Source organism: Dromiciops gliroides, chromosome 1, assembly GCF_019393635.1.
Source record: "Dromiciops gliroides isolate mDroGli1 chromosome 1, mDroGli1.pri, whole genome shotgun sequence".
In the NCBI taxonomy this organism is placed as follows: Eukaryota; Metazoa; Chordata; class Mammalia; order Microbiotheria; family Microbiotheriidae; genus Dromiciops; species Dromiciops gliroides.
The window spans coordinates 667697766-667986123 of record NC_057861.1 but is presented as its reverse complement, the minus strand read 5'-3'; the positions used below and the strand labels follow the sequence as shown (position 1 = coordinate 667986123).

At 38.4% G+C, this 288358-nt stretch overlaps 2 protein-coding genes and 1 pseudogene across 8 annotated transcripts; all 3 read right to left on the bottom strand.

The window, feature by feature from the left end:
- Nucleotides 1-51852: 51852 nt before the first annotated feature.
- Nucleotides 51853-53060, bottom strand: LOC122734625 (annotated as a pseudogene).
- Nucleotides 53061-54723: 1663 nt separating this feature from the next.
- CSPG5 (chondroitin sulfate proteoglycan 5) lies at nucleotides 54724-71191 on the bottom strand. 4 transcript variants are annotated; one of them, XM_043977773.1, is made up of 5 exons: nucleotides 70840-71191; nucleotides 68960-70175; nucleotides 64578-64766; nucleotides 62348-62504; nucleotides 54724-55249 (listed from the first exon to the last, which is right to left on the bottom strand). In XM_043977773.1, the coding sequence occupies exons 1-5, from the start codon at nucleotides 70949-70951 to the stop codon at nucleotides 55088-55090; spliced, it is 1836 nt and encodes a 611-aa protein (XP_043833708.1). In that variant the 5' UTR covers nucleotides 70952-71191; the 3' UTR covers nucleotides 54724-55087. The 4 variants fall into 4 exon arrangements, with proteins under 4 accessions (XP_043833708.1, XP_043833709.1, XP_043833710.1 ...); XM_043977774.1 differs by having other exon boundaries at nucleotides 62348-62501; nucleotides 70840-71189; XM_043977775.1 differs by having other exon boundaries at nucleotides 62429-62504; nucleotides 70840-71188.
- Nucleotides 71192-83626: 12435 nt separating this feature from the next.
- Nucleotides 83627-257129, bottom strand: SMARCC1 (SWI/SNF related, matrix associated, actin dependent regulator of chromatin subfamily c member 1). 4 transcript variants are annotated; one of them, XM_043963478.1, is made up of 28 exons: nucleotides 256828-257129; nucleotides 250991-251110; nucleotides 231822-231907; nucleotides 214947-215028; nucleotides 213812-213904; nucleotides 207427-207496; nucleotides 203416-203485; nucleotides 198981-199056; nucleotides 187398-187523; nucleotides 186335-186456; nucleotides 184573-184697; nucleotides 183610-183669; nucleotides 182132-182169; nucleotides 178634-178755; nucleotides 170664-170735; nucleotides 168750-168863; nucleotides 168113-168266; nucleotides 167388-167501; nucleotides 163784-163843; nucleotides 142097-142355; nucleotides 140821-140982; nucleotides 119191-119246; nucleotides 116208-116322; nucleotides 115232-115383; nucleotides 110948-111082; nucleotides 107119-107380; nucleotides 88764-88940; nucleotides 83627-85817 (listed from the first exon to the last, which is right to left on the bottom strand). In XM_043963478.1, coding segments are annotated over exons 1-28 (3231 nt in total). In that variant the 5' UTR covers nucleotides 257035-257129; the 3' UTR covers nucleotides 83627-85815. The 4 variants fall into 4 exon arrangements, with proteins under 4 accessions (XP_043819413.1, XP_043819406.1, XP_043819397.1 ...); XM_043963471.1 differs by having other exon boundaries at nucleotides 83627-86010; nucleotides 115232-115380; XM_043963462.1 differs by having other exon boundaries at nucleotides 83627-86010; nucleotides 256828-257128.
- Nucleotides 257130-288358: the final 31229 nt, after the last annotated feature.

The window sequence follows — 288358 nt, the reverse complement described above, 5'->3', positions numbered from 1 at the left end:
CCCTGGGCAAGTCACTTAACCCCAATTGCCTCACTAAAAAAAATTATACTAGTTTTTCTAACCTTAGGTGAAATAATGGAGATATCGTTGACAAATACAGGAAAGTAAGTAGGAGGAAGGGCAGATTTAGGGGAAAAGATGAAGAATCTTGTTTAGGATGTGTTGCCTTTGCAGTTTTGGTGATTTATCCAGGTCTTAAATGTTCAGTTTTTACTGACTGCTGAAAACGTTAGTCTGACTGTCTTGGCTGATGATTGGCTGCATAGAGGTAGAGACTGCCCAGTTCCTACGTAGGTACTGCAGCAAAAACCTGAAATTCACACCAGACCTAATAATAATAATCAAGAAATCAAATTCGAAGCTATGATAAGTGACTTCTTATGCTCCAGAATTACACACCAAAAATCATCTAGAAGCTCATGGCAACAGAAAAATGAGTCAACAGTAAAAGTAGTAGTAATGCGGATAGAGAAGTTAGCCTTCCGGTACACCTAGAGATGTGTTGGATGCAAGATTCTGTGTCCAGAGGCAGCAGGAATGGAGGGACTTGCCCACAAAAGCTGCAGGGAGATCAGGAAGCTCTAGGATGGTTAGATAATTTTGATGCTTCCAAGGGTGTCAGCAGACAGTGAGATGCATCTGTGCTCGTATCAAAAGGATCCAGCTCCTCAGATCCCTAGTATATGCTCCTGAAATGCCAGAGAGAGCTCAGAAGATTCAGTTTTCTGAATCTCAAAGATTTAAGGGAGCTTAACCTCAGGAGGTGGAAATCAGTATAACAATTCAGGGTACCTAGGACAATACCAAGAAGGGCCAGCCACCCCACCAAAAAGCTGAGCCAGGGGTAAAACCTGGCCTTGGCACACAATCCCAATTTAAGAACTAAAGCTGGAGATATGAGTCCACCAAAGAAGACACCAAAGAATATAAAAATGTCTTTGTGGTTCTAGAGAGCTGTCAAAAGAAAGAGTGGCTCCATCACTACTACAAACAGGAATTCAAAGGAAAAAAATGGATTTCCACAAAAACTACATGAATACCTAGAAGAAATGAAGCAAGAAGCAAAAAAGAAAATAAAATAAACTTTTTTTTTAAGTGAGGCAACTGGGGCTAAGTGACTTGCCCAGGGTCACATAGCTAGTAAGTGTTAAGTGTCTAAGGCTAGATTTGAACTCAGGTACTCCTGACTCCAGGGCCGGTGCTCTATCCACTGTGCCACCTAGCTGCCCCTAAAATAAACTTTTGAGGAAAGAATTGGAAGTAGTTTAAATAGTTTAGAAGAGAAAGTGCTAAACCTTACCTAAGTAATGGACTCTCTGGCAACTAGAAGTAGTCAAACAAAAATCCATGAAACAAAAAGAAAGACTAGAATAATACTAAATGTTTAAAAAATAGAAAATAATGTAGGATATTTGATTTTTTTTTTAGATTGACCTGGAAAATGGTTGGCTAAGGAAAGATAATTTAAGAATCATTGTACTCTCCCATATACACACAAAAAAAGAATCATTGTACTCTCTGGAAATAATAATAATTTTAAAAGGCTCAACACTATGTTTCTTTTTTTTTAATCTTTTTTTAATTAGTAAAGTATTTTATTTTTTTCCCATTACATGTAAAGATAGTTCTCAACTTTTGTTTATACAAGCTTTACAATTTCAGATTTTTCTCCCTCCCCCCTCCCCTAGACAGCAGGTAATCTGATATAGGTTTTATATATATATATATATATATATATATATATATATATACACATATATATATACACATAATAACATTAATCCTATTTCTGCATTAGTCATGTTATAAGAGAAAAATCAGAGCAATGATGAAAAACCTCAAAATAGAAAAAACAACAGCACCAAAAACAAAAGAAATAGTATGGTTCATTTAGCATCTATACTCCACAGTTCTTTTTTTTTTTTCTTGGATTTGGATTTCTTCTATCACGAGTTCCCTGGAACTCTTCTGTACCATTGCATTGGTGAGAAGAATATAGTCCATCACAGTAGATCAACACTCAATGTTGATGATACCGTGTACAATGTTCTTCTGGTTCTGCTCATCTCACTCATCATCAGCCCACACAAGACCCTCCAGGTAAAAAAAATCTTAATAGTATTTTTTCAAGTTACATGTAAATATAGTTTTCATAAGATTTTGAGTTCCAAATTTTTCTCCTTCCTTCCCTTCCCTCCACTCTCCATAAGACAGCAACCAATCTGATATAGGTTATATATGTACAATCATGTTAAACATGTTTCCACATTAGTCATGTTGTCAACACTATATTTCAACAAATCATAAATGAAAACTGTATATATTTCTTAGAACCAGCGAGCAAAGTGAAAATAGAAAAATTCACCAATCACTTCCTGAAAGGAACCCCACAAAGAGAAATTCCAAAAATGGTCTTGCCAAAATCCAGAGGTCATACATCAAAGGAAAAAAACAAAAAACAACACTACAAGTATCTAGAAAGAAGCAAACCAAGCACCAAAGAGACTCACGGTTAAGATTATACAAGATCTAGAAGTTTCTGCTATAAATGAGAGCTCTTGGAATACAGTATTCCAAAAGGCAAAAGAGAAAGGTTTAAAACCAAGAATAGTTTTCCTTGCAAAGTAGAGCAGGGATCTTCAAGGGGGCGGGTGGACGTGGAATGGACCGTTAATAAAATAAGGGATTTTCAAGTATTTCTGATGAAGACCAGAGCTGAGCAATAACTTTGTTTATTTATCTATTTATTTACCTGCTCCTCTATCTATCTAGATATCTAGATATCTATCTATCTATCCATCCATCCATTCATTTATATATCTATCTATCTATTGGTTTGTTTGTTTGTTTGTTCTGCAGGGCAATGAGTATTAAGTGACTTGCCCAGGGTCATACAGTTAGTAAGTGTCAAGTGTCTGAGGTCATATTTGAACTCAGGTCCTCCTGAATCCAGAACTGGTGCTTTATCCACTGTGCCACCTAGCTTCCCCCCCCCCAAGTAAGAACTTTGAAATATATATATATATATATAAAAGAGAAAGAGAAATTATATTGAAAATAATTACAGAATGCTTTAAAAGGTTAATAAGGTAGTAAAAAAAGAAAAGAAAAGACAAAAGAAAAACAGAAGTCTTGGGGGATGGATTGTTTCTATTCTAAGGACTGGAAGAGAGGAAAAAGACGGAAGGATAAAGGGAATACATTCATGTAGAAAGAAGGAAAAAGGAAGTAGAACTTGCCGTTTTTCATAATTGGGATGTATGAGAAAAAGAATGTATAAATATAGAGGAAGGGGTGGGAGTGGGGGGAAGCAGGAGTCAGATGAAGCTCATTCTTATCTGAAGAGTTAAACACAGTCATCTCAAGGGTTCAGTATAGAAATACACCAAAGTCAGAAGGACAGAATACTGGATAATACTGGAGGCAGGGGAAAAGATGAAAGCTAAACAAACTGCCTCATTCTGAAGGGGGGATTCAAAGGAAAAAAAAGAAGAAAAGTATGAACTCTGATCAATACAATGGCCAGGGGCAGTTAGGTGGCACAGTGGATAGAGCACCGGCCTTGGATTCAGGAGGACCTGAGTTCAAATCCGGCCTCAGACATTTGACACATACTAGCTGTGTGACCCTGGGCAAGTCACTTAACCCCCATTGCCTCACCAAAAAATAAAAATAAAAAAATATACAATGGCTAACGCTGACTCCAGAGGGCTTATGATGATGTGTGTTACCCATTTAGCAAAAGATGTGGTGTTGGGGGCAGCTAGGTGGTAATGGATAAAGCAGCAGCCCTGGATTCAGGAGTACCTGAGTTCAAATCCGGCCTCAGACATTTGACACATACTAGCTGTGTGACCCTGGGCAAGTCACTTAACCCCCATTGCCCCACAAAACAAAAACAAGACATGGTGTTTGTTTTTTTTCACATGGCCACTATATATGGATTTGTCTTCCTTGACTTGCAATTCATTTGATTTCAATAAGGATTTATTAAGTACCTACTGTGTGCCATACATGGTGTTAGGCACTGGATATAACAAAGACAAAAATAAGAGAGTCCCTGACCCCACAGAGGTACCTTCTTTCTCTCTCTGCTCAAAGCCTGCAATGACTCCAGAACAACTCTAGCTTGACATTTACAGCCCTCGATAATTGTCTCTCTCTATGTTTTTCTGGACATTTTAATAGTTGTCCCTGTTACACAGTCTACATTGAAACTGGACAAATAGCTTTCACCTGAACTTGATGCTTCATTTCCCATCTCTGAGCTTTTGCACAGGCCATGTCCTATGCCTAGAAGCCCTCCTTTCTTCCTCACTTTTGCCACTCAGAATCCATGGATTCCAATGAAATGTTTCCTCTTCTGAAACAGCTTCCCTAATCCCCCCTAGTTAATGTTCTCTCCCTTCTTGAAAATTATCTCTGTATTTACCTATCTGAATCCTTACCAATAAAATGTAAGCTCTTTGAAGGCAGGGATTGTCCTGTGTTTGTTTTTGTTCTTGCATTCCTAGTACCTGGTACAGTTTCTTGTCCACAGCAGGTACTCGGTATATATTTGTGGGATCATAATGTCCTGAAGGCTGGTAGGTTCTGGGCCAACACAAAACCCTTTAAAAACTGGTACCAATTGTAACGATTGGAATGACGCCACCTGCTGGATACTTACTGTAGAAGAGTTCTGCCCATGAAGGGAAGGTCTTTGAGGGCAAGACCAGGCATCAGGAAGTGACGCGGATGAGTGGGAGGAGGAAGGAAGAGACTGGCGCTCGGTCTCAGGCTCTTTCCTGAGGACGCTGGCGGAGAAGGGAGCTAGAAATGTGCTCTCCCTTTAATAGATAGAAATCTAGGCCTTTTTCTCTCTCTTTACCAAATTCTTATTCTCCTTAATAAATGCTTAAAAGTCTAACTCTTGCTAAAGCTTATAATTTATTGGCGACCACTCATTAGATATTTTAGACAGTTTAGCTAGAATTTTAGCCCTTAACAGATGGCTGACCACGAAGAGGAAAGCTAAACCTCAGTCTTCTGATCTTCTGGTTGGGTAAGGCATTTTCTCTACCCTCTCCCTTTAACTGCCAAGTACTGGCGTACTGGCTGTGTTTTCCCTTTAAATTTTTTCGAATGGACCTTTTAAACTCCCTAATTACCCTATTTTTGATTTTAGTCTGTTTAACCAGACAAATGGGAGATAAGATCATGTTAATGCTTTGTTTTTGTGGATTTTCTATTTTTCTTTTTATTTTTGTTAAAAGAGCCAGCAACTTACTCACACAAGGAAATATCTCTCCCTCTCCCAACCATGCTTTTTCAGAGAAACCTGAAGAGATTCCCGCAGCTTTTCCCAGTTCTAACAGTAATTGTTGCTTTAATTTTGCATGCCTGGAGGCAATGACCCACCCTCTAGAAGCTTTTAATCCCCTAGCACCTGGAGGCAAAGTGGGGGAAGAGGAATCCAGGCCTGAGTTCAAAATCAAGTCTGATTCAAATTGCTCTGGTCCCTCCCCTCCTCTCCAGACCCCACCCTCTACTCCTCCTATGGCCAAGCCCATAGCTTCCCCTGACTGGGAAGTCCAGAGATCTGATGCGCATGCTCAACTTTTTCTACCTGCATTTGCAGCTTCAGGCTCAGCCCTTCCCCGGCCTGGCTGTGCTTTTGAGACAATCTTAGAAAACTCTTTAAATTCCAGATATGCTCGTTTTGTTCATAATTTTGCTAACCTGCTTTTGTCTTTAATTAGTAATCTTATAAAGCATTTGTATGGTGAAAAGACTGACAGACAATATAGAGGGGTTAAAGAAGAAAAACTTAAGCTGAATAAGAATGACAATCAACATAGTTCAAGACTCTGCTTCTTTTGCCATGGAAGGGTATATATTTTACAGAAATGTAGAAGTAAGCAGCAAGGTATTGATATGAGTATTGGGGATTTTAGATATCGGAATCAAAAGTGTTCTAAATTCACTCAGATTATTAATAGTATCAGTTCAGAGGTTACATAGGATTTCTATGCTATTACATATACATTTTGAAATTAATGGTATGGGTTTATTTTCATAGAGATTTTAATGCTTTTGAGATTGTGTCTTATACTTAGTTTCTAAAACAAGGAGAATATTTGTAAAAGCTTTTTATAGACATGTGATCAAGTTTATATTTTATAATACTCTTATTGATATTAAGTTCATATTCATTTAGATTTCCTTAGTTTGAATTTCACTGTATTTTATTGTTCAATGTGTATTTTCTTCTATTCATTTGTCTATCTAATTTTGAAACATTGCAAGATGGTTTTGATTTTATTATACAATGTTAATTCTAGGAGTATTGTGCTCCCATATTCTGAGTTGTTTGTTTTTGTTATTTTTTCTCAACTGATTATTTGATCAAACTCTTTAAAGCATTTCCCTGGCAAATTGGTTGCCATGGCAAGTGTAAATTGATTCTAGAAGTATTATTTTTGATAAGCATATTCCCAAAAAAAAAAAAAAAAGAGGGGAACATTTGTAAAAGTTTTCTTTTTTCAAAAAAAAAAGTTCTTTGAGATTCTGTTGTGCTTTAACTTGTATTTAAGTATGTTCTGATTTTTCACAAAAGTAATTGTATACTAAGTAAAAAAAAAAGGGGTATTATTTGAAATTGTTGCATAATTATATATTGTGTTCTGAGTCAAGATGTATTCACATTTTTTGCAATCATTTATTATCCTCAATTTTTAAATCCATATGAGACTTGGATTATGGGAACTTATCATTTAAGACATTAATTGCCTTTATTCTGAGTTATCAGATGCCAGTTGGCCAAGATGCCATCCAATCACAAGAGGAATACATGCAAGAGCAGACACTGAACTGTCACATGAGGGGAGACATGCATGAAGTCAAGGTATGGCCAAGGGAACGGCTTTTGACAAATGTTGAGGTTGGATTCTCTTGGTTTAATATTTTATTCTCTTTTTCCCCACAATATTGTACAGATGGCTGGAAGTATTCATCCCACCCATCTCACTTCTACACCTGGCTTCTATGCTCCCTCCTATATGCCTGATGCCATGGACATCTTAATCCCATGGATCTGATTAAGTCTGACTCAGTTTCCTCCAATATGTTCGGTGGCGTGGACATATATTCCATCCACCTATTTTAAGCCTGGCATACTGCATGGACAGTATATATTGCTCAAGTGTGGGAATGCTCATATCCCATCATTTCTCTGTTCTTTTATGGTAACCCCCATAATTATCTCAGATGTCATGATAAATAACAGTGTTGAATTTGGCCTTGACATCTGTTACCAATTATATTAGATTTGTAATTTCTCATAATGGCATGAGGATAATTAGACAGATGATGCAAAAGGTGATGAAACAAAGATAAAAATTATTTTTAAAAAATTAATATTGCAGCAATTGTCTTCTCAATTACCCTCCAAAAGGGGGGACTATAGTAATATATAATTTTAAAGGATGTTTCAATTTTTGTTTTATTATATGTTTCATGTGTAACAACCAAGATTCTGAATTCCCTTAGACATGTTTTTGAGAACTTTCATTGTTTGATTTGATTATTGACAAAGCTATTTTAAAGTTGTGTTAAGCTCAATTTTGTAGGAAATTTTCCTGGCTGATTACCAGCATCCACACCTCAACCCCTGAAAAGACTTCCATTCCACGACTACACCTAGAGGACATCTGAGAAAAGACTTTCAGAGACTTTAAATGAACAGTTTTGATTTGTTGTTTTTGTTGTTTTTTTTCTCTTTCTGTTATAATATATACCATCTGTAACATGTACTCTCTGCAGAGGCCCTCCCTTTGCAAGACTAATGTCAAAGCGTCGGTTCATGAGGACAAAAAAAAAAATCGCTCCTCTGGACAAAACTTTCCTCTCTTCCTTTTCTATATTGTTGTTCACATATTATTAGTTAGCAATAGTTATTATATTGTTTTTACTGTTCCGTCAAGGAAACATTTTGTTTCTTGAGGAACAACAGGGGGGACTGTAACGATTGGAATGACGCCACCTGCTGGATACTTACTGTAGAAGAGTTCTGCCCATGAAGGGAAGGTCTTTGAGGGCAAGACCAGGCATCAGGAAGTGACGCGGATGAGTGGGAGGAGGAAGGAAGAGACTGGCGCTCGGTCTCAGGCTCTTTCCTGAGGACGCTGGCGGAGAAGGGAGCTAGAAATGTGCTCTCCCTTTAATAGATAGAAATCTAGGCCTTTTTCTCTCTCTTTACCAAATTCTTATTCTCCTTAATAAATGCTTAAAAGTCTAACTCTTGCTAAAGCTTATAATTTATTGGCGACCACTCATTAGATATTTTAGACAGTTTAGCTAGAATTTTAGCCCTTAACACAATAGAGGAGGAGGAGGAGGAAGAAGAAGAGGAAGAAAAGAGGAGTGATGAGGTAATGAAGCTCTCATTAAAATCATCCACACATGCCTATTCAAGATGCCAGAGCTGGCCCTTACACTCAGAAAGGCTCCTTGTCCCAGGGACTTGGCTGTTTCCCACTGTGACTCTTTCATGGGAGCTGAGCGGGCCCCAGTACTCTGCTGTGGCCGATAGAAAAGTGCTTTGCATTTCTATAGCCTTTCAGATGAACACAAATGTGAACCCAGAAGGTCTTCCTGCATGCTGGGTGAGGCAGGTGAAGGCGCTCCTATCTTAGTCATGGAAGCAGAGTAACCTCTCAACGTAGGTTCTTGAAGAAGGGGGTCTTCCCACAGCTCTAGGTAACTAGAATGGATCTCTAGCCCACACTTAGATAGAACATCTTTTGGTTATTGCAGTAAGGAAAGGGGAAAAAAAAACCCAGTGGAATCAAATGCCACAGAAGGCACCCTGGATTTAGCGTTAGAGGACCTGATTTAAATCCTGCATTTGCTGCTTGATACCTTTGTGGCCTTGGGAAGGTCATTTAACCTCTCTGAGCCTCAGTTTCCTCATCTGTTAAATGAGGGGAGTGGACTTGATATTTTACTTCCTTTCTAGCTCTAAATTCTGTAATCCTTAAATAACTAGCACCCGGATTTGAAGCTATTTCGAGGGTCAGCTTGGTGGTGCAGTAGACAAAGCACCACCATCCCCAGAGTCTGAGGTCAAATCTGACTGCAGACATTTCCTAGTTGTGTGACCTTGGGCAAGTCACTTAACCCCGTTTGCTTCAGATGATGATGATGACGATGATATTACAAGAGTGTGATGAATGGTAGTGATGGGTGTTGGGGTTCGGAGTTAGGGAAAGGGCACAGGTTTGAGGCTGAACAGTCATATTGGGGAGGAGGTGGCTCCTCTGTCTACTGAAAAAAAAAGGCAAGGCTCATGTGTGGCTTACACCCCATAAACTTCCCTTTTCACAGGGGCAGAAGGATGGAGCTTTGCCCTGGTCCCTTCCTCCTCTTTGCCTCATCTTTTGAGGTTCTGGTCTGTTTGGGTCTTTTTGGAGCTACATGACCTTGATTTTGACTAAGGGGTAACCTTAATGAAATCACCATCTTTTTCCTTCTAGTACCTTGGTATCCAAGATGGGGAGTTCTGGGAGATGAGAATCCACCTTCTCAAAGTTTCTAGTAGAAGATATTTGACTGAACTCTGGGGTAACGGACTTAGGAGAAAAAAGGCTGACAAGAAAACGGGAAATGTCCCTTGTCCCTAGAGGGCTCCATTTTCCTTGCAGTTTTGGCCTTTGTGACATCGGCGATGGCCACATCAAGAGCGGTGGAGTAGGGTCCAGAACTTGGGTGCCAAGAGGCGCTCTGTAACTGGAGCCGAGGAGCCCAGAGGGAGGCACAATGTGGCCCCCAAAGTGCAGCGAGGGGAGGGGGAAGCTGGCAGCCTCGTCCTCGCCTTTTGTGTCCCCCCCCCTTCTCTCTGGGGCTTTGCTAGTGAATGAGAAGGCAGCCAGAGAAGAAAGGCCTCTTGTCCTGAGCCTCGAGGCCCTAATCCTCTTACGTGTCCGCAGCGGAAAAGCAGAAGCAGGACCGAGAAGGGCAACCCTGATTTGTATTCCAGCTCCCATTTTTCATCCCCACACGCCAGTGCCAACCCTAGCTCATTACAAAGGAAGGCTCCCCTCCCCCATCCCACCCCCAGAAGTCTAACCGAGCATCCAAATTGAATAGCCATCCGTATCATCTAGATTTTAAAGTGATGGAACACTGGAGTGAGTAGGTGGAGAGCACAAATGGCCTAGGAATGTGTCGGCATCAGTCGTCCGTCTGACGGGGAGTAAGGTTCATGCCTACTCAGGTCTTTAACTCGGCACAGCATAATACAAACTGGCCCAGCACATCCTTCAAACAGCCCCTGATGACTGCTGGTGTTATTTACTTCTGAACTCAGCTTAGCCTCCTTCCATCCCTCAGGAGATGATGGTGACCTCTTTTGCTGCCATAGACGATCAGAAGGGGTGTTGCAGAATCTCCAACATGTACTTAAAAAAGCGCTTTGCACACAAATCCCATATTGTTTCGGTCCTTACTCTCCTAGAACCCTAAACTGGGATCTGAATATACACCTGCAGGCAGAGAAACACGGCCCCAGGCGACTGATTACTAGACTGGGAGTCGTGCCTGCTGTCAGGGAAGAAAGAAGCCTGCTTGAGAAGCCTCACCAAGAATTTTCCTGAGTTCTTTGGTTTGTTTTTGGGTTTTTTTGGACAAGGCAATGGGGGTTAAGTGACTTGCTCAGGATCACACAGCTAGTAAGTGTCAAGTGTCTGAGGCTGGATTTGAGCTCAGGTCCTCCTGAATAACCAAGGCCAGTGCTCTATCCACTGCACCACCTAGCTGCCCCGCTTCCTGGGTTCTTAAAGACAAATACCGTGGTCCTCATTTCTGTCTCTGCTGTCAAGTTTGGAAGGGAACTTAGAGAGTGCCTAGGCCACTCTCCACCATTTGTAGATGAAGAAATGGAGGCCTAGAGAAATTTAATGATTTTTCCCAAAGTCACAAAGCTAGTTGGCAGAGATAGGGTGGGAACACAGGCCTCCTGGCCCCTGGTTTATTAGTCTTCCCATGAAACCTATATACTGTCATTCTTTTTTTTTTTAGTGAGACAATCAGGGTTAAGTGACTTGCCCAGGGTCACACAGCTAGTAAGTGTTAAGTGTCTGAGGCTGGATTTGAACTCAGGTCCTCCTGACTCCAGGGCCAGTGCTCTATCCTATACTGTCATTCTTATAAAGCAATAAGCTTTATATCTATACCTATATATCTTGCTGTATAGAAAGACATAGTTGTAAATAAAGCAATGAGCCATATATCTATATGTATGTGTTCTTCTATAGATAGGATTACATATATAATACATATTGCATAGTTTCATGCTTTCTATATGCTGTATTTGCAATCTGTTAAGCAATATGATTATTTATACATTTTATGTACGTATGTATATATTATATAAGTATAGTTTTGTTTCCTTCCTCCACCCCCACCCCACACCAATTGTTTGGAAAGTAAGTACTGCCCCTACAGGGCAGGGTATCTCAGCAACTGGGATGACATGATTGCAGACTGCCTTAAGAATGGCTATATGTCCTAAATATTAAAATATATGTGTGTGCACATATATATGTACATATGTATACATGCACATATATACATCTCCTTGTTATATATATACAACATAATCTAAGGTATCATAAAACATTATAATAGATATAATATTATATACCATATGTGATATAATATTGTATATGATGTTGCATGATGTATATATGTGTGTATATAATATATGTATAAACATGTGTATATGTATATATACTATACGTAAATACATATATTATGTATATATAGTAATAGGCCAAGCCAATAAAAGAAAGGGTTATCATCATCAATTATACAATACTTCAAGATTTGAAAAGTGCTTTACATATGTCGGCTCATTTACTCCTCACAACCCTGTGATGTAAGTGCTATTGTTATCCCCAGCTGGTAAATATCTGAGACTAGATTCGAATCTGGGCCTCCCTGATTCAGAGTCCAGCTGCTCTCTCCACTGAGCTCTTAGTGACATTTCCCAGGATGCTCACACCTAGAGCCAGGACACTCATTTGAAAAGCAAAGATTCCGCTTCCTGTAAGGCCATGAGTGTTCATGTAGCAGGTTGAGGATATCAGGGGAATTAATGATGGACAGCTAGTAGATGAAATAATAATGAAGTTTTTGCTATGGTTCCCGACCACAAGCGTGAACATCAGCAGGACAACGATTGATGACTAAATACCCGAGGAAGTGAAAACCAGAAACTTGCACAGAGGCTAGGCGAGAGCAAACAGAAACAGCAGCTATTTCAAAGCTGTCTGATTGAAGCCTCCAAAGTGCTCATCTCATTTTTCGAGAGACAGACCCTGCCCTATAGGAGCCATGCATCTGTTGGAGAATCTCACTTTGCAGGCTCCCCTTCGCAAGGAGCAGTGGGCAGAGGTGGGGGGAAGGAAATTAAACTATGCATTTGGTAAAATGGATGTGGTTGTTTTCTTCCGCTTCATTAATCACTTCTGTCCTCTGTAAATGTTTTACTGTTTCAGTATTGTTTCTTGCCTGGGTCTGTTGTTAGCAAGGTAAGCAAGTGAATATTTAGATCTGAGTTAATTTCAGAAATTTGCAGCTTTTTAGTTGCATGGGATGAATGAGCCAAAGATAAAATAACATTAAAAATGGTCACTATTTGGGGCAGCTATGTGGTGCAGTGGATAAAGCACCAGCCCTGGATTCAGGAGGAGCTGAGTTCAAATCTGGCCTCAGACACTTGACACTTACTAGCTGTGTGACCCTGGGCAAGTCACTTAACCCTCATTGGCCCGCAAAAAAACAAACGAAAAATTGTCACTATTTGACCTTGAGTTGTAGGGTCATAGATTGAAATCTGGAGAAGACCTTAGAGGCTATTTAGTTCTACCTCAACATTTTACAGATGAGGAATAGAGACCTTGAGTAGTGATGGGTCTTGCTGAAAGTCACAACGGAGGGAGGATTGCAAAAGAGGTTCTCTGACTCCAAATGCGGTGTTCTTTCCACTGAGCTATTCCTCCCTTTATACATCCCCCATATTTTACCCCACTCACCCCTCTACACACAGACCCCCACCTTGACATTCTAACAATACATTCCGTCTCCTGACTCCACACATTTTCTCTGGCTGTCGTCTCTCTCATCTGGAATGTTCTTCTTCCTCGTCTCTTCCTTCTGGCTTCCTTCAGGTCCCAGCTAACATTTCACCTTCAATAGGAAGCCTTTCCCAATCTCTTAATTCTAGTGCCTTCCTTCTGCTGATTATTTCCTAATTATCCCGTATATCAGTTGTTTATACAGTGCTGTTTAAATATTGTTTCTCATTAGATTGAGCACAAAGACTGTTTTTTGCCTTTTTTTGTAACCCCAGCTCTTAGCACAGTGCCTGACACATAGTAGGTGCTTAAGAAATGTTTTTTTTGACTAACTGATTGACCTGTCCATAGGGTCCTGACTGTGTCACTTAAAGCCCCTAGGTGGTGCAGTTGATAGAGTGCCTGGAGTCAAGAAGACCTGAGTTCAAATGTGAACTCACACACTAGCTGTGTGACCTTGGGCAAGTCACTTAACCTTTTTGCCTCAGTTTTCTCATCTGTAAAATGAGCTGGAGAAGGACAGAGCATACCACTCCAGTATTTCTGCCAAGAAAATCCCAAAATGGGGTTATGAAGAGTCAGACATGACTGAAACAACTCAACAACTACAGGCAAGTTGAAATTCAACTCTCTAAGATACCATTGCAATACAAATCTGCACCTGTTGAGATAATTCCTACATTGAGGGCTCTCACACTGACATAGTCAAAGGTCCTTGATGTATGCACGAATGCATCCATGCAAACACATGTGTGCTCATGAATATGATATGGAAGTAGTTTGTTTCATAGAAGAAGTACTAGGTTTCATTCTGCTTTTGTATTTCAGTTCCTAGCTGTATGATCTTGGACAAATTATTTCAGCTCCCCAGGTCTCCATTTCATCATGTAAAATAGGGGTTCTTAACCAAGGGGCCTGCAAAGTCCTAAGGGTGTCTATGGATAGATTTCAGGGGGTTCATGAATTTAGATGGAAATTCATATCTATATATCTATAATATGTTTATTTTTACTCATTTCTAACTTAAATTTAGTATTTCCTTCAATTATTAAAAAGCAGTATTCTGCAAAGGAAGTCTTTTAGATGGAAGGATTAAATAACATCATTTTTTACAGTCTTGGTGACTAACAACCATACCAGGACTACTTACTGTATATAAACTAGGGGGAGCAATTAGCAAAATCATTAATTGAAATTATGTTTTGTTCAAATTGATGTTTCCTTAGTTAATTAGAGTTGTTTCTGCCTCCAATTCAAAAAGAACACTCAGAAATTGATATGTATGTGTGAATTACATAATAGGTAACGTGAAGGAGCTTTCTACATTATTATATTGTGGAATGCCAGTCCTCAGGGAGGTTACAGGGGTCTAACTTCACTAATAATTTATTGTTCTACACAGTAGAACTAAAGACAGGATATTAATTAAGAAAGGAAAAAAAATAAGGTCATAGGATTTGGGATTAGAAAGGACCTTAGTGATCCTGTAGTCCAAATTCTTCATTTTACACATTAAGAAACTGAAGCCCAAAGTACTTTGCCATGGTTACATAATTGGTAAGTAATAAATCCAGAATTCCAACCCAGGTCCCCTCATTCTAAATCCGTTGTTTATTCCAATTGGAGACATCATATGGGGTATTAGTGGAAATTTTTCTGAGTCTCAGTTTCCTCATATGAAATATGGGGATAATAAATTAATTAAGAAGTATTTATTAAAGAACTACAATGTGTCAAACACTATGCTAAGTACTTGGGATACAAGCACAAAGAATGGAATAATCTCTACTTGCAAAGAGTTTAATGGGAGATATAACAAGTACATTAAAAAATATATGACTGGGGGTAGCTGGGTGGCACAGTGGATAGAGCACCGGCCCTGGAGTCAGGAGGACCTGAGTTCAAATCTGGCCTCAGACACTTAACACTTACTAGCTGTGTGACCCTGGGCAAATCACTTAACCCCAATTGCCTCACCGAATATATATATATATATATATATATATATAACCAGCTATATTACTTCCCTACTCAATCAATGAAGTTGGTTACATTGGCGAGGGGGTGGTTCACATGATTAGATCTGAGCTTAAGGAAAACTGCTTTGGTAGCGGTGTGTAGGACAGACTGGAGTAGACTTGAAGCAGGGAGACCAGGTAATTAGGTGATTGTTGCAATAATCTAGGCAAAAGGTCATGGGGACCTGGACTAAGGTGGTAGCTGTGTGAGTGGGGAGAAGGGGTTTCAGTCAAGAGATATTGTGAATATAGAAATAGCAAGATTTGACATCTGATTGGATATGTGGGGAGGAGAGTGGGGAGTCAAAAATAATGCTAAGGTTATGAACCTGCAAGATTGGAAGGAAGGTGGTGTCTTTGACAGAAACTGAAAGTTTTGGAAGAAAGGAGGTTCGTGGGGATCAGTAGGGAAGAATGAGTCCAACTTGGGATATGTTGAGTTTGAGGTGTCTCAGGGACATCCAGTTTAACCAGGCCAATAAGGAACAGCTCATGTGGCACTGAAGCTTAGGGCAGAAGTTGGGGCTGGGTATCTATATTGATATCTATCTACATCCGTATCATCTGTATCTGTATTATATCATCTATACCACATTTCTGTTTCTCTGTCTCTGTCTGTCTGTCTCTCAGTCATCTGCATAAAGATTATAGTTAAACACAAGGGAACTGATGAAGTTACCAAGAGAGAGAATGTGGAAAGAGAAAAGAAAAGGGTCCAGGGCAGGGTCTTGGGGAATGACCTAAGGTTATTGAGTATGCCATGAATGATGAGCCAGCAAAGGTCGGGAAGAAGCAATCCAACAGGTAGAAGGAGAACCAGGAGGGAGTAGAATCACAAAAATGCAGAGAGGACAGGGAGCCCAAAATACAGGGTAGTCAACAGTGTCACATGCACAGAGAGCTTAAGAAGACTGAGAAAAGACCATTAGATTTGGCTATTAAGAGATCTTATACCTTTGGGGAAAGCAGTTTTCAGTAGAGCAGTGAGTCTGGAAGCCAGATCACAAAGGGTCGAGAAGTGAGTAAGAGGAGAGGACGTAAGTATGAATAGCTTCTTACAAGGAGTTTCACTGAGAAAGGGAGGAGAGATATAGGATGATAGCTTGAGGGATGGTAGAGTCTAGTAAAAAAAAAAATTAATGATGAGGGAGACTTGGGCACATTTGAAAGCAATAGGGAATGGGGGCAGCTAGGTGGTGCAGTGGATAAAGCACCAACCCTGGATTCAGGAGGACCTGAGTTCAAATCTGGCCTCAGACACTTGACACTAGCTGTGTGACCCTGGAAAAGTCACTTAACCCTCATTGCCTCGCAAAAAAAAAAAAAAGAAAGAAAAGAAAAGAAAAAAGAAAGCAATAGGGAAGGAAACAGCTGATAGGAAAAGGTTGAAGAATACAGCTTACAAAGAGTTAGACTTTCCAGTGAAGGTCAACCCATCTATGTATGGACTTGATCCCATCTCTTTTCAACTTTCCAATAGATTGTATCCTGAACCATGCCCAATGTGTCTTCAGTCTTCCACCTCTCCTTATATACTAGTTCCTTCCCTCCTGCTTTCCAACATAAAGACTGTTACCTTACAGGGTTGGATGATCAAATGATTTAATATATGTGGGGCCACTGAAAACCTTAAAGCCCTGCATAAATGTCAGCTATAATTATTATTCCCATTATGACACACTGCCTAAAACTAGGCCAAGTTTAAAAATGTGACATGTTCAGGAATCATGTTAAATAGTCAGTATAAATGCTTCTTTTTACCACAGTGTATTTATGGAAAGCTTGCAATAAGGTAGGGGAAAGAGTATTTTCTTTCACTTAGCAACAATACTATGAATGAGGCTATATTACTAAAAACTTGGCATCAAATAAACCATAGTGACCTACAATAAGTCTTGAGAGCAAATACAAAATTATAGCATTTTATTTAAAGCAGCAAAAATTGTTTCTAAACTCTATTAAATGTCCATAAATGTACTGCTCATATTCATGGCACAAGGAACTCAGAAGTACCCTGTACAGTACACAGGCTCCAAGAAGTTGTAGAGTGCCACACCTCAGTAAAACCATCTCTGCAGATGGGCTAAACCAGATGGAGAGGCCTCAGACCTGTCAGTGAGTTAGGGGGTGTCCACCCGAAGTAGGTGAAGACTTCCTCCAGGGTAATGGGTGAATAAAAACAATTTGTTCCAACAGTGGTGAGAGCCGCTGAAGCAGGCTCTGTGGAGCCCAGAGAGCTTGGTCAGACGCTGAAGATGCCAAAGTCATCCATTGCCTCCCAGGCCATCACCAGCTGTTCTGACCTCTGTCCTGCCACTGGACTTCCATGACTCTGGAAGGGAGAGTGAGGCTGATGACTTTGTGCATCTCTGCCTCACTTCCAGGCGTGATGTCATTGATCCTATTTGAAAGGAGAAACAAATAACATTGTACATGAAGCATAGTAAAAATGCAACCTGATTGTATCATAGATCTGAACTAAAAGTAATAAACTATTAGCTTTTTTCTTAATGCACATTCCTGTTTGATGCCTCATTTGAAATAACAAAGTTACTTCTGTTGTTACATCTTTCTTGGAATCTATCATGACGCTGATATGGGAGACATCTCGTTGGAGGAGAACTTTTTTTTTTTTAATTTTAGTTTTTTTTAGTGGGGCAATGAGGGTTAAGTGACTTGCCCAGGGTCACACACAGCTAGTAAGTGTCAAGTGTCTGAGGCCAGATTTGAACTGAGGTCCTCCTGAATCCAGGGCCAGTGCTTTATCCACTGCGCCACCTAGCCGCGCCCCCCCCCCCAGGAGAACTTTTAAAGTAACATTTTTCTTTGCAGAATCAAAGGCTGTGTAACCCTGGATAAGTCACTTAACGTCTCTCAGCCTCAGTTATCTCATCTATAAAATGGGGATAATAATGGCACCACCTGCCAGGACCACTGTGAGGATCAAATGGGATAACAAATATAAAGTATTTCGCACAGCTTAAAGGGCTATGTAAATGCCAGCTATTAGCCAATCAACAGCAAACACAATGGGATCTTTTATTCTCTTCACCTTTATGTCAACCCTGGGTCTGCAAAGTATGATCTTCTTTAGAATATTGCTTACTTAGAAAGCCTGACCAGTCTTGCCTTTTCTTCTTTTCTTTTCTTTCCTTTCCTTTCCTTTTTTTTGAAGAAATGCGGCCTTTATCAGAGAAACTTGCTTCAAAAATTTTTTCTCAGCATTATTCTCATAAAGTCATTAGCTTCCATTTGCTCAATTCTAATTTTCAAGGAATTATTTTCTTCAGTGAGCTTTTGTGCCCCCTTTTCCATTTGGCCAATTCTACTCTTTAAGTGTTGTTTTCTTCAGTTACTTTTTGCATCTCTTTTTCCATTTGGCCAATTGTGCTTTTCAAGGCATGCTTCTCTTCATTGGCTTTTTATACCTCTTTTATAATTTGACTTAGTCTGTTTTTCAAGGTGTAATTTTCTTCAGTATTTTTTTGTGTCTCCTTTTCTTACATCATTCTTATTTTTCTTCACAATTTTTCCTCTGCCTCTCTTCTTCTTTTTTTTTTTTTGTGAGGCAGTTGGGGTTAAGTGACTTGCCCAGGATCACATAGCTAGTAAGTGTCAAGTGTCTAAGGCCAGCTTTGAACTCGGGTCCTCCTGAATCCAGGGCCAGTGCTTTATCCACTGCACCACCTAGCTGCCCCTTGTTATCTTCTTCTGAGGGTGTTTTGATCTTCGTCACCATAGTAACTTTCTTGCTGACTTTCTAGGTTGTCTTTGGCTCAAAAATTATTTTAACCTCTCCTTTTATAGGTTCTGCTGCTCCAGGAATTGTCTTATGGTATTATTTAAAGGTATTTGGAAAGGTTCAGGGGAGAGCTCAGGTGAGTCTCTGCCTTTCTTCCACCATCTTCCTGACCATTCTTTTTTCATAACTTCCTTAAGAGTTGCTTGGGAAGATGGCGGGGAAAGGCAGTGAGCTCCCGAACTCATGACATGATCACTCCCAAAAAACATCCAAATAAGGTCATAGGAAAATGCCCGGAGCAGCAAAACTCATAGAAGAATGTGCTGAAATCATCTTCTAACCAAGAACGGCTTGGAAGGTCAGAAGGAGAGAGCTGCTGTGCTGATACAGAAGTTGGGCCCAACCCCATAGTCACCCTGACACAGATCCAGTCTCAGGAAGTCCTCACCAGAGAGGGAGACCCCCAGAGCCTCTGAATCAGGTGAAGCACCAGTGTCGTCTGGAACTAAGCTCACAGTCTGGTGAGTGGGCTGAGCCCGGGGCAGGGGAGGGACTATAGGGGTCTATGCTGGTGCTAAGGCAGAACTTGGATTCTACACCCCTACTGAGAACCAGGTGGTAGGCCCAGGTGGGGTAGGGGGCACAGGCTCCTCGGAGCTAACAACCAGGACACACAAAGCTGGCTGATTGGCAAGTTGGTCTGGGGTCATCTAGGACCAGGAAACAGACCGGGGGAGGGAAGAACATGATTCTCCTTAAATCATACCACCTGGGACTTCTTAAGCTTGGGATACTGCAGCCTGGAAACAGTGCCCCACTTTAAGGAGCAAGTAAAAGAAAGGCAAGATGAGCAGACAGAGAAAGGTGAGGCCCATAGAAAGTTTCTTCAGTAACAAGGAAGACCAAGGGGCACCCTCAGAGGAAGATGCCAACATCAGGGCCCCTATATCTAAAGCTTCCAAGAAAAATACGAATTGGTCTCAGGCCATAGAGGTGCTCAAAAAGGACTTTGAAGATAAAATTAGAGAGGTCGAGGAAAAAATGGAAAGAGAAATGAGGGTGATGCAGGAAAGACATGAGAAAAAAGTCAACAGCTTGAAAAGTCAAATGGAAAAGGAGGTACAAAAGCTCTCTGATGAAAATAATTGCCTATGAATTAGGATTGAACAAATGGAAGCCAGTGACTTTATGAGAAACCAAGACACAATAAAGCAAATCCAAATGAATAAAAAAATAGAGGGCAATGTGAAATATCTTCTGCGAAAAACTGCCGACCTGGAAAATAGGTCCAGGAGAGATAATTTGAAAATTATTGGTCTACCTGAAAACCATGGTCAAGGAAAGAGCTTAGACACCATCTTCCAAGATATTCTGAGGGAAAATTGCCCTAAAATTCTAGAAGAAGAAGCTAAAATAGAAATTGAAAGAATCCACCAATCACCTCCAGAAAGAGATCCCCAAAAGAAAACTCCTAAGAATATTATAACCAAATTCCAGAGCTCTCAGGTCAAGGAGAAAATATTACAAGCTGCCAAAAAGAAAGAATTCAAGTACTGTGGAGCCCCGGTCAGGATAGCACAAGATCTAGTAGCTTCTACATTAAAGGACCGGAGGGCATGGAATATGATATTCCAAAGGGCAAAGGAAATGGGATTACAACCAAGAATCACCTACCCAGCAAAACTCAGCATTATCTTTCAGCGGAAAAGATGGGACTTTAATGAAAAAGAAGACTTTCAGATATTTGTGATGAAAAGACCTGAATTGAATGGCAAATTTGACTTTCAAATACAAGACCCTAGAGAACCATTAAAAAAAAAAATTGGAGCTGTGGGACATACCTGGGGTCATACAGTGGGCGACTGTCTTGTGTCTGAGGCCAGGTTTTGGCTGGGATTCCCCTGGGTCCAGGGGTGATGATTTGTCCACTGTGTCACTTAGCTAGATGATAACATCTTTAGGGTTAAATTGAGGGGTGAAAAGAATTCACTGGGGTAGGGGGAAGGGCAGAAGTGAAATCCTACATGAAAGTAACAGGAAAAGGTTTACGGAATTGGGGAAGATCGGGAGAGGAGCAGGGCAGTAAATGAATTTTACACTCATCAGAAAAGGCTCAAAGATCTTAAACTCATCAGAGCTGCCTCAAGGAGGGACTAACACCCATACCCAACTGGGTGGAGTAATCTATTTAATCTGGACAGTAAATGAGCCTAACACTCCTCAAAATTGGCTCAAAGACCTCAATCTCATTAGAATTGGCTCAAGGAGGGAATAATGTACACACTCAATTGGGTGGAGTAATCTCTATAACTCTGCAGGAAAATTGGAGGGGAAGGGGATAAAGAGAGAGGGGCAAAAAAAGGAAGGGCAGAGTGGGGGAGGGGACAGACAGAGGCAAATCCCTTTTGAAGAGTGATAGGATAAAAGAAGATGGATAATAGAATAAATATCATGGAAAAGGGAATAGGATGGAAGGGAAACAGTTAACAATAGTAATCATGAAAAAGAGAAAAGGGGGAAAAATTGTACAAAAGAAATATTTATAGCAACTCTTTGGTGGAGGCTAAGAATTGAGAATTGAAGGAATGTCCATCAATTGAGGAATGATGGAAAAAGCTGTGTTATATTATTGTAGTGGAATAGACTTGTGCTACAGGAAATGACAAACAGGATGATCCCTGAAAAACCTTGAAAGACTAATGAACATCCATGTATGGTGAAGTGAGCAGAGCTGAGAGGACACTGTGTGTAGTGACAGCAGTATTGTTCAAGGAGCAATTGTGAATGACTTAACTACTCTCAGCAGTGCAATGATCCAAGACAATCCCAAGGAACTAATGAGGAAGCTTACTATGCACTGCTATAGAAAGAACTGATAAAAAGAACACTTGTGGATCGTACATATATAACCTGATTGCGATCTTGTGGAGGGGGGAGGAAAGGGAGGGAGGGAGGGAGAAAAATTTGGAACTCTAAATCTTATGAAAATGAATGTTGAAAACTACCCTTACATGTCAATGGACAAAAAAAAGAGTTGCTTGGGGGCAGCTATGTGGCGCAGTGGATAGAGCACTGACCCTGGAGTCAGGAGTACCTGAGTTCAAATCTGGCCTCAGACATTAAACATTTAACTAGCTGTGTGACCCTGGGCAAGTCACTTAACCCCAATTGCCTCACTAAAAAAAAAAAAAAAGAGTTGCTTGGTCTGTAGAGATGGAAAAGTTGGGATTGGAGTCAATAACTTTTTGGTGGTTTCCCAGTTACCTTTTTTTTAGAACAGTAAAAATGCCTGTGGTTTTCTTCCAAGTGTCTTTTTTTCAGATAACTTGAGAATCAGCCTCTCAATGACCTCAAAACTGTGTCACCTTCTCTAGGTAAATTTATTCTAATTCAGGTGTTTTCTCCATCTTCATTTTCCTTAGTGACACGTACTTTCTAAAGCAACACATTGGGGGGACTGTGATGTTAGAATACAGATGTGTTAGCTCTTATTGATGGAAAGAATAGTTTTTTTATAATAATCTTAGCAGGGGAAGGTAGGTGGCGCAGTGAATAGAGCACCAGCCCTGGATTCAGGAGGACCTGAGTTCAAATGTGGCCTCAGACACTTAACACTTACTAGCTGTATGACCCTGGGCAAGTCACTTAACCCCAATTGCCCCGCCCCCCCCCCAAATCTTGGCAGATCTTTTCCATTCTTTCATTTCTTTTTTTGTCCTTTTTCCAGTATCATCCTTTCCAGTGGCAAATGCTCTCAGAATAATCAAGCCTAATTCAGTATCTCACCAAACTTTCTGTAAACTCCCTTTTCTCTGTTTCTTGATACTTTATGAGATTCTACTGCTCAGAATGTCCCCTCTGTAAACTTTTATACATGAGTTTATATTATAAACTTCTATTTGAACACAAAGAGAATTTATTACAAGGCATATGAGAAGTAGGAAAAGGAGTACAATAGGCAAAAGTATCACTCATGTAGAGCTCCCATCCCTGCAAAGACTTATGACAACCAGTCGGTGAAGTTTCAAGCACCTGGGTGTACTCATTTCTTGTCTTGCCTTGATCCTAGCTCTTCACCTTTGCCACTGTTTTTGAAAAGCTGTTGCTATCTTTTCTGTAGCCAGTAAGTTGTCTTCTGGCCTCTGCCTCCTGTTTCCATTGGTTCATAACTTCTCCCATCACTGCCATCACCTGGAAACTATTCCCTTCCTTGCAGTCTTCCTTTTAGCCAGTCAACACTTTGTGCTTTCTGGGTGTTATGGGTCTGGGGTACCTCAATGTTTATCTGAGGTACCTTTAATATTTTCTGGGAGAACTCAGGGAACCTTCTCCTTGAGAAGCTAAATCGAAGGACAGACACAGACACCCTTTGGGGAGATAATACTATTAGGCGTGGCTGCTGCCTGAGTGGTGCCAAGGGGACAAGAGATAACTCCAGAAGTTCTCTCATTCAAGCCTTCACTCAAGCTTTCCCCACCCCCAAAGGGAACTTTCCACAGTCAGATGATCACCCCATTGGCCCTTCCACCATCCATCCTCTGTAAAAGTTTTTGCCTTTCTCTTGTTCAGGCAGACAGGTATCTCTCAGAACCAAGTCTCTGACCATCTCCATGAGAAAAATCTGAGAACTTCTTTCTTGGTTTTCTTTCTCTAGCACCTAAATAAAATATTATTTTATTCTAATTGGATTTGTGTGTGAGAGGGCATAAGTCTTTAAGAGGAATTCCTAAGGACCCCCACACTGACCATTTCCTCCATGACACTGGGGTCTCATAGAATTATGAATAAGCAAGTCCTTTCCTGTTAGCACTTGTGGAAGAATAAGCCCAATCACCTAATACTAGGTCTTGATTTATTTGGCGTGCCTATTATTTCCTAAGATGCAGATCACAGCTGCACCACACCTTAGTAGACATTGCTGCGACCAAAAAGCATTCATCATTTGATAAGCAGCACACACCTGAACTTTGTTCAAAGTCTTTCTAGCTTGGTAAGATCTGCCCAAGCTTAGAGTCCACTGAAAGAGGCTTTAGGAGCCTAGGATCACCTCAACCACACAATGAAGACTTGGACTTTGAAGAAGAGGAAGTAAGTAGCTGTGATAAACATTAAAACATTTAGATATAGACTCAGAAATTTATTTTAAGAACTTAGAGAGCATCTGGTCTAATTTAACAATAATTTTGTTTGCCTTCCGAGGATTTAGAAGCATTTGGTGGGGGCAAGGCAGAGAAGGAAAGATTTAAGTTCTCAATAAATGTTTATGATTGTTGCTTTTGTTTAAAATGGTGATGGTAATGACTCAACTTTCCTCCCCTTGAGCCTCTCCTAAGTCCTCAGTTTATTTAAAGCTACAAGTATAATTGCTCAGTATTAGGTCAAAGCAGGAAATAATAAATGCTACTAAATCACTCCTTTATATCTTTTTTTTTTTAACATAGCCAGCTAGGACAACATAGTATTTTGGGTCAGTCTGTCCTGGTTAATAAGGTTTGGGTCGATCGTTTTGTACTTCTAAGCATCCCATTTGGTTGATAAGATGAAGTAGGAGAAAAGCATGAAGTTCCTTAGGAAAGTCATTGGGATCATTAAGGAGAATGACATTGGCTTATTAAAGGATCATAGTCATTGAAGGAGCTTTGGAGACTATCTAATTTCTTTTTACAAATGAGAAAGTTAAGGTCCAGAGTGGTTATGACAGTCCAGGGTCATACAGGTAGAAAGTCACTTTAGATTGTAAGCTCCTCATTAGATTATTTTTTAAATTTTTATTTAACTTTTTTTGGGGGGGGGCAATGAGGGTTAAGTGACTTGCCCAGGGTCACACAGCTAGTAAGGTCAGATTTGAACTCAGATCCTCCTGAATCCAGGGCTGGTGCTTCATCCACTGCACCACCTAGCTGCCTCCCTCATTAGATTATTTTTAAGAAGAATTGAGATAATTATTTGATTTTTGTTGGTTTTGTTATTGATATGGTCAATTATGCTGATAGTTTTCCTAATATTTGAACCAGCCTTGCATTGCTGGTATAAATCCCACCTGATCATAGTGTATGATCTTTGTGATATATTGCTGTAATCTTCTTGTTAGTATTTCATTTAATTTTTTTGCAACAATATTCATTAGGGAAGTTGATCTATAGGTTTTTTTTCTCTGTTTTTGCTCTTCCTGGTTTAGGTATCAATACTATATATATGTCATAAAAGGGATTTGATAGGACACTTTCTTTGCCTATTTTTCTAAATAGTTAAAGTAGTATTGGAATTAATTGTTCTTTAAATGTCTGGCAGAATTTACTTGTGAATTCTAGTCCTAGAGAATTATTCTTAGGGAGCTCATTGATGGCTTGTTCAATTTCTTTTTCTAAGAGAGGATTTAAGTATTCTATTTCCTCTTCCATTGATATAGGTAATTTATATTTTTATAAATATTCATCTATTTCACTTAGATTGTCAGATTTATTGGCATATAATTGGGCAAAATAGCTCCTAATAATTGCTTAATTTCCTCTTCTTTGGTGGTGAATTTGCCCTTTTCATTTTTGATAATGGTACTTTGGTTTTCTTTTTAATCAAATGAACCAATCGTTTGTCTATTTTATTGGTTTTTTTCCCCCCATAAAACCAGCTCCTGGTTTTGTTTATTCATTGGTTTTCTTATTTCAATTTTACTGATATCTTCTTTGATTTTCCAGATTTCCAAATTGGTGTTTATTTGGGGATTTTTAATTTGTTCTTTTTCTAGTTTTTTTTAGTTGCATGTCCAATTCATCAATCTGTTCTTTCTCTATTTTACTGATATAAGTATTTAGAGATATAAATTTTTCCCCAAGTACCAATTTGGCTGCATGCCATAAATTTTGGTATGTTCCCTCATTGTTTAATGAAATGATCAATTGTTTCTATGATTTGCTCTTTAACCCATTCTTTAGGATTAGATTATTTCGTTTCCAATTAATTTTTAATATGTTTTGTGGCCTTTTTTAATATAATTTTTATTGTATGATGGTCTGAAAAGAGTATATTTAATATTTCTACTTTTCTGCATTTGGTTGGGAGGTGTTGCCTGTCACTTCCTCCCCACTCCCATCTTCCCCTTCACTGTAAAAGCTCTTCCTTTTGTGCTTCTTTTATGTGAGATAATTTTTCCTATTCTTCATCTTTCCTCCCCTTTCTCCCAATACATCCTTCTTTCTCGCCTCTTAATTTTATTTTTTAAAATTATGCCCATATATCATACCTATGCCCTCTGTCTATGTATGTTTTCTAACTGCCTTAATAATGATAAAGTTCTTAGGAATTATAATCATTATCTTCTTATATAAGAATGTAAACATTTTCACCTGTTAAGGGTTAAAATTCTAGCTAGTCTGTCTAAAATATCTAATGAGTGGTCGCCAATAAATTATAAGCTTTAGCAAGAGTTAAACTTTTAAGCATTTATTAAGGAGAATAAGAATTTGGTAAAGAGAGAGAAAGGCCTAGAGTCCTATCTATTAAAGGGAGAGCACATTTCTAGCTCCGCTCTCCACCAGAGTCCAAAGGCAAGAGCCCTAGAGTCAGCGCCAGTCTCTTCCTTCCTCCTCCCACTAGTCCGCGTCACTTCCTCCCGCCAAGAACTCTTCTACAGTAAGTATCCAGCAGGTGGCGTCATTCCAATCGTTACAGTCCCCCCTGTTGTTCCTCAAGAAACAAAATGTTTCCTTGACGGAACAGTAAAAACAATATAATAACTATTACTAACTAATAATATGTGAACAACAATATAGAAAAGGAAGAGAGGAAAGTTTTGTCCAGAGGGGCGATTTTTTTTTTTGTCCTCATGAACCGACACTTTGACATTAGTCTTGCAAAGGGAGGGCCTCTGCAGAGAATACATGTTACAGATGGTGTATATTATAACAGAAAGAGAAAAAAAAAAACAACAAATCAAAACTGTTCATTTAAAGTCTCTGAAAGTCTTTTCTCAGATGTCCTCTAGGTGTAGTCGTGGAATGGAAGTCTTTTCAGGGGTTGATGTGTGGATGCTGGTAATCAGCCAGGAAAATTTCCTACAAAATTGAGCTTAACACAACTTTAAAATAGCTTTGTCAATAATCAAATCAAACAATGAAAGTTCTCAAAAACATGTCTAAGGGAATTCAGAATCTTGGTTTTTACACATGAAACATATAATAAAACAAAAATTGAAACATTCTTTAAAATTATAATATTACTATAGTCCCCCCTTATGGAGGGTAATTGAGAAGACAATTGCTGTGATATTAATTTTTCAAAATAATTTTTATCTTTGTTTCATCACTTTTTGCATCATCTGCCTAATCATCCTCATGCCATTATGAGAAATTTAAAAAATCTAATATAATTGGTAACAGGTATCAAGGCCAAATTCAACAGTGTATTTATCATGACACCTGAGATAATTATGGGTGTTACCATAAAAGAACAGAGAAATGATGGGATATGAGCATTCCCACACTTGAGCAATATGTACTGCCCATACAGTATGCCAGGCTTAAAATAGGTGGATGGAATATATGTCCATGCCACCGAACATATTGGAAGAAACTGAGTCAGACTTAATCAGATGCATGGGATTGAGATGTCCATGGCATCAGGCATATAGGAGGGAGCATAGAAGCCAGGTGTAGAAGTGAGATGGGTGGGATCAATACTTCCAGCCATCTGTACAATATTGTGGGGAAAAATAAAATAAAATATTAAACCAAGAGAATCCAACCTCAACTTTTGTCAAAAGCCGTTCCCTTGGCCATACCTTGACTTTATGCATGTCTCCCCTCATGTGACAGTTCAGTGTCTGCTCTTGCATGTATTCCTCTTGTGATTGGATGGCATCTTGGCCAACTGACATCTGATAACTCAGAATAAAGGCAATTAATGTCTTAAATGATAAGTTCCCATAATCCAAGTCTCATATGGACTTAAAAATTGAGGATAATAAATGATTGCAAAAAATGTGAATACATCTTGACTCAGAACACAATATATAATTATGCAACAATTTCAAATGATACCCCTTTTTTTAACTTAGTATACAATTACTTTTTTGAAAAATCTGAACATATTTAAATACAAGTTAAAGCACAACACAATCTCAAAGACAACTTTTACAAATGTTCCCCTCTTTTTTTTTTTTTTTTGGAATATGCTTATCAAAAATAATACTTCTAGAATCAATTTACACTTGCCATGGCAAACAATTTGCCAGGGAAATGCTTTAAAGAGTTTGATCAAATAATCAGTTAAAAAAAAATAACAAAAACAAACAACTCAGACTATGGGAGCACAATACTCCTAGAATTAACATTGTATAATAAAAACAAAACCATCTTGCAATGTTTCAAAATTAGATAGACAAATGAATAGAAGAAAATACACATGGAACAATAAAAGACAATGAAATTCAAACTAAGGAAATATAAATGAATATGAACTTAATAAGAGTATTATAAAATATAAACTTGATCACATGACTATAAAAAAACTTTTACAAATATTCTCCTTGTTTTAAAAACTAAGTATAAAACACAACCTCAAAAGCATGAAAATCTCTATGAAAATAAACCCATACCATTAATTTCAAAATGTATATGTAATAGCATAGAAATCCTATGTAACCTCTGAACTGATACTGTTAATAATCTGAGTGAATTCAGAACACTCTTGATTCCGATATCCAAAATCCCCAATACTCATATCAATACCTTGCTGCTTACTTCTACATTTCTGTAAAATATATACCCTTCCATGGCAAAAGCAGAGTCTTGAACTATGTTGATGATTGTCATTCTTATTCAGCTTAAGTTTTTCTTCTTTAACCCCTCTATATTGTCTGTCAGTCTTTTCACCATACAAATGCTTTATAAGATTACTAATGAAAGACAAAAAGCAGGTTAGCAAAATTATGAACAAAACGAGCATATCTGGAATTTAAAGAGTTTTCTAAGATTGTCTCAAAAGCACAGCCAGGCTGGGGAAGGGTTGAGCCTGAAGCTGCAAATGTAGTTAGAGAAAGTTGCGCATGTGCATTAGATCTTTGGACTTCCCGGGCCAGGGAAGCAATGGGCTTGGCCATGGGAGGAGTAGAGGGTGGGGTTTGGAGAGGAGGGGAGGGACCAGAGCAATTAGAATCAGACTTGATTTTGAACTCAGGCCTGGATTCCTCTTCCCCCACTTGGCCTCCAGGTGCTAGGGGATTAAAAGCTTCTAGAGGGTGGGTCATTGCCTCCAGGCATGCAAAATTAAAGCAACAATTAGTGTTAGAACTGGGAAAAGCTGCAGGAATCTCTTCAGGTTTCTCTGAAAAAGCATGGTTGGGAGAGGGAGAGATATTTCCTTGTGTGAGTAAGTTGCTGGCTCTTCTAACAAAAATAAAAAGAAAAATAGAAAATCCACAAAAACAAAGCATTAACATGATCTTATCTCCCATTTGTCTGGTTAAACAGACTAAAATCAAAAATAGGGTAATTAGGGAGTTTAAAAGGTCCATTCGAAAAAATTTAAAGGAAAACACAGCCAGTACACCAGTACTTAGCAGTTAAAGGGAGAGGGAGGGGAAATTTCTTACCCAACCAGCAGATCAGAAGACTGAGGTTTAGCTTTCCTCTTCGTGGTCAGCCATCTGTTAAGGGTTAAAATTCTAGCTAGTCTGTCTAAAATATCTAATGAGTGGTCGCCAATAAATTATAAGCTTTAGCAAGAGTTAAACTTTTAAGCATTTATTAAGGAGAATAAGAATTTGGTAAAGAGAGAGAAAGGCCTAGAGTCCTATCTATTAAAGGGAGAGCACATTTCTAGCTCCGCTCTCCACCAGAGTCCAAAGGCAAGAGCCCTAGAGTCAGCGCCAGTCTCTTCCTTCCTCCTCCCACTAGTCCGCGTCACTTCCTCCCGCCAAGAACTCTTCTACAGTAAGTATCCAGCAGGTGGCGTCATTCCAATCGTTACACACCTTATTGATTCCCTTATGATTTTTTTTTCATATTTACCCTTTTATGCTTCTCTTGAGTCTTGTATTTGAAAGTCAAATTTTCTATTCAGCTCCGATCTTTTCATCAGAAATGTTTGAAAGTCCTCTATTTTATTAAATATCCATTTTTCCCCTGAAGGATTTTATTCAGTTTTTCTGGGTAGGTGATTCTTGGTTGTAATCCTAGTTCCTTTGCCTTCCATAATATCATATTCCAAGCCTTCTGATTCTTTAGTGTAGAAGCTCCTAAATCTTGTGTTATTTTGACTGTGGCTTCATGATATTTGAATTCTTTCTTTCTGTCTGCTTTCAATATTTTCTCCTTGACCTGGGAGCTCCGAAATTTGGCTATAATATGCCTGGGAGTTTTCATCTTGGGATCTCTTTCTGGAGTTGACTGGTGGATTCTTTCTGTTTAGCCCTCTTCTTCTAGGATATCAGGACAGTTTTCCTTGGTAACTTCTTGAAAGATGATGTCTAGTATCTCTTTTTTTGATCATGGTTTTCAGGTAGTCCAAACATTCTTTCTTTCTTTCTTTCTTTCTTTCTTTCTTTCTTTCTTTCTTTCTTTCTTTCTTTCTTTCTTTCTTTCTTTCTTTCTTTCTTTCTTTCTTTCTTTCTTTCTTTCTTTTTGCAGGCAATGGGGGTTAAGTGACTTCCCCAGGGTCACACAGCTAGTAAGTGTCAAGCGTCTGAAGCCAGATTTGAACTCAGGTACTCCTGAATCCAGGGCCGGTGCTTTAATCACTCCAAACATTCTTAAATGATTTCTCCTTGATCTATTTCCCTGTCAGTTGTTTTTCCAAAGAGAAATTTCACATTCTCTTCTCTGTTTTCATTCTTTTGATTTTGTTTGATAGTTTCTTGATGTCTTGTGTGTCATTTGAAATATTGGGGGAATGCCTGTCTCTATTCTAAATTACTGGGGAGCCAGGCTGGGGTTACTGAGATATTGCTACTTATAAATCAGAGGCTATTGCATCAGTTTTGGCAGCAAGCATTTATTATTAATTTGACCGAGTGTCTGAAAAACTTCCCCACTAGAAATACACCCAGCATGGAGTCCCAGGAAGCGGGCTGGGGAGAGCTAGCCCCAGGGTAAGATAAGTACATATGAGTTAAGTGAGTAGGAGAGGCAAAGCGGCAAGAGAGACAAGAGTGGCAAGAGAGATCATAAAAAAGGGAAAAGGACCCATATGTACAAAAATATTAATAGCTTCTCTTTTTTTGATGGTAAGGAATTGGAAATTGAGGGGATGCCCATCAACTGGGGAATGGTTGAACAAGTTGTAGTATATGAATGTAATGGAATACTATTGTGCTATAAGAGAAACCTGGAAGGATTTACATGAACTGATGCTGAATGAGATGAGCAGAACCAGGAGAATATTGTACACAGTATCAACAACATTGGGTGTTTATCAACTGTGATAGACTTGACTCTTCTCAGCAATACAATGGTCCAAGATAGTTCCAAAGGACTCATGATGGAAAATGCTCTCCACATCCAGAAAAAAAGAACTGTGGAATCTAGATGCAGATTGAAACATACTATTTCTACTTTTTTGTGGTTTTTCCCTTTTGCTCTGATTCTTCTTTCACAGCATGGCTAATACAGAAATATGTTTAATGTGATTGTACATTTATAACCTATATCAGATTGCTTGTTGTCCTGGGGAGGGGAGAGGAAGGAGGGAGAAAAATCTGAAACTAGAAATCTTATAAAAACGAATGTTGAAAACTTTCTCTACATGTAACTAGAAAATAATAAAATACTTTTATGATTTAAAAAAAAGAGTGGCAAGAGAGTCTTACATTACATAAAGGGGGAAGAAAGAGTTCCAGGAAGGGGGTCAGAGAGAGAGGGGCACATGGTGAGTTCCCAAGCAACCCTGAGGCCAGAGAGAGAAATAAGAGAACCCTTGGCTTGTATGGGTCCCAGGTGTAAGAGAGTGAGAGAGTGAGAGCAAGAGAGACAGAGAGAGACACACACACACATAGACATACAGACACAGAGAGGGAGGGAGGGAGGGAGGGAGGGAGGGAGAGAGAGAGAGAGAGAGAGAGAGAGAGAGAGAGAGAGAGAGAGAGAGAGAGAGAGAGAGAGAGAGAACACATGACTCCAAGCAGATTTCAGAGGTCCTACATTACCAAGAGAACTACTGGACTGCACAACCTTCCTCCCCTAGCCTGTGTCCCAGAATGGCATTCACCTTGGGACCTCAGTCTCTTTTCCTCTTACAAACTGCTCAAAGATAATTGGCTAGAATTATTCAATTCCATTGTTTGATGTTACCTTAGCCCATATTAAAATGAACTGTACCATATACGATGTCATGTCAGGGTCTAATGCAAAGACAAACCCTCTGAGGGGAAAGGCACTTTGATGAAAATGTGTTTTTAATCTCTACTGAGTTTGTCTGATTTCCATTTCTATTGACTCTACGCTGGCTTTGAAAGAGATCAGGTAAGATTCCTGATCTAAGCCCTGGGGTGGGGGTGGGGTTCCCCCAACCCCCTTTTTTTTCTTTCTTTCTTTTTGTGGGGCAATGAGGGTTAAATGACTTGCCCAGGGTCACATAGCTAGTGTCAAGTGTCTGAGGCCAGATTTGAACTCAAGTCCTACTGAATCCAGGGCTGGCGCTTTATCTACTGCACTACCTAGTTGCCCCCAAACCCCATTATTAATAATTATTTTCTCACAAATGGAGTCATTAGCTTCTGCTTACCCAATTTCAATTTTTAAGGAATTCTTTCTTTCAGTGAGCTTTTGTATCTTTCTTTCCATTTGCCCAATTCAGCTTTTAGGGCATTCCTCTCTTCAGTGGATTTTTGTGCTTCTTTTATCATTTGGCCTATTCTAGTTTTTAAGGCATTGTTTTCTTCAATATTTTTGTGCCTCCTTTACCAAGCTGTTGACTCTTGCTTCACCCTCATTTCTTTCCCCAATTTTTCCTCTATCTTTCTTGGTTTTTTTGTTTGTTTGTTTGTTTGTTTTTGTGGGGCAATGGGGGTTAAGTGACTTGCTCAGGGTCACACAGCTAGTAAGTATCAAGTGTTTGAGGCTGGATTTGAACTCAGGTACTCCTGAATCCAGGGCAGGTGCTTTATCCACTGCACCACCTAGCTGCCCCTCCTCTATCTTTCTTATTCGGTTTCTAAAAGCCTTTTTTGAGTTTTTCCAGGAATTCTTGTTGAGCTTGTATCCAATTTACATTTTGCTTTGAGGTTTTGGATGAAGCTTTATTGATTTTATTGTCTTCTGAGTTTGTGTTTTGATCTTCCCTGTCACCATAGTCATATTCTTTTTTTATTTGGTGAGGCAATGAGGGTTAAGTGACTTGCCCAGGGTCACACAGCTAGTAAGTGTCATCATATTCTTTTTTTTTTTAAGTTTGCATATCATGGGAATCAATTTTTAAAAATACAAAAGAAGGTGGTCTAGCAGTACCAGATCTCAAACTGTATTATAAAGTGGTAATTATCAAAACAATCTGGTACTGGCTAAGAAATAGGTGGATGAGTGGAATAGAATAGGTACAAATTACACTATAGTAAATGACTATAATAATCTAGTATATAATAAACCCAAAGGTCCAAGTTTTTGGAACAAAAACTCATTATTTGACAAAAACTGCTGGGAAAACAGTATGGCAGAAATTAGGTATAGACCAACATCTCACACCATATACTAAAATACGGTCAAAATGGGTACATGATTTACACATAAAGGATGATACTCTAAGCAAATTATGAGAGTATGGAATCATTTATCTGTCAGATTTACGGGCAGAGGAAGAATTTAGGACCAAAGAATATATATGTATATGTGTATGTGTATGTATATGTATATGTGTATGTACACACACATATACATACATACATATACATACATGCATATATATATATTGTGGGCATTTATTTTGATTTGGGAACCCTGACTTTGGGCTGATATTAAAAAGCCTTAGGCCCTCAAGGTTTTTTTCTGTGTAAGAGGGGCTGGTGCCCCTCCCCCTCCACTTCAGCTGAGCCAAAAAGCCCCATGGGCTTTACAGGATGCCAGGTCAGACAGCTGGGGGAAAAAGCCCCAGCTGCCTCCTCCCTGAGGGGATCTATCCCAGAGATCCTGGACCCGTCCAGGCCAGGCTCTGGCATAGTCCTTGCAGAGGTCCCAGGCATGCAGCAAGGGGCATGGACCCCTGGAGCCCTGGGTGTGGTATGCATGGGTCACTCAAGCCTTCACCCGGCTGTAGTGCTATCACAACTGGCAGATTAACTTGGCATGTGCAGGGACGCAGGGAGCCCGAGGTTTGAGGGGAGAGAAGGAAGATACAGACAGGGGGCAGTCAGCACAGAGTGGGGGAAAAAGTGAAGTTGGAGAAAGCAAAGGTGGTTGGAGAAGACAGTGATGGAGAAAGTGAGAGACGGCTGACAGACAGGGGTTCGAAACAGTAAGAGATGCTGGGGGCTTGCAGGAGTATGGAGTTAGGGGCTTTTGAGGTGTTCGTTGTGATGGTAAAGAGAGAGGCTGACGGAGACAGAGAAAAAGCTAAGAGCAAGGAGGTCAGTGAGAGAAGGCTAGAGATGCTGAGAGGTCAGTGAGAAAGGGATGCTAGAGATGCTTTGGAGAAGACCCTGGAAGATGCAGGGGGGTCAACAAAGTGAAAGGGGCTTGGAGTTAGAAGAAAGGAGCTGAGCAGCGAAAGCGAATCAGGGGAGCTAGAGTGAAGGAGAAAAAGAGTGAAAGTTGGAGAAAGCTGGAGCATACCCTAAGGCAAGAGGAGGCAATGGCCCTTATTATATTTGGTTTTTTGTTGTTGTTTGTTTTTTGGCAGGGCAATGGGGGTTAAGTGACTTGCCCAGGGTCACACAGCTAGTAAGTGTCAAGTGTCTGAGGTCGGATTTGAACTCAGGTACTCCTGAATCCAGGGCCGGTGCTTTATCCACTGCGCCATCTAGCCACCCCCCTGGCCCTTATTATATTAAAAGCAGACAGGTGGTATAATTTGCATTTCTTAACCCTTACCTCTTACATTGATTTTTATAAATAAACTCTGCTTTGATTATTTAATTAAGAGGCTTCTTAATCATTTGCTTATCAATTTGGGAGCATAGCAGTGTGGAGAAAATCTTTAAAAGGTCCTAACAGATTGGCTTAGGAAATTAATAGTAGTTAGATAGCCAGCCAGTCAAAAATCCCCAAATTAGTCCTCCAGCCAGATTAGGCCCCCTCAGTCAGATTAGTCCACTGTAAATTAGTTAAATATTTCTTACATTTGAATGGTGACCCAGATGGGACCCATGACCCAATTATCATTTTTTCCAAACTTATAATTTTTCATATAGCCCACATTTATAACATTTTTCAGATTAAGTTAATTAATTTTTTACTATATATATATATATACACACATATATGTATATATAGATAGCAAAACAAAATGCAAAATATATAAGATTATATATTTATATAAGATTTAAAAGTTTTTGCACAAACAGAACTAATGTAACCAAGATTATAAGGGAAGCAGAAAAGTGGGAAAGAATTTCTGAAACAAATATCTCTGATAAAGGCCTCATTTCTCAAATAATAGAGAACTGAGTCAAATTTATAAAAATACAAGTCATTCCCCAACTGATAAATGGTCAAAGGATACAAACAGGCAGTTTTCAGAGAAAGAAATCAAAGCTATCTATAATCATATGAAAAATGCTCTAGATTACTATTGATCAGAGAAATGCAAATTAAAACAACTCTGAGGTATCACTTCACACCTATCAGAGTGGTAAATATAACAAAAAGGAATATATTGGATGTTGGAGGGGATGTGGGAAAGCTGAAATGCTAATCTACTGTTGGTGGAGTTGTGAAAAGATCCAACCATTTTGGAGAGCGATTTGTAACTATGCCCAAAAGGCTATAATGCTGTGCATACCCTTTGACCCAGCTATGCCACTGCTAGGTTTATATCCCAAAGACATCCCCAAAAAGAGAAAAAGACCTAGCTGTACAAAAATATTTATAGCAGCTCTTTTTGTGGTGGCTAAGAATTGAAAATCAAAGGAATGCTTAACAATTGGGGAATGGCTGAACAAACTGTGGTATATGATGGTGATGGATTATTATTGTGCTATAAGAACTGTCAAGCAGGATGATTTCAGAAAGGCCTGGAAAGACTTGTATGAAGTGATGTAGAATGAAGTGAGCAGAACCAAGAGAATATTGTGCACAGAGACAGCAATATTGTTTGATGAAGAACTGTGGGGGCAGCTAGGTGGCACAGTGGATAGAGCACCAGCCCTGGATTCAGGAGGACCTGAGTTCAAATCTGGCCTCAGACACTTAACAATTACTAGCTGTGTGACTAGCTAGGCATGTCACTTAACCCCAATTGCCTCACCAAAAAAAAAAAAAAGAAAAGAAAAGAAAAGAAAAGAAAAAAAAAGATGCTAAGAACTGTGAATGACTTAACTCTTCTCAGCAATACAAGACAATCCCAAAGGACTATTGATGAAACATACTATCCACCTCCAAAGAAAGAACTGATATTTATGGAACACATTGTGAAGCATGCTATTTTTCACTTTCTTTCATTTTTTTCTGTTATTCAAGTTTTCATATACATATTTATCTTAAACCAAGAACTATTAAATCTGTAATGTAGAAACTATAAAACTTTTTCTAGTAAGATCAGGGGGTAAAGCAAGGTTATCTGTTGTCACCATTATTTGATTTAGTTCTAGGAATACTAGCTATTGCAATAAGATAATAAAAAGAAATTATGGGAACAAGCATGGATAAAGAAAAAATGACCTATCACTTTTTGCAAATGATACAATGCTTTTCTTATAAAACCCTAGATATTCAACTAACATTTAATTGAAACAACAAATAAATTTAGTAAAGTAGAAGCATATAAGATAAATCCATAAAAATCATTACCTTTCTCTATGTGACCAACAAAATTCAGCAAGAAGAAATAGAAAAGGAAATCCTATTCAACATAACTGAATATATAAACTGTATGGTAGGTATTCTACCTACCAAGACATACAGGAAGTATATGAATACTACTACAAAAAAATTCTTTATAAAAGTAAAAGAAGACAAACAATTAGACATCAATGGAGCGGTCTAATAGAATAAAAATAATAATATTACCTAAATTAATGTACAGATTCGGTGCCATACAAATCAAACTGCCAAAAGTTATTTTATAGAGCTAGACAAAATAAAAATGAAATTCATCTGGAAGATCAAAAGGTCAAGAATTTCAAGGGAATTAATGTAGAAAAACGAGTAAGAAGAAAGGGGATCCAGTAGTTCCAATTTGGTTAAAAAAATAGAAAACTTGATCAAAAGTTGATCAATCTGTTGATCACAAAGAGATACTGTAAAAATACATAGTGTTCAGCAAACCCAAGGACATAAACTACTAGGGTAAAGATTCATTATTCAACAAAACCTGCTTGGGAAAACTGGAAAGCAGTCTGAGAGAACTTAGGTTTAGATCAATATCTCACACAATATACCACAAAAAAATTCAATTGAACATATGACATAAATATAAAAGGTCATATAATAAACATATTAGAGGAGAACAGAAGAAGACACATCTCAAAGCATAGATAGAAGATAGTATGGACAAATAAGTGATAGAAATTATCATAAAAGTTAATTTTGATAACATAAAATTTTTAAATTTACATAAACAAAACCAAAGCAATTAGAATTAGAAGGAGAAAAGCTAACTGGGAAAAGTCTTTGCAGCAAATTTCTCTAATAAAGGTCTGATAGTTAAGATATATAGGCAATTTATAGAAACATATAAGAATAAGAGCCATTTCACAATAATAAAAAAGTTAAGGGATACAAAAATGCAGTTTTCAAAAGAAGCAGTGCAAACTATTAGCAACCACATAAAAATGCTTAAAAATTAGTAGCATGAAAATGTAACTTTAAAACGACTTTGAGGTTCTACCTCATATCTATCAGATTGGCAAAGATGACAAAAGAGAAAATCCCATTGGGGGTGATGGAGGAGGCTGTGCATAGGCAGATGCACTAGCATACTGTTGGTGATCTGAGAAATGGTCCAGCCATTCTAGCAAGCAACTTGTAACTATACTCCCCAAAGTAACCAAAATGTGTATGCCTTTGACCCTGTGATATTACTACTAGACATACAATCCAAACAGGTAAAAAAAACAACCAGAAGGTAAGGATCCATATGTAGAAATACTTAGAAGAAGTTTTTGTTGTAAGAAAGAACTGGAAACAAAATGGGTGCCCATCAATTCGGATGGCTAAGAAAATGATGTATTATAAATGCAATGTAATATTGTGCTTTAAATGACAAAAGTAACAGAGTCAGAGAAACCTAGGAAGTCTTATTTGAACTGAAACAGAGTTAATTGAGCAGAATCAGGAGAACAATTTTTCTGACTACAATAATGTAAAAGAAGATGACTTTAAAAGACTATGATCAAAGTGATGACTAATTATAACTTTAGAAGACTGAAGATGAATGTCTCTCACCTCTTAGTAAAGAAGTGATGCATTACAGGTGCAGAATATGATAAACATTTTCATACATGGCCAATGTGTGAATTTGCTTTGCCTAACTAGATCTGCATGTTATAGTGGAGAGGTTTCATTTTGGGAAAGGGGAAAGTTGTAGAAAGTTAGGAGGAATGCAATGGTGATGATGATGTGAAGAAGAAGAAGAAAGCAATACCAAAAAAAAAATAAGAAGAAAGGAATGTTGATGAAACATTAAAATAGAGAGAAGAGACCAGAAGAAAATTCATAGACAGGCAAGCAGAACAGTATTGGTATTATCCTTTTAAATTTAAAATAAACTTTAAAAACAAGCTTTACATAATAGAAACTCATGGTTTCATATATCATATCCTCTTTTTATATTTTTATATCATGATCTGTTCTCATTTGGTTTTGTTTATTTATAATAAAAAAGAAAATTTAATTTAAAAAAGAAAAACAAAGGATAATGAGAAGTTTGACTTTGGTGATTTTCTAGCACACATAAGAAAGAAACTCAGGGTGAGGATTGATGTGTTTCTCACTGCATAAGTGAGATAGTAGCCTTCCTTAAGGAAGAATGTACACAATCTACTTAAATGACTCCCAGCTTTTTCAAGAGTAATCTCAGAAAATTGCCCTCTTAGGCATGGGAAATCTCTGGAACCCATAGTCACGGTACAGAAGACTGGGAAAATATATATGCATATGTATACCAGAGAGTATAAAGGGAGATTAGCACCTCATACCACAAATCCAGTATATCTTTGGTTATATACTAGGCAACAAATGAGTTTCAGGATTGGACTTGTGCAAATGGTACAATCAGATCTCAAAGGTGAAGAAAGATAAGGAAAAAGGGGCGGTAGGAGTCTACTAGTTTGGGCATATGGTCCAAGGAATTTTGAGGAATATGAACTACTTTTCAATGACACATGGAAAAAAGGCAGTTGGTGATATAAATTATCTTGACATATTGATGTATCTAAATAGCCTCACTGTATTTATTGATTTTTTTTGCAGGGCAATGAGGGTTAAGTGACTTGCCCAGGGTCACTCAGCTAGTAAGTGTCAAGTGTCTGAGGCCAGATTTGAACTCGGATCCTCCTGAATCCAGGGCCAGTGCTTTATCCACTGTGCCATCTAGCTAGAAAGATGTTGGAAGAGCATGAAGAAAGGCTCACAAAAAAACTAAATTATCTAGAAGATGTGGAATTGAGCCTCTAAATTGACAAATGTCACTTCTGTAGAATCAGTCACATACAGTGTTCTCTATAAGGAGTGAGTACTGATCTCAAAAATGTAGACTCCACACATCACCTAACCATAAATCAATCACTCCTATTCACCTGCTGCTGAAAGAAACTGGAGGAAATGACACAACTATGTTGATTGGCTATACTATAGAATCACATTATCCAACTTTACCCAGGCCTTCAATACAATAAGGCTTTCCTCTTACTCCTTCTTGACTGATTCTTTATTTTATTCCCCGCTCTGGGGGGAGATATTCCAAAACTTCTTTGGTCTCCTCAAGCCTCCCATACTTGCCCCTCCTTTCTCTTTCTCAGCTGAGGACCTTATCACTTGCCTTATGGAAAAAACTGCAGCCATTTCCCATGAGCTCCCTCTTCTCCTTGTAATGTCTTGCTATAGTAATTAGCCCATTTTAGGCCTACAGGATAGTCCCTAAAGTCCATGTGTTGCCCTCCTCTGCATCCTGAAAGAGTTTATTTTAGGTGAAAAGTTAGGAGTTCAATCACAATTGCTCTAATCTCCCAGTTAAAACATTCCTAACAATTATTAAGAGACTGGGCTCTCTGTATTAATTTATATTTCTATCTACCTCTAGTTAATTCCCTGGCCTTTTGGATGCTGAGGCAAAATTCAGGTTACTGGATACATGTGGTTTAAGAAATTGCAGATTATATTATAGTATCTGTGGATAGACAGGCACTGAGAGGGGGGAAGTTGGGGAAAGAGCAAGACTTTTCTTAGACTTCTAGTACCTGAGTAAGTGTATGTATACTTACTCATTGAGTGTTTTGTTCTGAAAGGGCTGATGGTCCTCTTCCACGTCTTCTTTGCCCAATCTTAGCTCTACTTTCTCTTCCTCCTTTCACTGGGTGCCTATGGGCTGCTGGTTCTTTCTGGTTTAGCTGTGTATGACCCCTCTCCTTCCTCTCCACTTCCAGTCTCCCCCCTTCCCCAACCCCCTACTTTCTCCACCCCGATCTGGTCATTTTGTCACTTTGAATCCATGACACTTTTTTCTTCTTTTGTTTGTTGTGCTTATTCTTCCTTGATATTAGGGAAATAAGCATAAAAGGGTTTGAGTTTTAAAATATGTCAGAAGAGTCCTTAGAGACCAGTTGAAAGAAGTTCACAGTAGAGCCTGATGAGCCAGTGCTGTGCTGAAGAGCAGCCTTCCTGATCCAGCTCAGCGTTGGATTGACCTTCCAGCCAAGGCACCATGTCTTATAAGCAAGGAAATGACTCATTCTTTGGCTACACTGTATCCATTCATTGGTGATACTGCAACTTGGTGGGAGAAATGCTTTGTAGTTTGTGCCCACTCTCCCCCAGGAACCTGAATGGTAAAGGACAATGTGTCCTGGTTCTGGGGGAATGTTTTGTAGCAACCACATTAAGTTTGAATCCAGTCTTCCTACAGACCAAGGTATACAAAAGAGAATGTGCCCCAGTTGGGGAGCAGGCATGTTTATTAGTTCTCACTGTATCTTCTCAGTAAATATCCCTTTGTAAGATATTGTTGATGTTAATTGGTTAAATTGTTATTGGGGACACTAATCAGGGGCAACTGCTGGTGCAGTGGATTGAGTGTTGGAGTGGATTGGAGTCATTAGGACCTGAGTTCAAATATGACCTCAGACACTAGCTATTGGATGCTGGTCAAATCATTTAATGTTTGCCTCAGTTTCCCCAACTGTAAAACAATAGCACCTACCTTCCCAGGGTTGTTGTAATGATCAAATGAAATGATATTGTAAAAATTGTTTAGCACTGTGCCTGGCACATAGTAGGCATGCTATAAATACTTATTTCTTAATCACTAGTCAGATGAGACTGTAGAGACATGGTAACTGGTTAATTGATATTGAGGGTGATATACTGAATGAGGAATCATGAATGATAGAATGATAAAAATACCTCAACCATCAGGGTCTTGAACCCTGAAGGGAAATCAACCAGCCTTCCTCTGGCAACCCAAGCTGCTAGTTGAAGTGTGGATTGGCAGAATAAGTACTTCAGATTACCGATAGTAGCTCAACAATCATATCATCCAGGTCTTTTAGCGACCAAGGAAGTAGTTTATTGGGGTCAGTTGACTAGGTTATCAACTTCCTATCAGCCATTTTTATTTTTACCACTCTCATTGCAAAGGTTATTCTCCTTTGCAAAGAAAACAGAAGTGAAATAAGAATTGGGCAGCTCTATCTTCTCTCTATTGTCAATTATCACATATCATCTACCCCAAGGAAAGACCAGATACCTTCTTTGATCTTTCTTTTTCTCCCAATAAAGCTAAAACATTCTGTCCATCTCAGAAACCCAAGCCCAGATGGCCTGCCTCTATGTTCCCCACCTGCCCTTTACCTTTACTGACAAAATAAGACTAAGTAAGATGGCTTTTAGATCATGTGTCTTCATTCCTCTTTAGGCTCTTCTCCTGATTCTGTCTTTTTCTCCACCTTCTCTATTCTGTCCTCATAGGTACTTCCTTCCCATCCTTTCAATTACCTTCTAGGTTATTATTTTCCCCCATTAGAATGTAAATTCTTTCAGGGCAAGGTCTGGCTTCCTGCTTGTGTTTGTATTCCCAGTGCTTAGTAAAATTCCTGGAACAGGGTAAGTGTTTAATAAATGCATTTTGTCTTGTTAGCTTATACGATAACTGTGTTTTTTATATAGTATTCTAAAATAGAGCTAAAATTTTATGCAGCTAAATATATGATATAGCTTTCAGAATACTTATCATTTTATCAATTGGAGCACTTTGCACTTATAATTATACAATGTTTAGTTTTCTTCCTTCTTTCTTTTTCTCTTCCTTCCTCCTTTCTTTCTCCCTTCCCTCTTTAGCTTCCTTCTTTCTTTCTTCCTTCCCTCCTTTCCTCTTTAGCTTCCTTCCTTCTTTCTCTCTTTCTTTCCTTTCTTCCTTCTTTTCTTTTTTCCTCATCTTTCTTTCTTTCTTTACTTCCTCATTGCTATAATCACAATGTATATTGTTTTCCTGATACTGCTTGCTTCACTCTGCATTAGTTCATATGTCTTCATGTATTAGCATAAATTTTAAAAGAGGAATTTCAAATATAAACTACCAAGACAACCATAAGATTATAATCTCTTTGTACAGTTATCTTGGCTGTGACAAACAAAATTAAGTGTAGTGGGTCTTTTTCTTTTAGTTATTATGCATTAATTTTTTTCTCCTTTCTATTTTGTCCCTCCCCCTGACACATTGAAAAGGAAGGAGGGAAGGAAGAAAGGAAGGAAGGAGGGAGGGAGGGAAGGAACTCATATCATGTAGGAATAGTTTAAAAAACCAAACTCCCAAGTTAGCCTTGTCCAAAAATATGTTTCTTTTTCCATATAATCTCTGTCATTCAGGTGGGCAGTGTTCTTTTTCATAAGTCTTCTGGTATCATGGTTGATTATTTAGTTGACTGAAGTTCTTACAGCATTCAGAATTGGGAGCCAAGGTGGAAGAGTAAAGGCAGGGACCCACCTGGGTTTTCCCAAAATTCCTCTCCAAACAAATTTGAATTAATGTCTCAAAATGAATTCTAGAGCAGCAGAACAAACAAAAAGACAGAGTGAAACAATTTTCCAGTCCAAGACAACTTAGAAGGTCCACAGAAAATACCTATCTCACTGGAGTAAGAGTAGAGCACAGTCCAGCAGAGGCCATGCCCTAGCAAGTCAGCAGCAGGCCTTGGGGCTGGCCAAATTGGCAGCAGTGGAGCTCTCAGCACACAGACTTTAAGGGGGTTGGATAAAACTGGTCATAGGAAGATTATAAGGGACCTTTGGCTGGCACTGGATGCAGAACTCTGTTGCGTTGCCCATATGCAGATCCCAGTTGCAGTCCCAGGGTGAGAAGGATCACTAGCACACTTGAGTGTATGGGTCACAGGAAAGCATGGTCCCTGGCCTCAATTCCAGAGCAGAAAAGTGTGCTTATGTTTGCTCCCAGACCACAGCACAGGGCAGGAGAGCAGTGACCATACTTATCCCTAGATCATACTACCTTGGGATTACTGAAAACCTATATGCTATGAAAAATTTGAAGCTTGAGACAGTCAAGAAATAGGCTGAGAAAAATAGCAAACAACAACAGAAAAGAATCTGACCATAGAAAGTTACTATGGTGACAGGAAAGATCAAAACACAAACTCAGAAGAAGGCAATAAATCCTGAAAGCAAAATGTGAATTGGTCTCAGGCCCAAAAAGAATTCCTGGAAGAGCTCAAAAAGGACTTTTAATTCAAATAAGAAAGGTAGAGAAAAATTTGGGAAAGAAATGAGAATGATGCAAGAAAATCATGAAAAAAAGAGTCAACAAAGGAGGCACCAGAAAATACTGAAGAAAATACTGCCTTAAAAACCAAAATTGACCAAATGGTAAAAGAGGCACAAAAATCCATTGAAGAGAAGAACACCTTACAAAACAGAATTGGCCAAATGAAAAAAAAGGTACAAAAGGTCACTGAAGAAAATAATTCCTTAAAAATTAGAATTGGGCAAGTGGAAGCTAATGACTTCATCAGACATCATAAAACAATAAAACAAAATCCAGAGAATGAAAAAAAAAGAATAAAATGTGAAATATCTCATTGGAAAAATAACTGACCTAAAAAATAGATTAAGGAGAGATCATTTAAGAAGTATTGGGGCGGGGCAGCTAGGTGGCACAGTGGATAAAGCACTGGCCCTGGATTCAGGAGTACCTAGGTTCAAATCCAGCCTCAGACACTTGACACTTACTAGCTGCGTGACCCTGGGCAAGTCACTTAATGCTCATTGCTCTGCAAAAAAAAAGTATTGGACTACCTGAGAGCCACAATCAAAAAAGAGAGACTAAACATCAGCTTTCAAGAAATTATCAAGGAAAACTGTCCTGATAACCTAGAACCAGAGGTAAAATAGAAATAGAAAGAATCCACCAGTCACCTCCAGAAAGAGATCCCTAAGTGAAAATTCCCAAAACATATTATAGCCAAATTCCTGAGCTCCTAGGTCAAGGAGAAAGTATTGAAAGCAGCCAGAAAGAAAGAATTCAAATATCATGGAGCCACATTCAGGATAACACAAGATTTAGCAGCTTCTACCTTAAAGGATCAGAGGGCTTGGAATAAATATTCAAGAAAGCTAGGATTACAACCAAGACTCACCTACGCAGCAAAACTGAGTATAGTCCTTTGGAGGGGGAGGGATGAATATTTCATGAAATAGAGGACTTTCAAGCATTCCTGATGAAAAGGCCAGAGCTGAAAGAAAATCTGACTTTCAAATATGTGACTCAAGAGAAGCATAAAAAGGTAAAAAGGAAGGAAAAATCATAAGGTATTCAATAAGGTTAAAACTGTTTACCTTCCTATACGGAAAGATGATACTTGTAACTCCTAAGAACTTTATCATTAGGGCAGTTAGAAGGATTATACATAGAGAGAGGGCATGGGTGTGAGTTGACTATGATGGGGTGATTTTTTAAAAATATAATTAAGAGGTGAGTAAGAGGGATTACTCTTTTTTTAAAGAGGGATTACTCTTATGGGATGATATCTAAAAAAACAAAATTGAGGTGTGAGAAAGAGGGATGCACTTGGAGAAGGGGGAAGGGAGAGGGAGAATAGGGTAAATCATCTCACATAAAAGGGGAGATAGAGGGGAAGGTGGGAGGTGGGGGGAGTGTTTGAATCCTTCTCACATCAGAATTAGCTCAAAGAAGGAGTACCATACTCACTCAGCTGGGTATTGAAATTTCTTACCCTGCTGAAAAGTAGGAGGGAAAGGGGCTAAGAGATGATAGGGAGGCTAATAGAATGGAGGGCAGATTGGGGGAGGTGGTGGTCAGAAGCAATAATGAAAAGAGAAAAAGAGAAGGATAAACAGGGGAAAATAGGATGGAAAGAAATACACAGCTAGAAATTGTAAGTGAAATTTTTTTATAAGTTTCTCTAATAAAAATCCCTTTCTCAAATACATAGAGAACTGAGATAAATTTATTAGACTATAAATCATTCCCCAACTGATAAATGGTCAAAGGTTATGAACAGGCAGTTTTCAGATTAAGAAATCAAAGCTATCTGTAGTCATATGAAAAAATGTTCTAAATCACTATTGATTAGAGAAATGCAAATTAAAACAATGCAGGTGCCACCTCATACCTATCAGACTGGCTAATATGACAGAAAAGGAAAATGATAAATGTTGGAGGAGAAGTGGAAAAATTGGGACACTAAAGCACTCTTGGTGGAGTTGTGCACTGATCCAATTATTGTGGAGAACAATTTGGAACTACACAAAGGGATATAAAACTGCACATACCCTTTGATCTAGCAATACCACTATTGAGTCTATGTCCCAACGAGATTTTTTTTTTAAAGAAAAAAAAAAGACCTATATCACAAAAATATTTATGGAAACTTTTTTTTGTGGTGACAAAGAATTGGAAACTGCATGTATACCCATCAATTGAAGACTGGCTGAACAAATTGTGACATATGATTGTGATGGAATACTATGGTGCTGTAAGAAACCTGGAAAGACGTAGAAGAACTAATGCAAAGTCAAGTGAACAGGACCAGGAGAACAATGTACACAGGAACAGCAATATTCCAAGATGATCAACTGTTTATGGCTTAGCTCTTCTCATCAATACAATGATCCAAGACAATTTCAAAGGACTTATGAAGACAAATGCCCTCCACCTCCAGAGAAAGAACTGATGGAGTCTGAATGTAGATTGAAGCAGACTTTTTTAAAACTTTATTTTTCTTGGGGTTTTTTGGAGGGTGCTCTGTGTTTTCTTTCAAAACATGACTAATATGGAAATATGTTTTTAATGACTGCACATATATAACCTATATCAAACTGCTTGCCTTCTCAATGAAGGGGGTGGCGAGCAAGAGGAAGTGGGATAGAATTTGGAATTCAACATTTGAAAAACACTGAATGTTAAAAATTGTTTTTACATGTAATTGGAAAAAATAAAATATTCAAAGCTCAAAATTGGGAGCAAAACCAGAAGTGAAGAGTCTTTTTAAAGACAAGATAGAAATGCATGTGTGAGGACAAGAGAAAGTGCCAATAGAAAGGAAGAGATTGAAGTTAACAGAGAGAAGGAGAATAACTGAGGGGGAGAAAGAGAGACAGACAGAGACAGAGAGAGACAGAGCAAGAGGATGGAATCAAGTGCAGGTAGAATGATTAGTCTTGGAAATGGCTAGGGACATTCTTCTCTGAAATAGGAGAAAAGAAAATGAACAAGTGAAGCCAGATATGATGAAACAGGAAGGAAGGAAAATCAGGGGGCTAGCCCCCCAAGGACCTTGATTTTCTCAGTGAAATAGTGGGCCAATACATTTCCTGAAAGGAAAGTTGGGGGGGGGAAATATTTTTTAAATTAAAAAAAAAGTAAAGGTGGGGGTAGGTAGGAATAGGATTGGAGACTTGAAGAGGGTATTGTTGAAAATAGTTCAGTCATTCACAGTCTTCATCAAACAATATTGCTGTCTGTGCACAACATTCTCTTGGTTTTGTTCACTATACATCAGTTCATACAAGTCTTTCCAGGTCTTTCTGAAATCATTCTGCTTGTCATTTCTTATAGCACAATAGCATTCCATCGCTATCATATACCACAGCTTGTTTAGCCATTCCCCAATGGATGGGCATTCCTTTGATACAAGCATTTTTTTCTTTTTCTTTCTCGCCACATAGCTGCCCCAATACAAGCATTTCTTATACAAAGCATAACAGAAAAGGGAAACCATGAGTCTCTATTGCATACAGCTTGTTTGTTTTTAAGTACATAATAATTCCAATATTCTCTTTTCCAAGCTATCCTACTAGTCTATTTTCTTCAGAACTTTCTTTTTTCTCCTTTAGTGCATTTTAAAAGATGCTTCAGGGGCAGCTAGGTGGCATAGTGGATAGAGCACCGGCCCTGGAGTCAGGAGGACCTGAGTTCAGATCTGGCCTCAGATACTTAACACTTACTAGTTGTGTGACCCTGGGCAAGTCACTTAACCCCAATTGCCTCACTTAAAAAAAATTAAAAAAAAAAGATGCTTCAAAGACCCTCTTTTATTTTTATTTCTTTTGGGGGAGGGCATCCCTATCTTTAGCTCTTCCCTTCCTCCCCCAAATCCTTCTGCCAATATAAAGGGAAAAACAAGTCTTCATAGTCAAGCAAAACAAATCCCACATTTGACATATCCAAAAATGTATGTTTCATTCTGCACCTTAGGTCTGTTCCTCCTTTATCAGGAGGTGGGAAGCATGTTTCATTATTAGTCCTCTGAAGTCATGGTTGGTCATTGCAATGATCAGAATTCTTAAATTTTCCCAAGTTTTAAAAAAATTTATAAAGTTGTTGTTACTACATGAATTGTGTCCCTGGTTCTGCTCACTTCACTCTAGAAAGAAAATAAATTCTTAAAAGGTTCTATTAAAAATAAATCCTTGATACCAGGGCAGCTAGGTGGCACAGTAGATAGAGCACCGGCCCTGGAGTCAGGAGGACCTGAGTTCAAATCTGGCCTCAGACACTTAACACTTACTAGCTGTGTGACCCTGGGCAAGTCACTTAACCCCAATTGCCTCACCCCCCCCAAAAAAATCCTTGATACCTACTTATTTGTCTTCAACGTTTTTCTTCTAAAAATGGATTGTAGCGGGGCAGTTAGGTGGCACAGTGGATAAAGCATCTGCCCTAGATTCAGGAGGACCTGAGTTCAAATCCAGTCTCAGACACTTGACTCTTACTAGCTGTGTGACCCCTGGGCAAGTTACTTAACCCTCACTACCCCCACTTTAAAAAAAACACTTTAAAAATGGATCACAGAAAAATTTTAGTTATTTGATGAGTCTGTTTAGGTAGATTCGAGTTAGCTAAAGTTTTTTTCTGTCTTTTGCACAAAAGAATGCCAGTATTGCATTCCTATCTGTAAAATGGTCTTCCAGCTGTGAGGATAGATTTGCAATGATCTAACCATACTCCATTCTTCAACTTCCCCTAACAGGGTGTTCCACTTGTTTCAGATACAAGACAGCTGGATTAGGGGCACTATCTGGAGCCATAAAACAAAGCCAGGTTACCCGGCACCCAAAAGGATCACATCAGACAACTCTGACATCATTCCTAGCATTATTAACACCAATCACCACAGAGATAGAACAAAATATGTCATGGAATAGTAGCATTTCAGAACCAGAAGGAACCTTAGAGATCATCCAGGCCAGTTATCTCATTTGATAGACAATGAGGAAATTGAGTCCTGAGGGAATTAAGTGACTTTAGTTAGTGGCAGATTAGATTTGGATTCAGCTAGATAATAATTACAGCTGACATTTATATGGCACTTTAGGAGATAGAAGTCAAATATAGTACTTCCTAACCTCCACAGAGCTAAAAGTCTCAAAACCTTCTCAATCCATGCTAATTCAATGGTGTCTGCAAGTTCACCAAGGCTTAGGCATTACTCCACTTTTTCAGAGAGGGAAACTGAGGCATAGAGAAGGGAAATAAGTTGCTCATAGTTGGATCCTGATTGAGCAGAACAAGAAATAGAACTCAGTAACTCTGACTGCCTTTCTCCCTGGCAACTACCACACTAAACTCACTTTCTATTATTAATGAACAACGCTGAATCTATTATTTTGTAGTTTTGGCCAGCAGAAAGCAGGAAAACGTGTCTCTCCCTCATTTGAACACCTTTTTAATGTACTTCAAAGGGATGAGTGATGGGTCTGCTTCTTGGCAGATTCCAAGTGGCTACAGAAACCAAGGTTAATTCTTTTTTTTTTCCTGTGGGAACTCACTCCAGACGCCAAGGGGGTGAGGAGGGGGAGCTGTCATTTCCCTTAGCATTTCGGCACAATACCATATTCACTCCTTACAACAGCGCTTGGCCTTACGATGGCTTTGGGCAAGTCACCAGCTGGCCCCGGGACCTCAGTTTCTCTCTCTGTAAAGTGGAGGCTGAACTTCTGCCCTAGCTGGCCACAGAACGAGGCAGTGCTGGGAAGGAAGACGTCCCTTTTGGAGGAGAGTGAAGAAGCAGCCAGAGTAAAGAGAAGCAAATGATGGAGCCTGCTGCCTCCCAGCCTCCCCTGTGAAGGTCAATTAGAGCGGCAAACAGTTCCCACCAGAAGCTCTGGCTGTCCCTCAAAGCTGCCGAGCTCCGGAGGGTGCACGGCAGCGGCATGCGGCATGATTAATGAAAGTAGATCCGGGCTACCCACTGGGCCTGGACTTCAGGGGCCCAAAATAAATAAATAAAAAGCCAAGAGAGAAGAAAGGCTGATTCCTTTTCTTCCAGGAGCTGGAAGGCAACGGGGGCTAATGGAGCCAGCAGCAAGGGCTCCCGGTGATCAAGGGGACTGCGTATAGCAAAGCACAGGAATGCCCTTTGGCAGCAGAGTCCTTGTGCACATTCGTCTGGCCCGACCAGCAGCCTCTCCTCCATCCTTCAGGTTGGCCCTCTGAGTTAGCTCGAAGGGACCTATCTGCTCACTGTTCCTTTGTCTGTTTCATGCGGCAGTTCTCCCTTGCCTGTGTTTCACTTGCAGTCTGGGTGACTGGGCAAGCCAGACAGGATGCTGGCAGGCAGCCTACCCTCTCCCCCCGCCCCCCACCCAGGCTGAGGGGCCAGAGCGGACGACTGCTTTACAGCATTATCTAAGAAGGGCCAGCATCCACTTTCACCTTGTCTTGAGTTACAGCGATTCTCCCGGAGCACTATTGCATACCAAAAAAAGAAAAAAATTCATATTCAGCTACATATCTTCCTTTATCCAAGGGACTGATACCAGCTCTGAGACCTCTTAAGTTAACTGCTCCAGCTCCTCATCTCCTTTTCACTGCCATCTCCTGGCTTTCTAGAACCCACACCCCTCCCCCCAAGGCAGTGTTTCTAATAATAATCCTATTTTATTCTTCTCTACAATTTCATAACTTAGACTGAGGAAGAGATCACATCTCTGCACAGTTTTGTCGACCTCTTTGTAAGGGGTAGAAGCAGCCGACGTCTAGCACAAGTCTAGGAAAAGGCTGTCTTTACCCTGGTTTAGCTCAGGGGTTTATAAACTTGGGGGGGGGGGTCACAGACCTCTTTGACAGTCTGGTGAAACCTACGATGTTTTTAAATGCAGAATATCAAATACATACAATTACAAAGGAAATCAAATTTTAGTGAGAATAAAGATGTAATTTTTTCCCATCCAAGTTACCAGATACTCTTTAATCTATCACGGGCCCCTGGGGTTTCTCTCTTGTTGCCCAACACTTCTCTGGTCTCTTATAAACAAAGTTTTAGGAAAGGACTCCCTTCCTAATGAATTATCAGAATATTTTAGTAATAAATATTCCCTTTTATTAAATGACCAGTAGATCACTGGGGTTGTGAATCTCACTCATTAAAATAAACTTGAAGAGAAATACCAGGAGGCCAGAGCGGGGAGAGACAGATAGACAAAGACAGACAGACAAAGAGAGCAACAGAGAAAATAAAGAGGGGGTGTACAAGACTTTGAGGGGGAAATTTCTTTTTTCTTTCTTTAACATGTGCACTTTTATTTGAACTGGTCTTAAGTCAGTGTACAGGTAAAGCTCTCCTCCCCTCCCCCCAAGTACTGGCACCAATCTCAAAACTTGCAGGGAGACTGTGAAGTCTTCATTCACATCTATGTTGGGGGCAGGGAGGGAATTTAGGGGGCCACTCATTATGGCTGACAATTAAAAAAAAGGAACAAGTATTAAGGCAGAAGATACAAAAAGTTGTGTTTTTTTTTTAAAGGATTACATAATTTACACATAAAGCAGTACTGTGTACCTCCCCCCTCCCCCTCTGGATTTTTAAGTAGCTCCTTTGCTCTAATTTGAGCAGGGCAGCCTTCATAGAGGCAAGTAACTCACTAACATGTAATAATTATTTGGAATGACTATTAAAAAAAAACAACAACAACGTACAATCAGAGTCCTGAAGACGCACTGTAGAACTTTGGGGATGTTTGCCTCCAACATCATCACCTGCTCATCACCGTTCCAGTTTTTAAATCCTGAGTCAAGCGCCAAAAAATAAAAAAATAAAAAAAATAAAGCCATGCCAATCTCATCTCTTTTTTTCCCGGGCAATTAACATGCCACACCCTTTGACAAAAAAAAAACCAACAGAACACAAAAAAAACCCCAAAACACAAACAGTCCATTTAGAAGCATTTGCGGTGGACAATGGAGGGCCCAGATTCATCATACTCCTGCTTGCTGATCCACATCTGCTGGAAGGTGGAAAGAGACGCCAGGATGGAGCCTCCAATCCAGACAGAGTATTTGCGCTCAGGTGGGGCAATGATCTTGATTTTCATTGTGCTGGGGGCTAGGGCTGTAATTTCCTTCTGCACCTGGGTACATGGTGGTACCACCAGACAATACAGTATTGGCATAGAGATCCTTACGGATGTCAACATCACATTTCATGATTGAATTGAAGGTAGTTTTGTGGATTCCGCAGGATTCCATACCTAAGAAAGATGGTTGGAAGAGAGCTTCTGGGCATCGGAACCTCTCATTGCCAATTGTGATAACCTGACCATCAGGGAGCTCATAGCTCTTTTCCAGAGAAGAGCTAGAAGCAGCAGTGGCCATCTCCTGCTCAAAGTCTAGGGCGATGTAGCACAGCTTCTCCTTGATGTCACGCACGATTTCCCTCTCAGCTGTGGTAGTGAAACTGTACCCTCTCTCGGTCAGGATCTTCATGAGGTAGTCCGTCAGATCATGGCCAGCCAGATCCAGACGGAGGATGGCATGGGGAAGGGCATAACCTTCATAGATGGGCACAGTGTGGGTCACACCATCACCGGAGTCCATCACAATACCAGTGGTATGACCAGAGACATACAGGGACAGCACAGCCTGGATGGCAACGTACATGGCTGGGGTGTTGAAGGTCTCAAACATAATCTGGGTCATCTTTTCTCTGTTGGCTTTGGGGTTCAGGGGGGCTTCCGTGAGCAGCACAGGGTGCTCTTCAGGAGCCACACGGAGCTCATTGTAGAAAATATGATGCCAGATCTTCTCCATGTCATCCCAGTTGGTGACGATACCATGTTCAATGGGGTACTTCAGGGTCAGAATACCTCTCTTGCTCTGGGCTTCATCCCCCACATAGCTGTCTTTCTGGCCCATACCCACCATCACACCCTGATGTCTGGGGCGCCCAACAATGGATGGGAAGACAGCCCGAGGGGCATCGTCTCCTGCAAAGCCAGCTTTGCACATTCCAGAGCCATTGTCAACAACGAGAGCAGTAATATCATCATACATGGCAAACTTTGAAGTGGCAAGTTTAAACCCTTAAGAGAAAGAAGGTGGTGCCGCACCTGGAGGCAGGGGGGAGGCAAGTGCACGCCCGGTGGAAGAGCTCACAGCTGAGGGGGAAATTTCTAGCTCAATACAAACAGAAAAAATCTATAATAAATGACATATACATTGGAAGTATAATACTTAACAATTACCATAAACAAACAGAGGAATACATTTCAGAAAATATTGAATAGCTAATACTTTCAGAAGGTAGTTAATAGGAATTAAGTTTCAAATCACTAGATCTCTTAAATCTTTGTTGAAATTATTTCACACAAAGTTATATGACTTACAACCATGAATACAGAAAAGAGAGGGGAGCTAAGAAAAAGAAAGAAATGGAAATATACCCAGGCCAATAGCTTGGCAGAAAGAGTGAGATAAGAGATGATGGCCTGGGGTTTGGCAGGGAGATCAAATGGGCCCTAGACTAGCAAGGATCTAGAGAAAAAAGGAGAAGAGATATCAGAGCCAGGAAGAGGAAGTCCTACATGTTTTCAGTCCACATCCATCTCACTATTTGTCTTGCTAGAGAATCTGCCTGCTCCTCATCTTCTCTTGAGAGTTGAAGGCAAAAATAATACTTTCTCCATTCCAAACTCTATGTCAGACTTGAGGGTCCCTGGGCATGCTACCCCTAGATCCATTGCTAGAAGCTGACAACCCTTAATGAGGTAGGTATGGTTTGAGGTGTGTTGAAAGGGTCCCTTGTCCAAAAAGCACTCCCCCTATTGAACTGTTATCATACTTGAGATTTGAAACATTAAAAAATTTTAATCTTGCTATGGATCGTTAACATACATTATGTCCAGACATAAGGGACATTTTCCCCTCTAGCCATTCTTTGTATTATGAAGTGGGATTTCTCCAAGTAGCATGAAAGTCATGGGTGCCTATCAGAAAGGAAGAGTGATACCTGAAGAAAAGGTTGAAGGAATTCAAAGATAAACTTGAGTTAAGTGACAGTTTATGGCAAGAATAGCCCTTTAAGACAAAGCCATTCCATCACAGACCAAAATGGGGATGAGAGACAAACATGGAGGACCAATGTCATGCTCTAAGAGTCATATTGGCACATTGGCAGATTCCATTTCAACTCTTACGATCTATATTTTGGATCTTGGATACTTAGTGGTTCTATTGCACCTGTCTCCCCTCTCTCCCTCTTCGGTTGTTGTCCCCTTTCTGACAAGATTTTTCCCTTTTAAGGCTCCTGGGAGGGTTCATTGGACTGATTTGTTCCACAGAATACTTTAATAAATCCCTAACTAAAAGAAATAGAGAATTAGAGTTCCCTCAGATCATGCTTGAAAGAAAAGATTTAAGTATTAATATTGTCCCCAAATTTGTCTAAATGGATAGAGGACAAGGTAGAAGGTGGGGAGGGCAAGCTTTCAGGTCTTTTAAAGTCATCTGAAGTGCAAACCTGGGTCGTGATGTCACCCTAGTCTGTGAAAGAGTGAAGGATGCATTCTGGGATAATACTACTAGCGTAGGCACTAGGAACCCATTCCCCACCCCAGAGTGAGAATACAGAAACAAAAGCAGTTTACAACAGGTGGAACAGGAAAGCTGAGGTGGGGGGTAAGAGGGTGGAGTGGATAATGCTAACTGAATTTGAAGGACAGATCATCAGTAGTGACATCTTCACATTGAACCAATGATGGGCAGGGAAGAAAGACAACAAGACCCCACAACAACGGGAAACTTTTAAAAAATGTTTTATTTCAAGAACTTTCTTTTTTTGCTTTTACTTGTATTTCAAAAAAAGGTGGATCAAAGTACAAAAAAAGTCAGTTGAATAACAGCAAAGGTTTAGAAATCACAGCAGCAGAACTAACCCAAGCAATATACAGACAGCACAGTTCAAACACCCCGATGCACGCAATTCAGCTTAGGCTCTTCACATATTTTGTGGGGCTCTTTCCCCCTCTGTACAAAATACATCAAAGCATGCCATGAAATCGGAAAAAGGAAAAGTTTAACAAATGGTTACAAGAAATGGAGCTGTACAATAGGTCAGTTTTCTTTCCTTCCTCTTCTCCTTCTCCTCTTCCTATTCCTTTGCTTCATGTTAAATTATTCTGGAGACAGTTCACTTCCGAGTCATCTTGGTCACCTTTGTTACTCTCATGTTTGGGTGACATGGAATTCTGAATGTTAAATGACTCCTCCTCTTTTAGGCAGGACTTCAGAACATCCTGCATTTTATGGGATATGTTGGAGTCATCCTGGAAGAAGAAAAATTGGGGGGGAGGAGGGAAGGAGAAAGAATGAGAGAGAAAAATCAGACAGAATACATCTCCAGCATCAGATCTGAGAAGGGGAAAAAAACGGGAAATCACTAAGACTGGCAAAAGTTATTCATGAGTTACCTTTAAGAATCCTAAAGGTTTGTTGAGATCAAGGAATAGCCAGATAGACAAGTGGTTCTTCTAGGAACCACAAGTCTTAGATTTGCTCATGCTGCAACCTTCTGGCTAACTGGTTTCCAAATGGCTTGAATTTAGTAGTAACTGTCAGAGATTTCATCACCATGGGAGGCACAGTCATGAAAAATTTTGAATACACTTGTCTTCAGGCAAGCCAAAGACCTTCCACAGTAATGAGTTGACACAGGTCTGTCTATTGAATACTGACTTGACTGTTGCTAGGGCTTTCTCAAATATTGTTCTACCTCTGGGAGAAAACCTCAGCAAGCACAGGAGATATTTTCTACTTGCTAGTCCCAGTTAGGTGCAGGGTAACTTTGGGCGCATCTAATCTGTACAGTAAAGCAATCCCTTTTTTAATCAGAGAACAAAAATGTCACTTTCTTTATTACCTGTTGGGGTTTTTTGACTCATTAAGAGGTTGTAACTAAAATGGCTTCCTTGCTGAAGACACTTCACAGGAATGATTTCTGTTTCCTGAATGGTTCCCAGTGATCTGTGCTAGAGTCTGGTTCATATTCCCACCTCACTCTAGGTGGGTACCACATTCCTACCACACATGTTACAGCCTCCAAAACAGGACAATTGTCTTTGGGGGTTATATCTTCAAAGGTCTTCTATACCTGTACCAGATAACCTCTTATATATGTCTTTTAACACAATTGATGTGCTTTCAAGATACTTTTATTGATATCTTACATTCTACAACACTAAAACCTCCAGGTGTTCTTCATTCTTTTCTTCCTTTCACAATTCCCTCTCTCACTTGTCTTTACCCACTTCAGGACCATTTTTGGAGACAATAACCAAACAAGTGCACCAAATTATGACTATTTTTGTAGATGGCCAGGATAGTTCTCAAAATCACTATAAATTCTGTTGATGATAGGTCATAGAACCATTGAGCATTTGGTGGCATGTACAATGCCCAACCCACCTTTGAGCTGCTATTTCTTTAATAAGCATCTTAACTCTAAATGTTTTTTCAACCCAAGCATCTGCACCAACACCAGTTGCTAAGGGGATAAGAATGCATGCCATGGAATAAGTATTTCAGTGCACTCTATCTGTTGTCCATCCCATTCTATTATTGGGCAGTGTGGTTAAGTGCAATTTGGGAAGTCTTCAGTTAGTCAGGAAGCTAAGAATAGGGGCACTGTGGATTTCCCTCATGTCACATTCCTGGTGTTGAGCAAATGTGTTTCCCTATCATGACTGTGAAGCAAGGAACTGCTAGATTTAATGTGTCTAGGTTGTTGGCCTCCATACATACAGGAGTTAAATTTATTATCACTTTTCTGGATATCTCATAATATTACCCACTCTAAGATTATTTGCTGACATTGATCCCAGATAAATTTTTTGTTTTTGTAGGGCAATGAGGGTTAAGTGACTTGCTCGGGGTCACACAGCTAGTAAGTGTCAAGTGTCTGAGGCAGGATTTGAACTCAGATGCTCCTGAACCCAGGTCCAGTGCTTTATCCACTGCACCACCTAGCTGCCCCCAAGATATGTTTCTAATATTTTATCTGGGTCTATTGATTCAGGTGTCACCTGGACCACCTTACTTCTTGCCCCCCGTGACTCAGTCTGATCTTTCATCCCTTAGGCTCTCACTACTAGAAGAACACTAAGGACAAATCTTCTAAAATTGTCACACTATGGCAGATATTGAGATGTCTAAATATGAGAAAAGCATACAAGAATAACTTCTGCCTCATATTTAACATAAGCCAGAAATATTCTAGAGTATAATATCTAACTTGGGGCCCCTCAGTTTGAGAGATATGGTGAACTTGTAGAAAGTTCCAGAAAATGCAATGAAAACAACTGAAGGGTTAAAAATTAGGTACTAAGTAAAAATTTTAAATGAAGGAGGATTATTTAGTCTGGGGACAAATATAGTTAAACAGAATTGAATAGATTTAACATAGCTCTTCCCCTGCATCCACTAGTGATGAAGAAGAAGAAATGGATTTCGGGTATTAATGAACAAGACAGCTGACTGAGGCACAGAATAGCTGTGAGATTTTCATTCTCTTTTTCATAGAGAGCTTTGGAAACTTTCCTTTGTGGGGTCATTGGGGGAGATACACACAGGAGACTGAACTAATCCTTATTTTAAGCCTTTTAGTAAAACTGGTTTCGAACCATAGCAAAAATACTTTGGTCTTTGGGGGCCTCACAGTAAGATACCCTCTTTTCTACCTTCCAGGGGTTTCCTTTGATACCTCCTACCATTCTCTGGGACATACTAAAGCCACAGGTATACTGACATAATACAAAGAAATTTGGACGGATGAAACCATCGTGTCAGAGCCAAACTAAACTTAGCCCCTTTGAGCCTTGTGGGAGCGAAGATCAAAAAAATGTCCTAAATTTGGGCTGAGGGGAAGGGGAAGCGCATTCTAAGAAATGAAGAGTTCCTACGCCACCACTCAACCTTTCCATCCAAACAGCAACAGTAGAAGCTGTTTTATATGAATACTGGACTAAACTTACAGTTAGTTTCAACCTCAAGAATCATTTGTGAATGTCAATCACCTTCTAAGGAAAGACCTTTTTGTTCTTTGCACTTATATCCCTAGTGCCTAGCAAAGTGCTGGACTGTTGTAGGCGCTCAATAAGTAAATAACTGTTGATTGATTGCAGGGTCCGGCATCATGGGAGTCTATGAGTAGGACATTCAACCTAAAGCTTTCTCCAGAAGGTGATCAAGGAAGACTAGCTGATGGAAGAGTCAAGTAATCGGAATCTTGACAACTACATCCCAATGGTTGGCTCTGTCTCGCACCAAGAGGGAATACTGTATGTTGGGGAAAGCAAAGGATTAAATAATTTCTCCCCCATTATACGTACTCAAGGTTCATCCCAACCACATCAGCACCCTCCTAGCTTAGAGATTATTGGGACTAGACGGTCTTTTGGGATCTTTTCTGATCTAGAACCACAATTCTAAGAGTTGCAACATTCATTCATTTGCTTCTAAAATCCAGCATTTTGTCAGGCACGTGGGGAAAAAAAAGATGTCTGGCAAGTTAAAAAACGAAAGAAGGAGAGTAAAGTAAAAGTGGAGGTTAGCTAAGGGAGAGGTTTTGAAAAGGTTTATCAACAAATGAAAGGTTCTAGTGGTTCGAGGAACTGGATGTTGAATGTCCTGTAAAAATCCCCCACACTTGAGGGTCCTGGGCTCCATCTACAACTTTCTCCTTTGTAGTTGGGATGCCAGGATGATGCATGGCATTCAGAAGGACTGCACTTAGATGATAGGTGACCTTCACTTGTGTCGAATACACAGGATTCCTGCTATTGCCCTTATGGCAGCCATTTCCCAAAATACTCACCATTCCACTTGGATAACCCACAAACCTCAGCAGGTTGGGAGGAAGGTTGCTGCTGAACAATGACCCCTTCCCTCTTCTCCTGATAATCCCTTCCGGGTTTGCTGCTTAGCTACACAAGAGACTCACACACAGACTTACATACAATGGCCCACCCGATACAGTTACCTCACATCAGTCCAACGGGGCCAATGTGAGTGTTAGCACAAGGTGAGGTGAGTAACAGAGGACGGGGAGGGGAAGTGTTATTTGCACATAGGCTAGCAATATGCCCTTCCCACCTCCCCCCACATTAGTCTTCAAAGCAGCAGATTGTTTTTTGGTCAGAAGCTGTTTCAGAGTGTGCCTTTTAAAGGACAATGTACCTGGAGAGGGAACTGACCCATTAAGTCATGCACTGGACCTCAAAGCTTGATTGTGTAGTCCAAGAGTCTAGTGCGATGGCTTATGAATAATAGGTGCTTAATCAATGTCTGTTGATTGTAATTGAATTGGGAAGAACACTAGACTAGAAGACCTGAGTTTTAATCCCAGATCCACTATTTACCTGTAGGATGTTGAACAAATCACCCAACCTTACTGGGCCTCCAGAGCTTTATCTATAAAATGAAAGGCTTGGGCCAAGTGGTGCCTTTCAGTTCTAGGGACTCTAAATAATAATCAGTCTTTTGTATGTCTAAGGATTGTGGGCTTTTTTTCTTTTTCTTTTTGAGGAGTACGATTTGGTAATGATTTTGTATGCTGAGATTACTTGTCCAGACACAGAGATGAGTCAAGAACAAAAACAAAACTTTGGAGACAGGGTCATAAATGATTACCTGAAGATCATTACTAATTGGTAATCAACCTTAATCTTCAACACCCAACACCCAAACTAAAGCACCAAGAAGAAATTCAGAATTTCCACTGGGTTCTGATTGTGGAAACTGGTGGGAAGAGGAGTGAGAATTAAAGTAACATCTGTACTATATTTGGGGGTTCAGTGTTGGAAATTCTTACTCTCAAGGGTCTTTCTTTTCAAAGCTGAGTGTGTTGTGAATTTAATGTCAAATAATTTTTTTTCTTATGGACATCTTATCACAAAGTAAGATCACATAATGTTAGAGGGAAACATAAAACTTTTGTCCCACAATGATAGCTCATACTACAAAACCCTCAAAAGGTAGGAAATTAACTTTTCTTTCTGCAACAAGAAAAAGGTGGCCTCACCTTGTATATAAATATTTGACTGGAAATTCATGATTCCGAAATGTTAAGATGCCCAGTATGCTCTCTTTGTCAGCCCACAAAAAATAACTGTGAAAAATTCATCTGGTCACAAGAACTGTATTCTGGCCTAGGACCATAGTCCAGCTAGGCTAGGATGATCTGTCTGATAATGCCACAAAAAGGATAATTTGGAGAAGCCTATACAAATTCAAAGGTTAGAGATGTCCCCAAATATCCTTAGTTGTCCTTAATGATCTAGTACAGAGCCTAAATCTACCTGTAAATTTATCTAAATCTTTTCTTAACCTATGAACATTTTAGTCACAAGTTTTTGATGTTTATTACTTGAAATATAACTAAACACTTCTTTTTTTATTTGTGCACTACCACATTACCCAAAATCTGATAAAGATCTATGGATCCTAGTGGACTGCAAACACAATTTGAGTCAGTGTCGTGACACTGCAGCCAGAAAACCTAATCTGATCTTGGCCAGCATTATGGGAAGCATAACCTCCAGGAACGAGGAAGCAACAGTCCCACCATGCTCTGCCCTGGTGACATCTCACCTTGCGGAAGCCACTTTCCCTCAGTTTCCCTATCTTTTTTGTGTGTGTGTGTGAGGCAAATGGGGTTAAGTGACTTGCCCAGGGTCATACAGCTAGTAAGTGTTAAGTGTCTGAGGCCAGATTTGAACTCAGGTTCTCCTGAATCCAGGGCTGGTGTTTTATCCACTGAGCCACTTAGCTGCCCCAGTTTCCCTATCTTAAAATGAGAGAATTGGACTAGATAACCTCTAAGGAAGATCCTTTCTGGCTCCAATAGTTTGTGATTTAATTTTGATCCTTTATTACTTTATAGACTTTAGTTTTAAAAATTTTTTTCCACTTTACAAACTTTAATCATATTGCCTCTTCAGCCTCTGTCTTTTTTTTTTTTTTAGTGAGGCAATTGGGGTTAAGTGACTTGCCCAGGGTCACACAGCTAGTAAGTGTTAAGTGTCTGAGGCCGGATTTGAACTTAGGTACTCCTGACTCCAGGGCCAGTGCTCTTTCCACTGTGCCACCTAGCTGCCCCTGAAAAGTTCTATTTTTTAAAAGTTTGTTCTCATATGGAAAAGGGTTAAGATACTATTACCTTCCTTCCTCCATTTATTTCTCCTCTTTTTCCTTTCTTTCTCTCTCCCTTCCTTCCTTCCTCCCTTTCTCTTCTTTCTTTCCTTTCTTTCTTTCTCTCCCTCCCTTTTACCTTCCTCCCTTTTACCTTCCTTCCTTCTTCCTTCCTTCCTTCCTTCCTTCCTTCCTTCCTTCCTTCCTTCCTTCCTTCCTTCCTTCCTTCCTTCCTTCCTTCCTTCTTTCCTCCTTCCCTCCCTCCCTCCCTCCCTTCCTTTCTCCCTCCCTCCCTTTCTTTCTCTTCTTTCTTTCCTTCCTTTCTTTCTCTCCCTCCCTTTTACCTACCTTCCTCCCTCCCTTCCCTCCTTCCTCCTTCCTCCCTCCCTCCCTTCCTTCCTTCCCATTCTGATGATGCCCATCACTTTCCTAGCTTCTGAAGCACATTGAGTCAGCTTTGACCTCTATTACACTGTAGGCTACATGAAAGTTGGGACCATGGTTTATGTAAATTTTGTATCTGTGCTCCTGTCAATACTTAGCACAGTATTCTGCACATAGCAGATGCTTAATGGAAGTTTATTAGATTGAACTATGTTCACAGAACAGTTTGCAGACGGTCCTAAATGCTTCTTCTGGGCCTCAGTGAATAATTTACAAATCACCACCCTACAAGTAGTATTTGGACTGATTTTCCCTAAATCCATCACATATGCCTGTTTCCAGTTTAGTGACTGCTTGGGTATCTTTCAATGACACTGGACCCTAAACAGTTTTGTACAGGCATGCCTGCCAAACTTGAGTCTTCTCAAACCATACCTGAAAGTTGGATGCTCTATCTCTCATACTCCTGGAAGTGTTAGCCAGACTACTTAATACTTCATTGATCAGCCTCCTCCATAGGAATTAAAGCAAAACCTCTCTCTGTGTTGATATGCAAAGCAAAAAGGAAATGACTGAGTTTTCTACAATACCCAGATGAAACTCTGAATCAACAACGTTGGAATCCTTCTAACTAAGAGCTCTGAAGCTGGTACTCTGGTTCGACTGCCTTTTGGGTGTAAAGGCTCCTGCCTTTAACATCCTGATAGATCTCTGTCCCACCCACCCCACCCCCACCTTCCAGGTTGCTCTCCTTGGTCCTGAAAGGTGCTTCTAAATGACACTCTGAAGTAGCCCCACGGCACAGGTGAGGGGCTGGTGCATGCAGAAGAGGAAATGAGAAGAAGACAAGTTACCTGACAGATAACGTTATCATAGTAAGCCAAGGCACGGGCATGGGGGGAGGAGGTACGGGGAGTGTTGCAAAGTTTCCTTACATTTGGGTGAGATCCCTCGGCAATGGTGGAGAGGGAGAAGTTATCATTGTGGAGTTCAGATGGTGTCCGGAATCTGCTGACCAGGGCAGAATAAAAGAGAAAGAACAGAAGGGAATGTCACAAGTACCGAAGATCTGTCCGCCACAACATCTCTTCAACATCAGGGGCCAGTTCTAGGCCTCCTAAATAGTATCCCTAAGTCCACTGTAACACATAATGCAGAGTTGGAGGAAAGACCTGGATTAAAAAGAAGGTAATGCAACAGGAGATATCAGCAAAGTTAGGGTACAGAAAGAATCTACTCTGTGTGCGTGCGTGCGTGCATATGTGTGAGAGAGAGACAGACAGACAGACAGAAAGACAGAGACAGAGAGACAGAGAGACTGACTAGTGGAGAAAGCACCCAGAGCAAAAAACTAAGACACTTTCCTGTCTTCAGTGCCCTCTGTCCTTTCTCCATTCCACATTCCGTTAGTTGAGAAAGGAACCTTTCTCAAGAATCTGTCTCTTCATTTTATCAGTTGCCCCTTTTAGGGCTACCAACCTACTTTTGCTGTCTCCAAATGGTCAGTGAGGACATCCCTTAGGATTCTCTCCTCCTCCCTCTTCCCTCCTCCCACTAAGCAGCAGCTTGGGAATAGGACACCACTACTCTCCCATCCCCTGTGGGGGGTAGTGGGTGAGGGAGGGGGGGTGGTCGACTGAGCAGCCGGGGAAACAGGCCTGTGTCTTTCCAGAGCGATCACAAATACAGAGAAGGGCCTTGCCTCAATGCACAGGCATAATAAAGGGGCCCCTCCAGCACTCCTTCGGCCAGCTTCAGAACTACACAGAGCTGCCAGCAGCTGCACTTTGCAAAGGATGACCTAGCAGATGGCGTTTTGTCCTTTCCCCAGGGTGGGCTGAGAGAAAGTCCTTCAGTCACATTTCTTGGGGATCCTGGGTCAAGTGAGGGCATAGGATGGGGCTACAGGTTGAATGGAATGAGGATATATTTCAGCCTAGGACATGTGGGGGCTCAGCCAAAAACCTAAGCTCGTCCTAGCTTCCCCTCAAAATGTATATATTTTTTTGCGGTGAAAATCTGCAAGCAGTCAAAAGTGTGAGTGTGTAGTAGGATACACAAAGGTAAACATGCATGTAAAAGTACGGGCAAGTATCTCTGGGTAGGCACAATAGAGATTCAGATTGTTGCCAGGGATGGGTTGAGGTTTTGACCTCTTTCCCCTTAGCGTGCTTAGAATTAGGGTTCCAGGGAAGACGGCTCTGATCTCTGGCTCCTCTGTGCTGCCTTACACCCAGGAAGCATGTGCAGCCGGCAGCGACTCTTAATGTCTGAAGGAATGAATGGGGAAGGAGAAGGGAGAGGGCTGGCTATAGCAATGGTCTGTGATCTCTGGCACCCACACCAGGGATTAGGGGATGCCAGACCTTAATCTGAAACCCATGATTGATGTCTTGCCTCAGCTACTTCCTTTTAGGCCAAAGGTAGGGCGTTGCCAGCAAGGATCGGCATCATTCCCACCAGGGAATGTGCCACTGCTGCAGTACCTGGATGGTCCATATGCAGACAAACGGGCACTGCAGACAATCTATGACATAAATACACCCCGCCCTCCCTAGAGATAGATACCTAGAGAATGCATAGCAAAAACCCAAGTGCTCTGGAGATGGAGGCTTTGGAGCAAAGTGCTGGGTCATAACAGGGTTTGAGGATGCGTGCACCAACCCCTCACCCCAGAAGCGGACCCTCAAAGATCTCTTCCTGCTGTTATTTGAACAGTCATACAAGATCCTCGGCAGTTAGCTCTCTACGTGCATGGGTAACTCAAAAACCACGTGTGGGAGTGAACTTGCTTAGAGAGCAAGTCACACCATCCCACGCTCATGTAGTACCTTGTGGTTTACAAAAGCTCTCCTCAAATACAAGTATTATTATACCCATTTTAGAGCTTTGGAAACTGAGGCTAACACAGGTGAGATCACCTGCCCTTGGGCACGACTGCTAGTAAGCTCATGAGGCAGGATTCCAACCCAGCTCTGCTGGCTCCCAGTCCACTATAACCACATTTATTTGACATGGATGCGGGGTGTTAGCTGAGGGATGAATGAACACCACTCTGGAGGGAGAGATGGAAGAAGGACTCACTTGGTCTTGCGCAGTTTGCTGTTCTCTGTCTTAAGCAGGTAGAGTTTCTTGGCAAAGAAAACAGTCATCATGAAGAGTAGGAGCAACACAAGGGCAGCTGTTCCTACAGCCACACACATCACCTGGAAATCAGTGATGATCGATTCGCATCGCATCCCCTTGTGCCAGATGTAGTCCTGTGTGTTACACCTGTGGGAAGTAGCAGCAGGGACAGGGACACGAATGAGCCACACAAGGGCTGACCTGGTTAAGCTCCCCTAGACTTGTGACATAAACCAACCCCCTAAATTCCAATGGCTTTTCCAAAACCAGCACAGTCCTATAACTGCAGACACAGAGGGTTTTAAGTGGCATCTTTATTTTCACTAACCTCTCATTGAAACTTAGCATGCCCTTAAATTATTTAAAAACAAGACCCGAGGGGGTGGCTAGGTGGCGCAGTGGATAAAGCACCGGCCCTGGATTCAGGAGTACCTGAGTTCAAATCTGGCCTCAGACACTTGACACTTACTAGCTGTGTGACCCTGGGCAAGTCACTTAACCCCCATTGTCCCGCAAAAACAAAAACAAAAACAAAACAAAACAAAAAACTAAGACCCGAGAAGGAGCCATAGGCTTCATAAGACTGCTAAAGGGGTCCACAACACAAATAAAGGTTAAAAGCCATGGCCTAGAGGACTGATAATACAAACCCTCAAACATTGCCATAGCACTTTATAATCTATGAAGTGCTTTCAGCTAAATTGTGTTATCTGAGAATCATAACTGCAAAGATTGGGTAGATATTGTGATTTCCACTTTCCAAAGAAGAGAGCCAAGGCTGGGAGTAACAAGTTGAGTGACTCGCCCAATGTTCTCATGCCTACTGAGTTGCAGAATGCAGGGCTCTGGGTCCCTAGTCCAGTGCTCTTCCCACTACATCAACTGGCCTCTTGAGAAAGGCAGTCACATAAATTTTCCTGGACACTCTCCCTGATGCAGAGAACCTCAGATGAAAAGAGGCTGAAAAAAAAGGCAAATGTGATGAATGACTTTAAAGGAGTAACACAGATTTTTGTGTCTGACTTCTGGAACCAGTCTCTTTACTTTATAGCTACACCCTGTGCACGTGACTAGCTAGATGCTGATATAGATGGGGGAATAAAAAGATGTAAGGATAATACACTGATACACAGAGAGTCCCCCCCCCCACTTCCTTGGTCCCAAGAACATGCCCCTTAAAGTCCTCTTGCTACTGCTATTTGAACCATTACACAAAATCTTTTATAGTTAGCTTTCTAAGCACTGTCCTAGCCCCTCTGTCGGATGACTTTCTCTTGCCCTTGTGAACATTTCCAGGCTCCAGTTCTTCCAATGACATTGCTGTTTCCATGGGAACCAGGCTGCTTCAAAGGGGAAAGATATAGAAAGAGATGGGAAAAGGCGATGGAAGGAGGACATGAACCCCACTGAATGACAAGAGAATGGGGCCCTAGAAAGGGGATTTTGCAAGAAGGAATTTGCTACTCCCAGTCTCAAGGGTATTGCTTAGAACCCGAGACTTCCTTCCAAATTGCACTATCAAAAGCATCAAAGGACTTTTACTGGTTCTGGAGACCAGACAGAATTGGGATCCCTCTCACCAGAGGGTCCTTATCCTTATGTTACAGAGAAACTAACCCCCTGTGCTCTGATTATATCCCAGAAAAAAAGAGGGCAATGGAGACAAAAACTGCTGCAGACAGCAACTTGGGTTCAGTCATATGTGCCTGGAATGCACAAGAACTTTCTAGACAGTACTGATGGATATATGCTGACAGAATTGGATTCTTTAATGGGGGAACATGTAAGTACAACTTGGATGAAAAATGGAAAAAGGGCAACTGGGATGGAATTGTGGGAGGCTTCTTCTGAGACCAGCACACTGGTAGAACTTGTGTGAGTTGATCTAGAGCTCAGTAGTTCAGCATAAAGGGCAATTTTACATTCCCATTTGGGAATGCTTTGTGACTTTAAGAAGGCTCTGAGAACCTTTATAGTCTCTAAGAAGTAACAAAGGATCTTAACTTCCTGTTTGTATTTTTGTTATACTCTCTAAGGATGGAAACTCAGATTCCCTCCATTGGGTGTTGGGTTATGACATCAGCGAATGCTGTGGTGTACAGGCTAGTATTTCCTTTGTGGTTCCTTCACCTCCAACTAAGGTTCTAGAAACAGAAGCCTGGAACACCAATCAGGTGATGGCATTGAGGGTAGCCATAGTTTCCTGTTAGAAAATCATTAGACACTCTGTTTTCCTTTTTGACAGCTTTTGTTTTTGTTTTTGTTGTTGTTGTTGTTTTGCTGGGCAATGGGGGTTAAGTGACTTGCCCAGGGTCACACAGCTAGTAAGTGTCAAGTGTCTGAGGCCGGATTTGAACTCAGGTACTCCTGAATCCAGGGTCAGAGCTTTATCCACTGCGCCACCTAGCTGCCCTTGACAGCTTTTGAATGGCTCCCTGTGGAGCTTACCAGAGGATCAAGATATACAATCTATAGGACACTCTACAACTGATTCTTTGCAGTCCCATATAATTCGAACCATTTGCAGAAAAGAACACCAGCTTCAGTCCCAGATTATCAAAACTCAGAATCTTTACACTAATTCCCAGATTGTTTTTCTATTTAGGATTTAAGTGGTTTGACTTCTTCATTTCCCCTTCAAGAGTTAAGTGAGAGAAACATCAGGAATAAAACCTGAAGTTGAGTTATCCAAGATGAAGGAATTGTGCACCCAAGGAAATGGTAGAAATTCTATTGCTGGGGCTAAAGGGAATACTCTCCTCACCCATCCAACCACAAGTTATCGATCCTCTTTGGGTTCTGTGGAATCTGAAGACATGCTTTTCTAGCCCTTATGATTCTTGCCTGTGTCTCTTCCTTTTAAAGCGGAGTTCCCCATTATCAGTTTAAACATCAAATTAAAAGGTTAATATTGGATAGCAGCCTATCTATTCTAGATGTTTTCAAAGCTATCAAACTTTTCAGTTCCTTTATAGTATGGACTAGGTATCAAAGTAGGCAGGATCCAGTGAAGGAAAAAAAAAAGGTAGAGTCTTGAACATGAAGCTAATGGGGTAGTTTACATTTTTTGAAAAGTTGGGCATAGAAGGGGACTAGGAGACTCCAAAAATAGAAACTGATGTTTCAATTTGCTAATTTTGCCCATTTTTAGGGCTGATCTTCAAGTCCATTACCAAGATCTTCTACTCTGAACTTTCTCCAAAGAAGATTAATTTTTGATGTTCACAGTCCTGCCTTACACATTACCATGGAGAAAGACAATTTCATATTTCACATTGTAACAACACCAGTGCTTATCACAAAGCCCACATTGGTCAGAAGGAGAGGAAATGGTAGGTTTAGCAAAGGGACTGTGTCAATAGGCCATTAAACCAACAGTGGTTTATGGATTTACTTGACATTCTCTAGCCAAGAGTGATTCCTGGAAAAGACAAAAAGCCAGAGGGGAGGAAGAGGGTAAGAGGGTTGGTAAAACTTAGTTTTCGGGGGGCAGCTAGGTGGCACAGTGGAAAAAGCACTGGCCCTGGATTCAGGAGGACCTGAGTTCAAATCCAGATTCAGAAACATGACACTTACTAGCTGTGTGACCCTGAGCAATCACTTAACCTTCATTGTTAACCAACCCCCCCAAAACAACACAAAAAACCAAAAACCAAACCAAACAGCTTTCAACATCTTAAACCAGGGATTTGGGGTGGGGGGAGTCTTTCAATTAGAAATTTATCCTTTTTTTTTTTTAAAGGGGATCTATCCCCTAGTCCTCAGTGTTTCCTTAAAGATTAATTTTACTCCTTTGATATTAAGAATAAGAATTAAACTGAAAATGAAAGGAACCTCCTCTACTCCACCATGCCCTGTCTCTTTTATTCCTATCTTGAGAAGCCAGTCCTTTTTTAGCTCCTGATGCTGGAATTTTCCTTCATAGATTTCTCAGCCCTTCAAGGATCTCATCAAAAATCCTTTCTTTGTCCTTAGAGGAAATCCATCATTTCCATCTGCAGTGTGCAGATCTGACCAGGAAAGCTGCTTCCAAAAAATCTGGAGAGCAGTACCCATTTTCTAATCTGTAGAAATGGGGAAGAGACTGTAAGTTTTACTCTTGGTAAATCTTTTTTCAAGTGATAAAATCATAGGATAGAAACTCTAAGTGGAAATCCTGCAATGGACACTGTTGTGGATTAGTTAGGGTTCTAGAATTGGGAATCTAGGTTGTTTGAGAAAGTTGTCTACTTTCTTGAAGACCATACCTTTCCTAGAAAGAGGTTATGATAATATTCCCAAGAACTGATTTTTTTTGGGGGGGGGTGGAGACTGTGTTCATCCCTCTGCCCCACACTTACCTGCAAAAGGCCCCTAAATTCTCCACCAGGTAGCACTGGCCTCCATTATGGCAATAGCTTGGGAAGAGATCACATACTGACCGGCAGGAGCCATTGTGCCTAACAAAGCCACTTCGGCACACGGTGCCATTCTCACTTGGTGCCAGTTCTTTGCCCACTTCTCCTGGACGAGGCCTGAAGGTGATACTGTTGTCTGGGATCACTCCCAGAGTCTGCTGTGGAGGTACTGCATGCCAACGACTGGTGGGCTGGGAAATACCTGGACCAACGCTAGGTGTCAAGCCAGGTTGGCCTTGGTCATTTTCATCTTCTAGGTCCTGAACAGCTGCTTCATCCTCTTCATCCTCCTCTTCTTCTTCCAGCTCATAAAATGAAGTGGTGGGATAGAAGTCAGACTCATCAAAGGGGGTGAACTCATCATACAGATCAGTCAGGCTCCAGGATGGTGCATCTTCACCTGGGTGAAGGTGTTGGTGGGAAGTGTCAGGTGATCCTGGGAAGCTCTCCACATCGGCACCTCTGCTCTCCGAATCTAAGCTATCATAGTAATCAATGTCGATGATCTCTGAGGAAGGCTGAGGCTCTGGAGTACCCAGAGGTGGAGAGGCAGTAGCTGGCACATGAGGGTCAGGCAGGCTACTGCCCAGGTTCAGCCACAACTCCAAGGGGTTTTCCTTGTGGGCCACATCGGGAAGCTTGGGGCCGGAGCCTGGCAGGGTAAGGCTGGGGTGACCCCCTAGGGTAGGAGAAGGGGGCCCCTTTGCCCCCACGGGCTCTGCATCTGGACCCCAACTTTCCCCGGAGGGTGGTACTTCTGTCTGTCTGATCACCTCCTCAAGGCCAGGGAGGGTGGCCCGACCGGCCTGGGGGTCTCCACTGCCAGCCTCCTCTCGGTTCTCAGGGGCCAGCTCCAGAGTCATGGCCTCAGGCCAGGCTGCCCCGGTCACTGCTGCGGAAGCCTCCAGCAGGGCCTCTTCGGACAGGGCCCCGACTCTCACAGTGGTCCCCGGGGGGCAGTCCCAACAGGGGCCAGCCTCCTCTTCACCCTGTCCCGCACGCCCCTCAGATATGGCCGCTGCCTCGTCCTCCCCTGCGCCTTCCTCCCGGCGCGTGTCGTTGGCCCGAAGCGCCCGCTCCCGGCGGCTCTCCTGGGTCTCTGGCCCTCCCCGCTCCCCGACGGCCGGCGGGGCATCGCCCGCGGTGCTGGGCTCGGAGGCTGAGGCGGGACAGCAGGGAAGGAGGAAAAGAGCGAAGGCGTTAGGGCGGCGCCCGCTCTGCCTAGAGCCCCCGGCTGGTCAGCCCTGATCAGCCCCCTCCCCTGGGCCTCAGCCCGCGTGCCCCGGCCACCTGCAGCTGGCCGCGCTCCAGGACCCACCCCCCCAGCTTAGCTCTCTCTACCAGCCGCGGCTCCGCCCCGTCTCACCTCGCGCCCCCTCCCAGCCTGGGGTTAGGGTGAAAAATGTCACTGACGGGGAGGGGGTTGGGAGTTGGTGACATCTCTCGGGCGCAGTCAATTTGAAGAGCGGCCAGAAGGATGGGGGGGGGCGGCGGATGATCCTTGTGAACCCCTTTCCCTTACGGGAGACTCCCCTCACCCAGTCTGGGGGGTTGGGGGGGACTTGGACACGTGCGAGGTTTCCAGAGCTTCACCCCCGCCCCGCAGATCCCCGCACCGAGCCCCCCACCCCACCCCCAGTCTCGTTCTGGGGCAGAGGGGGACGTTCCCCTCCTTTCCTTCTCGGCTCCGGGGGGTCTAGCGTGTCTGCCTGCTAGGGGCCCCGCTCGACCTGGGGACTGAGGCCCGTCCCTCCCCGCCCCACCCCACCCCACCCCACCCCCACCCCGGCTGTGCGGGGAGGAGGGTCGCGTTCTGCACCTACCCGGCGCGGCCCCGGCCAGGCGGGCGGCTAGGATCAGCATGGCCCCCAGGAGCAGCAGCAGCCTCCGCCAGCAGACCGGCCCCCCGTCCCCCGCGCGCCCAGCTCGGCCCATCCCGCCGCTGCCCGTCCAGCTCCGGCTTGACCAGGCTCCGCTCGGCTCCCGCCGCTGTCCTCCTCCTCCTCGGGCTGCTGCTTCCCGCCGGTGCCGCCCCAAGACTGCCGCTCCCGCTTCAGCCCGCAAAGGGCAGCGAGAGCCGCATGCCGCCCCAGTCCTCTCCCCGGCCCGGCGCCGGTGGCTCCGTCCTCTGCCCGGAGCCTCCCTCTCCCGCTCTCCCTCTGCCTCCCCTCGCAGTCACCCGCACCTCCCTCCCTCTTGCCCGCCCGGGTCTCCCTCCCAACCGCAGCTGCCGGCGCTCAGCACCGCCCCTCCAGCGCCCCGGCGGGCTGCATAGCCCGGGCCCCGGTGCCGCCTCCCTCCCGACTGCACCAGCCGCGGCTCCTCCGCACGTAATGCTGACGCCTGGCTCTGGGGGCCTCCTCCTTTCCTCCCCCCTCCACTATCTCCGCCCGCAGAGGAGGGGGACTAAGGGGGTGCCTCGGCCCCTCTGCCGCACCCCTTCCTGACCGACTGACCTACAGCCCTGTCCCCGGGAGAGGAGACAGACGGAACAGTCCCCGGGAGAAACGCCCTCTGCGTCTCCCATATGCCCTAGAGAAGGGGGCAGAATAACTGACATTACACAGGACAGGGGAGACCCGGCAACGACCCGACCCACAGCCTCCGCCCCTGCGGGGACCAGACTGGCAAGCACTGATTGTCTCCCCTCGTACCTCCCCCGCCTCCCATTCAAGCGACTGGCCAACCGACTATGCAGGGGAGGGGTGGTGATGTCTGGGGAGATGTCTTCCCGCCTTCTCTCCCCAGCGCCTAACGGGCCCTCGAGGGGCTGGGAAGAACACCACCGCCACCCTCAACGTGCACAGGCTGAGGGGACCTAATGACACCCCTTCCCAAAAGGGCCAAATGACACTCCCTCCCTTCCCCCCCCCACACCCAGGGGACGCAATGACCCCCTCCTCTCCCACATCCGTGGAAAGACAGAGGATGCGGACACATGGAGGAAGGCTATGCAAAAACAGCGCCACGAGGACGGGAGGGCAGTTGGGCACACACAAGCCTTGGACACGTCCCCTTGCACCTGAGTGTGCCGAGCACCAGACGCAGATCTGTGTAGGGCACACGTTGGAGGCGGGGGGAGGGCAGGTGAGCTCAAAGAAAGAAACGGTGACAGACTTCAGTTTGTGTACAAAGGGTCCTGTAGGCTCAAGAAATTGGGGTGGTGGAGAGAATGTTTAAAAAGACACTCACCAACTGTAACAGAGACTTTGACCTTAGACCGTGTGGGGACATAGGAATTCAGACACCGGGACGAAGGCACACATGCACACACAAACGCAGACACAGACTCCACGCAGACACCGCAGCAGACAATAACCTGTGCATTCCTACAGAGAGATACTGTTTGCATACTGGAAAGTCTTTCATTGAATCTCAGAATTTGAGTTAGAAGAAACCTCAGTGGCCGTGGGCTACAATGATGAGAGCACATACTTGCTCCCCTAGAAAGAGTTCCACAGTCCCAGAAAGACAGGACACTTATCTTCCTATAGAGATGTTGTGCTAGCTTCCCATCCCCCACTCCAAACTCCATACTTTCCCCTCTTCCTCCCTTTCTTCCAACTTCCAATGTACAGAGAAGAGGAGCTTCTTGGTGTGGGGTGGAGCCCGGAAAACCAAGTTTATCTCCAGGGAGATCCCAGGTTGCCCTACTACACCCTCCCAAATGGGGCCCTGGGCTCAGCCAGGAAAAGGGTCGGCAGCTGCCAAGCCAGAAGCAAATGGGTCTGGGTTTTAATCGGATCAAATCTAATCTAATCTGAGCGGTTAAACCCAGCAGTCCAAACCAACCACAGCTAGAAGGCTGTGATGTGGACAGATAGCTCTACTTTGGTTCCTTTCATCAGGGTTGGTGGTCCAACAAGCTTTGGAGTTATTAATATTTTTGGCTGGAAGAGGACTATGAGGAAGAAAACACCTTGATTGGGACCACCACCCCTGATTGATGGACAGACAGACAATCCTCTCCTAGGAGTGACTCCAATAGGGCAAACCTGTAAGTAGTACTGTTTCCATTTAACATATGGGGAGACAACCCAGGACAAGGATTCCCTGGTCATTATAAACACATGACTGGCAGGGGGAAATTACCTCATTAGACCCTAGCTCCGGTAACTTCTGGAGTTTTGTGTCTGGAGTATTCTTTTCTGCAGAGATGACTCCAGTCCCCCTGCCTAGCTCTTCTAAGCCAGACTGAGAGCTCTTCAAGGGCAAGGAACGTTATATGCATCACTTTATCACAGTGTGAAAAGTATAGGGAGGGAGAGTAAGGAGAACTGGGCCTAATTATGTAATGAAGAGAACCCTGAAATTAGAGTTAAGGGTACCTCGAGGTCACATTCAATCTCTGTCATTTACAAGTAGTATGACCTTGAGCAAATCTGTTTCCATAACTGTAAAATGATGGGTCTGGACTAGATATACAGCTTTACACTTTTATGTTCCACTATTCCTTTGCATGAACTCTATGCTGGTCTGCAAGCTGGACTGTTCACTTTTCTTTTTCCCACCTCTGCCTTAAAGTTCCCTTTCACTTCCCAAAAATTTATTAATCAACCACTACCTTTATGCCTTTAGGCAAAACACCAATTTTCCTAAAGTAGCTCTCCTTTGCTCAGAAACATTTAACTGTTCCCTGTTATCTACAAGAGAGGAGAAAACTCCCTGAATTTATTAATCTGGTATTCAAAGTCCATCACAATTGGTTTCACCTAAGACATACAAATGTAGTTTCACTTCTCACTGTTATTCGTACAAATCTAGTCTTCCTTCCCATTGTTACTTGGTGCCCCAAACAAGGTGGAGTGCTTACTGTTCACCTTTTTTCTCCCACCCAAATCCTGCCAGCTCAATTACTCCAGGTAGAAGTTCCTTAGCATGTTTATTTACCCTATTCAGTACTGTTTGTATTAATAATTGTGTTTATCTTATCTCCCCTATTAGACTGTATGTTCCTTGAGGGTTGGGACTTACTAATATCTATAGTCCCCACAGACCTAGTACATAGTAATATAGTGTTTTGCACTTAGTAAATGCTTCATTCATTCAGAGTAGATTTTCAGTATTTGTTGAATGAATGGCTCAGAGATTCTGGTCTGGGAATGAGGGCAAGAAGTGTCAGAGGCAGTAAGTCCAGCAAGAACCAAAGGAACAGGAGACAGCAAATGCCCTTCCACTGTTATATTTCTGGCCAAGAAGCAGCAATGCTTATAGAGCATTTTGGGTTAAAGAGAAGTGTTGAGAAAAGAAAAGGGAGAATAGGAAAGAATCATAGAATCTCAACCTTAAAAGAAACATTAGAGTCAGGCTAGTTCAATCCACACTTGGAAAAAATATCCTTCACAACATTCCAGTCAATCAACCAGCCAGCCTTGGATTGAAGATTGTCTTCACTACTTCCCAAGGTAGCCCATTCTTTTTGGATAGATCTAGTTGTTAGGAAGTTTTCCCTTCTATTAAGCCTAAATTTGTCTGTCTGAAACTTCTACCCATTGGATTAATTCTTCCTTCTGACAGTGCTTTTTGCCTACGATGGCCATTTAAATACATATATTTCAAGTCCAATGGTCCCCTTTGCTGCCTCCCCTGTCATCTCTTCTTCTCCAAGCTAACCTTCCCCAGTTCCTTCAAGAGATTCTCCTATGTCACTAACATAAGGCCCTTCACCATCCTAGTTGTCCTCTGCACACTGGTTTATCAACATGCTTCCTAAACTGTGATGCACGAAACTGAACACAACACTCCAGGAATTTTCTGACCAGGGCAAATTTCAGGGGGAGTATTACTTATTTCTGAATGCTACTTCTTGTTTAACGCAGCCAAATGATGATAACAATGATAATAACTAACATGTATGTAGTGCTTACAATGTACCAGGTGCTGTGTGTGCTAAGTGCTTTGAAATGATGAGTTTTGCAGTATTGCCTCCAACTTAAATTTGTTGACCATTTCCTCATTTGTAATAACCTGCGTTATATCTCACTGATTGTTGATCAAATGAGATACTAAGAGTGCTTAGTCTATGGCCTGACACACAGTAGGCTTACCCCCCACCCCGTTGTATCTCTAAAGAGGTAATGTAGATAAAATACTCTGTAACTAAAGGGCCATGTGAATGTCAATTATTGTTATCAGTTTCTAAAGAGAAGGTGTCCTTATGGGAATCTTCCACTTCTCTCAAACTTCCTCATCAGATGCAGATACTGAAAGAACTCTAGGTGCATGCATATGGTATGCACAGCCATATACCATAAGCCTTGGGGCCCAGGATTAGATTTGCAAACCAGGTTCTCTTACCCTCACACGAGTCCTTAGGATTTGAGTGTGGGGGGAAGGAGTGCTTATTTTGGAGAATACTGAGATGCCAATTGGACCATGGCCATCAGAGAGCTGTAGGGAATATGGGTGCCACCAAGAGACTTTGGGGAAAGGAGCATGTGTGTAAGTGTAGGGATGAGTGGACTGGGATAGGCAGGGGTTGGGGTAGAAGTGAAGTTATAGAAGCTGCTGTAATAACATATCTGGAAGAGAATTAAACTATATTCATCATATACACACACACACACAGTGATCCACTATCTGCAAAAATGATAGCACTGATCCACGAAGCAACATTAGTGCATTTCCCCCTCCCTTTTGTCACAGTGGAAACAAACTTGGGTCATATTTCCCTCTTATACAACTAGATATTCTTGTGAAATCAGAAAATGTTAGAGTTTGGGGATCATCTAGTCTACTATTTCGTTTTATGTAGGAAGAAACAGCCTCAGAGAGGGGGAATGCCTTACTCAGAATCACATCTAGTCAGTGACTAGAACTAGTACTTTTCCCATTAAACACTGCTACCCCTCAGGTCTTGACGCAAATCAGGCTGTGAGATTTGGGGTGTACACATTTTAACTAGGTGATTTTCTCAGAATGATGAAAGAAAACCCCAAGGTCTTTGACCTCACTGCCACTTAATATTTGGGTGATCTGATTATCTTAGATGTTTGCTGGGGATCAAATGAAGATAGTGCTTGAGGACACTAATTATAAAGCATATCTCGGATTTAAGTTAAGTAGTGCACTAGAAGTAATGTGACAAACTGCATTGACATAGAAGGCTTGATTGTTAATTCCTAGTTGGCCCTTGGTAAAGTAGGGAGTGTCTTCCATGGTTACTTTCCAGGATTATGAAAATTAAAATTCCACTAACTGTGACTGTGAACGGGTCACTCACTTCCCTGTGCCTGTGTCCTCAACTACCATGGACACCTCCTAACTGGGATCCCAGATGTCTTGTTCTCTATTCCACAGCCCCTTTGTCCTTTCCCCACAAAGAGCTACTAACCCCACCCCACCCCCCCTTTACTCCTCCCTGATTCCTACTGTGCTATGCCACATAGCACAGGAAAACTGGGTTGGAGTGCAGTCTCTGATGCTTACAGGTTGTATGAGTCCTGACCCAGTCACTTACTTTGTGATCTTGGAGTAAATGGTTTCATCACCTGTAAAATAAAGGAGTTTGACTAGATGATCTGTCTTTTCCTAAATGTGGAATTCTATGATCCATCCCTTCATCTCTATTCTATGTATGACACTTAAGACTCATTGTAAGGCTCCTTCACATGTACAAAATGGCTGTGCAAACCGTACAAAGCCTCGTTTTTCTTTAGTTGACCCCTTTTTATCCTAGATGCATTTTGTGCAAAACACAAAGACTCATTAAGGGTAAGAGGAAATCCATAAGAGTGAAATACAACTTCCTTCTCTCTCTCTGAGGGGAGAACACTAACAATGGCTGCAGACTATCCTCTAAGACAGAATCAATGTATATATGCATCTTCTTACTCCATCGCCTTCTCCTAGTCTGTATGCATGGCTCACACTCAAGTCTTCTATCCTGTCAGTGTGGATCTTTCTTTGGTTTCCTCCTCCTCTTTAGGGAATATAGGGCTATTTCCCTGTCTTCCTTCCCACCGCCTCTTTCAGTTGCTGGGGTGGGACACTGCAGGGAGGGAAAAGAATGAGACTGTCTCCCTCTTTTTAGTAGGGTGTATATTTTATGTCACTTTCTCTTCTGTTTGTGTATGTGCAGGCACAATCTTTAGTTCCCAGTGTGGGTGGTATTCGTAAGGCTTTGGTCTGGCTGGTGCTGGAAAGCAGGTCACACTGTTTATTCTCCCAGAATCTAGAGCAACATCTACACCTCACTCATCAGTTATCCATGTTCCACCCACAGGCGCTGCCAGACCAAGGGAAGGCCCAGCACCAGCCTGACACTTGAGACTCTGGGAAGTATAGAGGAAGCATAGAGGAAGGCAATGCATCTTTTTGGATTCCATGGAAAGGATAGGCAAGTACATGGGAGAGGTCAGGTTTCTGTCGAGATCAGATGCATGTCATACTCTATCCAGCACAGTGATAAAAAGTAATCTGATTTTTTTTAGACAATATTTTTTATTGATATCATTTTTACATTAGATTTCTCCACATTTTCCCCTCCCCAAATCATCTAGCAAAGAAAATTCAGTAAAATGGATCGATGAAACACAAATACAAAATCTGACATTATTTGCAACGTTCTACATTTGAGGACCACCAATCTTCACAAGAGGGGTATCTTCTCATTTCTTAGGTAGTGCAATGAATAAGTGCCGGACCTGGAGTCAGGAAAGAGTTCAAATGTAACCTGAGAGATTTAGTAGCTTGTGTGTGTGACTCTGGGCAAGTCATTTAATCTGTCAGCCTCAGTTTCATTTGCAAAAAAAAGGATACCACGACCAACCTTACTGGGTTTTTGTGAAGCAAATGAGATATTTGCAAAGTGCTATATAAATGCTAGCTATTCTTTCTTTGGGGCCAACTATGTATGCTCCTCAGACTTCAGTAGCAATATTTTGTGGTGATCGTTCTTTATGTCTTCCTGTTTTCTGTATTCATTTTTTAGTATAACATTCAAATGACTTAACCATTTCCCAATTGATTGGTACCTACTTGGTTTCCAGTTATTGTCACCACAAAAAGTGCTACTATAAATATCTTGGTTGTACATGGAGCTTTTTTGCTCATGACCTGGTCTGGCTGTGCTCCTAGCAGTGGCATCTCTGGGTCAAAGACTATGGGTGTTTTAGTCACATTATTTGCATGATTCCAAACTGCTTGTACCAATTCACAATTCCACCAAAACAGCTTAAACTCCTCTAACACCGATTATTCCTGTGTTTTTTGGGGGTCATATTTACTAATCTTCTGGATGTGCAGTAAAAACCTCTGGTTTTGCTTTGCAGTTCTTATTACTGGAGCATGCTTTCCTTAGGTTGATAGTTTACAACTCTAAATTGCTTCATATTCTTTGATCAGAATCTCACAGAATAGCTTTTGGTCACATTTCTCAGTTTATTATGGGATATGACTTGGTTGACCACTTTCCTTCTTGTCCTAGTATTTGTGTAAAAGCTTTCCAATTTCATGTATTCAAAATTATCTCTATCTTTTGTAATTGCTTCCAGCCCTTGTTAAGAATCCACCTCTCTTACCCAATGCATATGACATCCTGGTCACTCTTTTCAGCTCACTTGGCCCTTCAAAAAGCCAACTGCACGAATACAGGACAGGGAACTTTTGGCAAGAGGAGAATCTATGCTAAAAAAGTGTGTGTGGGCTTCAGGGGACTGAAAGCTTGAAAATGGTTCATTGAAGCTGTTGTTATCTTAGTCTCCATTAAGATATGGTATCCAGACAAGAGGTTAACAATTTTATGGTTAGAACACATCTGGAGTTATCACTCAATTTCCAGTAACATTTTAGAAAGGACATTGACAGACAAAAGACTAGGACTGGAAGAAAGACCAGGACAAAGGAAGTAAAAACCATGCCATGTGAAGAACAGTTGAAATAGGGATGATCAACCTGTATGAGACAGAAGAGTGTATATAAATGTGGGAGGGTTTTGGGGGGGGGGAAGGGTAAAAATAGCGTTTTGAGTATTTCAAAATTGTCATATATAAATATTCATTCTGTTTTAGTCCCAGAGGGTAGAAACAAATACAATGGATGGAAGCTGCAAAGGCAGATTCTGGCTTGATATAAAGAAATTCTTTAAAATTAGGGCTATCCAAAAGTCAAAGACTGCCTTAAGGTAACAAACAGGTCCTCCATCTCTGAAGGCTTTGGAGAAGCTGGAATGCTGTAGAGGGGTTAAGATTAGACAACCCGGGGCAGCTAGATGGCTAAATCATCGGCCCTGGATTCAGGAGTACCTGAATTCAAATCCAACCTCAGATACTTAACACATACTAGCTGTGCGACCCTGGGCAAGTCACTTAACCCCCATTGTCGCACAAAAAAAAGAAAAAAAGATTAGACAACCCACAAGCCCCTTGCAACTCCAAAGTTGTGATTCTTATGCTTGGGTTTAAAACTCAGCATGCTTGTTCTTGCCCTCCATCATGAACACATTTTCCCTTCTTTAGTGGTTAAGATCTTTAAGGATGGAGTGAGGAGGGAAACCCAGAAACCAAGCGGTTAAACCTTTGTCCTGGTTTTAGCCCCTTCTCTTAGGTTTCAGATCAGTATAATAGAGCTGCACTTCACTCCTCCTATGCTATCCTCTCGCCAGAATCCTTTACTGAAGGTCTTTGACTCCTCCTCTACTTCTGGCCCTCCTGCAGTGATTCTACATTTGACCCTGCTTCAGATTCATTTCAAAAAGGTACTTAACTCCAGATGTTATCCTCCCCACAGCTACTAGGAATTGTTCACATGGAAGCTGCTGAGACTTACCATGACCTCAATGACTTTAAAAGAAACTGTTTCCAAGTAAACTCTAGGTAAAGACATGATGGCAGCATGAAAACCATCTGCTCTCCTAGCACGACTGTTCTCAGAGCAATTCTTCTTGGTAACCCCCCAGTGGCTACACCTAATGTCATGCACACAGAAGGCACTTAAACACTGAAGAATGTAAAGAATTTTGAAATTGGAGTTGTGTTATCTGGGTTTGAATCCTGGTCCTGCCATTCATATTTATGTAACCTTGAACAAGTGATTCTGGGCCTGCTTCCACATAGCAAAATGAAGGGGCCATATTAAATGACTTTGAGGTCATCCATCTGACCCTGACAGACACATTTCAAAAAGAAACTCAAACCCAGACTCTAAGGTTCCTTCTAGCTCTAGATCTATGATTCTGACACGTATCATCTTGGGACCACCAAGATACTGTGCTAATAGACACCTTACAAATGGTGCTTCATATTTGATCCTCACAACAACCCGAGGAAGGTATGATTACTCACTTCATTTTACAGGTTAGGCAAAGGTTGTGACTTGTCTAAGATCAGGTCTTCCTGCTCTATTCACTGCACTCCTTAGCTGTAACATCACCAAGGACAGAAACTGTACATCTTCTAGATTAGTGGGGACCTGGGACAGGAGGGAGGGGATCTGAGCCTGGACAGTGTGATGGGTGTGGAAGATGAAAGCCCTAAAACTCAGAAGCAAAGGGCAAGTCATTATCTGAATCCTGAGGGCGGGTTGCATTGTTGCTCCCATTTTTATTTTATTTTGCAGGGCAATGAAGGTTAAGTGACTTGCCTAGGGTCACACAGCTCCAATAATTTACTTAAACACATTTTCTCCCTTGGCTTTCTGTTAAAGAATATAAAACTTGGTATGAATGTTAAAGGTGGGAAGGATGGGGGGCAGCTGGGTGGCACAGTAGATAAAGCACCAGCTGTGGATTCAGAAGGACCCAAGTCCAAATCCATCCTTAAACACTTGACACTTACTAGCTATGTGACCCTGGGCAAGTCACTTAACCCTCACTGCCCTCCCCCCCCCCCCCAAAAGGTGGAAAGGATGCAGATATTAGATCTGGAAGCAAAGGCCTGTGCTTGACAGAGCAATAGTGGAAGACATGTATCCAATGGCTGGAGGATGGCCAGACAAAGTGTGGTACCTCAATATAAGGGAATACTTTTGTTCCATTAAAAAGAGAAATCTAAAAGGGAAGAAGCAGAATGTAACAGGGACATCAGTGGATTTGGAGTCAGAGAACCTGGGCTTATATCCAGGTCTCAGTGGTTATTAACATCACCTCGAAGCATATATCTTCGACAAGTACCACAGACTGTCACAATTGTGACAGATGAGGAAATTAAGGCCAGAGATCTGAAGGAGATGACACTGGTTCCAGGTTACAATGCTCTTGAATGGCAGCATCTTGAGATCAAGAACCCAACTGTATGATTCCTCAGTGCCCTTTCCAGTACCATACCAATTCTCTGCTAATAAGTAAGCTGAGAAAGTTAAACTTCTCTAAATTTTGACATGTCAAAAGACAGATGATTCCATTATAAATACAAACAGAAAGATGGTTGTCTGAGATTTCTGAAAGGGATAAATAGAGGCAGTATCTTTAACACTGTCCAAAGGAGGAGTTCTAGGATAGGTTCTATTTTTTCAGACAAAAGTGTCCCTCAGTGGCTCTATACACCCCAGAAGCAGAGTGTCATTCTTAATTTTTTTTTTGAAGGGCAATGAGGGTTAAGTGACTTGCCCAGGATCACACAGCTAGTAAGTGTCAAGTGTCTGAGACCAGATTTGAACTCAGGTCCTCCTGAATCTAGGGCTGGTGCTGAGCCAACTAGCTGCCCCCATTCTTAATTCTTAGATCATGTTTATCTCCACCCAAAACAAAAAGATAGTAAAAAGAATACCTTCAAGTAGTTCAAACTGATAGGCCTGGACAAATTACAGGTTAGGACACTGAAAAAAAAATTGATGAGATTTGCTGATCAACTTCTGGTGATCTCTGACAAACTGTGGAGAAGGTGGAAGGATGGGCAGCTGGGAAAAGACTTAAGACAGGCAAATAAAATGGTTTCTTTATACTATAGATAGCAAAATGAAGTAACAACTAAGTAGCACACTGACCAGATTCTCACACTGGTAGATCAGAAGAATACTGTAGACATCTGGATTTCAGAATATAATTTCAATATCTCATGATAATCCTGTGAACAATAAGGACAAATATGGGCTGAGGGGCACACAGTTTAATGGCTCCCAAACCAGATGAAAGCTAAGAACCAAAGAATGGTGATTAGTTGATCTCTATCAATCTGAAGATAGCTCTCTAAGAGACTGTCACTCAGATCTGGTTTTGGTCTTTTAACATTTTTTATCAATGACAGGGAAAGTCAACAAAACAAAACAACCCCCCCCCCCAACAAAACCCAATTTGCTCTCCAGCTGAGGCACAGTATCCAAGGTGATAATTTTGTTCTCTGCTCTGGTCAGACTACACATGCAGAACTATGTTCATTTCTGGGTACCACAATTTAGGAAGGATGAAAAGCTAGACCAAATCCTTCAGAGTCTAGCTTCTTCAGCTGTGGGTCTTGGTCTCATATAGGGTCAGGTAAATGAATGTGGGGGTCAAGAAAAATTTGGCAGCAGTAAAAGGTTATGTATTCCTATTTTATATACCTATAAACCTGGGGTTGCATAAAAATTTCTTGGGTGAAAAAGTGTCTTGAGTGGAAAGTTTAAGAAGCCCTCCTCTAGAGAGCAAGTAGATAGATCTGAGGATCAGCTGAAGAAATTCAAATTGTCCTGAAGGGCATTTAAGGAAGATAAAATGGCTGCTACTAAATATTTGCAGGGTTAACATGAAGAAAGATTAGACTTGTTGAGCCTTATAGAAGATCATTAGGATAGCTTTTAGTTCATTATTGGGGGGGGGAGAGAGCTCAAAGTACTCTTACCACTGGAGATCTTTAAGCAAAGGCTGAATGATGATTTGTTGATTGAAAGTGCTAGAAACCTCGTGCACAGGTTGTGGTTAGTCTTGGCATGATCTCTGTGGTCCCTTCCAATTCTCATACCCTACCATGATTCTATATATGATTTCTCCTTTTAAGTTAACTTGGCTTTCTGGTTTATAAATCAGCCTCAGGTAAGTTTGGTTATCATGACTCAATTGCTCAGGCTTCATCATCCCTTTATAAATTTATGTAATTAAATTCCTGATCCTATTAAGATAAAACCCAAACCCTTAATTATTACGATCCCAGTAATGCACCATGGAAATGTGACTGCTCACATAGTCACATCTAGTTTTAATTGCACGGACAGCTTAAGAGACCACAAAGAGACAAGTTCCCAAGGCCTACCTTCTCTATGGGGCTGGAATGAGTTAAGCAATGGTAAGTATCTCAATTCATTTTCTAGGGAGGGTCAGTACATGGAAGCTGAACACAGTACAAAGTGCTAAAGGACTCTCTTCTTTGGCATCTTCACACTTACCTGTTTTCATTTTACATGAAGACTTATAGAGTGGTACAAGGTACTGGGAGGGAAAAGGCTTCAGCTCACAACTTCTACTGGATGTTTCCCAAGGATTTTTGTTTTCAGGAGAAGTGTCCCAGATATACATCAATTCATTGCATTTTAGCACATGATAGGTAAGTATCATTATATACTTTATAGCACAAGAGGAAATACAGGATCCTATTGTGACAGAGACAGGACCAAGAGGCTTCCTAGCTCCTGCCCCAGTCCCATTCTTTATTTTTAGAAATAATCACACAAGGACACAGGTTTGTACAAAAACCACATTTGTTTTTCTCACAAAATTGGGTGGCTGTATTGCAGGAATAAAACTGGATCATATACACAGGATCAGATGAAAAAAAAGTCACCACATGGTTATTTATACAGATACACAGCAGTGTTAAGAATTCAGGTACTTGGTAGGACCATCACCAGTACAGTAAAAAATAACTCTACCTGGATCTTTGAAAGTGTTTACCCTAACAACCTGAGGTTACATGGGATTACAATCTGAAACAAAATTCCATGTTCCTTCAAAAGCCCTAGAGGAAAACGTAACACTTGGAATGAATTTCCTTTGGCAGGGTGGGGAGTGGGAGTGGGTGGGGAGGGGGGCAGAGAATGAGGAAAACCCTGGCTGTTTTCACAAGGCACTGGGGGCTCTCTGGAGGTAACTGCATTAAAACTAAACTCCAGTAGGGACAGCTCAAATCCAGTGCTCTAAGAAAGGGCTTTGAGATCCTAATTGCATCTGTTTAGCTGAAGTCCACACCTGAAGCCTTGAGATCAGGCAGGTCTTGATGGTTTTGTGTGTTGTTGTGTTTTCCAGAGAATTAAAAAAAAGAAAAGAAAAGAAAAGAAAAAGAAAGAAATGTTCTATTGTGTTCAGAATTCATGTTTCCTGACCTTTATATGTAAAGCTTTATGGACAAGACAGGAAAGAAAAGCAAAAACTTCTAACCTTGTACTTCAACTTGATGGAAACCCAACCTGGAAATTAGGCTAAGGAGGTCACAAGCCTTGGAAAACAAAGGAAAAAACCTCTTTCCTAGAGAATGGGAATAGAGAAAAAAATGGTCACCAAGAACTATCAACTAACCATCAGCACTAGGAACAGAGTATGGTGGTCCAAAATGGGCTCATATTAAGGCATTTTTGTGTCTTCCTAGAGAATGGACCCCAACCCTGTACCCCTGTCCCTGAAAAACAACAATAAAAAAATCCCCCAAACCACCAACCCATCTTCAAAAAAACCAAAACGAAAACCAAAAAAACCCCAAAGTAAAACCCTAACCCATCTCCTAATGAAAACAGAGAGCTTACTGCTCTAGATGTTGAGCCCTTTCCCTGGCATTCCCTCAGAATTTTATGCCAGGTGTTTCTTATCAAAATCCTAGAGAGTAAAGGAGAGAGGTGTAAGAGTGGGCACAGCACTGCCTCACCTCTCTACTAATCTTGTTTTAAATTCAAAGTACCGCTTCCACTGAATTCTGCTCACTCTGGCTGTCTGCAAGAGGTAGTTTGGGGCTTCACACCCCTAGCCATCCCAACCAAGTTCCATCAACTAGAACTTCAGAACTATATCTACTTTTTTTTTTCTTTTTAGCTTTTTATAAAGGGGAGAGTAAAGCAGAGAAAAATGCATCCAACAGTGACTATTAGGCTTGTTTCCTCAAGCTGGCTAGTGCCTTAGACTCCTGAAACTTTTCTGGGTGTGCTGGGAACCTAAGGAATATATCCCCCAGTTCCAAACCCACCCCTAGTTGCTCCCAAAGCTCCCTACATCTCAAACCATCCAAACAATAACTATCTGCATAGAAAGTCAGAACCAGTGAACCTGGAGAAGAGAACAGTTTTATTCTAATTGTTGCACTCTCAGCAACCATAGAACAATGAAAAAAGTATGTTTTGTCAGCATGGCATGAGAGATGGGTCAGGTATTGATTCAAAGGATTTACAACACCTTGGACTAATAAAGAGGCACACGTATTCTTCAATGGGGCCAGTATTAATGGCAGGCGTGCTTCCCTCCCTGTTTTCCCTTATCTTCATGCTTGTATGTGTGTGCCAAGGAACTGTGTACCTTCTACACATTTGTACTTCACCCCATCCCATCATTAGACTAAAATGAATGTATCTACTACACCTCAAAGTTCATTCGCTTCTAGACTGGTGAGTCCATCTCTCTGCTTGCATCTTTTGGTTCCTTATTAACTTAGGATTATTTTCCTTAAAAATGCTAACAACAAAAAATTACCCACAGAAGCACCAAGACAGAGAAAGACAAGAGCAGATTGGGATGGGCTTACCCGTTATATTCCCTATTTGCCCCTTATTCAGCAGAGGGAAGACACAAGGTGAGTTCTTCCTGTCTAATGCACACTGTCACCACCAGTCCCTCATAAGCCCTGGCAAAGGAGCACCACCAAAAGGAATACACCAGAGCAAGGAGGCACTCAGATGTGGAAGAGGAAAAATCCTGAAAGAAACAGAAGAAAACTGAGGAATAAGAGAGTCTTGTCACCACTACTCGGGATCATGGAATCGGGGTCTGCAAGTCCCTTGAACTGCTTCTTGTTAGGGAGCCGAAGAGGCTGGTGCTGTTGCAGGAGGAGGTGTGACGCCATCGGTGGGCGGAGGCGGTGGGGGCTGTTGTTGCGGAGGAGGGGGATCTGAAAATACATCCAAAAGCTAAACATCAATAATGGAAGCATAAGTAATTGGGAGGGAGGGAAGCTAGATCAGGGAAATAAACAGGGAGTTACTTCCTGAAAAGACTATTTTCATCAGGCTGCTTTGCAAATAATGTCTCTCCACATGACAACACAAGCCCTGTGCTCACATACCACACTCACTTCTGTCTCTACTGCCATGATTTCTGATGCTGCTGTTCACCTGGAATGCTCTGAGCATCTACATCTATTTAAATTGTACTGATTCTTTCAAGCCCAGTTTAAGTTCCGACATGACCAGGCAGCTTTTGATAAGCTGTAATCTCCTATCTTTGTAGTGCCTTCAACAGTCAATGTTTAACAAATGTGTAACAGTAGAAGAAAAATGAGAACACAAATAATTATCTTTTTTTTTTTTTTGGGTGAGGCAACTGGGGTTAAGTGACTTGCCCAGGGTCACACAGCTAGCAAGTGTGTAAAGTGTCTGAGGCCGGATTTGAACTCAGGTCCTCCTGAATCCAGGCCCGGTGCTCTATCCACTGCGCCACCTAGCTGCCCCACACAAATAATTATCAAGTGGATCCCTGACCCCTCTCTTCCCCCAGCTCAAAGTGCTCTTTTCCTGGCTTTCCTCATCCTTTTAACTTACATATAATATTTAGGTACAGGAAGCCCCCAGAAGTCCTTGAGGGCAAGGCCTGGGTATTTTTTAACCTTTGTCTCCCCAGTGTCTAATACAGCACCTTGTACATAGCAGCTGCTTAACAATGAAATAATTATATAAGAGAGGAATAAATTAAGTATATGATGAGAGTTGAGGAGGGTGAAATCAGTGGTGGCTGGGGAATCCATGAAAGACTTCCTGGAGGAGGTAAAGCCGAGATGTTCTAGGAGTAGAAATGGCATAAGCATAAGCATGGAGATGAGGAGGTGCTGGATGTGGAATGTGAGATTGGATGCAGCCCTTGGTGGGCCTGCTCCAGTTTTACTGTGAACCCTGAAGACCAATGGACAGCTCCCAATTCTATATAACCACTTCTTAAGCATCTGCATAGGGTGATCTAGAGTTTATAGCATTATTAAAGATGGATGATTTTATTTCTGAACACAGATACAGCAGCTTAGTCATAGAAGGCTTGTACTTTTTTTTATACTTGTTTGCAGGGTTAATGGCAAACATTTTTTATACAAAAAATATTCTGAGGAACTATATGTTAATTCTGGGTACTGGCTCTCAAGAGGTGGACAAAGTGACCTGAGGGATTTTTCTCTAGCATTGTGATTTTACCCATCCAGCTGTAGTTCAAAGTTTTTCAGTTAAGGCCTACCCTACAAACTCCAACCCACATAAGCTGTCTCACTGGAACTCAAAGCATCATTTTGTTTTATATGTCATGCACAATAGCCAGGGGTCATTCAGCTAGCTTGCTGATACCCAGCTACTAATCTGTGTACACACACATGTATATGTAGCACACATCTATATATATGTAAGCAAATCTACATGTTATACACACATGCACCTATTATATACATCTGACATCACAGGCATGGATTCAGCCACTTGGGAGTTGGGTTTTCTAAGCCAATCACTTCATTTTAACAGATAAGGATACTGATATCCAGAGAAATGAAATGATTTGTATGAGGTCATACAGCTATTAATGTTGGAGCTGAGACTAGAACCTGGGTGTTGTAACTCATAAGTCTGGGGCCTTTCCCCAAAATACCACAAATAGATGACCGTGTGACATTTTTTCTCTTAATTTTTCATGTACATTGTCACTTTAACTAGATGAAGGAGGGACTGTGTTTTATATTTCTTTGTATAGCCCACAGCATTGTCTGCAGTACTTGGCACACAAGAGATACTCAGTAAAAGATGCTAGTCAAAACCCAAATGCTAGGGGAAAAAACCCTCCAAATAGTATTATAAAAATCTGACTCAAGGCAAGTGATTCCCTAACACTGGGATAGCCCCAATCCCCAAGTAAGAAAGATATGGTCACAAATTTTCTAGGCCAAGTAGGCTGGTTGATGTTTCCTAGTATGGTGACAGTGAGGTAAGAGAGAAATGTTTTTTTCTTCCTTTGCAGGATACTAAGAACTCATAAGACAGACAGACTGCTTACATGGTCTGCTATTCAGTCCTTTATTCATTTTATTGCTTGCTGTTCACTCCTAGGTTTTTGGTTTTTTTTTTTTGGTGAGGCAATTGGGGTTAAGTGACGTGCCCAGGGTCACACAGCTAGTAAGTGTCAAGGGTCTGAAGCCAGATTTGAACTCAGGTCCTCCTGAATCCAGGGCCAGTGCTCTATCCACTGCGCCACCTAGCTGCCCCACTCCTAGTTTTTAACCTTAAATTCTGCATCCATGAAGGACTACTATACAAACTATTCTACATCAAGGACTTAACTAGAAGACAGGAAAGAGGAAGAAGTTAGATGAACAGTATCCTTTCTGTTCCCCAAGCATTTCCAACTCATCAGGATAAGTGTAACTTATTGAAGCCATGCTGGCTAAGGAGCCTGAACAGAGAGCACTTCTTCTACTGGGGTGATCACTATGCTATCAATAAGTTCCTGCTGAAATCAGAATGGTCAATTTATATTTACCCTCCCTCCAGCTCTTGGTAATTCAAATGTGGATGGACTTAAGACCTCTGAACAATTGAAGTACTTATCATCTATTTTCCCCTTTCCCTAGACCCAGGGAGTGGAAGGGTGGTGAGCCAGACCCAGAATTCTACTTACACATGCCATTGGGTGCTGCAAGGGGTACTCGTGGTCCAATGATGTTCCCAGGCATTGGTGGGATGACAGGTGGGGGAGGACCACCCCCAGAAGGATGGATATTGGCTGCAACAGCTGGAATCATACGGCCTGGCATAGGCTGTCCAGGCATCATGGAACCAGGACCTGGCATTTGACCTGCAGAAGGGTATTTAAGGGTACTGGTCATAAGTGTACTATGAATAGATGGGCCAGGAAGGCTATAATGCAATCCCAAGAATTCCAGGGACAAACAAATTTAAAGCAATATATATCCTGGGAATGACGTTAAATGTTACTTGCAACAGACTCAGATGAAAGATACTCTCAGTAGCAACTAACACATCAGAAGAGGTTTGTGAGCTGATTGCTTCAAAACTTCAGTGGAGTCAGGCAGCTGTGAGAAGTTATTTAAAAAAGAAACCTTTTCAGAGTTATTTTTGAAGCTCACTTTGGTTAAGAGTTAGGATTAAAAAGAAGGGATTGTCGGCTGTCTTCCTGAGGATATATGACACCAAGTATATGGGCTAGTGAGAAAAGAAAGAAGAGCTTTAACTCGAAGTGTGCACTCAGCCTGTGAACTAATAGTTTAACTGGGTCAAGATCAGAGCTGCATTCATGAAGGAGGGGGAGGGAGAGTTTCCGGATATACAGGTAGCATCACTCTCCACTCATATTTCAAGAGTAAACATTGGCTTGAATCCCCAAAACCTACAGAAGCAAGTGCAAAAAGATGTTCTAATCCAAACAGAATTATGCGTTGTCTCCTAAGTGTTTGAAATTACAGGAAACTCTAGGGAGAGGAAGAACCAAAAGAGGTTATTTGTTCTGCTTTATAACCAGCTTTAGAATATGATGGATGATCATTAATTAGCTTGTGATTTCAAGACTTTTATTTGGGGAGGGGGCCTGTATTTTCTTAAGTTGCTACACCATGAGATGTAGAATAATTTCACAGGGGATAAGCTTTTCTCCCTTGGCTTGAGAAAAAATGGCATTTTCCTGGTCACCCCACTGCTCCTCAGGCTCCTCCTGTTCCCCAAAGATCTCCCCTTGGTCTGCTGCATCTCTCCTTTAGCTCTTTAGAAATATCACTCACACAACTTCAACTCCTGCCATTATACATGACTCTCAATCTTCTGGAATACAGACCCACATCTCAATTCCTAGAGAACATTTTAACCCAGATGTTACCACCAGCATCTCAGACTCAGCTTTTCAAAAACGAGATAAGCACCTTTTCTTGCTAACCCTTTTTCTTCAGACTTCATTATTTCTGTCAGGGACAGCAACAATTCTCCCTCTCTCTCATGTCTGAAACTTTCAAACTTTATGACTTTCTTTACTCCCTTTAGAGACAGCATGGTGGCACCAGAGTGCACAGAATGCTGGACCTAGAGTCTTACGACTTCAGTTCAAATTTGGAATCACTTTTCCTTAGTTCTTCATATGTAAAATGGAGATAGTAATAGCACCTACCTCCTAGGGCTGTTGTGAAGATTAAATGAGTAGTATCTGTAAAAGACTGTGCAAACCTTAAAGTGCTATCTAGTACCATTATTGTTGTTGTTGTTATTATTAATCAGTTACTAAGTCCTAGCAATTCTACTTCTGAAACATCTCTGAGACAACTCTCTCTCCCACTCTCACCACCACAGCAGGCACTACCGCTTGCCTGGACTATTTATTACCAGAGCTTCATAACAGGCCTTCCAAACTAGCCGCTGTACCATGGCCAGAAGAATGTTGTTTTGGATAAATTAGTCTTCTGCTCAAAACCCTTCAGTCATCCTCCACTGCTGATATCAGTGGAGACCTGCTCCTTCATAAGCTGCCATGACCTTCCCTTTCCAGATTGATTCCGTATAACTTCACTCTATGCTTTAGCTAAAGTGAACTGCTTTTTGTCTCTTGTATGTGTTGTTTTTCTAAGCATGGCATGTCCTCCCTCTCCATTTAGCCTGAATTCCTAACTCTCCTTTAAAGCCAAATTTAAACGTCACCTTCTCTATGAAATATTCCCTCATGCTACATTCATAACTTCCCTCCTTGGACACAGTATTCCATTTCCCTTTTTTTTTTAGTGTATTTGCCATTTGATTTTGTGTATTATAGTGATCTGTGTTAAGGTTACTTCAACAGATGATAACTTCTATGAAGCTGGACTTTAGTCTTATCTAAAATTTATATCCCCCCCAGTGCCAAACATAGTGCTTTACACACAGTGAATGCTTAATAAATTTTCACTGAATGAATTGCTTGAAGCAAGAGAATCCTATAAAAGGCTTTTCTTATAAAAACTACAAGGACTTTTGTCCATATAGGTGCAATGATACAAGAATAAAATAAGCTTCAAAATAATTACTGATTCACCATTAAAGCCCTTAAGAGTCAAATTCAAGAAAATTCAGATTGTGTAATCTGCTAATAAGACTGCTTGGGCATTAACTGATGGTGGGAATATCATATTCAAAATGCAATTTTTGACTAATGAAAATCAGAAAAAAAGTTTACTAGGCAATTCTACTATACCTCCCTTATCAACTCACTATCCCACTCCCACAGCAGCTCTTCCATACCTTTGTATGTCTCCACAAACCTCTCATGGCTTCCTCTCCCCCTACTCTTTCAGCTGGGAATCTTACCTCACACTTTACAGAAAAAATTAAGGAAATTCACCATGAATTCCCCTTTCTCATCTATCATTCTGGTGCCTTCTGCCACTATTTCCTCTGTCACCCAACTCACAGATAAAGTGGCCTTACTCCTTTACTTACCAAGACTAGCCACTCTACTTGTTCAAGAGATCCTATTTCTTCCCATTGCCTCCAAAAGCATGCCCCTTCCATCATTTCTACAGATTCACTTATTTTCAATCTCTCCTTCTCTACTGGTTAATTTCCTACTGCTTACAAACATGCCCATGTCTCCTCTATCCTGAAAAAAATCTGCCTTGATCTTTCCATCTTTTTTGCCCTCTGTAGCTAAACTCCTTGAAAAAGCTGTCTACAATAGGTACCCCCCCCACACTCTCTCTCCTCTTATTCCCTTAACACCTTACAATCCAGTCTCTGACCGTATCATCCTACTGATGCTACTCTCCAAATTTACCAATAATGGCCTAGCTGCCAAATCCAATGGCCTTTTCTCAATCCTCCTTCTCCCTGACTTCTTTGCAGTCTTTGGCACTGTTGATCATTCTCCTCCTTGATACTCTTTTTTCTAGGCTTTTGGACCACCACTCTTTCCTGATTCTCCTTCTACCTGACTGCTCCTCTTCTGTACCCTTTGCTGGATCCTCCTCTGGATCACGCCTTCTAAATGTAGGTGTCCCTCAAGGTTTTGTCCTAGGCCCTCTTCTCCCTCTACAGCAGGGTTTCTTAAACTTTCCCCTTGTGACTCCTTTTTGCCCAAGCAATTTTTACACAACTCCAGGTATACAGGTATATAAAATAGGTATACATGACCTGTTACTATTTTCAAATTTTTTGCAATCCCCACATTCAGTATTCAACCCACAGTTTAAGAAGCTGAGCTCTATACTACTTGGTGATCTCATCACCTCCTATGAATCTAATTGCCATCTCTATGTGGATGATTCTCCAATCTACCTTTCCTGACCTAATCTCTGCTGATCTCCAATCTCACATCTCTAGTTGCTTTTCAGACATTTCAAACAGGATGCCTAGTAGAAATCTTAAACTCACCATGTCCAGAACAGAACTCACTATTTTTCCTACTCTCCTGAATCCCCCACCTTCCCAAGTGCTGTAAGGGGCAATACTTCCTCCTCCCAGTCCCTCAGGCTCTAAACCTAGGAATCAACCTGGATTCCTATGTCTCATGCCCCATAACCAAGCTGTTGCCAACCTCTGTTGTTCTCACCTTCACACCATCTTGGAATATGCTTCCCCATCTCTCCTCTGAAGCTGCCACCACACTGGTGCAGGCTGACTCTCATCACCTCACTCCTGGACCATTTTAATAACCTGCTGGTGGGTCTGCCTGTCTCTAGCCTCTCCTCACTTCATTCCACCCCCTCCCCCATTCTTTCCTAAAGCACAAGTCGGATCATCTCACCATCCCAGTAACACTGCCACTCAACAAACTTTAGGGGTTTAAATAAAAAAACCTGTTTTTCATTCAAAGCCCTTCATAGTTTAGCACTCTCCTCCCACTTACCTTTCCAGTCTTCTCACATCTCAATCTCTAACGTGTATTCTTCCATCTAGTAACAGTGGCCTCCTGGTTGTTCCATGAATAAGACACTTCATCTCTTGGCTCTGGTCATTTTCTTTGGCTGCCCCCACGTACGCAATGCTTTCCCTCCTCCAATAACTGACCACCCTGGCTTCCTTGAAGTATGAACTAAAATCCCACCTTTCTATAGAAGCCTTCACTGGTTTCTCTTAACTTGAGTGCCTTCCCTCTGTTATTTCTTATGTAACCTGTAGAGAGCTCTCTTTGTATATATTTGTTCACATGTTGCTTCACTCATTAGACTGTGAGCTACCTGAGGACAAGGCCTATCTTTCATCTCTTTTTGTATCTCCAGGGCTTAGCACAGTGCCTGGTACACAGTAGATGCTTAATCATGTTTAATGATTTATGGATTCCTCACCAGAGAGCTATGGAATAAAGGATAAAGTTGAGGATAGAATAAGAATGACTTGTAAGTTTCCTTCTTTGGAAAGTGGTGATATGGTGATGCTACTCACTGGTGATTACTGACATTTATAAAGGAAAAAGTGTTTTATCTACACAATCTCATTTCAACTTCACAACAATGTAAGGTAGGTACTATGGTTATTACTATCCCCATGTAATAGATGGAGAAACTGAGGCTCAGAGAAATGTAGTGACTTTTCCTTGGATAGTCAGTGTACATGGTGGGATTTGAACCCAGGTCTTCCTGATTTCAACTTCAGCACTGTCACATAAGCCATAGGGAGAGAAAAAAACAGCTCTAAAAATTTCAAGAATAATGTTGCTACTGATTAAATAAAAGAGAATACTTTATCTCTAGGTATATGACAGTTGCCAGGAGATAGTGGTATGCACAAGACCTAGATTCTTCGAAACCTGGAGCTGGTCATCTACAAGCAAATTAAATTCTACAACGATCTGTCCTCATAGGCAAGTGGGAGAGGAACTGACTCAACTAATTAGTCACAAAGTAATTTTGAGAGGGAACATTAAGAGTTAAGGTGAGTGGGGCAGCTAGGTGGCGCAGTGGATAGAGCACCGGCCCTGGAGTCAGGAGGACCTGAGTTCAAATCCAGCCTCAGACACTTGCTAGCTGTGTGACCCTGGGCAAGTCACTTAACCCCCATTGCCCCCCCCTCCCCCCAAAAGAGTTAAGGTGATCAATAAAGGCTACCTGAACTGAGCCTTAAAAGGAAATGAGAGAGCTGAGTAGGGCATATATCTTAAGTTGTGTGATGTCACACCTATGTGACATGACTTCAAAATCACCAAAACAGAAGGTAAAGTGAACGTACTGCACTGGTGAATACTTCCCATCCTTAAGGAAATGAATGGTCTCTATAGTAGCTGTACAGCCCTGGGGCACTGCCCTTCCTAGGCTTATACACTATTCAGCCCCTGGGCCATTCCTATTTGAGTCTGACAACACTCTTCTACAACAGTCAACAGATGGTCATCCAGCTTTTGTTTGACAATCTCTAGATAGGGGAAGCCTACAGTCCTGAAACAACTCTGATTTTTAGATAACTCTGATAGCATATTGTTCCACACTAATTCCTAGTCCTGACCTTTGTAGCCAAGAAGTTGAATATCCCTTTCTTTCTTCCCCCTTGAAATACTCAAAGATTACTGTTACGTTCTCTCTGAATTGTCTTCAGTTAAGACAATACTAATTTCTTCACCTGATACTCATATGGCAGGAACTCAAAGGCCTCTCATCATTCTGGCTGCTTTCCTCTGTCACTCTCCACTTTGTCAGTGTCACTGTGCAATGACAACAAACAAGTTGCCAAAGTAAGCATGTCAGGAAGCCACTAACAAGTCAGACAAGGGCTGAAAATAGCATACAATGATCTCCATTCAGGTTATTTTGTTGAACAGGTGGCCTGTAAGGTCCTTTCAAAATCAAAATCGCAGCACATAGGCTGGTGGACCATATGCAATGCTGTTTGAACAGAATTTATCCTAGGGAGCTCTGAGAAAGGCTTCTATTATCCAGAAGCTGCTACTTGGGCCCCAATAAAGAGAAATACACCCCCAGTAAACTGTCACCTACCATAACAGGAACGAGAGAGATGCTTAAAGTGCTCTGGCCATTATCATTATGGTTCCCCATAAACAGGACATTGCAGAAATGGTGTTGCCCCTTCTGCTTTTGTTGAGATTCTCTATGAATGAAATCATGGTAAGAGTTTCAATGGACAATTATGAGACTCTTTTGTTCCCAATAATAATGTGGTTATATGTGCTTTGGAAAAACGGTAGAAACAAAGAACTTTGGAAGAAAGAGGAATTCTAATCACTGTAGTGAAAAACTGCAATTTCAGAGGACTAAGAATGAAACATGCTACCCACCTCCTAAAGTGAGGTGAAGTACTCAGAACGAAGAATGAAACATATTTTTTGGACATGGTCAATGCAGAAACTTGTTTTGCTTAACTAGACATATCTGCAGTAAGGGTTTTATTTATTGGGGGTGGGGGGTTAAGAAAGGAGGGAAGACAGATTTTTGCTGACTGAAAAAAAATTATTAAGAAAAAATTCTTTGTAAAAACCACACCAGTTCTCTCTTCCCTTCCCCCATGTACTTGAAAAAAACATAGAAAAAAAAACTACCCAAGAAAGAATCTGAAAAATAATTATCAAGTGATACAAGAGTAAAGCAATTTCACCCCCTAATTATTAACAATCACAGCTGAACTGTTTTCAAGTCCTGGGGTCAAGAATTCAAGTGTCTTTGGCTAGCTACATAATCCCCTACATGGATGGCAACAAGCCTTGTTGCTGGAAGAGTGCTTGCCTTGGCCAATCTGGCTTGTTCTCATAAAGTCAGTACACTAAAGTCAGTTGGCCAAGGTCAGACTGGCTCTCTATATCCTGAAGCTGAGGAAACATTTCCTATCCATTACCACAGTCAACAAGCATTTATTAAGCAACTCCTATGTGAGGCACTGTGCTTAAGTGCTAAGGATACAAAGAAAGGCAAAAGTCCAATTAAAAACTGAAGTTCTTTAACCTTCCTGCTATTTGAAAAGGACCATAACTCTTGTTAATAACCAAATAAAAAAATACATGACAAGGTTCCTTTGGTATTAGAAAAGTCAGATAGTTCTTTAGATAGGTAGGAACAAGAGGCAAGGGCAGAGGGAGAAGTTTTTCACTTTTTGTGTTCTAGTTTGCTTCTATTTTCAAAGGAAAAAGACAATGCTAACACTCAAGGAACTTATCTAACTACAATTTATTGCTCTTAAAATAAAGGCTACATTAAGAATATAGATGCATACAACCAAATGTAGCCATCCATGGGTTGGATGTTGTGATACTGGAACATAACCAATGCAGACATCCAACCTGTAAGCGGACAGACCTATTCCACACTACTGATTTAGCCATGAATGGTTTGCTCCCTGTTCCATGTCCTATACCTGGTTCCATCCCCTTACTTCATTTCTATAATGGATCTATGGTTTCACTGGGAGAGGGAACTACAAGTGAGTAAACTGATTTATCAATGGATATCAGTATCTACTCTGCAAGTTAAAGTCTTACAAAGTTGCCTGGAGCACCAAGAAATTAAGTTATTTGTCCAAGACCAAAAGTCCACATGTAGCAGAGGCAGGACTTGAACAAAATTTTATAAAGGCCAGCTCTCCATCTACTACATCATGCTGCTACTCTTTCCTTTATACTTGAGAGTGAATGAGCTGCTCAGACCTGCTCTACAAATACACCAATCTAAGAAAACCTCATGTACTTATGAAATTGCCAATCGGAAGTAACTGAGATACAAATGCACATCTGAGTGAGTATTACTTTCTTTGATTATATCTTGCTTTCATTACTAATTCTAGTTGTTTCTATATAGTTCTTCCCCCAACCAATCAATTAAACCATTTCCTGAAATGTACAGAGAACAAGGATGAGAAAACTGCATCACTCTGCTTGTACGATGCTGTCGTCTATGAACACCTTTCAGGGAAACTGAAGACTTCCATTAAAAGAAAGTGCGTTGCCCTCTAGAGGCTATGGCTGTCACATGTCGTGTGAGACAGTACTATAGCTTCACAAATTCCATGTTATGAAATTGATTCAGTAGAGAGCATAAGAAATTTCAATGGTAGAACTTAATTAGAAAAAGATAAAGATTTTCAATGGGAATACTATTTTTATGTCACTAAGATAAAGACTGGTTCTATTTTTTTGTAAGGGAAATTTCTTTATCTTAAAAATTTTGAGATCATCTTGATATCTGAATTGCTCATAGGCCTCATTGTCTTTTAAATGCAAGGGCAAAGTTATCTTCAACATACTGTTACTCCATGTGCCTTCTTGGCATATAACTAATGAGAATGAAGCACACAAAGCTTATTTTTCCATCCTCTGGGGAAAAAAAATTTAGACATCTTCTTTAAAATGGGGAAAGAACAAGATTTTAGAGAGGTGATATTAAGGAATAAAACACTGGAAATAATAAACGAGGCAAACAGTAAATATATAAAATTATAAGAAATGTAAAGTCATGCTTAAAATTAGATTCAGACAAGTGAAAACTGTTGATATACTCTTAGGTTTATTACTTATTTTATTAAAGTGTTACTTTCATCATGCCATGGAAACAGAAATGAAAGCCAACCGAGGATTCTTTCTTTGCTTTGTGAGGATATAAAGAGAAGGGTAGCTGAAAAGGACTTTTAGAATTTCAAATGCTTGGTGCAATTCATTATTTCATTTCTAAATCATTCACATGTACAGCCCTTGGCTGAGTCCCCAGTAGAACAGAAATAATGGAATCAATCCTAAATGAGAAGTCTAGACTCCTGAGTGACCCCTTCCTTCATGAAGTACTTTCCTGAGGATATCCACAACTGTTGATTTTTTCCCCTTTAGGACAGACCTATTAGTGGTTTGTTTTTCTTTTAAAGGTTAACACTGGAAAATGTGATAGTTATGTGATATGAACAAAAGTAACTAGATAACAAAAAACCTGGTTGATATATCACGCTAAATTGTCCCAGGCCACATTTTCTCTTGGAGTCCATGTACCTTGGATTAACTAGATAGACTCATTTTTGGATGAAAAAAAGGTTACAGGGATTTACAACTAGAAACAATTGAAATCATACTACCATAGTATCATTACAGCACAGATTAGAGGTGGAAGGGATAGAGATAATTTAGTCCAGCTGCTTCACTTTAAACATGTGCAACTGGGGTCACAAGAGATTAAGTGACTTGCCCAAAGTCACACCTTAATAAGTTTCAAGAGGCAGGAGAAAGTTCACAATCCAAGCCCGGCACCACAGAATACATCATATAGCAATAATATAAATAAATAATATAAATAAAACTACTCATCTGCCTTGCCTGAACTCCTGATCTTTCATTAGAAAAAATTGAGCTCCCAAGGGGTTAGGTGGCTTGTCCAAAGGTCAGTCTTAAGCAGTGAGGACAGGATATGACCCAAGTTCCCCTGAATCCAAATCCTGTGATTTAATCACTACTCTCCTCTCAGACAGATTAGTTCTATTCCCTGACAATGGCATATGCTTCTTTTCCTTGTATTCCACAATATATAACACAAGATAAGCACATTGGAGGTGTTCAATAAATACCTGTGGAACTGAATACATAAAGCATATGCAATATATTAGTGTGACCACAATTTCTCAGGTTCACAATTAATTGAGATGAAAATGTATTGGTACGAGTCTAAACAAATGAACGTAATCCAGCTAGGTTTGACTGCTTATGAACTGTGATGACATTGATACTTCTTAGATTAATATTGTTAGGGTCTTGCTTCTATTGTGTCTTAATTCTCAAAGAGTGAGAAATTTATATGGATATTCAAACCAATATAACCTTTTCCCTCTGCTCTTACAAAAAAAGTGATCTTCCTTACACAAGCTGTTGCATAAAAGAACTAAGAAGTGTGAATAATCATAATAACTTAACTTACCACATATATCTGGGGGAAATGAAGTTTTTCTTTAAAAAAAAAAAAACTCACTTGCACATTTTATTTCAGTTATTTCACTTTAACATAATCCATTTAGGGGTCATCATTCTTCAGACATTAACCTTCATGTGTCTTCAGACATAAAGAGCAGGGAACATTTTTCAGGAATCTTCCTCAAGGCCCTTATTTCTTTTTTATTTTTTTTTATTATTATTTTTTTTTTACAAAAGCTTGTGTCAAGGGCTGACTTTCAATAGATCGCAGCGAGGGAGCTGCTCTGCTACGCACGAAACCCCGACCCAGAAGCAGGTCGCCTACGAATGATTTAGCACCAGGTGCCCCACGAACATGCGCTGAGCTCCGGGTGAGAGGCGGCCCCCCTTCGCGGCCGCACTCCAGCCCCCGGCACGGACGGCCCTCCGCACCGGGCCCCGGGCCCCGACCCCCGAGGCCTCCCCGCCGGAGCGGGGGGCGAAGGCCCTTATTTCTGTTATGACATATACAGAAACTGAAGGAAGGCTGTTAACTATTTTGAGAAGATGTAGTACAGAAAAAAGGATTCATCGGCTTGAAGTAATGTTTCATTGGCTTCAGATACCATATCGGAAGCAGGAAAGACTAAGACTTCAAGTTAGGGCTTGAACTTAAACCATTTATGACCACTGTTTCAGATACCCGATTTAACACCAGAAGAACCCTCAGGCTTTACACAGAGCCAAACATTTGTTCAATGTGTGGGATATGTTCTGGGAGTCTCTGACATCTTGAGTTATAATTACTAAACTAATTCAATATCTGAGTTCACTCTAGTCTTTGGGGAACTCAGACCTCTAGGCTGAACTCCTTGCAACCCCAAAACACAAATCACCAACATTTGCTTAGCAACAGTACCTGCCATATAGCAGGAGACACAGTGTTTATTGATTGAATGACTGACTGAAGCTGGAGTATTTGAACCAACAGCACCTTGAATAATGATTAATAAAAATAATAATTAAAATACCCTGGAAGGTAGTTGTTCATTCATTTCAGTTGTTTCCAACTCTGCACGACCTCATTTTCGGTTTTCTTGGCAAAGACACTGGAGTGGTTTGCCATTTCCTTTTCCAGCTTATTTTACAGACGTAGGAAAATGAGGCAAAACAAGGTGAAATGATTTGCCCAGGGTCACACAGCTAGTAAGTTTCTGGTGCCAGATTTGAACTTGGGCCTCCCTGATTCCAGGTCTGGCACACCAACCTGCCCCTGGAAGGTAGAGTCCCAGATTGGTATTCTTCTAGTCCAATGACTAATCAAATTCAAACCTTCTGTTTCTCTAATCCTAGTGATTCAGTCTCCAGAAGGCAAAAACAGTTTTCCCCTGCTATTTCCTACCCAGCGAAATCCCATCATTTTCCAATTCTTTTCCCTCACTGGAAGACATGCACAAATATTCAATTTTCTACTCTGTCTTTTCTTTTTACAATCTTTTTATCTGACAATGCATCTCTAGTTACATGCCCCAGTGCTGTTGGAGACTTCTCTCAAGCTTCCTCATTAGGCTGAGAGGAAAGAGTTGATATATTCCTTACACTTTCACTGTAGCTTACAGACCTGTCCTTTACTATTATCACTCAGAAACTTATTTTTCTCTAAGATTCTCTAAGATTTCTCTATTTATTCTCCTTACTCAGGAGTTTACTGCCTGGCTCACTGTCTCCAACATCCTTGTCTGCAAGTACAGCAATATCAACCTAATAATGTCAGCCAACTACAGGAATGTTCATATCTTTAACTGTACCAACTGGTTACACTACAAACCCGACTCAACTGGGTCTTTACTATGGGATCACAAAACTTTAATTCTTCATATACTGATTATCTCATTCCTTTGAGAAACTGTTCTAAAACCTTCTCCTTTATCTCCAAATTCCCAGTGTTGCCTCCCAACTCCTGACACCTAGTAGACATTTTTATATCCTTTTTTTTTTTGGGCGGGGCAATGGGGGTTAAGTGACTTGCCCAGGGTCACACAGCTAGTAAGTGTCAAGTGTCTGAGGCCGGATTTGAACTCAGGTACTCCTGAATCCAGGGGGGGTGCTTTACCCACTGTGCCACTTAGCTGACCCTATATCCTATTTTAATGAGGAAATTAAGGCTACCAATCAAGAGCTTTCTCAGATACTCTATATCACCCCCTCAAAACTTCTTCCCATCCTCACCTATTATCTCTTAATTGACTATTGTCTCTGAAAAAGGACTGGCTCTTCCTTCCCTCAAATTTCTACTTATGGCCTGCCCTCAATTTCATCCCATACCTATCTCCTCTGATATGTTTTTCCATGAATAATTTCTCACTTCTTATCTTTCTTTACTACCTGAAAAGAGGCTATACTAATTCTTTTTTTTTTTTTAAGTGAGGCAATTGGGATTAAGCCACTTGCCCAGAGTCACACAGCTAGTAAGTGTTAAGTGTCTGAGGCTGGATTTGAACTCAAGTACTCCTGACTCCAGGGCCAGTGCTCTATCCACTGCGCCACCTAGCCGCCCCAATACTAATTCTTTAAAATAAATTTTAAAAAACATTTCACAAGAACCAAGCTACAGCCAACCTCATATTCCTTTCAAAGCAAACTCCTAGAAATCATCCACATTTGCTACCTCCATTTCTTCACTGATCATTTATTTTCTCTACTCCTGGTATTCTGGCTTCCAATCCTACCACTCTATTGAACTGCTCTCTTCAAGTTTAACAAAACTTGTAAATACTAAAAATCCGATGACCCCTTTCAGCCTTCATTCTACTTAACCACTGCAGTTTTTTATACTGTTGATCAATCCCTCCTCCTGGATATTCTCATCTCTCTTTGCTTTCCTGATTCTCCTACTGTTCAAATAACCACTCCATTGTCCCCCTTCACTTGTTTTGTCTCAGCCCTTTTCTCTTCTTTCTTAGTAAGCTCACTAACTCGCAGGACTTCAAGTATCATTTCTTCTCAGATGACTCTAAACATCTATTAATATATACATAGATATAGCCCTAATCTTTCTCCTGAATTCCAATGTATATCAACTGCGTATTGTAGCTTTCCACTTGTACATCCTACAGCCATTTCAGACTCAACATATTCAAAACGGGACACACCATCTTACCCTCCTAAACCAGCCCTTCCTCCAACTTCTTGATTTCTGCAAAGGACACCACTTTTCACAACCTCAGAGTCATATTTGATTATTTTCTAGTCCATGGATGGAGAACTAGGAGCAATAGGATAGAAGTTGCAGAGAGATAAATTTAGACTTAATGCCTATCAATTAATAAGCATTTATTAAACACCTGTGTGTTGGGAATTGTGCTAAAAAACCTTCCCAATAATTAGAGCTATCTAAATATAGAATGGAAAGTCACAGGAGGTAGTAGGTTCCCTTCATTGGGTGGAAAGGGGGAGGTATTTCCAGAGGCTAAATAACAACTTGTGGGGTATATGTTCTAATAAGATTATGTATGGAATAAGATAGCCACTGAGGTTTCTTGCAACTTGGAAATTCTGGGATTTTCTCCCTTATCTCAATTAGTTATGAAGTCTTATCTGGCCTAACTCCATAAAAGTTCTGCTTTAACACACGTTTTGAAAATGCAAATTTGTTACAACAATACTGATATATTAAGGGGAACTGTTGAGCATAATACAAGTTTCAATTTTGCTTCTGTTTGATTTCTTCCTCCAACAGCCAGAATGCAGAAAATTACACTACTTCATAATAATCCACAAGTTTCTCAACCCTTCCAATGGCCCATTTTCACAAGCAAATTTCAGTTCTCTGTTCAGACAAATGGTCCACTTATTGTATATCTTCTAGTGCAGTACAAACTATGGGCAGAGAAGGGCTGGTCTGAACCAACCCCATGACCTCCAGTCCTGAGTTGCAGCTTGTCCAACCTCTTGCCAACCTAGCCCCATGGGAACCGGGGCAAAGGCTGACTGAGCAGCAGCCTGAGGCCACAGATGGTGCCACTATTTATTGTATTTATGTATTTTTTAACCACTTAACATGTATAAAACTGTACTATCATTTTGATTAGATTACTGTCTTTTCTGTAATGTGTCACTTAAAGTTTTTATTGCTCAATTTTGCATAGTACAATACTTTTGGAGAAATGCATGTTTTGCTATAGCAGAATTGACTATCTCTTACAATGGCTCCCTTCTTTCCATTGACCCAATCACTACCCTTAATTCAAGTCTCAGATAGTTTATAGAATTGCTTCCTAATTCAAATCCCTGAGTTCAGTTGTTTCCCCCTTAAATTGATTCACACAACCACCAAATTTATATTCCAAAAATACAGGTGCTAAAACCCTGACCATTGTTGTTCAGTTGTTTCAGTCATGTCTTGACTCTTTGTGACCTCATTTTGGGATTTTCCTGGTAAAAATACTGGAATAGTTTGCCATTTCCTTTTCCAGCTCATTTTACAGTTGAGGGATCTGAGGCAAACAGGGTTAAGTGACTTTCTCAGGGGCACAGAGTCATTAAGTTTCTGAGGCTATATTTGAACTCAGGTATTTGAGTCTTCCTGGTTCCCAGCTCAGTGCTCTATGTACTGCACCACCTAGGTGCCCCAGATATATGGAAGAGGTAGACTAAAATCTTCTAAAACCTTGATCATGCAACTTTCTTAATCAAACAACTTTTGTGTTTTTCTACTGGATATAATATGAACTCCTCAACCTGGAATTCAAAAGATCAAATTCGCTACAAATTGGATTCTTCTGTCTTTTCTGGGCTTTTATTCTTCCAGGATCTTTTTTTTTTTTGGGGGGGGGGGTGCGGCATTGGGGTTAAGTGACTTGCCCAGGGTCACACAGCTAGTAAGTGTCAAGTGTCTCAGACCGGATTTGAACTCAGGTCCTCCTGAATCCAGGGCCAGTGCTCTATCCACTGCACCACCTAGCTGTCCCTGGGCTTTTATTCTTAATACATTTGAGGTTTCATCTCTTATTTGCACACCTTTACATTGGCCATCTTTCATGCCTAGAAGTAATCCCTTCTCCTTAAGTCTTCTTAAAATCACCAGTTTCCTTCAAGACTCAGTACAGGCATTATCTCCTACACAATGACTTTCTTGAATTCCCCAGTTGTTAAAAGTTTTCTGTCTCCTCAAATTATCTTTGCATATTCTTAGTTACACGTACATTGTATTCCCAATAGAATCTAAGGTCCTTCAAGGTAGGGATATCTTTGTTTTTTGTCTCTCCCCAGAATCTGGTAGAGTGCCTGCAACATATGTTTGTTGAATTAAATCAGAGTAGGAACTTCTGTACTGGTACAGATTGTAGCTTAGACACCTTCATCTCCTGCAATTCTTGTCTATGGGGTAATGTTCACTATTCTCTAAACATGCTAGATCAATGATGCTTTATTCTAATTCACAGTTTTGTGTTTCAGACTGCTAGCCTTATTTCAATTCTAGGGGAAGATTTTATCCAAGAGCACTAGGGTGAAATTTTATTATTTTCAAGATGGAGGGGAATCATATTAAATGTAATAATTTGGTTCAGGGTATACTGAGGAATACAGCAGGCCACATGTAGCACATGTTTGAAAGCTCTGGACCAACCCTTAGATTTACAGATTAAAAAAAAAAATGAGTGTTGGAGAGGTGAAATGATTTGTCATATATTAAGTGGAAGAGTTGGAATCTGAACTCAGGTTCAAATTAGGTTTAAATACTTCTAAACCCATCACCTTAAAAAACTTACATCATGAATGACAGAATGTAGTTTGAGATATATTTTTTGGACACAGCTAATGTAGGAAGAATTTATTTTGCTTGAATAGGCATATTTGTTATAAGAATTTTGTTTTCCTTTTTTCAATGGGGGAAGAAATAAAATATTTTATTTTAAAAAATAAAATTTAACCAATTTAAATGAAATGATATTATGATATCCTTAAAAAAAAGGCAAACCAATCACAGCCATTCTCTATAAGAAACAGGAACAAAACAACGGGTAGAAAGCTAGTTCTGTTTACCCAGCCAAGTCAGGAAGCAGCAGCACAAGTCAGGGACAGTGCTCTTTTCATACAAACTCAACTCTAAAGATATAAATGGGAGGAGACAGAAAGAGAGAAAAGGCTAAAACCAAAGAGAGGCTCAGGTAGGACTTTTCCTCACCAGTCACTTTGCTAATCCACACATATTAACTTCATTACAAAGTTACAAAGGTGAAAAAAAATCCTCTAATCTGGCATAATGATGTGTTTTATCACATATCACAAAAGCAAAGAAACGTTTGTTTGACATTTCCTTACAGAATATCAAAATCAAGAAAGACTAAGAAGTTTCAAGGTGGGTAAAATATACTACCCTTGTGCTAAGTTAAAAATATTTTAGTCCTCACACAGTAACTACCATGTTCTTCTTTAGCCTCCAAAGACTGACATTTGAACCTCTTCACAAAACATAAATTCTGGTCCATTATTTAATAGATGGACAGCTAACCTGAATAAATCATCTTTCTGCCAATGCAAATTCCTAATCATTTCCAGTGAATAAATGGAACATCAGTTGGCAGACTCATGCTGATAGTTCCTAAATAACAACTACAGGGAATTAAGAATGTGCATACCATTATTCATTGAGAGATGTTTACAAAATTCCTCCCTTGCCCTAGTTTCTTAACTTCTACTTTGCTGGTCTCCAAAGTATGGAAAAAAAGTCTTTTAATTTTTTTTTTCCTTTTGAGGATTTTTTTTTTTTTAGTGAGGCAATTGGGGTTAAGTGACTTGCCCAGGGTCACACAGCTAGTAAGTGTTAAGTGTCTGAGGCTGGATCTGAGCCACTGCGCCACCTAGCTGCCCCCTGAGGATGGTTTTTAATGCTATTTTTTCTGTAGCTGATTACTACTATCATTTACATTTGAACCCTAAAGCAATCTCAATTACAAAAAGCAATACATCTAATTTCAGACCAATTAAATATCCAACATCTCCCCCTACCTATCATTACTTACAAAATCCTATTTTATTTTTGAATATTAAAAAAGGCAAAAAGAATGACTATTTTTCCTCCAAAGTTTGTTTTGTAAACACTTGTTTGTAGATTCCTCCACATTTAAAGGAAAAATTGTGTCTAAATATTTTCTGAAGATGGGTGGCAAAAGGCAAGACCATCTCTTTGTTCAACTTTTCTACAGAAAATGAAATAGTTTCCTGTGTTACTGAAATACTATAGTCATTGCGTAATCATAAGTTGTATCAATATTTTCCCCTGAAGTCTTTACTGCCAAATATTTTAGGCCTTGAATTTAAGTTAAAAAAATAAGCAAACCACCATCACTACCTACTAGCACATTTGACTAAAACTGAACAAATATCATGTAGAATTTATTTTAAATCACAGAACTATCAAAAAGATTTTAGTGAACTTCATACCATCAATAGGTATGATTCTTTTCTACAAAATCTTACCTGTTACTAAAGATGTGAGATTTTGAACTTGTTCAAATATTTCCTATGTAACTTGTTTCATGGAGCTTATGCCTTCTGAAGGCCTAATGGGAAATTTAGACATCAAAGAAAGAATTTCTGTCTTATTCAAGATTACAAAGTGGAGTATGGATGTCAGTTTACTTAAACCCACAGATACCAAACTTCTCAAAGACTATACCATCTCACAGAAGATGGATCAAAATGAAGATGTTATGACAGCATATTCCATATGTAATTTATAGGTCTGTGCATGCAATTAAGTCTAGACAATTTGGAAATATCTCAAGAATAAAACAATATCAATTTCAATTTTCTTTTAGCAAATCCAATAAAAAGCATCATCAGTCCCTTTTTAAACATGAGGAAATTGAGTATCAATGAGGTTAAGTGTTATATTGGAGATCTTAAGTGTGAGAGGAAGTTCTCGACATTCTACAGAATATTTTACCTGTTATTTTGATTCCAAAATTCAATGTTCTTAACATTATCCTATAATGCCTCTCATTTCTACTACTAATTTCTTATATGATAATAGGCAAATGTCATTTCAGTCCCTGGGTGACTAAAATTGATATTTTGAATAGAACCAATGCAAAAGCAGCCAACTCAAAAATTTGAGCTATTTGACTCTTGAGGACTATACAGATGGTTGTCTAAGTATGCTTTAATGCTACAGTGATGCTCAGTACACCCTTACCTGGTTGAGGTGGATGAGGAGGGGGCATCTGATGGTGCATCATGGGATAAGGAGGGGGCTGCTGATGAGTCAACATTCCTGGATGCCCTGGTGCTCCAATTGGGTTCATACCAGGCCCTCCAGAATGCTGGTGGGACTGCTGAGTGTTCTGCCCATGCTGCTGTTGCTCCATTTGCTGTCGAGCCCTTAATTCAGCATATTTTAGCTGCTCCATGTGGAAGTTCTGGCGTTCAGTGAGTAACTGCTGTCTCTGCTGTTCTAACTACAATGAGAAAAGGATAAGATGGGGGGAAAAACCCACAATATTTTAAAGAGTAAAAAAAATGTTTCTACATAAATTTCTCAAACCACTGTTTTGCTAATAAATGTGTTAAATTTCCTCCATGGTTCCCAACATCCTTTAAAAGGACCCCAGTGTTACACAAAATGGCTTGTACTCCTGCTCCAATTCACTTTCCCTGCATTCAAATCCTGCCTTCCTCTTCCAATTGTTTAGCTGTGTGTATACAGTAGCACTCAAGCGGAAACTGAATACAACAGACACTTTTCTATAGCAAGACCTCACTGAGACCTAATGCTGACACAGCTGCAAATGCAGCTGAAGTTCACACAAGGTTCCTCCCCAAATCTACATTTGCACAGAGTGGGAGGAGGGGTGGGAGAAAAAAAAAGAGAGAGAAGCAGCCAAACTCTAAATGCACTGCCAAGATTTGGAAAAATCCGCTCAAACTGGTAGCCTTTAACCTCTTGTCCTCAAAATTTCCAACAAATGATCAGGTCCTCCTTTGAAATGTCTAATGTTTCAAAAAAAGGAACCGTCTGATAAACATGGGGGAGGGGGGGAAGAGAGAGAGAGAGGGGATGCACTATGCCCTTTTGTTAGCAGTACTCTCTATATGAAAATAAGGAATTATTTTTATTGCCACATCTTTTTCTGTATTGTTCACATGGCTGTATTTCTCTTGCTCTAGGCCAACATCGCCTGTTACTATGTATGACCTATGTGCATCACAGCAAAAACGGCAACTGGTATAAACAAGACATGTTTGAAATTAGATTTAATGTGTTGTAAGGACTATTGATTCTTGTACCTAGGGATTGTCTCATTTGACTCAGAACCAAGGGTGGGAGGCATTATTACCTGCATGGGTTCAGGGAGCAGCCAAACCTTTGTAAAGAGTACAAAAATAAACTGCCCTTTAAGCAAAGTTTAAAACAATCTCCTTTGGAACATCCTCATCCCCTTTTCCCACATCACTCTTTCTTCCTTTTTAGTTTAAACTGTCCAGACACTCAAAGGGTCTATACTCTGCAGCCTCACCTGATACCCCCAACCACATCACCTTCCCACTAACTACTGCACAAAAGCATTGCTCTAGCCATACCATCTCCTGAAAATGTCATGCTATTGCTGTCTTTGTACTTTCTCTCTCCTATAAATTCCTGTAGTAGTAGCATTTATTTTCCATACCAATGATTTGTAATTATACTGCTTTTTATTGTTTGGTATTTTTAAAAAAATGACTATGTCATGTATTTCCAAATAAATTGGAAGTTCTATACATTTTTGAAAAAAGGAAGAAATCCTTCAATGTGTAACCAGTACAGATTGAAAATTTTAAGTCCATATAGATGTAGTAAGAGAGACCCAAGAAGCCAAAAGTACACAAGGAAATTGGGATTTAGTAATTGGTCCCAGGTGACAAATACAGGTATGAGCTTATAAACCAAAAAAAAAAAAGAAAAAAAAGAAAAAAAAAAAGAAATGCTGGCAAGCATATCAAAAAAGAGAAGCATGTGGCTATCAATTTAACCTTAACTAAAAATTTCTTAAATTGTGGAATATTATTTACATGTTACTATGAGAAGGGGTAAAACTGAACAAATGATTGCAACCAAAATAAGAGAAAACTACTTTTTAGGAAAAATTGCTCTATCAAATCTTCTGATTAAAAGTTTGCTATCTAGCCGTTCCCCAACAGACACATGGTCAGCATTTAAATGAGCAGTTACTGAAAGACAAACTGTAAACCATTTAACAACCACATAAACATGTGGCAAAAAATATGAGAAATTAAAATTAAAACACTCTTGGGGAGGGGTGGCAGCCAGGTGGTGCAGTGGATAAAGTACCAACCCTGGATTCAGGAGGACCTGAGTTTAAATATGACCTCAGGCACTTGACACTTACTAGCTATGTGACCCTGGGCAAGTCATTTAACCCTTATGGCCCCACAAGGAAAAACCAAAAATCAAAAACCACAACTCTGAGGTTTTGCATCACACCCATCAAATGGGTAAAGATGAAAACAAAACAAAACAGAGATCCAACCATTCTGGAGAGCAATTTGGAATTATGCCCAAGAGCTAAAAAGCTGTGCATACCCTTTGACCCAAGCAATAACACTCTTGGGTTACAGTAACTTTGGGGTCTTTTTCCCAAAGGGATCATAAAAAAGGGAAAAGGACCCACATGTACAAAAATATTTATAGCTGCTCTTTTTGTGATGGCAAGGAATTGGAAATTGAGGGGATGTCCATCAATTGGGGAATGGCTGAACAAGTTGTGGTATCTGAATGTAATGGAATTCTATTGTGCTGTAAGAAACGATGAGCAGGTAGAGTTCAGCGAAATCTGGAAGGACTTGCATGAACTGATGATGAGTGAGATGAGCAGAACCAGAAGAACATTATACACAATATCATCAACAATATCTGTTGATCAACTGTGATAGATTAGATTCTTCTCACCAATCCAACGGAACAAGAATGTTCCAAAGGACTCATGATGGAAAAGGCTCTCCAAATCCAGGGGGGAAAAAAGGAACTGTGGAATATGGATGCTGATTGGAACATACTATTTCTTTTGTTTTTGACGCTGTTGGTTTTCTGATTTCAGGTTTTTCCTTTGTGCTCTGATCCTTCTCATATAACATGACTAATGCAGAAATATGTTTAATGTTATTATGTATATTTAACTTATATCAGATTGCCTGCTTTCTGGGGGGGGGGAAAAATTTGAAATTTGAAATATTATATAAACAAATCTTGAAAATTATTTCTACATATAACTGGAAAATAATAAAAAGCTTTTATTTAAATTTTTTTTAAAAAGCAGAAATAGTCAAAACTGGAAGAACTTTGTGAGGACAATCTATTGCACTTTTTGCTGGTGATGCTATGAATTATTCCAGGCACTCTGAAAAATAATTTGATGCACCCCCCCCCCCCCGTCCCCGCCCCCGCAAAAGTGGCTAGATAGGAAGACATGTTAAGAACTGATAGAGAGGGCTGATAAGTGGTGCAGTGGATAAAGCACTGGCCCTGGATTCAGGAGGACCTCAGCTCAAATCTTACCTCAGACACTTGACACTAGCTGTGTGACCCTCATTGCCCCACAAAACAAAACAAAAACACAAAACAAAGAATTGATAGGGAATGAAAACCAAATAACAACAACTGTAACATGAAAGATCCCTAAAATGTAGGTGGACTTTGATTACAGATCATGACCAATATTGTAGAGGACAGAAGAAAAAACACACTTCCCCTCTTCCCTACATCTTTACTGAAAGGATCAAGATTCAATGATTCTTTTGGTAGTGCAGTGGGAAAATACGGCCATTGCACTTATGATAAACTATTAAATATAGCTAGTTCTGCTTATCTGCGTTTTTAAGACAAGCATTCTATGGAAAAAGATATTAGGAAATTTTTTTTGTTTTCCAAAACAGCATTACTAAGACAAACAGGAAGGAAGGAATAATTTTTAAAAGGATAAATTGGATTCCTTTCCTCAAGACCATTACCAGGCTCCCATCTTACTTACAGCTTCCTTCTCCCTGTCCATGATGGTTTCCAGTTCCTCAAAATGACGGAGTTTTATCTCCAGCTTCTTCATTTGTGTCTCTACCAACAGGGCTACCAGAGACTTGATTTTTCTTTCTTCTACAGCAGCAAGATGCTAAATGCAAAAGAGCAAACAATTAAATACTAGTTTCAAATGTAAATGAAATAAACTAAAAGAGAATATAAAACTCTGAAACATGGAATTATTCCAGGCTCCAATATTAGATAATTTTTTTATTCTAAGAGATTATCTTTTAAGGCTGGCCCACACCTGCTTTTGTACCACTTGTGAGCTAAGAATTGTTTTTACATTTTTAAATAAAGTTTTAATGTATTTAAAAATGCAAAATCCATTTTTAGGCCTCTCATACTGCCCAATTTTACCAATCTCTATTCTAGGCCTATTCCCAGCTCTCAAAAAGATCCCAGACTGCAGCAGGCCTAACAATGAATAACCTCTCCACTATCAGTCAACAGATACTTGCTTAGAATTTATTTCATGTTCCATCACTTAATTCCTCCTCTGAAACTTCATCATGTTGGCTTTGCCCAGAGAAATGAAACTCTGGAGGATCCTGCTAAGCTATAAAGCTTCAGTGAAGTTCCCAGTGAAGGGAACTAACAAAGACCAGTATAAAGAAGATTATTACTGGAGAGTAATTATTTTTTTCAGCCACAGCAACTCAAGAAAACAAGCAAGGAAATTTTGATCTGCATCAATGGAAAGCATACACCCAGATCCATGAAGCATTTTTTTGTTTTCAACTCAATGGGAAAGATAGAAGTATAAGTGGTAGATAGGGACAAATCTGGGTTTAATTTAAGGGAAAATCTCCTAACAGTAACTACTATTCATGCTTATATTAAATATATATCTGAAGAGCTTTGTTATAAATTTAATTTGATTACAGTAAAATTTCCTCATCTCTTAGCACTTAATTCTTACTCAATTTGTTCTTTAAATATGTGAGCAGGTCACACTCCAGGACAACAAAAATTGAAGACTAAGAATATATGAACAAGTGGATAGAGCACCAGCCCTGGACTCAGGAGGACCTGAGTTCAAATCTGACCTCAGACACTTGACACTTACTAGCTGTGTAACCCTAGGAAGGTCACTTAACCCCAATTGCCTCACAAAAAAATAAAATAAAATAAAATTATATATACATATGTATATATAAACAAATCTTAGTGTTAGGTAATTAGAAATTAAACAAGTATAGAATAAAAAATCAGTGGTCTAAAGAAAAGAATATTAACGGAAATTCCATCTAAACATCTTGGTGGTTCTACAGAGTTGGTTCAAAAGATCCTGAAAAGTAGAACTTTAACAGGTAAGAAGCTAGAGTATTTCCCAAAACTATGAGAGCTCAGCAGCCAAGGGTCTTTCTGTCTCTCTCCACCAGTGCCATGCCAGAAAACGGAACTATTTACATTTGAATCATCTAATTTTGAAGATTACATGACAAGATACTGAAGTTCTCTCTTGAGCTGAAGTGCCAAGCATTCAAATTCTACTATAGAAAGTGCAACACCATGAGGTGGCCATGTAGCCCAAATGTCAAACGTACATCTTCCTAAAAGACTATTTTATGGAGAACTCACACAAGGCAAGTGTTCACACAGAGATCAGAAGAAGCGACACAAGGACATTGTCATGGTCTCTCTGAAGAGTGTTAGTATCAATTGTGAGACATGGGACATGCTGGCACAGGCTAGCCCAGCATGGTGTGCCCACATCAAAGAAGGCACTATGCTCCATGAGCAAAGGTAGAATCAAAATAGCACAAAAGAAACATGAGATGCAGAAATCTAGAGACATCTCCAACCCAAATGTTCAAACGGACTATTTGTGCCTGACCTGTGGTAACGTCTTGCAAGTTCATACTGGAAGGACCAGCAGTAGTCGAACACATTGTACCTTTAACCCAACAGCATGATATCATTGGTCTTCTTTGGGTTTGAAGGACAAACAATTTATGAGCTATATATAATTGAGTTTGGAAATGTGAAACAATGGAATTTTAAAGGGCATTTCTAGCAATGTATAAATTAAAAGGTATGGGAAAGAGGCAGCCTAGAGTAAAACTTGATTTAAATTCAGAAGACATAGGTTCAAATGCCAGCTCTACTGTATAGATCTCAAGCAACTAATTTCCTGTTTCAGTTTCAGCTTCAGTAAAAGGATGAAGTTGAAACAGATGATCCCTGAGGTCCCATGCAGCTCTAAATCCCATGATCCAATTACTCTGTTCTTACAAGCCCTGGATCTGGTGCAACACTTTACATTCCATGACTATTCACCAATCATTTCTGTCTAACTAATTACCAGCATAATAACACAGTTATTTTCTTAGGAGGAAATCAGTAGGATGGTCATCATGCTGTTCCTGAACCAACCAAAAAGGCAAAGCAGAAAAAGCATTGTAGTTGGAGGCTGGGAAACAAGAGCCATCACCAAAAAGCTGTTTGACCGCAGGAAAGCCATTTTGTTATCTGAGCCTCAATCACCTCATCTCTACAATTATGGAGCTTAGGTCTCTTCCTGCTCTGATCTTCTATTCTTCTATTAGCATGGTGATGAATGCTTGGACAGCCGACACAAGGAGCAAAGGACTCAGAAACAGCAGATGGCAAAGGAATTCATCAATCAGGCCCAAGGAATTTGTAAATAAATTATGCTAACAGATGAAAATAGAGTTAACAGTTAAATGGCTTTCCACATTGTTATTTAATTAGCAACTGCTATATTTCCAAATCTAACTGATACAGAAAGAAAAATAGTCTGGGCAGAACTGTATTAAGGTACTATACAAATCTAGACATCTCAGGAAAAAACTGACAAATGTTAATTGTAAAGTTTCGAACCTTTTCAGGAATCCTAGATAAAACCCAACAACTTTGGACAACAATTTTGTTAAAGTTAGAATTCTAGGGACAGTAACATAATAACCGGTGTTTTATAAATGGCAGAGTTAGAGAGACAACTGGTGAAGTAAAAAGAGAGTACTGATAGGATTTATAGTCATAAGGCCTGGCCTTGATTCCCAAGTTCTACTATTTACTCATCCAACAAATTTAAGATTCCATTTCCTCATATCTGGAAAATGGAAATAATATTTGTACTACATGCCTCTCAGTCTTTTTGTAACAATTAAATGAGAAAACCTACATAAAACATTTTCTAGCTATTGTATAAAGCACATAACAATGTTATCTGTTACTATAATCAGAAATATTCAAATATTCCTGGACAAAGGATAAAAACTAGCCTTGCTAACAACAGAGTCTCTGCTTATAGAGACTGTTTCAAGGTACCTCTATCCATCCAAGCTCTTTCCTAGATGGTTCCAGAGCTCATGAACACATGCTATAAAGCTTCTTCTTTCACTTCAGATGGGAAGGGTACCTCAGGCCTGATAGAATTCTTTGTTAATAGATTAAACATTGGAAGGATGAGCTGCCAGCTTGGGTGATAAGGCTATGAAGGTGGCATATTGACAAATAAAAAGAACAGAAGCCATTATGGGCACAAGCTCAAGATATATTGTTAGGAACGATCTACAAATAGCTTCTTGACATGCTGAGAATTTATAATAGAATAAATGATTTTGGAGGGTAGAATAGAGAAGGAGAAAGTAGATTAAGAAGAGAAATTAAATTTTTAGAATAGTCTGAAAGGCTAATTTAACACAAAAAACTAAGGAAAAAGTAAGATTCTTCCCTTTTCAAACCTGCAATATAAACTATGCAGTTAACACCACATGTTGTAGAGATGAAACCACCCACAGAGAAACTGGTAATTCTATGTATAAAAAGAGCTATTTTAGGTGCCTTTCATTTCCTTTAAGTTAACAAGAACAATACAAAGCATATTTTTTAAAAATGAAAACAGATCAAATTAAATATAAATTTTCTATGGTTAGCAATTAATGTTATAACAATTTCAGATCAAATCTGCAGGGAAATAATTTTTAAAAAACTAACAAGGCATATCTTGATATGGCTTGTTAAACTATCAAACTATTCAGTGAATAAACTGACCCCCCCCCAACATCTTTTAGGCCCATTATTTATACTACTTATTCCATGTATATGGATTTAGGGATAAACAAGCATCACTAAATGAAATCAATAAACACTGAGAGTGTACTATGCACAGAGTTCCATGTACTAAATATTTTTATCAATTACTCAAAAGAAAACATGAGAACATAATTTGGAGGGACCCTGGAAAATGACTGTAAAGTAAATTACAAACCTTTGCTTTGGTAGCAGCTGAGGCAAGAGCAGCTGCTGCAGCTGTGGCCACATTTCCTTCAGAAATCTCATGTTCTACTTTCTTTTTTCCAGTATCATTCTCTCTCTCTTTACAGGCATCATTTTCCTTATTCTCTTCACCATCCTTCTCTTCTGAAATGATCACAAACTCATTCTTAATACCCTCGGCTTTAATAACAAACCCTATTACTTTCCTTTATGATGCTATAACCAAACCACAAATACACTCCTCTATGTGCTTCAGCATCAAGGTGATCAACTTAGTTCCTGATAGAGTCACGTATTTTAAATGGCATATACTGTCTTACATTTTCATTTTTGCTTCAACTCTGTGCAGTTCAGGATGAGATCAACAAAAATTCAGTATATAGAGGGAAAACAATTAGTATGGGTGAAATGGGACATATAAAAATCCCAAGTTTTAACAAAACATAAGTTGAAAAATGCTCTGGTAAATTCTAATGGGCAAGTGTCGAATATAAAATAAATCATTCAATTTCATAAAATTGAAATGTTTTTGAAAAAATAAGGGAAGTGATGAACTGTGAATAAAGGTCTATATCAAATACCTCTGATAAAAGCTTTAGAACTAATATATAGAGAACCAAGAAAAATATGACCAAAAGCTATTTCTTAAGAGACTAGAGGTCACAGTATACGAATCATTAATTTTCAAAAGAATTAAAAACTGTTAATGATATTAAAGAATGCTCCAAAAAACGAATAACAGAATTGCAACTTAAAACAACCCTGAAGTTTCACCTCATAACAAGAAATTGGCAAAGAAGTCAAAAGACTCCACAATAGTTAACAGAGCTTCTGCAAAATAGAATGTGAATAATTACTGCTGGATTCAGAAAGGGGCCCAATGTATTACAGAAAGGATTTCATTCACTTGGTTATTTGAATCAATGATTTTTAAAGATTACATTTTAAGAACAGTTTCTATCACTTACCTGATTTGGCATCTTCATTAACTTCACTATCTTGTTCTTTCTCAATACTTTTCTCATTTTCTCCATCCTGTGATTTATCATTTTCATCATTTTCATTTTCTCCTTTGTTTTCAACCTAGAGAAGATGAGAGAAAGGTAGGTTACAAAGAAGAAAAAATCCTTATGGGGTAACACAATTTTATGACATCATGTAACTCAATTATGGCTTACTAGACATTTCTAACTGGATGTCAAAGTGACTGAACAAAGTAGAACCCATAATCATTAACCCCAAACTCAACCCTCTTCCAAACTTCTCTATTCCTATCAAAGGTACCAATGTTTTTCCAGTCTTTCATGTTCATGATTTTGGCTTTATCCTCAACTCTGAAGAGTTGGCTCCCACAACCCACATATCCAATAAGTCCCCGTTTCTTGGCATTTCTACCTCCACAAATCTCAGACATCCAACACATTCTCTCTATTCACAAAACCACAACCTGAGTTTAAGCCCTCATCACCTATACTCAAGCCCTCATCGCTTCATCACTCCAAGATTATTACACTAGCTTTGCAGTTAGTTTTCCTGACTTTTCCTACTCCGATTTATCCTCTGAACTGCTGCCAAAGTGATTTTCCTAAAGTAGTTACAACTTTGTTATGCTCTGTCTATTCAAAAGAGAGTAATAATTCTCTACTGCTCCTAGGATAAGAAATTAACTTCTCTTTCTTTTTAAGTCATTTTAAAGCCTGGAAAAGGAAGGCCTGTTAGCTTGACTTTAAAAGTGGGAAATGGGGGCAGCGAGGTGGTGAAATGGATAAAGCACCAGCCCTGGATTCAGGAGAACCCAAGTTCAAACTCAGGCTCAGACACTTGACACTTACTAGCTGTGTGACCCTAGGCAAGTCACTTAACCCACATTGCCCCATAAAATAAAAATTTTAAGTGGGAAACAAGACTCATAATTCAATTCTTTTTTTTTTTTTTAAGTGAGGCAATTGGGGTTAAGTGACTTGCCCAGGGTCACACAGCTAAATAAATGTTAAGTGTCTGAGGCCGGATTTGAACTCAGGTCCTCCTGACTCCAGGGCCGGTGCTCTATCCACTGCGCCACCTAGCTGCCCCTCGTAATTCAATTCTAACTACATGACAAATGTATCATGTTTACAGCCTATATACCAACTACTGTGAACACCCCCAAGGTGTCAAGTACTACAAAGCAGAATTAAATATTTGACAACATAGCCTCTGCTCTCTTAAGGTGAATCTTATCTCTAAGACTAGAACTTCAAAAAGAGTATCTATCTATCTATCTATCTATCTATCTATCTATCTATCTATATGTATGGGGTTAAAAAAAATCACTGTTCATTAATTTTCTGAAAGAAAATCTATTTAGATTCCAATTTAACAATTCAATCAATGATCATTAAATACTTTGTACTTACTATATATGCAACTCACTTTGTACTGTGTGGCAAGAAGCAATATCCCATTCTACTCAAATCAAACAGAAAAAAGCATAAACAAAGTAAAGGGAAATGGGGGGGGGGGGCGCACGCTGCACACTCTCTGAAAGAATACACAAAATTTATCAGTCTGATGAGGTTTCTGTGAAGGAATAACCTACTGTGGCACCTTGTGGTAAGTAAGCAAAGAGTATGGTATAAACTACACCATTTGTGTATAGTTAATTTCCATGTCATAACAATTAGCATGTAATAGAAACCATGTAATTTCACATTAAATTGGAATCTAAATGAGTTATCACAAGAATGGGTGCTAGAAAGAGATATTTTAGAGTCAGTTCTGTAGACTGAGGACCCTATTGTCCCAGGAATCCTGCACTTACCAACAAGTTCCAAATGTAACCCAGATTGTGAGGCAAAAAGGTACAACAAGAAGCAGTAAGATGTGGTAGAAACTTAGGGTCCACAACCTGGATTTCTAATCCTGCCTTTGCTAAGAACTATACGACCTCAGGCAAGTTAATTACCCTCCCTGGGTCTCAATTTCCTCACCTATACTGTTTGACCCTGGGCAAGTCACTTAACCCTCATTGCTTTGCAAAAAACCCAAAAAAAAGTAGAAAGAAAAAAAATTTCCTTACCTATAAAATAAAATTTCTTGTAACTCCAATATTCTATAATCAATACCCCAATTAAAAAGGGATACATACTTACTAAAATCCAAACTTCCATTATATTCCTGAGTACGGACATAAATTGTACATCTTAAGTATATCCCTGTGATCACTTAATTTTAAATTCACCGGGTTTTTTTTTGTTTTTGTTTTTTTGTTTTTGCGGGGCAATGGGGGTTAAGTGACTTGCCCAGGGTCACACAGCTAATAACTGTCAAGTGTCTGAGGCTGGATTTGAACTCAGGTACTCCTGACTCCAGAGCTGGTGCTTTATCCACTGCACCACCTAGCTGCCCCAAATTCACTGAGTTTTAAATCCATAGAGTTGGAAATTCCTTCCAACTCTAAATTCTAAATTTCTATAGACTTTGTCCAAAGTCCTAGCCTAGGTTCCTTTCAGCTCTAAATTTCCATATGGAAATATAGATTTCTATAGACTATGTCAAAAATCCTAGCCTAGGGGATGGTGGTCAGAAAATGTGTACATATCACAAATTCATTGTCATTTTTGGGTAAATACCTCAAGATTCTCTTTTTACTAATGGGCGATTCTCAATGTCGTCTTAAAAAACAAAGGATGGACCAGTATTAAGAGTCGGGGGGGGGGGGGGCAGCTAGGTGGCGCAGTGGATAGAGCACCGGCCCTGGATTCAGGAGGACCTGAGTTCAAATCCGGACTCAGACACTCGACACTTACTAGCTGTGTGACCCTGGGCAAGTCACTTAACCCCCACTGCCCAGCAAAACAACAACAACAACAACAATAATAGTAATTTGTCTAAAGCCCTGCCTAAGAAGTGATCTTCAAATAGTTCATATGGCTTTTCTGATTAAAGAAAATTCAACTTAACATATTTCACCTTTTCAGCCTGTTGTCCATCAGCTTCTGTTTCCATTTTTTCTTCTTCAGTACTATCTAGAAGGGAAAGAACAGAAGTAGCTCAATCAGATTATGTTTACGATAAAGCTGTTGCTAAGATAAACAGTGATGCCAGAACTAAAAGCATGTTAGAATAATAAATATGTCCTACTTTGATTTTTAGCCACAATCTAACGTATTACAATAACAAATAAGCAATGGAAAATAGAAGATTTACTGTGATTTTCAATCCAAAGACTCAAGCAGTTTTTACAGAATAGAATGTGATGTGATCACCCAGACATAATAATGTAAGGGGGAAATGGAAGTGAGAGAAAAGACCATATTTGGACTCTTCTCAGAGCCCTAAAGATAGAGTGGGTTTGGTTTCAAGCTCCACAACTATGTTGCCTGAACCTCCTAGCAGGGGCCTGCCCAGCACACAAAGCTCTGAGGAGCCAAGGCTCCTGGGCCTAAGCAGGGCCTGCACTTTGTGGAAGCCAAGCTAAGCTGGGAGTTCACCTTGAGGTGCCTGAGGTGATTCCCATGTGACCCCAATGTTCAAAACCCAACAAGTTTTGTTTCTTGACAAGTTATCTATGTTTATGTATGTGAATGGGGACATTCTTCCCCAGAATAAGATTAAGGCTTAGTGTCACGATCTGATTGATTGACTGGTACAATCTGATTGGTTGTTAATGGGGCAGTCTGATTGGTCAACTGATACAATCTGATTGGTCCTTATAGTTAACATATATGGGAGGTTGGTACTATATGATGTGATTGGTTGTTTTTGTAATGCTGTATGGAAATGGAAACTATAATGGGATTGCTCGAGAGGGACCCTTGGTGGTTATAAATAACAGTATGGGACCCCACTTCAGGGCACTCTCTAGCACATTCAGGAGAGTGCCCATCTTCAAAGATGAATAAAGATGCCTTCACGCACCCTCTGCTGCCTGCTTGGATTCTTTGAGCTGCAAAACACCATTCAAGCTGTTAGCTGTTTCTAAGCGAAGAATCACATTATACCTAGGAAAACACCTATTTGCTTTAGAATGTTTGAGAACTGACACAAAAATTCAAAAACTGAAGAAAACATCTTTACCAAGTTCTATTTATTAATAAGTTAATATTTATATGCCCTTTTAATGTTTAATGTCTATATATTATCTAATTTGACCCTCACCAAAACAGATGTAGGGCTATCAATATTCTCTCTTTTTTTTTTTTAGTGAGGCAATTGGGGTTAAGTGACTTGCCTGGGGTCACACAGCTAGTAAGTGTTAAGTGTCTGAGGCCGGATTTGAACCCAGGTACTCCTGACTCCAGGGCCGGTGCTCTATCCACAATATTCTCTTTTTAAAGATGAGAAATTGAAGCTCAGAAAAGTTCATTTGCCCAGGATCACAACCAGCTACTGAGTTTGAGACAGGATCAAAACTCAGGCCTTTTCAATTCCAAATTCATTGCCTTATCTACTACATAAGAAATCTCTAAAAGTACCACACTTAAATCCATCACATACATCCCCAACATCAATGCCTTTCCTCTAAATTTCCCTATTTATGCTGATGGCACCACTACCAATCCCATCCCTCTGAATCAAAACTTTAAAATGAGCTGATTCTTCCTTCTCTTTCATCCTTCAAATGTGCAATTACTTACAAAATCCTATATGTCCTACCTTCCTTTTCTTTCTTTCTTTTTTTTTTTTTGCTGGGGAGGGCAGAGGGCATGTAAACATCCTCATAGACGCCATATTGTTCATAACTCAGCTACTATAAAAGCTTCCAAATAGATCACCCTACTTCCAGTTACTTCCTGCTCTAATCTATTCTCCACATAGCTGCCAAATAATTTTATTAAAGCATAGGTGAATGGCCTCAGACACTTAACACTTAAATGTGTGACCCTGGGCAAGTCATTTAACCCTCATTGCCTCATGCAAAAAAAAAAAAAAAGCAGAGGTAAAGACGTGTCACCTCCCTGTTCAAAAATGTCCCGTAGCTCCCTATGGCCACTATGATTAAACACAAATTCCTTAGCCTGTCTTTTAAGGTATTGTACAGTTCAGCATTCACTTACTTTTCCAGTCTTATTTCCCCCTTCAAGAACTCTTTTGTTGTTATTCAGTCATTTTAATCATGTCCAATTGTTTGTGATCCCATTTTGGTGTTTTGTTGCCAAACATATCCAAGTGATTTGCCATTTCCTTCTCTAGCTCACTTTACAGATGAGGAAACTGAGACACAGTTAAGTGACTTTCCCAGGGTCACACAGTTACTAAGCATCTGAGGCCAGATTTGAACTCAGGAAGAAGAGTCCCTGACTCTAGGCCCTTTCTCAGACCTACTTTAGATGTTGTTTCCTCCTTCATTAATATTCTACGTGCAGTATTCTTCTTCAAATTCTCTCTTTTGCTCCATTCATGTTCTATTCTGTTCTCTTTATGAGTGCAAATGTTCAATCCTTCACCATTAAAAGGAAAAGTATTGTTTTTCCACTTTTGTATATTCACCAAAATAGTGTCTTGTATACAACAGATGCTTAATGAATGTTAACTGACATGTTGAATTATTTTCATCTTGTCTGAGACAGCAAAGTTGTGAATGAGTATATGAGTGAAAACCACCACACTAGAGTTTTTCAGTTAAGATTATTTTCCTCCCAATTTTGAGTGATGACTGAATTCTACTTTCTAATAGTCTCAAGACAATACACTAACTCAGAGTCCTTGGTAGGATAGCATATTTCTGATGCCAACCCTTTAATTAAGTGTAATTCCAAGACAAGCTGTTGTAAGTATTGCTATTATTATGACAATGGTGCAGATAACGATAGTCCTTCTGGAATAGGAAAATCCTAGACACTGAATACAGGTTTCTAAGATTCTGTTTAAGCCTTCGGTTTCTCTTGATATTGTGCATAAGCAGCTTTGTGTATAAGTAACCACAATAGAGTCTATTATATTAAGCAGTTAAAAAACAAAACAAAACCAAAAACCTTTAGTTAAGATAGTCATCAAGAGAAACAAGCTATCTTTGTGTTAGATACTGATGGGAAGCTCAAATCTTCTCAGTGACACAAATACCAACTTACTGGCCTTGCCAGATGACAAAAATCATTCTTTTAAATATGTAGTGTGACTGATTTTATCAAGAAGAGAGCAATCCAGCTCTAAAAAGTGAATGAAAAAAGAAGGGAAATTAAAGTGGACCTAAACACAATCCATATATATATATATATATATATATATAATCTGAATAAAATTATATTTAGAACTGGAAGGGACCTTAAAGGTAACTGAATCTAACTCCTTCAATTCTACAGATTAAGAAACTGAACTCAGAGACATTAGGTGACTTGTTCAAGGTCATACAGGTAATAAATAACCAAGTCAAGATTGGGACCTACAGAATACACACTAAGAAGTTCCCTCCACTGTTGAAGATTGACTATCTAAATTGACCACAAGTTAAAAGTTTTAGAGAACTACCAAGGGCACTGAAAGGTTAAATGACTTGTCTACTATCACAAATCAATTATGTGTCAGAGGCAGAAATTTAATTCATGGTTTCCTAGCTTCAAGGCTGGTCCTCTAGCCATCATAGAACACCACTGCAAAATGTCAACGGAGCCGTTGCTAGCCTAATGTTCTAGATATGTCAATTTGTTAGTTTGGTCTCACAAAAACAAAACAAAAAAACCCCACCCTATTAATATTATATAAAGAAAGTTTATTTTTTAAAGCTCCCCCCCTATCAATGTGAACCTTTTTTGGGGTCTCCAGTAGAAATACCCCCAGTCATAAGCCTTAGTAACTTTATACTATTCCTTGATAGAATGTGTACTATCACTGTGGCACCCTGTGAGCATCTGCTCTCACCATGTTTCCTATGATTCTTGAATTACTCTCCTTATCAAAACGTAACTGACTCAAATTTTTGCTACCCATCAGTTTCTGCTAGTTCCTCTAATAAATTTTTCATGCTAACATGTTACGATCAATACTATCATAAAACATATACAATTTAACTGGGATCTGGAGACAATGACTCAATTTTTAAAAAGATTCTTTAATGATGGGAATTTCAAGCAACTTGCTAAACAAAAACTATAATCAATTCAATATACATTTATTAAGCTTTTTTCCATACTGTACAACAGGTGTGATTATACCTTTACTTTGGAATCCCAGAGAGGAACATAAAGGTGAAAGCAAAGGTTTGAAGTTAGGGTAGACTTATAATGACTGGGTTTTGCAGTATATTAAAAATTATAAATCCACATTCTTCTATAAAATCACAACTGTGAATCCATAAGGAATGCTATTGATAGACAGTTAGGAATTATTTTTTGTAAAAATAGATTCACATGCCCTGCTTTTTTTTTGTAGGGAGGGAGGAGAATCATGTATAATTCCATTGAACCCATGTTTACAAATAAGATAATTCCAAGATTTATAGATCCCATCTTATTCTTTCTGTTTATAACTGAGGCACCACTAAATCAATTTGCTATTTCTTTCAGGATATCTCAAACTGTGACTCTTCCTTTTTTTCTCTATAACTGAAAATCCTAATTAAGTACCAGACATCTTTTTACCCTTTTTTTTTTGGGGGGGGGTAGGGGTGGTCTGTACACTTCTCTTCTTCCTCTTGATCTCCCTTAATTCATCAGCCACGTAGCTGAATTCTCAGACTTTAATCCTGAACTCTGTCAAACTTAGTATTTCTAAAATGTTACTTTTTTCAAGCCACATTTCTGATTCAATGGTTTCCCAATGCATACAGGGAAAAAATTCAAGAACTATAGACTTGAAAGCCTGCTCAAACAATTTCTACAGCTTTATTTTCCCATGAAGTCTCCACATGAGCCTTCTCCTATAAACCAACTAATCTATTTGTGGTTACCTGAACATACTTTATCCTTTCCTATCCCCATTCATTAATGCTTACATTCTTGCCTAGGTGAGGGATATCTTCATTCTGGAGTTCAGTTCTATCACCACTAGCTATATCAAATTATTTCACTTCTCCAGCCTTTAGTTTTCTCTGATCTCTAAATTAGGGTGGCTAGATGAAAGACACTCTTGTCTTTCTAATCCTAAAATTTTGTGATTCTAATTATCTTTTCGTGAATTTCTGTTCATCCACCCAAGAGATTTTTTTAAAAATCAGAATGTCTTGAAATGTCTTTGTATTCATTTCTTGAAATATCTATGCATCCACCACAGCATTGTGCCTTGCAGAGAATAATCTTACTGACTGATTAGCTTAACATATTTCCACCTAAGTTTTAATAGGCTTTCAGGTGGAGGTTGCCTATTTGTTTAGATATAGGTCTAATGAAAGACCAAATCATAACATACACCCTTTATCAGACAACAGTACAATAAAAAGAGCGACTTAAGAGTCAATCTGTTCCTGAAAATATGACTCTTACCATCAGATAAATACAGGAGTCGCTAGAACAAACTACTAAATCCTTCCATTAGCCAAAGACTTGGAAATCAAACTCAATCTGTGACTAGCTCAGTCCCAGCTGACAAAAGCTGGAAAATTGGGTTATATATTGAAACACCTGAAGGTCCTTTCTGTGAAACAGCAGCAAAACAGGAAAACCTCACTCTTATCTAAAAAGAAAAAAAAGTCTAATAATAATTTTAAAAAACAAACATGACTTCCTTTACAAGTTTAACTGCCAAATTTTTCATTCACCATAGCTGTCTGATGTGGTACTCCTTGGCTCTGAATGGTGTTTTGAAAATTCTCATGGTGAGAAGCCCTCAGCTATTTATAAACTGTGAATTGTATTTGATGATATGGAATGTAATTAACACAGTCATTTCTGGGCCTCCTGTTCCTGAAAAGTGACATGTACAACAATATTATTATCAGGGTTGTCTTCTAAACCACATGGTAGATTACACACTAGTTTGTTTTTCTCTGAGAGTATTTTAAAAACAAAAAGGAACATAAATAAATGGTCATTAAATGGAGTGACATTGCCCTACTCTTTATAGAAAGGTGCCTATCAGCTCTGTACACAACGATTATAAACAATGTAATAATCCAAATAATTACTGGATAGCAACCCTGACCATTTATTCAACATACCAAACTATTTCTTCTGCTAGTAACCCATTCCCTGCTAAAGGCCAACATGACTGACATATGCCATTTTCTGGTCAGCCACTTCTTGAATAAAAAAATCTCATTGACATGATCTAACTTTATAACAAACTTATCTTTTGTTCATTTGCCATTTGGATTGCTTGAAGTTTTGATTTTTTTTTTTTAACTGTGACATTCAAAGTGCTGTACCTATCTTGTAACACTGAGAGAATACACATTTTTAAAAGCTGTGTTTTAGAGGCAGGATGCAACTTGAGATTAAGGAAAGTAGTACAGTGAAAGCACTGCTGAGCCAAGTGAAGAGAAATGAATAACGATCTAGATTGTGACAACAATGTGATTGAAAAAATAAAATGAAACTGAATAGGGTGAAATTAAAATGATGAAGATGGAATCCTCTTCCTTTTTAGAAGAGGTGAGGGACTACTGGTCTGGAACACTTCCCATGTCAAGACTTTTTCAATTCCTAGATTAGTTCTGTTTGGCTATTTTTTCCCTTTTATTCTTTATTATAAGAGAGGGTTCTCGGAGGGGGAGAGTAGAGATGCATTCAGAAATATAAAGGTGACGTAAAACCAAACATCAATAAGAATATTTTTTGAAAAAGAAAGTCTGTACAATTTTAGAAATGCAATTTATCCCACCTCTCCTGTTCCTATTTCATTTCAAGCTAACTAACAGTCCATTTGTCTGTAAAAGATACGTGTACTAACTGCATGAGAGAGACATGTCTTCTTTATTAATTTGTTTTCCCATATGAACTACTAGATCAACCATCCTCTTGAGATCTCCCAGAAGGCAAGTTTGTTGACAGTAAGAACTATATTATATTTTGTCTTCAAGTGTTTGCTAAATGAATGAGTGGCCTTGGATCTAATGGAGGAGACCTCACTGAAGCAATTGGCAAAATGTTAATCAAAAAGAGGAAAACCTGGAGAATCTCAATATCTATATGAAATTTTTCTTCTATTTGAAGTTTATATAGTGGCAATACTAAAATGATAGAAAGCATCTTTGGTAAGCTTACGTTTCTCATTTTTTCTTTTCATGGTAATGATAATCAAGGGATTATTGAATGACATTATCTCTGTGGTTGCAACATCAAGAATTTTAAAATGATATTAATATATGAAATAAAAAGACTTTTCTCGAGAAGAGCCTTAAAGGCTAGAGCTTGCTCCATTTAAAAAATTTTGTGTTCATGGTTATTAAGATTTTCTTGGTTGCCTTTTTGAAGATGATACCATTTGTAATGTATTTGGTGATGAAATCTATTCACGATTACCTTGAACTACTATAAAAAAAAGTTTTTACTGAGTTCCATTAAAATTGCATCACTTCCAGTATATATATATATATATATATATATAGTCACTCTCCCTGATTTCATTTTACTGAATGTCATTTCTGAATTTATTCATTTAACAAACATAGGCATTAAGAGGCTAAATGTGCTAATCACTGCCGGGGCAAAAATTTTGGATAGAGAAATGATGGCAGACCTATACTAATATACATATACTTGGTGCCATCATTCCTGTTTCATCTATTAAAGTACTCAGGATGATTTGACTCAGCTGTATCTCATGCCAGGCTTTCTACAGGTTCATTTTTCCATCCAATGAATTTCACTTTTTTTGTGAAACAATACTGCTTCACCAACCTGACTTCTTCCTCCATAATATACTGCCAATGAGCTTACAGTAGAAACTGGGGCTTTCCTTGGCTGCCACATCACTACATTTGACAAAAAGATCAAGGGTTTATCAGCTAAGGTGGTTTCTCGGCTTTTTTTTTTTTTGGGGGGGGGTCATTTGTCTTTTACACTGGCTAAATTTCTCTAAGAAATGGTAATAATCAGAGATAATGAACTCATCTTTATCCACCTCTCATTTTTCAGAACCAATAGCTTGTGTCTATAAGTTGAGCCTGATTTACTATTACAAATGCAATGAATTCCTTTCTTTCTTATAGTTTCTTCAAATTTGGTGCTAATTCTGATCTCTGATCTACTTATTAGGATATCAGACAATACAAAGATAGTTGATTCTCAAATATTTTCATGAAGTCACTCATCCCTTGTTTGTTAAGTTTAATAAATTTCCTTTTAAAAATAATTTTTGGCACCCTCCAATAATTCCATGATTTATTCATGGCTGTAAGGCTTGTAAGTTAGCCACAAACTTTTAACCTCCTTCACTTTTTCCCCCCAAATCAGATAATTCATATTTTTTTGCTGACCTTCCCTATGTCCCACTTTGCATTAAGTCAATGAAAATTAATAAATAGGCTGAAAATTCTTTGTTAAAACAGGATAGTTCTGTTAGGGGAGAGGAAAGGAAAAGGGAAAAGTTTCAGTTATGATTACTATGTATTTCCCACAAACCTACTTTTCCCTAACCTTTTGTTTCTCTCTTCTTTCACCCTAACCAGTGTTTTGCTTCTGACCACTGCCTCCCCCAATCTACTTTCTCTTATAGCTATCCCTACTTCTTTCATCCCTTTCTCTTCCTACTTCCTATAGGTTAAGATAGATTTTTATACCTAAATGAGTGTATTTTATTTTCTCTTTGAGCCAACTGTGCTGACAGTAAGGTTCAAAATATCCCTACACCAGCTGCCCCATTTTCCCATCCACTGTAAAAGTTCTGCACCTCTTTTATGTAAGATAACTTAGCCCCATTCCACCTCTCCTTTCTCCTAATGCATTCTTCGGTTTCACCTCTTAATTTTATTTTTTAAAGATAATCACGGATTATCTAATCACAGATTTCAGATAATCATCTCATCACCCATGCTCTCTATGTATAAACCTTTTTTTTTAAGGTATTGTTTTCTTCAGTGAGATTATGTACCTTTTTTTCCGTTTGGCTAAGTGAATTTTTTAAGGTATTGTTTTCTTCAGTGAGATTATGCAGCTTTTTTTCCATTTGGCCAAATGAATTTTTTAAGGCTTTGTTTTCTTCAACTTCTTTTTCTAAGCTGCTGATTCTTTTTTCATAGTTTTTTTGTGTTGCTTTCATTTCTCTCCCCATTTTTTCTTCTACCTCTTGCAATTGATTTTTAAAATCCTTTTTGAGCTCTTCCAGGAAGGCTTTTTGTTCTTGCGACCAATTCACCTTCCCTTGTGAGGCTTCAGATGTAGACAATTTGAGGCTATTGTCCTCATCTGAGTTTGTGTTGGCTTCTTCCCTATTGATACAGAAGCTCTCAATGGAGAGGGCTCTTTTTTGCTTCTTACTCATTATTGCAGCTTATTTATTTATTCTTTAAGTTGAGGTCTGCTCTGGGGGCACCAGGGTCCCTGTTTTGGGCTTCTTGTGCAGGTGTATAGGTGCTGTGTGACCGGGCTTTTACTCTGAGGCCTTTATGGTGTGTGGAGATCCCCTGTCCTGCACTTCCTGTCTGATTGTGCTCAGCCAGCCAGGCGTCAGACCCCGGCGTCTGATCCCGCCGTTCGTGGTCCTCTCGGCCGGTGCAGGTAAGTTTTTCCACTGTCCTTCTTGGCCACCAGATTTTTGAACCAGGTTCCGGGAGCCTCAGTTGTTCGGCTGTGACCCACAGCTCCTGCTGATTTGCCCCGACCCCCTCGGCGCTGGGTTGCTGCCCTGCGCTGGGCCTCCCTTTTGCCCGAGTCAGACCGACCTTTTCCTGAAGTCTTCTAAATTATCTCTGGTTGGAGGACTGTGTCTCTCTGTCTCTTTGCAGGTTCTGTAGTTTCAGAATCCGTCCAGAGGCTTGATTTAATGTTCGTTTTGAGGGAACAGAAGGAGAGCTCAGGCAGCTTGCTGCTTCCTCTCCGCCATCTTGGCTCCACCCCATGTATAAACCTTTTAACTGCCCTAATAATAAAGTTCTTAGGAGTTAGAAGTATCATCTTCCCATGTAGTAATATTACAGTTTGGCCTTATTGATTCCTCTATAAGATTTCTCTTTCCTGTTTACCTTTTTGTTTCTGTTGAGTCTTTTAACTGAAAGTCAAATTTTCAATTCGGTTCTAGTCTTTTCATCATTAATGCCTTAAAGTCCTGTTTCCTTAAATATACATTTCCCCTCCTAAAGGTTTACTGTTTTACTCAGCAGGTGAGTCTTAGTTGTAATCCTACTTCCTTTGCCTTCCAGAAGATCAGATTCCAAGCAATCAGATATAGGATATACATGTGCAATTCTATAAAAAATTACCACATTAGTCATTATCGATAAGAAAACTTGAATAAAAGGGAAAAAAAAAAAAGAAAAGAAAAAATAGTATGCATCAGTCTGTGTTCAATCAACATCAGTTCCTTCTTTGGAGGTGGATAGTATGCTTTATCATTAGTTGTTTGGGACTGTTTTAAGATCAATGTATTCCTGAGAATAGTTAAGGCATTCACAGTTCTTCCTCAAACAATATTGTTGTCACTGTGCACAACATTCTCCTCATTCTGCTCACTTCATCATACATCAGTTCATACAAGTCTTTTCTGGCCTTTCTAAAATCATCCTGTTTGTCATTTCTTATAGCACAAAAGAATTTCATCACAATCATATATCAGTTTATTTAGCCATTTCCCCATTGATGAGCAATCATTGATTTCCAATTCTTAGCCATCACAAAAAGAACTGCTATAAATATTTTTTGTATAAATAGGTCTTTTTCTCTTTTGAGGGATGTCTTTGGAATAACAACCTAGCAGTGGTACTGCTGGATGAAACGGTATGCACAATTTTATATAGTCCAATAATTCTTAAATAAGCTCTCCCTCATCTATATTTAATTTTTTTTTTTTTTGGCAGGGCAATGGGGTTTAAGTGACTTGCCCAGGGTCACAGAGCTAGTAAGTATCAAGTGTCTGAGGCCGGATTTGAACTCAGGTACTCCTGAATCCAGGTCCAGTGTTCTATCCACTGCGCCACCTAGCTGCCCCTCCCTGATCTATTTTTATGGTCAGTTGTCTTTCCATTGAGGTATTTCACATTTGCTCCCATTTTTTTCCATTCTTTTGACTTTGTTTCTTGGTGTCTGATGGAGCCATTAGCTTCCACTTGCCCAATTCTAATTTTTAAGGAATTATTTTCTTCAGTGAGCTTTTTTTTTTTTTGGTGAGGCAATTGGGGTTAAGTGACTTGCCCAGGGTCACATAGCTAGTGTCAAGTGTCTGAGGCTGGATTTGAACTCAGGTCCTCCTGAATCCAGGGCTGGTGCTTTATCCACTGCGCCACCTAGCTGCCCCTTCAGTGAGCTTTTGAACCTCTTTTTCCATTTGGCCAATTCTACTTTGTAAGGTGTTCTTCTCTTCAGTGGATTTTTGTGCCTCTTTTACCACTTGGTCAATTTTGGTTTTTAAGGTAGTATTTTCCTCAGTATTTTCTATTGCCTCCTTTACTAAGCTGTTGGCTCTTTTTCCCCCCATGATTTTCTTGAATCACTCTCACTGCTTTCCCCTATTTTTTCTCTACCTTTCTTACTAGAATTAAAAATCCTTTTTGAGCTCTTCCAGAAATTCTTTTTGGGCCTGAGACCAATTCACATTTTGTTTTCAGGATTTATTGCCGAGTTCTGGTCTTCCCTGTCACCATAACAAATTTCTATGGTCAGGTTCTTTTCTGTTGTCAGGGCCTATTTCCTGACTTTTAACTTTATGTTAAAATTGGGCTCTGCTCCCTGGGGTGGAGAAGACACTGTCCCAAGTTTCACGTTTTTCATAGGCTATAGGTCTTCAGTATTTCTAAGGTGGTAGGAGCTAGGGAAAAGTATAGTCACTGCTCTCCTGGTCTGTGCTCTGATTTATGAGCAGACTTAAGCACACTTCTTTGTTCTGGAACTATGACCAGGGACACATACACTCAAGTGTGCTAGTGATCCTTCTCACCCTGGAACTGCAACTAGGATCTGCATATGGGCAATCCAATAGAGTTCTGCACCCAGTGTTAGCAAAAGATCCCTCATAATCTTCTTATGACCAGTTTTGTCCAACCCCCTTAAAGTCTGTGTGCTGAGAGTTCCACTGCTGCCAATTTGGCCAGCCCCCAAGGCCTACTGCTGACTTGTTGGGGCATAGCCTATGCTGGACAATGCTCCACTCTTATCCCAGTGAGACAGATCTTTCCTGTGGATCTTCTAAATTGTCTTGGACTGGAAAATTGTTTCACCCTGTCTTTTTGTTGGTTCTGCAGCTCTACAATTCATTCTGAGGCATTCATTCAAAGTTCTTTGGTGGGGATTTTGGGAGAGCTCAGGCAAGTTCCTGCTTTTTCTCCACTTCTTGCTTTTACCCCTCCACCATAATTTTCAAAAATAACTCGTTCTCACTCCCATTTGAATGAGCTATAAGCAACTAAGCACCTTTGAAATGCCCCTTTTGTGCCAGGCACTGTGGTAGGTGTTGGAGATACCACTATAAATATGATAGACTCCTTGCCCCTGCAGGAACTTGCAATCAATTCAGGGAGACAACCTGTACAAAAATCAACATAAAACAAATGAAAGATAAACTTTTCAGATGGCAAGGGCACTAGTAGCTGGAGGTAACAGGAAAGACCACAAGGAAGGTATCACTTGAGCAATGTTTTACAGGAATGACTAAGTATGAAAGGTCAGTGCAAAGATGTGAAGACAAGAGAATGAAGTTTTGTATGTGAGGAATACCAAAAATGCTAGCTGGGAGAGAAAAGTAAATTGGGGCCAAGTTATAAAGGACTTTAAAAGTCAAACATAGGGGCAGCTAGGTGGCACAGTGGATAGAGCATTGGCCCTGGATTCAGGAGGACCTGAGTTCAAAGCCAGCCTCAGACACTTAACACTAGCTGTGTGACCCTGGGTAAGTCACTTAACCACAATTGCCTCACACACACACACGTCAAACATAGACATTCATAATTGATCCAAGAAGTTACAGGGACAAAATGGAATTTATTGAATAAGGGATTGACATAAAGTACAAAGGATATGTATATGGACGTACTGAAATTTTTAGGAGTATTAGAATCAGACACTAAACGAAGCCTGTGTGGTACTAAGAGAAAAAGAGATTGGTCTTCATAATGCATTTAGGGACTGGGCAGTTATGCTTACCTGATTGCCTTAGGTGAATGGGAGTTATCTGACATTTTGAGCCATCCTGCCTATTATCAAGTAGCATCTAGCATGCAGAGACCCTCGCAATAGCAGAAAAACAGACATTAACTGGTTTCCATTGAATGGCTAATGGCAATAGTTGCTAAAAGTTTTTTCTATGGGAATCTATGAAATAGTTATCCTAACATTAAAGTTCTACTGCCAATTAAGAAAAAGACAACAATGAACTAAAATGACAAAGGCAATACCAAATTAGTATAAAATAAATTTGACAGCTTTTTAGTAAACCTTAAAGGATAAAGAATAAGAAGTTGGAGAAAATTTTTAAGAGTACAGAAATATGGGCCAATTTCCCTTAAGAATATGAAAATAGGATTTATCAGCAAATAAGAGTAAGGACTAAAAGAAAGCAAGGGTTATACAAAGATTAAAGAGATATTTCAAAGTACAGTTCTCCTAAAAACTACAGATAGGAATATTTTCATAATATTCCTAACTATCAAAGCACAGCTTCTTCAGCACTACTAGTTTAATATGCACTATTAACATCACCATTTTGACCACAGGTATAGGGTAGGGACAATGATAAGGTAATAGAAAAGACTACATATATACTGGAATACCTGGATTGATAGTCACACACAAAAATGGAATTAACAACTCGTATTCTCTCTTCCCTCAAATTTTCCTAGGGCACTTTGCCTCTGTTCTTTGTCCCTATCATTTTTTTTTTAAGTGAGGCAATTGGAGTTAAGTGACTTGCCCAGGGTCACACAGTTAGTAAGTTTTAAGTGTCTGAGGCTGGATTTGAACTCAGGTATTCCTGACTCCAGGGCCGGTACTCTATCCACTGCACCTGTCCCTATCATTTTTGACCCAGGAATTGTTTGGTTTTTCTTTTATTGGACTTAAACAACAGAATGAATATTTTAATATAAAACCTACAGAAGATTGCATATGAAACTGTTAACTTCTATTAAATAATTTGCTTTTTAAAAAATGTACAAAAAGAGTAACATAATAGCAACAAAACTCTCTGTATATCTGAATCCTCTTCTCAACTTGTTGACTTTGACTTGCTTCAGAGAAAAGTGGGAAGTACATCAAGAAGTCCAAAAGAGAATAAAGTTTATGCTTGAATCAAAATACTAAATATGGAGAACAAAACTGAAATGAGAACAATAATGTATACTTGTGAAGCATATGGAGGAAGAGAGATCTGAAGACTTTAGGGAAAGGATATGGCCAGGAGCACAGTCCCACCCTCCTGATGCCCATCCCCAAAGCACTCTAGTACAAAGAGAGGCTGTTTACCAGGTCAAGGGCAAGGCCCAGACACCATACCAGTCATCAAGAATGAAAGATCCCCAAAAGGGATCCTACAGCTTCCTAATTCAGAATGAGGAAAGCATCCCTGCCAGCTGACAGAAGGATTCAGCAACAGTCTACAGCACTTAGAATCAAACCCAGATTGGGAATCCGAATACTCCAACCCTAGGGAAAGAGAGGGTGGGGTGGCATAGCTATCATACTGTGATCTGGATCATTCTACTTCAGGAGCATTGAAAAATTAAAGGTCCCCAACACAAGCTGTTTCTGGAATCCTAGAGTAACAACATAACACTCAAATGCTCCCAACATACCAGTTAACAAGACCAGCCAGAACCTTCCCTGGGGGGGGTTGGGGGGGGGGGGAGAAGAAGGGGTTTAAAAAAAGCTCACCTCTAACACCAACTCCAAATTCAAAAAGAAGCCTGAAAGAATGAGCAAAAAACAAAACAAACAAAAAAAAAAACCCACCATTAAAACGTCTTATGGTTACAGGAAGCTGAGAAACACAAATCCGAAAATAGAATGACAGGCAGCTGGGTGACATAGTAGATCCAGTAACTAGGCTTGAAACCAGGAAGACTAATCTTCATGAGTTCAAATCTGGCCTTAGAAACTAGCTCTGGGCCCCTGGACAAGTCACTTTACCCTGTTTGACTCAAGTTCCTCAACTGCAAAATGAGCTGGGGGAAAAAAAAAAAGAAATGGCAAATCACTTCAAACACTACTTAGACACAAGCTTTTGGAAAAACTTAGACTTAACTTCCTTTTTTTTTTGGGGGGGGGGAGGGGGGAGAGAAACAATGAGCTGTGTGACTTGCCCAGGGTCACACAGCTAGTAAATGTCAAGTGTCTGAGGCTGCATTTGAACTCAGATCCTCCTGAATCCAGGGCCAGTGTTTTATCCACCGTGCCACCTAGCTGCCCCCTTAATTTTTTTTTAAAAAGCTGAATTGAGAGTGTTAGTAGAGAAAAAGAGGAAAACAATTAAGAGAGAGCTAGCAAAGAAAGAATTGGAAAGGGAATTAATAGTTAGACAAAGGAGGTACTAAAAAAAATTTTTTTAAATTAAAAAGGAAGTACTAAACCTTGTCCAAACAACAAACTTCGTAAAAATTAGAATGGACATAACAGAAGCCAACGACTCAATGAGATAATTTTTTTTTTTGGATAAGAAATATTAAGACAAAGTCAAGACTGAAAATACAGAAAAAATATAAGGCATTTTATAAAAACATCTGACCTGAAAAAGAGCTCAAGGAGAAAAAAATTTAAGAACCACTGGAATACCTGAGAGTGATTAACAGCACCTGCTCCCAAAATCTAGACATCATATTTCAAGAAATCTTAAAAACAAAAAAGCCCACATCTTACAATCAGAGAGCAAAGAAGAAACTGAAAGAATCCATGAAGTTTGCCTCCTGAAAGAAATTCCAAAATAAGAACTTCCAAGAACATCATTTCCAAAATCCAGAGCTTCCATGTTAAAGAAAAAAATGCCATAAGCAGACTGAAAGAAAGAATTCGGGGCAGCTAGGTGGCGCAGTGGATAGTGCACCGGCCCTGGAGTCAGGAGTATCTGAGTTCAAATCTGGCCTCAGACACATAACACTTACTAGCTCTGTGACCCTGGGCAAGTCACTTAACCCCAATTGCCTCACTTAAAAAAAAAAAAAAAGAATTTAAGTACTGAGAAGTCAGTCAAGGTCACACATGATTTAGCATCCACCACTATTAAAGGAGTGGAGACCTTGTAATACAATGTTTCAACAGCCAAAGTGATATATACTTACAGCCAAGACTACCTGACTTAACAAAACTGAGTATAACTCTACCAGGGGAAAAAAGACATTTCATGATGAAGTCCAAGCATTTCCGGTAAAACAAGGAGAGCTATGTAAAAACTTTGTTAATAAGATCAGTTAAAAGAAACATAAAGCAGTAAATAGGAATGAACAATCAGAAGGGACTAAACGATAAACCGTTTGTACTCAGATAGGAAGAAATGAAACCTATAATCCCTTGGAATTCTTATCAAGGGTCAGAGAGAGGATCTAACCAGACAGAAAGCAAGGTTCTGCCATACCTATAGGATCTTTTTTTTTTTTTGCGGAGCAATGGGGGTTAAGTGACTTGCCCAGAGTCACGCAGCTAGTAAGTGTCAAGTGTCTGAGGTCACATTTGAACTCAGGTACTCCTGAATCCAGATCCGGCGCTTTAACTACTGCGCCATCTAGCTGCCCCACCTATAGGATCTTTTTTTTTTTAATTTATTTATTTTTAATTAATTTAATTAATTTTCCATTACATGTAAAGATAGTTCTCAACTTTTGTTTATACAAAGCTTTACAATTTCAGATTTTTCTCCCTCCCTCCCCTAGACAGCAGGTAATCTGATATAGGTTTTTTATATATATACACACACACATAATAACATTAATCCTATTTCTGCATTAGTCATGTTATAAGAGAAAAAAATCAGAGCAGTGATGAAAAACCTCAAAATAGAAAAAAACAACAGCATCAAAAACAAAAGAAATAGTATGGTTCATTCAGCATCTATACTCCACAGTTCTTTTTTTTCCCTGGATTTGGAGATCCTCTTCTATCATGAGTTCCCTGGAACTCTTCTGTACTATTGCAATGGTGAGAAGAATATAGTCCATCACAGTAGATCAACACTCAATGCTGATGATACTGTGTACAATGTTCTTCTGGTTCTGCTCATTTCACTCATCATCAGTTCACGCAAGACCCTCCAGGTTTCTCTGAACTCCTCCTGCTCATCATTTCGTACAGCACAATAGTATTCCATTGTATTCATATACCACAACTTGTCCAGCCATTCCCCAATTGATGGGCACCCCCTCAACTTCCAATTCCTTGCCACCACGTAAAGAGCAGCTATAAATATTTTTGTACATGTGGGTCCCTTTCCCCTTTCCATGATTTCTTTGGGAAAAAGACCCAAAAGTGGTATTGCTGGGTCAAAGGGTATGCACAGCTTTATCGCCCTTTGGGTATAATTCCAAATTGCTCTCCAGAATGGTTGGATCAGTTCACAGCTCCACCAACAATGGATTAGTGTTCCAATTTTCCCACAGCTTCTCCAACATTTATTATTTTCCTTTTTTGTCATTTTAGCCAATCTGATACAACCTATAGGATCTTAAGAGAAGAAAGGAAAGAAGGCTAGGTGGTGCAGTAGATAAAGTACCGGCCCTGGATTCTGTAGGACCTGAGTTCAAATCCGACTTCGAACACTTGATACTTACTAGCTGTGTGACCCTGGGTAAGTCACTTAACCCTCACTGCCCCTGCCAAAAAAAGAAAGGAAAAAGGAATACACTGTAGGGGGAAGGGAAAGGAAGGCTAGGTAAAATTATCTCATATACTCATATACTTGACACTTGCTAGTTGTGTGACCTTGGGCAAGTCACTTAACCTTTATTGCCCCACAAGAAAATTAGGAAAAAAATATTATCTCATATAATTAGAACGTAAAAATAAAAGTCTATACAATCTAGGAGGAGAGGATGGGAGAAAATATCAGATATCTGAACCTCACTATCGGAATTGGTAGAAAGGGAAAGTAGGAGGACATGTTAAGGGAGGGAGAAATGCAAAGCAAAAGAAATTCTATGGATTTACAAAAATATTTACCACTCTTTTTCACAGAGCAAAGAAGGGGAGTCTGAGGAGGTGTGACCAGAAATTGGGGAATGCTTGAACAAGTTCTGGCACGTTTCTTTTTTTGGTGAGGCAATTGGGGTTAAGTGACTTGCCCAGGGTCACACAGCTAGTAAGTGTCAAGTGTCTGAGGCTGGATTTTAACTCAGGTCCTCTTGAATCCAAGGCCAGTGCTTTATCCACTGGGTAACCTAGCTGCCCCTAAGCATGTCTATTTTTTGTGATCCATTTTGAAGATTATGGATAATGTAGAGAGTTGATACAAAAAGAAAATAAAAGGAATCTCATTTAGTGACTAATTTAGTTTTGGTCAAACTTTCATAGATAAGTGAAGAACCAAGTTTTCATCCATTCATCATTCTGCTATATGCTAGGAGGCTCATGGGATATAAATACATCTAAGACTGATACCGACAATGCCTTTTCCAGGGGAACTGTTGATTCAAAAGCACCATGGTTTTTTTTCTCCTCCCTAATTTTCATTCAAGTATTATCTGCTTAAAATTAATATCAAAGACAGCCCCAAAGCAGAAAAAAACACTGCAGAATGGGAATATACAAGCTGGAGGGAAGAAGAGTTAAAAGTCTGTTTTGGTGAATTAAAAGTATGAATGTGGAAGTTAAAGAGAGAGGAAAAACAAGAGTTGAGAAAAGACTCTTATACCTACCACAAGTGGAAAGACCAATGAGGATAGGAAAGCATAAAATAAAGTCAAATAGTAATACACAAATGTTAACTTTTTGAATAATGATCACATTTTTTTTAAAGTGAGGCAATTAGGGTTAAGTGACTTGCCCAGGGTCACACAGCTAGTAAGTGTTAAGTGTCTGAGGCCAGATTTGAACTCAGGTACTCCTGACTCCAGGGCCAGTGCTCTATCCACTGCGCCACCTAGCTGCCCCATGATCAAATTTTAAAGAAACTTTTTCAATACTTCAAGGATACATAATTTCTCCAGGTGTGAATGTTCCCAATAATATAAAGATAAAGCAGTCCACACTTTTGTACATAGTCTTTATGGGTCATTGCTGATGATGAATCACTCTGAATTTAGCTAAGCTGATCCCCAGACAAAAAGACAGGTATGTGAGTTCACTCTCATAACCATATTCAGAACCTGTCTAGCTTGGTATTATCTTCCAGAATTGACATTCAATACACCTCAATACCATAGTTAAGTACTACAATAAGTCTTCTTAAATTTGTACAATGCTAGTAACTAAAAATTCCAAGGATATGGGATATACCATGATTGTATGTATATGAAATGAAATGCTCATGCTTTTGAAAGTAGGACAATAATAACCATTCAAAGGAAAGTGAAACTGGGTCTCACGGTTCAATCATAAAAACAAAACAAAAAGTCAATGTTCACATTTCAAAATTAACTAAGCAAACTTATCTCCATTTTTCTTTCATCAGTTTTACGTTACAAGTAACAGCCTCTAGATTACTATAATTTCAATATATCATTGAAAGATATCATCAAACTATATGGCACCAAGAAAACAAAGTTCCAAATTAGATTTCAAATTAGATTTTGTCATGCAACAGGGAAATAATTTGCCATATCAAGTGTGAATATAAGTTTGATACCTCTCTTCCTCTGTACACTCCAGTGCAAATCAATTTCTAAGTGGAAGGAAGTGCAGATTGTTTAGTGACCCAGTTCATTCCTACTGAGTAGATCCCCCAAGGAGAACCATCTGCTCTTGTCCTAATTTATTCCATTAGTCAGAGCCCAAAACAAATCGCATTAAGTATAACTGGCTAGCATTAGAGAATTTTGTCCATATCTCATTCAGAAATAATCACATTACAATTCTTCAGACCTAGTAAGAAAATAAGGCTCCAAATTCTACAGCTGTAAGTATAGAAAGGTGAAGAGCTTCATGCAGAAGATGGTACATTAGCTCCTCTCAACTAAATTCAATCAACTAGCATTCATTAAGCACCTACTATAGCAAAAGAGAACAAATTCACAGACTGATGCATTGGAGAAGTAAAGTTACAAATTTTGTTCTTTTAATTAATCCTAAAGAGTTGTTAACTAGTGGCACAGAAGTGTATAATGGTTTTTTTCTAAAACTGCTATGAAGTCTAGGTTAAAAAGTGGTTAAAATCATTTATCCTACATCCTACCATTTGATGCCATAATTTTCATATCTATAAGGATGTTGGTGGCAAAGCACAAATGTCAAGGATTAGGCTATGGGCAGCAAAAGACTCTATCAAATAAGAAGACACTCATAAAACACAATACCATGGAACTCTGGACAGAGTAGGTCAAGTGACTTAGCATGCAACGAACAACTTGGTAGATTAGTAACTTCTCAAAACTTCTCCAAAGTTCCAACCCTCCCACAAAAGAATAAGGTAACAAACAGAGTATTTCTAGCTAAATCCACATATGATAAATGCCCTCAACAGTAGAATGCTTTATAAATTAACACTAGAAAATTCAGCACTATCTGAGTAGCAGAACATAGACTAGATCTGAACATTCTAGAAAGCAGTAAAGAAACTGTCAAAGTTTCATACTCTTTGAACCCAGAGATTCCTTCAATTTTTTCCCATTCCTTCCTTAACATTTGGAAAGATTTTACAGCTTTTAACTAAATTCGGGCTTTTTAAGTAGAAACAAACAAACAAAAAAAAGGTTTTGGCTTGATTTTACCAAACCTTTTAAAGTCCTCATAATTAAGATAATATTATTATATGTGATATTTTTGACTGCATCAAAGTAGCTGGAAATAATAAATTCAGTCCAAACAATAATCTTTTCCATCCACATCAAATATCACGATGTTGGGAAAATTTTAAATTAGAATACTCTAGTTCATTATACCACACTGTCAATATTTTCTGAATTAAAAGCTGCAAGCTTTTGAAAACAAAAGGGTTATGTGCTATGATTTCAAAAACGTTGGTAGAAATGGAGCATGGGATCATCTAATTCAACTTCATTTGACAGCTGTAGAAGCAGAGGGCTATAATGATGTGCTCAAAGTCATGGCAAAGCTAGGACAAGAACTGAAGAAAGTCAGGAGTTTAAATAAAGGATTAAATAGAAATGAGTTAACCAACACTGATAGTACCAGAAGTATTAGTATTCTCTTTGGATATTTATGAACCTAAATGCTTGTTCTCAAAATAAAATAATACAAACCTTTCTACTTCAGAGAGAGAATACTATGTCACCACCTACAACATTATTTTCTAATCCTAATAACTGAAAAATATACAACAGAATACAGGGAAGAAATCAAATATTAAAGTAAAAGTAAAACCTGTTGATATCACTATGCTTTGTTATATTAGTAAGATAACAAAAAGGATAAAAAGCAGTTTAACATGTATGGTGCTGAAATGTTTTGTTTTTTCTTTAAAAAGTGGATAAATTTGATAACTCACCAAGTTTCTCTGGCTCATCAGGACCAGTTCCTGCAATACAGCTACTTTCTAGACCATATGTTGGATCTACTTTTCCAGAGGCTCTTGCTGCTTCCTGTACTTTCTTGACATGGGCTTCAACTAATTCCAATGGTACTTCTTCCCGAACCCGAGAAAACTCCTCTGTTTAAGAGAATTAGAAAAACAAAACCCAGAGATTTTCATAATATTTTGTAGTTAAGCAGACCTACAGAAAAATAAATTCAGGCATCAAAAGTAGTTTCCACCTGTACCTCTAGGACTAAAATACAAATAACTAGAACGAATCAACATTTAAATGTTTTCTATGTAGAAAATATGCCACACCTTCCTTTTAGAAAAAAAAAAGTATATACATACACAAGAGAGCAAGTCATGAGAAATAAGATGCTAAAAACAACACAAACAAATAAAAAATAACCCTACTACTACTCAACCCTAGAAAAACATGATTCTCATCACATCACCAAATTTAATTCCCAGGGTACAGTATGCGAACAATATAAATTTATTCTCATGCCCTACAAATACCGACAATTAAAAAACAAAAAATGATCAAAGTGACCCAGAGATAGCCCAAATTCTCTTTAAAAATAAAGTATCTCAGGGTCAGGGTCAGCTAGGTGGTGCAGTGGATAAGGCCCCCCGCCCTGGATTCAGGAGGATCTCAGTTCAAATTCGACCTCAGACACTTGACGCTTACTAGCTGTGTGACCCTGGGCAAGTCACTTAACCCTCATTGCCCCGGAAAAAAAAGAAAAAAGAATAAGTATCTCTAGTATATGTATATTAACATAAAGACTTTCAGGAAAATCTTCAAAAATCAGAATTAAAACAAAAGTACATTTTCTATTTAAACCTAAATTACCTTTTAAAACCATTAACAAGGGGGCAGCTAGGTGGCACAGTGGATAAAGCACCAGGCCTGGATTCAGGAGGACCTGAGTTCAAACCCAGCCTCAGACACTTGACACCTACTAGCTTTGTGACCCTGGGCAAGTCACTTACCCCAATTGCCTCACCAAAAAACCAAAGAAACAATGAAAAAAACCCATTAACAAGATCCTTTATTTTCCCCAACCATTCTAGAGGGTCATATACAATTGAATCCGAGAGCTATTTTTAAATGTAATAAAAATAATTCCAGAAAAATATCATGTATTCTGCTACAGGTTGGGGGGGGGGAGGGGGGAGGAGGGTGCGGTAGAGAGGAGAGAAAGCCTTATACTCAAGAAAAATAGTCCAAAAAGGCCTATACCTAATGCAGCTTTAGCTGCTGCAGATGCCACCCGTGGATCCACCACAGATGCCAAGAATGCAACTGTGCTCATCACTGGATTTCCTGATTGACTGAAAGGGACAGGTTGGTAAGCCAATGGTCCAAGGGAAGCATCTGAGTTCTCAAGATAAGGGTCCTCAATAGGAAGTCTCAGAAAGTGGAGAATGCACTCATCCTGAGTTCGACTCCCAACATGTTCTGATACTTTATTCCAATCATCTTTGTACATTTCGAGGGCCTGAAATAAAAGAAGAAGAGCTCTGTTTATAACTTCAACAATAAATTACACTATACCAAATCTATGACAGAGAATAAAAAGATTCCTAATTTTTTTTGGTATACTAATAGTGGTAATGTTAACAAGAGTATTTCCACATTATGCCCCCTGCCCCGCCTTTTAGAAAGTATGCTTTTCTTCTTTTGTTCCATTATTGCTAATCACTGCTTCTATTCAGTGCTTACAGTCTCATATTTTCTTAGATCCTTATTCTGGTAATTTCTTAATTAATTTACATGTCTTTACTTTGTGTACTTTTCTTAAATTATTCCCTCCTTACCAACTGATAGTATTTTTGCCACTGTAACCTAAATTCCCTCTAATCTGTCAATCATTTTTGCATGAAGGTCCTTCAAATACAGGAAATGCTATGTTCCAAAACCTGTGGGACATTATCTGTTGCTCTCCAAAAAATAGAATCTTTCCATTACAGCACAATGGTTACAAAAAATAGATATTGGGGCAGCTAGGTGGCACAGTGGACAAAGCACCAGCCCTGGATTCAAGAGGACCTGAGTTCAAATCCGGCCGCACACTTGACACTTATTAGCTGTGTGACCCTGGGCAAGTCACTTAACCCTCACTGCCCCCCACAAAAAAGTTCATTTAAAAAAAAATAGATATCAACACTATTTTCCCAATCATCTTAGATGTTGTAAAACAATTGGGACTTAGGACATTAAAAGTCAATAAGCAGTAATAGCATTTACATAGCACATTAAAGTTTACATACTGCTTCAAATGTATTATATCACTTGATCATCATAATCACCCTATGGAGTAGATAATATGATCATCACTATTTTGCAGATGAAGAAACTGAGGCAAAGAAAAGCTTAATGACTTGTCCAAGATCACACTGCTAGGTATTGTAGTCAGGTAGAATTTAAATGCAGTTCTTCCTAGCTACAAGGAAAGTGCTGAGACCTTCAACCTCATTAGATTCCTAGACTTTCTTGAAGGTGGAACTCAATTCCTATCTAATACAGGCCTGGCAAAAGTATTTTCCATGATAATATAAGCAGGGGAAATGCTTTTTACTTTTCTTTGTATTTCCAGCACTTAGCCCAGTGGATGCTACCCAATAAGCACTCAATAAATACTTTAACCTGGTTATTCACAAAGTAAAGCTACCTCTCAGGTACCTTACTTGAGGCTTTTTCACCTTTAGAAAATTATTGAATTTATCAGAAACTCAGTTTGCCTACATGCAAAATGGGGGTTGGGAAGGCACAGGCATGAGTGAGGAGAAGAGAAGTAGGAAAAAGGGAGAGGTGAAGATTTGGATTAAATTATCTTTAAATTCTGTTCTATCTATGACATTCTAAAACATTATCCCACAGAGTTGGGAAGAATTCCCTATTTGTCAAGAACATCCAGGGAAGACAGTAGAGTAAAACAGTAAACACTAGGCTCTCCAAAATTCTCCCACAAACATAATAAAAATATTGTCTCAAAGGGAATTTTGAGTGGCAGAAATAATAAAAAGTTAGGGTAATGCAGTTGACCTAAGACAACTACTCATGAGGACCTTAGGAAAAACTGACCCCAAGAGGCTGAGGCCTGGTCCCATTGAAGTGCAAACAATTCCAGGCACACTCCACACACAAAAAAATCAACAAACAAGCCCTGGGGGCAAGCGACAGCCTAGGCAGCAGAAACTGTCACCTTACTGACAAAGAGAGTGGGGGGAGAGGGGAGAAATCTGACAGTTGAGCAAGGGGAGACAGATGGATGTCAGGCACAGGTGTGCTGACCAGACAAGGAAGTCAGGCTGCAATTGTGGATGAGGAGAAGCTAGCACGCACTGGATGAGTGCAGTAACAGAGGGCCAGGGACCCTGCTAGCTATGGGCACTTGCAGGAGAGCAGAGTCCCTGGTTTCCATTTTGGTTCCAGAACAGAGTGGTGAGCTGAAATTCACAGCCATTAGAGAGAGGGACCATAGGGAGCAAGAGCATTTACAATGAGTGTCTGGTTTGGGGCCTGTGCCAAGAGTTCAGGCTCTCAGACAGAGCTAAGAAAACAATACTATGGAAAACCTGTAGTGTGGGGCATCATGCCTTACACCTCCAGACTAGAATTTGACTGTAATAAATTGCTAAAAATAACAACAATGACAAGAAGAAGTAAGCAAAGGAGAAAGAAGTCAACCATACATAGCTACAATGGGGACAGAGAACTATGAAGATAGTAAAGCTTAAAAAAACCCACTTGTACTTTAAAGAAAAATGTCAAATGTTTATAAGCCCCCCAAAAGAGTTTTAAATATTCAATAAGAGAGGTTGAGGAAAAATTGGGGAAAAAATAAGAGCAATTCAAGGTAATCAAGTATATTATGAAAAGTAAGCCAACCAATTAGAAATCCAAAAACTTAAGAAGATAATTCATTAAAAACTAGAATTGGGCATGGGGAAGTCAATCATGTTGTAAGGCAACAAGAAATAAAACAAAATCAAAAGAATGAAAAAATAGAAGAGAATGAGAACATCTCATTAGAAAAACTGATCTGGAGAAAAGCTGAAGAGAAATATAAGAATTGTTGGAATACCTGAAAATTATGATTTTTGCACAGTATCTAGATACAAGATCATAAAAAATTAATAAGGAAAATTGCTTTAATGTACTAGAATGAGAAGGTAAAACTGAAAGAGAAAAAACAAACAAACATCAAATACCACCTGAAAAAAATCTAAGATGAAAACTTTCAGGAATATTATAGCCATGTTTCAAAGCTCCAGGGTTAAGGAGAAAACATTACAAGCAAAAAGAGAAAAACAATTTAAATACTGTGGCACTACCATCAGAATAACACAAGACCTAGAAGCTTCTACATTAAAAGACTATAGAGGGGGGCAGCTAGGTGGCGCAGTGGATAAAGCACCGGCCCTGGATTCAGGAGGACCTGAATTTAAATGTGGCTTCAGACACTTGACACTTACTAGCTGTGTGAACCTGAGCAAGTCACTTAACTCCCATTGCTCTGGGGGAAAAAAAAAATAAAAGACGATAGAGGGGGGCAGCTAGGTGGCACAGTGGATAAAGCACCAGCCCTGGATTCAGGAGGATCTGAGTTCAAATCCAGCCCGAGACAATCAACACATACTAGCTGTGTGACCATGGGCAAGTCACTTAACCCCCACTGCCCCACAAAACCAAAACAAAACACTATAGAGCTTGGAACATTATGCACTGGAGAGCAAAAGAGCTGGGGTTGCTACCAAAAAAACCTTATCCAGTAAAGCTAAGTATAATCTAGAGTAAAAAATAAATTTAAAAAAAAATCTATTTAATGAACTAAAAGACTCTCATGTACTTGTCACAAAAAGACCAGAACTCAATGGATAATTTAACATATAAGATCAAGGAGAAACATGATGTAAGCATTAAAGAACAATTATAAGAGACTCAATAGGTCAAACAAGACAATCCCAAGGAACTAATGAAGAAGCATGCTATGCACCCCTATAGAAAGAACTGATAAAAAGAACACTTGTGGACTGTACATATATAACCTGATTGCGATCTTGTGGAGGGGGGAGGAAAAGGAGGGAGGGAGAAAAATTTGGAACTCTAAATCTTACGAAAATGAATGTTGAAAACTACCCTTACATGTAAATGGAAAATAAAATTAATGTTTGCTGAAAGAGAAAAAAAAAACATTACTTGGGTAGTTTGAAAGATCATACACTGATAAAAGGCTTGAGACTGAGTTAAGTATGATGGGATCATTCTGAAAAACGAAATTAGGTAGGGAGAGGTAAAATGCAGTAATTCCAAAAATGAAGTATGAATGAAGAACTGTTACAATGGAAACAGGTGGGGATGAAGGACTGGTAATGTTGGAATCTGACATTGTAAATGAGTTAAAGAGGAAATAACATATCTAGAAGGGCATAAAAGTATTCTAAATTTATAAGGAAATACAGTGAGGGAAGAGATTTATGGAGGGTAGTGGGAGAGGATTAAGGTAGGGATTCTTAGAAGGGTAGCTAGATTAAAGACGATGAGGGCAGGGTAGTGGATAGAAGAAAAACAGATGTATGAGGAAGGATTGGTTAAATAAGGCAAGAAGGAGAGATAAAAAGTGAGGAAAAAATAGAATGGGGAAAAATTACGAGCAATTATAACTTTGAATGTGAATGGGATGAACTTAACTCACACATAAAACCAAAATGGAGAGCAGAATGGATTAAAAATCAGGAACTGGCAATATGCTGATTATAAGAAAGAATTAAAAATGAGAGAAACATACAGAGTTAAAAGAAATATCTGCAGTAGAACTTATTATACTTCAGCTGATGTTTATAAAAAAAAAGGCAGGAGTAGCAATTATGATCTGACAAAGTTAAAGCTGAAATGGACTCAATTAAGCGATAAACAGGGAAACTACACTATGTATCACCAATACTGTTTTAGAAACGCTAGCAATAGCAATGAGAAGAAAAAAAAAATCAAAGGAATCAGAATGCGAAATGAAGTAATACATTATATTTTTACAGACAATATGATGATAAATATTTGGAAAATCCTACATTAATCTAAAAGATTAGTGGGAAAATTAATAATTTTAGCAGAGTATCAGAATATAAAATAAACCCACATAATTATGGATACATAACCTGAATATAGCCACATCACAAAATTATGAAATTAGAATGAGATCAGGTACCTTTTATAGATATGACCAGGGGAAAATTATTTACCAAAAGACAAATAGCACCCATGCAAAGGATAAAAGTGAAAATTTCAGTGAAATAAAATGGAAAAGCTCTTGAACAAAAAAAAGCAAATGCAGCTAAGCTAAGAATTGCTGACTATAGGGAAAAAAATCTATGCACCAAATTCAGGCTGACTGTTCACACCACTTGGATGAAATGGGACTCACCAACTCTAATGCTTATGGTCATGTGGAAGATCATATGCCTTACCATATGCCCTGCTTCTAGATCCTCAAGATCCATGGTTGTTTCATCTGTTCACACAACTTTACAACCATTGTGTCTTCCATACTGCTACTTCCTGAGGGCTTTTGGATTTGTAAAATAACCACAAATCATACCATAATTGTAAAAGATACCTCATTTCTTTATTTTCTAATAATTTTAGAGTATGACCATTTATATTTGGGTCATCCATCCATCCACCCACCCACCCACGTCATAAGTGAATTTTCTTTTACATGTTGTCGACCCCAATTAGTGTACGCTCCATGAGAAAACAGACATTTCATTTTTTCTATTTGTATCCTCAGCTAAGATAAAATATTCAGGAAGTGCTTGGCACATAGAAGGCCCAGAGTCTCCATAAGAGGAAGATTTCTGCCTCTTTATTTCCTTCCTGTAGAAAGAAGAGATAGCAAAGAAAGTAAAAAGTGGGGGGAAAAGTTATGGTAAATCCACGGGCAGGTCTGAACAGTAGGGGATAAGTCATATTTCTATTCCTATATGATATTCTTCCTCCAGGTTCTCTTTTTCTTCCTTTACATTTGCAAAGAGATTAATATGGGATAAAGTACTCAGAGAACAAAAATAATAACAGCATTTAAAGAATGCCTACTATGTGCCAAGAACGGTGCTGAACACTTTCTACACAAAAAATATTTATATTAGTTCTCTTTGTAGTGGCACACAACAGCAAAATTGGGGTGCACATGAACTGGAGAAGAGCTAAACAAATTATAGTATATATATGTAATAGAATAGCAGTGTCCCATAAGATGATGATGGGGATGATTTTATGGAAATTTGCCAACACCTATATAAAATTATGAAGTGAAATAACCATTAATAGGTGAATAATTAAACAATAATGTTAACAGTGTAAAGAAAAACAATTTTGAAAGGCTTAAGGACCCTAATGAATAAGCATGATTCTAGAAGACCGGTGATAAGGAATTCGACCTACCTCTTGACAAGGAGATGAAGGATTCAGGATACAGAATGTGTCATATTTTTAGACATGGCCAACATAGGAAATTTGTTTTACTTTTAACTATGACTATTTATTATAACAGTTTTGTTTCTTTTTTCAATGGGGACAAGAGGAAGTGGGGGGAAAATGCCTTTAAATAAAAAAAAAAATTAGGGATGCTTTACTCAAGAGGACCTAGAACCTAACCAAAAGTATACATTCTGCAATATATAAAGTTCAAATAATTTAGGAGAAATGATAATTTGTCAAAGTCTCTTTAATTCCAAAACTTTGAATGTATTTTAAGCTTAAAACTTTAATGTAATAATTCTCTTCCCTATAAACCTTCATCCTAATACAAAATACACTAATACAAATACAAATACAAAAGCACTAACTCTCCGTCACTAGAATAATAGGATTTTGGAGTTCGAAATGATCTAAAAGATCATTTTGGAATTCTTACATTAATAATCTTCAAAAAAAAATCTTCAGACGCTGTAGAAGACATTGAAATTATCCCAAATGAACTTATTTAACTTTATACTTAGTGAAACATTTCCCCTATCACTTCATGCTTTAATGGAAATAGCACGCACACAGAGTAGCAGAGCCTACTAAATCTAGAGTATCAAACAGTACTGAAATTTTTTATAAGGAAAAGTTGGATGAACAGTACTCATCTAAAATTTACTGGGGGTGAAAGGATCTGAAGGACTGCAAAAAACCAAAAATTACACTATCTACCATTTACATAGCACATTATGTATTCCCAAGTCCTTTATATATTTTCTGACTTGAATTTTACCTTAATCCTGTGAAGTAGGTGATAGTTATTCCCATTTTACAGATAAGAAAATTAATGGCTAAGGAAGGTTCAATGCTTAAAGTCACATAACTACCAAGATCTGAGGCTAGAATCGAGATCTAGAAACTTATCTACTTTATCAGCTAACAATATGAGGGAAGAGAAGAAATGGAATATCAAAATTAGAAGGAATTTTATTAATAGTTAATTACTCAGGACTTTTTCATTTGAAGGGATCTCTGGGAAGTAGAAGTAGACTCCATATGCCCAAAAACTTACAATTCAAAGATGATAATAAGACTACAACTTCCTAATGATGTAATTGGAGAGTATACAGTTCGAAAGTGGGAGACAGATTGCAATATCAAAGAGTGAGAAATATATAGATACTACCAATCTCTTTTCCCCATTCGTTCAATGAAGATGGAAGTTGAAAACCAAATTTTTTCTACTGATATTGAGTTCTGTTTGACCTCTGTACAAAAGAAGTTAATTTTTTCCCCCTGCTATTAGTTGGAAAATGTAAGGACGAATATAAAATACCACAAAGAAAATAACAATTAAATTGGGATTTTGTAGAAATATAGGATAGGAGAATATCAGAAGTAATAAGAAATAAGATAAAATTATTTCAAACTAGTAAATGATAAAACTTGTACTTTAAGGCAACTAACTAATCCCCTGACCACATATTCACTAGGGAACATTATTATGGTCATTTATCTAATCAAGTAAGTTAATTATGAAACAAATCATAACAGAATTTAAGAACTGTAAAGATTACAAAAGAATCATTAATTCCCTTCCAAACAGCATTTATTATCATTCAAGACAAGTAAAATGAAGTACAAAGTTAGAGGACTCAGGTCCTCCTGAATCCAAGCCAGTGCTTTATCCACGGTGCCACCTAAAATTAATTCTTAATACTGTTAACAGGTCACAACTTCATCAGGACATATATAGGAGTACCTGATACTCCACCCACTGGCAAGGATTACAAGAGACAAAAGTGGCAAATATTGGAGTAGCTGTGGAAAGACAACAATACTTATACACTGTTGGCAAAACTGAAAGTTGATACAATTATTCTGGAAAGTCTTAATTCTGGTAGAAAATTGACTTAAGTGAATACACACTTTGAGCAATAGTACTTCCTGTTGTTCAGTCATGTCCAACTCTTTGTGACCCTGGGGACCATACACTGCATGGAGTTTTCTTGGCAAAGATATCAGACTCCTTTGCCATTTCCTTCTACAGAGGATTAAAGCAAAGAGATAAAGGGACTTGCCCAAGTTCACAAAGCTAGCAAATGTTTAAGGCTCGATTTGAACTCAGGTCTTCCTGATTCCAAGTCCAGCAATCTATCTACCAAGTCACCTAGCTGCCTATCACTAGGCATATAACCCAACGAGGTCAAAGGCAGAGATAAAGGTCCCATATGTGAAAACAAACATGTGGCAGCACTTTTTGCAGGACCGAAGAACTGCAATGACGACTATGTCTCTATCAATTGGTGAATAGGTAAACAAAATATGGCATATAAATGTAACAGAAAATTACTGAACAATGAGAAATTAATATGAAAAACTTGGAAAGACATGATACAAAGTACTCTTGGTACCTTTTTCTGCCTATAAGAATAAAAATATCAGGATTATAGATGCCAAATAAAATATACATTTTCAAACATGGTGAATGATGATTTGTTTTTGTAATTATAAAGGGGGAGTTCTAAATTTAATGGCATTATAAAGAAAAATAAGGGGGCAGCTAGGTGGTACAGTGGATAAAGCACCGGCCCCGGATTCAGGAGGACCTGAGTTCAAATCCAGCCTCAGACATTTGACACTTGCTAGCTGTGTGACCCTGGGTAAGTCACTTAACCCTCATTGTCCTGCAAAAAAAAAAGAAAAAAAAAGAAAAAGAAGTCAATGGTTCTAAGAAAAATAAGGGAAATTTTAAACAAGAAATCTTATAAAAACAAATGTTGAAAACTATCTCTACATGTAGCTAGAAAATAATAAAATACTTTTATGAAAAAAAAAAAAAAAAAGAGGCATGGTGTCCAGAATGAAAGAGATAATAATTGTTACCTTCTGTGTAGTCCATACACATCTGGAGTACTGATCAGGCCTACTGTTACATCTTAGGAAATAAATTTGGACTGATATGCAGAAGGCAGCAAACCAGAGGTGAGAGGCTTAGGAGTTACTATACAAGGAATAGCACAGAAAACAAAAGATATATGATAAAGTTGTTGTTGTTAGTCCTTCATGCTCGAAAAGAACTAAAATGACATCATGATGTCTGGGTCAATGTATAGGATGTCCAACTATGCCTGATCAACCACAGGCCAGGCACAAACAATTTCTTCATTCTGAAGAAAGATGTCTCTAAATTTGTGCATCCCACATTTCTTTTGATATACTACTTCGATCACAGAACACAGTGAGTTCTTTAATGCAGGTACACAATGCTGAACAATTCTGTGCCATGTCTCCCAAGCCTCCCAATTGATAGCAAAGTTCTTCAGAGAGATGTTGAGAGTGTCCCTGTCTTGCTTCTTCTGACCTCCACGTAAGCATTTGCCTTGTGTGAGTTCTCTGTAAAATAGTCTTTTAGGCAACACATGTTTAGCACTCAGACAACATGACCAGCCCAGTGGAGTTGTGCTCTCTGCAGTCTAACTTGATTACTTGGCAGTTCAGCTCAAGAAAGGACTACAACGTCTAGTAAACTTATCTTGCCAGGTATCCTTCAGAATCTTCCTAAGACAATTCAAATGGAAGCTGTTCAATTTTTTGGCATGGTGTTATTAGACTATTTGGGTTTTAAAGGCATACAACAATGAGGTCTGCAGATATTCAGTCTGGTAGGCAGCCTAATACTTCTCTCACAAACATTCTTTTGGAGCCTCCCAAACGCTGAACCAGCTTTGGCAATGAGTGCATTAAACTCTATGTATGTGAACTTATCTATAGTATTAAAAAAATTCTTCATCTGCCATATATAGATGGTGTGGTGCTAGCTGGCTGGAGAACCTCTGTTATTCTTGGTGTTAACTGTTAGAACAAAATTAGGAGAAGTGGCAGGGAATTGATCCATACTTTCTTGCATCTCATCTTTGCAGGAGGTATTGAGTGCACAATCATCTGCAAACAAAAAGTTGCAGACCATGTACCAACTTTTCCTCCCACTCTGGTCTTGGCTTTTAGCTTTTTCCAGTTGACACTGATGCTGACAACATCACTGAAAACACCATGCTAAAAAACATAGGAGCAGGCACATGGCCTTGCTCTGGTGACTGGGAAAGAGAACACCATCCATTATGCAGAACCTGTACAAGCATGCCATCATGAATAATACTGATGAACTTCTCCAGGCAACCAAATTTTACCATGATTTTCCACAGGCACTCATGACCACAAGTATCAAAGGCCTTGGTTACATCCCCGAATGTTGCATACAGACTTCTGTTCTGTTCCTGGCATTTCAATGGTAAAGAGATAGCTGTTTAAGAGCGGGCAGCTAGGTGGCACAGTGGATAGAGCACTGACCCTGGAGTCAGGAGTACCTGAGTTCAAATCTGGTCTCAGACACTTGACACTTACTAGCTGTGTGACCCTGGGCAAGTCACTTAACCCCAATTGCTTCAGGAAAAAAAAAAAAGAAAGGTAAAAGAGGTTGACTTGGGGATAACTCCTCCTGTAGCTCAAGCAAAAGCTGTATAGGGGGGCGGCTAGGTGGCGCAGTGGATAGAGCACCGGCCCTGGAGTCAGGAGTACCTGAGTTCAAATCCGGCCTCAGACACTTAACACTAACTAGCTGTGTGACCCTGGGCAAGTCACAACCCCAACTGCCTCCCTTTAAAAAAAAAAAGAAAGAAAAGCTGTATGAGTACTGATGTTGTAAAATGTATTCCTACTGGGTGGACAAGATGGTACTCTGAGGTCCCTTTCAACACATAGGTTCTTCTACTACAGAATTCCAGTTCACAACAGCAACAAGATGGCAAACTAGACATTTTCTTTAATCCCCACTTCTCAAACCTCTCCAAAACAAGAATTAAGCAACAAAGATAAAGCTGTTTCCATAGTATAGGAAACCCAGAATTCCCGAAGAAGATTTTTTAAAATCCCCACAAACCTAAGAAATGATGCTCAATGATCCTAAACTCACTCAGCACTTCTCTTCCACATAACCACACTACTGGTAGCAAGACTATATTAGAAGACCCAAGGACACAACAAAGACTAACATCAAAACCCTGTAACCCACATTTCCCCCCCATACTTTTTTTTTGGAAGGGGGTCAGGCAATTGAGATTAAGTGACTTGCCCAGGGTCACACAGCTAATAAGTGTCAAGGGTCTAAGGCCAGATTTGAACTCAGTTCCTCCTAAATTCAGGGCCAGCGCTCTATGCACTGCGCCACCTAGCTACACCCCCTTTCCTCCTTTGAGAGCTATTGAGACCCCAGATCCAGGATGTGGACATTTGCTCAGGCCTCAACAACCAGCTTGGCCACAGCCCTTCAGGAACAAAAGCATACAGGGATTGCAAATCAAAAGCATCAGTAACCAGAGAAAGCAAGTTCTGCCACTGTAAGGGATAGTAGTCTCTGACCTGCTGGTGCCAAGCCAGAGAACTAAGGAATACAGGGGGTGGGACAGAACACCAGGACTCTGCATGTGGGGAGCTATGTAAAACTCCACCAAACCCAAGGGAAAGAGCATCACATTCAGCTGGGGCCAGATCTGATCACCTGAAAGTCAGTTGTGGCAGAGATCTAGGTTGATGAACCATGAAGTGCCCAGGACAGAAGGAGGCTGAGATGTTTTGAGCTCCAGCCCCAAAGGAAATCACAACTGGAGGGGAGCAAGTCAGAAAGTGAGATATAGGAAAAATAAAGGGATGAAAAGACTCAAAGTACCAAAGATTTCAAGAAGAAGAAAAAAAAATCTTGAAAAGGAAAAACAGTAACAAGAGAAGGGAATAAAATCTTTAGATCTAGTATAAACAAGTTTAGCCATCTCAAAATAATATACTGCAAAACAAAGGGAAAGATCCAACACTTGATGATGCAGAGGTCCCTGTGCAATTTGAGAACATGGAACCACAACATGCTGTTCTTGAGTGGTTTAAAATAAAAATTAGATTAGAACAGAATTTATATCCTGCACAGGAAAAATCATGAGCAAAACTGATAAACTTGAATCTGTAATGACAAGCTTTATAAAAGAAAAAAAAAGAACAATAGACTGGGAGTGCAAATACACAGAAGTGAAACACAACCCAGAAGAGAAGCAAAAACCAACAACGTTTAAAAAAATATATGCTCACTACACAAGCAAAACAAAGATCTCAAAAATAGGACGACTGAACACAAACTAAGAATCTTGGGTCTCCCAAAACACAACAGGACAAAAAAACCACGCAACATAACACTATAATAAAGGAAATAATAAAAGAGAACTGCAGAACTTCTAAACAAAGTAAATGAAATTCTAATTTAAAAGAATTCACAGATCACCTACAGAAAAAAACACTCAAGGCTGCAAACTCCAAAGACACAGGCGGTTAAATTTAACAATTCACTTCAGAATCAACAAGTTCTGAAAGCTGTCAGAAGAACTTCAAATAAAAGGAACAGACATTTGAATAATGCCAGCCTATTTTGCAAACACTAGAAGGGCAATGGAACACAGGATGCAACTCAGGGTGACCAATGCTGTATATATGATCTTAATCATACAGGTCAAAAGAGAGACATTTAATAATAAAAGTTTGAAATATTTTTAGAAAGAAAACCAGTACTGAAGAGATTATGCCTCTCAAACAAGAGAAATGCAGGAGGGAATAATTGTAGACAACAATAGCAACAGAGAGATTAGTTAGAGATTTCTTTCTAAATGCACACAAACAGGTGAAGTATGAAATCTGGTTAACAGTGGAAAAAAATGGATAAGGGATATTATGGAGAGAATCTGGAAATACCTGGCCAACTGGTAAATGCTCCTTTTCTAGAACAGCATCTCTGGTCTCAGAGAAAAGCCTACAGAGGAATGGGTGAGAAAAGAGAAAAGAGTAAAAGAAGGCCTTACTTTCAAAGTGGGAAGGGAATCCACTAAAGAATGTTCCTGTGAGTGAAGAGAGATGGGTAGCAAAGGGTGATGAGGAGGGCTTTTGAATGGAAATTTGGACGATCTGGTGCTTGAAAGGGTACACTGAGGGAGTAGGGGTGCACCAAGGAAGAGACAGTAGGAGAAAGAAGTGAAATCTTTGGGGTCAACTGGCATTTGGAGGAGTAGGAGAGCATGGACAAAGAGAGATTTCCAAGCAAATGTATTAAAAATTTTAAGTCAACAAGAAAGTTGTAAGACCAATGGTGGGCTGTATGATTAGGGAGATGTTTGAAGAGGGACACTACCATGGGACAGCTAGGTGGCACAGAGGAAAGCAATTTCAGTATTTGAAATATAGTGGTCTGCCTTCCCATGGTCAGGAAAGTGTGCATGTGCACCCAATCCTTTGAAGGGAGAAATTGAGCAGAGAGAGAAAAGGAGCTTGATAAACCTACTATAGTCAGAAAAGAAGAGAATAAACAGTTCTACAAGGCCTACTATGTTCCAGGACTTGCATTAAACGATTTATAATTATAATAAAACCCAAATATTTAAATTCCACAACCTCAACCATACACGCATTTTATTAGTAATCTCATTTTCATTTTTACATTGACAACTGGGAACATTTATGGCCATGTACTGTAGAGAGAAAAACGAGAGGCATGATACATGCAAGTTTGTGGAGTGGCTAGTATCCCAACAGGGTGGCTTGGCATAATCAACCAGCCATTCAAAGAAAGGAGGCTACCGATTATCACTCATATCCTCAGCATTAAATGTCAACTGCCTCTGCTATGCTCCCATACTCTGAAAATCTGATCCGTGAAGCAGGGGTCACTAACAGATTATTTCACATGGGTGGGTTCAAGTTCTCCAATGCAAATCAACCAACCATAAAGAACAGTGTCAGAGATGATATGTAGACCTTGCCAGTCATAGCATCTTCCAAGAGCAGTAAAGTGCCACCCACCTCTCCCTTGGCTTTCAGAGGGTGGTCAAGCAGCATGATGTATAAAACAAATGTTTCACAAGGTCATCTGACATAGTGGAAGGTGAGATTCAAGTTTTAAGAATTTATTTGCTGTAAAGTATTTGCCATACTATAGATTTCATATGTTATAAAAAGTAAATGCTGGGGCAGGTAGGTGGCACAGTGGATAGAGCACCAGTCCTGGAGTCAGGAGGACCTGAGTTCAAATCCGGCCTCAGACACTTGACACTTACTAGACGTGTGACCCTGGGCAAGTCACTTAACTTAAGTACAATTAGGAACAATGAAAGAGAGGGAGCAAGGACCAACATCTGCTGTTTCCTTTGCCAATAATGATAGGTTTCAAAAATAAGCACAGCATATATCTTTAAGAGGATAAGCATCATTCCATGGCCAAAATCCCTCCATCCCACAAGTATGAAAAGTGGCCTTGGCATGGGTTCCCTTCACTGCACACAATTTCTCCAGCCAACATGGAAGAGGACTTAAAAGTCACGAATGATGAGAAGATGCACAGTGTGAATATAAGTAATAAAAAAAGTGGTGTCTTTTTTATTCTACTTATTTATAATTGTATTTTTTCCCCAAATTACATGTAAAAACAATTTTAAACATCAATTTAAAAAACTTTCTGTTCCATTCTCTCCCTCACACCACCCCTTTAAAAACACAAGCAATTCAGTGTAAGTTATACATGTGTAGTCATGGAAAACATTTCCACATTAGTTGGGTTGTGAAAGAAAACAAACACTTAAGAAAAAGGAATTTTAAAAAATTATGCTTAAATCCGTATTCAGACACCATCAGTTCTTACTCTGGAGATGGATTGTACTTTTCAAAGTCCTTCCGTGTTATCTTGGATCGTTATATTGCAGAAAAAAGCTATGTCATTCACAGCTGATCATCTTACAATATTACTGTTACTTTGTATATAGTACATTTCACTTTGCATCAGCTCATGTCTTTCCAGGTTTTTCTAATAGCATCCTGTTCATCATTTCTTATAGCATAACAGTGTTCTATCATAATCTCATCCCACAATTTGTTCAGTCAGCCATTCCCCAATTGATGGGCATCTCCTCAATTTCAAATTCAGCTTTTTGTTTTTTATCTCTTTTTGGATACCAGACTAGTAGTGGTATTACTAGGTCAAAAAATATGCATGGTTTTATAGCCCTTTGGCCACAGTTCCAAACTGCTCTACAGAATGTTTGCAACTTCACCAAGAGTGCATTAATGTCTCATTTCCCACATACCACATACGACACATCATTTTTCTCTGCTATCCCATTATCCAATCCAATCAATAGTCAAAACATTTTTCCCCCCAATATGGCTATAGGTAGCTTTATTTCATTGGAAAACTTCGTATCTTTTGATCATATATCAATTGGTGAATGGCTCTTATTTTAAACAAATTTGACTCAGTTCTCTAGGTGTTTGAAAAATGAGCTCTGTCAGACAAACTTGTTTCAAAGATTTTTTACTTACTATTGAAAATCGTATTTCCTTCCATCCTATTTCTTCCCTATGACATTTACTCTATTTTCTATCATCTTTACCCTGTCTTTCCTCAAAAACTGTTTTGCTTCTGACTGCCCCCTCCCCCAATCTGCCCTCCGTTCTATCACCTCATCCCCCACTCCCCATCTCCTTCCCTTCCTACTTTCCTACAGGGTGAAATAGATTACTATACCCAAATGAGTGTATACATTATTCCCACTTTGAGCCAATTCTGATGAGAGTTAAAGGTTCACTCACTCGACAGCACCTCACCCATCTTCCCCACTGTATAAGCTTTTTCTTGCTTCTTTTATGTGAGATACTACACCCTATTCCACCTCTCCCTTTCTCTTTCTCTCAATGCATTCTTCTCTCACCCCTTAATTTAATTTTTTTAAAAGATGTCATCCCTTCATACTCAACTCACACATGTGCCCTCTGTCTAAATATACTCCATCCAGGGGGCAGCTAGGTGGAACAGTTGAAAAGGCACTGGCCCTGGATGCAGGAGGACCTGAGTTCAAATCTAACCTCAGACACTTACTGTGTGACCCTGGGCAAATCACTTAACCCTCATTGCCCTACCCCCGCAAAAAATTTATTTATACACATGCACATGCACACGCACACGCCATCAGTTATAAGTATCATCTTCCCATGTAGGAATGTAAACAGTTTAACCTTTTAATATCCCTTTAGGATTTCTTTTTCCTGTTTCTCTAGGGTCTTGTACTTAAAAGTCAAATTTTCTATTCAGCTCAAGTCTTTTCATCAAGAATTCCTAAAAGTCCTCTGAATGCCCATTTTTTCCCCATGAAGGATTATACTGTTTTACTGGATAGGTGAATTCTTGGTTATAATCACAGTTCCTTTGTCCCCTGGAATATATTCCAATCCCTCCAATCTTTTAATGTAAGAAGCTGCTAGATTCTGTGTTATCCTGACTGTGGCACCATAATATTTGAATTGTTTCTTTCTGGCTGCCTGCAATATTTTCTCCTTGACCTGAGAGCTCTGGAAATTTGGTTATAATATTCCTGGAAGTTTTCATCATGGGATCTCTTTCAGGAGGTGATTGGTGGATTCTTTCAATTTCTATTTTACCTTCTAGTGCAAGAATACCCCTGACAATTTCTTGGAAGATGATATCTTTTTTTTGATCATGGCTTTAAGGGTAGTCAAAAATTTTCAAAGTATTTCTCCCGAATCTATTTTCCAAGTCAGTTGTTTTTCCAGTGAGATATTTCACATTGCGTTCTATTTTTTCATTCTTTTGGTTTTGCTTTATCGGTTTCTTGATTTCTCTTAAAGCTAGCTTCTATTTGCCCAATCCTAATTTTTAAAGAATTATTTTCTTCAGAGAGCTTTTGTACTTTGTCCTTTTCCATTTGGCCAATTTGACTTTTCAAGGCATTCTTTTCCTCACTAGCTTTTTGTACCTCTTTTATCATTTGGCCCAGTCTGTTTTTAAGATGTTATTTTCTTCATTATTTTTTTGTGTCTCTATCAAGCTGTTGACTGTTTTCATGATTTTCTTGTATCACTCTCATTTCTTTTTCCATTTATTTTCATCTACCTCTCTTACTTTATTTTCGAATTCCTTTTTGAGCACTTCTATGGCCCAAGACCATAGAAACTTTGGATGTAGGAGCTTTGACTTTGTTATCATCTTCTAAGAGTGTATTTTGATCTTCCTTGTCACCATAAAAACTTTCTAGGTTGAGCATTTTTTTGTTTGCTCATTTTCCTTTTTATTTAAAAAAATTTTTTTGTTTAGAATTTTATTTTCCAAATTACATGTAAAAACATATTTTGACATCAATTTTTAAAAACTTTGTGTTCCATTTTCTCTTCCTCCTTCCCTTCCCACCCCCACCCCCAAAACTCAAGCAATTCAATATAAGTTATACATGAATAGTCATAGAAAACATCTCTACATTAGCTAGATTGGGAGAGAAAACAGATAAAAACAAAACTTCAGATTAAAGCTTGTCAAAAAAAAACAAAACTGCGTGTCAATCTGTTTTCAGATAAGATCAGTTCTTTCTCTGTAGATGAACTGCAATTTTCCTAAGTCCCTCAGAGTTACATTGGATCGTTGCCTTGCTGAAAATAACCACATGCTTCCCATGTTTGTTCATTTTCCAAGACTATTTCTTGATTTTTAATTCTTCATTAAAGTGGGGCACTGCTTCCAGGGTGGAGGGCACACTGTCCCAAGCTTCAGGGGGTTTGAGGAGCTGTTCTCCGAAACAATTCCAAGAATTTCTAAGTCCTTAGTTCTTCCAAGGTGTTATGACTAAAGGACAGGTATGTTTACTACTCTCCTGGCCTGTGCTCTGGTCTGCAAGCAACCACAGCACTGCTTTTCTGGCCTAGAACTAAGAACAGAATACTGTTCCACTGTGGCTGCAAGCTCTTGCGTGCTTGTGCTTTTCCCCTGCCTGGGAATGCCACCCAAGACTGTGATCTGGATCAGAATATAGGCAAAACAACAGTCTTGCTTCAGTGCTAGCAAAGAGACCACTGTAATCTCCTTTTGGCCAACTTTTCAAGCCCCTTACCATCTGAAGGCTGAGTTCCAGAAGTAGTTGATACCATTGCTGATTCAGAGGCTCCTGAGGCCTGCTCCTGGTTCACTGCGGCTGGGTCTATACTGGCGTGGCCCGTACCGAGCTGCATCCCACTCTCAACCCGGTACAAGAGACCTGTATTACAGTCCTTCTAAGTTGTCTTTGGCTGGAAAATGATTTTACCCTATACTTTGGTTGGTTCTGTTGCCCCAGGAATTGTCCTATGGCATTATTTGAAGGTAGTTGGAGGGGTCTTGGGGAGAGTTGAAGCAAATCACTGCCTTTCCTCTGCCATCTTGGCTCTGCCCCTCCAAGAGTAGTGACATTTTTAGGCCTCGATGAGTGAGGTTCCACAGACACTTTCACGTGAGAGGACACATAGGTCTGCAAATCACTGCTCAACCCAGTGCTCAGAGCCCGAGTGATCCCCAACAAGATGTCTTTGGGGAAAGCCAAGCAGAGAACAAAGCAACATGACTGTTCACATATCTGTGAGAGCTCTGAGACAGACACAAATTTCCCTGGAATGGAGGTGTACTGGCCACCCCAGTTATTCTCCAGGATGCCCTCCAGACTTCTAGCAATGTCATCACAGCTACTGATAAGTCCAAAAACCTCTAGGATCCTGCAATCTGCCCACTGATGCAGCTTTAGGGCTGCAAGGCATTTCCATTCACCTTAAAGCTAAATACTTACATGTATAACTTCTGCGAATTTCCCATTAAAGGGCAGACAAATTTTTTTTCCATTTGTATCCTTAACTCCAAGCACAGAACTAGCACACCAAAAGCACTCAATAAGTGCTTTTATATTCATTCAGTGAATCATCCACTACTGACAGGATATAAGAATATATCCCATTTTCATAGCTTTGTATATAAAACAAAATAGTATCAACACTTTAATAGCACATAACAAACAGAATTTTTTCAAAATGTTTAGAAAAGAGAATAGAAATGCTTAACCAAAAAAAAATTTTTTTTAACAAAATTTAAGTGGTAACTTTAATTGCTAGGGAGAAATAATTTGTCTCAAAAGTCAGGTCAAACTAAATCAGAAATGCACCTTATTACAGTGAAGTACTATACTTGAAATCAGGAACAACTTGATTAAGATATCTTTCAAAGTTACTTATCTATATGACAAGCTCAGTTTTCTCATCTAGAATGTGGGAATAAGCATGACTTCTCTATCTCACATAGTTTTAAGTTCAAATTAGATCATATACAAACACCTTGCCAACATTTTAAAACTGCATAAACACCATTAATTATTAGCAATTGTTGTTATATCAATAGCTTCTATAAAAACAGAAAATAATTTAAAAGCGCCACAAATATGCAATGGGATCATCTCAGAAATATTCTAGAGCCACAGTCAAGTGTTTTAAGATTTAGGATGTCAATTATGTGTATTTGGTTAGAGTTTCTTCTTTAGAAATCATAATATAGGGGGCAGCTAGGTGGCGCAGTGGATAGAGCACCAGCCCTTGAATCAGGTGGACCTGAGTTCAAATCCAGCCTCAGACACTTAACACTTACTAGCTGTGTGACCCTGGGCAAGTCAATTAACCCCTAACTGCCTCACTGAAAAAAAGAAGAAGAAAAGAAGAAGAAAGAAATCATAATATATTCCAAGTGAAAAATGATCAACTGTAAATAGTTTTAAATAAGTCCAAAAAAATATAAATATATAAAGACATATCAACACATAACCAAGGACATAAAAGAGATGTATCATTTTAATAGAGAGTATCATTTATTTTTAGTCATGACTCATTCTATTATTCTTCCCACTACTCCAGATTACTTTTCTTATTACTAAGTAAAGTCTAAACAGAAAGATGTTGGTGATAAATAATTACATTGTGAAACTTTTTATTTCCTTGTTATGCAACAGAATAACACCTGTCAGTTAAATAGCATGTTTAAAAGGGAAATTAAACATTTCCCAAATTTCAGCTGCAGGTGAGGAAACATAATCATTGTAAAGGCTAGAGTATTAGATTGCTGGGCTTTTCTTCTACAGGTATAGGTAAAACAAAACCATAGCTTTGTCATTCCTATCTCATAGTCTGCACTGATTATAATTCAACACTAGAAGAATATCCATTTGCATCAAGAAAAAGAAAGCTGTTAAATTATACTAACCAAATGAACAATGAATTATAAAGTTTTCTTATATAAAGATAATAGCTATCGACTCAAACTAGTGGTCCATTAGTGCCTAATAATTCCAATACAATAGCGTAAAGCTCCTGTAACAATTCACATGACGGATATTCTAAACTTTGTCATCAGGGCACCTAACAATTACCATTTTACAACTGATGTTTCTGAAGAAATAAAAAATACTCAGGCAAAGAATAAGTACTCAAATGTTTCAGAAATGAAAGCACCAATAGTGTTATTTTCCTGCACAGAAAGCTTAACCAGTCTTCTTTTAGGCAAGGGAGGCTGGTTTAATTGAAAAAAATAGTGGCTATGAATTAAGAAGACCAAAGTTTGAAGTCCAGGAAAATCACAATCACCCTGATTTCTCATATATATATATATATATATATATATATATATATATATATGGATTAAAATATCTGGACTACTTACTTTACAAAGCTGTTGTAAAAGGTGACATATAACAACAAAGAAATATATACATAAGAAGTTTGGAAATAACTGAAAGAGAAGTAATGATCTTTATATTCCTCACACAGGTGGGCATTAAAGAATGGGGGAGAGAATGAGGAAGAAGAGGAAAGCATAGAAAGCTGGAGGAAAAGAAGAGCCATGAAAGACATGGATGTATTAGACAGAAAAACTTGGTGGTACTGGCTGCTATACTCTATGGACTTTTTCAGAGAGGACAGATACTTGAAGAATGTATGTTGTTTTATCTTTACAGCTGTGAAATTAAGCAGCAGAACTATCTTGCACCTTAAGAAGGAATGTGATGCGTTTACCAAATATACATATGTAATTCATACATTGTCTATTAACTGCCTTTTGAAGGTAGGCTTGATTAAAATAAAATGTCTTTTATTGGGTTTACGTATTTCAAGAATCTCCAGAGTTTTGCCAAGAACCACTTCTGCATTCAAAAGACCAAAATGTAGATTTAGATCAGTTCCAGACAGCTCTAGTAAGAGGGAAGTAGTGGGACAATTGTTCAATTTTAGTGTTACTGCAAGCTAAAATGAGGGTATTATTTTAGTAGTAAAGAGTGGAAGCAGGTTAGCTGTTATGATGAGTTTACTCAGCCTGATCCATACTGAAGATAAATTCCAAAGGTCAACGACACTCATTAATCATAACCCAGAATGAGAAATTTTTACATTAACAGACACCCCCCCCTCCCCGGGCACCAAATTCAAGGTCAGTATTATAAAAAGCCCATCTCATACATTGGGGGGAAAAAAAAAAGTACCAGGTTGTTATAAAACCAGAGACTTCTCAGTTTTTGTCAGAAAACTACTCACCTCTAAAAGCAGCAGTGTCTCCTGTTCAGTCCACTCTCTTCCAGCACTGGCTCCTTTACTCTTTTTTTTTTTTTTTTTGGGGGGGGGGGAGGGAAAAAAAAAAAAAGTCAGGTTATGATTTGAATTTTCTTTTAAAAAGTATTCAAAAAAGGCAGCTAGGTGGCAAAGCGTTATATAAAGCACTGGCCCTGGATTAGGAGGACCTGAGTTCAAATATGACCTCAGACACTTGATACTTACTACCTGTATGACTCTGGGCAAGTCACTTAACCCTCATTGCCCCTCCACAAAAAAAGTATTCAAAGGCAGCCCCTTGAGAAACACAATTTCAACAAAGACAATGCTATTTAAAGTAAATATCACACCCTATGTTTTGGCTCTGAATTACATTTTAGTTTAAGAATTTCACAAGAAGCAGGGGAGAAAATACATGAATACATGATTAACCAATAGTCAGTGAATTTTCAAATGATACAGGATGAAAAACCTCTATACAAATAGGCAACTGAAAAGCAGATTCCAAAAGAATAAACAATACACAAACTACGAATAACTAAAATGTAGAGGAACCTGTCAAATCTTTTAAAATCTTAATACATTAAAAAAAAATTATGTGTGTGGTGAATGAATTATATATATATATATATATATTATATATATATAATATGACCCTTACTTTTATCTTGGGAAAATAAATATGTTTTACCTATTTCAAGCAAGTCTCACAGGTAAGGTAAAAAACTAGGCCCTTAGCATCTCAACGTAATAATATATTGAATTTTTTTTTTTCCTGAGGCAACTGGGGTTAAGTGAGTTGCCCAGGGTCACACAGCTAGTAAGTATCAAGTGTCTGAGGCTGGATTTGAACTCAGGTACTCCTGAATCCAGGGCCGGTGCTTTATCCACTGCGCCACCTGGCCTTCAAAATCTTATCATTAAGAGAGCCTAAGACCATAAATATAGTCCAACTTCTGAAAAAACACATATTATCACATGTAAAATGTTCCTAATTAGTGATTACAGAATTAGAATACCTCCAATGAAAAGGAACTCAACTAATTCAGAAGCCTGATTTTACTATTTTAAAATGGCACAACTTAACTGTAAGAAAATGTCTACATAAATTTTGTCATAAAGCAGCCAGTTTTGTCCTAACCATTTTTTTTTTTTGCAAACCTCAATTTATACTATTTATTTCTCTCTTATTATACTAAGCCTATAGTTTGGGCAGGATATATTCTTCCCAAGACTACTCTTATAAGATACTGTCAAATTTTTGGTATTTGAAGATTATGTGTCCCTATTTAGATCTTTTATATATGTCCCTATTAAAATTGAGCCTACTGGTCACTTCTTATACTCAAAGGTGACCAAAAAACAAGTTTAGCCTTTTCCATCAAAATTATTTCTTATTCCATTTGAACAATTTTTCCCTGTTTGTCTTTGTCATGTTATCATACCTATCTTTTCTCTACACCTTATGAAGATGGCATTAAACTACCCAATGTTCCTCTCTTTGGCTTATAATACTCTCTAAGATGTTATACACACTCTAAAAAAAAAAAATTCCATTTTTCCTTTAGACCACCCAGGACATTCTTACGTTTAGAATTAGGTCCAGAATAGGAGTTCTCTTTGTAGCTTCTGGTCTGAAATGTGAAACTGTCAGCAACTTAAGTCAAAATTTACATCTTCTCAGTATTTGCAAAAAATAGACTACCCAAAGATTTTTCAGTAATGAAAGTCTATTATTACTCCCTTATGCCTTTACACCAAATAAATGATGTTTGCCAAATGTAGCAATATTTCTTACATTTCTACCACAATGATCACTGCTGTTTTTTCTTCTATGAGGAAGGCCTGAAATCAAATGGTACCCCTGACCCTTACCAACTACATAACCCTAGACAAGACTCAACTCAGAAAAAGCCCTACAACTTATCAACAGGTTTATGATTTTTGTTGGTCAAAGATTTTGACATTCTAGGAGTTGAAAAAAATCACGAATCAACCATATTCCAGTAATGAATCACATCTCACTAAGTGTAAATAATACTCATGAGGTTGAATTGCCTCCTTCTGTTAAGCTCCCTAGTTTGTTCCATATGAATGGCACTTTTGCTTGTAGATATCTGAGATCTAGAATCTGACTGCTATCCCTATTCCTGAATATTGTTTCAAGCTCTTTACTGGTTCTTGCAGTCATTTCAAACCATATCTGACTCTTTAGACCCATTTGTGGTTTTCTTGGCAAAGATACTTAAATGGTTTACCATTTCCTTCTCCAGCTTATTTTGCATATGAGGTAACTGAGGTAAACAGGGTTAAGTTAACTGAAACACAATATTTCTGAAAAGCTCATTAACTTTTCCCCTAAACTCTCTCCTCTTCCAAGCTTCTCTAAAGTAGAAGGCATAACTATCTTCTGAGTCTTCCAAGTTCATTACCTTGAAATTCTCTCTATACTCTTTCCTTTCCCTCATGCCACATATCATACCCACTCAGCAGCCAAATTTCAGTGTTTTCCCCCTTCAAACCATCTCTTATACCAACCTTTTTTCTCCACTCTCCCAAGTACCACATCAGTACAAAACTTCATTCCCTCTTAACCACATCATCCCAATGGTCAACTGTAATGTCTTCAGTCTTTTCTCAACATTGCCACCATGCTATTTTCCTAATATTAATATCTGACCACATGACTCTCCCACTGAAGTGGCTTCCTGGAGAATAAGTAGCTTTGGGAATATTATGCTGCATGTGGCTACACCTTTTCTAAGACACTAAATGGACACAACCTCCATCTTTCTCAATCCATAGTGCTAATATAAGCTTGTTTGTATTTTTTTAATGTATAAAAAGACACTGACAATTTTAAATGTAGTACAAACTCTGAAAGTTAGAATTCTGAAGGTTTGGTTTGTGACCCAAGAGAAATTAAACCTCTTATCCTCATATTTTATTTTTAAGGTCCATATTACTTTAGAAAGTGTTAAATTCATCCCACATGTACACCAATGCAAAGTTGATTAGCAGTTACAAATGGCTTTTAAAAATCCTCAGTAATGGGGCGGCTAGGTTGCGCAGTGGATAAAGCACAGGCCCTGGATTCAGGAGTACCTGAGTTCAAATCCAGCCTCGGACACTTGACACTTACTTAGCTGTGTGACCCTGGGCAAGTCACTTAACCCTCATTGCCCCACTTAAAAAAAAATCCTCAGTAATAATACGGATAGATAAAATATCTGAATTCTAAACAAGTTTAAAGTATGGCTGAGAAGTGATACATACAAGTTCTTGCCAGAACGTTCCAAGTTTTCCTGGTAGTCCAACCAAATGAACTGAGATGTTAAATTGTTCATTTTTTGTGGTGGTAAACATTGTATACACATATGGATATGGGATACAATTCAAAAGCTAAAAATTAATCTGCTTTCTAATTTAACTAAAATATACATATTTTTAACTGTAACATACTATCATATGACATAAGGAAATGGTACGCTTTATAACAACAGAAGATAATTGGAACAAAGAAGGAAAAAATAATAAAAATCTAAGAACCTAGACAATGTGAAGCTGGTATTTAAAATTAAACTCTTACTTTTGCTAAGGTTTTCTTGGAGTAAATGTCTGTACGGAGACCAAAGTTCTGTAAGTCAGTAGGCTTCTCCTTATTTTTCTCAGGAAAATTTAACATCTGCTGAGCAGCAGGGACCTACAAATAAAATAAATGTACAATGATTATGCCAAACAGCCCATAGTAAAAATATGTATGACAAAGTAATATTTCATTTAAATAATTAAACTATCCCAGGAGCCTGATTTTTTTTCAAATTGCCAGGTATTGAATAGAAGTAATTCTTATTCCTCAAGGCAAACATGTAACAAATCTGTGAAGTCTAATCTACCCCAAAATTCAGTGTATGTCATTTCACGTAATGGCAATGCTAATGCTCTATCCTAAGACTCCAGTGTCTCTATGAAGTTATGAACTTTGTAGACTACCTATTTCATAACAATTGTGAACTTAAAATTTTATACAGAGTAGGAAAGATGTCAATAAGAAGTTAGTGTTTTGTGAAACATTCACTTTCACTGATTTTTAATGGGAAGAATAATAGTGAACAAAATATTAATATATGCTAAAAAAAAGTAGTAGAAACTCTAAAAGGCATTTTTTTTCTCCAGTAGCTATAGTACATAAAAGAGCAGTACATCAACTAAGACCTTCAATGTTGTTGTATTACATACATAATGAAATCTTAGTTGAAGAAAACAGTTCTTAGCTTTCACCATAAGTCTCTAAGGGATCTGTGTGCCATTTACCTGAGGCGTTCTGAGATGGAGAGGCACTAGCCCAGAGGGGGTATCAGCAAGCACATTGAAGTGAGGTGTTGGAGGAGGTCCCATTGCCATTGGTCGACTTTCTGGATCAACTTGGTAATTAACAAGCCCCCACTGTTCTAAAAATGCATGAACCCTGAAGAATAACAATAAGAGTAAAAAAAAATTTTTAATAAAGATATTTAAACTTTACAGAAATGTCATTATATTTGAAAAAGAAACAAGGCAGGTTGGCTCCACTCTAAATGTTTTTGCCTAAATTATGAGTAACAAGAAAACTATTTAACCCAAAAGAATGAAAGATATATATGCCTATGTCTGTGGAGAAAAAAAATTCATGACAAGATAATGTCCAAGGGTAGATTTAATAAAGGGCACTTTAGCCAATGTTCAGTTTTTTTCTACCTTAATGATACCATAGTGGTCTTTTTATGGCCTGGCCCCAGTAAAGAAAGTAGGATGGGTAAAATGCTTAAGAAAAATCCAAGCCATACCCCAAATAATAGGACATATAAGGAATAAAGAAAAGCCGAAAAAGCCAATTTAATAGAAAGACTATATCTAAGATGACATATTATATATGGCTAAAGTATACTTAGGTCAGACACAGATGGTTTACCTCATAACAGCACAGACATCTCCAGTCAAATTCCGCCTGCAAGCAGTGCGGTCAAATACTCTTGAGGGTTTAAGCGGGTAAGTGTCAATCATGAAATTACGGTATGCCAAGTATCTGAAGAGAGATGGAACAAAATGTGTATTCATAAGGATAAGTATTCTTGTAAAAAAAAACCAAGACATTCAAAGATCTCTAAGTAAAAACTGAGAGATTTTTGCTAAAAACTTATCAGAGTAGTTGCTTAATAAGGATATTTGTTGGTAAAATCTGTCCTACTAAGTAAAAGCCATTTTTATTGCTGCTAAAATACCAACCACTTAACAATTAAAAGATAGAAAAGAGCCTTTGTCCTCTACCTTTGTTAGCAGGAAATAAATTACTATGAAATACCAAGGAGGCTGAAGAAAAGAAACATTTTGAACCCAAAATAAATATTCCTGATGTAAAGAATTTACACAATATAAAATGAAAGAATCAAGAAAGTAAAATAAATTTTCTTCCAGATTGCCTATAAGAGACACATGTAACATAGAAGTAGCTAAAATTTTCTTATATGACTTCTATGTCACTCTAGCCCTTTGGCTAGGAAGCCAACAGAGTCAAACTCAAACTGGTATAACCTACAAGTAATTGCAATATGCCTACTTATGAGTAGAGTTAAGTCAGAACATAAATAATCCCAGCTTCTAAACCCAGCAATTACAAACATACTAACTTGTGGTACAAAAGGACACTCAAATTTGTTTCTCTAACGTGTACTTACAGAAAAATGTGCACAGTGATGTACAGCCAAAATAGTGTTAAAGAATACAAATATGGTCTTTTATCCCCACCATGGGAAATTTGAAAATTTATAATTATGTTCAGTTTATAATGAAAAGGAAAAGGTGACAAGGGTCTAAAAGCAAAAAACATAAATAATGCTACCAAGTCTTTGTTTTTGGATCTAAGAGCATATTTCTGCTCCTTTGTCATGAGAAGGCTGAAAATTTACACTATTTTAAGTTTTTTAACACAGACAAATTTTCATTATTAAGCAATATTTATTATGCTGTCAAACTGCGGAAAGAAAACTCCATATACCTGTCTTGTATGCTGTATACATCTGAGATAGACATATCAATAGAATCATTTCTTAATAGATAACAAATTGGGAAAAAGCAACGGAATTAAAAATTCAAGAACAGTATTGCTATACAAGTGGAAGAAACAATCAACTTGTATGCTTACTTCATATTTTGATGAAAGGCATATATCTTCTCCTATCAAGAAATATATGCCAGGGGCAGCTAGGTGGCACAGTGGATAGAGCACCAGCCCTGGAGTCAGGAGTACCTGGGTTCAAATCCGGCCTCAGACACTTAACACTTACTAGCTGTGTGACCCTGGGCAAGTCACTTAACCCCAATTGCCTCACTTTAAAAAAAAAAAGAAAGAAAGAAATATATGCCACCCATAACTTAGATTCACATATAGCCTGTGAAACATCCTGGGAGTACTTTAATTCAAATCAAGTAAAAACCATTCAGAGAGAATAACAAAACACATCTTGTGTTCAATCTATATGATCAAGAGCTGCAGGTGCAATCCAAAGAGGCAAAAAATGGTGAAGTTAGAACAAAGGCCACTCCAATGGGCCTTTGTGAAAGTGTAAACAAAAGAGTTTACAACAGAGAGCCTCTGTATCACTTCTTTGCTTTTCATACCTACTAAAAAAACAACATCAAAAATATTTTGACTAAGCTTTGTTTAAAAGATAAAACTTTTAGGCTAAAAACACAAAAAAATTGCAAAGATGAACTTGTTACAAAAATACCAAACACTTTACTAATTTTTCCAAAAAGTAGTAAGTTTTTGGCTCCACTAAAATGTCTCCCACAAAATAATACATTTAGAGTCTAAAATTTCACTCACATTTCCGGTGTTTTAGACTTGTTTTTTCCATTGAAAAACTCAGGAAGAGCACGACGTTCTATCACATGAATACTAGGAAAAAACACACCACACACACAAAAAGAAACCATGCTATCAGAATGGTTCAATGAAAAGACTTATTTTATTTAGTGAATCCACTAAGTCAGAAAACAGTTTAAATAATGCTTATCAGAACTCCCAAGTGTTCTACATAGGATTTATGAGTGTACCTAAACTACAAAGAACCATGAAAGTTAGATAAATTATCTACCAAAGATCTGATAGTTTGCTTTCTAGTTCTATATCAAATCACCTGAAATTCTTTCAACTCAAAGTTAGCCACAGAAAGCTAGGATCTTCCATGAAGAAGTTTCTCAAAAGTTCTTATGTTTCATTTCATTATTCCAGTCACATAATTCCTCACTATTTGGGAGTAAGAAAGAAAAAAAGTACACTTGGCTTTTTGCTTTTGGACAATGGGTCTCCCAATCTCACTCAGGACACAAATACAATTGTCATTAGTGGGCCAGACAGTCTAAAAATATTCTTCTGACTTGGCTTAGTGCACACCTTTTTAAGCAGAGGTGGCCCTCTATTCCATGGGACTCATCCTAATGGTGATAAACTTAGTGTGGACACCTCAAAGAAAGGCTTTACCTCTACTGCTATTAAGATCTACCCAATTTAAGCCAACATCAGTCTCAGCCTCTCCGGTATTAGAGATTAGAGGCAAGGGGCAGCTAGGTGGTGCAGTGGATAAAGCACTGGTCCTGGATTCAGGAGGACCTTGGTTCAAATCTAGCCTCAGACACATGACACTTACTAGCTGTGTGACCCTGGGCAAATCACTTAACCCTCACTGACCTGCAAGGGAGGGAAAAAAAAAGACTGAAGGAGATTAGAGGCAAACCCCACCTTGCCTAGCACTATTAACCAAAAAATCCCCTCCCCCGCCACGGGCTTCTTAATAATCTATTTGCACCAATAAGCTTTGCAAAATATTGCTATGTTCAGGTATGCATAAAATTGCTCGTGGCATTTTAGAGCCTATCCAACACTATTCACATTGTGCTTTTAACAGGCTCCTTTATAATAATAGTTTCATTCACTTTAATTTTGAATTTACTTTTCAAAACAACTTTTTTAACAGCTCAATTTCATAAAAATATAAGGATTACCTAACAGCATTTTAGGTTGCTAATTCTAAAGTCTGATGGTAGAGAGGACAATAATGACTGGCTTATTAGCGCAGACAATAAATTATCTGAGGACACAGAATCACAGGCTTATCTACGCCAACTCCCTTTTCCAATATATAAAGCTGTTCTACAATATCCTTGACAAGTGGTGATCTATTTTGGCACTTCCAGTAATGCACCATTACATTTCTGGATAGCTCTCCTTGTTAAAGTTTTTTTTCCTAAATCAATCCAAATACTGCAACATTCAAACTTTTACCCAATGACCCTAGTTCTTGAGTGCTATATAATAAATATCATCTCAAGTTCCACAGGTTTCATTCAAATATTTGAAGACAACTAGTATTTTTTTTTAAGTCCTTTCTTCTCCAAACAAAGGTGTTCTCCCAACAGCTCTGATTTCTTGGATTCTGCAATATAAGCCACTCCCATATTTTTTCTTGGTTGTGTCTTTCTTACCTCTTTTGTACATTTTTTTAAAAAACAAACCTGATTAAGAGTTACCTGCATCTACATAGATATTTTGATCTTTTTAAGACGTTTTCTTTATAAAGTCTTTCTTTGTACCTGTGTTCTCAGAATGCTATTCTTGGGAAAACTCATCCTTCAAAAGTTGGCTTTCTTTTTAAGTCTCATTTTTTCTTTTTAAGATTCTTTTAAAAGAAAACCACCCTGATACAAAGACTATGATATGCAGTAGCATTTCCCTCCATAGAATGGAAAAGTTCCTCCTCAGGAGCTCTGAGCATGATATAGTCAGTGTCACTTGTGTTTACCTTCCCCCCATCCAATTTGCATTTTACCAAATAGTTTCTCTTTTTTTGTTAAGAATCAGGTCCTTAGTAGTAGCTCTCCTCCTACTTTCTTCTTCTAGTTGAGAGAGATAAAACTGTCAATGGGTAAAAAGTTTTCAGTATTTTGCCTTTAGCAGAAAGATATCTTAAACAGATTTTTGGACAGTCTCCCATCACAACTATATCCTGCCTGTATGTATGATCTATAGAAGATAATCATTCACCTTCTCTATCTGACCATGCTACTGGGAAATGGTGATAAAAACAAAAAGATGGACAAGAAGACAGAAATAGTACTCCATAGTACTCCAGGAAGGGGTTAATAATCTCATTCAAGCAGACTTGTCATTAGTTGACTACAAGGTGATGAATCTTTCAGTTATACCAGTTCCTATGAATTGATTCAATGAATTATGATCTGAAGAGTAACCAAACAATGAACCAAATTTTAACATTTAAATTAATTTTATAAGTTTCATTTTCTTTGCTATGGGGCTATTTAGTGAGCCTGCTACAAATAACGTAAGGCAAGGGTTTACAAAGTGTAAGCCACTTTAAATTCCAGACAACCTACACAAAATATCTGTACTCTTCAGCCTTGAAAATTTCTACTCTTTACAAGCTCTCTTGAATATATTCTCTTCTTTTCTCCACTCACACACCCACCATGCTTGTCTTAGGTCCTTATCAACTCTTGTCAGGGTTACCCTAACATGCTACTTTCTGCTATCCTTGCTTTCATTCTCTCCTCTGATTCATCTTCCACATAGCTGGCTACATGCTAGCTATTATTCCAAGGAACCCTTCCCTGGCTATATGACAAGATGGTAATTTGTAACTTTCTTTTCAGGCCCTTTACCTTTGCACCATTTCTTTATACCACTAAAATTCACCAACAACAAATTCCAGCCAAACTGGATCACTAGGTGTTCCCACAAATCAAAACTCCATCTACCTCACACATTTACACAAGCAATCTAGCATTCCTAGAACACACACAGTATAGGGTGGTAGCTAGCATGCTAGGCTTGGAAACAAGCAGAATTGAGCTCCAACCCTCACTAAGATAATTTATAGCTACAACTTTGGGTTAACCACCTAACCTATGTAAACATTCGTTTCCTTAAAGGTAATATGGGGAAAATACCCACTAACAAGGATGTTGTAAGGATCAAAAATCAAAAGTGTATATAAAGGACAGCTAGGTGGCACAGTAGATAGAGCATGGGCCCTGGAGTCAAGAGGACTTGAGTTCAAATCCAGCCGCAGCCACTTGACAGTTACTAGCTGTGTGATCTCGGGCAAGTCACTTAACCCCAATTGCCTCACCCCCCCCCAAAAGTGTATATAAAGCACTTTGTCAAAGTCAAGTGCTATATTAAGGAGAGCTATAATTATTATCTGAGCATTTAGGAATTTTTATCAAGTGCCATTTCTGTGAAGGTTTCTATCAATTCCCCTAATTATAAAAGTTCTCTTCTATTTCAATTTGCCTAGTACTATGTTTATGTCTATATTATATTCAACCTATAGAATCTAAATCTCTACAAGTCAGAAATTATTTCAACTGTCTCACAGCCAGACCAAACAGTGTCTCTCACAAAGCAAATATTTTTAAAATACTGGTGGAACTGAACTGTTTAATACTGGTTATTCTTGAATGTCCAACATTCCTCCAGATGTGCAATAGATTATACTCAACTAAATACCAATTTTGTTAGGTAAAATATCACTTTTTCATGCTTTTACTTTTGTTTTTTGTGGAGCAATGGGGGTTAAGTGACTTGCCCAGGGTCACACAGCTAGTAAGAGTCAAGTGTCTGAAGCCGGATAAAGTTTGTATGTGGGGAATTGAATTTCTCTGGTATGGCCACTAGTTCACACCTTAGATAAAGTTTGAAGTAAAATGGCAGGTGGGGCAAGTAAACAGAAAAATATGCAAAAGGAATAAATAAATAGATGAATGAATGAATGAATAAAAAATTTAAAATTAAAAAAACAAAAAACAGAAAAATCTGCTAACTTCTCCTGACTCCAAAATACCATAAACCCAAGGAGGCCACTAAAAGAACATAATTTACAATAGGTTTATGTTAGGAAGTGAAGTGGGGCACCTGATAAAGCACTGAGACTGAAGACAGAAGACCCAAGTTTGAAATTTGACATGACACTAGCTATGTGACTCCGGGCAATTCATTTCTCTTCTGTCAGCCTCAGTTACATCAACTGTAAAATGAGGAGAATAATAGCATCATCCACCTAGGGTTGCTGTAACAATCAAATGAGTGAATATGTATGAAGCTCTTAGCACAGTGTCTGGCACAGAGTGGGATTTAATAAATGGTTATAACCTATGTTATCCAATAATTTATCATAAATATTCAAATGATACCACTAAAATTTCTAAGATATAACCATGAGGTAATACTCTTGGGAGTTGATTTACTTGTTCCAATCCTGCCACAATTATGCTCAACATATTGTACAAATACACATATAAGCTATATCAGATTGCTCGTCGTCATGGGGAGAGGGGAGGGAGGAGGGAAGAGAGAATACGAGAAAAATTTGGAAATCAAACTGCATTCAGAAAGAATTTATGAAAAACGTAAGTAGGTTCTCTTAACTTCATGGTCAGAAATCGTTTTTTTTTTTTTTTTTTTAGTGAGGCAATTGGGATTAAGTGACTTGCCCAGGGTCACACAGCTAGTACGTGTTAAATGTCTCAGGTCAGATTTGAACTCAGGTCCTCCTGACTCCAGGGCCGGTGCTCTATCTACTGCGCCACCTAGCTGCCCCGCATGGTCAGAAATCCTAAGGGGATAATGAAGAGAGAATAAAGGAAAAGACTTGTCCAACATGACTTTATTCTCCTGATTTGTGAAGGATTTGGGCTATTAAAAAACCAGATTTTTAAAAGGGATGAAAATGTGTCATGAAAATGCATGTTCACATCATTAGCACCTTAGAATAATAGGTACTCATTCCAAAAGTCACTCTAAGTCATTCTGTCTCCACTCTCTGCTTTCAATCTATTCTTCAAATTTCAGGACAATCAATTTTCCACTCAATCTGTTCCAAAATTTTCACGAAGTTTTATAGCTGACAGAGAAATCTTCAAACTCCATAGCCATAAATAGTGGTAGGATCATTTGGGCAAAATGCGGAATCACTCAAGGTGATTCCTTTTGGAGAAAACAGGCAGTGCCAACTGTAACTTCTAGATTTGTTACATTAGTTTCATTACCTAAAATGAAATTTCACATTTAATTATAAAAACTTTCATTATCAGGTTTTCAAGATAAATAAGCATAGCACACTATGTTAAATGCCTTTTCTGCATCTGCTGACAGAATCAGGTTTGAATATTTTTGTTTTTGATATGATATATCTTCCTAATGAAATGCCATTTTAGAATCCCTGATATTAAAACAAACCTCATTATAGTGAATGACTTTTTGTTTTAAGTGATTTAGTCCTTAACATGGACTGTATTGAAAATAATTAAATTAATATTTATAAATTATAGTGATCTATAAATTTCCTTTGGTTTATCGTTCTCTCATTTAGGTATCTGGACCTGACTTGTCTCATTGAAAGAGTTTGGTAGAATACATTATTTTTGAAAAAAAAAAATTTTTTTGTTGGTGAGAATAATTTGTGTACTAGAGGTATTAACTGTTGTTTAAAAGTTCAACAGAGGGGCAGCTAGGTGGTGCAGTGGATAGAACACGAGCTCTGGATTCAGGAGGACCTGAGTTCAAATACAACCTCAGACACTCGACACTTACTAGCTGTGTGACCTTGGGCAAGTCACTTAACCCTCATTGCCCTGCCCCCCCCCCAAAAGAACTATTAAGACATCCTATGTGGGGAGGGAGAGAGGGTCTTCTTTAAGAATGAAGGAGGGGGGGCAGCTAGATGGTGCAGTGGATAGAGCACTGGCCCTGGAGTCAGGAGTACCTGAGTTCAAATCCGGCCTCAGATAATACACTTACTAGCTGTGTGACCTTGGGCAAGTCACTTAACCCCAATTGCCTCACTAAAAAAAGAATGAAGGAAGGGGCAGCTAGGTGGCCCAGTGGATAGAGCGCTGGCTCTGGATTCAGGACCTGAGTTCAAATCCAGCCTCAGACACTTGATACTTGCTAGCTCTGTGACCCTGGGCAAGTCACTTAACCCCAATTGCCCCGCCAAAAAAAAAAAAAAAAAAAGAACGAAGGACAAACAACAATATCCATTTAGAGCTTATTAAACTCTATTGAAGATACTGGTATAAATGCAGTTTCTCCAAACTTTTTCTTTTTTTCTGGCACTTATCAAAAAGAGGGTTCCTTCTAACAATATCTTTCTCGGTTTGTTAAAAAAAAAATTAGGTTACTTTTACAATCCCTACTGTTCCTTACATATTTAATCTATTTGACTGATCTAGTTTTCCGGGTTTTTATCCAGTACCAAATAGATGACAATAATTTTCTTATACAGTTTGAGAACTTGTAATGCTATGCCCTTTGTTGAAATTGTTGGTTCTAGACCTTTTGGTTTTGCAAATGAATTTTGTCTAGTTATATAGTGTGTGCCTATAGTAATCAGAATACATAATATTACTTGTAAACTAATTTAGGCAGTACTATCATTATTATATTATCACAGGCAAAAAATGAGCAGAGAATCTCTCAATGATTAAGGAATTGCTCTTTTTCTCCAATAAAGTACACATTATATTTATATAAATCTGCAACATATCATGGTAGACTAAATCTCTGATATTTTGCATACTTTGTAATTATAAAATTTTTAAAAGAATGTAATCAAGTATCTTTCACAACTATAAATTCTTAATTATATAAGAGATAAATATGATAAAAGCAAATTTGTACTGCACAAAACTCAATAGCTTTTGAAATAAAATCAATGAAGAATTATAAATTAATCAACAGTTAGAAAAAATATTTACATAAATTTCATCACTAAATGTCAGAACTGACAAAAGACTGACATTAATAGTACTCCTCAAATAGGAAACATTTTCAAAAATTTATAAATGGTGAATGTTTATAAAATTTAAAACAACTCTGAAGTTTTAACTCATACAAGCTAAGTAGCAGCAATGACAAAATATGGGAAAAGCGAAGACTGGAGGGTTATGGGAAGTCAGGTAAACTAATTTGTGGTAGAGATATGAAATAGTCAACTATTGTGCATAACAAATTTGAATTATAAAAAAAAATGATTAATCTGTTCAAACACTGTGACCCAATGATTTAAAACTGCGCATATATTTAAGGAAGTAAAAAAGATACAAAAGGTCAAGTTGCAGCAAAATATTCATAAAACTAATTGTATTAACAGCCAAAAACCAGAAAAAAAAATACCCATCAATAGAAAATGACTGAACAAATAATGGTATATGAATGCAGAGGAAAGTTATTTCAAGTGAGAAATTATAATGAGGAATTAAACTTTTATACAGATGAGGAATAAAATCAAAAGAAGTAAAAGAACAATACACATGTCTACAAAAAGTAAATAAAAATGGATTAATAAGTTAAAAAAAATTAACAAAAATTGTGAAAAGAGGTAACAAAACATTCTACACCTATATCCTTTCAATAAACAACGTAGGTAATTACAATATGGAGAATGTGACATAAACGGTCAAGTGAGGTCACTACTAAATGTTTTATCTTCATCTGACTTTGTCCTAGGGAGGAAATCAATCTGAAGGATAGAAAAGTACTGAAATGAAAAAGGGAAGTAAGAAAATGCATTTTTAAAAGGAATGAGAAAATACAACAATCTCCAAAGATAAGCATCAGTTTTAAATCACCACATTCCCACAATTCAGTGTGTCAGACGCTAATACTCATAAAGGGCTGTAGAACAAAATGAGCACTTATTAAACACAAACTTTGTGTATGCCATTAAAGTCCTACAAAGAATGTACTTACACCAAAGAATTGAGTTCTGTGCTTACCAGTTATAATCAAACCATGATGCATAGCTCGGAATGATAATATGATTTGTCTGCTCTGTTACATTATCTTCACCTGGGTCAATTGATCGACTTTGATCACCTTTACTGGGATCCTCATCTTCCTAGTTGAAAGGAAAGTCAGGATTCAAAGATAAGAGTAGGTATATAATTATAGAGAGGGTTTTAGATCTATAGCAAAAGACAAATCTCACAATAGATTTTCCTCTACACTTTAGCATAGACAAAATAAAGGAAAATTTTAGTTATCTAAGTTTAATTAGCCTTAGGTCACCAGCTTATATAAAAATAGAAATCTTTACCAAAATAAATGAAAAAATTCATGTTTTCCCATTTGAGCAAGGTTTGTATTTGAAAATCTGCTTAGCAACACTTGTTACCGTAACTAATAATCTCAAAAGAAATGTTAATATGATACTGAAAATGGTGCACTAATACAATAAATACACTAAGACAATAAATGAACTATTTGGGATAAGGATAAAAACTAAAGAAGTTTTTCAATAAAAAAAAAACTGAAAGAATGTAGACATAATTTTACCAAAGTAAATCATATACTCTGTTCCTAATGATATCTGACACGAGTCACATTATTTTACCGAAAACAATATTTGGGTTTAGGCTGGAAAAACAAATAATGTTATTTCCCTTGAGCTTCCACAACTTTTTCCTCCAGATGAAATGTTATTATTTTGATTGGTTCTATAAAGTAAATCCTTACTAGCTTTACTCAGTAAATTCACGGAGTTTTATCAATTTTATTATTTATACTGACGTAATCCAACCATGTACAGTAAATATTGCCCTCTCCTTTGTTTTAAAACTATTATTTAATAAATCTTATGTGTGTTTGATAGCTTGAATACCAGATATTTTATAGTTAATTTTAATGGGATTTCTCTATGATATACTCTTCGATTTTTCATGCTACAAAGGAACACTATTAATATTTGTAGATTTATTCTATATTATTCTACTTTACTAAAGCTACTAATGACTTCTATAAATTACCATTAGTTTCCCTGGAACTTCATAAAAAAACCTCTGTGATATATAAAGATAAGAAAATAATTTGGTCTCTGTATGCTTATTTTTTTCTCTTTGCTCTTACACTGGCTTTTCTAGAACTATGCCAAATAACAGTGGGAAAAGAAATCAACTTTGCTGTCCTTTATTAGGAAACACCAAAATTTACACAAGGTAAGCAATAAATTTTGAACTTGAATGTAAACCCGCAAAAGCCTATAAAAAGCTTACTAGGCTTCTAGCATAAATTATTAAAGGTTAAAGGCTTTTTATGCTATTAATATTTATTTTTTTAAAAAGAGTAATTACACCATTCCCTAATGTTAAAAGATCCTTATAACTCTAGCATGCATACAACTTGGTAACAGTCAATAATTTTGGTTTATAGTGCTATATTCTCTTGCTAGTAATTTTGAAACCTTATACCAACATTGTATTGATCCATGTTAAGGTTTAACTATTAGAATAAAAAATAGGTTCTGATAATTACTAGTACTGTCAATTGACCATATCCATTTTTTCATTGATACTTTAATTTCCCTTTTATTTAGTGTTTAATTAAAGTTTGATTTCTTAAAAAAACAGCTTTGATTTCTAGCGTTTTGGATTCCATTTTATGTATTTCTTCTTTATTTTTCAATGCTTTTTTTTGGGTCTTTTCATTTTTCTAACTCTGTAAACTTGGCTACCAGTTCATTATTCCTCTCTATTTTTGCTAATTCCCCCCCCCTTTTTGCTTGGGGCAACGAGGGTTATGTGACTTGCCCAGGGTCACACAGCTAGTAAATGTCAAGTACCCGAAGTCAGATATGAACCCAGGTATTCCTGAATCCAGGGCCAGTGCTTTATCCTCTGTGCCACCTAGCTGCTCCCTAGTTTTGCTAATTTATTTCTGATGACCCCTTTATTATTCAGAATGTCAGCAGTCTCTACCAAAGGAAGAAACCTAACCCAAAAGAAAAGATAAAGAAATTAATTTCCCTCTTTACCTTAGAAAGATGAGAGAATAAAGGGACAGATTATTACATAGGTTGTCAGATATGGTTGCTGTGTTAGTTTTTCCTAGCTGTTTTTCTTTGTTACAAAGAAAGATTGCAGGGGTTCTGGGCAGGTATGAATAGAAGGGGCTCAACAGATGGATATATACAGAAATGACAGTGATATAAAAGTAAAAGATAACAACAAAATTGAAATTTACATTTAAAAAGAAGTCTCAAAGGATACTGATACATGGATTAAGATCAGAGTTTGAAAAAGCTAGATTTCAGTCTCAAATATTACCGATTAAGAAAACAAAAATGATGAGTGGGATTAATGCAGAGACAGTCTTAACAGACTATGACATGAATAATAAATGTGTATTACTCCCCAAAACATAAGAGAAATACTTTAGGTACACTTCAAAAAGCAATCTGATTGGTTAAGAGATAGAAGTTTTACTTGAATCTTCAAATTACTATACAGTCAGTAGAAGAAGGTTCATTTGTCTTACTGTGAATGAATTATCTTATGAGATACAACGAATGACAAAAATATCAATTTTTTTAAAATTAATAGCTAAAGTGTAGGTTCAATTGATAATAACTAAAATGTACATATAATGATTACAAAGTATCAGGAACTATGCTAAGAGGGAAGTCAAGGCAAAAAGCAAAAAAGAGAAGTTCAGATGACAGCAAAACCATTTCTTTAAAAGAAAAAAGTATTAGAAACATTATAAAAAATGAAAGAAAAAAGTATTTTCTATTTTTTTTAAGGGAACCAATGTTTAAACACTGTACTGTACTGTTAAGAATCAAAATAACAAATCTTATTCTATAAGTAAAATAAATGTCTAAAACAGGGTTTTGTAACCTGGAATTTACAAAGCCCTAAGGGATTTTATGGATAGATTTCGGGGGGCCCACAAATGTGGACAGAAAGATAGATACACCTTAATTTTCACGAACTTCCAAGTGAAACATAACATTTTAATTACTTATGAATGGAAGTGAAAAGTATTAGTCTAAGAAGGGTTTCAAAGGCTTCACTAGGTTACCAAAGTGTCTATGAAACAAAACAGGCTAAAAGAAGTGCAAAAAATACCGGAGGAAAAAAATTTGGCTGCTAAGAAATGACCTATTAACAGAATTCTAAGCAAAGGACATCCAGAGCTCATTAAAATCCTAAGCAAAATGACATTCAATATATATGTGTGTGTGTGTGTGTGTGAAATTTCTACTATAACATCTGTGCTAATAGTCTAATTTTTAACACAATTATTTTTTGAAATAGTGAAGCAATCTAAAAATTTGGAACTTTTTTCATACAATGAAGTAAAGAATTTCATACTCTCACCAAGAACAGAAGGAATTGAAAAAAAGAGAACAGGAGTAAAAAATTTACTTTGAAAGGCCTTCTTAATACACTGGAAGGCTATTTTTGACGTCAATTAACAAAAAAAGTTAATATTACCTTTCCTCCTGTTGTCACTGTTTCTTCATCCTGTTCATCTGAAAGACCAAATCATGTAATAAATTTAGTATTATAAATGCTGTCTTACTCTGTTCTAAGTTTTAAATTATAAGTACACTTAAATGGATATGATTTTAATAATAAATGCTTTTTGACTTTATATGTAATAGAAAAGAAAAAAAGAATGTTACTATCCATTTAATCAAACTTACAGAAAAAAATAGAAGTGTAGAAATAAGCCAAAACAGAAGGCATAGATAATGAAAATAGCTCAACGAGAGGTAATTTATACTCAATTACTAGTTCAACTAGTGCCTTAGCTCAAGGCCTGTTAATATGAAGAGAGCTGTTCAAGATTGCCATCTCCAGGGCAGCTAGGTGATGCAGTGGATAACGCACCGGCCCTGGATTCAGGAGTACCTGAGTTCAATTCCAACCTCAGACACTTGACACTTACTAGATGTGTGACCATGGGCAAGTCATTTAACCCTCACTGCCCCGCCAGAAAAACAAAACAAAACAAAAAAGTCACTGGTAAAAGTTATCTTTTATATATTTTTTGACAAAAATTGGACTTTAAGCTATTATAAGTAAACCATAGAAATGAAGCTCATCACTCTATCCATAAATATTTGATTTAGATGTTAATGGAGACCTCAATTATAATGGAAACCACTGTATAAGAGAAAAATCTAAGAGGAAAAAATGAATATCAGCTATCTATAAAAATGGGAAGGGCTGTCATGTGTTAGAAGGAATCAACTAATTAAGTGCCCCATTAAGATGGTAAAATTAGAATTGATGAATGGAATCAAAATGAAGGCTTCCTTATAAATGTCACTGTGAGGGCCAAGGTCTCAATAAGAATGCACTATTTCACAAACTAATGAAATTCACAGGTTTCCACAAAGCTTTACTACTCCTTGAGAAAAAAAACTCAGGGCTGAAACAGTCAGCTTGTGACTGATGAAATGATAACTCTGCTATTTCAAAAAACTCTAGAATTAGATTTTATGCTTTTCAAAAATGATTTCAGCACTCAATTTTAATTATATTTATTAAAAGCCATTTAACAGTTCAAAATCAAATCTATGAGCAACAGCAGATATTTTAGTATGTAACATATTTAATACGTAACAAAAGCTAGCATTTATATGAGCTTTAACATACTTTCCAGATATTCCCTTATGATCCTCACACAAACCCTATCAGGCAGGAGCTATTGTTATTTCTATTTAATAGCTGAGGACACCAAGGCTAGGGAGAGGTTAAGTGACTTGCCCAGGTTCACACAGCTACTAAGTATCTGAGGCTGGATTTAAATTCAGGTCTTTCTAACTCCAGACCCAGCATTCATCCCCTATACCACCTAGCTGCCTATGCACCCAAAGGGCATATTAAAATACATTCCAGAGATATTATAGAAGAACATAATTTAAACAAGAGTGCAAGCTATATTTCTCTGTTTTTCTTTTTACCTAGATCTGCTACTGTTCCTCCTTTAACTGGTGTATTTTCACTGTCTTTCTTTGGGTTCACTGTAAGACAAAAGGAAAGATTACAATAATAAATTATCACCTATCTAGTCAAATATATAAATGCTGTCTTGCCCAAGAGTACTTAAGACATCTCAAGAACAATGGCTGTTTCTTTTTTTAATCTTTGTATCCCCAGCCCCAAAACACTGTAGAAGGCAAATAAGAACTTGCCGAATAACTGATTTTCTATTTTTCCTGGTATCTTTGATTATGTTAACTTATTATTTCAATTTCCTGGAGAATGATCAAAGTAAATCCATTTCTATCCTTCCGCTTTCAACACTCATAACATGAAGAGCTGCTTCATGGACTATATTTCAAAAAGCTATAGGATAGATGATCATAATAGGTTAGTCAATATAAGCTAATAAAGCTCTAACATTTCCTATGATTCATTTTGCTAATGTTAAATATAAGCATATTAAAATTTTTAGTTTCTAATTCTTTAGGAAATAATTTTTTCAATATATAGTGTATAACTCTGTCCCTGAATCCATCCTTCCAAACAATAAAACATGATGCAATTAAGCTATTAGAAGCAAACCGCTAAATTGTGATATGCTATTTCCCTTTCTGTAGAAGGATTGAGAATTTACTTTTTCTCATACCAATACCTCAAAAGATCCAATTTTGCTAAGTGCCTTAAAGAAAAAAGAATTCACTTTTAGTATTTTTATCAGTTCTAAAAGAGGAGATTGTTAGAACTCAGATTTTATTAGTTAGTCTACATTACAATGAACAGAACATAACCATTACCATGCTTCAAAAAATATGACTTTCAATACTGAGCCTTGCAGAAATGTTCTGGGTTTGTAAAATATAGTATATCAAAATGAACTTTGTGACACAGATGACTCAAATTATTTCTGCTAATACAAAAATTGGAGTTAAAGGGATAAATACCATTTTTAGGAAGTACCACTTCTTCTATATTAGGTACAGGTGTTGGGTCTTCCATATCCTTAGTGAGATCTTCTTGTTCATCCTCTTCTTTCTGACCTCGCCTCTTCCCATACAGACTAGCTTGTCTAAAATAGATTACATGCAAACATGACTAAATATTTTTCTAGTTAGACTAAATGGCTTTTAGTGCTACATATAACAATAAAGAAATATCAATAATTTATAGAAAAATGTCTCTTAATGATCAGTCCATCAAGCAGCAAACCTAGAGAAGAACATTCAAGAAGTTACTGGTGCAAGTGTCTGAATTTCCAGATATTGTACCTAAACAGAGGCCTATAACTTAAAAATGAACACAGTGCCTTCTCTGACCTGAATCCACACTGACACACAAAAGCATAGATAATAAGACTATTCCTGAATATATGTTGGTCTTCCTCCCCTTCCTTCACAAGCTGCGGTATATTACGGATGTGGAATATCATCTACACTGTCAGCATAGTCCAAATGTTGGATTGTTTTGATGAATCACTCTTTTTCTTCTTTTTAAAAATGTTGTTTGAAGAGATGGTTTGCTAGGCAGGGCAAACGGAGCTATACTTGCAAATGAATGTGATATAGAGGGGGGAAAGTTGGCTTACTTATACATATCATTACAAGTAATAAGACATGAATAGTAGAAACATTTAGTATTACACTCTGATAAGAGATGGCAATTCTGACTACTCAATAATTATTTTGGGGGCCACGGAACCTAGTTTTCCACGTTGAAGTTGTTCAGTCATATTTCTAATTTAAAGTCCTTCAATCACATCAAAATGATAAATGTCAAATGAGTGGGAGAGAAAATACATGATATGAAGGTCAAGGAACAGGAAGATCACCTTGGGCTGTGGCGGTCAAGGAAGGCCTCATGAAGAAGGCAGGATTTGACCAGTGCCTATGAGAAACAGGGTGGTGGATTAGCAAGAGTACTAGAATATACATCAGCAGACCTGGATTCTGGATTTATCTCTGCCACAAGCTAGCTAGGTGACCCTGGACAATTCATTTATCTTTGGGGCTCTGTCTCCTTCAGTGGTCAAATAAAGAGTTAGACTACATCATATTTAAGGACCTTTTCCATCTGTAAAATTATGATTCTATTCAAGAAGTGTGATGAAAGCAAAGCCCTTTGGGGAGGGCTGTTCTAGAAACATTAACAGGATAGTTTAGTTACAGAGGAAAGCCTGCATAGGTGAATGACCAAACATAATGGTGAAAATAATGTCTTGATCACTTACGTTATTTTTTCAGTAATCAAACATATTAGCCTTTTTCAAAAGGAATCAAATATGTCAAGTATCCTGTTCTTGCTGAGAATAAACAGAAAATCACTGGAAAGATATAGCAAATGATACACATTCTGGATTAAGTAATACTTTTGTAAAAAAGAGTATAAAGGACAGAATTTGCAACTACAGGCTTTCTTCTTTCTTGGGTATGACTTCTCAAATATGTGGCCATGTGGAAATCAAAGGATAGAATCTACCATGGTGAATCACAAAGTCGAATTCTATATGTACAAACTTGATTATAAAAGTATGATAATTTTTAGGTACTTTCCCCAAACTGGTTAAGTGTACACACAACAGGATTTCCAAACACAAAAAACACAACTCATTTTGATACTCTCAAGCAAAAAAAAAAAAAAAAAATCTAAAGACGTGACAATCCTTTGGAATTCCTCATACTGTCATTTTACCTGTCTACCAATTCTTACCCTTTCTTTCCAGTCTTTTTCCTTGATTCAGCAGGAGTAGGAGGTGGAGGAGAAGGCGAATGTTTTCTCTTTCTTGTACTTGCTGCTGCTTTCCTATCTCTTCTCTCGGGACTACGGACAGGCTAAAAGGAATAAAAAGGTCAATCAATAGTAGCAGCATTTCAACAAAGGGATGCTGAATTCTAGGGAGAGAAGGCCTGTTCACATCTGAATTTTTGCACCTTTGAACGGCCCTGCATAATATGGCTGCAATTGTAGCACCATTGTTGTTCTATGTTGAGGCAATCCAAATACCACTGATTATAATGAAGATGAAGTGTGAAATACACTATATTTGAAAGGACAAAATTAGAGTTATAGGGTTATCTCTAATGGGATACGGAATTAAAAAATGTGGGAAGAAATAGAGTCAAATGCCTCTTAGTGGAAAATGAAATATTAAACACAACTTAAGTTTTATACAAAGGTAATATATATTTTAGCACACTTTTCATGAAGGAATAAAAAGGTGAAGAAAATAATGAATACTTGAAATGTTTTAATAGCATGCCTCTGAATTAGAAATGTCAAAAGAATTTTCAGAAAACATAAAAGAGCATTCATTCATTGATTAAGTATGAAATGGATAGATAAAACAAGTTTTTCAGCACAAATCCTGGCATTAATTCAGTCGTGTTTTCCCCACAATTTCACATTTTCAGTCATCAGTTTCTTATAAGTCACTTACATGACAACATTATAAAAAAGTGAATATTATAATTCATGAATGGAATGTCTTAACTGTGAGACAACTATTATTAAACACAGTTTACCAGTAAAGATTGTACCAACCTTAAGACTGCTAGACGGGTTTTATTTTTCTCTATACTATACTATTAGTATGCCAACTCTTTAACACAAAAATTTTCTGTTAAATTCAGAGGTAATTTGAATATACCAAATGAAACCAATTAACTTCAAAATGCAAACATCAACAAATACACTGATCAAAGACAAGGTCACATTATACATGTTACCTGAAATATCAAGAGCAAAAAAAAGGGCAAAGAATCCTTAAAGGTACCTCTTCATTCTTTGTTGAGATGCGCTGACGAAAACTAACTGGTTTCTTATTCTCATCTACCTCATAATCTTCTTCATTCATCCATTCATTGAAAACATCAGTGTCTAAAATCCATTTTGCGTGAACCTAAAAAACAAATCCCACAGTTGGCATCTACACAAATAATACTGGCAAACCCAATATACGACATGAATTCTAGAGTCAACAATTCAGCTTACTATATTAGAAATGTCTAGGATCCAAAACAATTCCTAAGGACTCATGATGGAAAATGCTTTAAACATGCAAAGAAAAGAACAGTGGAATCTGAATGCAGATAGAACCATACAATTTCTACTTTTTTTTTTTTTGAGGTTTTTCCTCTTTTGTTCTGATTCTTCTTTTACAACATGACCAATGCAGAAATACTTTTTTTAAATTTTTTTTTTACTACTCTCTCCCAGAATCTGCCCTTCCCTCCTTCCCCTCCCCCCCCTTATCTCCCTCCCCTCCCTCAGGGCAAAATATATTACTATACCCACTTGAGTATGTATGTTAGTCCTTCTTTGAGTCAATTCTGATGATATTAAGGTTCAATCACTCCCCAATTCCTTCCCCCTCTTCCCCTCCCCTCCATAAGCTTTTTTCTTGTTTCCTTCATATGAACAACCTCTCCCCAGACCATCTCTCCCCTTCCCCCTCCCCAGTCTATTTCTCCTACACCTCAACCCTATTTTAAGGATGTCATTATGGGTTAGTTAGGTGGCACAGTGGACAATGCACCAGCCCTGGACCCAGGAGGCCCCAAGCCCAAATCCGGCCCCATACATAAGACACCCCACAAAGAACAAAACATAACTTCCCTTCGTATTCAGTTCAGACCTGTGTCCTCTGTATTATCTTCCCATATAGGAATGTTAACAGTTTGATCTTTTAATATCCCTCATGAAGTCTTTTTCCTGTTTATCTTTTTATGCTTCTCCAGGGTGTTGTATTTGAAGGTCAAATTTTCTATTCAGTTCAGGTCTTTTCATAACAAATGCCTGAAAGTCTTCTTTCTCCTTGAAGTTCCATGTTTGCCTCTGAAAGATGATGCTTAGTTTTGCTGGGTACGTGATTTTTGGCTGTAGTCCCAGTTCCTTTGCCCTCTGGAATATCATATTCCATGCCCTCCGGTCCTTTAATGTAGAAGCTGCTAGATCTTGCTTTATCCTTATTGGAGCTCCACAGTATTTAAATTCCTTTTTTCTAGCTGCTTGCAATATTTTCTCCTTGACCTGGGAGTTCTGGAATTTGGCTATAATATCCCTGGAGGTTTTCCTTTTGGGATCTCTTTCAGGAGGTGATCGGTGGATTCTTTCAATTTCTATTTTAGCTTCTGCTTCTAGAATATCAGGGCAATTTTCCCTCACAATCTCTTGGAGGATGGTGTCTAAACTCTTGTTTTGGTCATGGTTTTCAGGTAGTCCAATGATTTTCAAATTATCTCTCCTAGATTTATTTTCTAGGTCAGCTGTTTTTCCAAGGAGATATTTCACATTGCCCTCTATTTTTTCATTCAATTGGATTTGCTTTACTGTGTCTTGGTTTCTCATAACCTCACTAGTTTCCATTTGTTCAATCCTAATTCTTAGGCAATTATTTTCAGCAGACAGTTTTTTAATCTCCTTTTCCATTTGGCTTTTCAAACTGTTGACTTTTTTCTCATGACTCTCCTGCATTGCTCTCATTTCTCTTTCCATTCCTTCCTCTCTTTCTCTACATCTTCGTTCTATCTCTCCTACTTTCTCTTCAAAATCCCTTTTGAGAGCTTCCATGGCCTGAGACCAGTTCATATTTTTCTTGGAAGCTTTGGATGTTGGAGCTTTGATCCTATTATTATCTTCTTCTTCTGAGGATGTATTGTGGTCTATCTTTTCCCCAAAGAAGTTTTCGATGGTCTTCTGCTTTCTCTGCCTACTCATCCTGGCTTACTGTTTCTTGGCTTTTTACTCCTTAAAATGTAGTGCTGCTTCCCGGACACACCGTTGGTGCTACAGCGTGGCCCAGGGGGTGATTGGGCTTCTTCTCAGCCTGCCTGGCTTGTGAGTAATCACAGCCGCTTTCTCTTTGACCCGGAAACAGAAGTCTGATTGAACTCTGATTCTCTATGGTCGGAAGCTTGACGTGCTTTTACCCCTCCCCCACTGGGCCACCACCACTCGATTCAGCCCACTGGTTCAGAACCAGGGCGCTTTGCCCCAACTCCAGCAGATACTGCCTCCACTTCACCCCGGCCTACCTCCGAACCCCCTCACCAGTCCGTGATCGGAGCCTCAGAAGCTGCTGGTGCTGAAGACTCTGACGTGTTGGAGGCACTGTCCCTGGCTGGGTCCGGACCGCGCTGAGCTATTCAGCCTGATCAGTAGGTGATCAGAATTGCCCTCTTTTGCGGAGAAACAGTCTCACTCTGTTCTTATGTGCATTGGGCTGTTCTGGGTTTTGATTTTTACCGCATTATTTGGGTGTGAATGGACTGGTTTATCTGGAGCTTGTGGGAGTCACAGCCTCTCCTCCGCCATCTTGGCTCCGCCCCCTCAGAAATACTTTTAATGTGATTATACATATATAACATATTAGACTGCTTTCTGTCTTGGAGAAGGGGGAAGGGAAGAGAGGGAGAAAAATTTGGAACTCAAAATCTTATAAAAACGAATGTTGAAAATTAAATTACAAGTAACTGGAAAAAAATTAAATACTATTAAGATTGGAATAATAAAAGGCTAGGAAAACTGGGAAGCAAAACGCCTAGTGTTGAGCCCTTGTTTTGCTACTGACTAGTTACGATTTTAAGTCATGCAACTTGAAAAAGTCCTTTCTTTCCCTTCTAAAAGCCATAAGAAGGTTTTTACTATCAGGGTTCAAATGAGAGAAAAATGTCCAGGTAAAACTGTAAATCTGGGAAATACAAATGAAAGCGAGAATAACAATGTAGATACATGATAACTGATAGGGAAAATATCTGGTTAAAAAAAGTAACAACAATATATCAGATATGTATCTAGCAATATACTCAAAATTCTAATCCCTTGTAAAAAAAAAAATTAGAGGCAATAGAGAGGTTAGCAAAGTAACAAGAGATATTGCAAAAGTATATGCCAGTGTGAAAACCTATGACTTGACAAGGAAAGAAAAGGAGTTACAAAGGTATTTTTCCCCCACTCAACGTGTGTGTGGGGGAGGAGGGCCTTTTAAATTTTCCATTCTATTTAATTTTTTAATTCAATTTTATTTTGTTTTCAGTTCTGAATTCCCTTCCTTTCACCTCCAAACTCATTGAGAAGAAAACAAAACTGGTTACAAATTTGTGTGTGTGTATATATATAATATATATATTATATATATATATACACACACACACATATACACATACATGCATACATATATTTATATACTTATACACACACATGTAGCCATGCACAAAAAAATCCCCCTATTAGCCATATCCAACAAAGAGAAAGGGTAAAAATAAGAGAAGAAAATATACTTCGATATTAATGTGTCCATCAGCGAAGCTGAGGTAGATAGCATATTTCATCATGAGTCCCTATGAGTAGAATTATTAAGTCTTTCAAAGTTATTGTTACAATATTGCTATTACTGTATAAATTGTTCTGCTCACTTCACATTACAAAAGTAAAGAAGAAAAAAAGATAAAATCCTTATCACCAAGTACAAAACAGTCAAACCAGATAGAGGAAATAGGTGATAAGTTATTGATACAGACAAGAAAAATGGCACAGAGGCAAGATATTGTTGGAAGCAATTAATTCCCCAGTTATAAGTTACAGAAATTTTTCAACAAATTGAGAGCTTTTGATAAATTATTTGCTTCGTCTGATAATGATAATTAGCAAATAATTTCTTTCAGAAAAGAGAAAAAAAGCAATGAAATTTATTGCTATTCTAGATCTAATTCAGGTCCTCACAAGGGAAGAGCATATCTAAATAAACACCAGAGGGGGTGAGGGGGGAGATCATAAGACAAAGTTGCCACTCATTTTAGAACTGCACATAGTCGGGGCAGCTAGGTGGCGCAGTGGATGGAGCGCCGGCCCTGGAGTCAGGAGTGCCTGAGTTCGGGTCCAGCCTCAGACACTTGGCACTTGCTGGCTGTGTGACCCTGGGCAAGTCACTTAACCCCAACTGCCTCACTTAAAAAAAAAAAACAACAACAACAACAACAAAAAAAGAACTGCACATAGTTAAAGAGGGAATGCTGAAGACAATCAGATAATATAAACTTAAAGAAAACAGATTTTTAAAAGTTCAAGGAGATGATATGTAAGATCTAAGAGTCTACTGGTCTAAAATGGAAGTCTACTTGAGAAAAGAAGCAAGATGAAAATGAAATCTTGGCCATACTGATTTAGATTTCTTAAAAAGGCACCTAGAGGCAGCTATGTGGCACAGTGGATAGAGCACTGGTTCTGGATTCAGGAGGACCTGAGTTCAAATCTGGCCTCAGACACTTAACACTTACTAGCTGTGTGACCCTGGGGCAAGTCACTTAACCCCAATTGCCTCACAAAAAAAAAAAAAAAAGGCACCTAAAAATGCTGATATGGTTGCAAGTAACTCTAGGTTTAAATATGAAGGCACATTATATAAAAAGGCTTTTAAACAAACTAAATTAATTCATCCAGCATAAGGAGGGAAACTAGGGGAAAAAAATCTTTACATCAACTCTTCAAAGGGTCGCAGATACAAAATATATAAGAAAACTAATATACATATATAAAACCAAAGCCCATCCCAAAAAGAAAACTAATCAAAGTATAGCATCGGTTCTCAAAATAACAACCACAAAACTATGACAATCAGATGAAAGGATACTTCATATCACTAATAATCAAAAGCAATGCAAATCAAAACAATGGCACTTCATTTTATACCCAGCAAATTAGTAACAATAAAAGGAGGAGAACAATCAATTTTAAAAGGGTTATAGACAGGTACAGTAATGAAATTACTGGAGTAGCTGTGTGAAATCATTCTAAAAGGCAACTTGGAGTTATGCAAATAAAATAACTAAAATGTCTACATACTTTGACTCGCAGATTCTATTTAACACAAGAATGCATTTAACTCAAGAAAAGTCAATAACTAAGAGAGAAGTCTTACAACATGTTTAAACACTTAAAGCAGTTTATTCTGTGATAGCTATGAACTGGAAACAACTTGATGCCTATCAATTGAGAAATGGGTAAAAAATTATGATAAAGGAATGAAATGGAACAATAGAGTGCTGTAAAACAGAGCGAATAAGATTGATTCCTAGAGAAGATGGGATTTTAGTGGGGAACTTAAGGGAATCAAGTAGATGGAAATAAAGAGGTAGGGCACTCCAAGAGGGGTCACAGCAAGGGAAAATATCTAGAGATTAAAGTTAAGAGTGTCTTCTTCATGGAATATCAAGGAAGCCAGTGTCACTTACACAGAAATAAAGTATAAAAAAACTGAAAAGTGTAGCTGGTGGGGAGCAGGGGTCAGGGTGGAAATGTCACCTAGGTTATGAAGGACTTTGAACACCACTTATCGGATTTTGTATTTGTTAGTGGAGACAATGCATAGGTACTGGTTTATGAGTCTAATGGAATACTTACTGTGCTGTAAGAAACGATGTGCAGGCAGATTTGGGAGAAACCTGGAAGGACTTTGCCTGAACTGATACTGAGTGAGATGAGCAGAACCAGGAGAACATTGTACACACAGTATCAACATTATGTGTTAATCAATTATGAAAGATTTGATTCTTCTCAGCAATACACAAAGGTACAAGATGATTCCAAAGAACTCATCATGGAAAATACTCTCCAAATCCAGAAAAAAAAGAACTGTGGAATATGGATGCAGATTGAACCATACTATTGTTTTTGGTGCTGCTGTTTTTCTTTTTTGAGGTTTTTCCTTTTTGCTCTGATTCTTCTTTCACAGCAAGACTAATACAGAAATTTGTTTAAAGCGATTGTACATATATAACCTATATCACATTACTTGCTGGCTTAGGGAGGGGGGGGAGGGACTGGAGGGAGGGAGAAAAATTTGAAAATACAAATGTTGAAAACTATCTCTACATGTAACTGGAAAATAATAAAATACTTTTATAATTAGAAAAAGATAATGGAAACAATGAATACTCTTGCTTTTTGGGGGGGAAGGGGTGCCAATTCCAGTATTTCTCCATTAAAAATAATAACTTCATCACTTAACCCCAATTGCCTCACTAAAAAACAAAACAAACAAAAAAACACCTTCAAACTGTGAATGGCTTGACTATTCTCAACAATACAATGATCCAAGACAGTCCCAAAGGACTACTGAAGAAGCATCCTAGCCACCTCCAAAGGAAGAACTGATATTGATGGAACACAGACTGAAGCATGCTATTTTTCACTTTCTTTCATTTTTTTACATTCATATTCCTTATACAAAATGACTAATATGGTAATGTTTTACATAATTGTACATGTATAACCAATATCTGATTGATTACTGCCTCAAGGAGAGGGGAAGGGAAGAAGGGAAGGAGGGATAAAAATTGGAACTCAAAACTATAAATAAAAATGTTTATTACTTAAAAAAAATTTTTTTACATGAAAACAATGTTACATTTAATATAGAGGTTTGTTATAGCCATTGGACAGATATAACATCCTTGTTCAGTGAAATTATTCAAACTTTGGAGAACTGAACTAGTTATTGCCTAAAATAATTCAGCATTTAGAAATGGAGATGTCTTTGAACAATGTACTTTTATTTTTTTGAATTATCTTTATTATGAACTTAACTGACATCCCTGGCAGAAAACAAGTATGCAATAAACACTTTTTAATTGGAAAAAAACCCCCCAAACTTCAGAGTTATCATATACTATTTGACAGACTACAGAGAAAAACCTTTTATTCTTAAGGTTGTTAAGGATTTATTATTATTATTTTTATCATCAAAGGACTTTTCTGTATCTATTACTATCACGTGATTTCTTATTTTTGTTATCAATGTCTTATTATACTGAAGGTTTTTATAATATTTAGCCATCCTTACATTCCTGATACCAGACCTGGTCTTAGTGAATTATCTTGTAAATACATTCCTGTAGCATCTTCACTGGTACCTACATAAGACTTTCTGCAGCAATAGTCATTAGTGCTATTTATAATTTTCTTTTTCTGCATTCTCCTTAATTTCATGGAAAATGATTTAGCATTCTCTTGAAAATAAACATGCAGGGGCAGCTAGGTGGTGCAGAGGATAAAGCACGGGTCCTGGATTCAGGAGGACATGAATTCAAATCTAACCTGAGACACTGAACACTTAATAGCTGTGTGACCCTGGGCAAGTCACTTAACCCTCACTGCCCCAAAAAAACAAAAAAAAAAATAAAAATAAAAATGTGCCTAAGGACTGCTGCAGATGCACAAAACATAGTTTGGTATGTAGTGGAATTTTCTTTAATATAATTATTTTTATTGTTGCAATGTCCAGTTCTGCAATATATTATTCTCTCTACTTTTCTAAATATTTTGCTCACTTTTTCTTAATTGTTTTCTTAATGTGTTCTGTAGTAGAAAAATTTAACGTTTATGCCTTTCTTACATTTGTTTATGCATTATAATCATCTGGTTAATTTTTGGAGGAAATGCAAAATATAAATTGCATTTTTATCAAACATTGACTTTGTCGTTGCTTCTGTTTGCTGTTTCTGTTTCATGGATCTACTTTTCTATTTTATAACTACTTCTGAATAGCTTTGATGACTCTTGACTGAATGTAGTTTAATGTTTTGGCAATGCTATGCCCTCCTTGAGGTTTTACTTTTGTCATAGCTTCTCTTAAAATTGTAGATTTATTTGGGGCAGCTCGTGGCACAGTGGATAAAGAACTGCCCTTGGATTCAGAAGGATCTCAGTTCAAATCTGGCCACAGACACTTGACACTAGCTGTGTGACCTTGGGCAAGTCACTTAACCCTCATTATCCCACCAAACAAAAAAAAGAGAGAGAAAATTGTAGATTTATTTCTCCAAATTATTTTGTTATTGTCTCCTAAACTTCTATAAAGTAACTGTTAGTATGTTGATTGGTAAAATATGCTAAATGTACAAATTTATTTACATAGTACTTTTTAATACATTAGCTTAGTCACACCAAGAGTATAGGATTCCACCTTCAATTATTTGCATCTGTGGGGCAAGCTAGGTGGCACAGTGGATAGAGCACTGGCCCTGAAACTGGGAGGATTTACTTGCCTCAGAAATTTACTAGTTGTGTGATCTTGGGCAAGTCACTTAACCCCAATTGCCTTAAACATCCTGGGTCATCTCCAATCATCTTGATGTATATCTTACTTACTACCCTGATGGCTCTGGAAGACAGAGTGAGGTTGGTGACCTTACACAGCTCTCACTCACTTAAATCCAATTCACTGCAAGTCATGACATCACCTCCTAATGTCATGGTCCTCTTTGGGAACAGGACAAACAACAACATTAGGATCTTTATTTTTGCAATGTCTTTTTAAATTCTATTTATATACAACTGAATCTTGGTAGGTCATCTTTCACGTGTTTTATTCATTTCTTGTTATTTTTAAAGACATCCTAATGTCTTATTGGTATTGGTTAAAATTGTCAAGTAATACTAATTGATATGTTTGTATTTATTTTGCATACTACTACTTTACTGAAGTTACTGCCTCAGTATTTTGGTTGATTCTCTAAGACGTAGGTAGGTCAACTTTCAGATGTTTTATTCATTTCTTGTTATTTTAAAAGACATCTGAAAACTATGAACAACTGTCTCTTCTTTGTCAATGTTTACAACGCTGTGTTCTTCACCCTAAAAATAAACTTCTGGAACAATGTTAAACAATATTAACTGTAAGAATATTCTAGTTTTGGAGGGGCATCTAGGTGGCACAGTGGAAAAAACACCAGCCCTGGATTCAGGAAGAACTGAGTTCAAATCTGACCTCAAACACTTGACACTTAGTAGCTCTGTGACCCTGGGCAAGTCATTGCCCTTACCCCTCCAAAAAAGGGAGGGGGGAATATTCTAGCTTTAAGCTTTTAATACTAAGAAAGCTTTCAAAATTTTTCCATTGCAAATATTTCCAGCTATTTCATGTCTATCCTTTTTAGTCATTCTAACATGAGTGCTGCATTTCGGTGAAACTTCTTTCCTGCAAACAATAAAATAATCATGAGGTTTTGATTCTTTTTCTTGGATGAGAATTTAATAGGGACAGTCTGGAATATAGATGGCTGGCCTTCAAAGCAAGAAAACTTGGGTTCAAATACTAATTCAGATACATCATGGCTTGTGACCTTAGGCAATTAACTTAACCTCTCACTGCCCAAGGCACTTCTCTAAGACTCTAAATTGCACAACAGTGCATGTCACAGTAATTGCTTAATGAATGATGATTATTGTCCAAGAAGAGTTGTCAATCTATATTGAAGGAAAGTTTCCTCATTGGCAGTTCCCTACAATGAAGAAATCAAAGACTCACAATGACTTTACTAAAAAAATTGTAAAAGGTTACTGTGCTAATTATTTTCCTAACATTGAATCAACCTTAAATTCCTGCTACATTCAATTTGTTCACTTTGTTAACTTACAAAAACACTACTATATTGACGCTTAAGAGATTTAAAATGTGTGAATCAATGCTCATAAGTGAAATTTTAATGTAATTCTTTTTCTCTGGCTCTTCCCAGTTTAAATATCAGAAAGATATGTTTTCAAAAGCCAGTTGGTTGAGTGCCTTCTATTGTAAATTTTTTTTTTTGGGGGGGGGGGAAGGTTGGGGGTTGGAGGTCAGGGCAATGAGGGTTAAGTGACTTGCCCAGGGTCCAACAGCTAGTCTGAGGGCAGATTTGAACTCAGGTCCTCCTGAATCCAGGCCTGGTGCTTTATCCACTGTGCCACCTAGCTGGCCTGTTCTATATTAACTTATTTTTTTCCTTTTTTTTTTTTTAGTGAGGCAACTGGGTTAAGTGACTTGCCCAGGGTCACACAGCTAGTAAGCGTTAAGTGTCTGAGGCTGCATTTGAACTCAGGTCCTCCTGACTCCAGGGCCAGTGCTCTATCCACTGTGCCACCTAGCTGCCCCTTTATTAACTTTTCTGACAATTCTTTATTCCTATTAATTCACCTTGTTCATTTACTTTGGAAATTTAAATTTCCTTCCTTTTTCTCTTATGAAATTACCTAACATTTTTGTCAATTCTTTCAGTCTTTTCAAAAAATTTCATTCTGAATTATGATGACTTTATTCCAAACTGTCTCAAGTTTGCCTACATTTTTCAGGATTTGTTCTCTGGTACATGTTTTACAGTCATAAATTCTTCTAATTTTCTAGCTTTCCCACAACATGCTCAGTTAATAGAACTTGTCTTCTTCTATTGTGTATATAAGTTTCAGAGATGTAAATTTTCCTTTAGAGGTATTCCCTAGTTAGTATTCTATTTCATTATTTTTTCTGAACATCATTATCATTTATTCTCTGACCTACTCATTATTTAGGATGTCATCAATTAGTTTCAATTTAGTTGTACATCATTTTATAACAGTTCCTTTATTAATTACTAATGTTATTGCAATATAATCTGTAAAAGATGCATTGTCTTTTTACATTTGGTTATGATTGCTTGAAACCTCTAGAACATGATCAATTTCTAATTTCTATAAACGATACTGAGAAATCTGTATACCTTGATTTTTTTCATTCAAAAATTATCAGCATTCAGTCAAACCTTAGTTTTCCAATAGTATCCTTACTTTTTTATTTTTCATGTGATTTGCAGTGGGATTGATTTAGCTCTGATATAAAAATGTTAACATCTCCTACTAATTTTTGTATTATTATCTAAGTCTTCTGTAATACCATTATTTTTCCATTGATGCTATATGGTTGCAATGCACTAAAAAACAAAAACTCAGAACAATCAAAACTGTAGATAATACAAAGGGCAATGAAAAGATGCATTTCAGATGTAAGGAGACTACACCATACTACTAATGATATTCAACAGGGTATGTAAAAAACGATCATCAAAAACCTGCATGACCAAAGAAGATACAAACTGTATCATAAATGAGATCAAAAGGAAGGATAGCCCAACTGTTCCACTAGCATCTATGATACATTAAAAATCAAGAAGGCTTCAACAAAATGGAATTATAGAAGATTCAAAGAAAGTCATGCTTTAACATGAACTGTGAAATGGATCCATTACAAGGCTGAAGTAGTAAAATGTGGAAGATCAGAAAGGAGCTAAAGGCAAATGAATTAGCTACAAATGGAAAAGGCTTCACTTCAAGTCAATTCCAGATATTAAGCTCTTCCTCTTTACCTCAAGGAATAATTTAACTTTATTCTTGAATTTTCCTCTTTGAAAATGCATCTAACCAAAACACTATAGAAGTAAAATTGTAACTTTGATAGAAGAGACAGAGAACACAAAATGCCCTTTCTTTTTTAAACTTCCCGAAGGAACAGTTAGGAAGAACATTTAAGTAACAACACTTCAGAATATTTTATTAGGATGGCACCACTCACTTTCCATGGTTTTTCTGGAATGGGAGGATCTTCAATTTCAGCATCGACATCACTAGCATGGACCCAAGTATCATAGCTAAAAGAAAATTAAAGAGAAAAATATTATTCCACAGGTCCATCTATTTAAAAAGTAACAACATCCTTAAGGATATGGAAAATCATAGCACCAACATAATCTTATTAGATCACATGTGTTAAATGCTATTACTGGAATTTTAAAAAAATTAAATGCAGAAGGAAAAAATAATTTGGCTTTTTTGCAAAAAATTCAGGGGGACAGCTAGGTAGCACAGTGGATAAAGCACTGGCCCTGGATTCAGAAGGAACTGAGTTCAAATCCGGCCTCAAACACTTGACACTTACTAGCTGTGTGACCCTGGGCAAGTCACTTAACTCCCATAGCCCCGCCAAAAAAAAAAATTCAGAAAACATTTTTGAGTAAAAATTACTTGAGATTTAAACTTATTTACATATACAATGTCATTTTCTATACCCTTAACTTTAAGACCAACTGGTCTTCCCAAGGAGGAAGCAGTTAACAAGTATCAACTACAAAGAAAATACAAATTCCCAGAATAGTACAAGAAATGGACAGATTTTGCCCTGGGAAAGAAATTAGTACTTATTACTGAGTCTCCATAGTTGTGCAAGTCTGAGGAAACAGGCTTAATTAAAAATTATGACTGAGGAGAAGTTTTCATTAGCAACAGTCTATATTGGTCACAAGCAAACACAAAGATTGGAGTTTTATTAGGGCACATTAAACATTTTACTACAGGATGTATTTAAACATATAGATGTTTAAATGAATGGTGATTTCCAAGACTGAAGAGATGAAACGGATTTAGGAATGCTTCCCTATACCTATAAGATAAATATCTAGAAAGAATGGGAAAAATAATCAAAAAAAGGAAATCAGAAAATAACGACTGTCTGAAAAGAAAAAGGGAAGCCAATATGAAGAGGTCAGCAAGGGGGAAAATATGTAGGAGAAAGGAAAAAATATTCTATAAACTTTCATAAGAAGAGTTACATAGCATGGATAAGGTGAAGTGCCAAATAAGATAGTGTCTAGAATTTCTGAAGAAAAAGTAGGTTTCTGTGCTTAAACAAATAATAACATGCCTAAGAGAGAACAGAATTAAGAAAATCATTAAAGGTCCCCCAAAACAAATTTATGTAGCAATGATTGGTATGACATCTTTCACTTGTGAGCTCCAAATAGCCAACTAGGAGATATGCAATATTTGCTAGAAGTCTTTGCCAGAAATAGAGAAATGGATAAGATAAAGAATCCAAGGGTCAAAATACAGGCAAACAGTAAGTAGATTCAGTATGTGGAATATGGTACACATATAAGTTATTGTCTGACTGAAGGATTTCAGAATTTAGGATACTAAAAGTGGTACAGTTCCATGACACAATGTTGACTATGACATGATGTAACTAAAGGAGGTAGAAAAAGAAAATTAGTGGAGTTGAGATAGAGGAATTGTGTGACCATATGTCAAAGAGGTCATAAATATATGAAATCTTTAGACCTCAAAGATCATGCCAAAAATGGGATAAAGGGAAACATGATGAGTCACATACTTTACTTATGCCACTAAAGAAGATATGAGTGACCTAAATATTGGTGCAACATGGAATTTCGAAAATGAGGTGAAAGGAGGAGATTGAACGAACAAGGTATATGTCAACATCTCCTGAACCTTTGTGTCAGAAAGAATAACAGTGGCCTCAATATAGAGGTGAATGTAGTATTATTATGAGAAAATGTGATTAAAAGTAAAGTGAAGAGGTGGAAAGAATGTTGGAAAAGTTTGAATTGGTCTGCTGAAAACTGAATTGGCATTTCAAAAAGCATAGAAGAATGGGCTCTAAGAAAAGTGAGACATTTTTTGTGGTGGCAAAGATCTGGAAACTGAGGAGATGCCCATCAATTGAGGAAAGGCTGAAACAAGTTGTGGTATATGACTTGTATATGATTCTGATGGAACTGTGCTGGTAAGAAATGACAAGAAGAATGGTTCAAAGAAACCTGTGAAGACTTATAGGAACTGCTGTTAGGTGAAGTAAACAGAATCAGAAGAGCATCATACATAGTAACAGCAACATCGTAATTATGATCAAATGTGAATGATTTAGTTACTCTAATCAAGACAATGATCCAAGATTAATTCCAAAAGATCCACAAAGAAAAAGATAGGGGTGAGGTGGGAGAGGATCCACCTCCAGAGAGATGTACAATGAACTCTGAGTACAGATTAAAACAATCTGTTTATACCTTACATTTCTTTTATATTTTTAGTGACACTACTTATATGGCAATGTGTTATGCATGACTTCGCATATATAATTTATATCATACTGCTTACTTTCTCAATGGGGGAGTGGGGAGGAGGAAAAAGAGCAATAATTTGCAACACAATTTTAAAAAATGAATGTTAAAACTAAATTTTGATGGTTTGGAACATGGCTAAAAAGAAATATAACTCATCGGAAAGGGGGAAAGGACTCAACAGGAAGCAGAAGAAATATACAGTTTATATCAGGAACACTGACAACCTGGTAAATACAGAGAAGGCAACATAAAATATAAGAGTTTCAAAATCATGGTATAGGAGGACCAACTAAAACAAGAAGGCATATCTAGCCTAGAGAAATAAAGATTAAGATTCCTGAGAGCCATAATTTTCCAATTATCTTGGTTCTTAATTTCAAAATTATCCTTGCATCTTGTCTCTCCTTTAACCCACATACCCAATCAATTGCCTAACTTTATAATTTTATTTACTTTTTATAATTTTTAATTTCTATCACCACAAAATATCTTGAATTCATCCCATTTCTCTACTCACACACATCTACCACCTTAATTCAGGCTGTCAACATTTTTCACCTGAACTACTGTAATAGTTTCCTATTAGCTCTTGCTGCTTCAAGGCTCTCCTCTCTACAGGCAATTCTCCACATAACTAACAGTGTTTTTCCTAAAGTATATGTTTTAACCAGATCTCTCCCCTACTCAACAAAACCAGTTTCCCTATTGCCAATAGAGTCATAAACTGTATAAATTCCTGTTTAGCTTCTAAAACATCTTGCCACTGGTCTCAATCAAGGTTCAAAGCCTTGCTATATACATTATTTCCATTCTCACAATCTATGGTCCAGCCAAACTGGCCTTAACTCTCTTCTACCTCTTGACTTCTGCTGTGGATGTCCTCAATTCTAGAAAATCACTACCTCTACACCTCATAGAATGCCCGCCCCGCCCCCACTCTATTCAAGTAACAAAGAAGAAACCTTTCTTAATGCCCTCAAATGTTAGCACTCTCTCAATCTAAAAATATAACTTACAGTTACTCTGTATAGTTTTGTTTCTACATGGTTCCTGAGAATATACTAACGTTAAACTTCAGACAAGGTTGTCAATTCAAATACATATCCAAACTTTAGAGACACATACTATCTTTTTCAAAAAGGACTGCAATTTTCTTTTACACTACTAAAAGGAAAAGCTATAATTACTTCTTAAACCAAGTTCTTTCAGGGTGTTGTTGTTTTTTTTTTTAAATCTTACTAGAAAGTCAGTAAAAGTACTACTGGTAGCAAGCCAGCAATTGGCTGAGCTGGTACCAGCAATCAATCAGTCAATATCTAGAATAAATTTTAGTTTACTACGGAAAGTTTCAGATGCACAAAACTTTTGATTTGTTAACTCATAAAGGGAAAAATTAGCAACTAAAGTTGACAGCAGTATAAAACACTAATATCATATTTCAGATGTAAAAATCTGTCAATTGAAGAGCTCATAAAGCATAATATTTCATAGTATCTGCCTGACCCATTTCCTGATATCACTTATCCTAAAGATCAAAGATTCACAAAGCTCTTTTTTTAATAATCCTATTTTCCATTTGGTGACTAGTGTGTGGTATCAAGGAACTACAAAATGGATGTAGATTGATTAGAGAAGGCTAAACAAGTTGTGGTATATGAAAATCACACAACATTAGTGTACCATAAGAAATAAATTATGAGGAATTCAGTGAATCATGGAAAAACTTGTATAAACTGTTGCAGAGGTAAACAGAACCAGTACAAAAATACACTACAATAATGTAAATGAAAACACTAAAATGAAACTGAATACTGAATAACTAATAACCAATGTTGACCACAGAGCAGAAATGAAGAAGCGCTTTGTCTCCTTTCAATAGAAAAGTGTGAGGAACAGAAGGGAAAACTATAGGTGTGGAATACTGTATACAGTGTCACATGTGGTCACTGCGTTAATTAGTTTTGCTTGTTTTTCTTTGTTATCAGGGGATCTGAGATGGGGGAGTAGGGCTATCACCTATTAACCATGTGTAACATGTAAAATCAGAATCACCATTTTTTAAAGAAACGTGGGGCCCCTAACTAACATTACCTGTCTGGGTAAAATCCCCAGTGCACTAGCACCTGCTTGTCTTTTTTCATCACAGGTCTCAACCAGTCTTCTGAAATAAAGACAGAAAAAGAAAAATGCTCAATTTAAATTACCATAGAAAATAACAGCTAGTAGCTTTTATTTTGCTTTAATGTGGAGATATGATTTTATCTTCTCTCTATGGAAACCTCTACCTTGGTACTGTGTTGACAAAAAAAAATTTTTTTTCTTTCAAGAGGTTTTTTGTTAGCAAATATTTACCACTAGATGGAGATAAAGACCCGATCTTACTACACTGGTAACCATAGAAGGAAAATACAAACCCTTATACTAAGAGAATTTTCATTGATTTCCTTTACAAAAATTCCAGCAACAAAAAGAACTAAAGGCATAGACCTCATGTTAGTCTGATTTCATGACCTTTTTTTTTTTTTGGTGGGGGGGGGGAAGGCAATTGGGGTTAAGTGACTTGCCCAGGGTCACACAGCTAGTACTCGTCAAGTGTCTGAAGTCAGATTTGAACTCAGGTACTCCTGAATCCAGGGCCAGTGCTCTATCCACTGCACCATCTAGCTGCCCCTCATGACCTTTTTAGGACACAAAGTAAAACATAAAACCTAATATGTATTAGAAGTCAGGTGATATCCATTACATTATTTTAAGGACTGACTGAAATTACAAATTATATAATTACAAATTTATGCAATTTTCAAAATGTATATTTCATGGATTTTTCCCCTTTCTTCCTTTTAGTTCATCTTACTATTGTATCTCAAGTTTTTGTGAATAAAGAATAAGAAATGTTTCAGTAGGTAAAAAACTTTCCCCCAAAAGCATCTAAATTCAAGACTGTTCAAATTATCTTAAAAGATAATCATTCAAATGAATCTTATAATCTAAATAAATAAAAGCTAGATCAGTAAAGTTAAAAGAGTACGCAGTATTTTATCACACGTTATTAACCATAATCTCCATCTAGTGGCAAACAATTACTAACACTAACACACACACACACACACACACACACACACACACAAACTGGGCGGGGGGGAGAGGAATTTTGTCAGCATGATAAAAGGAGAGGTGTGCCTATGCAAAGATCTAACCCAAATCATGAAGATTATTACAAGGAAAGTAAATCTTTCCATTGCTGACTATGATGCTACCCTGTCTTTTATATCTTAGCAAAAAGAAATTTAAATCAACTTTCTGGTTGTATGTTGCCATACATACAAAACTATTATAACTACTCCTGGGTGACTTAAATACAAAAGAGAATAGAATTCATTTCACCCAAATATCCTATTCCTCTTTCTATTTATTGTTTCCCTTTCTTCTGAAATCATAAAACAGTATTCCATAACAATTTAAACTAAAAATAACAACAGAGTGGTAGTTCAATAATGTCACTAAGTTTTGATAAATATTACTGTGGATTTGGGGTTTTTTTTCACCACTTATCTCATAAATATGATTTTGGACATGGTTTTCAACAAATGTTTCTCATTCTGGAAATCATATTCCTAACTCATATTATGTCCCAGTAATGTTTCACTAAACTTGTTAACCAAATTGGTATTTTTTCTAATTCAATAAATACTTGTTAAAAGGTATTTGGCCTTACTGATCAGAGAAATGCAAATTAATACAACTGTGAGGTATTACCCTACACCTATCAGAGTGGCAAATATAACAAAAAAGGAAAATACTGGATGTTGGAGGGGATGTGGGAAAACTGGGATGCTAATCCACTGTTGATGGAGTTGTGAAATGATCTAATCATTTTGGAGAGCAATTTGGAGAAAGAACTAGAGAATTAGGTTGGAGCCTATCCTGAATGCCAGGTAAAGTTCACATTTACCTTCCATAAAGGAAACTCCCTATATAAATGATTTTCTTCAACTGAAGTACTCTACATTCCAACCAATGTGAATTAGTAACATTATGTTCCCATGCCTAAAATAAGGTCCCTATAAATTTCTGCCTACAATCTCCACTTCCTTCAATAGGCTTTCCCTGATATGAGTCAGACATGGTCCTGCCATCCCCAATTCCATCATACCTCTCTTAGGTATTTAAACAAAGTACAAGTTAAAACATGGTATTCATATCCATGTCCTATAATTCATATGACTAATTTGTTGACATCTTTGATTTTCCAAAATGAAACACAGAGTTTTTGCTCTTAGTAGTTACACAATATGTAAACCAGAGAGAAAAAGGAGGATCACAAATAGCATTACCAGGTTAGAATTATGTCAAAATACTGCATGACAGCTACATAAGTAGACAGAACAAAAGACAAGTAATAGTTAAGATAACAAAAACAGAAGAATATTATGCTTCAAGGAACCTAATCTCCCCCATGACATTTCTAAGCAGATTTTCCATCTTCGGTGAGCTTCAGATCAACCAACAAATTTATATCCATTCTATAAAAATTACTTACTGCCTAATCATTTTAAAACTTGATACCAGGGGCAGCTAGGTGGCGCAGTGGATAGAGCACTGGCCCTGAAGTCAGGAATACCTGAGTTCAAATCCAGCCTCAGACAGTTAACACTTACTATGTGTGTGAACCTAGGCAAGTCACTTAACCCCAACTGCCTCACCCAAAAAAAAAAAAATAAAAGGACTTGATACCAACACCAACAGTTTAAAAAGTGCCACTTGATATCTGGAGAAAAAAAATTTCTAAACCTCTACTGGGTTGAGGGGGTGCCCATCAATTGGGGAATGGCTGGACAAGTTGTGCTATATGAATACAATGGAATACTATTGTGCTGTAAGAAATGATGAGCAGGAGGAGTTCAGAGAAATCTGGAGGGTCTTGCGTGAGCTTATGATGAGTGAGATGAGCAGAACCAGAAGAACATTGTACACAGTAACATCAACACTGAGTGTTGATCTACTGTGATGGACTATATTCTTCTCACCAATGCAATGGTACAGAAGAGTTCCAGGGAACTTGTGATGGAAGAGGATCTCCAAATCCAAGAAAAAAAAAAAAAGAACTGAGGACTATAGATGCTGATTGAACCATACTATTTCTTTTGTTTTTGATGCTATTGTTTTTTTCTATTTTGAGGTTTTTCATCATTGCTCTGATTTTTTCTCTTATAACATGACTAATGCAGAAATATGTTTAATGTTATTATGTGTATGTATATATATGTGTTTGTGTGTGTGTGTGTATATATATATATATATATATATATAAATAAACCTATATCAGATTACCTGCTGTCTAGGGGAGGGGGGAGGGAGGGAGAAAAATCTGAAATTGTAAAGCTTGTATAAACAAAAGTTGAGAACTATCTTTACATGTAATGGAAAAAAAATTAATACTTTATTAATTTAAAAAAAACCCTCTACTGGTCTTAAATCCTCGAAAGGTATCAATTCTTCAAAAACACCTTGTTATATGGCTTGTTTTTATAATGTTTTAAAATCCTTCAACATTGCTTATTCATTTAAATTTATATTTCAAAGTCAAACTGTTTATTTGCTTAAGCTTATGTTTAAATTTCTATTCCCCAAACCTTTGTTTTTTTGGCAAAGAAAGACTTAAAAAATTAATCATAAACTCATCTAAACAAAGCGCTAAATAACATGACTAAGATCAGCAGTATCAAATATAAAGAGAAAAGGATCCTTGCGGGCCACACACTGAATTAGTAAACTACAAATTAACATTATCTATGTTGCACTGTATTTTTAATCATTTTGTTAAACATTATCCAATTATATTTTAGTCTGATTGGTCCTCAAGGGAGGTTGACATCTAAGTCAGAGGCAAATTTAGGCCCAATATAATAAAAATTATTGCAGCTATACTAAAGTGGAAAGGGAACTGTTGGGAGGTAGTGTGACCATATCACTAACTAAGGCAAGGTTTTCCAAAGAACAAAAAGTTATTTTAAAAAAATTATATTTAGCATACTATCTTATTTTGAAATCTTTTATATAGGAATTATGAATGATCATAACAGAACACAAACACTGACTTACCATCCTCCAATGAGGTAGGATTAGGATAAATGTGATGAGAGGCTTTTGATTTTTCATCAGTGAATGTTCCCTGGAAGATAATTGTAACAAAAAGAATGATAATAAGACACTTGGATAATAATTTATTTTCATCAGATGCTAAATAACAACAGTAATGGTAAATAAAGAGAGGAAAATAAATTATTAATTAAGAATATACCAAATATGTGGCAGTGATACTTTCTTTAGTCAAAATAGGGAAAACACACTCTATGTTTTTAGGAACATTGCTGTGCATTGTTTACCAAAATGGGAAGTAGGTAAGTCAAAATAAAGAATAACAGACAACTTGGGCATTTAACATTTTAAATGGAAACTAAGAGAAATCTTAAATGAAAAAACCAATAGGAATAGAGTCACAGGATTCAGGGAGAAGAAGGAATAGGTTTTTCCAAGTCAGAGAAGGAAAAATGCTGTGTAGCCTTCATGCAGATTAAAGTCAAAACAGTATTATAATATATGTTTCCTGTTATAATGGAAAAAACAGTTTGTCTGTTATCAGAGGGCCTGGATTTAAATACCCACAATGCTAGTTTACTAGATGTGTGATCTAACTTAAATCTCTGGGTCCATTTCTAGAAGATAAGGAAGCTGAACTAAATTAACCTTTCATGCTTATTCCAGGTCTATGTTCTTGGATAGACCTGAAAGAAAAGAGGTTGCCCATGACTGAGGAATGGCCAAGCAACAATAAACATAAATGGAAAGGAATATATGCTCATGCCATAAGGAAGGTCCAACATAAAGATTTCAGTAAAAATATCGAAAGTTGATTGGGACTAATGTAGTAAGACAATCCAAAACAAAAGAACAATTTACATGACAATCAAAATAATATCAAATAGGGATTCTTAACCTAAGGTCTATGTATAGATTTCAGGGGGGTTCCTGAATTTCACCTTTGCTTTTTATATTTTAACAACCATTTACAAATAATTGGTTTCTTTTGTAGTCATACTTATTTTATTTTATGAGTTTAAAAACTATTATTCCAAGGTGGAGTCCACAGGACAGTCCCCAGACTGTCAAAGTGGCCCATGACACAAAAAAAGTTAAGAACCCTCTATATAAAGGACAACTACAGTAAAAGACTTCTACTGCTTGATGCAATAATCAGTCAAAGAAATGAGAGGGAGCAAAGAGAAAGAATGCAGCAAAGCATTTATTTTCAGACATGATCAAAGTGTTGATGTTTTGTTTCATTGCACTTGTTACAAGGAAGGGAGAACAATGCCAATGGGAAGAGGCAAGTGATGTTTAAATAAAGACAAGAACACCAAAAAACATTTAAAGAGAAATCAATTCTACAATTTTCCTCCTAACTAATGCTATATATGCTAAGACCAACACAAGTTTTCACCATTTCATCATTACTTGGAAGTTGCTGCCACTTGAACACTTTGCAAAAACAGAGGGTTAAATAAATGCAAAGTGGATGATTTTGATTACATTAAATTAAAAAATTTTTGTACAAACAGAAGCAATGCATCCAAAATTAGAAGGGAGGCAGAAAGCTGGGAAACAATTTTTGAGGCCAGTACTTCTGATAAAGGCCTCATCTCTAAAATATATAGGGAACTAAATCAAATTTATAAGAACCCAAGTCATTCCCCAATTGAGAAATGGTCAAAGGATATGAACAGGCAGTTTTCTGATGAAGAAACCAAAGCTATCTATTCCCATATGAAAAAATGCTCTAAATCTCTAATGATTAGAGAGATGCAAATTAAAACAACTCTGAGGTACCACCTGACACCTATCAGATTGGCTAAAATGACAAAAAAGGAAAATAATAAATGTTGGAGAAGCTGTGGGAAAATTGGAACACTAATTCATTGTTGGTGGAGCTGTGAACTGATCCAACCATTCTGGAGAGCAATTTGGAATTATGCCCAAAGGGCGATAAAGCTGTGCATACCCTTTGACCCAGCAATTCCACTTTTAGGTCTTTTTCCCAAAGAGATCATGGAAGGGGGAAAAAGGACCCACATGTACAAAAATATTTATAGCTGCTCTTTATGTGGGGGCAAGGAATTGGAAGTTGAGGGGGTGCCCATCAATTGGGGAATGGCTGGACAAGTTGTGGTATATGAATACAATGGAATACTACTGTGCTGTAAGAAATGATGAGCAGGAGGAGTTCAGAGAAACCTGGAGGGTCTTGCATGGGCTAATGATGAGTGAGATGAGCAGAACCAGAAGAACACTGTACACAGTAACATCAACAATGAGTGTTGATCTACTGTGATGGACTATATTCTTCTCACCAATGCAATGGCACAGAAGAGTTCCAGGGAACTTGTGATGGAAGAGGATCTCCAAATCCAGGAAAAAAAAAAAAGAACTGTGGAGTATAGATGCTAAATGAACCATACTATTTCTTTTGTTTTTGATGCTGTTGTTTTTTTTCTATTTTGAGGTTTTCCATCATTGCTCTGATTTTTTTTCTCTTATAACATGACTAATACAGAAATAGGATTAATGTTATTATGTGTGTGTGTGTGTGTGTATATATATATATATATATATATATATATATATATATATATATATATATATAAAACCTATATCAGATTACCTGCTGTCTAGGGGAGGGGGGAGGGAGGGAGAAAAATCTGAAATTGTAAAGCTTGTATAAACAAAGGTTGAGAACTATCTTTATATGTAACAGAAAAAAAAATACTTTATTAATCAAAAAAATATATTATGACCAAAAAAAAAAATTAGCTTTGAAGTTTGTGAAATTCTTGCATTAACTCAGTAACAAAATATAAACAAACCAACCTATAGTAAGCAAGCCTTCTAAAGCATGAGGCAATAAGGCATCCAATACAAGTAGAAGTAAAAAATAGCACCTATGCTATTATGGGTAAATAAAGATGTAAAAAAATAAATTTTACAACTGTGATAGACTTGATTATTCTCAGCAATACAAAGGTACAAGATAGTTCCAAAAGGACTCTCCAAATCCAGAAAAAAAAAAAAAACTATGGAATATGGATGCAGATTGAACCATACTATTTCTTTTGTTTTTGGTGCTGTTATTTTCCTTTTTGCTCTGATTCTTCTTTTACAGCAATACTAATGCAGAAATATGTTTAATGTGATTGTACATATATAACCTTTATCAGATTACTTGCTGTCTTGTGGTTGGGAGAGGGAGGGAGAAAATGTTGAAACTCGAAATCTTATAAAAACAATTGTTGAAAACTATCTCTACAAGAAATGGAAAATAATAAAATACTGTTATAATTGTTTAAAAAATAAAAGAAATTTTAAAATTCAAAAGCAATGTTACAGCAACTTTTTTTCATATATTCAGTTCCATAGCTCTTAATGTTCACCATGTATTCAAATATGATTTGTAACTTTACCCAAAGTTGCACGGGTCATTTAGTTACAGCATAGGATGAGTTAGAGCTCTTGGTGTGGTTAAATTGCCAATTTAAGTACTAACTAACCTGAATAGAGAAACAATCAAGTAAAGAAGGTTGTGACAAAACTATATATAAAGGATAAAACTTACTTTTCAACTTAAAAACACTCAGGATATTTTTACAGAAAACATATTCCAAATTGAAAGCTTAAACCATAGTTTAAACAGCATTTTCTCTTTCAGGATAGCAGCAGTTCTTTCAGAAAATTAGTAGTTTAAGAAAACTAAAAAACCAGTTTTAAGAAAACAAGAGCTACAGCAATACAATAATCAGACAATTCTGAAGAGATTATGATGAAAAATGTGACACATTTCCAGAAAAAGAACTGAATTTGAATGCAGATGGAAGCATACTTTTTTTCTTTTTTTTGGCGGGGCAATGGGGGTTAAGTGACTTGCCCAGAGTCACACAGCCAGTATGTGTCAAGTGTCTGAGGCTGGATCTGAACTCAGGTCCTCCTGAACCCAGGGCCGGTGCTCCATCCACTGTGCCACCCAGCTGCCCCCTGGAAGCATACTTTTAAAATTTTTTCTGCAGGGTTTTTTCACCTGTGCTTTCTTTCACAACACGACTAACAGGGAAAACTTTTGCATGACTACACAAGTATAACCTATGTCAAATTGCTTGCCTTTTCAATGAAGGGGAAGGAGAGAGAAAAAATTTGAAAATCAAAAATTTTTAATACACAAATGTTAAAATCTGTTGTAATTGGAGAAAAAAATATTAAATTAAAACACACACACACACACACACACACACTTAGGGGCAGCAAGGTGACGTAGTGGATAAAGCACCAGCCCTGGATTCAGGAGGACCTGAGTTCCAATCCGGCCTCAGACACTGGACACTAGCTATATGACCCCGGGCAAGTCACTTAACCCTCATTGCCCCACCAAAAAACCAAAAAAAACCCCAAACACACAAGAAAAGCAGAGCCACTCACTCAAGAAGTACTTGCCCAAACTAAGTTCTACACCAAAAAACCAGACTCCTTAGGACTCCTGGTCAAACAATTTACCTCTAATGATTTTAAGGCAGGATCTGAAAATTCCTTGGTATGAGGTTATATTATGATTTGTTCGTTACAGTATCATCATAGGGGGCAGTTAGGTGACGCAGTGGATAAAGCACTGGCCCTGGATTCAGAAGTACCTGAGTTCAAATCTGGCCTCAGACACTTGACACTTATTAGCTGTGTGACCCTGGGCAAGTTACTTAACCCCCAGTGCCCCACAAAAAACCCAAAACAAACCAAAACAAAAAAACCAATATGATCATAGTAGCCAATGCTATACTCTTACTTCAAATTTCAGTAGTGCGGTTCATTTTTTTCCTGCTAAAATTCATTCTTGGTTTACTATCACTGTAACATGAAGAAATCCACAATAGTGCACATGGCCATTCAGTGTGGGTAGCAATGTTAACATGCCTAGGGACACCATAGGTTTCAGAGCTGCAACTATAGTGACTGCTAAAATGAGGCTAGAAAGTAATAAACAGATTAAGGGAGCCATTGGCTAACAGGGCCAATCTGCCTACTGAAAAGTCTAACAAAACAGATAAATTTAACAATAATTATTCTGCTTATTCTCAACTTTGGCATTTACAATGCTTATGCTTCCTCAACCTAACAAGGTAGAGAGGAGTAAAAGGTTTTGTAGAAGACCAAAGGAGATCTAGTTATCAAATATAATCTTCTATCAATGATATCCAAAATTCCTTCTTAAAACTTGTGCATGAGCGCATGCGTGTGCACAAACACACACAAACACACACCCCTCTAAGAAGGCACACTGTCCAGCTTTAGTATTCAAGAAGGAAAAGTGCTATGTCCATTTTATAGATAGGACAGTTGAGACACACAGGCTCCTTGAACCTTGGTGTACAGTTCTTTCTCCTATAGCAAGCTGCCTCTCTTAGTTCTAAGATTTGACAATTCAGATAATGGAGAAAAAGTAGGAAAGGAAACACTGGTGAGAATAGGAATGAATTTGTCTTAAAATGAAAATGTGAGCTCAAATTAAAAACACTATTATAAATCTATTTTCAAATTATAACTTAAAAAAAAAACATGTACTTTTGAGTCTCCTTTGCACAGAAATCTTAATCTCCTAGGAAACATCCTAGGATGAGGAAAAATATAAAATAACAAAATGCCCTGTGGATCTGGTTTTGAATAAAGATACTGTGGTTATTCCTCAGCCCAAAACACTCATGACTCATGTGGAGGCTCAGGGCACTAGTCTGCAAATTTGAAGCTGATGTTTTATTTTACAATTCCAAGTACTCCTTCCTCTATAGTAAAAGTATCCACCCCCAAGTACTGTTTTTAGGAGACATATCTTTTGGAACACATTGGCAAAGGTCAATTTAAGGGTCAAAGAAAACTGAAGTTCCTTACACTATCTGAAAAAGAAACTCACAAGTTTGCTTCTAGATAACATTTGATACTCTACAACTATTCTATTATCTAGGTCAGATCATATGTTATTAGATGCCTTAATAATTAATACTAACAGAACTTAATAATTTCCACAGCTCCAGGAGAAAGTAACCCAGAGTAAATGAAAGACACCAGCACTAATAACCTTTGTGAAGATAAAATACTAAGAGACTGATATGAATGGAGAAAACTCTGTTGGTGTAAGAGATCTTGAGCACTTCACATTTTCTTTTTTCTTTTCTTTTTTTTTTTTAGTGAGGCAATTAGGGTTAAGTGACTTGCCCAGGGTCACACAGCTAGTAAGTGTTAAGTGTCTGAGGCCGGATTTGAACTCAGGTCCTCCCGACTCCAAGGCCTGTGCTAGCACTTCACATTTTAACACAGACACCTACACAAACAAGGTCATGGAATTGACTTGTGAAACTTATTAGATATACTACTCAAAAGTTCTGGACCAATCTTCTACCTGATGTCGTTTGACAATGTCCTTCAGTTTGTTAGCCAACTTCAGTTCAATGTCTGGAATGAGGTAGATGTTAGGTCTGCTCAGACAGTTGTTCTAAAAAAGAGAAAAGAAATCGAAATTTTTTTGTTTAATGATACATAACAATCTAACTATGTATTGAACATCAAATTCCAAAATTAATCCAAGGAACATACATAGGTGTGTTCATGAGTAGAGAATAAATATATTCAGATTTTTTAAAATGTTATTCAAAAAGAAAGGTTATCCCAATGTCATTATGTTGTCACATACATAAGGAAAAAGGACCACATAGAAAAGTGTTGATCAAAGTTTGTTATTCCACTTCTAATTGTAGGAAAAAACAGAAATTTAAGAATTGATTTAGGTCTCCCTAATACAAATATTAAAAACAAAAACAAAAAGCAGCCAGACTCCTCTTGAACAAGAAAAAAGGGAAATAAATACACTAAGAAAAAGCAGTAGAGTATATTGAGAATATTTCTCCCCAGTTGGGACCTCCAAGTTCCTTTGGTTTTGGGAACAACTTCCACCAAGGCATATTGGCAACTATTCTATAATATATAGTCTTAGAGAATCACCTAGAGCACTGAGAAAAATAAAATGACTTGCCTAGGGTCACAAAACCAGTTTATGTATACTAGAACCCAGGCCTTTCAAAATCTGTGGCTGGTTCCCCACACATTATGCCATTCTGCATCTCCTACTAATAATACATCTTAATCTTCAATGTACTGAAAATTTTATACTAAAATTTGTCTTTCCACTAAATAAAATTATTCATTTATTTGTTAAACAACTAGCATAGTAGACAATACTAAGTATAATAAATATAAAGATTACTGGCTATGGCAAACTCAATATTAAAAGAAAATATTATGTAATCAAGGACAGAGTATAAGGATGCATAAAATTCAAGTAAGGAAAAGTTTGTGTGCAGCTAATGAATATGGGTTTTATAATTATCCCACCATAATTTGACAATTATAATCTCTAATTAAACTTTCATACTTTTAGTTTCTTCCAGGAAAACCCAAATCTTGGAATTGTAACATAAAAGCATGGTTAGGGAACATTTAGGTTTTAACCTAACTTGAAGATTTAATGAATATCTTGCCTGAACTAGTGTTTTTTCAATGTTCATAAACATCTCCACATTGCGATCCATTCGGGAAGGATTCTGAAGGTCAAACCTTCTCCTGAAAATGAAAAAAATAATTATTAATAAAATGACATTTAAAAAAACATCCCAAAGAAATCATAAACTATTTCCCTGCCACTAAAAATTTTACCAATACATTTACATGTACATTTTACCATTACATGTACTAAAATTTTACATTTTCATATTTCAAGGAAATAGGCATACTAAATTAATGTTTGATTATAAAACCATTAAAATTAAATGTTAACTGCATGAATTCAAGTTTTCCCTTTTTTCCCAACTACTTCCTGAATCTGAAAGCCATTAAAAATTCACAGAGAGAGAATAGGCAGTTTTCTGAAGAAATCAAAGCTACTACCATATGAAAAAATGCTCTAAATCACTATTGATTAGAGAGATGCAAATTAAAACAACTCTGAGGTACCACTTAACACCCATCACATTGGCTAAAATGACAAAAAGGAAAATAATAAATGTTGGAGAAGCTGTGGAAAAATTGGAACACTTATGAATTGTTGGTGGAGCTGTGAACTGATCCAACCATTCTGGAGAGCAATTTGGAATTATGCCCAAAGGGCTAGGTGGCTGTGCATACCCAGCAGTACCACTTTAAGGTCTTTTTCCCAAGATCACAAAAAAGGGAAAAGAATCTACATGTTCAAAAATATTTATAGCTGCTCTTTGTGTGGTAGCAAGAAACTGGAAATTGAGGAGTTGGGGAATGGATTAACAAGTTGTGCTCTATGAATGTAATGGAATACTACTGTGCTGTAAGAAACAATGAGCAGGCAGATTTGAGAGAAACCTGGAAGGACTTGCATGAACTGATGCTGAGTGAGATGAACAGAACCAGGAGAACATTGTACACAGAATCATCAATATTATGTGTTAATCAATTATGATAGATTTGATTCTTCTCAGCAATACAAAGGTACAAGAAAGTTCCAGGGGACTCATGATGGAAAAGGCTCTCCAAAGCAAAAAAAAAAGAAAAAGAAAAAGAAAGGAAAAAAAAAGAACTGTGGAATATGGATACTCACTGAACCATACTATTTCTTTTGTTTTTTGTGCTACTGTTTTTCTGTTTTGAAGTTTTTCCTTATTGCTCTGATTCTTCTTATAGCATGACTGATGCAGAAATATGTTTAATGTTGTTATGTATGTATATGCGTGTGTGTGTGTATATGTATATATGTATATGTGTGTGTATATATATATATACATATATATATATATACACCTATATCAGATTGCCTGCTATCTAAGGGAGGGAGGGAGGGAGGGGAAAAGGAGGGAGAAAAATTTGAAACTGGAAATCTTATATAAATAAATGCTGAAAACTATCTCTACATATAACTGGAAAATAATAAAATAGTCTTATTTTTAAAAAATTAAAGAAATATTTACTATTATCTCTTCAAAGAAAAATCTGCTAAATAAAAGCTAAAACTGTTTTTTGCTTTATTGATAGGAATTTAAAATAATTTGACAAAGGAAATGCACAACAGAAGTTATATTTTCTTACATCAGAATTGCATTTCATGTGTGGAGGTAGGCTTTAAAGTCAGCATAGAAGAGAAAAATGCAAATGCTCTCAAATCTACAGTACACCATATTTAAAAGACTGATTTTTATTTTTGTTTTGTTTTGGGGTTGTTGTTTTTCTGCGGGGCAATGAGGGTTAAGTGACTTGCCACGGGTCACATAGCTAGTAAGTGTCTGAGGCCAAATTTGAACTCAGGTCCTCCTAAATCTATGGCTGGTGCTTTATCCACTGTGCCACCTAGCAGCCCCCAGGAAGATCTTTTTAAAAGAAAGTACTGTTTATCAGATAGCAAACAGATCTGAGATGTTGCTATGTAAATAACTGAATTTTATTTTTCACCAAACTATGCCATGAGACAAGCAGGAATCAGGTCTACTCATACAAAAGGAAACAAAATGTAGAGTTATTTAGTGGGAAAATTAATGAGTTAGGGACAAAAATACCATAGAAACAGATTCACTTAAATATGATTATATTGGGGTCTTCAAAACTGCCACAGTATTGTTCCTGATTTACCATGGAATAAAACAGTCACAAAGACGTCAAAGGGAACACAACAAGGCCCTTCTAGCTAACCAGGAAAGCAAGGAAGGGCAACTAAGACTACCATTCTCATTAGTTTTATCAGTCTAAACAAAATGAATAGACTCTAAGTATAGTGAAAACTCTAGACAGGAAGCAAAAGAAGAAACAGACAGATGCACAACTCCCATCTAATAGTTTATCTGTTGATATGGAATAGTTGCTGGAACATTTCAAATGGTTATTTTTCTTTTTATTTGGGGGAAATCGACTTGAATTCTTTGCATTGATGTATTTACTTAAACATATAACCTGATTATCCAAGCTTTTTTAGTTATATCATTAAGGAAGACTAGCACTTCTTTCTACATTACTCTATATCTGCTGTTCTTACATAATTTTTCCCGTTTTGCTCATTTCATTCTGTGTCAGTTCATACCAGCAACAATTCTCTGAAATCAACGCCTGTCATTTCTTTTAGTGTAAGAATGTTTCATTATATCCATATACCACAATTTAAAATATTAGCTGCCATGAAGTCAACATAAATAAGAACTTTCCTTTTTATTATCTCCCCAAATCAGAATAAGGGCTCCTTGTGTGTCTAAAAGGTTTTGGTTTTTTTTATTTGTATCTACACATAGCACAGTGCTTGGCACATATTAAGTGCTTAATAAATCTTTCCAGACACACATACAAAAATATTTATAGCAACTCTTTTCGTGGTAGAAAAGAATTAGAAATTGAGGGGATGCCCATCAATTGGTGAATGGCTAAACAAGTTATGGTATATGAATATAATGGAATACTACTATGCTATAATAAATAATGAGCAGGCAGACTTAACTGGGCTGATGCCAAGTAAAGTGAACAGGACCAGGAGAACATTGTACACAGTAACGGCAATATTGTGCGATGATCAACTGTGATATACTAGGTCTTCTCAGCAATACAATGAACCAAGACAATTTTTAAAAACTCATCATGGTAAATTCTCTCTATACCCAGAAAAAGTACCTATGGATTCTGAATGCTGATTGAAACATAATATTTTCACTTTTGTTGTTGTTTTTTGCTTTTTCTTTCTTGTGGCTTTTCTCTTTTGTTCTGTCTTCTTTCACAAAATGACTAATGGGGAAATATGTTTAACATGATTCTACATATCAGATTGGAACTCAGTGGATTTAGGCTAGAAATCAGGAATACCTGAGTTCAAAGCCACCCTAAGACACTTAATACTAACTACCTGTGTGACCCTAGGAAAGTCACTTAATCTTGATTGTCTTGCAACCACCCCCCCCAAAACCCCCATGGTCAAAAAATGAATGCTGAAATCTTTACATGTAATTGGGGAAAAAACACACCATTAAGCAAAAATAAATAAATATATGGATGAACAAATAAAGAAATGAATGGAGCAAGCCTTTTCCATTCCATTCAACCTCAGTTTCACCATCTTTAAGATAATGCTATTCCATCTACCTTGATAAAATACTACAGCTGCAGCATTAGCAATTAGCATGTCTCTCTCATCCTTTAGCTGGTTATGAAACAATTCTCTCCTGCCTGCCAAATGCCTGCTCAACATCTCCAACTTATCCTTTTCCTTACACTGGTAGCCCACTTAAACTTCCCTATTTCTGTTGAAAGTACCACCATTGCTCTAGTCACCAAGGTTCACAGGCTTGGATCCATGCTAGAATTCCCCTTCTTTTTTAACCCCCCCCTCCATATTTAATCACTGTCATAGCTGTTCATTTTACCTTTATAACACCTCTCATATCTGTACCTTTATATGGCTACCTAATCTTATTTCAGACTCTCATCACTTCTGGTGATTCCTTTTAACTGATTTCCCTGCTACTTCCTGCTTCAAAGGACTGTAATGAATTATCCACAAAGGGGTCAAAATAATCTATTTTCCTAAGTAGAGTCAACCTCTGTCACTCAAAAGCCTTTTGGTGGTCCCCTATTCTCTCTTCTTCTTGTTTGTCCTTCATTCCGAAAGAGGACCATGACATGGATGATGTGATGACTTGCACTCAATTTGATTTAAGTGAGAGAGGGTTGTACAAGGTCCCCAACCTCACTCTTTCCTCCAAAGCCATCTGAGTCCAGTTGCAACTCTAAGCATAAAATAAAAAATTCTGAGCTTGTCACTTATGGTTCTACAAAATAGGCCTCCCACCCCACTTTGAACTCAGATTACTTCCTTTCATGCACTTGGAGCCAAACTTACTACTAGCAGTTTCCTATATTAAAAATTGTATTTCAGGGGCAGCTAGGTGGTGCAGTAGATAAAGCACTGGCCTTGGATTTCAGGAGGACCTGAGTTCAAATCCAGCCTCAGATACTAGCTGTGTGACCCTCAGCAAGTCACTTAACCCTCATTGACCGGCAAAATAAATAAATAAATGAATGAAAAGAAATTTTTTTGAATTTGCATTTTAAAAATGCTCTTACACATTCCCATCAAGAAGGCCCCCAAAGCTAACTCATTTATCTTCTTTACCCCTCAAAATCCTTATTTCCTCCAAAACTCTATCCAGTAAAACTTCTTCCATGAAGTCTTTACTCATCTCCCTAGGTGCTCTCTACCAATTTGAACATATATGATATTCTCCTCAGATCCCTAATGACAGGAATTAAATTTTTTTTTTACATTAACGCCAATGCTCTCAATACTTGCACATATTCAACACTCAATAAATGTCTGTTGAAGTGGACTACCTAAACATAAGCCGTACTGTACAATTAGAGACAACATAAAAGAACAATTCACCAACTCCTGGGTCTATGCAGACAAAACTGGTAAAATATACCATTAAGGATCTGGGGTCTAACTACTTTGGCAATTCAGGGCTTCACTAACCAAAATAATTCTATAATGTGCCTATTTACCCCTACCCTTAGGGCTTCCTTGGTCCCTTTTACTTTGATTCAAAGCCCTGGGTTATTCTCAGCTCCCTAATCTCTAACCTTAAATAGTTCCTTCACACAAGACAGAAGACTATGTCCTTATCAGCCTAGTGTTCTAGTGGGTCTATGTGAATTAAAGTAGAAAGGTAAAGGCAAAATTTTGTGCACTACCATGGAAGACTCAAATTTCATCTTCTTTGAATACACCGTATCTAATAAGAACTGAAGATCCAGGTAGGGAGAAAATTACAAACCATGCCATTCTCTCTGTTCTCTCCTCACATAACCTGGAACCATACTTCTTTCTGATTTTTCCTTTATTATTTTCTGAGTGATCTGGGAGCAACAGCTAAAAAAAAATTTTAAAGGAAATAATATCCACTTTTAACTTAATCTGAGTAGAATTCATAAAAGAGATGAACTTTTAATGGGAGATTTACTGAAAGTTGACTTACAGGAAGATTTTTTAAAAATAAGAAAAGGTGGGGCAGCTAGGTGGCAAAGTGGATAGAGCACCAGCCCTGGAGTCAGGAGGACCTGAGTTCAAATCCAGCCTCAGACTTGATACTTACTAGCTGTGTGACCGTGGGCAAGTCACTGAACCCTTGTTGCCCCACCAAAAAAAAGCAAAAAATTTTTAAAATTAAAAAAAACAACTCCAACTTTTAGATATAAAGGTAGACCATACAGGTTTTTAATGTTGACTATACTATAAAATACAATCCATTATAATCATTCCTTTTATTGAACTCAGATAATACAGCACAAGGGGTAAAGAACTGGCCTTGGAGGAAAAAAACTGTGCTGAAGTCTGGCCTCTGTCACATACTAGTTGTATGATCCTGGACATGTCACTTAATCTCAATTTGCAAATGCTGATCTGCATTGTGAAAGTTTCCTCACTGGGCTCCTTATACAAACGAAAAAAGTCACAGGTTTGGTCCTTCTACTGTCACCACCCCACCAAATATATACAAATGATCTTTAAAATAAGTAATATATATTATGTATTATACAATTTACATATTATATCACTGTTACTTAGAGTATATTACTGCTGTATTAATATAACATGATGTTTTTAATAGTATATTACTTACATATGTTACTAATTTTAAAAAACACATATATATGTGTAATATAGCTATCTTTGTTAAAAAGGAAGGTTTGGGGGGCAGCTAGATGGTGCAGTGGATAGAGCACCGGCCTTGGAGTCAGGAGAACCTGAGTTCAAATCCGGCATCAGACACTTAACACTTATTGTGTGACCTTGGCAAGTCACTTAACCCCAATTGCCTCACTTAAAAAAAAAAGGGGGGGAAGGTTTGGGGCAGCTAGGTGGCACAGTGGATAGAGCACCGGCCCTGGATTCAGGAGGACCTGAGTTCAAATCCAGCCTCAGACTCTTGACACTTACTAGCTGTGTGACCCTGGGCAAGTCACTTAACCACAACTGCCTCACCCCAAAAAAAAAAAAAAAAAAAGGAAGGTTTGCTGAGTTGGGGTAAGGGAATATTTAGAAATGAATGTGATACAAAAGCAAAAGGCATTAAAACTTTAAAAATAAAAGGAGTTAAGTACACACAACAGTACAAGCTTTGAAATAACTGAACTGAACTTTATTCAGAAGCAGATAGCAAGTAGATCAGTTTTGAAGAGACAAATTATGATTGAAACAAAGGTGAAAAAAATTAACAGTGGAATTTTAACATAACAAAGAAAAACTGGCAACAAAGACACTATTGAAAAGAAGTGAGATGAACAGGGCCCAAAGTTTTTCAATTCGTTCCAAAAATGTTAATAAAAATGACTATTTACATGCAATGCAGTATTCTGGTTACAAATTTAGGAAACGGCACGATCCCTTCCCATAAAAAAGAGATGAAGCCATGTGTACAACTATCTATCATATAAATCACTAAGTGTCATTTCAGTGATTCAAAATATGGAACAACCAAGAAACAATCACTCCCAAGTGGCAAGATTAGGGTACAGTATTCTGTAGAAAGGTGTATTTAACTTACGACTGAAGTACTAAGTTTTCACAGGTAAAAATGAAGGGATAAGCATTCCAGGTAGGAAAAAAATAAGCTAAGGCCTTCAGAAAGGAAAACTCAGTGTATCTACATGTATGTGTGTTTAGGCGACACAAAGTTCTGAGGATTTTCCAAATGAGAGGGCTTAAATTGGAAAGTTAATGTGAGCACCATTCATCAAACATATAGTAAGAGCCTACAAAGTGTTAAGAAGATGCAGAACAAAAAGCCATTACAACCTTGCCATTTAGGAGATTACATTCTACTGAAAGAATACAATGTATAGGTAGATAAATAAATACAAAATCTATCTAATCGTTTTCTTCTCCTGAAGAGGTTGCTCAAGAGCTGCAACTTCCATGGCTTTGTGCAGCAGAAGAATAAAAAGAATGGACTCCAGGAATATGGTGCCAAGAGAGATGCCTCCAGTCTCACCATGTGGTCAGATTTCCATTCTTCTGCCTACCGCAGTAGCTGATAGCACATATGCCCTTGCCACGGCCTCTTGCCAAAACCCAGAAATCTGGCCACTCTCCACTCAAGGCCACTGACCCATGCGACTCTCTCTGTTTGTAACCTAAGACAGTCACCACACAGGATACCCAGGTCTATGTCCAGTTCTGGATCTCTACACAAAGCAAACTAAAAGAAAATAGGCAAAGCCTATACATATCAAGTATGTGTCACTCTTCATTCTTCCACAAAGAAAAAGGAAAAAATAAAATAAAAATAAAGATTCCGGGCAGCTAGGTCGTGCAGTAGATAGAACCCCGGCCCTGGATTCAGGAGGACCTGGGTTCAAATGTGGCCTTAGACCCTTGACACTTACAAGCTGTGTGACCCTAGGCAAGTCACTTAACCCCAACTGCCTCACCAAAAAAAATTTTTTTAAAGATTCCCAATAGTCCATAAATAATCAACATAATTTCCCCCTTTTCAGGGAGTCACATCTTCCATTTTCCTCCCATCCTAAAGTCTCCAGGCCATAGCCTGCAATCCAAATCCTGTGGTTTAGACTCTGGAAGGGACTGTTACCTGGAAAGATAAGGAGTAAAAGGTTTGGATAGGCTTAGATTGAAACTCACTTTAAAAGTCAAGTTATGAGTGGGTGGCTAGGTGGCACAGTGGATAAAGCACCAGCCCTGGATTGAGGAGTAGTACCTGGGTTCAAATCAAATCCGGCCTCAGACACTTGACACTTACTAGCTCTGTGACCCTGAGAAAGTCACTTAACCCCCATTACCCCATAAAACCAAAACAAAACAAACAAAAAAAGTCAAGCTATGCTCATAGAAAGGGGAAAAAAATGTTTTCTCATCACAGAAATTGAGGATTTTCAAGAAAAAAAACAAGAAATTACAACCACAATCAGTGACATAATTGGGGATAAATTCCATGCAAACTTAAACACACACACACACACAAACAAACAAAAAGGAAAGGAGTTTGCTATTTTAAGAAACCCTTTTCAGAATCAGCTGGTCAGTGTTCTTATGAACCTATGAAATGTGAGTTCTACAATGTCAAGAAGAGATAACAGTATAGTAAATAAAGGCCCAGGGATGCGTATCTCCCTTTGTCATGCCTTTGTAAATTTTCTGGCCCAATAACTAAAATAATAAAATAACTAAAAGCTCTAGGAAAATAACCACATATTAAGTATAGCCACAAAAATTATCAGATTTTTTATAAGATATTAACAAAAACCAGGAATAAGTAAAAAATCCATTCAAAAAAACTACAAAATATATAAAATAGCTGAGTAGTCTACTGAAACATATTCAGGATTTACTTTTTTTTTTTTTTAGTGAGGCTTGCCCAGGGTCACACAGCTAGTAAGTGTTAAGTGTCTGAGGCTGGATTTGAACTCAGGTACTCCTGATTCCAGGGCCCGTGCTCTATCCACTGCGCCACCTAGAAGCCCCCAGGCTTATTAACTACAAAACACTTTACAGAAATAAAATAAAAGGAATCATTAAAGAGCTATTCACTGATAACAGTTAGTTTGACTGGGCCTAAAATTGAGAATACTATTAAACTGACTTATTATGGATCTGAATACTTTGAAGAACTAGATAAAATAATTTTTTTAAAAATGTTTGCATCAGGGTGGTGACAGTGTCAGAGAAGATAAAGTACAGGAGAGATTATGAAGATATAATGGGGGGAGGCGGAGCCAAGATGGCAGAGAGGAAGCAGCAAGCTGCCTGTGCTCTCCTTCTGTTCCCTCAAAAAGAACATTAAATCAAGCCTCTGGATGGATTCTGAAACTACAGAACCTGCAAAGGGACAGAGAGACACAGTCTTCCAACCAGAGATAATTTAGAAGACTTCAGGAAAAGGTCGGTCTGACTCAGGCAAAAGGGAGGCCCAGCTGGGCAGCAGCCCTGCGCCGAGGGGGTGGGGAAAGTCAGCAGGAGCTGCGGGCCACAGCCGAACAACTGAGGCCCCTGGAACCTGGCTCAAAAATCTGGTGGCCAAGAAGGACAGTGGAAAAACCTACCTGCACCAGCCGGGAGGGAGGGCTGTAGGGCCACGAACGGGACAGGCGCCTGGCTGAGCGCACTCAGACAGAAAGTGCAGGGGGTCGAACTGCACACACTATAAAGGCCTCAGAGTAAAAAGCCGGTCACACAGCACCTATACCCCTGCACAAAAAGCCAAAAACAGGGACCCTGGTGCCCCAGAGCAGACCTCAACTTAAAAAATAAACAAGCTGCAATAATGAATAAGAAGCAAAAAAGAGCCCTCTCCATTGAGAGCTTCTGTATCAATAGGGAAGAAGCCAACACAAACTCAGATGAGGACAATAGCCTCAAATTGCCTACATGTGATGCCTCATGAGGGAAGGTGAATTGGTCTCAAGAACAAAAAGCCTTCCTGGAAGAGCTCAAAAAGGATTTTAAATCTCAATTGAGAGAGGTAGAAGAAAAAATAGGGAGAGAAATGAAAGCAAAACAAGAAAACTATGAAAAAAGAATCAGCAGCTTGGAAAAGGAAGCACATAATTTCACTGAAGAAAACACTGCCTTAAAAAATTCACTTGGCCAAATGGAAAAGAAAGGTGCATAATCTCACTGAAGAAAACAATGCCTTAAAAATTAAAATGGGACAGTTGGAAGTTAAGGAATCCATGAGACACCAGGAATCAGTCAAGCAGAATCAAAAGAATGAAAAAATAGAAGAAAACGTGAAATACCTCATTGGAAAGACAACTGATCTGGAAAACAGATCTAAGAGAGACAATCTGAGAATCATTGAACTGCCTGAAAGCCATGACCAGAAAAAGAATCTAGACACCATATTCCAGGAAATTATTAAGGAGAACTGCCCTGATATCACAGAATCAGAGGATAAAATCATCATTGAAAGAATCCACCGATCACCTTCTGAAAGAGACCCCAAAAGGAAAAGTCCAAGGAATACTGTAGCCAAATTCCAGAATTATCAGGTGAAGGAGAAAATACTCCAAGCAGCCAGAAAGAAGCAATTTAAATATCACGGAGCCACAGTCAGGACTGCTCAGGACCTGGCAGCTTCAACATGAAAGGACCGCAAGGCTTGGATATTCCAGAAGGCAAAGGAGCTTGGATTGCAGCCAAGAATCTATATTACCCAGCAAAACTGAGCATTCTCTTTCAGGGGAAAAGATGGACATTTAATGACATTGGGGACTTTCAATCTTTCCTTATGAAAAGACCAGAACTGAATAGAAAATTCCATCTTAACATACAAGACTCAAGAGAAGTTTAAAAAGGTAAACGGGGGGGGGGGGGTTGTTACTCAATTAGGTTAAACTGTTTATATCCCTAAACAGGAAGATAATACTCATAATTCTTAAGAACTGTAAATGTATTTGGGCAGAGAGAAGGAGTTTACACAGAGGGTATAAATATAAATTGTCTTTGATGTGATGATAAAAAAAAATTATTAAGGGGTTAAAAAGGGAGTCTATGGGGAGGTGGAATGGGATGAATTATATCATATGAAGAGGTGAAAAAAACCCCAATTAAAATAGAGGGAAAGAAAGGAGGGGTGAACATTGCTTCAACCCTACTCTCATTAGATTTGATTCAAAGAGGGAATAACATATACGTTCATTGGGATAAAGAAACTTAGCTCATTCTTTAGGGAAGCAAAAGGGGAAGGGAAAGGGGGTGACTGATAGAAGGCAATGAGGGGTTAAGTTACTTGCTCAGGGTCACACAGCTAGTAAGTGTCAAGTGTCTGAGGCAGGATTTGAACTCAGGTACTCCTGAATTCAAGAGCCAGTGCTCTATCCACTGTGCTACTTAGCCGCCCCCCTTCTATCTTTCCCAACAGATTACCATCTTTATCATGCCCACTCTCTCTAATATTCTATCTCTTATTTATCTAGTGGCTCCTAATCTGTTGCCTATGTCAATCACTATCTCCTCATGGAATCTTTCTTTTCTTCAGGTTTTCATGACACTGCTCTCTCTACTCTTCAATGTCCTTTCTTCATCTTAATGTCCAGTGTGTCCTCAAAGACTCTATCCTAAAGCCTCTTCTCTTTTCCATCTATACTGTCACTCTTTTCCATCTATACTGTCACTCTTTTCCATCTATACTATCACTTGGTAATATCAGCTTTCATGACTTCACTTGTCATATTAATGAAGAGGATTCCCAGATTTCTATATCCACTTTGATCCAGCAATATCACTGCTAGGTTTATATCCCAAAGACATCCCCAAAAAGTAAAAAAAGACCTATTCGTACAAAAATATTTATAGTAGCTCTTTTTGTGGTGGCTAAGAATGGGAATGCCCATCAAATGGGGAATGGCTAAACAAGCTATAATATATGATGGTGATAGAATATTATTGTGCTACAAGAAATGACAAGCAGGATGATTTCAGAAAGGCCTAGAAAGACTTGTTTGAACTGATGTATAGTGAAGTGAGCAGAACCAAGAGAACATTGTGCACAAAAAAAAGCAATACTGTTCGATGAAGAACTGCAAATGACTTGACTATTCTCAAAAATACAATGATCCAAAGACAATCCCAAAGGACTACTGATACTAATGGAACAAAATGAAGCATGCTGTTTTTCATTTTCTTTCCTATTAATCAAGTTTTCTTGTACAAAATGACAAATACGCTAATGTTTTACATACTCAAACATGTATAACCCATATCTGATTACTTGCTGCCTTGAGCAGGGGGGTGAGGGAAGGAGGAAAAGAGACATAAAAATTGGAACCCAGAATTATAAATAAAAATGTTTATTAGATTTTTAAAAAAAACTTTAAATAAAAACACCACCCCTAAAATAAATAAATAGGCGAATGGGTGAGTGAAAAATGGATTCAGATTTCTATATCCAGCCCTAAGTATCTCCTGAGCTTTAAAGCCACACAACCAGACTTTGCATATCTCAGACTGTATGTCCCATAGGCATGTCAAACTCATCATCTTTGGGGAGCAGCTAGGTGGTGCAGTGGATGAAGCATCAGCCCTGGATTCAGGAGGACCTGAGTTCAAATCCAGGCTCAGACACTTGACACTTACTAGCTGTGTGACCCTGGACAAGTCACTTAACCCTCAATGCCCTACCAAAAAACCCCACAAAAAACATTATTTTTGTTTCCCAAATCCGCCTCTCTTCCAAACTTCCCATCACTATCAATGGTAGGCCCCCAATCTTAGGTTTCTTGTCTCCTCACTCTCACCACACACATTCAATTTGTTGTCGATTCTTCTTGTTTCTGCCTCTACAAAATCTCTAGCATATACCCCATTTTCTCTATTCACCCAGTCACCAGTCCAGGCACTCACTATTTCTCACGTGTTACTTAGTCTTCAAATAGACCTCCCCCTTTAGGGAGAAAGGAATTTTCTAAAGTGAGGATCAACAACCTATGGTCCAAAGGCCAAGTCATGACCTGCAGCCTTCTGTGAACAAAGAATAGTTTTTACATTTTCTTAAAAAATAGACAAAAAATTGATTAAAAATGTAAAAACTATTCTTACTTCCCTGCCATATGATAAGCACATGAACAACGGTAGGCAAAAACAGGGACAATGCTAGAAATACTGTGGATGTGGATTCAAAAATAATTGGCAACTGATTATGTTTAGCACACTGTGTGCACATAGTATACAATGAATAAATGCTTCTTGATTCGAGAAGTATGGGATAGTAAATTATTGGTCTTTAGGCTAAGGGGTGGATGCTTAGTCAGGCGTCAATCCATGAATGCTAAGGATAAAACCCAAAAGTTTACTCAAAAAAGTAGGTTGAGAGGTAGGCACAAAAGAACATAAGGAACTAGTTAAGAAATTAACTAAAAATCAAAGCCAGTGGACTAGAGTTAGTGTTTAGAGGAAAAGCTGAGCAGAGGAAACAAGCAAAAGCACATTAAGAGCATAAAAACCAAACAAAGATCACCACTCAGAGGCCCTAACAGGCCATCCAGCATAAAAGACAGCCAGAATCCAAATAGACAAAAATATGTCAGGCTCAAGCTTAAAAAAGAGCACAAAGTTAAGAATAAAATTTGAATTGGACAACTAGGAACCATGAATAAGATCATGAACATATAGGAACAGCATAACCAACTTAAGACTATAGATCCTGGGACAGTGTTTGCCTATCCTCTATTTTGGTTTTAAGTAGACCTCTTGGGATTAGTTCCTTCATAAAGCAAGACAACATTCTTAAGGTGCTCACAGTGGTAGCTGAGGGGTAACATGGCCAAACATTTATTAGTTCAAGCATTTGTTTACCACTTCTGTATGTAAAGCAATGTTGTAGCACGTTCATACAGACTACAATACCTCTGGATCTCTTTTGAATAACAATACATCAATAATTTATGATTTAAACCTACTCATCCTTAAAAAAAAACAAAACCTACTCATCCTTGACCTGAATGACTAAAATACAATTTAAGTCTCAAGGATAGCAGTTTAGCCACTTCCTTTCGATCTACACTGGCAATACAACAATACATTGGGGGTCCAAAAGGAACAAAGTCGAAGACCCTACATACAAAGTCTCCAAGAAAAATATGAATTGGTCACAGGCCATGGAAGAGCTAAAAAAGGATTCTGAAAATCAAGCAAAAAAGGCAGAAGAAAAATTAGAACGATGCAAGAAAATCATGAAAAAGGAGTCACTAGTTTGGTAAAGGAGACACAAAAATTCACTGAAAAAAAAACCTTTTTAAAAATTAGAACTGGCCAAATGGAAAATGAAGTACAAAAGCTCACTAAAGAAAATTAAGCCTTAAAAATCAGAATTAAGCAGCAAATGGAAGCTAATGACTTTATGATAAATCAAGAAATAAAACCAAAACCAAAAGAACAAAAAATAGAAGACAATGTGACATATCTCATTGGACTGACCTGGAAAAGATTTGAGAAAGATAATTTTTAAATTATTGGATGAAATGAAAGCCATGACCAAAAATAGAGCCTAGTGATCATTTTTCAAGTAATTATCAAGGAAAACTGCTCTGATGTTCTAGAACCAGAGGATAAAATAGAAATTGAAAGAATTCACCAATCACCTCCTAAAAGAGATCCCAAAATAAAAACTCACAGGAATATTATTACAGTCAAATTCCAAAGCTCCCAGGTGAAGGAGAAAATACTGTAAGCTGCCAAAAAATACCCAACTTGAGTATTGTGGAACCACAATCAGGATCACACAAGATTTACCAGCTTCTACATTAAAGGATTAGAGGACTTGGAATATGATGTTCCGAAGGGCAAAGGAAGTGGAATTACAAACAAGAATCACCTACCCAGCAAAACTGAGTATAATCATTCAAGGGAAAAAATGGATATTCAATGAAAAAGAAGACTTACAGGCATTCTGGATGAAAAGACCAGAGCTGAATAGAAAGAATTAAGAGAAGCATAAAAAGATAAAGAGAAAAAGGAAATCATAGGGGATTTAATACAGTCAAACTGTTTACATTCCAATATAGGAAGACAACACTTGTAAGTCATATTAACTTTCTCATTATTAGGGAAGTTGGAAGGAGTGTATATAGACAGAGGGTACAGGTCTGAGTTTAATATGAAGGGATGATATTTTTAGAAATAAAATTAAGAGCTGAGAGAGGAATGAACTGCAAGAAAGGGAAAGGGAAAGATAAAATGAAGTAAATTATCTCACATAAAAGAGGTAAGAAAAGACTTTTACATGTAGGGCAAGATGGGGGAGGTATGGGAGAGTGAGTGAATCTTACTTTAATCAGAATTGGCTCAAAAAGGGAATAACATACACACTCAATTGGGTATAGAAATCTATCTCACCTTACAGGAAAGTGGAAGTGGAAGGGGATAAGGTATTGGGGGTTGGGGGTGGGGGTGGGGATGAGTGTACGATAGAAGATATTGGGAGAGGGAATAGTCAGAAGCAAAACATTTTTGAGGAGGGACAAGGTAAAACGGGAGAAAGAATAGAATAAATAGTAAAAGGGGGGAGAGAAGGATAGAAGGGAAATATAGTTAGCAATAGTAACTGGGGGAAAAAATTTTTGAAGCAAATTACTCTAAATACAAATCATTCCGTAATTGATAAATGACCAAAAGACGAACAGTTTTCAGATGAAGTTATCAAAGCTATCTATAGCCATATGAAAAAAATGCTCTAACTCACTACTGATTTCAGAGATGCAAATCAATAAAATCCTGGGGTACTACCTCATACCTATTAGATTGACTAATACAACAAAAAAGGAAAATAACAAATATTGGAGATGTGGGGAAAATGAGACATTAATGCACTGTTGGTGGAGTTTTAAACTGATTCAACCATTCTGTAGTGCAATTTGGAACTATGCCCAAAAAGCTACAAAACCATGGATACTCTTTGACCTAGAGAAACTACTAGTAATACTACTAGGTTTGTATTCAGATAAAAAACCAAAAGGAAAAAGACCTATACGGACAAAAATATTTATAGCGTCTCTTTTCTGATAGCGAAGAATTGGGAATTGAGGGGATGTCCATCAACTGGGGAATGGCTGAACAAATTTTGGTATGTGATTATGATGGAGAATACTACTGTGCTGTAAAAAATGATAAGCAGGATACTCTCAGAAAAACCTGGAAAGATTTACATTCACTGATGCAAAGTGAAATGTACTGTGTACAAAGTAACAGCAATATTGTAAGATGATCAGCTGTGAATAACTTAGCTATTCTCAGCAATACAATGATCCAAAAGAACTCTGCAGGACTTATGATGAAAAATGCTATCCATCCCCAGAGAAAAAAACTGATTGTGTCTAAATACAGATTAATGAGTAATTATTATTTTTTTTTGCTTTCCTTTTCCTGAGTGTTGTCTGTTTTCTTTTATAGCATGACTAATATTGAAATGTTTTGCATGACTACACATGTATAACCTATAACAAAACTGCTTTCCTTCTCAATGGGGAAGAAGAGGGGAAGGGGGAAAGAGAGAGAATTTGGAGTTTAAAAATGAATATAAAAAGTTGTTTTAAACATGTAACTGGAAAAAATAAAATGCTAATTTTTTTAAAAGTTAGAACTACAAGATCCATTAAATATAAATTAGTTTTATAATAAAGTTATTTTATTTAATATAAATATAGCTATGTCTCATAACTAAATTACTCATAGTCAAAATAAATATCCCTCTAAAGTTAGGTATAAAATAAATTTCTCATCTCAGGATAGACTTCACACTATGTCCATACTTATTAATCCTATTCCCTATGAAAACCATCATACTAGATGTACTTCTTACGAAACTTCAATGTTAAGTCAAATTATTCAAAGAAAAACAAAAGCTTACCATCCCTGTTCGTTTTTATACTTGTAAGCAGCCCCAAGAATGTGACACAAGGTACCCCCGGCTTTGAAATCCATGAAGCACTTTGCCTGGAAACAACACACATAATGAGTTATAAAAATAAAAAATATTATAATAGATACTTCACTTCTAAATTACAAAAACCCATTCCAAGGAAGCCATTCCAATTGATGGGCATCCAAATTACAAAAACCCATTCTAAGGAAGATTCATGACTGAAATAATTTATCTGTTCAGAAATATAACAAATATTCTTTTTTATTTTGGTTTGGTTTTGCATGGCAATGAGGATTATGTACAACAAACATTCTTGAAAAAAATCCTATCCTTTAAGGAAAATTAAGATATCACAATCTGCATTCACCAAAGAAAATCAGATATAAAGATAAAAAGAACTGACTTGGGGGCGGCTAGGTAGTGCAGTGGATAAAGCACCAGCCCGGGGGTCAGGAGTACCTAAGTTCAAATTCGGCCTCAGACACTTGACATTTACTAGCTGTGTGACCCTGGGCAAGTCACTTAACCCTCATTACCCTGGGGGGAAAAAAAAGAAGAACTGACTTTACTATCAACCAATTAGCATTTTTTTGGGGGGGTGAGGCAATTGGGGTTAAGTGACTTGCCTAGGGTCACACAGCTAGTAAGTGTTAAATGCCTGGGGTCGGATTTGAAGTCAGGTCATCCTGACTCTAGGGCCAGTGCTCAATCCACTGTGCCACCTAGCTCCCCAACCAATTAGCATTTATTAAGTGCCTGCTATGTGCAATGCACAAAGGTGCTAAGAATACCAAGACAAAAATTAAAACAATTAAAACAAGCTCCCATAAGGAGCTTTTTTTTTTGGGGGGAGGGGATTAAATAATTACATAATTACATGTATTACATATATAAAATTAATCCAGGCAACTTTTGAGAGATGAGCATACTAGTAGCCCAAAAGACTCCATTTTGTCAACAGGCAATCACATCATCACAAAACTTATATGAAAACCAAGTTTATTAAATGAAAAATGAACATGCATGTGCAACCCAAAGTATTCAGTCCTTGCAGAAGTTTGCATCTTTATAACAGTACTACAAAAAGAGGAGAAAACATGGAGAGGCATGGCATGGGAGGGAAAAGATAAGAAAAAGGACAAACACCTCCCCCTTGAAGGTGAAGAGCAAGGTCATGACAAAAGTCCCATTCTTTTCTCTTGGAAGCCACTAGACTATGAAGATAGGAAGGTCCACTTATCTGCAAGGAACCCCAGCTGCACAAGCATTTTCCTAGCCTGTCAAACACTGGCTGGCATCTATCTTGCTTCCCAAGGACACAGAGGAAATCCAGCTTGAGACAAATTGGGTCACCTTGAGGAAAGGGGGGTACCTTTTGTTCTTGACACATTCAGGGCCTCCTGCATTCTTGGGGTCTGGTGTTTCTGGAAAAATTTGGCAATTCAAAATGACAAGTTCAGGGTAGCCCTTAACATTATGTTGTTAGATATACAAAACTATTTCAAAAATCTTTTTTGGGGAGCGCGGCCAAAGCCAAGATAGCAGAGTACCGGCCAGAACCCAGCAGAAATCTCTGAACATTCCCCTCTAAACAACTTTAAAATAAAGTCTCAAATCAAATTTTGGCACAGCAGAGCCAACAAAAGGTCAGAGAGAGATATATTTCCAGACTAAGACAACTTAGGAAGTTGACAGGAGAGTTCTCTAACACTGGGATGGGCTTAGGCTCAGTGTACAGCAGGAGCACCAGTAGTGGGCCTTGGAGACAGCCAGAAAAGCAGCAACAAAAGCACCTTCAGGGGCTCTCAGCCCTGAGACAGTAATGCCAGAAAACTGGTCAGAAAGAGATTACAGCAGACCATTTGCTGGCACTGGGTTTAAGCTGCTGCTGCTGGGCAACTCTCTTGCCCATAAGCAGTTCTGGGTTCCAATTCTCAGTTCCAGGTCAGAGAAGTGCTTGTGATTGATCACAAGGGAACAGAGGCACTAGTCATAGTTCCAGGGCAAAGAAGAACATTAGCATTTGCAGATGCAGGAGACCCAGTCTTTACCCAGTAAAGACCCCAGAGTGCAGACCAGGAGACCTGTGTCCACACATTTCCCATGACAACACCACCTTGGAAGCACCTAAAACTCGCAGACTCCCAGAACTAGCTTGAAAACAGCAGTGCAAAAAGGCCTGAAGTTTGGGGTAATGCCTCCCCACCGCCCAGTGTGTACAGCCCAACTTTAATGTAAAGTTCAAAGTGAAAAAGCAGACTGGAAAAATAAGCAGAAAACAACAACAAAAAAGAATTTGACCACAAAAAGCTACTAAGGTGACAGGGAAGACCAAGACATATATTTAGAAGAGGACACCAATGTGAAAACAGTTACAAGCAAGGCTTCAAAGAAAAAAAGCTAATTAGACCCAAGGCCAGCAAGAATTACTAGAATGGTTAAAGAAAAACATCAGTAATGGAAGAAAAATTGTGAAAAGAAATGAGACAGATGCAAGAAACTATGAAAAGAGAATTAAAAGCCTGGGAAAAGAGGCACAAAAAATAGTGGAGAACTCCTTAAAAAAGCAGAACCAGCTAAATGGAAAAGGAGGTACAAAAATTCACTAAGAAAAAAACTCCTTAAAATAAAAGCAAAATTCACCAAATGGAAAAAGAGGTACAATATCTTACTAAATAACTCCTTAAAAATTAAAATTGAGTTGGTGGAAGCTAATGACATCAAGAAATTATAAAACAAAGTCAAAAGAATGAAAAAAAAAAAACTTGGGAAACATCTCATCAGAAAAACAACTGACCTGGAAAACAGACCAAGGAGAGAATAATTTAATAATTATTGGACTGGATAGAGCACCGGCCCTGGAGTCAGGAGTACCTGAGTTCAAATCCAGCCTCAGACACTTAACACTTACTAGCTGTGTGACCCTGGGCAAGTCACTTAACCCCAATTGCCTCACTTAAAAAAAAAAAAAAGAATTACTGGACTACCTGAAAGCCATGATCAAAGAAAGAGCCTAGACATATTTCAAGAAATTACCGAGAAAAACTGCCCTAATATCTTAGATTCAGAGGGTAAAATAGAAATCAAAAGAATCCACTTATTACCACCAGAAAGAGATCCTAAAATGAAAACTCCTAGGAATATTATATACCCACACTGGAAGCAGCCAGAAAGAAACATTTTAAATACTGTAAAGCCACAATCAGAATCACAAAACATTTAGCAGCTTCCAAGTTAAAGGAACAGTGGGCTTAGAATATGATATTCCAGAAGCAAAGGAGGCAGGATCACAACCTAGAATAACTCAGGAAAACTGAGTATTTTTTAAAAAACGGTATGAAGGGAAAGAAAAATCTTCAATGGAATCATATTCATCTATCCCTTTGTGTTTTGAAAATCGCAAACTATTCCAGTGCCATAAGAAAAAAGGTGTTTTAGACTGGGGGAAAAAAAATTTAAAGAAGTAATACTCCAAACTGAAATAAATTATTCTTATTTTTTTTTGGATGAGGCAATTGGGGTTAAGTGACTTGCACAAGGTCACACAGCTAGTAAGAAATGTTGGGGCAGCTAGGTGGCACAGTGGATAGAGCACCAGCCCTGGAATCAGGAGGACCTGAGTTCAAATCCAGCCTCAGACACTTGACACTTACTAGCTCTTTCAAATTATTTCAAATTATTATTTCAAAAATAATTCTTTCAAAGTTGTTTGCTTTTACCACAGTGTTGACAGGGTATAAATCCAGTCTTCCAATTCTGTTCATTTCACTCTGAATCAGTTCATAAAGGTCTTCAAAGTTTTCATTGAAACCTTCCCCTTCGGGCAGCTAGGTGGCGCAGTGGATAGAGCACCAGCCCTGGAGTCAGGAGGACCTGAGTTCAAATCCGACCTCAGACACTTGACACTTACCAGCTGTGTGACCCTGGGCAAGTCACTTAACCCGAAATGCCTTACCAAAAAAAAACAAAAACAAAAACAAATAGAAACCTTCCCCTTCTTCATTTCTTATACAGCACAAATAGTATGCCATCACATTTATCTTCAGAAACTTGTTCAGTCATACCTCAATTTACAAGCACTCCTTCAGATTCCCATTCTTTACCACCTGAAGGAGCTAAAAAATTTTTTCATACTTCTCTAAAGTTTGTTTTCCTTAGGACTAATTACTCTATTTCCTTGTTCAGTGTAATGTATTTCCATATCCAACTGGGTGTGTGTATATCTTGCTATTTTTTACCAGGTCAAATGAAAATAAGATTGAAGTGTCATGCACTCTTCCCCTTCTTGTTTTGTCCTTCATTCTCAAAATAGGACCATAACATCAAGGTGACATGATGCTTGCAGTGAACTAGATTTAAGTGAGACTGTGCAGAGTCACCAGCCTCATTCTTTCTTCCAGAGCCATCTGGGTCCAGTAGCAAGATATAGTTCAGGACAACTGGAGATGGCCCTAGATATTTAAGACAATTGAGGTTAAGTAACTTGCCCAGGGTTACAATAAGTGTCTGAGGTCAGATTTTAACTCAGGTCATCTCAACTTCAAGTTCATTGCTCTATCCACTGTACCACTTAGCTGTCCCACTCTTCCCCTTAATCTTTGTATAGATGATCTACTTGTGCACTCTAATCAAGTGAAATAATTTCCCCTAAAAGTCCTTATTCTTCCCCTAATTTATTCCTCCTTCCTCTCTTTCCATTCTATTTTTAAGATCATCAATACGTAATAAAACTACACTCTGGCCTTCTAAGGAGACTTCATCTCTGACCCCTAATGGTATTAGGTAGGGTTCAGATGGGACCCATGTATCATTTCTCCATATTTGAATATAAGGAGTCAATTTAGTTCCTTACTGTTTATCATTCATATTTACTCTATGTTTCTCTTAACTCTTTTGTTTGAACTTTAAAGATTCTCCACAGCTTTGATCTTTTCATCAGGAATGTTTGGAGGCCCTCTATTTCATTAAAGTTCCATTTTTTCCCTGTAGCATATTCAGTTTTGGTCAGTTGTGGGGTTTTTTTGGCTGTAAGCCCATACCCTGGAATATTATGTTCCAAGTTCTCTGCTCCTTTGCAGAAGCAGCTGCAGAATCATGTATAATCCTTACTACAGTTTCCTAGTACTTGAGTTCTTTCTTTCTGGCTACTTGTAATATTTTTTCTTTGATATCAAAGTGCTGGATTTTATCTATCACGTTCCTGGGAATTTTTCATTTAGAAGGTGACCAGGGCAGGAGTAGCTAGGTGGCGCAGTGGATAGAGCACCGGCCCTGGAGTCAGGAGGACCTGAGTTCAAATCCAGCCTCAGACACTTAACACTTACTAGCTGTGTGACCCTGGGCAAGTCACTTAACCCCAATTTCCTCACTTAAAAAAAAAAAAAAGAAGGTGACCAGGGGGCAGCTAAGTGGCACAGTGGATAAAGCACTGGCCCTGGATTCAGAAGGACCTGAGTTAAAACCTGGCCTCAGACACTTGACACTTACTAGCTGTGTGACCCTGGGCAAGTCACTTAAGCCCCATTGCCCTGCAAAAAAAAAAAACAAACAAAAAAGATAGATTCTTCTAGTGTATATAGTCAACTTCAGAGGGATTATGGTATACAGAGAGTTCTCATTTTATGTAAACGGATCATTCCATAGAACTCTACATAAAGCAATGTTTATGTAATGCAAATCTGTCTGCAAACATGGGGGAGGAAAGAAGATGGTCATACACCTATAGAGCGTGAGGGCCAGCATATGAAGTTCCAGGACACAAGGAGGCTGGGGACAGAGAAGCAAGAGCAGTAAGAGGAACAAGCATGGGCCAGTGAACAGTCACATGAGGGCCTGGGCAGAACTAAAAGGAAGAATAAACAAGGGACATATGTGTAAAGACTGGATATGGACAACACATAGAGGTGAGAGACAGACATGTGGAACTAGAGTGCAAACAAATGGAAGACAGAAAAGCAGAGGCTGCACATGTAGGCAGATGGGTAGAGCTGGGCAAAAGTCTCCTCTTTTGGCACAGGAGGCTTCAAGCCAAGCCCCTGATCTGCCATGGTGGCAGTCTCTCCACTGGTCTGTTGTTCTGTTTTCACTCAGAGGGGCTTTTTAAAACTTGGTTTGTTTGGGTTTTTTTTTTGGGGGGGGGGGGGTCATGGAGCACCAAATGGAGGGGCAAAAGTGGTGTACCTTGAGAACAGGAGTATGGGAATGTGATCTCGAATATCATGGTTACCGTAAACAGCAAAAGCAACTCTATACCATGGGAAAACTTGCATGAAACAGTCCCCCAATAAAATCTAATTTGATGCTGCCATGGACTTTGAAACTGGGAGTTTTCAATAAGCTGTAGCTATTTATTTTCACAGTTCACTTAAGTCTGAAAAATTAATTTTATAATTCCAGTCTGTTGTAACAAACTGACCTCAAGAGCTATTCCCTTAGGTTCCTCTGAAGATTGAGAGGCTGGGATGAGATCCTTAAAATACTATAGATGCTAATCCTTATGTCTTTCTTACAGCTAAATAAATAAAATTAGGTTTAAAAAGAGAGACTAAAATGGTACTTGCCCTTACTGTCATGAGACAAATAACAGAATAACCACGAGGTAAAAGAAGGAGGTGACTAGCAATAGGTTTTTTGGGGGGAAGTGGGGAGGATAATATGGGGAAAAGAAAATAAGGAGAGTTGCTCTCTCTCTCCCACCTTCCCTCCCTTTCTGATGGTTACTGAGAAAGAAGGGAGCCAAGGAAAGAAAAAACTCAGTGAAGATTCCTTGGGATATGTTGAGTCATTCTATGCCTTTAAGCTTGGTCCTGGGGGACCAGGGACTCATGTTCCTGCTTTTTTCTTATACAGGAAATTTCTATAATCAGGCCAGGTCAATAGAAGTTATGAAAAAAATGCAATTCTGAACGTGTAGTCATTCTGTATCCCAAAGAATTAAGTAAATTAGTGCTTGGGACTGTCATGTGACTTTTAATAGTTACAAAGTCATGTATTAAGTCCCTAACGAATCTCATTCTTTTAGAATGCTACAGGGACAACTGGACAAAGATATTAATTTGTTAAGTTGTGAGGTTCAAGTCAGAAATTTCAGAAAACTCATGCAAATGGGACTTACTTAGTGTAATATATCTACACATCCCCTCCCATGTCCTTTGTTACAGCTGGGGTAAAGCCAGCCTCTTGTAAGTAAACTCATTTGTATAACCATTGCATGTAAGGGTATAAAGCAACTGGTTGCAAAGAGAGTTGTTAGCTATATTCTCATATACAGAATTAAATTAGATAGCACCTGATCCTAAAGGGACTAGAATTAACTAGAGTGGAAAATTTTGATAAAGTAACAAGATCAGATGATCATACATATCAGATGTAAATTATTCTAATGGGTTATGTAAAAACCTTAATTCTCTGAAGTTTCAAGTGAACTTTGGGTTCCTAATTTGATATTCCTCTTATAGCTCTATTGTTTAAAAAAAAAAGTGAGAACCACAAGGTCTGAGCTGGTTTCTACCACATGACACTAGGTATCAGAGAAGTAAAATTTGAGAAGTTATAATAACTTGTACTGAAATATGGTTTGTAAAAGATTTTTGCAGGAACATCTAAGGAGTCTGTATAAATAACTTGAAAACAGAAGCAAATCTGAAGAAAAGTCCTCTGCAGTGCTGCCCTGGGAATGAGACCTATTCCAAAATGTACAAGAGAAGCTCTTTTCCAAAGACCATACAAATACATGGAATATCTGATATTTGAGATGAAGTATGTTGATTAAATAGACATTGGGAGTGGGTTACTAAAATAGAAAAAGGCTTGATGTTATTAATGTTGATGATCATTAATGTATTACTTTGACTTTTTGTTTCACTATATCTGCTTGCTGAGTTCTCTTGGTTATTTTGATATGTGAATTTCCCCTCTAAAAATCAGTCCATGGTTTTAGATATTGTATTTTGTAATTGAGTCTATTATCTATCACCCTCAATGTTTTTAAATTGCCCAAGCCATGTTTCTTTGTCTCTGAACTCAATTCAGAGATTCTAAGTTCAAAAATTCAGTTTTCCTACTAATCATCAAATGCCATTGAGACTTTCTTCACCTCCCTTGAGGCAGAGTGAAAGAAAATTCTAACTGTGGTAATTCTATTGTTGGTTATGTTGTTTTCCTACTTGTGCTTGTGTTGCAGTTGTGAATTGTGTCTACGATGTGAATCATTCTTTAGCTTCTGTTTTCTCTATAATAGTGGCACCTGTGCCACTCAAGGAACCTAGCTGAAGATACTATCAGAAAGAATGTATGAACAAGTCAAAAAGGGGCACAGAGTATAGTGGGAGCAAGAGTGTAGGAACATGACCTCAAGTGTCAGACACTTGACACTTACTAGCTGTGTGACCCTGGGCAAGTCACTTAACCCCCATTGCCCCGCAAAAAAAAAAGAATAATCTACCACCACACAATTGTCATAACCAGGGCAAAACAGATCTGCTACCTTAGGAGTGGAAAGCAAGCACAACACTGCAAAGTAAAGTTAACAGGTGTTTTTAGAATGTAAATTTCTTTCAGAATTCTCTAAATATTTTCTCTGCCACTATAAGGATGAAGAATCTATTTTTAGGAGCACATGGGAGGGCAAAGCTAATACAGCAAAGAAAAGGCAAGGACTTGCCTGAGCACTTCCAAATTGCCCTCCAAAAAACTTTATATAATATCTCAAAACAAATTCTGGAGCAGCAGAACCCATGAAAAAGACAGGATAAAACAATTTTCCAGCCCAAGGCAACTAAGAAAGTAGGCAGAAAAGGTCTACCACAAAGGGGTCAAAGTGGAACAGAGTCCAATGCAGGCTGCAACAGCTCAAACCAGGCCCAAACAAACCAAAAGCATGTCTGGGGGGGGGGGGGGAGCATTGGGGGGGGGGGTGACTAAATCAGTGGTGGCATCTGCCTGCTCATCATTTCTTACAGCACAATAGTATTCCATTACATTCATATACTACAACTTGTTTAGCCATTCCCCTACTGATGGGCATTCCCTCAATTTCCAATTCTTTGCCCCACACTGATTTATTTTCCCAATTTTTCTTCTACCTCTCTTATTTTATTTTTAAAGTCCTCAGTCAACTGACTGAGAAGAGCAGAACCAAGCGAACATTGTACACAGTAACAGCAACATTGTGTGATGAACAATGGGGACAGACTTGGCTCTTCTCAGCAGTGCAATGATCCAAAACAGTTTCAAAGAATTCATGATAGAAAATGTTCTCAACATCCAGAAAAAAGAACTGTGAATTACAAATGCACATTGAACCATACTGTTTCTACTTTTGAACTGTTTTTTTTTTCCTTTCCTTCTTTTTTGAGGGTTTTCCCTTGTGCTCTGATTCTTTCACAAAATGACTAATGCAGAAATATGTTTAATGTGATTGTACATATACAACCTATATCAGACTACCTTCCCTCTTGGGGAGGAGGGAGAGAAGGGAGGGTGGGAGAAAAATGTGGAACTAAAAATCCTGTGAAAACAAATGTTGAAAACTATCCTTATGCGTAACTGGAAAATAATAAAACACTTAAAAAAAAAAGAAATGATGAAAAGAGTGATGCAAGAAAATCATGCAAAAGAAGTCAACATTTTGGTAAAGAAAGCACACACACAAAAAACTGAAGAACATAACATCTTAAAAAAAAAAAAAAGAAAATGGGGGGGGGGGGGTGTTAGGAGGCACAGTGGATAGAGCACCAGCCCTGGAGTCAGGAGGACCTGAGTTCAAATTCGACCTCAAACACTTGACACTTACTAGCTGTGAGACCTTGGGCAAGTCACTTAACCATCAATGCCCAACTAAAAAAAAAAGAAAAGAAAGAAAATGCCAGATGCCAGATAGTAAATGAGGAACAAAAATCCAATGAAGAGAAGAACACCTTAAAAAGCAGAATTGATCAAATGGAGAAAAAACTACAAAAATTCACTGAAAAAAATAATTCCCTGAAAATTATAATTGGACAAATGAAGGCTAATGACTCCATGACACAAAAAACAACGAAACAAAATCAATAGAATGAAAAAATTGAAGAAAACGTGGCATTTCTCATTTAAAAAACAAGTGACCTGGAAAACTGATCAAGGAGAGATCATTTAAGAATTACTAGACTACTAAGGCCAAGATTACAAAAAAGAAGCTAGCCATCATCTTTCAAGAAATTATCATGGAAAACTGCCCTGATATTCTAGAACCAGAAGGTAAAATAGAAACTGAAAGAATCCACCAATCACCTCATGAAATAGATTCCAAAATGAAAACTCCCAGGAATATTATAGCCAAATCCCAGAGCTTCCAGGTCAAGAAGAAAACATTGTAAGCAGCCAGAAAGAAACAAGTATCATGCAGTCACAGTCAGGAAAACTCAAGATTTAGCAACTTCTACATTAATAAAGGATTAGAGAACTTGGAATATGATGTTCTGGAGAGCAAAAGAGCTAGAATTAAAACTAAGAAGTCACCTAACCAGCAAAACTGAGTATAATACTTCAGGGGAAAATGGATATTCAGTAAAACAGAGAACTGTGAGGAGCACCTAGGTGGTGCAGTGGGTAGAGCACTGGCTCTGGAGTCAGGAGGACCTGAGTTCAAATCCAGCCTCAGACACTTAACACTCACTAGCTGTGTTACCCTGGACAATTGCCTCACCAAAAAAAAGAGAGAGAGAACCGTCAAGCATTCCTGATGAAAAGATAAAAGTTGAATAGAAAATTTGACTTTCAAATAGATGATTCAAGAGAAGCATAAAAAAGAAGAACAGGAAAAAGAAATTATAAAGCATTCAATAACATTCATTTTTAAAAGTTTTGAGTTTCAGGGGCAGCTAGGTGGTGCAGTGGATAAAGCACTGGCCCTGGATTCAGGAGTACCTGAATTCAAATACGACCTCAGACACTTGACACTTACTTAACTGTGTGACCCTGGGCAAGTCACTTAACCCCCTTTGCCCCGCAAAAACAAAACAAAAATGAATGTTAAAGATTTTTGTTTACATGTAATTATATAAATTTTTTTAATTAATAAAGTATTTTATTTTTTTTCCGTTACATGTAAAGATAGTTCTCAACCTTTGTTTATACAAGCTTTACAATTTCAGATTTTTCTCCCTCCCTCCCCTAGACAGCAGGTAATCTGATATAGGTTATATATATAAAAATTATATAAATTTTAAAAGAATCTGAAAAGAAAGTAACTAGAGCTCACATTTATATAGAACTTTTATTCATTTCCCATTTTTCAGCATCAACAACTTGGTTAAATAGTTCCAGCTGCAGTTATTTCCACTGCACATCATTATTTGTTCATTCTTGGTTTTCCTTCTAATTTGTTACTGATTTTTATCTTGGCACTAACAAGTTAATGGTTTGACTGTACACAGATAGCTCATTTGGAAATTATCCCCAACACCAAAAGTGGTTGTTACTGTCATGGAGAATGTGAAGAACATCACTTAAATTTAAGAGGGACACCCTAAAAATGTTCAGGTCCCCTAGATGCTCCTGTTTATGAATGGCATTATGAATTACATTAGGAAAAATGCAATGCTCCCTAAATGAGAATGTCTATGCATAGAATGCTTTTCTCTATCATAAAAGAGAGCACAGCAAATAGTTGTTATTTTTTAAAAGAATGAATAAAGACTTCATAAAATAAAATAGTTTAATAATTCATATTTAAGTATTTAAAATACTTAAAGTGCCATTTTATTAAGACTTGGCTAAACAGAAAAAAAGCTTGTCTAGGCTGTGATATGCAAATTGAGAGAAAACCTTTGGTACTGATCCTGTTTACATATGATGTATAAATATAATGTATAGAAAATAAATGGGGGCTAAATTGAAAAGGATTAAAAAGATTAAAAGAACAAACTGTAATGCCTTTCTGAAGTTGCACAATGCTTTAAATGAACCCAAGCCTCTCCCCAAAAAAAGGCCCATTAAAAAAAATTATACTTTTCTAGTAATGCTGCAGACTACAAATCACATCAGTCTCTAAATAATTAAAATTGTGGGTCACCCATAGAGTAATGAAGATATATATTGTAGGAGTGAGGAGACTACACATAATCAAAGAAGAACTGAACAGAAGAAGCAACGTAAACATATCAGAGAAATCTACGGCCAAAAAATAAGGTAGAACAACAGTATAACTAGAAGACAACCAGTGTGTTCCATTGGCATCCATTCAATGCCAAGATGAAATCTATAGAAAGGACTCTCTAAGGAAGATGTACAAAGTATAAGGAGTGAATCGGTTATAAAGAGCACAATTAAAGAAAGTACACACATCAAAGCATTGGATGGCACAGTAGATAGATAAAGCTCGAGCCTGGAATCAGGAAGACCTGGCTTCAAATTCATCCTCAGACTAAATTAGGTGTATGATCCTGCCCAAGTCATTTACTCTTTGTGTGCCTTAGTTTCCTCAACTGTAAAATGGGAATCATAATAGAAACTGCCTCCCAGGGATCAAATGAAATAATATTTGTGAAGCAATTCACACAGTGTCTGGTATATAGCACTTTTAACAAGTGCTAATTTCTTTTCCTCTCTCCCTTCTGTGATAAAATAATGGGATTTAGCAGATACTCAAAGGCCCACCAGGAGATTAATTTAAAGTGACTGAATTAAGTGAGAGTGATTGACTGCTGATTAGCCTACTTCAAATTAACTAGATTGTAATCATACCTGGCTAAACCTTAAGAAGGTATTGTTCTCAGAAGCGAGACTTTGAACTCAACTTGAGACCACCTTCAAGTCCAGTGAACCAATGGATTTGGATGACACCTAGCAAACAGCCTGAAGCAAGCGTGTAAGGACCGTCTAGGCTCCAGACCTATAAAATGCTTCCACAGAGTTTGCAAGTTTGTCATAGAAGCAGGCTCGTGGGTGGAGGACTTGAGAAAGAACTCAACCAGGCTCGAGCTCTTGCCTAGCTAGGCCTTTTCTTAACTTTCTGAACTCCATGTGAATACCTGATATGCTTTAATAAATGCTTAATGCCCAAAGACTAGGGCTAAAGCTTCTAATTTAAGGCGACCACACATTAGATTTTTAGACATCACATTTAGATTTTAAACAACACACTTCCAGGATGGCATCCTGAGAGTCAGCATTGGATAGTAGGTAAGAATGTTGGCTTTGACATCAAAAGTCCTAGGGTCGGCGGCAGCGAGGTGGCGCAGTGGATAAAGCACTGGCCTTGGATTCAGGAGGACCTGAGTTCAAATCCAGTCTCAGACACTTGACACTTACTAGCTGTGTGACCTTGGGCAAGTCACTTAATCCTCACTGTCCCACAAAATTAAAAAAAAAAGCCCTAGGGTCAAGTGTCAAGTTGAGATACTTACTAGTTGTACAATCCTGAACAAATCAATTAACCCCTGAGTAAATTTCCTAATCTATAAAAAATGGGAATGACAACAGCAGGCCTTCCTCAGAGGAGTTATTGCTAAGATTAAATGAGAAAAAGTATATAAAGTGTTAAACTAACCTAAAAGTCCTCTATAAATGTAACTATCATTATGGTAATTTGCTACAGATGTTGATACATTATGGACTTTGTTTTCATTTTTTTTGCTATGGAAAATTCTTCCACCTGTACAGATCACATCTCAAAAAGTCTAGATAGGTTAAGTACTGCATGGGGTGACAATGTTTTTAAGTATCAGAGGTGATATTTGAACCCAAATTTTTCTTATTGCAAGTTTAGTCAGTCCTCTATCTACAGTACTACCCTAATTTATTGTAAGCCCAAGGTAAAACTCAAACCCTTTATACACTTAAGAAATTAGCCTTCTATTGTAATTCAAACTCATGAATAAACAACTCTTCAAATAAAGACCCATTTGTTTAATAAATCCTACAAAGGATGCATTGTTATCTTTGTAGAAAAGATGTGTTCCAGGAAAGCTGGTTATAAAATGAATGTAATTTTCCCATGGACTTCCATTATAAAACCTAGAAACATTTGCCAACCAGAAAATAGCCCTGGTCCTCACTGGCTCTCAAAACCCCCACCCCCAAATGAAAAAGACTGACTAGAAACATTTGATAAGAAAGGTGTTCACAGGATAGTCAAGCCCAGAGCACACTAAATATGTTAAGATGGGAACCAGGAGAACATTGTATACAGTAACAGCAATACTATACAATGATCAACTGTGAATGACTTAGCAATTCTCAGCAATACAAAGATCCAATTCATTTTCAAAGGACTTGATGAAAAATGCTATCCACTTTCAGAGAAATAACTGGAGTCTGAATGTGGATGGAAGCATACTATTTTTTACTTTTTTTTTTGGTGGGTTTTTCTTTGGTCTGTGTTTTCTTTCACAAGCTGGCTAATATGGAAATATGTTTTGCATGATTGAACATGCATAACCTATATCAAATTGCTTGCCTTCTCAATGAGAGGGAAGAGGAGGGAGGGAAGGAGAGAATTTGGAACTCAAAATTTTAAAAAACAAATATTAACAATTGTTTTTACATGTAATTGGAAAAAATATTTTTAAAAATATGTTCTAGGGGCAGCTAGGTGGCACAGTGGATAAAGCACTGGCCCTGGATTCAGGAGTTCCTGAGTTCAAAGCCAGCCTCAGACACTTGACACTTACTAGCTGTGTGACCCTGGGCAAAAACAAAACAAAAACAAAAAAAAACCCAAAACACAACAACAACAAAAGAGCCTGACATGACTGAAAAAAAATGTTCTAGCAGGACTTTTCACATTACAAGATCTATTCTCTACTTGGCCCTCTTCCAATACATGAAAGTATGCTGACTCCACATTTCTCCTTTACAAAGCTTAGCACTAGCCAGTAGTATTATATACTTCACCAGCAGGTGCCACCACCATGATTCCTAGCTTAAGAAAATTAATGAGAATTCTCATAGCACTGATTTCAAAACATTTTAAAAACTCATTTATTTAACCAGAAACATCAATACAGCATCAATTTAACACTAGCTACTCTAAGGTAAAATACTCAGAATAAATAGTAAATTCAAGATTCCTTGTCATTCCAGCTTGTTCACACTAAGCAATTATGCCATATATTTTATAAGCGCCACAACAAAATATTCCATTTTTCAAAAACGAATTATGGTAGAAATCTGGGAAACTAATTTTGCATACACATTTGGCTACAAGAACATCATGTCCAGGGGGCAGCTAGGTGGCGCAGTGGATAAAGAACTGGCCCTCCATTCAGGAGGACCTGAGTTCAAATTTGACCTTGGACACTTTACACTTACTAGCCTTATGACCCCGGACAAGTGACTTAACCCTCATTGCCACGTCAAAAAAAAAAAGAACACGATGTCCAGTTTTGAATACCTTGGAAAATAACAATCATTAAAGGGGCAGCTAGGTGGCACAGTGCATAGAACACTGGCCTTGGAGTCAGGAGTACCTGAGTTCAAATCTGGCCTCAGACACTTAGCACTTACTAGCTGTGTGACCCTAGGCAAGTCACTTCACCCCAATTGCCTCACCAAAAAAACAAAAAATAAACAAACAAAAAAAAACCCCACAATCATTAAAGAGGTAGAAAAAGGAGGAATACAGAAAAGCTAAGGGTTAGGATTAAGTTGGAAAAATTATATAGCCAACTTTCAGTTCTTCTAGAACTGTGGATTAACAAAAGCCCTTGTTTCACATGTTCCTCCATGCTCCCCAATTTTTTTTTACACTTTCACTGCTTTCTGACCCATAGTAAAGCATGATTAGCAGTAGAGAGAAAACTCAAATCCATTTCTTTTCTTTTAACAACTTTGATAAAAGGATGATTAAAGATGTTACCATCAATGGCTAAGATACAGTTTTAAGGTTAAGCATATTTAAGTTAACCATGTTATTCCTTAATAGCAACCAAGGACTGACTATGTGAAGGAAATAAATAAGAGGGCGTGTTGACCAAATTTTCCTTCCTCCAACATGGAGGTAAGGAAGACAAATGGGCTGAAATTATAGCAAAAAATATTTAGATATAAAAAAATTTCACTAAAAGTGTTATTAACATTGATAACTCTCAAGATCTTTAACACTTAAAAACAGTTTAAGTAATTATTTGCCTTAGATGGCTTAAGGGTTATGTATTCCCACCCAGAGGCAAATTCTTGATTAAGTGACCCCTTACAATTCTTTCAGATAACCAAGTTATTGAACTACAAGCCTTAAATAACGAATGTAAACACAAATAAAGTTTACTCTAAATAATGACTCACAAATTTGTGAAACTTCTTTACCTGAAGACATATTTAGGCTGAAAATATAAATATGTTTTAAAAGGTAGAGATAAATTCATAGGTGAAAGATTTTATGCATAATTAAGAAAAGGTGGGGATGTCTGTAATAGATCCATAACCTTATTTAACAGACATCAAGGAAAAAAACTTCCACCAAGTGTCCCTTGGTATTAGCTGTCTGAACCAGAAAACTGATGAACTAGCTGTCTGAACCAGAAAACTGATGTAAATGGTTCATAGGTCTGATTTATTATTCATATATACTCCAGCTGAGTCAGTCAAATAAGCTGGTATCAATAACAGGGTATTTGCCCTTTCTTTTCCCGTTTTGCCGGGCAATGAGGATTAAGTGCCAAGCCCGGGGTCACACAGCTACTAAGTATCAAGTGTCTGAGGCAGGATTTGAACTCAGGTACTCCTGAAGCCAGGGCCAGTGCTCTATCCACTGCGCCACCTAGCTGCTCCCTTGGGGTATTTCCTTTTAACGAAGTACTGTTTTCATCTTAAATTTCTTTTCAGCATACTAACAAAATAGGAGGGCCATTGTGAATAAATAACGTGTTTTGGGGAGCTCTTGGTAGAAAACTGGTGGAATCAATGTATCAGGCAAATATTTTAGTTATCACATTCTAAATAAGGATGAACACTGAGGATTAGTTATATATTTGTGTGACTACTGTTAAGGGCTAAAATTCTAGCTAAACTGTCTAAAATATTTAATGAGTGGTCGCCAATAAATTATAAGCTTTAGCAAGAGTTAGACTTTAAGCATTTATTAAGGAGAATAAGAATTTGGTAAAGAGAAAGAAAGGCCTACATTCATCTATCTATTAAAGGGAAAGCACATTTCTAGCTCTACACTCCACCAGAGTCCAAAGGAAAAAAGAACCAGACAAAGCACTAGTCTCTTCCTTCTTCCTCCCACTAGCCAACCTCACTTCCTGACGCCAGGTCTTGCCCTCAAAGACCTTCGCTTCATGGGCTGAACTCTTCTACAGTAAGTCTACAGCAGGTGGCGTTATTCCAATCATTACACTACCAGATTAGAGTATATGGCAAAAATTATAAATCTTCAGGGAAAACAATATGGAAACAGCCCCCATGGGACAGCTCCAGACTGAAAGTTATCATCCAAGAAAGAGAAAAGCACAGGAATACTAACTTTCTATTTGGTTTATGTAAAGCTGGCACCTAAGATCTTTGATTTTCTTTTTTTTTCTGTGTGAGGCAAATTGGGATTGTGGCTTGCCCAGGGTCACACAGCTATTAAGTATTAAAGTGTCTAAAGCCAAATTTGAACTCAGGTCCTCCTGACTCCAGGGCCAGTGCTCTATCCACTGCATCATCTAGCTGCTCCAGATCTTTGATTTTCTTATGCTTTCATGTACATTATAAACTTGACTCTTTTCCTTAGAAATAAAAATCCCTAATTAACATTTAATACTTCAATGCTGCTCAGGCCAGAAAATATTAAGATAATCAATGTGTCAAAGTTTCTGATATACAGGACAAACTAGGATGGCAGTAATGTCGTAAGGATTTAAGGGACTGAAAGTACAAGACTAAGGAAAGTTACTCAGAACTGGCCAACATATATGACCTTTTAAACAGTCCAGGGGACAGTGAGTCAATCAATATTTGTTAAGTGCCTATTTTTTACCAGGCAGAGTGCTGAGGATACAAAGAAAAAAAAAAAAAAAGACAGTCCTGCTCTCGAGGAGCTCACAATCTAATGGGGAAAACAACAAGCAAATAACTATGTATGAACAAGTTATATACAGGATATGTTAAAAAATAACAGAGGGAAGGTTCTAGAATTAAGAGGAATTAATTGGGAAAAGGTTCCTGTATAGCTTGGGATTTTATCAGGGACTTCAAGTTAACCAAGGAAAGCAGAAGGCATGAGATGAAGAGGGAAAACATTCCAAGCATGGGGAAACAGTCAAAGATGTCAAGAACAATAAGGAGGCCAATGTCAATGAATCAAAGGGTGTTAAGGGGAGTCAAGCTGTAAGAAAACTGGAAAAGTAGGAGACAGGGCAAGTGATGAAAGTTGCTGAACACCAAATAGAGGACTTAATATTTGATCCTATAAGTGATAGGAAGCCCCCTGAAGTTGACTGTAGAGGAGTGCAGGGGAATGGGATTTGGTCAGGCTTTCACTTTTAAAGATCATGCTGACAGCTGAATGGGGGATGCCCTCAACAGTAATATGGAAATATAGAAAGTGAGCAAATGTGGGAGGAATGATAATGATTTTGATTTGGTACCTGCTGAGTTGGAAATGTCTATAAGACATGCAGTTGGAGATGTCTAATAAGGGATTGGAGATGTGAGACTGGAGTTCAACAAAGAAATTAGGGGTACATAAGGAGATTTGAGAATCATCACTAGCAATTTGTAAGATCCTGGCTCACTACTGAAAAGTAATGGAGTTCATCAAAGTGATTTTAAATGATTTTGTTTCTATCTGAATTCTTACTGCTCTTTCCTTTCAAGCACTAATAAGAGTCTTTTGTTGTTATTCAGTTGTTTTCAGTCATGTCTGACTCTTCATGAACTCATCTAGGGCTTTCTTGACAAAGACACTGGAGTGGTTTGCCATTTCCTTCTTCAGATCATTTTACAGATGAGAAAGCTGAGGCAAATTACTTGCCCAGGATTACCCAGCCAGTAAGTGTCTGAAGCCTGGATTTAAACTCAGGAAAAGGAGTTTTCCTGACTCCAGACCCAGCACTCTATCCACTGAGCCACCCAGCTGCCCTAACAAGAGGCTAGGAAATAGCTTTTAATTTTTTCTATCAGGAATATACTTAAACCCCACATGTTGGGCAGAAGGTAAATAAAACAGAGAGGAAAGTGCTACTTACAGGAAGCTTGGTGAAGGCAGGATTGGTGACATGCTTCCCAAAGGCATCTTCTTGAAACTGTAGAAGCTGTACTACCAGCCCAGCCAAAGTTTTATTGGTAGGAGCATCTGCTTGAACATACTGCAAAATACAAATAAAGCCTTAATCTTGGTCAAATTTCTGCTATGAAAAGTGTTAACAACAACAAGAAGATAATATACTTAAACACAGTAAAAGTAACACCTAAAAGAAACCTTCAACTTAAAGCAAAAACAATCATTATTTTATTGAAAAGAAAAAAAAGGCTAAAAAAAAGAAATGGATATGCTCATACTATGTATTTAACTAGATTCAGTGTTATTTTATTCAAATTAACATCTATAGATATTTTTATTGATGCAACAATTATCTAAGTTCCTTTCTTCCATTCCAAAGCAGGGGGAAGTACTATACTAAGGGATGAAAAATTAGTAAGATTAAATTCCTACTTTTGAGATTTTTACAATGTAGTTAGAGAAACAAGTTACACAAATGGAGAGCTAAACAATAATCTCTCCTTGTTTTTTTTTAGTGAGGCAATTGGGGATAAGTGACTTGCCCAGGGTCACACGGCTAGTAAGTGTTAAGTGTCTGAGGCCGGATTTAAACTCAGCTACTCCTGACTCCAGGGCCGGTGCTCTATCCACTGCGCCATCTAGCTGCCCCTAAACAATAATATCTCACAAGGTAGTAATTAATAAGAGCTGAATGTGAAAGACACTAAGTGCTATGGGTTTTAGCAGATTACAGCTGAAGTACTCAGTAGAATGCTGTTAATAAGCCAAATTTGGCTAGAAGGTACAAATTCACCTTTGCTCCCCAACTCCATGCCCTAACAAAAAAACCAATAAATTTACTGGTTTTAACATTACAGTAATTTCTTCCAGTCTCAAGAATACTCTACACAAGCTATTCCTCCTCATTTCCCAACTTCAAGCCAACTTGACAGGCTCCATTCAACATTTCAATCTTAATGTGTTTGTTTCTATTATACTAAATGATTTTAAAAGTCAGACTGATGGGTGCAACTACAAGATAATAACAGCTACACAGTGTACCATTATTGCAAAGTCACATGTTCATTCATTAGATTGAAGAGAACTCATTTCGTGCTGTAGCCATATATGTAACCTGATATAAAAAGACAATTATTTTAAAAGCTTACAACATGTTCAAGGAGTTTTGATTTGCTTAAACGCATTAGTTTTTCAATGTATAAATGGAATAGCCAAGCTGTAATTAATTGCTGACAACTAGTATTTATGGTTGAAATGCTTTATTTTCTGCAAGCAATCTTTTCTCTATCCTAACTAGATTCCCTTTATCTTAAAGGTTTTTATAAAAACACATTTCAAAAGACCAAATAAGTGTACATTTACACGCAATCAGAAAGTTGACAGAGTTCAAGTCTGACAACCACCAATTTTAAGTCCTTGGTTGCTGGCACCTTAAATGCAACCATTTATGCCATACTTTTAAAAAAGTTGCCTAATGTTTCAAATATTGTCACAACCATTAGAAAATTATTCTTCAAAAGAAGATATTTAACTATTACTTGTAGAGCAATAAACAAACTAAAACTGCAACATGCTGTTGGAAAAGTGTTTGAGATACCAACAATTCTTTTTCTTCAGCTATTTTCCATTCCCAACAAAAGTTCAATGCATATCTAGAAGTCTAAACTTAGAAGTGGAAGGGACTTTAAAGTTCATCCAGTTTAAGCACCATTTTTTTTCTTTAAAAAACAAACAAACAAACAACAACAGGGGAGCTGAGACTCAGGAATGTTAACTCACAGTAACGAAGAGTAGTAAAGTCTAGATTATACTCATGGAGTAATACTAAACTACTTCATGTACCACTTCCAAGACTTCCATTTTTTCCCCCCCTAGGTACACTGATATTTTTTTTAATTAAAAAAAATTTAAGATATTATTGACTAAGGTGACTGCTAATATTACAAATTTCATTTCACAGCAAAGTTCTTAGTTAACACTGGTCAGTCCATAAAATCTACATGACAAACCTTATGGATATACTTTTCAAAACTAGAAAAAGAAGCATTTCCAAAGTATGAATACCTGAGTTTTAAAGACCACAAGAAAAATAACTAAATGGGTTGAGGGGGAGGGAGTTTCTTTTTAAAAATAAAGACCACAAGGCTCTTCCCTCCCCTTCCCATTAAAATATCTCCTAGGCTATCAAGGTTTGTAAATAACTGATTCTAGTTAGACTATTTTAACTACCCAATAACAAGAAATCAAAATTCATCTGATAAAGCATATTTATCTATGAAAACTAGCAATGTACCTCATTCCCAACCTACACAATGAAAAATTTAACATGGAAAGGCAAGCAATGAATATTTTTTGTTTGCATATTGTAAAGATTTTAACAGTTTCACTGATAGTTATAACTAAAATAACAGAATCTGTTACATGAAATGGTGGGGGAGAGGGGAAGGGGGGGGAGGGAGGGAGGAAGCATGCCTGAGCATGAATGAATGTTTCACTATCTTACCAAAACAAAAATCTTGGGGACAATATAACAGTAACAACATTACCACCTGACAGTACTGTACTTTTCAAAGTTCTTTCATGATTTCATTTGTTGATGTCCATGAAAAATGATATTAAGATTAAAAATTAACAAACTAGTTTTATATTCACAGATATTATTTTCAATCAGGTTAGGAAAAATACTGCCAATTATGTATAATTGACTTAATGACACATTCAGCACTTTTCAAGCACTTTCTCCATTTGTAGGTATCTTGTTTCCCCCAACTACACTGTAAAATCCTTAAAGAAAAGAACCATAACTTACTCTTTGTTCCTCAATTAGCATAATTTCCACAGCTTTGGAATATTATCTGGTACACCAATGAAAATAACAGACTAATCTTTGAATAGAAGAATATACTTTTTGCTTGGTCCAGGCCTCATTACAAAATATAAAAGTTATAACTTGCATTTTCAGAACTGTCCTTAACGCTATTGAAAATGATATAAAATATCAGTATTTTACTTAAAACATTTTAAGATATTAAAGTATTTTCCCACAACTACCATAATCGCCCTTTTTGTCCATTAAATATTATGTGCTTCTAGAACATTTTATTTTCATTGATAATTTTTGTTTTTACATCATATATTTCTAAATGTCTCTTGCCCTGCTCTACTCAGCAAGTTTAACAGATATAAAAAGAAAAAAATTTTAAACAGTTTAGGAAAACAGTGTCTGACAGGATATACAATACTCTACCCACATAGTCCCCCACCTTTACAAAGGGAGTATGTGGATTTTCTTGACTCTTCTTGGAGCCAAGCTTAAACTTTAATTTCAAGCCACAGAAAAAGATCAAGGATAAACACACACTTGGGTACTTAGTGGCTTAGAATAATAATATATGGAGCACTAGTTCTTCCCTAGAAATGTACATCTGGATCTGCTCTACAGCCAGTTGACAGTGACCCCCCTAAACCACCTGAACAAAAACACCAGCTCCTCCAAAACAGTAAAGAAGATAGTTCTGCTGGTGAGCCTCAAAACATATCTCAAGCACACTCCTTAAGCAGCTAAACCAAAAGAAAAACAGGGAAATACTGGAAAAGCAGAGGTGGGGTCTAGTCTCTTACTTCAAAGTGTGGTCTGGGAAACTCAAGAGTCTCAAAACCCTTTTAAGGGGTCCAAGAAGTCAAAACGATTTTTCATAATAATGCTAAGACACTTTATAATACAGTAAACACTGATATGTAACCCACATAAACAAAAGCAGTCAATTTTTAGGAGTGTAAATGAGTCCTGAGACCAAAAAGTTTGAAAACCAATGGTAGAGACTCAATTCCATAAACCTTACAGAAGGCTCTTATCGACTCTAATAAAAGTTTATTTCGGGGCAGCTAGGTGGCGCAGTGGATAGAGCACCAGCCCTGGAATCAGGAGGACCTGAGTTCAAATCCGGCCTCAGACACTTGACACTGTGTGACCCTGGGCAAGTCACTTAACCCCAATTGCCTCTCTCTCTCTCTCTCACACACACACACACACACACACACACACACACACACGTTTATTTCCATTTGGTAAAGTTGGCAAAAGATTTTCTTACACACGATAAGCTTATTAGATCATCAATCTAGAGCTAGATAGGTTAAGGTGATCTAGTCAAACCCAATGATTTTAAAGATAAGGAAACTGAGATCCAGAGTTTAAGTGACTGTCCCAGGGTCTCACACAACATAAGTGGCAGAGGTGGGGTTCAAATTCAGGTCCTGTAATTCCAAATTCAGGGCTCTTTCCACCACAATGTAAAGTAGCACTTAACAGTAAGCATCTAAAAAAGCAATGACACCAGCTTCTGAGTTGCAAAAAGTGAAATGAAATTAATACTTGTACTTGGCAACAAGCATTTCATAATCATTAAGCTTTTAACTCCAGTTATTAACTTTCTCCTAAATATTCAATGCATTTCACAGAAGGTAATAACAAATAAGCAGTTTGTTATGAAAGCAAACATGAATTCATTTTATCCTTTTTTTTTGAAAAGCAAGCAGTGTGAAATGTAAATTCACATAGAATCATCTTCTTTGTAGATGAATGAAGATGATTGGTGGGGTCAGGGACATTTAAGTTCAAAATTTAAAAATAAAATTTAAAAAATATTTCTAGAAAAAAATCTTCTATGCCGTTCTCTTAGACATTTTTGTAAGCTTATTTTGAGGTTACAAACTCCAAAAAAACTTCAGGCTAGTTTTACCAACTTCCCCCAACTGACATGCTTTCCAATCCAAGTATCTTAAAAAAAAAAAAAAAGCCTGAAAAGTAGAAAGAAGGTACAGTTAAATGCTAGCCTTGAGTCAGAAAGACCTGAATTCAAGTCCTGTCTTAAGCACCTCCTAGCTTTGTGACTCAGGGCAGGCCAATTAAGGTCTCATCCTCAGTTTCCCTATCTGTACAATGAATAGAATATATCTCACTCGGTTGTTATAAGATGGTATGTTACTGCATAAACTGCTTTGCAAACTTTGAAACGCTATGGTTTAAAAAAATAATTAAAATGGGTTTCAACCACCTTATTTATCTAACCAAACTGTATATAATAGGTTCCCATGTTCTGTAGATTATCACGTCTTTTAAAAAAAGTAATAAAATAAAAAGATTAAGAATGAAGGTGCTCCTTTGTTGGGATGTTTTGAAGGGAAAGGGAGTCATGTGTTCGGGCCACAGTGCTGGGATTTGGGGGGCTGGCATACTCAAGGTCTAGAGCTCCCCCAGTTTAAGGACGCTGCAGCACTCCCCGCCCACCCCCCCCTCCAACAACTAAATTAACAATCAGCCCTAGGACTCCGGGCACATCAGAGAGAGGGGATGCAAAGGTTAGATAACGGCCGGCCTTCAGGGTGCTTACGGTCAAAGACCACGAAGCATTAGCTAAGAAAAGTGCAACAGGAGGCTCTAGGGGGAGGGTGGCTACCCAACCAGGGGTGGGGGAGGAGGAGGCACATCTGGGAAGACTTCCTGGAGGCGACGCTCACCGCTCTCCCATTCACGCGTGGGGCGCGCCCGCCCAAGCCAAAACCGAGTCCGCGGCGCCCCCAGGCCCCCCGCCGGCAGGAAAGAAAGGCCCCTGGGGGAGGTGGAGAGGGGAAGCCCCAGAGCCGCGGGCCGCCCTTTGTTGTCCCTCATGGCGGGGAGTGGGGGGGGGGAAGGGCTGCGAGAGGGGGAGGGCCCCACCGGGCCGCTCCCCACCCCCACCTCCCCCCGCGGCCGTTCCCCCCCCACCTCCAGCCCCGCGGCCGCCCCCCGCGAGGACCCACCTTCTTGTAGTGCTTGCCGAGCCAGACTCGCACCGAGTCCAGCTGGGAAACCGTTTCCGGGCTCTCCCAAAACTTGCCAGCCGGGCCCCCGTCCTTCCGCCGACACAGCGCCAGGCCCACCGCCGCCGCCGCCGCGCTCCCCGGCCCAGCGCCGCTCGCCGCCGCCCCTGGGGCGCCGCCGCCCCCACCGCCCGCCGTCGCGGCCATTGTCGCCGTTGCCTGTGTCCGCTGCCGCCGCCTGCTCTGGGACTTGCCGCCTGCGCGCGCACCTCCCAACTCCAGCGGGGCGGCCTCGCGCGCGCCTTGGTTCCTCCTCCTCCTCTTCCCTCCTCCCACTTCCTTCTCCTCCAGCCCAGGCCCGGCCCGCCCCCGCCCGCGCTTCGGCTCGTAAAGCATTGGGCCGCCGCGCGCACGTGGGGACGCATGCGCTAAGCTCGCTCCCCTGCTCTTAAGATTTCCGTCCGTTCACAAACTTTTTTTCCTCCCCGCCCTCCTCCGCGCTCCTAAGGGTGCGCGCGCAGCCACCATCCCCTCTTTAACCGATGCGCTCAGTTCTACCTCCTAAAGGAGTCTTTCCCGCTTTCTCTTAAGTCTGGGCCCTCTCTCTGCTGATTGTTTCCAATTTATCCGTTATATAACTTGTTTGTACTTAATTGTTTGCATATTATCTCTCTCGTTAGACTATGAACTTCATAACCGAGCCTGTCATTCTCCTTTCTTTGTAATCCCAGCGTTTATCCTGGCAGACAGTAGGCGCCTAATAAATGCTACGAACTGGAGTAAGGAGCCACGGCCTCCAGCCTCAGAGCTAGAGAAATGCTTTTCTCCTACAGGTTGCTCGAGTATATCATTCTCTCCTCATCCTCTATTCCTTGCCTTGGGGGTATTCCCCAGACTCCAGAACTTTCCCATTCACCTAAGGTATGAGAGATGCAAAGTGGATGAAGGTGAGGATTTGGTGTCAGAAAGACCTGGGTTCGAGTTCTACCACTGATACTATTACCCTGGGCAAATCACTCACCATATTGGCCCCAAGCGACTCACTAAAATAAATTACAGAAGTGTCAAGTTTTATAAATCCAAGCAGTTTCTGGAGTTGCCTTGGCCCAGATCAAGAAAACAATCCCGGGGCAGCTAGGTGGCGCAGTGGATAGAGCACTGGTCCTGGATTCAGGAGGACCTGAGTTCAAATCCGGCCTCAGACACTTAACACTTACTAGCTAGCTGTGTTACCCGGCCCGCAAAAAAAAAAAAAAAAACAGTCCCCCACAACTCTATGGAAGGGGTTGTCATACGATCCTGAAATGAGAGAATGAAGGATCATTAGAGATGATCTAATCCAACCTTCTTTATTTCACCAAAGAGAAACTTTGAGCCCTGAAGGCAGGAGAAGTCACTTGCGCTTGGGCACAAAAGTGCCCAAGCTGAGAGTTGGATACAGTATTCTCTCCTATGCTGTTTTCAGTTCATAAGATTGCCTCCTCCTCCAATCTCAGCTAAACATGGTCAGCACTCACCTGCCTGGAGAGAGCGCAATGCTTAGGACTTAGAGGCACTTCATGTTTATTGATTAATTGATGGAAGGAAAGAGCCTCTCTCATCACCCTCATCATCCCACACTTGAATAATTCGCAGTCCCTTTGGTCCAGATTTTAGTTATTAGGTCCTCTTTAAGAGCTCTGACCTCCCCTAAAGCCAGAGCTCTCTGATGCTCTGTTACTCTTTTCTTGGGGAAGCTTTCCTAAGGCAGATTACTGCTCATCTACAACAGGACAAAATAGGGTATAGTAAGTATCTCGAGGAGCTCACTCACCTAAGAGAGAAGATTTAGGAAGGTGAATAAAATAAACATATTGTTTAGAGTCAATGTATAGCTAGCATGTATCTAGCACTTTAAGTAGTTTTACGTACATTGTCTCTATGCGCTTTAGTGACTTCCTCCTGGTCCTAGAAGCAGAATGAACTCTGATCTTCCTGACTCCAAACATTCTATCTCTGTGCCACTATCTCCCTACAAAAAACTCCTATGACATGTAAGTATTATAAGAAGTTGAGAGAAGAATGAGATTATGTTGTGAACTAAGGCAACTAAATTAAGTTCTAGGGGGCTTACTACTACTACTACTGCTACTGCTGCTCCTGCATGCTGCTACCACTACCACTACTATGATTATTCCTAGTGTCTATTGCTACTGTCAGAACTATAGGAGATCCTCACCCTCTAGGAGTCAGGTAAAGAAGGCCTAAGCTCATTCTATGCTCAGTCACCAAAAGACCCCAGAGAAGTAGAGGGTCCCTATCAAATGTTCCATCTCCCATGCTACAATCATCAGTCAGGTCAATAAAGATTTATATGTTAAGTACCTACTATATACCATATGTTGTGCTAAGTGCTAAGGATATAAAAAGAGACAAAAGAAAGTCCCTTGCCCATAAGAGTTCACTATGGTAATGGAAGAGACAGCAAGCAAATATGTCACAAACAAACCATATAAATGATAAATAGGAAGTCATTAAAGAGGGAAAGCACTAAAATTCAGAGGAGTTGGGAAAGGGCTTCCTGTTAGAAGATGGAATGTGGGGATGAGGAAGGACAATACTCCAAGCATGGGAGATCAGCCAGAGAAAATGCCTGGAGCAGAAAGATGAAGTGTCTTGTTGGGAAACAGCCAGGAAGGAACCAGTATTACTGGACTGAAGAGAATGTGATAGGGAGTTAGTGTGTAAAAACACTAGAAAGGTAGGGAGAACTAGTCCCTGAAGGGCTTTGGAACCTAAACAGAGGATTTTGTATTTGTTCCTATGGGAATAGGGGAAGAACTGAAGTTTAGAGGATATGGGCAAACCTGAACTTTAGGAAAATCACTTGGGGTGGCTGAATGGAGAATGGGTTGGAGTGAAGAGATTTGAAGCAGGCAGACCCCACTAGCAGCAGACTATTGCAAATAGTCCAAGTGTAGGAATAATAAGGGCTTGACCAGGATAGTGTCAGTTATTGAGGAGGAGAAGGGGATGAATTTTCATGAAGAAAAAGTATTTAGGATTAAAACAAATAAATAGACTTACCCAGCAAAACAGTATAATCCTATGGGGGGTGGGGGGGGGAAATGAACCTTTAATGAAATAGAAAAACTTCCAAGTATTTCTGATGAAAAGACCAGAATTGAGTAATGTGAGAATCAGAGCTCTGTCCTGAGGAGAAAGCATGTGACTTGGGTCCGAAGTTACACTCTATAGAAATGCCTGTAGTCATGTCAATCAAAGCTACCAGCCAATTAGCTTGGAACTGTGTGTGTGGACAACCCTGCTTCCTGTTTCACAGACAGCTTCTGTGAGAATCGGCAGAAGATCACCCACTTTTAGTTCAGAAATGAGCTTGATGGCAGATGGAGAATGGGGGGGGGGTGGCCCCCCGGGGGCTGGGACGTGGGAGGGGCTCTTAGGTTGTTACAGACACCAACTTGGTGAGAGATGTCTAGGAAAGGAAATTGTTTTCTTTCTCTCTGGCTATACCGAATTAGATCTGAGCTAGGATTTCCAATGCTATAAGGACATCTGTTCTCAATCTCTCTTCCTCCCTAACTTATAATAAATAATAAAAGCCTAAACTCTTGCTGAATTTATCAGTGATTCAAGACTGGGGTGGGGGAATGATTAGAACCACACCCATTTAGATGTTAAAAACAACATAGCAGAAATCTTGAAAATACATAAGAGTCAAGGGAAAATTAAAATGTAATATTAGCAAGCAATCAGGAGAGGTTAAGTAAGGATAAAGTGTTTAGATTTTTTTGTGTGGGGCAATGAGGGCAAGTGACTTGCCCAGGGTCACGCAACAAGTGTCAAGTGTCTGAGTCCGCATTTGAACTAATGTCTTCCCAAATCCAGGGCTGTGCTTTATCCACTGTACCACCTAGCTGCCCCACGACGTGTTTAGATTCTAATATGGGAGATGATACATCGTATTCCACTTAGAACCCTAATACCATCAGGGGTCACAGAGGGAGTTTAAAGAAGACAGGAACCTGGGGGCAGCTAGGTGGCACAGGGGATAGAGCAACTGGTCCCTGTGATTTCAGGAGGGGCCTGAGTTCAGATCCGGTCTCAGACACTTGATACTTACTAGCTGCATGACCTTGAGCAAGTCACATTAACCCCTACATTGCCCCTGCAAAACAAAAAACAAAAACAAACAAACAAACAAACAAAAAAGAAAACAGGGACCCAGGAGTGGCTTTTATTATATTTAAATTATCCTTAAAAAAAGATAAGAAATGGAGGGGAAAAGGAATACACTAAGGGAAGAAAAGTGGAGGAAAGATAGGGGAACTATATCACATGAGCAGAGCACACACAAATAAAACTATACAAATAAAGAGTTAGTGGCAAGGGGGTCAGTGATAATTGAACTGTACTTTTATCTGAACTGCTCAAAGGAAGGTAGAATACACATACATACACACAAAGACTCTGGTATAAAATACATTTAGCTCATCAGGTAAACAATTGAATGGGGGAAAGATAGAAGAGGAGATAAAAGGAAGGGTACATTTAGGGAGTGATTAGTAAGAAGCAAAACAAACCCTAATTTTAGAAAACAGAATATGAAGAATAATTTGAAAAGAAAGGAAAAAAAGTAAGAACCTGTGACTGAAGTCTGGGAAAGGGAGAAAAAAGAGGGGCTAGGGAGCAGAAATAAAGTTCACTAAGCATGGAGCACTGGTACTGCACACAGTTCTCTTTCTGCCCTTTTCTTATTTGTAAAGAGGATGAAACAAGAAAAAAAAAGAGGAAAACCTATAACAGTACAGGATTGCAGAAAATACAAAATTAATAACTATGAATATGAATGGCATGAAATCACTCATAAGAAGGATGAGGATAGCATAATAGCTTAAAAAACAGAATTCAACAATATGTTCTTTTTTTAATTTTTTTTTTTAGTGAGGAAATTGGGGTTAAGTGACTTGCCCAGGGTCACACAGCTAGTAAGTGTTAAGTGTCTGAGGCCGGATTTGAACTCAGGTACTCCTGACTCCAGGGCCGGTGCTCTATCCACTGCGCCATCTAGCTGCCCCCCAATATGTTCTTTAAAGAAACACATTTGAAACAAAGATTCACACAGAGTTAGATCTAGAGAAAATCTATTGTGTTTCAGCTGAATTCAAAAGAGAGGGATAATGATCTTGATCTTTGGCAAGATAAGTGCCAAAAAGACTTGATTAAAAGAGATAAATATAGAATCTGTTTATCATAGACAATTAATTAATAGCAATTTTAAAGATACATGCTTTGAATGGGATAACATCTAAATACTTGAAAGAAAAGCTAAATGAATTACAGAGCAGAAAAAGCAGTAAAACTATAAGAAGGGGGAACCACAACATACCCCTAGACAAATCTAATTGATGAAACATAAAGGAAGGATCCTATTCCCTCATTTGGATCATGGGTGGGCATTTGATAACTGCTTCCAGTTTGCTACCATAGGATGAAGCCAGAACTGTGGTTCATTGAAAAGACACAACAGCCAAAGCAAATCTCATTCTTCCACTTTCTTGCCAAGCCATGTTTGAGTAGAGAGGCAAGAAATGCTATTAGCTTCCTCTTGGGGAGAGAGGTCTTGGGCCTTTACCTCTCCACCCAGTTTGCTGCAGCCTATGTTTTCTTTATCTTTCTTGAGTTAAAATGAAGAAATATTAGAGATGGCTATGACCTTGTAAGCTTTGCAAGGTGAGGAGAGTGAATCAGTAGAAATCCAGAAGCTGGATAAGAATCCATACTGGAGACTTGCAGGGAGCCACTTTTCACCGGAACTATTGCAATGGCCTCCTAATTGGTCTCTCCCCTCTCCAATCCTCCATACAGCTACCAATGGGATACTTCTAAGACGGGCCTGTTTAGCTTCCCCAAGTTTCTAGTATCCTCGTCCTCTTGAAATTTTTATGCTACTTTGTATATACTTTATTTACCTACTTATATACTCTGTATCCCCTCCCCCAAAAGAATATATGTTCCTTTATTTCAGAGACTGTTTTGGTTTTGTATCCCCAGCACTAAAAAAAGTTCCTTGACATTGCACAGAGTTGCTACTATTTATTAAGAATACATTGAGGGGGGCAGCTAGATGGCGAAGTGGATAGAGCACTGGCCCTGGATTCAGGAGTACCTGAGTTCAAATCCAGCCTCAGACACTTAACACTTACTAGCTGTGTGACCCTGGGCAAGTCACTTGACCCCAATTGCCTCACTAAAAAAAAAATAATAAATAAGAATACATTGAGGGGGGAAGATAGATGTCACAGTGGATAGAGCACTGACCCTGGAGTCAGGAGTACCTGAGTTCAAATCCGACCTCAGACACTTGACACTTACTAGCTGTGTGACCCTGGGCAAGTCACTTAACCCCAATTGCCTCACTAAAAAAAAAAAAGAATACATTGAGGGGGGCAGCTAGGTGGCACAGTGGATAAAGCACCAGCCCTGGATTCTGGAGTACCTGAGCTCAAATCTGACCTCAGACACTTGACACTTACTAGCTGTGTGACCCTGGGCAAGTCACTTAACCCCCATTGCCCAGCAAAAACAAACAAACAAAAACAAAAAACAAACAAAAAAAAGAATACATTGAGGGGCAGCTAGGTGGCGCAATGGCCAGCGAGGACCTGAGTTCAAATCCAGCCTCAGACACTTAACACTTACTAGCTGTGTGACCCTGGGCAAGTCATTTAACCCCAAATGCCTCACACACACACAAAAAAAAGAATACATTGAAAAAAGTAGCCAGGGGGCAGCTAGGTGGCACACTGGCCCTGGATTCAAGAGGACCTGAGTTCAAATGTGACCTCAGATACTTGATACTTACTAGCTGCGTGACCCTGGGCAAGTCGCTTAACCCTCATTGCCCTCTAAAATAACAAAAAAAAAAAAAAAAAAAAAGAAAGAAAAAAGTAGCCAGAAGAACTTAGAACATCTCATCAGAACTATTAAGGAATATTTGAAAATGTGCATTTTTAGTTTTCCTTATTAAGAAATTGTTGTCTTGAACATCTCTATAACTAATGAATTGTTCCTTTTATTGATACTTCTGATGTCAAAAAAGGGGTAAACAGAAAAACCTAAAACCTGAGTTCTAATTTAGATCTGAGCTCTAAGAGGGATTCAGACCCCAGTTAGTGGATAACTTAAGACTTGAGTCTTTATTAATAAAAGTCAGGGCCTAGGGGCAGCTAGGTGGCACAGTGGATAAAGCACCAGCCTGGATTCAGGAGTACCTGAGTTCAAATCCGGTCTCAGACACTTGACACTTACTAGCTGTGTGACCCTGGGCAAGTCACTTACCCCCCATTGCCCCGCAGGAAAAAAAAAAAAGTCAGGGCCTAGGTTTTTCCTTCCCACATTAATCACCACTCATAACAAGAACATAAAGAGGCAGGTCATAACTAAACTATAACAAAGACATGAGACAGCCTATAGAAATTCTAACTGATAAATGTTAAACTAGGCATGAGAACAAAAAATACAGGGACAATCTGACCATGGCAAGTTGAGGTAACTTGCGCAGAAAAGGCCAAGTTTGTTCCCAGATTAACATGAGTGGATTAGTTTGTCAAGATAGGGAAATAGTGAGAAAGAACACTACTGAAACTAAGGATAGGACTGCCAAAGGAAGAAAGAAGGAAGGAAGGAAGGAAGAAAGAGAGAAAGAAAGAAAGAAAGAAAGAAAGAAAGAAAGAAAGAAAGAAAGAAAGAAAGAAAGAAAGAAAGAAAGAAAGAAAGAAAGAAAGAAAGAAAGAAAGAAAGAAAGAAGAAAAAGAGAAGGTTATTGAAGGAGTTTTGCTTTTTTAATACGCAGAATAAAATGGAAGGAAGCCCAAAAGGTATCACAGATTAGCAAGACAACTTTGAAAGTTATATGTTGACTTTATTATGTATTTTAAAAGAAAAGGAATCTCTATATAGAGTTGCAGTTTCATTTACACTCTGTTTTACTATGTATATAGAAATGATCATTTTATTTTACTGGTTAAATTCAGAATTTAAGGAAAAACATTTTTTAAACGGGGTGGCATGGGAGAGTGCTGGATACGGAGCCAAAAGACCTTGGCTCTGCCATTTACTACTGGTATGTCCTTAGACAAATTATTTTACCACACCCTATATTCTTCACTTATAAAATGAGAGATTGAACTAAATGATCTCTAAGGTTGTTGCAGATAGATCAGACTACTTAAAATAAGAAGTGATCTCTCTCCTGTGCTTATTCTCACCTTGAATCATTGGTTATGTGGTAAAGATCACCAATCTAGAATTAAAAATATTTCTTTAAAGAACCTAACATACAATTCATGTATCCTAGTGGAGTTTCTTAAAGAACATATCACCTACAGCCTGGTCCTGAAGTAGCGAGGAAGGATTCTGGGATGGGACTAGTTCTTCAAATACCTCCACACAATGGTGAGTGCCCACATCTGTGAGGAGCAGACAGACAACATAGCTTTGGGCTTGACTTTTATGTTTTTATGTAAACAAAATCTCATTTCTGATGGGAGAAATAAGATCTGTTACTTTTGATCCATGCTGCTGACATTTTGTGAACATTGCTTGGCCTGAATATAGGAGGCTGAGCTCATGATTGGCCATGCTGCTTGTTTAGCAAACTTGAGGGCTTAGGAGACTGGGGGAAAGAAAGGCTGTCCAGGGCAGCTTCTTAGAGAACAGCCTTGGAGGATGCTATTATTCAGAGTAGGAAGTCCATGCTGTATGACCTTTCATAGAATTTAGGAATTTTTGTTCTTGTTTCTGTTGATGTTCACTCATTTCAGTCATGTCCAACTTATTGTGACCCCATTTGGGTTTTTCTTGGCAAAAATACTGGAGTGGGGGCAGCTAGGTGGTGCAGTGGATAGAGCACAGGCTCTGGAGTCAGGAATACCTGAGTTCAAATCCAGCCTCAGACACTTAACACTTATTAGCTGTGTGACCCTGGGCAAGTCACTTAACCCTAACTGCCTCACTAAAAAAAAAAATACTGGAGTGGTTTACCATTTCCTTCTCCAACTCATTTTATACTTGAGGAAACTAAGCCAGAGTTAAGCAACTTTCCCAGGGTCCCGCAGCTAAGTTTCTGAGGCCAGATTTGAACTCAGTAAAATGACTTTCTGATTCCTGATTCTAAGCCCAATCCTCTATGCTCTAAGCCACCTGGCAAACAAACCATAAAACTACTGAACTTTTTAATAATGGTTACAAAAGTTTACAGTAAACTTCACAAAATAACTACTGGCTCAGGGCAGCTAGATGGCACAGTGGATAAAGCACCGGTCCTGGATTCAGGAGTACCTAAGTTCAAATCCAGCGTCAGCTATGTAGGTCTAACAATCAGAGTCTTCAAAAAGGGTTGAGTCAGTTTTGGTTATCGCTTTGTCTCATAGTCTTCATTTGTTCTCTAGTGTGACTATGGCCAGTGAGTAACCATGCTGTGGCGGGGATAGAAATGCCATGGCCTTGGGAGAACAAACCACAAGAATCCAGGAGTAAGAATCCAGAATGAATATTGTAGCCGGCTCAGTGTTTTTACTCTGAGGAGCAAGGGGGCAATCTTTGAGAGTTCAGTCCTATGCCAGCAACCATTAGGAAACCAAGTCAGGTCAGGATATGAATTTAATGTGACCAGTGACCAGTGGTATATAGGAACTTAGCTAAGTTTTCAGTTTACTCCCCCAGAGACTAATGTAGTGAGAGGGATAGTTGCCTTTCAAGTCTTGGGGAAAATATTTGTGCATTGTTCATGCTTTATCTGTGAAATTAATACCCTCTTGTAAAAGCTACTTGATGTTAAGTAGTTAAATGGAGCTGGGGATGTTAGTTATTGGCTCTGTAACAAATGGGAGAACATGGCCAGTTGAGGTTCAAGCTAATGGCAATAGAGAAAAGGCATACCACAAATTTCTCAGAATTACACTGAAGAGTGATATGACCTCTCTGGCCCTGAAAGAATGGTACCAGAGTATTACATGTATATAATCTCAGAAATGCTGAGATTTGTTTTCTTAGGAGGACTAATGTGGTGGCAAATAAATTTGGGTAAAATCTAGATAGACTCTAGGGTTTATAATTTTTCAATTTATTTAAATTTTTAAAATTCTGAACTTAAACACCCCAAAAAAGTAGTATTTCCACGTAAAGACAGAATTACCCAAAAGTATTGTACTTGAAGATGAATCTTTTTCATTTTGCTTGTTTACAAAGAATAGATTATATTTTACATATCAGTTATTATTTTAGAATCAGTATTGCTAATTCCTTTCTTTCTTGCCAACTCCTTTCCCTTATTAAAAACAGAAAAACAACAACCCATGTAACAAATAAACATAGTCAAGCAAAGCAAATCCACATGTTGGTCATATCCAAAAAGTTATATTTCTTTCTACACGTGAAGATCATTACTTCTTTGTCAGGAAGTAGGTAAAATGCTTCATTATAAATCTTCTAGAAACCTAATTGGTCTTTGCTTGGATAAGAATTCTTAAGTATTTCAAATCTATTTTCCTTTACAACATTGTTGTCTTTTTGCAAATTGTCCTTCTGGTTCTGCTACTTTTGCTCTGAATCAATTCATACCTTCCAGGATTCCCTAAAATGATCACTTTCATAATTTCTTATGCTAAAATAATATCCTATTTCAAATTGCTGTAATTTGTTCAGCCAATCTCCATTTGGTGGGTATCTCTTTACTTTTTAATTTGGGAGGGTTTTCTTGTCCCCTCTTAAAACAGTCCCTTTTGCTTGCCATCATTCTCTCTAGTATTGTTCACTGTCTCAACACCACCCATTTGTATACCTGTGTGCATAAGTGTTCAATTCTCCTTTGCCCAGTTTGGATAAGAGTGAAACTTCCAATGCCTGCTCACTCCACTTCCTCTATGTCTGTATACTCTTCTTCACACACACCTCAATTATGAGAAAGAGAAATTTTCATCCCCATTTATTTTTTTTTCCCCCTTTGGTGAGGCTATTGGGGTTAAGTGACTTGCCCAGGGTCACACAGCTAGTAAGTGTTAAGTGTCTGAGGTTGGTTTTGAACTCAGGTCCTCCTGAATCCAGGGCTAGTGCTCTATCCACTGTGCCACTTAGCTGCCCCCATCCCCATTTCTTTTACTCTCTCTTATCTTTCCCAAAATTTCCCCAAAACTTTCAAAACAGAACCAGTCTAACTCTAGGGTCTCTGTTTTTTTCTTATTTAATGCCTTCATTACTATATGAAGACTTAAGGTTCTGAAGGGATACTTGCTTCTCTCCTCTTCTTAGAATATCAGCACTGCATCATCATAGAGTCCCTTCCAATTGCTCAACTAAATTCACCTTTGTAGTGTTACAGTCAAAATAAGGTAAAATAATGCACAAAGTTGCAAGCCTCAGCAATTTATTAGTAAAGCATGAATTTACCAATAAATAGGATCACAGCTTCCTCAGCAATGCTAAGAGCCCTAATGAGGGGAACAGCTTTTATAGTTTTGGGGATTTCAGAACAAAGAATAGGACTTGGTAGGCAGGAGAAAAGTTATGACAGGTTACAAGAGCTCAGCATCATAAATGGCAAACTCAGTATGATTGGTTACAGAGCTGATGTGTGAGGAACAATATGATTGTTGGGAAATTGGGAACAAGGGGCTAGCAACAACCCATTCCTTCCCTCCTGTGACTAAGAACTATTCATTATGTATTTATGTATTAATTTTTTGGGGGTGGGACAATGAGGGTTAAGTGACTTGCCCAAGGTCACAAAGCTAGTAAGTGTCAAGTGTCTGAGGCCAGATTTGAACTCAGGTCCTCCTGAATCCAAGGCTGGTGCTTTATCCACTGCGCCACCTAGCTGCCCCAGAACTATTCATTATTTTAGTCTATGTGCAAGGTTAGAGGTAGTGGACCAGACTTCTTTGGATAATAAACCAGACATCCTTGAAGGATAGCTTGGTGGTGTGACATGTAAAATTTAATGTGGTCACCTATTTACTGTCCCAAGTATAGGGAAGATTAGCTGGGGTTCCTAATATAGCACTACTAATAAATTAGAGGCTACTGCACCAGGTTGGGGGCATTAAGCATTTATTAAAGCATATTAAACATTAATAAAGAGAGAGCACATAGCTCTGAAGAATAGGAAAGCCTAGCTAGGATCTACGGCAGAGAGAGGAGGGAAAAAGGCACCTTCACCTATGAGTCTTAGGCCAAAAAGAGGAAGATCCTGTCCCTGTCAGAGTGGAAGCTAACTGAAGGTCTGGAAGTGAGGTGGTCCCTACACACTGCTCCAACCTAATTGGCCAGCATCACCCAAATCCATTGGTTCACTGGATTTGAGGGTGGTCCACAAGTAGAATGTGCTGAGGTCAGAGTTCAGATCCTCTGGCAGGAAGAAGGCTTTCAAGGTAGGTGTGATTTTGAGTGAGGTAACATCTTGACTCTGGGCTGACCTTAAGAAAGGTCAGCAGGGGGCCCCTGGAAGTCCCCAAACTCCTAATATTAATAATTTTCTCACAGTGGTGTAAAGATACTAGATTAGACTCCCTGGTGTCCACTGGCATCCCTCAAAAATAACAGATCACTTTGTAGGAAGAATAGAACAGTGATTAGCAGGAGAACTGGATTTCTAAACTTAACTCATTACAGACCAGCTCAGTTTCTGAACTAAGTTCAGAGAGAAAGAACAATGACATAGGCAGTAATAGACAAAATCAATTAATTATAAATAGGATCAAGAGGGCAGAGCCAAGATGGTGGGAACAAAAAGGCAGGGGCTCTCCCAAATTCCCCTCCAAACCACCTTAAAAAACACTTCAAAATGAATTCTGGAACAACAGAATCCACAAAAAATGGGTTGAAATAATTTTCCAGGCCAAGACAACTTAGACTGTTGGCAAGAAAGGTCTGTTACACCAGGGTGAGAGTGGAGCACAGTCCATTCCCTGGCAAGACAACAGCAGGCCTTGGGGGCAACTGAATCAGGAGCAGCAGCTTCTGGAACTCTCAGCCCACAGATCGTAAGGGGATTGGAAAACTAGTCAGGAGGAAATTACATGGGTCCCTTTGCTTACCTTCTTTATTCCTATGCTCTCTAGTGTTTTTTTGTTTTTTGTTTTGGGGCAGGGTAATGAGGGTTAAGTGACTTGCCCAGGGCCACACAACTAGTAAGTGTCAAGTGTCTGAGGCTGGATTTGAACTCAGGTCCTCCTGAATCCAGGGCAGGTGCTTTATCCACTGTGTCACCTAACTGCCCCTCTCTCTAGTGTTTTTAATAAGAATGGGTATTGGGGCAGCTAGGTGATACAGTGGATAGAGCACCAGATCTGGAGTCAGAAGGACCTGAGTTAAAATCTAACCTCAGACACTTGATGCTAACTAGCTGTGTGATGCTGGGCAAGTCACTTAACCCCAACTGCCTCACTAAAATAATAACAATAACAATAACAATAATAATAATAATGTGTTGTAGTTTCTCAGAGGCATTTTCTGTACCTAGTGAGATATTCATATGATTTCTGTTGTCTTTGTTATTGACATGGTCAGTTATGTTGATAATTTTTCTAACCCTGCATTCCTGGTATAAATCCCACCTGGTTATAGTTTATGGTCCTTGTGATATATTGCTGTAATCTCCTGGCTAATATTTTATTTAAATTTTTGCATTGGTATTTATTAGGGAAATTGGTCTGTAATTTTCTTTCTGTTTTGGGTCTTCCTGGTTTAGGTGTCAGCACCATACTTATGTCATAAAAGCAATTTGTTAGGACTCCTTTGCCTCTTTTCCCAAATAGTTTATATAGTATTGGGATTAATTGTTCTTTAAATATTTAATAGAAGGGGGGCAGCTAGATGGTGCAGTGGTTAAAGCACCGGCCCTGGATTCAGGAGTACCTGAGTTCAAATCCGGCCTCAGACACTTAACACTTACTAGCTTTGTGACCTTGGGCAAGTCACTTAACCCCCATTGCCCTGCAAAAAAATATATATATATTTAATAGAATTCGCTTATGAATCCAAATGGTCCTGGGAAATTTTTTCTTAGGAAGTTTATTGATTTCTTGTTCAATTTATTTTTTCTAAGTTTGGGTTAAATATTCTATTTCTTCTGTTAATCTGGGTAATTTATATATTTGTAGATATATATCCATTTAATTTATATTGTCAAATTTATTGGCATGTAATTGAGCAAAATAGCTCCTGGGGGCAGCTAGATGGTGCAGTGGATAGAGCACCAGCCCTGGAGTCAGGAGTACCTGAGTTTGAATCTGGCCTTAGACACTTAACACTAGCTGTGTGACCTTGGGCAAGTCACTTAGCCCCAATTGCCTCACTAAAAAAGAAAAAATAGCTCCTAACAATTGTTTTAATTTCCCCTTCATGGGGATGAATTCACCGCTTTGATTTTTGATACTGGTAATTTGGTTTTCTTCTTTCCTTGTTAAAATCAAATTAACAAGTGGTTCATCTATTGTGTTTTTTTTTTCATAAACCAGCCTCTAGTTTTATTTATTAGTCCAATAGTTTCCTTAATTTGTCTTTTGATTTTCAGGATTTCCAATTTGTTGTTTAATTGGGGATTTTTGATTTGTTCTTTTTCTAGGTTTTTTTTTAGCTGCATGCTCAATTCATTGAACTGTTCTTTCTCTATTTTATTGATGTAAGCAATTAGAGATATACATAGTCCTCTAAGTATCACTTTAGCTGTATCCCATCAATTTTGGAATGTTGTCTCATTGTTGTCATTTTCTTTAATAATATTGGTGATTATTCTACGATTTGTTCTTTGATCCACTTATTTTTTAGGATTAGGATTATTTAGTTTCAAATTATTACCCATTTTTCTATTTCCCATTACATTATTGAATATAATTGTTATTGATTATGATCTGAAAAGGGTATCTTTACTATTTTTGCATTTGGTGTGAGGTTTTTATGTCCTAATATATGGTCAATTTTTGTGTAGGTGCCCTGCATTGTTAGGAAAAAGTATATTCTTTTCTATTCCCATTCAATTTTCTTCAGAAATCTATCATATCTAACTTTTCCAGAATTTTGTTCACTTCCTTAATTTCTTTCTTATTTTTGTTAGATTTATCTAGTTCTGACGGCAAAGTTGAGGTCCGCCACTAATACGGTTTTATTTTCTATTTCCTCCTGTAACTCATTTAGCTTCTTCAAGAATTGAGATGCTATACCATTTGATGCATATATATTCAATATTGATATTATTTCATTGTCTAGGGTACCTTTCAGCAAAATATAGTTTTCTTCCTTATCTCTTTCAATTATATTTATTTTTGCTTTTGCTTTGTCTGACATCATGATTGCTACCAATTTTTTTTTTTGCTTCAGCTGAAGCATAATATATTCTTCTCCAACCTCTTGTGTCCTTGTGTGTGTGCTTCAAGTGTGTTTCTTCTAAACAGCATATTGTAGGATTTGGGTTTTTAATCCATTCTGCTATCCACTTCTGTTTTAAGGGCTAGCCCTTCCTATTCACATATATTATTAAAAAAAATTGTTTTTTAAGTGAGGCAATTGAGGTTAAGTGACTTGCCCAGGGTCACACAGCTAGTGTTAAGTGTCTGAGGCCAGATTTGAACTCAGGTACTCCTGACTCCAGGGCCAGTTCTCTATCCACTGTGCCATCTAGCTGCCCCCTACATATATTATTATAACTAAATGTGTATTTCCCTCCATGCTATCACTCTCTCTTAACCCCATCCTATTTTTTTGTGTGTTTTACTTCTTATCACCATCTCCCTCCCAGTTCTCACTACCCTACTTATCCCTATCTATTTTTACTTCCCTATAGGCTAAAAGACATTTCTGGATTCAGCTGAGTGTGCATATTATTTCCTCTTTGAGCTAATTCTGATGAGTTTCAATCTTTGTCCACCACCGCCCCATCTTCCCCTCCATTATAATAGCTCTTTCATGCCTCTTTTATGTGACATAATTTATCCCATTCCATCTCCTTCCTCCTTCTTCTTCAAGGACAATCTTCTTTCTTATCTCTTTATTTATTTCTTTGGTATAATTCCATCAAAATCACTTTATGTCCATAACTTCTGGCTACATATACTCCTTCAAATTGTTCTTAAAGTAATAAAGTTCTTAAGAGTTACAAATATTATCTTGCTATATAGAAATATATACAGTTAAACCTTACTGAATCTTAACATTTTCTTTCTTGTTTCTTTTTTACATTTTTATGTTTGCCTTGAGTCTTGGATTTGGAGATCAATTTTTTTTTTAAGTGAGGCAATTGTGGTTAAGTGACTTGCCCATGGTCACACAGCTAGTAAGTGTTAAGTGTCTGAAGCCATATTTGAACTCAGGTACTCCTGACTCCAGGGTTGGTGCTCTATCCACTGTGCCACCTAGCTGCCCGAGATCAAATTTTTTATTCAACTTTGGTCTTTCATTCAGGAATACTTGAAAGTCTTCTCTTTTGTTAAATATCCACTTTCCTCCTGAAGGATTATATTAAGTTTTGTTGGGTAAATGATTTTTGGTTGTAATCTTGACTTCTTTGCCTTCTGCAATATCATATTCCAACTCCTCTGGTTCTTTAGTGTGGAAGCTGCCAAATGCTATTCTTTTTTTTTTCAGGGCAATGAGGGTTAAGTGACTTGCCCAGGGTCACACAGCTAGTAAGTGTCAAGTGTCTGAGGCTGGCTTTGAACTCAGGTCCTCCTGAATCCAGAGCTAGTGCTTTATCTACTGTGCCACCTAGCTGCTCCCCCCCCCCCAAATGCTATTCTAAGGGCCAAATTTAATAATGGGAAAAGTTAATTGGGTGGCTCACCTTAATATTGGTGTAAGAAAGGAAACAGCCTCTTTCAAAAACAAAACAGGTTTATTAATGGGAACATGTTTAAAACACTATATCTGAAGGGGCAGCTAGGTGGAGCAGTGGATAGAGCACCCACCCTGGATTCAGGAGGACCTGAGTTCAAATCCAGCCTCAGACACATGACGCTTACCAGCTGTGTGACCCTGGGCAAGTCACTTAACTCCAATTGCCTCACAAAACCTCCCCCCAAAAGAACTATTATATCTGAATCACACAAGTGAGATTAACAGAACTAGAAACAATGTATAAATCTCTGGGGGTAAAAAGACCCCAGGCACCTGAACCTGCCTCCAGTCCAGCTAGCTCCAAAGAGATAGCTTTGCCTCAAAAAGAAAAAACAAAAAACCCTCGCCACACTAGAAATCTGCAGATTTAAGGAGAATCAGCTGTGCAGTGTCTTTTGCTTTTGTTTGAAGGTCAAACACCAGCAGCTCCTCTAAAAATGTCTGCCTTTCTTCCCTGTTTCCCTCAGAACCCTCTCTAACTGCCTTTAACTTCTTCTTCCTCCCTTTAACTCCCTCTAACTGAATCTCTAACTGCCTTTTCCACAGGAAGGGGAGGGGTGGTTCTTAGCCATGCTGAGTCTCCAATTGGATCAGCATACCCACATGGGCTGTCTCCATTATAATCTAGCCAGACCCATGTGGGCATAGGAAAGCTATTAGAGAAGGCTTTAGTTACAAATGTTATGGGGGGAAATGGGGTATGGGTTTGGGTTAGGGGTTCTTAGGAATTCCTCTTTAAAGAATTACACCCTCTTGCACATAAAAGTAGTTAGAATAAGATGGTAGTTTATTTAGGGGCAAGGGAAGGGAAGGGAAGGGAAGGGAAACCATGAAAGAAATCCTTGGACTTCTCATGGGGAGATAGGTATGGAACAAAGCTACCAATCTCCAGGAGGCTGGTAGGTACTTTTATAGAGGACTGGGGGTGGGGTGGGGGGGAGGGGTGACCATTTGACTGTGGAAAGTTCCTTTAGTGAGGGAGTACCATCCCCCACTGGTGGTGGCTAGAGGAGTTGGGTGAGGGGTGGCCATCTCTCAAGCCATCTCTCTCTTCAGGACACAAAGGCCGAAGCCACACCCAAATTTATCTCCCCAGGGGTAAGGGAGATCAGAATGAAGGGTGGAGGTCCTGAAGCTGGCTCAATCCAATCTGGTTCCACTTATCTCTCTAGGTGTATCTGTCCTCTGGTTTAGTCTCTCAAGGAGAAGATTCCTTAATGTACCCCAGAGAACTTCTGGGGTACTCTGGGCCCCATGACACATAGTTTCAATAAATGTTCCCTGTTGTCAGTGTTCCTCTTGTTTGTTCAATTACCTCCCAAAGTACACACCCAAGCTTATATTTTTTTCAGTCTGACCATAATGAAGCAAAGATAGTGTCATGAAAACCCCAAATCACAATTAATTCTTTACACTGTGTAATCCTAACTATAGCTCCATGATAATTGAATTATTTCTTTTTGGCAGCTTGCAGTACTTTCACTGGGAGCTCTGGAATTTGGTTATGATGTTCCTGGGAGTTTTCATTTTGGGATCTCTTTCAAGTGATGATTGGTGAATTCTTTGAATTTTCATTTTGCCCTCTGGTCCTAGGATATCAGGGCAGGTCTCCTTGATAATTTTTTGAAAGATGACCAGGCTTTTTTTTTTTTTTAATCATGGCTTTTAGGTAGTCCAATAATTAAAAAAAAAATCTTAATGGTATTTTTTGTTCCCAGTTACATGTGAAGATAGTTTTCAACATTTGTTTTTATGAGATTTTGAGTTCCAAATTTTTCTCCCTCCTTCCTTTCCTTCCCCCCTCCACAAGACAGCAACCAATTTAACATAGGTTATATATATATAATCTTGTTAAACATATTTCCATATCAGGCATGTTGTGAAAGAAGAGTCAGAACAAAAGAGGAAACTCTCAAAAAAGAAAAAAATGAAAACAATATGGTTCAATTTTCATTCAGATTCCATAGTTCCTTTTCTGGATGTGGAGAGCATTTTCCATCATGGTTCCATTTGGAACCATCTTGGATCATTGTATTGCTGAGAAGAGCCAAGTCTATCACAACTGATCATTACACAATGTTGCTATTACTGTGCACAATATTCTTCAAGTAGTCTTAAATTATACCTCCTGGATCTATTTTCTAGGTCAGTTGTTTTTCCTATAAGAAATTTCACATTTTCTTCTGTTTTTTTTTATTTAAAAAAATTTTGTTTTATTGTATCTTGATTTCTTGTGGAATCATTAGCTTGTACTTGCCCAATTCTAGGTTTTTTTTGTTTTGTTTTTTGGTGAGGCAATTGGGGTTAAGTGACTTGCCCAGGGTCACACAGCTAGTGTTAAGTGTCTGAGGCCGGATTTGAACTCAGGGCCTCCTGACTCCAGGGCTGGTGCTCTATTCACTGTACCACCTAGCTGCCCCAGGTCCTCACTATTGATCAGCAATGATCAGCCTCCCTAATGACCTGTGCCAGGGATGGAACAACTTGGGGTGGAGGTTTGCTGGATTGCAGACTAGTGGCTTGCCTAGGGCAGTGTTGGCCCACAGGAATCAGGGCCTAGCTGGTAGATTTCCTTGGGCCTGGAACTTTGCTACAAGCCTGCTGTTGTGAGATTGGCTACTGCCCCACTTACGCAAAATTGATAGGGCATTGGCCCTGAAGTTAGAAAGACCTGAGTCCAAATCTGACCTCAGATACTTACTAGCTGTGTGACCCTGGGAAAGTCAGTTAACCCTGATTGCCTTAAACATCCAGGGTTATCTCCAGTCATCCTGATACATATCTTGCCACTGGAGCCAGATGGTTTTGGGGGAGAGAACGAGATTGATGAATCTGCACAGTTCTCCCTTTCTTAAATCCAATTCACTACAAGTCATGACATCACCCTGATGTCATGGTCCTCTTCAAAAACGAAGGACAAACAACAAATTAGTTCTAAGGTGGTTTCCAAGTTGTTTGAAGGGGAATTTTGGAGAGCTCCAGGAGGCTCCTTTCTTTGCCATCTCAGTACTGGAAGGTCTAGGTCATTTTTTGTTTGTTTTTTTGTGAGGCAGTTGGGGTTAAGTGACTTGCCCAAGGTCACACAGCTAGTAAATGTCAAGCGGCTGAGGCTGGATTTGAACTCAGGTCCTCCTGAATCCAAGGCCAGTGCTTTATCCACTGCGCCACCTAACTGCCCCCTCTATTTTAGTTTTTAATGAAAACCTTTCTTGTATAAGGTTTATCATTTTCTCTTGTTATTTTTCCTCATTTCAATTGTGTCATCCATAACTTTTACTTCATTAAAAAAAAAAGTCTTGCTTCATGTTATTCCTACGTATTTGTTAATCCTTGAGGAAAACCCATTCCTTCTCCCCCCCACCCCCCAACCCTACCCCTTTTGGATCTCTGTAGTTGTATAGAGTTACTTTCTCCTACTAGGTTGATTTTTTGGGTATCTCTGGTGCTACTATAATTCTTTATAGAGGCCCATATAATTTTGGTATTTACCTTTTTTCTTAATTCTTGAATTCGGACTTTGTGTCAGGCCAGGCTGTCCCCTGATGTTCTTTTGGGTAAGGTAGTCCTGCTTGGTCTTGATCTGTGTGACTTGGTGTCCTGGGTTAATCTCTACCTTCCTGGGTCTCTGAGATTTAGAGCACTGGATCTTCAGGGTCTTCTTTGGCATTTCAGGAGACAGTCCTAGGAGTCATTGGTCCTAGGGTGTTCCAGTCTGAATGTTGCCATGCTCAGCCTGGATGCTGCATTCTCTATGGTTTTCCAGGTTCACATTGTGGGTTTTTAGCCATCTTCAGACTTTTTTGGAGAACTCCCTGATCACTGTCTCAATAAGATACTTGTAGTTGATACATATCTCTGTGATCTCATTGGGAAATTTTCATCTTGTTGGTCTGCACTGAAACTGATTTTGTTGGTGATCACCTTTCCTACTGCCCATAGGCTCTGGATGGATTTTTGTGTCATTTTAGCTTGGAAGAAATCACTTATTGTAGTTTTTCATTGGATTGCTTGATCATTATTCAGTGTGATATGACTTTTAGTTTGTTTTTTTCTGGATTAGGTATGTGGGAAGTGGGCAGTCTACCTCTATTTAGGCCCCTGTCTTGGCTAAAAGCTCAGTAGAAGCTGAGTACAAGTAGGTATCTAGAAGAGATGAACTACAACTTATATCATAGTAAATTGGAGGTTTTGTTTACTTAGTAAACTGAGCCCCACCTTATCCCATCAGAAAACATATTTTCCCATTCCTACATTCCTGTCCCCATTGTCTGAGATCCCTCCCTAAGTGTTCTGTCTTTATAATTTGCGAATAGCATTCATTCAAACAACCTTCAAGGGTAAGCTAAAGTCTCATTTTCTGTAAGAAGACTTTCCTAGGTCTTCTTAACATTAGTGCCTTCCCTCTGAGATCACCCCCAGCTTATCTTGTATATAACTTGTTTGTACTTAGTTGTTGGCCTGTTGTCTTACCCATCAGATTCTGCTTTTGCCTTTCTTTGTATACCCAGCACTTAACAGAGTACTTATCAGAATATTTAAGAAGTACTAGTTGATAGACCCACTGATAAATACAAAGTAGTTAAATACAAGATGTTTAGGGAGGAAGGGCCCTAGTAATTTTGGGGGAGGGACCATTTCCCCCCTCTTGTAGTCAGGAATTTGATTTTTTTTATCCTAGGTACGAGACTTTTCATTTATCCCTATTAAATCTCATTTTATTAGATTAGGTTGAACATTGTAGCTTGTCAAGATTCTTTTGGATGTTGACTTTGTCCATTGTGTTAGTTATTCCTTCCAGTTTTATGCCATCTACAAACTAGGTAAACAAGACCCCAGTCTCTTGATAATATGTAATTAATAAAAATGTTCAACAGCATAGGACTAAACACAGATTTTATACAACTCTACTATGGAACGCCTTCTAAGATGACATCAAACCATTAATCATTATTTTTAGGTGCAGGTGTTCAACCAGTTCTATCAAGTTGTATTATCATCTGCCATACAGTCTTTTCCACCAGGATGCTATAGAAGACCATATCAAGTGCTTTGCTAAAATCTAGCTAAACTGTCTACAGTATTCCCAGGCTACTAATATAGTGAATATATCATGAAAAGAAATGACATTAGTTTAGCATGACCTATCCTTAATATAGGCATGCTGGCTTTTTAGGATCACTGCTTCCCTTTTTAGATGTTCATATACTATCTTGTCAATATGTGCTAGAATTTTTTTTTTTTTAAGTGAGGCAATTGGGGTTAAGTGACTTGCCCAGGGTCACACAGCTAATAAGTGTTAAGTGACTGAGGCCGGATTTGAACTCAGGTACTCCTTACTCCAGGGCCGGTGCTCTATCCACTGTGCCACCTAGCTGCCCCATTTGCTAGAATTTTGACATGAATTAAAAGTCAAATTCACTGGCCTAGAGCCTGCAAACTCCATTCTTTCTCTATTTTGAAAATTGGGACTTCTTCCCTTCTGTAGTCCTGTGGTACTTTCCCCATTTTCTCTCCTTTCAAAAGAAACTGATAGGCTGGAAATCACAAAAGCAAGTTCTTTCAGTGTACTGGGATGTAGTATAATTCATCTAGTGACTTTACATTCTTCAAGGGAAGATAGATGCCATATTTCTATACCACTCTATATTTATCCAGAGTATCAATTCTATAAAATCTAAGTTAGTAGATGAATTGTCTTTCATAATCCCCACTTTTCCTTCTCTGGAATTTTTTTTTTTAAAGTTTTCAAATTTTTCATTCTTGAGAACTTTTTCATCCCTCTGGGGCTGATATTCTCTACATAATTTTCTTATTTACAAAAATTTATTTTTCTACTGAAATTAGTCTCGATTTGGGGAACGGAAATTGTCAACATGTGTGTGTTCACCCATTCATTCACTTTAATTTTTTAATGTGAAAATGTTTATATTTTATTTTTTCCAATTAAATGTAAAAACAATTTTAAACATTTAAAACATTTTTTTGAGTTCCAAATTCTCTCCTTTCCTCTCAATCCCCCCTTCACAATGTAAACAATTTTATATAGATTGTATATGTGTAGTCATGCTAAATATATTTATATTAGTCAGGCTGTGAAGGAAAAAAGAAAAAAAAACAACCAAAAAAACAATAAAATAAAAAATAAAAGGTATTCTTTGTTCCGTACTCAGATTCCATCAGTTCTTCCTCTGGAGGTGTATAGCATTTTTCACCATATATCCTTTGGAACTGTCTTGGATTATTATATTGCGAAGAATATAGATGTCATTCACAGTTGATAATTCCATACAATATTGCTGTTATCCTGTACGACATTCTCCTGGTTCTGCTTATTTCACTTTGCATTGGCCTGTTCCTTAAAAAGTTACGTTTTATTTTTAACACCACCTCCATTTCTAAATCTGTTTTTCTATTTATCATCCCTTGCTCATTTATTTTAATCAGAGTTGGTAATGACATAGGCATGGGTTCCATCCTTTATTTTTCTTATCCTGAACCCTAGAAATCTAAAAGTTTGGTCATGGCCTTAATTATCTGCCAATCAAGATTGGACTAAGATAATTTATGGGAGGTCAAGCACAGAATAACTAAATTGCTGAATACTTTGTTGATGTTAGGACTTTTTTGTTTTGTAGCACACCAATTTTTTTATATACTCTATTTACTAACTTTCTATATCCTTATACATCTCTGGCACCAGACCGTAAGCTCATTGAAGGGCAGGATTGTATTTTATTTATCTTTGTATCTTCTACAGCAATCATCTAGTATAGGACTACCAAAGGTCATATAACATGTCATTGGTGGATTTGGGACTAGGACCTAAGTTTCCAAATTCCTAAGTCCAGTGCCTTTTTCCTGATACCAAGAGTGGGGTTGAAAATTACCAAAATATTATTTCCAGGTATTAGTAAATGATAAAATTCCAAGAATTGTGAGGATTGTCATGGTTGGTGGCTACCAACATGAAAAAACTGCCTGTATTTTCAAGCCAATAATACTTGCAATTATCCTAATGCCCACTGGATGTCATCATCACTCTACATTCCTTTGATATTGTGATCATGGTTTCTACCTTAACAAAGGCTCTGGAAATATTGCTAGGCAGGATGCTTTTTTTTCATTTCACATTTTTCTCCTTCGTATTGTGAAAGATACTTTCTAACCTAACTTCTCTTCTCTTAGGAACACTTTAGAGTACACTCAAAATTCCTTTTAACATATACTTTTTTTTTTTTAAGTGAGGCAATTGGGGTTAAGTGACTTGCCCAGGGTCACACAGCCAGTAAGTGTTAAGTGTCTGAGGCCGGATTTGAACTCAGGTACTCCTGACTCCAGGGCCAGTGCTCTATCCACTGCGCCATCTAGCTGCCCCTTAACATGTACTTCTAAGTTCTGAGGGAAAGAAAAATCAAAGGCATAGCTGAATCATTAATTAATCAAGAAGCTTTTAAGAACCTATTAAAAATGAATGGGGGCAGCTAGGTGGCGCAGTGGATAGAGCACTGGCCCTGGATCCAGGAGTACCTGGGTTCAAATCCGGCCTCGGACACTTGACACTTACTAGCTGTGTGACCCTGGGCAAGTCACTTAACCCCCATTGCCCTGCAAAAATAAATAAATAATTAAAAAAAAAATGAATGAAAGGGAAAGCAACAAATATTGAAGGAAATGTGGAAAAAGTGGGATACTATTTCATTGCTGTGGAACTGTGGACTGATCCAACCATTTTGGAGAGCAATTTGGAATTATAGCCAAAGGGTTATAAAACTGTGTTTACTCTTTGCCCCAGCAATACCACTATTAAGTCTTACTCCCAAGGTGATTATGGAAAAAGGAAAAGGACTTACGTATTCTAAAATATTTATAGCAGCTTTATTTGTGGTGGCAAAGAATTGGAAATTGAGGGGATGTCCCTCAATTGGGGAATGGCTAAACAAGCTTGGTGGCAAAGAATTGGAAATTGAGGGGATGTCCCTCAATTGGGGAATGGCTAAACAAGCTGTGGTATATGATCATGATGCAACACTACTGTGCTATAAGAAATGATGCACTGGTTGATTTTAGAAAAAAACATGGGAAGACTTGCATGAAATAATGAAGAGTGAAATGGGTAGAACCAAGAGAATGTTGTATGCAGTAATAGCAATATTGTTATATGAACAATTTTGAACAACTAAGTCATTTTGAGGATTATAAATACTCAAATCAACTAGAAAGGACCTATGAAGAAAGATGTTATTCACATACAGAGAAAGAATTGACAAATCAAAGCAGAGTTTATTTATGAGATACTCTTGAAAATTAAGAATACAGGGAAATAAAATGTACAACCTGACTGCGTTCCTGAGCATTGACAAATAAAAGTATAGTATGTTCTTACATATCTCAGCAGGAAATGCCTTTGTTGCCAGTAGAAAAGTGGAAAAAGAAATTTAAGGCGAAACAGATCAATGGCATCTGGGTGTCTCCGGAAGGTAAGCCACTTCTTCCCCGGAAATTCTACCACCAGGTATGCCTCTCTGTTCATAGAAAAGGCCATTTTGGTACACAAGGCATTGTAGACTCTATTGAGAGAACCTGGATAGCACCAGGTGTGACTAATACAGCATCTCGAATCTGCTCGGGCTGCTCCACATGTCAATCTTATAATCAGTATGTTTTTAAGGCCAAAGCTTATGGAGGGCGTCCTCTAGCATATACACCTTTTGAGCACTTACAAATTGATTATATTACTATGCCATAAGCAAACCAGATGCTGGGTGTAGACCTGTAGGATTTTTGAATGTAGTAGGAGTCTCAGGAAAGAGCCAGAGAGTGGCAAAATTGAATCCTCGAATGGTATCTATGGGGCCCTTAACAGTGGAACATTCGTTCTTACTCATGCCTGATGCCCCTGTAAATTTATTAGGTCGTGATCTCCTTTGCAAGCTTAGAGCAACCATATCTTGTGCTCCAGATGGGGCTGTCTCCTTACAATTGCCAAAACTGTGAGATTTAAAATTGGATATTAGATCACAAATCTCCCCTACTTAATTAACTTTTCCCTTAATTTATCTCCCAGACTAGTAAATGGAAGAAGCTTCTGGTTTTCTAGTTAGAGCTTTTATTGTATGGTAGTTACAAGGTGATGTTGATTAGAGGGATAGGAAAACCCACAGCACGAGCTTGACTGTGTGTGTGTGTGTGTGTGTGTGTGTGTGTGTGTGTGTGTGTGTGTGTGTGTGTCCCCAAAGGTGGCCTTGGTTAGAGGATTTGTTAGGGTCCAGGACTAACATACAATGGGAAAAGGTGCTATATTTGCAATGAGAGGACCCAAATTTGAACCCTGACTCTGTTACTATCTGTGTGACCTTGGATGAGTTATAGCCTTTCTTTTATTGTTGTTCAGTTGTTTCAGTCATGCCTGACTTTTTTTGGGGCAGAGATTATAGAGTGGTTTGTCATTTTCTTCCCCAGTTCATTTTACAGATGAGGAAACTGAGACAAACAGGGTTAAGTGACTTGCCCAGGGTCCGAGCAGCTACTGTCTGAGGCCATATTTGAACTCAGGAAGATGAGTCTTTTTGATTCCAAACTTAGTACTCTATCCACTGTACCAACTAGCTGCCCCTACTACCCCACCTGTAAAATGAAAGGGTTGGATTAGATGGCTTTTAAGGCACTTTCCAATTCTAAAATGGTGATCTTAATAGTCTTGCTGAGGCAAAGCCCAAATTGTAACAGGATAACAAATGCATGGTTGGCCTAGTCTGTTCATCTGCATGAGTTTACTCCAGCACCATTCAGTAGCATTGAGAAGTGGACATAACATAAGGCAATGTCCATGTGAGCTGGCTAAATGTAGGGTGGAGGTTGGGAACAGAGGAAATGGAGAGGGCTGATGAATAAGAGCAGTCCCCTGTAAGTTTAGGTTTGGTGCTAGACATGAAAGAGACACATATGAATCATTCAACAGTTAACAAAAGGAGGTTCCCTTGGCTAGAGCAAGAAAGCCATACTTGGCAAGACCATTCTAGCACTATAGTTTAGGAAGTTCTATGGGCATAATGGTTCATCAGAGCAGGGTGTGTGTTGAAGCACCATGGCTCTCGTATAGTCCACCCAAATCTGAAGGGCCCCATCTCCAGCATATAGATAGGCTCTTTCTGCTGCCCTTAGATGACCAAGGAGACACTATCAATATAGCCCCAAAGGACACCAGGGCAAGCCTCCATCAAGGAAGGTGCCAATCATGTATCTCCTGTTCACCTTTCTAGGGGGAAATAGCAGCCAACTTCTATATTGTTGGGAGAGCAAGCCCTTGTAGTATTCAGCTCCTATCACATACCACCTTCCAGTAGTAAGGTTCTAACAATTTGGGGGGGGGGGCGGGGCAATGAGGGTTAAGTGACTTGCCCAGGGTCACACAGCCAGTAAGTGTGAAGTGTTGAGGCTGGATTTGACTCAGGTCCTCCTGAAATCCAGGGCTGGTGCTTTTATCCACTGCACCACCTACCTGCCCCCCTAACAGTTTTTTTAGAGAACCTTCTATCATTTATACTGGACAATCCTAAAACTTCTGGATGCGAGTAGTATATAAATGGTACTAGGGATAAAGAGAGGGAAAAAAACCTAAACGAAAAAGACTGCAAGACAAATGGGAAGAAACACACAAAATTTTTTTTAAAAGTTCCTCTTGAAGTAGTGACCAAAAATAGTGTGAAGAGGATGAAGATTACAATCGCAGCCTTTTCCTCCGTTCTTCAGAAGTTCCGGATCTTAACACTCTGGTCCACGTGGAGAACGGTGACAAATCTCTGCCAGTTTACAGTAGGACTTCTGATGTCAGGTGGGGAAGATAAACTAGAGCACTGGACACTTCATGAGGATCACAGTAGAGATGATGACACCTATGGTGTAGTTGTGGAACATTACTTATTCATCTTATGAAGTGGCTCATGTATGCAGCTTCCCCCAAGATCTACATTAATACTGAAGCTTTCCTTATACTGATACCCACTCAGCATTCCCTGGCACCTGCTCAAACACCTCTCTTCATGGAGGCCACATCAATGGGATGACGTATAATCTTTGCTCCTTTAGAGGTCTCTATGGAGGGGCTACCCTCTTTTTACATAGCTAGGGATTTGAAATTATTAAGTCAGCAATGGGATCTTCCATATTTCTCGGATATGTATATATGTTTGAATAGATGGATAGAAGATAGATATATAGTCAGCATAGTCACATAGCAACAGTTTCATCTTCCTAATCCCGTTAGAAAACAAGGCACCTCCCCACTATACCACGCAAGCCTTTTCTGGGAAGGAGTAGTCTAAACCATATCAAAAAGAGGATGCTTGCCAACTGAAGGAAACATGAGTTATTTCCCAAGGGTGTATGGTGCCCTCTGAGGGGTCAGTGTCCTTAAGGCCCAAGGAACAAGGAAGGGCCAGAAAGGGTCAATAACTATGTACATTCTTATTGGGCAAATCTTTTTTGAGACTGGATCCAAGAAATCCACTGGTCCATAAAACTCTTCCCTTTTCTAGATTGGCATTGATTCTCATAGACATGACTTCTGGAACTTGATCTATTCAGGTAGGAGCACGATGACGCAGCTGTTGATTAGCATGGGCAAATCTCCTGCACTGTGATGGAGGTGAAGGTGCCAATTGCTAGTTGGGCATGGGTTGAGGGCTTCTTGGTGGATGCTCCAACAGGCATTTATGTGTCAGGTACTGTGCTAAGAACTGGGGATACAAAAGGAGGCAAGACGGTATCTGTCCTCAAGAACTTTCACAAGCTAATGTTTTTTACATGATGTGTGTGTGTGTGTGTGTGTGTGTGTATATATGTATATGTATGTATGTATGTGTAAATAAGTGGTGAGAGGGAGAGGGAAAGAAAATTAATAAATAAAGATTTTATTAATCAATTTATTAATAAAAGTAAATCTTCCCTTTCCCATCTACCTCATGGAACTTGGGATTCCTTTAATCCAGCTGGCACAAGGAATTCGGTTGTGGCAGGAAGAGGTTGCCCTTGTCCTTAATATGGGGGATCCTATGGTCCCTTAACTGGTACAACATTGCATCATTGTTCCCATGGCCAGATTGGCAATGAACCCCATTCTCAACTTCTCCACTGTTCTAGTTGTGGCTCCAGTTTGGCCTCTGTAGTTCAGAAAAGAGCAGATGATGTCTCTGATGAGAGCTGAGATGCCCCAGATAATAACTATGCGGGGGAGGCATTGCGCAATTTCTCTTATTGGTTCTGGACACCAAAGGTTTTACACCCTTGATTAGGACTTCCAGTCCTGTTCTTTCCTGGCCCCAGACCACTTGACCAGGCGCCTATGGATACCACCTAGGAATTAGTGTAGAGGAAGGTCTTCGTCCTATCTTTCAAGGACTCTCTCACATGCTAGCTATGCTTGTAATTCAGCTTGCTGAGAGACTTGCCAGGCACTCCCCCTATTTCCTTATGGCATAACCTGTTTTACCAGGCATACAATGTCTAGTTACACATACCTTTATTGCTAGCAGATTGGAGCCATCAGGAAACCAGGGAGGACAGCATTCCTTGGTAGTTTCGGTTCTTATGTTTAGGTGTCAACTGGGCCAGGGGAGAAGGCTAGGTTCCAGGACTTGGGAGCGGAGGTCTAGGTATTTTTCTAGTCACAACCTCCTTAGTCAAGGACTTTAACACCTTAGGGACCTAGAGGGCTTAATAGTGAATATTTACATTTTCATTTAAAGAGAGGCCACCTGTGCCCTATTCATCTTGTTCGAGGCCATTTGCATCACCCAAACTGTAACAGGCAATCCTGATGAGAGTGATTATATCACCCCGGGTTTATACTGTGTTTATGGTAATTAAGTCCTGAAAGAGTTAAGCAAATGCTTTTCCCTTTTTTAAAAAATTAAGTTAAAATAAACTAGCATGTCTTTTCTATCTCAAACCCCATATATCTGAGAAAGAAAAACAGTAACAAATATACAAATTATTTCCCACACTGGCCATGTCTGAATATGTACGTCTTCTGATGCATATTGAGTCCATATCTTAGTTCTGTCAGTCAGAGTTAGCATTCTTCATCACTAGTCCTTTAGAACTGCAGGTGCTTATTGTGGGTGGGTGATCAGAGTTCTTCTATGCAACTGCTTTCCAAAAGAGTGAAAAACTTGCAAGACCCATTCAGGCCACTTATTCTGGCCACTAGCCGGCACTTGCCAAAAGCTTCACTCAGCCCAGAGGTCTCCAAAACATGAACCTTGCAGGGTCATAAGGGCCCAAGATGAGGGAGTTAGAGATGGCCTGTTTTACATCTTTTAGGCCATAACCTGTCCCAGATCCCACTTGAAAGAGGAAGACTTTTGAGATGTCTATAGATCTCTATCCTCCCCTCCATCTCTATCTAGAGACTATATCTACAGATTGCTAGATCTATTATCTCTAGAGCTATATGATCTATATGTATATAGTATGTGTATACACACAGCATCATATACACAAACACCATCATGAGACCTAGGTTAAGGTGGGATATTCTTTTTTTTTTTAAAGTGAGGCAATTGGGGTTAAGTGACTTGCAGGGTCACATAGCTAGTAGTGTTAGTGTCTGAGGTTGTATTTGAACTCAGGTACTCCTGACTCCAGGGCCAGTGCTCTATCCACTGCGCACCTAGCTGCCCAACATTTTTTTTCTTAAATTTTATTTTTAGCGAGGCAATTGGGGTTAAGTGACATGCCCAGGGTCAACACCTAGTAAGTGTTAAGTGTCTGAGGCCGGATTTGAACTCAGGTATTCCTGACTCCAGGGCTGGTGCTCTATCCACTGTGCACTAGCTGCCCAAGGTAAGTTCTTCTAAAGCATCTAGGCTTCCTTCTTAGATATGTGAGGATTCTTTTTTTTTTTTTTGGTGAGGCAATTGGGGTTAAGTGACTGCCCAGGGTCACACAACTAGTAAGTGTTAAGTGTCTGAGGCCGAATTTGAACTCGGGTCCTCCTGACTACAAGGTCGGTGCTCTATCCACTGTGCTACCTAGCTGCCCCATGAAGATATTTTTGGCTTATTCTTGGATGTTTTTGGAATCCTCTGGGTTTTCCCTACCCACTGTATTCCCTAAAACTTGAATGAGTGGGCTGGATCTTGGATTTTTCTTACAGCTGATTACCTACCCCATGTCCCTTATGTATCAAATCTAGGGTTTCTACGGCCATGGTCTCATTTAGCACGTCAAGAATGTGTGTAACAGCTCAATGACCCTAGAGAGTCTTCTTTCAGGTCTCTGCCCATCAAAATATGACAGTCAAGGGGAAATTCAGGTAGCCTTGGGGAAGGACAGTGAAGGTATCCTTCCCTGCCAGGTGAAGGCAAATTGCTCTTGACTAGACTTTGTAACAAGAGTAGAGACAAAGGTATTTCTGAAATCAATCTTCATACCACTCACTCTAGGCCTGGGCTACCTTGGTCTCCAAAATAAGGAAGTCAGGAATGGCATCAGTGGTGGGCATGATGATTTGGGTTCAATTCTTTGTTAGTAAGCTGCTAGGTGCCAATCACCATCCTGGATGAACTACATAGGATTGTCATAAGGAGTTAGCATGATGAAGTAAGTACTCTTTCATCGTCATTACAAGGAAAATTTTCTTTCT

Excerpts from the sequence above, each read along its gene's own strand:
- CSPG5 (XM_043977773.1), bottom strand. The coding sequence starts at position 70,951 with ATGGGCCGAGCTGGGCGCGCGGGGGACGGGGGGCCGGTCTGCTGGCGG. Across the intron at positions 64,767-68,959 it reads AATTTAGGGGCCTTTTGCAG|GTGTAACACACAGGACTACA; the intron begins GTAAGTGTGGGG and ends TACTTCCCACAG. Across the intron at positions 55,250-62,347 it reads ATGATAACGTTATCTGTCAG|GATGACTCCAACATATCCCA; the intron begins GTAACTTGTCTT and ends TTCTTCTTCCAG.
- SMARCC1 (XM_043963462.1), bottom strand. The coding sequence starts at position 257,034 with ATGGCCGCGACGGCGGGCGGTGGGGGCGGCGGCGCCCCAGGGGCGGCG. Across the intron at positions 182,170-183,609 it reads AGGAACAGTAGCAGATCTAG|ATGAACAGGATGAAGAAACA; the intron begins GTAAAAAGAAAA and ends TTGGTCTTTCAG. Across the intron at positions 168,864-170,663 it reads AAGTCTAAAACACCGGAAAT|ATACTTGGCATACCGTAATT; the intron begins GTGAGTGAAATT and ends ATCTCTCTTCAG.